Source organism: Monodelphis domestica, chromosome 2, assembly GCF_027887165.1.
Source record: "Monodelphis domestica isolate mMonDom1 chromosome 2, mMonDom1.pri, whole genome shotgun sequence".
Taxonomy (NCBI): domain Eukaryota; kingdom Metazoa; phylum Chordata; class Mammalia; order Didelphimorphia; family Didelphidae; genus Monodelphis; species Monodelphis domestica.
Genome location: NC_077228.1, coordinates 261,557,654 through 261,789,821, shown reverse-complemented (window position 1 = coordinate 261,789,821; position 232,168 = coordinate 261,557,654). Strand labels below are relative to the sequence as shown.

At 38.2% G+C, this 232,168-nt stretch overlaps 4 protein-coding genes and 2 long non-coding RNA genes across 12 annotated transcripts; 4 read left to right on the top strand and 2 right to left on the bottom strand.

Moving 5' to 3' along the window:
- Positions 1 to 21,970: 21,970 nt before the first annotated feature.
- On the bottom strand, positions 21,971 to 86,980 carry LOC107651403 (uncharacterized). The gene is made up of 6 exons (XR_008916496.1): positions 86,832 to 86,980; positions 44,372 to 44,406; positions 32,590 to 32,793; positions 27,730 to 27,808; positions 27,309 to 27,385; positions 21,971 to 22,230 (listed from the first exon to the last, which is right to left on the bottom strand). It is a non-coding gene; the product is annotated as an uncharacterized LOC107651403 (long non-coding RNA).
- LOC100019436 (putative olfactory receptor 1F12P) lies at positions 54,371 to 56,516 on the top strand. Its single transcript, XM_001372251.4, has one exon. The coding sequence runs from the start codon at positions 54,632 to 54,634 to the stop codon at positions 55,574 to 55,576; it is 945 nt and encodes a 314-aa protein (XP_001372288.2). The 5' UTR covers positions 54,371 to 54,631; the 3' UTR covers positions 55,577 to 56,516.
- ZKSCAN1 (zinc finger with KRAB and SCAN domains 1) lies at positions 86,964 to 110,258 on the top strand. Its single transcript, XM_016430870.2, has 6 exons — positions 86,964 to 87,130; positions 96,280 to 96,796; positions 97,071 to 97,218; positions 98,312 to 98,400; positions 98,673 to 98,799; positions 101,188 to 110,258. Exons 2-6 carry the CDS (start codon positions 96,368 to 96,370, stop codon positions 102,075 to 102,077), a joined length of 1,683 nt encoding a protein of 560 aa, XP_016286356.1. The 5' UTR covers positions 86,964 to 87,130; positions 96,280 to 96,367; the 3' UTR covers positions 102,078 to 110,258.
- LOC107651401 (zinc finger and SCAN domain-containing protein 23) lies at positions 101,191 to 171,477 on the top strand. Of its 6 annotated transcripts, none has more exons than XM_056817787.1 (4): positions 101,191 to 101,317; positions 121,084 to 121,614; positions 122,127 to 122,286; positions 129,076 to 130,930. In XM_056817787.1, exons 2-4 carry the CDS (start codon positions 121,195 to 121,197, stop codon positions 129,849 to 129,851), a joined length of 1,356 nt encoding a protein of 451 aa, XP_056673765.1. In that variant the 5' UTR covers positions 101,191 to 101,317; positions 121,084 to 121,194; the 3' UTR covers positions 129,852 to 130,930. The 6 variants fall into 6 exon arrangements, with proteins under 6 accessions (XP_056673765.1, XP_056673767.1, XP_056673766.1 ...); XM_056817789.1 differs by lacking the exons at positions 101,191 to 101,317; positions 129,076 to 130,930 and adding exons at positions 116,301 to 116,394; positions 171,121 to 171,477; XM_056817788.1 differs by lacking the exons at positions 101,191 to 101,317; positions 129,076 to 130,930 and adding exons at positions 116,301 to 116,394; positions 165,827 to 169,480.
- Positions 171,478 to 183,211: 11,734 nt separating this feature from the next.
- ZNF3 (zinc finger protein 3) lies at positions 183,212 to 194,442 on the bottom strand. Of its 2 annotated transcripts, XM_016430871.2 has the most exons (6): positions 194,304 to 194,442; positions 189,842 to 189,961; positions 188,160 to 188,251; positions 187,730 to 187,856; positions 187,145 to 187,258; positions 183,212 to 185,160 (listed from the first exon to the last, which is right to left on the bottom strand). In XM_016430871.2, the coding sequence occupies exons 2-6, from the start codon at positions 189,894 to 189,896 to the stop codon at positions 184,082 to 184,084; spliced, it is 1,467 nt and encodes a 488-aa protein (XP_016286357.1). In that variant the 5' UTR covers positions 189,897 to 189,961; positions 194,304 to 194,442; the 3' UTR covers positions 183,212 to 184,081. The 2 variants fall into 2 exon arrangements, with proteins under 2 accessions (XP_016286357.1, XP_056673764.1); XM_056817786.1 differs by lacking the exon at positions 189,842 to 189,961 and having other exon boundaries at positions 194,304 to 194,426.
- An 8,456-nt stretch (positions 194,443 to 202,898) lies between these two features.
- On the top strand, positions 202,899 to 213,023 carry LOC103099101 (uncharacterized). Its single transcript, XR_462368.3, has 2 exons — positions 202,899 to 203,658; positions 211,934 to 213,023. It is a non-coding gene; the product is annotated as an uncharacterized LOC103099101 (long non-coding RNA).
- The last annotated feature ends 19,145 nt before the right edge of the window (positions 213,024 to 232,168 follow it).

Below are 232,168 nucleotides of genomic sequence, written 5' to 3'. Positions count from 1 at the left end.
GTTCCTTTTGCATTGTTTCCCATTTTTTTTCTGCCAGAAGGCTTCCATCTTTTTGATAATTTCCAATTTAAATCCTTCAAGAGCTTGTGGAGAATTTCCATTTCTTTTGGAAGGTATTGGAGCATTTGTTTGTGTTTCCTCTTCTATCTCCTCTGTATTTTGTATTTTTGCTCCATAAAATGTGTCCAAAGTCACCCCCTTCTTCTTGCTTTTCTTGGTGTTTGGAGGCTATTGCATCTCTGCACTGTTTGCCATCTCTATGGTTTTTTTCTCCCCTTTCCAGTCAGAAATCTGAGTGAGGAGGGCTGGTCCTCAGTGTATCTGTCTGATGATCCGAGGCTTTAGCCCCAGGCAAATTGTCAGTTCTCCACAGCTGTGCTGTCTTCCCGGGGAAGTCCAGGGTCTTCCCTCCCCTGCCTGCCAGCTTTTCGGGTGTTACTGCTCTCAGTTCTCTCCAGTTGCTTCTCCACTGCCTTACTTCCATGCTCTGAGCCTGGCACAGCATTGTCTACAAGATACCCCAGTGCCTTTGCCCACCCCAAGGTTCCTGTCCTTTCAGAGACCCTGAACTCTGGGGGGGGGGGGGGTTCTGACCTCCCTGAGCTCTGAGGGCTCCTGATGGGATTAGGTTCAACTGGGTTGGTCTGGATGTGCCCCGAGGCAAAAACCTTTGGTGAGACTCGATGGAAGGACCCAGCCATAGGGCTACAGGCTCCCCCCATCTCTCTCAGGCTGCTTCCCTGCCATCTGTGTTGGACGCCCTGGGACTGGCCCAGGTTGCTTTCAAGGTGCACCCTTCAGAACAGCACCTTTGCCTGCCCTGAGGTTCCTATCCTTTCAGAAGGCCCTGCACTGTAAGTGGGGAGGGGTCCTGGCCTCCTTGAGCTCTAAGGACTCCTGATGGGATTAGGTTCAACTGGGTTGGTCTGGATGTGCCCCGAGGCAAAAACCTTTGGTGAGACTGGATGGAAGGACCCAGCCACAGGGCTACAGGCTCCCCCATCTCTCTCAGGCTGCTTCCCTGCTGTCTGTATTGGACACCCCGAGACTGGCCCAGGTTGCTTTCAAGGTGTGCCCTTCAGAACAGTACCTTTGCTGGCCCTGAGGTTCCCGTTGCTGCTGGAGGCTCAGCGCTCTGGGTTGGGGCGAAGGGGTCCTGGGACCTTCCTTCTGCCTTCCCCTTAGACCCAAAGTTTCTAGGATTCTGGCTTTTGGGGGGCTTACCTTTTGATTTGAGTCCAGAAGGAGGGTTCCCTGGCTCTGTCCTGTTGTTAAGTTTGAATTTCAGTCTCCTAGGAGCATTCAGTTTGTGATTGGTAAGGAAGGGTTTTCAGAGGTCTGAACTTTTGCTGCTTCTAAGCTGCCATCTTGACCGGAAGTCCTCAGTAATGGTTTTTAAAAATAAAAACAGATTTGGGGGAAAAACACACCTCTCCTAAGAAAAGAGAGGCATTGAAAATGGAGGAGTAGCATGAGAAAAGATCAGCAATTCAAATAGTTTCATTAAGATTCATTTTCTGTGTCCCTGGTGCAGGAACTGATCACATAGTCCTTGTCTTGTTACCCTTTGCTATGGGAGGCTACTCATCTCCAATGCCTGTCATGCCAAATCCTCAGTTAGTTCCAGGCACCACTGCCAATGGGGGCAACAGTGACTCTGTTATCTCCTCCTCTGGGACCTGAAACCTCACCTCTTATCTGGTATGCTTGTCCCCAAGGGAACTATATCTCACATGACTTCCAACCTGTGCCTCTCTTAGGAAGGTGTAAAGTTGGTTTCTCAGTCACATTCTAATCCTAGTCTATCATAGGGTCACAGTTACTCACCAGGGATTTGAGTAGGAGGATGCTCAAGGTTTCTGTCTTTCATTGGATATGGTTTCTAGCATCCTATTATACTTGTATCAGTGAACAGTATTCTATACTCCTTGAGAACAGAGATTGTGTCTAGTTAGAATAGTGCCTAGAACACAGCAGATACTTAATAAATACTCATTGATTGATTGGAAAGTACTTTCCTTATAATCATTGTAAGATAGTAGATCTACTCGTCAGGGTGCTGAAATGCCCCCTAAACTAAGGAGTTTATGAAATATTTTCATCTCCATTTTACATATACAGACAAGAAACAAGTGAAGAAACTGGCCTAGAAACCAGTACAAGAACTGAGACTAGAAATCTGATCTCCTGATATCTAGTTTAATGTGTTGTCTCCTAGAATATGCTGCCTTTGAAAGACTGAAGGAAAAATAACTTAAGTCTCACCATTCTATTTGGCATCTTAACATTCATGCTGATAAAAGGGGGTATCCACATTCCTATCTTGAGAAGTACAGAGATTGAGCTTCTACACTGTGAATCTTAAAAATTCTCAGACCCTACTTCATAAGATTTGGTTAAGACCATTCCCCATTTTAAACAATGAAGATACTTGATCAGGAATGTGAGAACTCTACTCCATCCATACTTAAGTATACTTTAGGGGAAGATAAAGTTGTAAACTCTTTACTGAACAATGAAAAGTACTTAGCTCATACTTATAGTGAGGCAAAAACCTTAAGCTAAGTCTATTTTTAGATCTAATACAAAAAGGTGCTAAGTACCTATGAAGGTCAAATTAATCACTAAAAGGTCAGGCAACTTGCAAACTTGCAAGGGGCAAAGAGGTATGAACTTACTCAGAAGTTTTAGTCTATCCAGAGAAGTTGAGAACTAAAGAAGGTGTGAATTAAGAATGGTCAGTCCTGTGAAAATGTCTACTGTGATTGGTAGATGTGAGAACTTAGGGGAGGTGACATAGGGGAAAATTCTCTTTAAAAGGAGAATCAGAAGGCCTCTGAGGAGAAATTCAGCCTTGGAAGCTGAAGTGGAGCTCAGGAACTAAATTGGAGGGTCTCTCTCTGAACACTAGAATCTTGCTTGGGACAAATCTTGTGGTGAGTGGATTAAAGACTGACAACTGATCTCTCTCTTAAGGATTAAAGCCTAGGCTGGCCTAGCCCCTTTCTCATTATTTCCTCTTACTCTCTCTCTCTCTCTCTCATTAATTCCTTAAATTTGTATTAATTAAAATCTCCATAAAACCCAGCTGACTTGGGTATATTTAATATTTGGGAATTTTCCCATGGCGACCACTTTATTTTTTATTTGAAACCATATTTCCGTGGTCAAAGTTTAAGACAACCTCTCTTTTATCTGTAACAGTTTATGCAAACACTCTTTTAAATATAACAACACCAAGTCAGTCAACCAGAAATGTGAACTAGTAAAGAATAAGGCCTGACCATCTCCTTAAGTCAATCAAGTGCATCACCTTACTCTACTTTATAAGTGCCAATATTCCTTAGCCAAGATGGAACACTTATCCATCATATCATATTATTAACATCATATCAATTAACTAATCATCAACTTTAGACCAAAAAAAAAAGCTTTGATCAATTTAGATGGAAGGAAGGAATAATTTACTAGGCACCTACTACGTGCCAGATATTGTACTAAGTCTTTAGAAATATTGTCTCATGGCTTCAAAGCCATTTGGATGAAATAAGCATTTTTCCATGGTCACAGAAGAGGTGAGGTTATAAAGGAAGTGTGTTTAGATTGGTTAAAGAAACTTGGTCTCTGGTGAGGGTCAATAAAACAGTAAACTATTTCAAAGTCTAGGAGATCTGAATGAATGGTAAGGCAGGAGAGAACAATTCTAGCTAAGCTCCTTAGAAGGAACTAATCAGGGGAAAGAGCCAAACTTGAGCTTCAGACTCAGTCTCACTTTCTTCCCCTAAATTAGCTCGGGAAAATGTTTTGAATTTTGGAGGATGAGAGGATTTGGACTTTTCCATTGCTACCCTAGTAGTGCCACCAGCATAACAATAGCTGATAGTAGAATTTGCTTTAGAAAGTAATAGCAAACTGGATGCAACGAGATAAGATAAATTCAGGGATCTACAAGGAGCCCAACAGAAAAACTATATCATATCTAAGGGGACCATCTTGAAGGCTAAAAAACAAACAAACAAACAAACTGGATTTCCAGGAGCAGTGAGTTACCCCTTTTACCATATAAACTTTTTAAGTGTGAGCCCACTCTCTTCTGGACTCCAGATATGGAAAAGTATGAAACAAATTTTTGGGAAGGCTGTTTTGTATCAACTCAACCACCACAGTAAATAACTATTTCCAAAAGCTAAGTAAATCTGATTAAGTGAAATCATTCGATGATCATGAGATTCAGGAGCATTAGAAAACTACTCCATTACCTCCAGAGTTTTCAAGAGACTAATTCTTGAGTCTATATGTGATACTCTCAAAACTCGTCTAACATCTAGACTTCCATCAACTTCTTCGATTTAAAGATCCTCTGTAATGTAAAGTACACTGTATTTGAAGTCATAAAACTTAGCTCCAATCAAATTCTGACTTTAATACTTATTAGTTTGGTGAGGCTCTGAATCTCAATTTCCTCATTTGTAAAATCATTTAAATCATTGTGTCACCTACCTCATAAGGTAGGTGTTTTTATATCATGAGGGTGTTTTTATAAATTTTAAGCTATACAAATGTGAATTATTCTTGAGTGGGGACAAAGTCAAGCTTTCTTTTGGAATTCTGGGGCAAGGTGTTCCTTTCATTATAATATCCTTTTTTTAAAATTATAGTTGATCTTCATTTTTATATCACAGGCATTGCCCAATATATGGCCCCAACTTAAGACCAGATCTCTCTTGCCACAAATTAAAGTAGTAACATTGACAGATAGTGTCTTACAGGGTGTGCAACATCAGGTACTCATACTCCCTTATTTTTCTACCAAGAGTTAGGAGATAACATTTTATCATGTTCTCTGGACCTAGTGTCATTCATTGTTTTAATTCTGATTTCAGTAGCCTTTTAGTAGTCTACTGTAGTCAACTTGGTTCTACTGTAGTCGATATATATATATATATAATCTCCTAGTTTTGGTTTCTCTGCTTTGTAACAGCTTATATACAATAAGGCCCCATTTTATTCATATACCACAATTTGTTAAGCCATTCTCTGACCTTGAGCATCTATTTTTCTTTCCAGCTTTTAGCTATTCTATAAAAAGTCTCATTATGAATATTTCAGGATATGTATGACCTTTCTGCCTTTGGGGTACATTCTCAGTAGTGGATTGATAATTGAATGGACTTGACCTATTTGGTCATTTTTCTTGCCTAGTTCCAAGTTGTTTCTCAGAATCATTGGACTAATTCAAGTAATTCTACTTTATTTTAATTGTTCGTAGTTACTTAGTCCTTGTGTGTGTGTGGCTCTTCTTATTGGGCACATAAACTCAGAACAACCTAGTCTGTATCATACCTGTCAAAGGATGCACCAAATGCATTAAACATATTGTTTGGATTTAATTTGGTTTGCACAAATTGTGTTCCTTGCACATTTGATTCTTAGACCAAAAATATCTTTGAGAGGAAAGACAATAATAATTCCAGTTTCTACACAGGGGTTTCTATATTCATGGCATTTAGTGTTCTTATAATGCTGGTAAGTTCCTTGAATTGCTGTGAGGTCAAGAGTCACAGGACATAATGGGCTTGTTCTTTGCCTTTTTATTGAGGATTTTTTACTTCAAAATAACTACTGCCATATGAGGTTATTCCCACAAAGATGGGTTGATTTGTGAGATCCAGACATTTTAGAGGGAAATGTACAAGATCAGAACTAAAGAAGAGGGTATACAAGGACACTCAAAACTATCCCCTGTGCTTTAGGCTACTGTGGTTTGGCTGGACCTTCGGACCTGCCTCTGTAAGGACCTTGTCTCATCAGTTACTCTACAGGCTTGTTGACAAGCTATTGATAAAGTATTCAACAATGAGTTTTACACTCTAGAGCTGGGGATTGCTAGTGTGATGTTGAGTATGATTCTATGCTGTGCTATCTAGAGGAATTAAGAGCTAGTCTAGTCTTTACTTTTATCTTCCAAGCAGGAAAGTCTAACCTCCAGAATTATTTTGCTTATATCTTTTATTTTACCTTGCTTGCCACTAACTTTGGTGTTCATTCCATATTTTTAAAGAAACTTGCTTTATATTTATTACATTTTTAATGCTTTATTTGATATTAATGTTTGTAGCTGCAAATTTGGGTTTTTTTGCTTTTTTTGTAAAAAAATACTGCAGGGAAAGGAAGTATATTTGTTCGATTTAGTCAAAGATACTGTACATGATAAAGGATGACTAAATAGGTAAAATATCTCAAAATTAGTATTGGCATAACTTATGCTAAAGAAAATATGATATATAATAAAGATTATGATGATTTTAAAAATATATTATAATGTGGCTATCCTCTCAAAGCCCTTACAAATCTTTTTGTCAACTTCATAATTGTGAGGTGAAAAATTTTGAGTTTCTTTATTTGCATTTCTCTTACTAGTGACTCAGAGCATTTAAAAATATATATTACTACTGATGATTCTCAACTCTTTTGAAAACTGTTTATTCATATTCTTTAAACAATTATCTTTTGGGGAACAGCTCCAAATTTATGTTAATTCCCTACATAATCTTGGACATCTGACTTATCTGAGATATTTGATGCAATAATTTATTCTCCAATTTGGCAGTTTATCTTCTTATTTTAGTTTGTCATCTGGAATACAGCAGGTACATAACAAGTGCTCATTGGTTTATTTCACTTACTTTATTAATAAAAATCTTTTAAATATTATATAACCAAAACTTTGTGTTGTCTTTTCTGTTCTCCCTTATTTATAGTTTACAGATTCTCCCCCATTAGTAGATCTTCAAGGTGCAGTGCTTGTGAAGTTGCATTTGGAAAGCATGACCACAAGGTGGTGCAGGTTCAATATCTGTATTCTAGAAGAAGGAAGGAAGGAAGGAAGGAAGGAAGGAAGGAAGGAAGAAGAAAGAAGAAAGAAAGAAAGAAAGAAGAAAGAAAGAAAGAAAGAAAGAAAGAAAGAAGAAAGAAAGAAAGAAAGAAAGAAAGAAAGAAAGAAAGAAAGAAAGAAAGAAAGAAAGAAAGAAAGAAAGAAGAAAGAGAAGGAAAGGAAGGAAGGAAGGAAGGAAGGAAGGAAGGAAGGAAGGAAGGAAGGAAGGAAGGAAGGAAGAAAGGAAGAAGAAAGAAGAAGAGAAGAAAGGAAGAAAGGAAGGAAGGAAGGAAGGAAGGAAGAAAGAAAGAAAGGAAGGAAGGAAGAAAGAAGAAAGAAAGAAAGGAAGGAAGAAAGAAAGAAAGAAAGAAAGAAAGAAAGAAAGAAAGAAAGAAAGAAAGAAAGAAAGAAAGAAAGAAAGAAGAAAAGAAAGAAAGAAAGAAAGAAAGAAAGAAAGAAAGAAAGAAAGAAGGAAAGAAAGAAAGAAAGAAAGAAAGAAAGAAAGAAAAAGAGAAGGAAAGGAAGAAGGAAGGAAGGAAGGAAGGAAGAAAGGAAGAAAGAAAGACAGAAAGAAAGGAAAGGAAAGACAGAAAGAAAGAAGAAGAAAGAAAGAAAGAAAGAAAGAAAGAAGAAAGAAAGAAAGAAAGAAAGAAAGAAAGAAAGAAAGAAAGAAAGAAAGAAAGAAAGAAAGAAAGAAAGAAAGAAAGAAAGAAAGAAAGAAAGAAAAGAAAGAAAGAAAGAAAGAAAGAAAGAAAGAAAGAAAGAAAGAAAGAAAGAAAGAAAGAAAGAAAGAAAGAAAGAAAGAAAAGAAAGAAGCTTTTCCCTGAAGCTGGAAGATTTTCAGAGATTGTATGAGTAACACAGAGAGAATAGATTTCCCAGAAAATCTGGAAGAGTTGTCTTTAGATCTTAGAAGAAAATTCACCCTGTCGTCTGTGTGATTTGCCTCCTGTCATAGCTGGTTCAAAATTCGGTTAAATTAAATTCAGTTCAATTTTTAATAAATGTTTATTGAGTATCCTATGTACCACACACTATGCTAAAAAGTGGGAATACAATGGCAAAAATGAAATACTCAGAGTGATTTCTAGGCACTATGAGTCAGGGGTTAGGGGAAAGAACCCAAGGGTATTAATTAGTCAAAGAGAAAAATTAGCTAGGGCTCCACTTGCCTGCAGTCACAGAATCCCTTTTTGGTCCTACTTCTACATTTGTCCAAGCTTCCCTTTCTGCCACTCCTAGCCAGTATGTACTCTTTTCCCCACTTTAAAACTTTAAATTCTATCTTAGTATCAGTTCTAAGAAGGAAGAATAGCAAGGGCTAGACAATCAAGGTTAAGTGATTTGGCCAGAATCACATAGCTAGGAAGTACCTGAGGTGAGATTTGAACGCAAGTCCTCCTGACTCCAGGGCTGACCCTCGAATTCACTGTGCTACTTACCTGCCCTGGTATGTCTTTTTTCAGGCTTTTTCAGTTTCTGCTATGTTGCCCAGGGGCATTCATTTCTTATTCTCACTTAAGAGGTTCTTTCTTTTCTAGATTAAATTTTTCCCTATCTCTATGGAAAAACTGCAAACTAATTTTATCAGAATGAGAAAAGAGAACATTTTGAGCTACTCCAACAGGAAAACAGCCAAACTAAAACTAGTTAGCTTCATTATCACTATATTTATTTGGAGCTTATTCTAAGACCATTCACTTAGTACTGAAGTAATCAACTCTGACTTCAGAGTCTAATGAGAAAGACAACATGCAAATAACCTATGTACAAACAAAATATAAGATTCGTTGGAGATGATCAACAGAGGGAAGACACCAGCATTAAGAAGAATCAGGGCAGGCTTCCAAGAAGATGGAATTTGAAGGATATCAAGGAAACCAGGTGGTGGAGAGGAAAGTATTTCTAGTATGGAGGAAAGACAGTGACATTTTACAGAATCAAGAGATGAAGCATTTTGTGCCACTTGATTGCAGAGTACATAGGGTTAAGAAATAAGAAGACTGGAAAAGTATGATAAAAAGCAGGTTGTGAAAAGCTCTTGATGCTAAACAGAGAATTTTATATTTGGTCTTGAAGATAATAGGGAGAAATTTACTGAATAAGGTCACATGGTCACAAAGTCAGCAAAGTGGAGAATGGACTAGAGAAGGAAAAGATTTGAGCCAGGGAGACCAACCAGAAGGCTATTGTGGAAACTCTGTCTCAAAGCCTATTGGTATGGGAATCTCTATTCTACTGACAGATATGAATACTATGCCATACATGAGAAGTGAGGTGGAATTGGTGGGAGTTGGAGAACCCCAATCTTCTTTATACCTCTTTGGGACTCCTCAAGTTTCTGATTTTCTTTAAGTCTCTTTGGGTACTCCAGCTTTGAGAAGAAACAACAAGAGGCCAACCCTCATTGATTGCTAACAGGAACACAAAACTGGAAAGAAATGGGAGGAACTGGCAGTCTCCATCACATCCTTATCCCTAGCTTTCTACTCAAGAGATCTGGGGAATTTCCCCTTGGGTGAAATTTAGGACTGTCTTTCGGATGAGCTGAGTTATCTCATTCCCATTAGGAGAATTCCTTCACTCTACATTATCTGGTGTATATCCTCATATGTGTACCTTCTTGGATCCCTGGTCTGCTACTGAGTTGATTAAATAGGTTTCTTTGCAATTGTTAGAAATAAAGAAATCTCTGGGCCATCATTCTGAACTGAAGATCCATCTTTAATTGTGAAAAGTTAGAGCTAGAGGTCTCACCACACCCAAACTGTTGTGAATCTTGAAATTTCTCAGACTTGTGAATGTTAAAAATTTCCACATTGGGGAAATCTCAATTGGAACAATTCCCTACTGGGAACATTCCACATTTGGATGTGAGAACTCTACTTGGATCAGAAATGGGAGGACCTCTGCTCCACCCTTACTTAAGACTGCTTTAGGGGAGAAAACTCCTTGCTAAACAATGAAAGTACTTAAACCCATACTTATAATGAGGCAAAAAGTTCTTTAAGCCATGCCTATTTTTAGAATTAATACAATGGGGTGCTAAGTACCTATTAAAGGTCAGGCAACTTGTAAACTTGCCAGGAACAAAGAGGTAAAAACTTATTCAGAAGTTTTTCTGGTTCAAACCTACTAAAGGGATTAGTCCAGTAGTAATGGGCTGTCCTTTAGAAAACGTCTACTGTGATTGGTAGATGGAAGAACTTAGGGGAGGTGACATAGGAGAAAACCCCCTATATAAGAAAAAGCAGAATCTCTTATGAGGATCGCTTGAGAAAATCCTTTTGGAGGATCCTTTTGGAACAATCCTTTTGGAGAATCTCTTGAGAGAGGCTCTGGAGAAGGGAAGCTCTTGGAGAACAATCTCTAAGGAGGTCTCGCTGGAGCTCCTCTGAGGGGACTCTGTCCCTCTGGAGGTTCTTGAGAGAGGCCCTTTGAAACAGTCTCTGGCTGGAAGGTTCTTTGAGGAGGACTCTGGCTGGAACTCTCTCTGAGGAGACTCTGTCACTAGAATCCTTGCTTAGACAGACCTTGTGGTGAGTGATAAAAGACTGACTGACTGATCTCTCTCTCTTAAGACTCAGGTCTAGGCCATGTTGGCTTAAGGCCCTTCATACTTATTTCCTTTTTCTCTCTTTCTCTCTTTTCTTTAATTCCTCATTGTATTATTAATTAAATTCTCTATAAAACACAGTTGACTTGGGTATATTCATAATTGGGAATATTTCCCTGGCGACCACCTTATATTTGATTTAAAAACAAGACAATGTAGTGAAACATATTTTCTGCGGTCACAAATTTACTCACCCACTCTTATATCTACTATAATTTATATCTTCCACTATTTTACTCACTACAGTTTACAGCCTTCAACCATTTTAATTATTACACTGTGGCAAAGACCCCATTTAGATATACAGCAGTTTGTTTTACAGGCTTTTGACAGCTAATTAAGTGATTAATAAAACAAAATGTTCACCATATGTTAAAAAATCATGTAACATTTTGGTAACATATAGTAAGAAATAATAAATTTATTTTTTACTTTATTTTTAACTAGTCCATAGTTATATATTTTTTAAACTTTTAATTTATCTTATAAGTACTAGTTCAGAATCATCATATGTCTTTGAACATAAGACTCTGAGGAGCCTGTAGTAGATATAAATCTTCACAAGATCAAATACCACCTGGACATACCAAGGTTGTTTCTCTATTATCTCTTCAGGCTAGCTGTGCATTCACCTTTACAAATGAACACAGCTTTTTTCTGCTACATGGGTTTCAGCTTCCCTAGATAACTACACAGATCAGAAGTTTTTATTACTTCAACAGAAACTCTTAATCTAGTTAGTTGCTATGATTCATCAAACTATATCCTTTCTTCTACTATGGTTAATATTTTATTATTATAATTGATTTCTTATACAGTTTACCAGCTGGGTCTAATTGTTTCTAAAAAATCATAGTTGCAGTTACTTACCTAAAGAATTACATTTGATCACTTGTTTTAGGATCAATAACATAAAAGCCTTTATTTTTTTTTAATTTTATAGTATTTTATTTGATCATTTCCATGCATTATTCATTAAAGACAAAGATCATTTTCTTTTCCTTCCCCCCACCCCCCGTAGCCGACGCGTGATTCTACTGGGTATCACATGTGTTCTTGATTCGAACCCATTGCCATGTTGTTAATATTTGCATTAGAGTGTTCGTTTAGAGTCTCTCCTTTGTCATGTCCCCTCAACCGCTGTAGTCAGTTGCTTTTCCTCAGTGTTTCTACTCCCACAGTTTGTCCTCTGCTTATGGATAGTGTTTTTTCTCCTAGATCCCTGCAGATTGTTCAGGGACATTACACTGCCACTAATGGAGAAGTCCATTACGTTTGATTCTAGCACAGTGTGTTTGTCTCTGTGTACAACGTTCTCCTGGTTCGGCTCCTCTCGCTCTGCATCACTTCCTGGAGGTCGTTCCAGTCTCCATGGAATTCCTCCACTTTATTATTCCTTTTTGCACAATAATATTCCATCACCAACATATACCACAATTTGTTCAGCCATTCCCCAATTGATGGGCATACCCTCGTTTTCCAGTTTTTTGCCACCACAAAGAGCAGCTATGAATATTCTTGTACAAGTCTTTTTCCTTATTACCTCTTTGGGGTACAAACCCAGCAGTGCTATGGCTGGATCAAAGGGTAGACATTCTTTTATCGCCCTTTGTGCATAGTTCCAAATTGCCCTCCAGAATGGTTGGATTAGTTCACAACTCCACCAGCAATGAATTAATGTCCCAACTTTGCCACATCCCCTCCAGCATTCATTATTTTCCATAGCTGTCATGTTAGCCAATCTGCTAGGTGTGAGGTGATACCTCAGAGTTGTTTTGATTTGCATCTCTCTGATTATAAGAGATTTAGAACACTTCTTCATGTGCTTATTAATAGTTTTGATTTCTTTATCTGAAAACTGCCTATCCATGTCCCTTGCCCATTTATCAATTGGGGAATGGCTTGATTTTTTGTACAATTGATTTAGCTCTTTATAAATTTGAGTAATTAAACCTTTGTCAGAGGTTTTTATGAAGATTTTTTCCCAATTTGTCGTTTTCCTTCTGATTTTAGTTACATTGGTTTTGTTTGTACAAAAGTTTTTTAATTTGATGTAGTCAAAATTATTTATTTTACATTTTGTGATTCTTTCTATGTCTTGCTTGGTTTTAAAGTCTTTCCCCTCCCAAAGGTCTGACATGTATACTATTCTGTGTTTACCCAATTTACTTATGGTTTCCTTCTTTATGTTTAAGTCTTTCACCCATTTTGAATTTATCCTGGTGTAGTGTGTGAGGTATTGATCAATTCCTAATCTCTCCTACACTGTCTTCCAATTTTCCCAGCAGTTTTTATCAAATAGTGGATTTTTGTCCCCAAAACTGGGATCATTGGGTTTATCGTATACTGTCTTGCTGAGGTCTCTTGCCCCCAGTCTATTCCACTGATCCTCCTTTCTGTCTCTTAGCCAGTACCAAATTGTTTTGATGACTGCTGCTTTGTAATATATTTTAAGGTCTGGGACTGCAAGGCCCCCCTCATTTGTGTTTTTTTTTCCATTATTTCCCTGGATTTCCTTGATCTTTTGTTATTCCAAATGAACTTTGTTATGGTTTTTCTAAATCAGTAAAGAAATTTTTTGGGAGTTCCATGGGTATGGCACTAAATAGATAAATAAGTTTGGGTAGGATGGTCATTTTTATTATATTGGCTTGTCCTATCCATGAGCAGTTAATGTTTTTCCAATTGCTCAAGTCTAGTTTTAGTTGTGTGGCGAGTGTTTTGTAGTTATGTTCATATAGTTCCTGTGTTTGTCTCAGGAGATAGATTCCTAGGTATTTTATTTTGTCTAAGGTGATTTTGAATGGGATTTCTCTTTCTAGTTTTTGCTGCTGAGATGTGTTGGAGATATATAGAAAAGCTGATGACTTATGTGGGTTTATTTTGTATCCTGCAACTTTGCTAAAGTTGTTGGTTATTTCAATTAGCTTTTTGGTTGAATCTCTAGGATTCTTTAAGTAGACCATCATGTCATCCTCAAAGAGCAATAACTTGGTCTCCTCCTTGCCTATTTTGATGCCTTCAATTTCTTTTTCTTCTCTAATTGCTACTGCTAGTGTTTCTAGTACAATGTCAAATAATAGAGGTGATAATGGGCATCCTTGTTTCACTCCTGATCTTATTGGGAATGCATCTAGTTTATCCCCATTGCAGATGATATTAGCTGATGGTTTTAGATATATACTGTTTATTATTTTTAGGAACGACCCTTCTATTCCTATGCTTTCTAGTGTTTTTAATAGGAATGGGTGTTGTATTTTATCAAAGGCTTTTTCTGCGTCTATTGAGATAATCATGTGGTTCTTGTTGGTTTGCTTGTTGATGTGGTCAATTATGTGGATGGTTTTCCTAATATTGAACCAGCCCTGCATCCCTGGTATAAATCCTACTTGATCATGGTGGATGACCCTTCTGATCACTTGCTGGAGTCTTTTTGCTAGTATCCTATTTAAGATTTTTGCATCTATATTCATTAGGGAGATTGGTCTATAGTTTTCTTTCTGTTTTTGACCTGCCTGGTTTTGGAATCAGTACCATGTTTGTGTCATAAAAGGAGTTTGGTAGAACTCCCTCTTTGCTTATTATGTCAAATAGTTTGTATAGTATTGGGATTAACTGTTCTCTGAATGTTTGATAGAATTCACTGGTGAATCCATCAGGCCCTGGGGATTTTTTCTTAGGAAGTTCTTTGATGGCCTGTTGGATTTCATTTTCTGATATGGGATTATTTAAGAATTCTATTTCCTCTTCTGTTAGTCTAGGCAGTTTGTATTTTTGTATATATTCATCCATATCATTTAAATTGGTATATTTATTGCTATATAATTGGGCAAAGTAATTTTTAATGATTGCCTTAATTTCCTCTTCATCAGAGGTGATGTCCCCCTTTTCATCTTTGATGCTGTTAATTTGCTTTTCTTCCTTCCCTTTTTTAATTAGATTGACCAGTACTTTGTCTATTTTTTTGTTTTTTCAAAGTACCAGCTTCTTGTCTTATTTATTAAATCAATAGTTCTATCACTTTCGATTTTATTAATTTCTCCCTTAATTTTTAGGATTTCTAGTTTGGTTTTCTGCTGGGGGGTTTTAATTTGGTCACTTTCGAGTTTTTTTATTTGCATTTCCAATTGATTGATCTCTGCTCTCCCTAGTTTGTTAAAATATGCACTCAGGGATATGAATTTACCTCTGATTACCGCTTTGGCTGCATCCCAAAAGGTTTGAAAGGATGTCTCGCCATTGTCATTTTCCTTGATGAAATTATTAATTGTTTCTATGATTTCTTCTCTAACTAAAAGATTTTGGAGTATCATATTGTTTAGTTTCCAATTAGTTTTTTATTTGGTTTTCCATGTACCATTACTGATGGTTATTTTTATTGCCTTGTGGTCTGAAAAGGCTGCATTTATTATTTCTGCTTTTCTGTTTCTGTGACCTAATGTATGGTCAATCTTTGTGAATGTGCCATGTGGTGCTGAGAAGAAGGTGTATTCCTTTTTATCCCTATTTATTTTTCTCCATATGTCTATTAATTCTAATTTTTCTAGGATTTCATTCACTTCTTTTACCTCTTTCTTATTTATTTTTTGATTTGATTTATCTAAATTTGATAATGGTTGGTTCAAGTCTCCCACTAATATGCTTTTACTGTCTATTTCTTCCTTCAATTCTCCTAGTTTCTCCATTAGAAATTTGGGTGCTATATTATTTGGTGCATACATGTTGATTAGTGATATTTCCTCATTATCTAAAGTCCCTTTTGACAAAATATAATTACCTTCCCTATCCCTTTTGATCAGGTCTATTTTTGCTTTGGCTTTATTAGATATCATGATTGCCACTCCTGCCTTCTTTCTGTCAGTTGAGGCCCAGAAGGTCTTACTCCATCCTTTAATTCTGACCTTGTGTGTTTGGTTTTCCGCCTCATGTGTGTTTCTTGAAGACAACATATGGTAGGGTTTTGGATCTTAATCCATTCTTCTATTCGTCTACATTTTATGGGTGAGTTCATCCCATTCACGTTCAACGTTATGACTGTCACTTGTGGACTCCCTGGCATTTTGATATCCTTCCCTAATTCTAACCTTTCTTCTTCAGCTCTACCTTTTAGTCCAGTGATTTACTTTAAATCAGTCCCCCTTGTATTTCCCTTTCTACCCCCCTCCCTTCTTATTCCCTCCCTTATTTTCCCCTGTAGTCTTTTTAAAATTTCCCCCCCCCACCCTCTCCCTCCCTTGTACTGCTTCCCTCCCCACCAGTCTGTTTTTTACCCTTCTACTCCCCTATAGGGCGCAAATCTATTCTCTTCCCCAATGGATTGGATTGTTCTTCCCTCTTTGGGTCAGTTTCAAAGTACATAAGAGTTGAGTATTTCCTATCTCCAACCTCTTTACCCTTCCAGTGTATCAATGTTCTCCCCCCTCCCGCCATGAGCTTCTTTGTGACATATAAATTTACCCACATTTGTTTCTTTTCCCATTTCTTTTAGTCATAACCTCTTTTCTTTTTTAGCTTTAGTTATGTATATATATATATATATATACATACACATGTATATGTATTTATGCATGCATATATCTATATACCTATTTATGTCTTGTCCTTTCATCCTATACAGTTTGTCACTGTTCCCTCTGAGTGTAGTTCTTCTAGCTGCTTAGGTGATAGCAACAGTTTTTAAGAGTTGCCAATGACCTCTTTTCTTATAGGGATACATATCATTTTAACTTATTGAGTCTCTTAAAAAAACTTTTTTGTTGTTGTTGTTGTTGTTTTTCCCGTCTTTTTAAATTACCTTTTGATGATTCTCTTGAGTTCTGTGGTTGGACTTCAAATTTTCTGTTCAGGTCTGGTCTTTTATTTATGAATGCTTGGAACTCTTCAGTTGTGTTAAATGACCATACTTTCCCCTGTAAGAATATAGTCAGTTTTGATGGGTATTTTATTCTTGGCTGTAGGCCTAGTTCCTTTGCTTTCCGGAATATCATATTCCATGCCTTTCAATCCTTCAGTGTGGATGCAGACAGATCCTGTGTTATCCTCACCATGTTTCCATGGTATCTGAATGTCTTCTTCTTGGCAGCTTATAATACCTGTTCTTTCATCTGATTGTTTTTGAATTTGGCTATAACATTTCTTGGTGTTGTCCATTGGGGATTAAATACAGGGGGTGATCTGTGGATTCTTTCAATCTCCACTTTCCCCTCTTGTTCTAAGATCTCGGGACAGTTTTCCTGGATAATTTCCTCTAGTATTATGTCCAGGCTTTTTCTTTTGTCGTGGTCTTCTGGTAGTCCAATTATTCTTAAATTGTCTCTTCTTGAATGATTTTCTAAATCATCTGTTTTGTGAATGAGATGCTTCACATTTTCCTCAATTTTTTCATTCTTTTTGTTTTGTTTTATAGTGTCCTGCTGCCTTGTGAGGTTACTTGATTCTAGTTGTTTTACTCTGGTTCTTAAAGATTGGATTTTGTCTCTGGCTTTTTGGTCGTCTTTTTCCTTCTGGTCTGATTTTCTTTGAAGATTGTCTTTCATCCTCTTTATCTCGTCTTTCATCTCCTTTGCCTCATCTTTCATCTCCTTTGCCTCATTTTCCAGCTGGATGATTTTGGCTTTCAGGACACTATTTTCTTGTTTTAGTTCAAGTGCCTCTGTTTCCAGATGACTTATCTTAATTTTTAAGTTCTTTTCCCAATTGTCTTCAGCCTCTCTTAGTTGTGTTTTGAGTTCTTCCACAGCCTGTATCCAATTCACTGGGGTTTCTGGTTTATCGTTTCATTTGGTGAGTAGTAGCTGTCTATTGTAGTTTCTTTCTTCTGTTTCTGTTGTTTGTTCAAATTCACCCCTTCTTTCCTCCCCGTATTTGTCTGTGCTCTTGTTCCTCTCATTTTTTTTTGTTTTTTGGGGACTTCTATCAGTCTCCCCTCTTGGAGCTTTAACAGAGGATCTCTTGGTGTAATCTCTGGGGGAGGGTTGTTGGGGGTTTGAGCTTTCCTGTCCTCTGGAGGCTTTTTATTGGCTTAAAGTCCAGCAGTCAATGAGGATGGATGGGGAGCCTGGGCTTCCCTGTGTTCTGGAGACTTTTGATGGGATTGAGTTCAGCTTAGTTGGGCTGGGTTTACTCTGAGTTTTAAACTTCCTGGACGGCTGAGCAGATATGGAGGATCTCCAAAGCTCTGGCCAGGCTGCCAGGTCTATGCTCCTTCTAGGCTGCCATCTTGACTTCACCTCTAGGTTTCTGTTTTTTCAGAAGACCCTGCTCTCTAAGGGGGGAGATGTGTGGCCTCTCTGGGCTCTGAGGGCTCCTGATGGGATTAGGTTCAGGTGGTGTGGGCCGAATGATCCCCGAGCCAAAAAAAGGAAGAAAAAAAAAGCAGCAACCTCCTCTTCCACAGTCTGTGTTGAATGCCCGGAAACTGGCCCAGGTTACTTTCAAGGTAAGCTCTTCGGGGCAACCCCTTTGCCAGCCCTGAGTTTTCTGTCCTTTCCGTAGCTCTGAGGGCTCCTGATGGGATTGGGTTCAGCTGGTGCCCTAAAGCTGGGACCTCCCTTGAGACTCAGATGGAAGGACCCAGCCAGGGGGTTACAGGCTTCCCCCTTCTCTCTATGTTTCCCTGTCATCTGTGTTGGGCACCCCAGAGACTGGCTCAGGTTGCTTTCAAGGTGAGTCCTCAGAGCCCTGAGGTTCCTGCTGCTGCCGTGGGCTCAGCACTCTGGGTTGGGGGGATGGGTCCTGGGACCTTCTTTCTGTCTACCCCTTAGATCCAAGTGATCTAGGGTTCTGGCTTTTGGGGTGTGGTACCTTTTGATCCAGGTCCAGGAGGAGGTTTCCCCAGGTCTATCCTGTTGTTCAGCTTGAATTTCAGTGGCCTAGGAGCACTCTGTTTGCGATCGGTAGGGAAGGGTTTCCGAGGTCTGAACTTTCGCTGCTTCTACGCCGCCATCTTGACCGGAAGTCCATAAAAGCCTTTATTAAGACAACTTTCTTTTCACTATTTACTATGTGTATTCATTATGGTACTGGCATTTGGTGAGAAAGGAGTCAAGTCTCAGATACAGAGCCTGGAGTCTTCTTTCTCTTCAATAATGACACAATGATCAACAGTTAGACTAAATCTAATCATATTCCCCCTAGACTAACAATATTTAAGGAAGCAGATAGATATAATTCTAACATGGGGTCTCTTCTCTCTTAGGAGAGAAGAAATACATTTTCATGTGACCCGCTTCTCTTCCTGGCAAGAATTAAAGTCTCCTTTTGAGAAGGGTGGGGAGAAAAGAGGCTAGAAGAGAAGAGTCTGTTCTGCCTCCTTTCAAGCTACACACAAAAGACACCTCCATTCTACAAATGGTGGAAGGAGCTCCTTGCTACACATGGCCATTCTTGTTTTCTATAGGGTCCTCTGTCATTAAAATTATAATAGTCTAGGAGTGAAATGATAAGGAGTTGCACCAGGGTAATAGCAGAATGGAGAAAGAGACAAGTATGAGGCATCTTCCCAATGTAGATTCTACAGGATTTGGCAACAAATTGTGTAGAATTATACATGGAGGTAGCTAGGTAGCACATTGGTAAAAGCTCTAAGCCTGGAATCAGGAAGACCTGAATTCAAATCTAACTTTAGATTGTAAACCTCAAATTTCTCAGACTTATGAATGTTAGGGGTTTCCCCCATTGGGGAATCTTCTACTTAAAAAATCTCCCTAGCAGATGGTGAGAACTCTACTTGAGTGTGGGGGCTCCTAGCTATGGGTGTCCCTGCTCCACCCTACTTAAGACTGCTTTAGGACAGAAAACTGCTTGCTAAACAATGAAAGTACTTTGATCCATGCTTATGGAAGGGACAGGAAGTTCTTTGAGTCATGACTGTTTTAGAATTGATACAATGGGATACTAAGTACCTATAAAGGTGGGGCAACTTGTAAACTACTTAAACCTCCTAAAAGGGTGATAACTTATTCAGAGGTTTTTTCTTAATGAAATTTGTCGACACAGCAGCATTTTTTCCTGACTTACTAAAGAGATTAAAACTATTCATCTGTGAATTCAAAATGGGCGGTCCTTTAGAAACATCTACAGTGATTGGTAGATGTAAGGACTTAGGGGAGGTGCCAGAGGAGATTTTGCCCTTAAAATTAAGAGCTCAGAGAAGAGCAAAAGATCTCGATTTCTGACTCTCATTCTGGAGGATCTCATTCTGAGAGACTCATTTTCCTTGAGGACTGATGCTTGAGGGCTCTTTCCTTGGAGATAGATCTCTTTGAGGAGAAGGGCTCTTGGAGGAAATCTCATTCTGAAGGAGAGCTCCTTGAGGAGCTCCTCTGAGGGGCTCTGTCCCTCTTGGGTAGGAGCTCTGGAGGCTCTTGAGAGAGGCTCTTTGAAACAATCTCTGGCTGGAAGACTCTTTGAGGAAGGACGCTGGCCTGGTGTCACTAGTATCCTTGTTTAGTCAGACCTTGTGGTGAGTGTTAAAAAACTGACTGATTTCTCTTTTAAGACTCAGGTCTAGGCCATATTGACTTGAGGCCCTTCATACTTATTCCTTTCTTACTCTCTCTCTCTCTTTCTTTGATTACTCATTGTATTGTTAATTCAAATCTCTATAAAACCCAATTGAGTTGGCATATTCATAATTGTTTTCCTTTTCCTGGCTTCACCAATTTTAACTGTTACAAGATACTTACTAGCTGTGTGATCTTAGGCAAATCACAACCTCTTCCTCAGTTTCTTCATCTGTAAAATGGGGACAATAATAGAGCCTGCCTCCAGAGTTATTGTAAAGTACAAATGAGATAATAATTGTAAAGCATTTTAGCATAGTGCCTGATACATAATAAGTGCTACATTATATTGTCATTAATGTTATACATATAATATATAACTATATATGTATGCATATACTATAACTATATATAACTATATTAATGTTAGTTATTATTTGCACAAAGTGAAAGGGAATAAAGAGTCAAGGATGACACATATTTCTCACATAGAAATTCTAGAAAGCCTACTTTTTTTTTTAACCTTAAGCTTCTGTCTTAGAATCAATACTATATTATTGGTTCCAAGGCAGAGAAGTGTGGTAAGGGCTAGGCAATGGGTGTTAAGTGACTTGCCCAGGGTCACACAGGTAGAAGTGTCTGAGGCCAGATTTGAACCTAGGACCTCCCATCTCTAGACCTGGCTCTCAATCCACTGAGCCACCCAACTGCCCCCAAACTTGCTTCTTATAGGTATAATTATAGATCTTATGATGCTATAGAATAGACATGCTTAAAAGAAACTGCCTATGACTAGTTCCAGTTTATTTACCATGTGGTTTGGAGATGTCTTTTTATTTGGCTATATAGCCAGAAATGAGGATGTCTTTAAAAATGCCTAGGTCATGCATGGACTGAGGTGGAGTGAAATAAGTAGAACCAGGAGAACATTATACATAGTAACTGAAACACTGTGGGATGCTCAAATATAATAGACTTTGCTACTAACAATAATACAATAATTCAGGACAATTCTGAGGGACTTATGAAAAGAATTTATCTGCCACCAGAGAAAGAACTGTGGAATAGACACGCAGAAGAAAACATATGATTTATCACTTGTTTATATGGGTATATGATTTGGGGTTTTGGTATTAAAAGATTATTCACTTACAAAAAATGAACAATACGGAAATGTTTTGAGTGATAATACACGTAAAACCTAGAGGAATTGCTTGTCAATTATGGGAAAGGAGAGGAAAGAGGGGAAGGAGACAACAAGAATCATGTTGCCTTGGAAAACTTAGACATAAATTTGTTTTTGGAATAAAGGAAAGAGAGAGAGAGAGAGAGAGAGAGAGAGAGAGAGAGAGAGAGAGAGAGAGAGAGAGAGAGAGAGAGAGAGAGAGAGAGAGAGAGAGAGAGAGAGAAAGAAAGAAAGAAAGAAAGAAAGAAAGAAAGAAAGAAAGAAAGAAAGAAAGAAAGAAAGAAAGAAAGAAAGAAAGAAAGAAAGAGAGAGAAAGAGAGAAAGAAAGAGAGAAAGAGAGAAAGAGAAAGAAAGAAAGAAAGAAAGAAAGAAAGAAAGAGAGAGAGAGAGAGAGAGAGAGAGAGAGAGAGAGAGAGAGAGAGAGAGAGAGAGAGAGGAGAGAGAGAGAGAGAGAGGGAGGGAGGGAGGGAGGAAGGAAAAGAAACAAAAAGAAGGGGGAAATGCCTGGGTCAATCTTAGTCTAGTGTGTTTGTTCTACTTTGGTTGGATTCCTATCACTGATAGCATTCATTAAGAGATTATACTGTTAAGGGGAAAGGCCTTGGACTTTCTTCTGAGGCCATGTGACCCCATGAAAAATGGGCCTTGCTTCACAACCTCTATGCTTGTACTTTCTTGTTTTAGGTGAAGGACAGTAGGAAAGCCCAGCATTGAGGACTCCCCAGCCTACTGGTCTGTATTGACCAATCAATTGAGAATTGACATCTGTAGAAGAAAAAATATACTGGGAATGATCTTCTAAGCAAGACCAACTTTATTATGAATGTGAACATCACAGAGGCAGGTCTGCAGACACTGAACTTTTCAGCAGACATGTATTTATACTTCCTGCAAAAAAAGCCAGATTGCCCAAAATTCCCCCAGAGGTGGGGTAGGTCAACTCATCTTCCTGGAAGTCAGACAACTGTAATTTCGAAGGTCTTCTCCTTTGAAAAGATGAGGTTTTCCTTTATCTTCTTTCTATTGGGCAAGTCATGTGGCCACCTGCTCCCTATATATGGTGATATAAAGGCAGCCAAGATTATTCTGTAGATTCAAAGCCAAATGAGATAATATGATACATCCTTAGAAACATCTAGATATATTGCAGGACACTGAAGATATATGCAAACTCCCTTTGGCAAAGTACTACAGAGAATTTTTTTATTATTTTAGTTATACTATGATTATTTGATTATTGATTTATGATTTTCATATGCAGTTATTCAATTAGTTAATAACAGATAATTCCTTTTTATTAAATCTATAGTTACAATTTATAACAAAAATGCTGACTATTTAATGGGATCACACATAGGGTATATAAAAACTAAAAAGAGACAAAAAACAATGAATACAAACATTGAAACTGCTTAAGTTATCCTTTACAGCCCAGGTTCAGTCCACAGGAGCAAAGAGTGACCTTCAGGACTAAGCCTAATGAAACTTGGTTAATTCAGTAGATCTGAAGTGCATGGAGTGTACAGGAAGCACTAACACTTCAGGACTACTCATCCATCTTTGATGTTTACTTGTCACTGAGCTCTCACCTCTGGCTTCAAGAAGCTATAGAATGCAAAGTGACCACACTCTAGTAAAACTATCTTGGTGGATGGACTAAACCAGGCTGAGGGAGACAGGCTTCATACCTGTCAGTGACTTAGGGGGTGTCTACATGTGAAGCATGTGAAGACTTCCTCAGTGAAATAGGAAAGTGAAAGTTATTTGTTCCAACAGTCCTTAAGGTGGCTAAAATACCTTGGTGAGACATGGAAGAAGCTACCAAGGTCATCCACTACATCCCAGGCCATTCTTGACCAGTCATCCTGACTTTTGTCTTGCCACTGAACTTCAGTGTCTCTGGAAAAGAGGGTGAGGCTGATAGCTTTGTGCAACACTGCCTCACTTAAATCCAATTCACAAGCAAGACAAGACATCACCCTGGGATGTTACTGGTCTTGAGCAATATTAGTAGTCATGCTGCATCTGCACATATACTTGTGGAAAGTCTTTGGCATTCTTCCTAGTAGCTCTGGGAATGAAGGAATTTCCTTTGTTAAACAGAGTTCTTGGTGCTTTTTCTGGCTCAAAATAAACATGTAGTCTTTTAATGTCAAATAAAATTACATTAAATACTTACCTACTACTCTAAGAATCCTTGGATAAAGTGTCTTTGGACACTTCTCAATTCTCTTCCTTCTCTGTAGCTTTGACAGTGTTGATTATCATCTTCTCCTTGATTTTCTATTCTCTCCTGGTTTTTTGTAACACTGCTTTCTCCTGGTTTTTCTCCTACCTGTCTCAGTTCTCTTAAGTCTCCTTTGCCAAATCTTTAGGCAGTTCATTCTTGTGACCCTGTTATAGTGAAATCACCCTTTAAGGCTGGTGTATATTAATTTAAGGTCGCCAAGGAATTTACTTATGAAATTCCTAAATGAAACACTCAAGTCAGTATGGAGTTTTATGGTGGTTTAATTACAACGGGAGTAAGAAAGAAGGAGAGGGAGAGAAGGAAAGAAGGGGAAAACTCAACCTTCTGGCAGAGCCAGAGGAGTTTAGGCCTGGAAGGCCAAGATAGAGAAGGGAATCAGTCCTTCACTCACATGACCGACCTGAAGGAAAGCTGCCTGAGGGCCTCCTCCCTGCTAGAGCTCCTAGGACCTAGAAGGAACTGGCACCTAGCCCTGTCCACAGGAAGTGAGCGAACTTCAGAGGCTGTTCTCTACATTACTTCCTGCTCCTCACACATGCCAATGGTGGCTCAAGCTTGGTTTCAGGACAGCCCAGGTGGGCAGTTAGTTATTTCTGATTTGCCATTGACTAGCACATGCCCGTGTAGTGTGAGTGTGCACAATTTTGGGTGCTAGACCAAGCAAGATGGAGATTTAAAATCACAACCCCAGTACTTTGGTACTATGCCCTCTTCTCTTCTCCCTTTATAATATTTTGCTTGGTGATCTTATCAGCTCCCATGAATTCAAATATCTCCTTGCAGATGATTCTCAGATCTATTTATCCAATCCTAACTTCTCTCCTGACTTCCAGTCTTCCATTTCCCAATTGCCTACTGGACCTCTCAAATTAGATTTATCTAATGTTGCTATCAATAGACCTATTGATACCTTAAATTCAACATGTCTAAACTGACAAAAATATCTTTCACCAACACAGTCTTTCCCTCCTCTTTTCCTAATTTCCTTATTACTCTCTTTCAACTTACCCAGGTAACATCCTCAACTCTTGATTCTCTCTCATCCTCATATCCATCTGTCAAGTCTTGCCCATTTTCTTTGAGATTTACATCTCTCATATATGTCTCCTTTCTTCTGACACTGCCACCACTCTGACGCAGGCTCCCATCACCTCCCATCACCTCCCATATGAACTATTGCAATAGCCTTCTGATTGGCCTCCATATTTAAGTTCTCTCCTAAAATTAACCTATCCTCTACACAACTGTCAAACTGGTCTTTCTGACACAGTTCTGACAGATCCAGTAACTCCCTATATCAAATATACACAGTGAATCTGTCCCCTACATGTTGCATGGAAATGTTGTTGAATAGTCAAAGTAGATTTTAATTCCTGCCAGGAAGGGAAATAAGAAGTTGGGGCCAGAAGCCTGGCCACTCAGCTTCCCTCAGAATGAGGATGTGCCAAGCAGATAGAATTATATCTGAGTGCTCCATTAAATGTTCTTAGCCTAAGAGATGTCATTTTCAAACTCAAGCTAAATTTGTGATTGCTGTTTGTGAATGGGAAAAGGAGGACCCAAACTTTATATTCAAGGCTTGACTCCTTTTCTTGTGAACAGACATAGGAAGTAGCAAAGGAATTCATTTATCTAAATGGATAAATTCAAGTCAATAGCAAAGCAGAAATCAGAGGAAGGGGACATAGAAAAATATATACCAGACCACAAAGAGTGAAGGAGTTCTCCCATTGGGAACAAGATAATTCTGATCAACAAAGAGAGTCCCAGACTCACCCAAAGGGGAAATTCCCCAAAGTCTCTGGTGTAGCATACAGGGGATAAGACATGATGGAGACTGCCAGCTTCTCTCAGGTTATGTTCTTCCCAGAGTGTTTTTATTCCCTTCAGCAACCTGAAGTGGGGTTGTCCATCATCTCTCTCAAAGCTGGAAGCCTAAAACACTTGAAGCAACTGTAGAGTCTGAAGAGATTCAAGAGACTAGAAGAACTCTCTCCCTGTCCTGCTCTCTTCAGTTCCTCCCCTGCCCCTTGAATAGTTGCAGGGCACTGATCTACACCAAAGAGGAGAGATCATACTAGTGGGTTTTGAAACTCAGGCTATACATAAAATCTCTGGCTTTTAGAGTCCTTCATAATCTCTTTCTTTTTCGATTTTCTAATCTTCTTTTACTCTTTAGAGCCCTTCAAATGCTATATGATTCAGTTACACTGAGCTCCCCATGGTTCCTGGAAAAAAGATGTTTCATCTTCTGACTATACTTTTTTATTAACTATCCCCCATGCTCAGAATGCTTTGCCTCCTTATCTCTGCTGCCTGCCTTCCTTGACTTTCTTCAGATCTTAACTAAAATCCCACCATCTGCCAGAAGCCCATTTACCAAGTGTATGCCTTTATACATAGTGCTTAGCATGCTGTCTCCACTATTAGAATCTGAGTTCCCTGAGAACAAAGACTGTTTTCCTCCAGTTCAGTGCTTAGCACATTGTAAGAATTTAATAAATAAGTTATTATTTTTAAACTCTTACCTTCTGTCTTAGAATCAATACTGCATATTGGTTCCAAGGCAGAAGATTCAGTGAGGTTAAGTGACTTGCCCTGGTCTGTCTGAGGTCAGATTTGAACAGAGGACCTTCTCTCTTTAGGGCTGGTCTCAATCCACTGAGCCACCTAGCTGCCCTCCAAATAAGATGCTAACTTCATAAATAATTTATTGACTGACACAAATCAATACTTTGTTGTTCAAACAAAGTTAAAAAAAATTACCTTGGATAAATAATAAATGGATGAAGAGGAGCGGAGAGTCAGAATTTGTACTAAAGGCATAGATGACATTGATGACATTTGGATATGACCAAAAGTTGGGAGATATAACAAACAGATCAAATGATAAAGTCAGAATTTGAAAAAAATCTTGAAAGGCTAGAATGTTGGACTAAATCTAATGAGATGAAATTGAATAGGGATAGACAAATGTAAAGTCTTACAATTTGCTTCAAAAAAATTCAACTTCACAAGAATAAGATGGGGAGGTATAAATAGAAAGGAGTTACAACTGAGGAGGAACCAATTAGAGTTTTACCTCAGAGCACCCAAATTTTGAAAGTGCTAGTAATATATACTCTTTCTGGCTGGTAATAATAGCAAACTTTAGCACCTAGTTAGTAAGAATATTTAACTAAAATGAGAAGCTAGTATATAGTGGTACTTCCTACTCCCAAATTAAATGATATCTTTCCCTACTCCGTCTCCTCTTTACTGCATCTTCCAGCAAAGATAAACCCCTAAAAGCTTTGATCTCAGGGAGTCCTTGGATCTCTGTCTCATTTCAGTAAGACCTTTTGTCCTGAGATCCAGTCTAAGACACTAAGATTAAGGTGTATTATATTCATATGTATGTATGTATCTATGTAATCCAGGGCAAATCACTCAAAAAACTCAATCTTGGCAAACTAAGTCTATAAACTGAAGAGAAGGTGCCTATTTGCATTGGTATTCCATTGGCAGAAGGAGTTTTCTTCCCCAGGAATTCTTTATACCAGTGAAATCACAGGCTCATTCTTTTTCCCTTTCCTTATCTGGGTACCATTTGGCATGAAGGTCATTGAAAAGCAAGAAAACTCCAGAAACTTACAAGATTTAGCAACAGTAGGGGCAACGAGGTGTCACAGTAGATAGAGAGCTGAGTCTAGTCCCCCTGGAGGACCTGGGATCAAATCTGGCCTCAAACACCTCCTAGCTATGTGACCCTGGGCAAGTCACTATAACCCAACTTCCCTAGCCCTGCTCTTCTGTCCTAGAATTGATACTAAGACAGCAGGTAAAGATAAAATGATTAAAATAAAATAAAGTTCAATGACCATCCAAATTTTACTCACCCATCTGCCAGTGGTCAAGAAGAAGTAGCAATCAATGATTCTTATCTAGGTATACCAGGCAGGATAAATACAGGCATCTGAAATTAAAATTGGAAGCTCAAACCGAAGTGGCAGCCCAAATGAGAGAGCAGAGTACACATAGAAACTGTGATTAAGAGCAAACCCCAGGTGAACAAAGCAGGTAAATGGGAAATAATAGATTTTTAAAGAAAATTTTAAAGAAGTTTAAAGAAAAAATTTAAAGAAAAATGTTAAAAGACCACATTGGAATGATTTAAATCAAATGTAAAAGAAGAAATAGCATATTTCAGAAAAGAACGAGCTAGTTTGTATCAGAAATTCATTAAGACAGGGCTAACTTCTGATCTAAAGTGTTAAATCAAAATGCTTTTTCTAAATATTTAGAGACCCCCCCACTTACCTAATGCAGTTTCAGTGGCTCTGTAGGTCAGGTATCATGGGAAGTACTGACATGGGAAACATGGAAAGGACACCATTCTCTAGGAAACAAGGGGAATACAAAACAAAACAAAACAAAAAACAGATTTTTCCACCTCAGAGAAAACTCTTAGTGTTTCCTTCTCTTGGCTTTAGTTTTCTAATTTCCCAGCTCTCTGATATATCATGAGTTACTCTTTTTTCACTGCCATTTTGTTTTCTCATTACACCTATAGTGTTGCTAAGACAGATAAGATGTTGGAATTCAACTTGATTCAATTCAATTCAACCAATATTCTGGTCCCTTGCAATGAGGTCCATCCTAGCAAGTTTACTAAGCACCTATCCTTTGTAAATTTCCCTCCAAAAAGTACTTTACTGGTGTTGTGCTTCATCTTAATGTGGAAGTGACTCTGAGTTCTCAAATTTGATGTCCTCAAAGTGCAAAAGTAAAAGCCAATTCTTCATATAGCCTTCAGGTGTTGTCCAGCGATCTACAGTGTCTACTTTCTAAGGAAGAGCCCTAGCCATATAAAAAGAGGTTTGCAAATAGGTGATGATTTTTTGGCCATTCCAATCCATGAAACAAAGGACAGGACAAAATAATCCTTACTCTCATGGGGCCTTCTGCCACTTCTGGAGTTAAGGTAACAGAGCCATAATAAGAAACAGAGAGCTAAGAATCCAAAATTTTAAAACAATAAATTAATACATGCTTAAGCAGTGTTCCATTGCTTTAGATTAAAGCAAACCCAAAAAGAATGAAATAGGGAGTCTTCTATCCATTTATCTTGCTCAAGGAAGTTATCGCTTTTCTAGATATTTACATCCCTAATGGTGGCGGCATGTTTTATTTGCTATTTCCAGAAATCTTCCTTATAAGCAGCAAACAGCAGACAAGATTGTATTAATCTTGGTTGAAATAGTGCTATCCTATAAATTGAAAGCAATTCCAGCAAAACTAAAACTAAAAACAAAATTATGTAGAATGTAAGCCATTATTTTATTCATGAAATGTCCTAGATTACTGATCACATGCCTAGGTTCCTATAAATATTTTGCTTATTTGTTTTTCCTCCAGGGGTTTCAAGATTCCTCCTGTAGGCAATAATCTGGCATGAATTGGAGATCTCCACTGGCTATGTTTTTTTCTGTCTTACAATTGATACTAAGTATGAGTTCTAAGGTAGAAGAATGGTAAGGGTTAGGCAATTGGGGTTAAGTGATTTGACCAGGGACATACAGCTAGGAAGCATTAGAGGCCATTCCATTGGTTATTTGATGAAAGTTTTTGAAGAATAGAATCGAACATTAATTTTGTACTACTAGCAGTAATGTTTCATTATTTTAGAATGAAATAGAGCTCTCCTATAAAGTAAGAATGATGCAAATCCATTTGGAAGGAAGTAGGTAGGCTCTAGACCATTTATTTGACTTAAAGTATAAGATTTCTAGTTTTTAATTTATATCCCCAAAGATGGCAATGTATTTTATTTGTTGAGTTTGGGAATCATCCTATTTGCAGAAGTCTAATATCCTTCATTTGTATCTATTTTAAAAAGAACTATTAAAGCAAGTGTCCCTGGCAAAGGCTTCATTTCTCAAATATATAGAGAACTGAGTCAAATGTATAAGAATACAAAGTGTTTCCCAACTGATGAATGGTCAAAGGATATCATCAGACAGTTCTAAGAGGAAGAAATTAAAACTATGTGTAACCATATGAAAAAAAAAATGCTCCAAATCTCTAATGATTAGAGAAATGCAAATTAAAACAACTCTGAGATACCACTACATACCTACCAGATTAGCTAACATGACCAAAAAAGAAAATAAGTGTTGGAGGAGATGTGAGAAAACTGGGACACTAATACATTGTTCATGGAACTGATATGATATGTTTATGAACTGATATAACCATTCGGGAGAGCAATATGGAACCACACTCAAACATCCATAAAAGAAAACTTTGACCCAGAAATGCCACTCCTAGGTCTGCATCCCAAAGAGATTAGAGATAAAAGAAAAGGACCTACCTATACCAAAATGTTTTTAGCAGTTCTTTTTGTGGTGGTAAAGAACTGAAAACTGAGGACTGAGGGATTGTCCATCACTTGAGGAACGCATGAACAAGTTGTAGTATATGGTTGTAATGGAATAATATTGTGCCAAAAGAAATGATGAACTGGATGAGTTCAGAAAAACCTGGGAAGACTTTTATGAACTGATGCAAAATGAAGTGAGCAGGAGAACGAGAACAATGTATATAGTAACATAAATGAAGGTATCCGACATAACAAATCCTAAGAATTATGAATGTATGTTCAAAACTGATTCTAAGAACAAGGGTTCAGGGTCAGTGATAGCAAGATATGGTTACAAAGACAATTTTCTTGTGTCTATATATAATAATTCACAAGACTGATTTATACTAAATCCTTCTATCATAAAATTGGCTTAGGGAACTGAACTTCTCTTAACCTGTGGTGTATGTCATGTTCTCTTTGGCTTCCTACTGAGAAAATGGAGACAGGCAGTCTGAAAAATACTAAAGCCTACAAACATTTCCTTCCCTTATCTGATATGGCAGAATAGAAATCCTGTCATTGAGATAAAGCTCAGGAAGATATTGGGAATGTAGCATCCCAAGCATATTCACATCTATGAAATATAAATGACTGTGTGGCTACTGTGTCTCCAAGCATAAGGTTATACCAATGAGGCTTGTGAATGTAACTTTGAACTGGCCATGCGGCCCTTGGCTAAGACAAACTCATTAACATGCTTGGACTCAATTCCCCGGGAAAGCGCGGTTTGCAATCTACACGCCCAAAGGTGTTCCCTCTACCTTGCCACCCAATCTTAATTGTCTATACTTTGTGATGTGGGTGCTATGTCCTTGGGAGTACCGCCCAAGCAGGACAGGAATAAATTCAGAGGCAAACCCATGAACTTCCTCTTGGCCTTTCTCCCTTCCATGGAGCTCCACTGGGCTCCTCAATGACTATGTCTCTCTCTCCTCTTGACCTTCTCCTTCCCCGAGGCTGTAACCATCTCGGCCTGCATTCCCTATCTTAATCTCCTCCTCCACCTCGTGTTCCTTTGTACTCATACTCTCCTATCAAAGGGAGTATCATAGGGATTGCCTGCTCTATCCAACCACTGACTTGTCCATGTCTTTCATTTCCACCCTGGTTCTCGGTTCCTACCTCTCCTCGGGTCCCATCACGAAGGTGAGCCCCTTCCCTTGTGGGACCCTGCTGGTCAGGGAAGTCCATTAAGGAAAACCCCACAGGGAAGATGAACTTATTTTACTCAAGAAATTTACTATATCACATGATACATGCTTAGGATGTTAAAGATTATATTACAGTTTTCCTGCAGGATTTTGAGGAACTCTCCAAAGGTTATTAAATTAAGGTTCTTGAAGAATAGATCTGGATATGAACTCAGATCTTTTTGACTCCAAGCCCAGTGCTCTATCCACTGTACCACCTCATTGCTTTCATTTTTAGATATGAAAAGAGTTATTTCCCCTTAATTGACAGTAGAAACAACTAGATTAAAATTTAAGATGGAAAATATGGAAAAACTATTTTAGATCACTGTTCACATTAATTCCAGCAGATAATATTGTGTGTGTGTGTGTTTGGGGCGGGGGGGGGGGGGGGGGGGGGTTCTGGCAAGATGTCCAGGATACTTAACAGGCAGCCATCTGAACATGAATTAGAAGTCTCTACTGGATATTGGATGTAGGGCCTCAAAGAATTGAATGGAATTTAAAAGTGTTTTGCTTCCCATTTACAATATTCCTTTGCTTTAGAGCAGAGTTGGATCAGCAAACTAATGCTTACTTTTTCCTTTCCTTCAACCCCACAAAAACAGGTTGTACTATTTGGTCCATGGGCCACAGTTTACTAATTCCTCTTTTAGAGTGTAGTAGAGCTATTCCATTGATTGAGAACAATACAGATCCAATGAAAGAAGAGCAGGTGAGTTTATTTTACTTCAGGAATAGATTTACTAGATTTTTCCATTGTTAATCTGTGTTTCTAAAGATAGCACTGTGGTTTATCTGATGAAAGAACATGAATCCTAAAAGAAGCAGCCATCTAACAGCAGGCAAGATTTCATTCTTCTAGATTAAAATGGATCTGTCCTAGAAATCGACTGCAATAACAATACAATTGGAATACACAATGTGAATGAAATATAGATTATTAGTCACACACATCAATTTCCATTTAATTCCTAAAAGCTTTTCCTTCAGAGTTTTCAATATTCCTCCTAAAGAAAGCAATCTGTGGGGCAGCTAGGTGGCTCTGTGGATTGAGAACCAGGCCTAAAGACAGGAGGTCCTGGGTTCAAATTTGACCTCAGACATTTCCAAGCTGTGGGACCCTGGGCAAGTTACTTAATCCCAGTTGCCTAGCCTTTACTGCTCTACTGCCTTGGAACCAATATACAGTACTGATTCTAAGACTTAAGGTAAGGGTTTTTGTTTTTTGTTTTAAAAGCAATCTGACACGAACTGGCTCCTGAATGAAAGCCCTCAAGGAACTGAATTGGACTTAATTGTCTCATTTCTCAGTTATGAGTTCCTTTGCTTTAGATTGAAATAGAGCTGTCCCATCAACTGAGAAAAATTTCAATCCAATGGGAGTAAACCAAGTGATTTCTAAACCATTTATTTTACTCTAGGAAGCCAAAAGATTTTTACTACTTTATTTCTGTCCTCATAATAAAAGAGACCAATTCTATCAACTGACCAGTAATAATCAAACTGGGGTATAGTAGGTAGAATGCAGATAATATGATTCAAGAAATATGCCAGATTACATACGTTAATTCATTATGCTCCAGGTCTTTGCGTTTTCTTCTTCCTGAGAACTTTGGCAGTTTCAGTTTTTTTCTTTCTTATTTTTTCCTGTTGTTCACATTCTGACTCCTTTCCCTCTGATGGTGGTTTCCTTGGGACTAGGTCTCAAAGTATCTCAGCCTTCTCCCACACTGGACAATTCATGATTCACCAACCTAGATTTCTATCCTAAGTGAATTTAGGGGGAACACAATTGACTCCAAAAGAATATTGGGTCCTTTACCTTAAGCTTAGAGAAATGCTCCACAATATCTTCTCATACACACAAACATATCCCCCCCCCCCCATATTAGTAGCCATTCCCTAGTTGATATATATCTACATTATTTCTATATCTTTACCATCACAAAAAGTGCTGTTAAAAATATTTTGGTGTATATAGGCATTTTCCCTTCTTATCTTAAGTGCACTGATTTTGTTTGTGCAAAAGCTTTCTAGTTTCATGTAATATAATTGCCTCTATCTCTTGTTTGGCAGGTAGGCTGGAACCTAGAGTCAGAAAGACCTGAATTCAACTCTAGTCTCTGACACTTCCTAGCTGTGTGACTGTGGGCAAGCCACTTAACTGTTTACCTCAGTTTCCTCATCTGTAAAATGAATTGGAGAAGAAAATATCAAACCACTCCAGAATACTTATCAAGAAAACCCAAATGGAGCCACAAAGAATCATGATTCAACAACAACAACAATAAATCTCATTTGGTTAAAAATACATCTCTTTGGGGGCAGCTAGGTGGCTCAGTGGATTGAGAGCCAGGTATAGACCGGAAGTCCTCAATTCAAATCTGGCCTGAAACACTTCCTTGCTGTGTGACCCTGGGTAATCACTTAGCCCCCCATTGCCTAGCCCTTATGGTTCTTCTGCCTTAGAACCAATACACAGTATTGATTTTAAGATAGAAGTTAAGGGTTTTTTTAAAAAATCACCCACTCCTAGCTATATATGATCTGCTCTTTTTAAAAAATATTATGATCTTTAATAATTACATTGTGTATCTATTTAAAATGTGTTGTTGAATATAGAATAAGTTGTTGGTACAAGCCTAATTTCTGCTTTCCAGTTTTCCTAGAAGTATTTTATCAAATATTCCTAGAGTTTTTCCTTAGCAATTTATATTCTCAACTTTATCAAACACTGGGCTACTGAGTTCCATTGTTTCTAATTCTCTCTTGCTTAGTATGTTCCATCAATTTCTTGGTGTATTTTTTAACAACTGCCAGAAGGTTTTGATGACTCCTACTTTATAATGAAGTTTGAAGTCTGGAAATAGGAATCTCCCTACTTCTTTTAAAAAATTTCCTTATATTCTAGATCTTTTGTTTTTCCAAATGAATCTTGGTATCTTATTGAGATTACTTAAAAGTATAAATTAACTTGGTAAGTGTCGTTTTCAGTATTTTAGCATGACTTTTGCTTTAGCACTGAATATTTCTCTAGTTTTTTAAGATGTTCTTTATTTCTTTTAGGAGCACTTTTTAATTGTCTCTATACAATTTGCTTTGGTAAGTCAACCCCAGATATTTTATGAATTTTTGTAGTTACTGGGAATGCTATTTCCTTTTAAAATTTTTGCTTCTTATCTATATTTTTTAATTATATAGAAATGCTGCTGGTTTCTTAGAGTTAATTTTGTAGACAACAAATTTGCTGAAGTAATTAATTGTCTCAGAACCTTTGCTGATTCTCAAGGATTCTCTAAATATATCATCATATTATTAGCAAATAGAGATGATTTTATCTCCTCTTTACCTATCTTTACTTTTGTAATTCCTTTCTCTTGTCCTACTGCTATTGCTATCATTTCCAGAACTATATCAAATAATACTAGGAAGAACAAACCTACTTGAATCACTCATATTTATTGTTAAAAGTTCCAAGATGTCCCCATTACATATAATCCTTGCTTTTTATTTTAGACAGATGCTTTTTTATGATATTAAAAAAACTCCCTCTCTACTTATACTTTATAGGGTTTTTAGCATAAAAGAATGCTGTACTTTATCAAAGGCTTTTTCTGTATTTGTTGAAATGATTATATGATTTTGAATATTTTAGTTTTTAATATAGTTAATTACATTGTTTTCCTAATGGTGAATGACCCTTGCATCTCTGTTATAAATTCCATTTGATCATAACAAATGTTTTTTATAAGTTGCTATAGCCTATTTGCCAAAATTTGTTTACAATTTTTAAAACATTCTTTAATTATATTGATCTATAGTTTTCCTTTGGTGTTTTATCTTTTACTGATTTAGGTAGTAGGACTATTTGCTTCATAAAAGGATTCTGGTAGGGTGCTTTCTCAACCTTTTAGAATAATTTGTTAAATATGGGTACTAACTGTTCTTCAAAAGTTTGAATCTATCCGTAACAGATTTCCCTCCTTGCCTTTGGTAGTTCCTTTACAGTTAGATCTATTTCATTTTTGGAAACTGAAATACTTTACAGAAACTATGTGTTTGGAAGCTAGAATACCAGTAAAAGATTACTCTACATCTAGACCTCTACTAGCATTAATGGGAATTTGAACAGGCTTCATTATTTTGGTGTGCCCCCAACCCAATCCTTTTCCTGTCTTATGAGTTTCTCCTTCATGTATTTTACTGGATTCTAATCATCTGAATTTATTAATGTCAAAGGACACCTTGCTTATTTCCTTGTCCCCATCCTCTTTTATGAATTTAGTTATGATAATTCCCCAGTCAGATCTGTGTGCTGTGATTAAAGTATAGCAATAAATACCTGTCTTGGATTACCTTCTCTCACAATTGACAGGATTACCAGTTTCATATGTATACCTTCTAATCTCCATTCATGTTCAGAGTAGGGCAAATTGAAAAGAGAGAAACTGTCCCTTCCCAATAATTCCCCACCAATAGATCTCAAGAATGAATATTTTACTTTGTGAGCACTGAACTTACCTGCTATTTGGGGGTTTTATAACATTTGGACTTTTTCTTCTCCAGGGCTAGAGAGAATTAGGCACCCAAGACCAGCTGTTCTAGAACAATATTTCTTCAATGAGCACAGAAATTACAGCTATTTAATATGCTCATTGGTAAGGACAAGCTCTTCAGCTTCCTAGGCCTGCCCTTAGTCTCCTTCTAAGAGAGGTATTCTAGATATAGGAATTCTTCATCTGGAATCTGTGAACTTTTAAAAGATCTTTTGATAACAGTATTTCAGCATAACTAGTTTCCTTTGTAATCTTATGTATTTTATTTTATGCATTAGAGTCCTTGCCAAGATCCCAGGAGTTATATTTCTTTCCAGCTTGGAAAAAGAAGATGCTAACAAGAGATAAGACCCAGCAGGCAGTATTTCTCCAATAGAGCTAGTATTTTTAGGATCTCTTAAGACAAACTGAGGAGAAAGGGTAGTGAGAAGATAATGAGGAGGCGGTATATGTGGAGAATCAACTCAATCATAGTGAAAGGTGACAGCAATATTTGTAATCTTCAATTTCATGTAATCAGTTATCCATTTTGTCTTCTGTAATTACCTCTATTCTTTGGTTAAGAATCTTTTCCCTATCTAATAACTGTAGAATCTGCTTCTATTCCATTTTTTAATAGTATGATCCTTAAAAATAATTTTATATAGCCATTTAGGATGTGTTGTTGAATACAATGTAATGTATTAACCTTAAGCCTAATTTCTGTCAGACTCTTTTCCAGTTTTTCCAGAAGTTCTTGTCAAATAAAGAATCCTTCCCTAAGTAATATATAATTTGGGGTTTATTAAATTCCAAGTTATTGCATTTTTTTCTTATTCTCTCTAATCTAATATGTTCTGTTGACATGCCTCTAGTTTTTAACCAATACCATATACTTTTAATGACCTCTGCTTATATAAAGTTTGAGATCAGAAATTGTATTCATCTATTGTCCTTTCTATCACTTCCACTGGAGGACAATCTAAGAGAGAGATAATTATGGTTTTTGTCAAGTTCATTCAGGTGGGTGGAGCATTGAGAAGAAAACAGTTCTATACCCACTTGTATGCACATTTAGAAGTCAGCACTTTGAAGAAGAGTGCTACCATCTCCCTATATTTTTCTTTTATTTTTAATACTCCTTTTTAAAAATTTTCAATTCCAAATTCTCTCCCTCCCCCCTTCCCCATCCTTGAGAAGGCAAGTAATTGATATAATTATACAGGTGTAGTCATTGTGCTTTTTAAAAAATTCTTCTCTTCGGTAGATTTTTGTCCTTCTTTTACCATTTGGCTGATTCTGTTTTTAAAAGGTGTTATTTTCTTTAGTATTTAGGTACAAAGGAGGTATACTCCTTTGCCAAGCTGTTGACTTTTTTTTTTCTTGCATCACTCATTTCTTTTACCATTTTTTTCTATCTCTCTTTATTGATTAAAAAAAAAAACAACCCTTACCTTCTGCTTCAGAATCAAGAGGAGTGGTAAGGGCAAGCCAATGGGGTTAAGTCACTTGCTCAGAGTCACATAGCTAGGCAGTGTCTGAGGTCATATTTGAATCCAGGACTTCCCACCTCTAGGTCCAGCTCTCAATCCACTGAGCCTGGCTTTCTCCTTATTTGATTTTTAAAATCCTTTCTAAGCTCTTCCAGGAATTCTTTTTGGGTCTGAAATCAATTCATATTTATCTTGCAGTTTTGACTTTGATGTTTGCATCTGAGTTTGTGTTTTGATCCTCCCTGTCACCATAGTAATTTATTTTAGTCAGGATCTTCTTTCTTTTGTTTTTGTTTCCTCATTTTTCTAGCCTCTTTCCTGACTTTTAGCTTATGTTAAAGTTGGTCTCTGTTCCTGGAATGGAGGGGACACCATCCCAAAGTTTGGGGGTTTTGTACAGCTATTTTTAGAGCTAGATCTGGGAATCTATAAGTTTTCAGTTCCTCTAAGGTGATATGATCTAAGGCGGGCTATGTCTACTACTCTCCTCACATGTGTTCTGGTCTGTGTTTCTTCCCTGTAGCTGTAACCAGGGCCCCCCAATCCCCTATGGCCACAAGCTTTGGTGTGATAGTACTCCTCACCCTGGGACTCCAACCCAGGAGTGAAACTTGGATATAGGCAATGCAACAGAATCCTGTACCCAGTGCCAGCCAAGGGAGCCTTTTATTCTCCTTGTCTTCCTTAGACGGAGAGTTCTGGAAGCTGCTACTATGGATTCAGTTGCCTCTAAGGCCTTGCTACAGTCTTGCCTGGGCACTGTCTGCTTTGGGCTTCACTTCTCACTCTGGTGCCACAGATCTTTCCTGCTGACTTTCTAGGTTGTTTGGGGCAGAAAAATTGTTTCATCCTGTATTTTAATGGTTTCTGTTGCTCCAGAACTCATTTTGAGGCATTATTTTAAAGATGTTTAGAAGAAAATTTGTGAGACCTCAGGAGAGCTATTGGCTTTCTTCTACCATCTTGGCTCTACCCCTCCTCCCTATATTTTTCTCCCTGTTCTTCCAAATCTCTTTCTCTTTAGAAATAAAATAAAAATAAAATTATTGTTTGGTCTTTTAAAAAAAAGAGAGATTCAACTATGGTGCTGAAAGGAATAATGAACTAGAGAAATTCCATGTGAACTGAACAACCTCCAGAAATTGATGAAGAGTAAAAGGAGCAGAACCAGGAGAACCTTATACACAGAGATAGACACACGATGGCACAATCGAATGTAACGGACTTCTCTACTAGCAGCAATGCAATGATCCAGGACAATTCTGAGGGATTTATGAGAAAGAAAGCTGTCCAGATGCAGAGAAGGAACTGTGGGAGTGGAAACACAGAAGAAAAATATTTGCTCAATCACATGGCTCAATGGGGATATGATTGGGGATGTTGAATTTAAATGATCACTCTATTGCAAATATGAATAATAGGGAAATTGGTTTTAAACAACAAATGTTGTTTAAATGTAGAACCCAGTGGAATTGCTCCATGGCTATGGAAGGAGGGAAGGAGGAAGGGGGGGATGAAGAACATGAATCATGTAACCATAGAAAAATATTCTAAATTAATTAATTATATAAATAAATTAAAAATTAAAAAGAGAGAGAAAGAGATTAGAAATTGTTTTTCTTGGCCCTAGTGCACAAAACTGTGAATAGCACCTAGAAGTTGCATAGAGGTAAATTAAGGTTTTACTTAAAGAAAAGCTTCCTAAACATTTTGACCTATGTTTCAAAAGTGAAATGGTCTGCCTTGAGAGCTACTGGTTTCCTTCTCACTCTAGGTCTTTGAGAAAAGTATGAATGAATACTTCTCAGGTGTGTGATAGGAAGGATTCTTATTCAAGTATTTTTATTCTAGTTCAAGACTAAATGATCTTTATCATCCAGCACAACTGAGATTCTGTGAAGAGTTCATAGGATCATGGAATGTCAGAGCTGGAAGGGATCATGACAATGCTTTTGTCTTTGTAGCCTCAATATCTTGCATATAATAGATAATTTAAAATGCTTGTTTATTTGTATTAGATTGGCTGAATTGGCTCTAATGCTAACCCTTCCAGTTTAAAGATGCTGAAATTTAGTCTGAGGAAGAGAAATATTTTATTCAACATCATACAACTAGCAATATGAATATAGGTCCCTTTGACAGTGTACCTGGGTAAAAAGGAAACCATTTAGAGGACCAAATAGTGGCAAGGAACCAAAAAAAAGCAGGTAGTCTAAGGTCAAGGGTTCTCAGGAGAGAAGAACATGAGAGTACAAGGAGCCAATCGAAGATTGAGAAATGTCTCAGAAGGCTAACTTAAACAGGACTCCTCTTTTGGAACTGCAATCTATCCCCTGAGACCTGAAATAACAAGATCCCAAGTTGGAAGAGTGATGGAAATAACTTACAAATAGAGAAACCCCAGGGAGAATTGGAACAATTACTTCACTTTTGATTCTAATAAGGCCCACTGCTTATTAGGCACATAAAGTCAAGAGGAACGCTACATTATACTCCAGGTATAAGGTCCACTCCTTCACCTAGAGATCTAGGGTAGGGATCCCCTGATTTCCTACCCCCACATGCCCTGATTTAGCCCCTCTTCACCCCAGCTCTTCATCATATCTCCTTTTGGTTTCTAAGAGAGACTATTTGGTCCTTGCCAGCTTATGAGCTTACTGCCCCACAGAAGGGGAGAAGGAAAATAAGAAGAGAAAGCTTCTCTTTTTCCCTTGCCCCTCACTTCATAAAAGTACTATTGGAGAACAACCCAGACCATGAAGGTCAGTTTCATTGTGGAGGTGAGGGAGAGGTTTCCGTCTGGGTCCCAAATCTAGTCTGGGAAGTGGGAATATTATAGAACAATTGAATCACAGAATTTTAGAACATTAGATCAGGAAGGGGAAATGTAATCCAATACCCTCATTTTATAGATGGGGAAAGGACCCTCCATGTCCCCAAATTTGGGGATTTTCTTCCTATGCCTACCGTTTTGCTCCTTAACCTTGAACTTAACCCTCATGCCAAGGTGAAGGGTTTGAAAATCAAAGAATCACATAATTTTTATATCTGAAAGGGATTTTAGAGATCATGTAGTCCAACACCCTCATTTTACAAAGATGACTGGGAACCAAAGAAGGAAAGTGAATTACTGTAAGTCAGACAGCTATTAGTGGCACAGCTGAAACTAGAATTCTGACTTAATGCTTTTGAATTAGTCAGAGAAGATTCAAGTACGGGCCAGTCTAATTTATAATCAAAATAGGTGGCTAGTCATACTATGTGAATTAAGTGGCATAGTACTCAAGATCCTCCCCCATACTCCAGTTAATGTTTAAAACATCATTATCACAATGTGTTCTCTTTAGCTTTAATTCCCCCACCAGAGTATTAAGAGAGGATCTGTCAATTCAACTTTGACTTTTGCAAAGATTCTAGAATGTATTATAAAAGGGAAGATTTGTCAACTGGCATTATCAACAAGAAGCTCATAGATGAGTCAATATAGTCCCATTTTTAAAAATCATACCAGAATACCTTCCTTTCATTTTTTGAGGTTGCTAAATTAGTAGACAATGGGAATGCTGAAGATGTAGTACGCTTATATTTCAACAAATAATTTGACCAAATTTCTTCTGTTATCCCTGTGGACAAGTTGGAGATATATTGGCTAGATGATAGATATACTTGGAATAGGTCAAATGTTTGTCCCCCTAAAAAAAATTAATGGGCTAATGTCAGCTTGGAGGAAGGTCCTTAATGGATTCCTGGGACCATTTATACCTATGATATTTAAATTTTTTCTCAATAATTTGGGTGAAAGTAAAGACAACATGATTATTAGATTTGCATATGACAAGACAGCAGAGAAAACTAACATATTAGGTCAGAATCAGAATCCCAAAAGATTTTCCTAGGTTGGAATAATAGACTCAATCTTATTAGTTGCATTTTAATGGAAATTCATGTAAACTTTTGCACTTATGTTTAGAAAGTCAATTTCATGTATACAGTATATTAAAAAAAATCTGAGGCTTTTAGCGGATTGTTAAACAGGAATCTACAGAGCAATATGGCAGCCAAAGTGAAAATGTGATATTTGGCTTTATTAAGAATACCCTGATGAAAAGAATGAGTTGATACTCTTACTCAGTCAAACCATACTTGGGTATTTTACTCAGATCTGGGTGCTATATTTTAGAAGGGACACAGATAAGCTGAAATATATCTAGAAAAAGATAGTCAGGGTGATAAGAGGAACTTATGACCTTGGAGAATAGAAAATCTAATGGAAGGTCATGATAGCAGTCTTTATATATTTAATGTACTATCCTTTGGGAGAGAGATGTGTCCTTTTCTGTATGATCCCAAAGAAATACTGGACAGAAGTGGCAGATTTATGTTTTTTTTTTTAATAAAAATAATTCCTACCTGGAAAATACCTAACTGGAAAGTAGAATAAACTACCCTGAGAATTATTGGATTCTCTTTTTAGTAGAAAACTTCAAGTGAAGGTTAGGTATTTATTTGTCAGAGACTTAAAAATTAATGTTCAGAGGGTAGATTGGAGTAGACAGTCTTTGAAGTCCCTTCCAATTCTGGAATTCTGTTATTTGGGCATGAAAGGAAATACTTCTCTGACTTGCTAGCATTAACTCAAACTATCCTCTCTTTGAGGCATTAACTATAGCAAGATTCATCAGATTCCATGTTATACATAGGACCTGGAGTCCTCTGCTGAGCCTGGGGCAATGAGAATGTTCTCATCTTGAGTCTATCTCACAGGTTAATCTCTTTTCCCTGGATAGCTTAGATGTCATGAGGCAAATGGTTTGAAGAAGGAAGAAAATGTCTTGCATTCAGGTTGGGATAAAACCAGCTAAATTTTTATTCAATATAATAACATTTTGTAATAGCTTTAAGTGGTCTAATAGGTCTGTGATTTCACTAATGAGAGCATTTTCCCTCCTAGTGATGCAGATCATAACTCATCCATACCTGCCCATTTTACATAACTCTTAAGTATGTCCCTCTTGCAAATTCACTCTAGCAGGTCCACCCAAAATGCTAGAAGGTCCTTCAATCCAATGCTTAAAAAACAAAAACAAAAACAAAAAAAAACTTACTCTATCTAAAAATGTTTGTGAAGAAAAACAAAATATGTAGAAATGTATCCAGAAAGTCAATGTAAAACAAAATAAACCAAACTTTAGGGAGAATGGATCCCAATAACTTTTCAGAAAAAGAAAAAAATGAGGCAGACATAAAAGAGCAAATCCTCCCAAGATCTAAGAGGTTGGACCTAGGCTCTTATTTTCCCAGAAGCAACAACCGTCTCTTTCTTCTGACTTTTTCAGTATAGACTGAACTGAATAAAACACTGAAGGGAAGAGACTGACCTCCATTGTAGAAGAAATGTGTCTGTAGAGCAAGAAAAAGGAAGACAATTCCATGACTTTAAGGATCAGGAACAAAATCGAGACCTAAGGAGAGAGGCTTTGAGACTAAGTACACATAGGTAAGTGCAAAATCGAAAAGACCATTGTCTAGAAACCCATTCTTCAAAGGAAGGAAAGGAAAGGTAGGAAACCTGTGCATTAATTAGTATATGAAAAACTCTCATATTATGTATTGTTGAAATTTCATTTACTGGGCTTTTTTAAAGGTGTGTAGCCCTGCTGGAGAGTGCTTCACAGCAAGTGAGAAGAGGTAGAGGAAGGATTGTGCCCTCCTGAAGGTCTGGGGTATATCTTGTCATACTCTGGGACCTGGGAGAAGAGAATGAATGGGTCCAGCTGAGCTGCACTGTTTGAAGGGAATATCAGGTCGGCTTTGTAGGATTATAAAATTATAAGAGTCAAAGTTGTCAGAACATACATATACTATGTACCTGTATCTATACAAATCAAGTCAACATGCACATAAGTCCTTAATATGTGCCAGGCAACATGTTGAGTACTGAAGGATACAAATACAATTAAAAAGAGAGACATTCTCTGTCTTTAAGGAGCTTACATTCTAATGGGAAAGACAACAAATAAAAAGAAGCTGAAAAGTGGGAAAGGGGAGGAGTGGAAGGTTCCTGCTACATAGGTCTTGTTGACAGAGTCCAAAAAGTCAGAAACAGAGCTGGGAAAGGAATGAAGGATGGCTATTCTAGGACATTCCCTCCAGGAGGAACTCATCAATGAGAAAAGGGGGCCACAGGAACAGAGAGAACTTCCAGGGTGAAAAGGTATAGGGCCTGAGGGAATGGACTCCCAGAGCCAGAAGGCACCTGAGACATGGTACAAAGTCCAGAGAGCCAGAAGCAGAGCCAGGAGAGGAATGAAGAATATCTGGTATGGGCTATTTGGTGATCTTTTACCATATTCAAACAGCACCAACTAGTGCATCATCTTCCTGGGGTTTCTTCCTCTCCCACCTCCTTCTTCTCTGGCCTGAGAAATACTTTTTCTATCCCTAAATCATATATTTTTCCTCCTTCTAAACCTATTTTATATGCCCTTCCTTGATTAACCCTTGTAATCCAATCATTCCATAACTCTGTCCAAAAAGTCCTGACACCCACAAATAAAAAGAAGCTGAAAAGTGAAAAACATTTGCACATTTTCTTTAATCTCTATAATTGTGCCTTATGAATATTTTCTATTTATAGATCTTGTGACCCCCATTATTAGACTGATAGTTTCCTGAAGGTAAAGACTATCTCATCATATCTTTTTACTTCCTTGTTACTTTTTCTTTAAGTCCTTACCTTCTGTCTTAGAATTGATACTAAGTATTATTCCAAGGAAGAAGAGTGGTAAAAGCTAGGCAATTGCAATTAAGTGACTTGCTCAGGTAGTAAGTGTCTAAGGCTACATTTGAACCCAGAACCTTCTGTCTCCAGATCTGTCAGTCTATCCACTGACCCACTGATCGACTTTAACTTATTCTTTATATCAATCAGTACTAGATCCACTGTATTAACTGATTATCTGATAACACCCCCACATTTGTGGAAATCCATTTTTCCAGCATGAATTGTTCAGGCAGAGGGAAGGAAAGAGTGGCAAATTTTTATTCTTTTATTCTGGACTTCACAAATAGTAAATAAAATGAGCATTTCCACATGCACAGTAGAACAGAAAATAAAAAATGAAAATGTACATTTCTATTATGTAGAGCTTGCTTTTTTGGTAAAGTTTATAACAAAATCAACATTAATTTTCAAAGCTTAGACATTCTACTTGTCTGATTTCAGTTCTCTTCTAAACTATTTTTTAAAAAAATGCTTTAGTGATTCTCTTTTAGTCCTTTCCTTTCTCTTTTTTTGGGGGGAGTGGTGAACCTTACCTTTACTTCCTTTTGCCATTCCTGTCTCACCCCTCCTAAATGAAAATTAAAAGAAAGAAAAGAAAAATGAAATTCTTATAATGGATTTCATAGAAAATCAAAACAAATTTCCACTTTGGCCTTGTCCAAAAATGTATGCCTCATTCTGCATCTTGAATCCATCACCAATCTATCAGGAGGTGGATAGCCTGCTTCATCTTCAGTACTCTGAAGTCCTGGTTGGTTATTTTACTGATCGATGTTCTTAAATCTTTCAAAATTGTTTTTATTTACTATGTTTAATTCTATTAAGCATTCTTCTGGTTCTGCTTATTTCACTCTGCATCAATTCATAAAAGACTTTTCAAATTTATCTGAAACTCATCATTTCTTATGGAGTTATAGAAGGGTAAGGATGAGGGAATGGGGAAAGGAAATAAAGATTTTATTAAATACCTACTCTGGGTTAAGCACTTTACAAATATCTCATTTTGATATAAGAATATTTCATTACATTTTTCACTATGAAAAAAACTAATAACTATTTTGTACCTCTGTGTCCTTTTCCTATTATTTCGATCTCTTTAGGATATAAACCTATTAGTGTTATATTATTGGGTCCTAGAATGCTTTTGTGACTTTTAACACACTCTTCAAATTGCTTTCCAGAATGGCTGAACTAATGCACAAATTTACCAGGAGTGCATTGATGTGCCTTGTTTTGCCCTTAGCCTTTCCTAAAATGGTAATTTTCCATTTTTGTTATCTTTACTAATCTGGTGGATGTGACATGGAACTTAAGAGCTGCTTAAATTTGCATTTTCTAATTATTAGGAATTTGGAGCATTTTTTTCATATTGTTGTTTATAGCTTCCTTTGAAAACTCTCTATTCATATCTTTTGACCATTTATGAATTGAGGAATGGCTCTTATTTCAAATTTAAATTAGTTTTTCATATATCTTGAATGTGAAACATTTGTCAGAGAAACTTGGTGCAAAGAGTTTTCCCCCAGTTAGCTATTTCCCTTCTAAGCTTAACTGCACTGCTGTGTTTGTGCAAGAATTTTTTCATTTTATGTAATCAAAATTATCTATTTTATCTCATGTGTTTCTCTCTATACCTTGTTTATTCATGAACACTTCCCTGGTTCTGAAAAATAATTTCTTTGATTCTCTAATCTGCTAATGATTTGACCTTTTATATCAAATCCTAAATGTAGTTGTAGCTTTTCTTGATATATGATACGAGATTTGGGGCTATATCTAATTTCTACCAGAAATTTCCAATTTTCTTAGTCATTTTTGTTGAAGTATGAGTCTATCTTAGCAACTAGAATCCTCAAATTGTCAAACACTAGGACTCTAGGTTCATTTGCTTCAGTTATTGTTGTTAATTAATCTATTCTACTTGTTTTTCATGGTCACTGCTTTGTAGCATAATTTGAGATCTGGACCTGGCAAACCCCTTCCTTCCTTCTTTTTTCATTATTTCCTTTGAAAATGATAATGCTTTGATCCTCCAGGTACATTTTTTCTCCCTCTATAAAGCAATCAATCATTTGATATTTCAATTAGTATGATGCTTTATAAGTAAATTAATTGTCATTGCATCTGTCTTCCCATGAGCAATGAATATTTCTTGAATTATTTTGTTGTGTGTATTTCTATAAAATGTGTTCTATAATTGTATTCATATTTGTGTTGGTAGGTAGATGCCCAAATATTTTATACATTCTGTGGCTGTTTTGAATAGAATTTTTCTTTTTATTACTTCCTTCTGGCTGATATTCATAACATATAGAAAGGCTGATGGTTTGCATGGATTGATTTTATATCCCACAACATTGGTGAAGTTGGTAATTTTTCAATTAATTTTTAGTTGATTCTCAGAGGTTCTTTAAGTAAATTGTCATATCTGCCAAAAAGGGATACTTTTGAGTCCTCTTTGCCTTTCTTATTCCCTCAATTTATTTTTCTTATCTTACTGCTTCAAATAGCATTTCTAGCATTATATCAAATAATACTGATATTAATTGACATCCCTATCTTACCCGGATCTCCTGGAAAGTTTTTGTATTTATTCCTATCACATAATGTTGGCTCTTGTTTTGACTTCATTGTACTAAGGAAAGGTCCATTTATTTCCATGTTTTCTAGTAGGTTTTTTCCTCTTAACAGAAATAGATGTATTTTGTCAAAAATGTTTTCCTATACCTATGGATATAATCATGTGATTTCTGTCATTATTAATAATATGGTGAATTATGTTGATAGTTTTCCTAAGATTAAATTAACCTCAAATTCTTGGCATAAATCCAACTTGGCCCTAGTTTGTAATGCTTATGATATGTTGTTGTCTCTTGGCTAATATTTTCTTTTAATATTTTTCTTTGTGTCAATCTTCATTGATGTCACAAGTGAAAAAGATAAAATCTGAGGATAAAATTTCAAGCATGATCAATTTATTAGCAAAGTTAGCAATTGCCAATAAAGGTGATCTAAGAAACTAGGGCTGTCATCTAGAAGTTTACACAATCTTGAGCAACATGTTTACAAACTTTTCTGACTGGTTGATATCATTTCTTTGTGTTAGAGATGAGAAATTAAATGGAGAAAAATAAAATAGAGAAAAACAGAGAATTTAAAGGTAAAAGTTGAGATTGGAACATTTAGGAACAGGGAACTTGAGGTTAGAATGTTCTGTGGTTAACCCCCACTCCCCAATTTCTCAGAATTGTCTCAACATAAGATTTATTCATAATCACATGCTTTTACAATAGCATATGAATTTTCCCCAAATCATATGATTTTATATTAAAGCAAAGTCTAGCTCACAATCATATAATAGAGAGACCTAAGCAGAATACAATTAATTGATTTTTAATTTCACAATTCATGACCCTTCATGGTTGCCAAATTAGATAGACTGTATATTCAAATTAGTCTTCAATGTAAAGGAGCTCTGTCTCCCAAATTGTGGACTAAAACCCACTTTAAATGGCCAAATGCCCTCTCCAATGCCTTCACACCCTTAAATTGTACACTATTCCATTTTTCATCTGTGCACACATAATTATGGGAAGACAATACGTCTAAGGCCTGGGCCTTTAGACTTTTCATACAAAAATTTCTAGCAAACCAGCAGAAACTCAACCTGCTTGAAAAGGTCCACTCTAAGTATCACTGACCACCCTAACTCCAATCAAGACTGGGATAAAGAATTCCTGGATTTTGTTTTATTGCACTTATGTTTGATTTTATATCAGAAACTTCAAGGAGGAGCTTATGCCCCCATACTGCCTCATAATGTTCTTACTTAAAATGTTCTATTCCATTCACAACCATTTCCTCTCCTTACCCACTCCTGTCTAGGGGATTAGAAAGGACCTATTGCAGGCAGTAATCTTTAGTGTGGGATAAGCTATTGAACACCATGGATGGTGGACCTGTCATAATATTTACCAAGATGACCCTGATTGATAGATAATATACCTCACTAACACTTGCTCCCCCTACCAATAACCAAAGGGAATCTATTTATAATGGCTCTAGCTGGACCAAATATTTAGTTCATATTTATACCACAAGAATAATTGGACTTTGGGGAAGTTTCGTTCTTATATAGATCAGGAAAATTGTAACAAACATCCATGACCCCTTAACCTGGCTTTTCTACTTCTGAATTTATGCTTTCACTGCTAGCAATCTGCTTTGAAAACATATAGTGATTTATTGCATTGGTTGTCAACAAATGAAACATTCTATCAATCTGGACTTTATAAATAACAGATTCATAAGAGCATCCCAAGAATCAAAGGAGGTAATTGTAAAATTAAAAATCAGACAATTGTATTCTGTTTAGTTCTCTCTGTTATGTGATTATGAGGTAGGCTTTGCTTTAATATAAAATCATATGATTTGGGGAAAACTAATATGCTATTGTAAAAGCGTGTGATAATTAAGAAATGTTTTGCTGAGAAAATTCTGGGAAATTGGGGAGTGGGTGCTAACCACAGAATGTTCTAGCCTCAAGTTTCCTGTCCCCAAATATTCCAGTTTCAACTTTTCCATTTATATTTGCTATTCAGTTTCTCAGCTCTGACCCAAAGAAATTGAATCGGTCACTAGCCAGTCAGAAAAATTTGTAAATATATTATTCAAGATTGTGTAAGTTGGTTGGTTCCTCATTATTGACTATTAGAATGCTCTGTTAACTCCCAGATGACAGCCTTAGTTTCTAATGAGCCTTGGATCTCTTTAATTGGCAACTGCTAACTATGCTAATAAATTCATCCTGCTTGAAATTTTATTTCCTCAGATTTTATCTATTTCACTTGCAATACTAAGGATATTGGGCTATTGTTTTAATCCTCTGTTTTGACTCCCTGATTTAGGTATCAAGCTCATATTTGTATCATAGAAGGATTTGGTAGGTCCCCCTTCTTTTACTACATTTTCAAATAATTTCTATAATATTAGAAAGCATTGTTTTTTTAATGCCCCCATTGGGGAGTATATGTCTGGCTTTTTAAATTGTTTTTCCTTAGATTGGATTATTTTAGTCTATACTTCTTGTTCTGTTAATTTGGGTGTTTTATATGTTCATCTACTATTTGAAGTTGCCAATTTTATTGACATCAAAATTGTTTCTATGGATTTCTCTTATTTCTTATTCATTGTTTTATTATCTATTTTTCCCCCAACTTTATTTTATTTTCTGTTTCAAATTCTGCTTCCCTTCTTCCATCCACTGAGAAGGTAAGAAAACCAAAACCCACTACAAATAGGTATAGCCATGCAAAACAAATTATTCTTATGCACTTTTTGTAAATTCTCCTTCATTTTTTATTGGTAATGTGATTTTCCTTTTTTGTTTTTTTTTAATCAAATTAACTAATAGTTTACCTATTATATTTTTGTTGCTTTTAAAAATTACATAAGTAGTTTTATTTATTAATTTACTAATTAATTTGATAATCTCTTCTTTGACTTTTGGGAATTCTTTGGTGTTTGATTGAAGTTTTATTATTTTATTATTGGGTTTCTAAGTTCTTAAAAATTGTATACACATTTCATTGATCTAGTCGTCCTCTCTATTATTTATGAAAGTGTTTAAAGATTTCCATTTTCCCCTGACTACTTCTTTAACTATTCTTAAAAAGTTTTGTATGTTGTCTCATTGTTACATTCTTAGATGAAATTATTGAATTCAATTTTTTTATACAATTTGTTTTTTGATCTGCTAATTATTTAGGAGTAAGTTATTTGATCTCCAATTACTTTAAAAAAACCCATATCTTCTGTTGTAGAATCAATACATGTATTGGTTCCAAAACAGATAAGCAGTAAGAGCTAGGCAATTGGGGTTACATAACCTAACACCCCACTTTACCCCGACCCCACCCCTAGTCTTCAGGCCTGTTTTTTTATTCCCTGAGCCACATATCTGACTCTCTGGTCTCCAGGCCTGGTTTTTTTATTCCCTGAGCCATATATGTGACTCTCCAATTAATTTTTTAATCCTTTCTCCAACTAACCTTTGTAATATATATATGTATATATGTATATATATATACACACACACACACGTGTATGTAATATATATACAGACACATTTTTTTTTGCATTGTCATCAGTAAAAGATATACTTAAATATTCCTGCTTTTCAACATTTCTTTGTAAAACATTTATAGTGAAGTACCCGGTGAATCGATCCCAAGGATGAAATGATGACCAACAATGTAACGCACAAGTGGGAGTTTATTAAACAAACTGCAGCTTGGGCTCATCACTCTAAGATGGCATGAGCCCTGAGTCTGAGGCTTGAAGGACCTTTTATACACTGGAGTGACCAGGAACTTTTGTGGTAGGAGGAGTACACAGGAATTCCTGGGGTAGGGAGAGTGAACAGGAACTTGACAGGAACTTCTGGGGCTGGGGTCATTATCAGTTCCTGGTATATGTCAGGAGGGAGAGTGACAGGAACTTCTGGGGTTGGGGTCGTTATTGGCTCCTGGCATGTCAGGAGGGGGAGTGACAGGTCTATGGGGACAGGAATGGGAAAGAATAGGTTTGGGAGCTCGTTCTTCAATAGTAAATTCTTATGAAGGTGACATGCACAGCTAAGAAATACATATGCTCCTTTCAATTCTCATTCAGTAAAATCCAGAGTTCTATACTATATTCTATATTTTATCCTCTTTCAAATGAAAGTGTCAGGTGATTCCCATTCCCTATTCACCTTTTCCTATTTTTGTACAATCTTCTTGTACATCTTGATTGCATGAGATTATAAATTCTCTTCCTCCTCCTTTCTTCTTTAATATGATCCTTTTCCCATCCCTTTTCTTTATGCTTTTATGATCAAAGTATAACACAATTACTCCTAGCCTCTCTGTCTTATTTAACTTTCTCTGTGACTCCACTCCATGCCATTAAAGTTCTAAGGAGGGCAATTATTTATTTCCCCCCCATTCTAAAATAAACATTTCATCTTTATAAATCCTCTTCCAATTAGCCTTTTGTTTCTCTTGGTTCTTGTGTTTGAATTTCAAAGCTTTTATCCAACTCTGGTCTTTTCATCAGGAATGCTTGGAAGGCTTCAATTTCACTCAGATTTTCTAGGTAAGTTAATTTGGTTGTAAACCTATAACTTTTGCCTTTTAGAATATTCTATTCCAAGTTCTCTTCTCTGTCATAGTGGTAACTGTCAAATCTTGTATGACCCTAACTATGGCTCCTCAGTGCTTGAACTCTTTCTTTCAGGCTACTTGATGTAATTTTTTCATTGTTATGAATGCTCTGGATTTTGACTGTAATGTTCCCTGAGAATTTTTCTTTTGAAGCCTCTTTCAGGAGGTGACCAGTGGTTTCTTATTATTTTCATTTTGTTCTCTGGTTCTATTAGGACTTAGCATTTTCATTTATGATTTCTTGGCACATTTACAGGCTCTTTTTTCCCCATGAACTTTGAGATAATTCAGTTATTCTTAGATTTCCCCCCTCTTCCTTGCTCCTGACCTATTTTCTAATAGGTTCATATATATATCCATATGTGTACATGTGTGTACATATATGTATATATATACATACACACATATAAATTCTATCTTAAATCTTTGGATGTAGTTTTAGTATTTTGTTGTTGTTGTTGTTGTCCAATCAAGTCATTAACTTCCCATTTTTCCTTTCTAATTTTCAGGGAGTCTGCTTCCTGGGTAGCTACATGGGTTGAACCTCTTGTACTAAGCTGTCAATTCTCCTTTCTTTCCCCTTGGTCTCACATTTCTTTTCTAATCCTTTCCTCCAAAACCATCATTTCATTTGTCATAGCATTTTTAAAAATCCTTCATTTCTTCCAGGAATTCTAGTTGACCTTATGGCTAAATTGTGTTTTCCTTTCAAGCTTTGCATATGGGTGTTCTGCAATTCTTCTTTGCTTCTTTGGTAGTTGTAACTCCATACCATTTCTGTATGTGGTGTTCTTTCTTTCTTTCTTTCTTTCTTTCTTTCTTTCTTTCTTTCTTTCTTTCTTTCTTTCTTTCTTTCTTTCTTTCTTTCTTTCTTTCTTTCTTTCTTTCTTTCTTTCTTTCTTTCTTTCTTTCTTTCTTTCTTTCTTTCTTTCTTTCTTTCTTTCTTTCTTTTCTTGCATTGTGAATTTATTCCTCCAAACTTACTTCCTGAAATGCAAGACTCTGTGTACTTCTGGAGGTAATGCTGGGGCCATGTGAGGATTCAATCTGTATTACTTGGAGTTCTGCCTCTGCTTTCTATGAATATTGAGTTCTATATTCTTCCAAGGATCTCAAGTGCAGCTCAGGTCAGTTAGCTGAAAACTTTTAGCACATCTTAAGCTAAATTGTCTGATTTATTAATTAAATTCAATCAATGTCCTCCTAGTTTAAGCTTTTCAGTTCCTAATCCTGGTTTGGATCTGGTGACACAACTAGAAGTTTTTCCCTGATTGAAAAATTGATAGAGAACTACTGACACTAGCAACTGTCAGCTAACTGGAAGGCACGGAAGGTTAAGAGTGAAAGAACTGCCATTTCACCCATTGTTTGGGCTCCCTGCCGGGGTAACTTGGCTGCAGGTCTCAAGCCCTGTCTGCACTGGATTCTCAATACTGCTTGGAGTCATAGCAACTCAGTGGCAGGCTTCTTCCTACTGTGGATTCCATGCTCTAGTATACAGCTGCAGGCCCAATTTATGCTAGAAGGCTCTGAGATCTGAATCTGTGGCCAGAGTAATCCAGCTGCTAGCTCACCTTTGTTCAGTATACCCTAATCTCATTATCTGCTGGATCTAGCCCCTACTCAAGTGTCAATTGAACCGAATAATTTACTTGCCTATATTCTTGCTCCCTGCCTTGGTACACAGATTCTAACCATAGATTATTTCTGATGCTGGAAGGCTTTATGATTGGTCTCCCTGATTGGACCATTTCCCAAGTGCCTTCAGCCTTTTGGTGGCCTCCTTATGCTAATGTGGGCTAGAAAAAAGTATCCACTGTGGTTAAATCTTAGAATTCCTGATTAAGACTCAGTCTAGAGTTCTTACTAAAGCTTTGTTGAAATATTTTTAAGAAAGTAATGGATTAGAACTGTTTCTTCTTAAGTCTTCTGTCTTTGAGTGAATTATCTTTGCCACAGGCTTCTTTCTTCTTCTGCTTTGGAACATACATCTCCATTTTGTAAACCTTTATTCCATTTGTATTTTGTTTGTTGTTTTGTTATTTCAGTTGTGCCTGACTCTTTCTGACCCTCTTTTAGTTTTCTTAGCAAAGATACTGGAATGGTGTGACATTTCCTTCACCAGCTCATTTTATAGATGAGGAAACTCAGGCAAACAGGATTAAGTGACTTGCCCAGAGTCACACATCTAGTAAATGTCTGAAGTCAGATTTTTGAACTTCCTGAGTCCAGAACAAATGCTCTATACATTGGGTATCTAGAAGCCATTTGTCTTTAAATTCCCAAATACCTGCTCCATGTTTGTAATGTCCCAAGATAGAAGAGAATCCACTCAGACTGAATGCTATATCTTTCATTCTAAGACACTATTTTTGACTTATTCAAAAAATTCATTTGAATTGCTGTGGGATTGAAATCTCCATCCCTAAAATAACTCATCTAATTCTTTACCTCATAGACCACCATTTCTAAACCAAATGAGGGAATATTTAATGTTTCCCAGCTGCTACCTCCCTGATGTTTTCCTCTTCCCACCCAGAAGCACTACTATGATCATGATGCCCTACCCTGGTGAACCCTTATTAATGGGCAGAATGGTTTCATTTTTCTCTTGGCATTACTAGTATCTAGGACAGTGACTTGCATATAAGGACTTAATAAATAGCCCTGAGAGTGAATTGAACCTCTTTGAATTAGTTTCTTCATTTGTAAAATGAAAGAATTGTTCTGGATAAGTTTTAAGATTACTTCCAACTCAAAAGTCCATTGATTTATGACTTCAGGTTTGTTGAAATTGGCAGTAAGTGAGATTTTCATTAAATTTACTGTCCAAGTTTCAATGCTACTGAATGATGTCAATGTGTTTATTTTCCTTCTGTTGCCTGCAGGGGCAGCTCCTTCCCTGCCCCACCCACCTGGAGATGAGAAGCTTCTTCCTAGGTGAGCCTGGACAGAAAGACTGGCTGTGCCATCCCTGGTCAGCAGGTCTTTCTTTCAGAGCTCGCCCTGACCTAAACCAGCTCAGAATATTGTCACCAAGTGCCAGGTGCATAGGAAACCAACCAGAAGAGGCATGAGATCCGCGGAGAGAGCAGAGCCTTGAGCCTCGGGCTACAAGTAGATGGGGAGACAAGGGAATATATGAAAGGGATGGGGAGAAGTATGGAAGAGGACAGATGAATGGCATAGGGATCCTGCAGTAAGTAGCTATGGATTCCTCACAAGAACCTATCCTGTGACATGGGTGGCAGTGGGACTTTTTCTAGAAGCTTGAAAATCTAGAAGCTTTGGGAGGGAGGGATCTTAGGAACTCTTTGGGATCAACACAGCCTTTTCCCTTAGATTTAGTGGCTTCTTTGTCAGGTATAGGAGCTTGACTATAAAGTCTTCTATAAGCTGTGAATTCTCTGGAGTCTAGGGAAGGGATAGGAACTTAATGAGCTATGAGGGTCTTGCAAAGCCAGATATGAATTAAGAGAGGTATGTATGTGGTAGGACAGATTGGAGAGATGTGGAGGTTTGGGAGCACTCTGTTCACTCCTTGGTTCATGAGTTGCCCCTTTTCTACAAACAGGTCTTTAAAAAATCATGGAGAAAAGAAACTACACTACTGTCACTGAATTCATACTATTGGGCCTCTCTAGCCAGCCAGAGAAGCAAGAACTCATCTTTGCGTTGTTCCTGGTCATGTACCTGATTGGAGCAGCAGGAAATCTACTCATCGTCCTGGCAATCAGCTTAGACTCCCACCTCCATACTCCCATGTACTTCTTCCTCAGCAACCTGTCCCTAGTAGATTTTTGTTTTACCTCTGCTACAGTCCCCAAGATGTTGCTAAACATCCACACACAGACTAAATCTATTTCCCGTGAAGGTTGTCTGACCCAAATCTATTTCTGCATCTTGCTTGCAAATATGGATAATTTTCTCTTGACTACAATGGCATATGACCGCTATGTGGCCATCTGCTACCCACTCCAGTACACCACTATGATGAGCTTACAGCTCTGTTTTCTAATGCTGGCTGGCTCCTGGCTCATTGCTAATTTCCACTCCCTTCTGCACACTCTCCTTATGGCTCGTTTGGACTTTTGTGCCAAGAATGTCATTCCATACTTCTTCTGTGATCTTGTTCCTCTCCTTCAGCTTTCTTGCTCTGACACACAAATCAACCAACTCATGATCTTGCTGGTGGGTGGATTGATTGTTCTCATTCCCTTCCTTTGCATTCTTGTCTCCTATATTCACATAGTGTCTGCTGTGCTAAAAGTTCCATCTGCCAGGGGCAAACAGAAGGCCTTCTCCACCTGTGGCTCCCACCTCACTGTGGTTATTCTGTTCTATGGAACCATCACTGGGGTCTACTTGAATCCATCATCATCTCACTCTACTGAAAAGGAATCAGTGGCTTCAGTAATGTATATGGTGGTGACTCCCATGCTAAATCCCTTCATTTACTGCCTAAGGAACAATGAGATAAAGAGGGCCCTGAAGAAAATGTTCAGCAGACAGAACTCCTCACACAGTCCATGATGCTAACTAAAGCACATCTTTCCTTAGGATTTTTATGCTGGTAGGGACCTAAACCTATCAACAAACTCCATTGTTTAAAAAACTTTTATGGATTATGAAAATTCAGAACTTAGCATGGAAGCAGGTAAGGAGAATACAAAGAAATGCTGCAGAAAGGCACAGACTTAGGAAAGAGAAAGAAGAAACACCTCCAGAAGAGACAAAACATAAAGAGAAGTAGATATATGTTAACTATATAATTAGCTTGAAGGAGGTTGATACAGCAGCAGGCATACCCAAAGTTTCCTCAGTTTTCACACATCAAGGTTGTCAAGATGCCCCTAACACAGTGCTCCACACATAGTAAGTACTCAAGAAGAATTTGTTGAGTGAATAAAAAAAAAGATTTTTTTCCCTGTACTCTTAGTTGGCTTGGTTGTGGGGGTAGATGCATCTTTGATTTCCAATCTTGCTCTTAAAAACTAGCATTGGGAGAGTCCCTAGAGAATATTATTCCAGATCCCACATCATACAGGTGAGGAAACGGAGGCCTTGAAATTTTATATGAATTAAAGTCAAAGCATTTTTAAAACTACAAAGCTAGGACATGACCCCAGGTTTCCTAATTCAATTCCCCCTCTGCCTTTGACTCCACTTCACTGTCTTGTCAAGGCAAACTTTTATGGCTCTTCAGGTTCAAATGGGAAGGTAGGGACTATCTCATCACCAACTATCTATTTAGGTCTTACAATCTCATTTTTATGTTTTCTTTCTTGTAAGGAAAGGTCATTTGCCCAATGCTGAGGGAGGGAAAGCATACTATAAGATCTAGGGTAGAGATAAGAAAAATGGCCTATAATAAAACCACAGGAGGCATTCCAATGTAATCTTGCCTAGACAGAGGAGGGAGAATGCCTATCAATCAATGAATCATTTATTCAACATGTACTATGTGATGGGCACTTGTACTATGCTCCAGGGATAAAAAATACAAAAAAATTAAATAATCCCTACTTGCAAGAAGCTGACATTCTAATTGAGGAGAACGTGTGTATACATATATATGTATTTATCTGTGTGTGTATAAACATACATATTCACTTTATACTTATTCTACATATGTGGATATAGCATAATTTTATTTTTTATTTCAGTTCCCTCAAAGCAGGGACTATTTGAGTTTCTCTGCTTTCTCTTTGTGATCATACATACATAGTATACATATATGTATATATGCCTACAGCATAAATACAAACATATAGATAAGAGGGATTCGTTGAAGTAAAAATAAAAAGGGAGTGTGTTCCTGGCATTAATGATGGCTGATGCAAAAGTGTAGAGACCAGAGATGGAATGCCACATATGTGGAACAGAGAAAAAACTAGTTTGACTAGATCTCAGTGTATGGAGATGAGGGTAGGAAGCTGAATATCCAATGAGACTACAAAAGGAAGTTGGAGACTGGGTGATAAAGGCCTTTAAAAGCTAAACAGAAAATTTTATATTTTATCCTACAGGTAATAGGAAGTAACTGGAATTGATTTAGTAGAGCAATTACATGGTCAGATCCAACTTTAAGGAAAAAAAATTGACAGCACTGTGAAAGATGGAAAAGGGAAGACTTTAAGCAGGGAGAGCAATTAGAAAGGTTTAACAATAATCTAGGTGACAGGTATGAGGACCTAAGCTAAGGTGGTAGTTATATGAGTAGACAAGAGTTGGATTATGAAGAATTGTGAAGGTAGAAATAGAAAGATTTGATCAATGATTGGATACGTGAACTATGAGAGAATAAGGGGTCCAGAAAAATGTTAAGACTGCAAAGCAGGAAGACTGGAAGGATAGAGGTAGTACAATGAACAGAAATAAGGAAATTTGGAAGATGTGAGGGTTTGGGGGAAAAGATAATAAATTAAGTTTTAGACATGTTCATGTTGAGTTTAAGATGTCTCAAGGGCATCCAATTTGAAATATCCAATTGACAATTAGGGATTCAGAACTGAAGCCTATTCCTTGTGTATTTACCAGACCCATATCCAAGCCTTCCACAGCCTACTGGAGCAAGAGCTGAACATGGTTACACTCTTTAAATTTCCCTGCTATCAGTGATTATTCTCTCTTTTCTCCTACTAGTGGGTCTAGCAATATTCAAAAATGCTTTCTTTTGAGCAAAGAGGGCTCTATAGGGGTCCTTGTATATAGGTCAAAGCTTCCCTTTCTGGGACTCATGTAGGGGTTTTATTCATGAGAACACTGGACACAAGCAACAGAGTCATAATTAAGAATTTTTGGATCAGTGGCAAATTCCACAAACTACACCCATGTAAGGCAAGGAACATAAAAGTTAGAGCACTGGTGCAAAGGATCAGAAAGAGGGGGAAAGAGAGAGACAGAGACTCCAGGACAATTTTATTTGCTGGGAGGTCTTAGGGGAAGTAGAGGAATGGAGAGGAGCAAAGAAGGTTTATTCTTGCTATTCCGTTGCTAAACTGTGTTGTTTCTAGCTACTAAAGGACTGGGAGTGCTGTTGAATGTTCTAAATTTATTATCCTTGGGCAAAGCCCCAGTTGCATTGCCTTAGTTATATCTCTGACTGCCTAAACATATGCCATATGAACAATTCTCTGCTCACACAAACCTGGCTATGACTCTCTAAGCAATACCCCAAAGATATTTTCTTGTGAATCAGAGAAGTCTTTCCATGGCCACTTTTAAATGAGATAGCAAGACAGAAAGAAGGGCAAAAGGTAAAATCTGGGATTCAATTGAGAAGCAGAGACAGAGGAAGCTAAAACCACTGAAAAAGGCTGGCTCAGATCTCTTCCTTGAAGACTCAGTATTACATATATATCAGTGTCCCACTCTCCTGGGGTCATAGAAGTGCATCATTTTTTCACCTTCAGATGAAGTGAAGGAGATAATAGAGGAGAGTCATGATAGATTTATAACAGGTATAATCAGGAGAACTGGTACAACCATTTGTTGTGTACATTGTAGAGAGAATTCTCATGCAGTGATGTATAGGACTAGATGAACTCAGATCCTTTCCCAATCTGACATTCTGTGGCCCTGTAATTCACCCCATAAATTTTCTGTTGAGGATTGATCCAATGCACTGGAGTCATTTCATAGGTACCAGGGCAGCACTAGGACTAGATAGTCCATTTTTTTACTTCTGCTCTATATAAGACCAGTTTACTTCCTCTTCTGCTCACACATTTTCTGAATGATTTATTTAAGCCAATTTTGTGTGATAATCATTGCTGGTAATATGCTACATGGTATTTATGCTAAATATGAATCTCATGTATAGACAGAGGTGTACTGGTAAATGTTTAACAACTGTGGATGGGGCAGGGGGTATAAGGGAAAAGGATCAGGACACACTTGAAAGCATGATCTACATTATTAATGTTTTCTTCACTTCCTCAAGTCCAAATAATCGGTAGATCAATAAATGAAGCTCTGATTTGTAATGTTTGCCAATTTCTGAAGTGTAAATGCTCACAATGAATTTTTTTTAATCTACTTGAGCTGGTTTAGCTGGATCTAGTGACTCCTATGTGTAGATCATGCTCAAACTAATTTTAAGAGATATGAAAAAGGAAATATTTGGGTTAATGACATTTTAGGGAGGAAAATAATGATCAGTATTAATGCTAATGATTGTTTCTTTCCTTTTTTATATATCTTAAAATTGATCTTCAATTTCTTTTTAAAGATGAAAAACATAAACCATTGCATCTTTTCAGAACCCTGTTAGAAAAAAGAAATCATTTCCTGGACTTAAAACCTTATGAATTCCTTTCTTTTCCTACCTTTTTACAGCTTTACATGCATTTCTTTTTGGTCAAAGGTATCATATGGATCACAGATCATTTTTACATAGGATACCAACAAATTCTTCCTGTAAATTATTTTTTAAAATAGTGTTCACATATAAATAAACATAGTGTTATAATAAAATAAATTTAAAATCTGGCAGTGAAATTTCTCCCCAATTCATTTAAATCATTTTTATCATCTTATTGCTTAGAGTTTCTAAAAATATATAGATTAATAATACTAAGAGTGGACATTTTTGTTTTGTCCTTATACTTAGTGGGAAAGTTTCTAAGATTAGAAAGAATTCTTTTTCTTAGTTTCAGATAAATGTGTTTTACATTTCATTTCTGTAATTTTGGAATGTTTATGATATGTTTTATTTTGTTAACACTTTTTGAACATCTCTTGATATCATTATATGAATTTTGTTTTCTTACAAATATAGTTCAATATGCTAAGTGTGTAAAGATTAAAATTAATATCCATTACTCCAAGCATTATATTTAATAATATTTATTAAATATTTATCTTGAAGTATAAGGAAGTAAGGCTAGCAAAAACCAAGAGCCGCTCCTCCCTCCTCTATCATGAAACCAGAGAGCCCATGTGGGCAGAAAACAGAAACTCAAAACTCCCCCCACATAAGGAGATGCACAAACAGGAAGAGGAAAAGGGGATTGTGGGAAATGTAGTCTCCAGGGTTCAAGATTCTAAATCAATACATTCCCCTGTGATCCTTTGGGAGACCAATCTCCCCAATGGATCATGAAAACATAACTAACTTATAACTTGAACTAGAGGTACATACAAATATTATCGTTTTTAAAGGGAAATTACAATAATTTGGGGATAAGAGGAAAATAAAAGGAAAAAGGAACAAAACCAATAATAGGTGCATTGGCAAAAAGCCAATTAGGGGGCAGTCCCCTTTGGCATAAGAGTAAACATTCAAAACAAAAGCATTTCAACTCCCCCCCCCCCCAAAGTTCAAATTCACCATATCTCAAAGTTGATTCTGGATCTTCTGATACAGCGTGTATAGTCTCTAGGGTTCAAGATTCTAAATCAATACAAGTGTCTTCCTAATGTTGAACCATCCTTGTGCAGCAGTGATGTGGGTAAAATGGTAAACAGAATTATTCAACCACTCCTATCTTCCCCTTCCTTACAGTCAGATTTACTCATTGACAAGATGGATTTCATGGGATAGGCAAATATGGAGTGAGACAATGGAAAAAGAAATTCAGAAAAGGAGGAGTAAGGAAGCAGGAAGCTGGGGATAGGAAATATGGTTTGTATGTCAGTCATGTAGGGTTCTGAATCACTGAGATAGAAAGCACATGTGGAGGATAAGAGTATGCAGCCTAATGAGGAAGAAACCCATAGCAGATCAATGGTTGGAAGAATGTACAAGTGTGTATCTGTGTGTGTTGGGGGTGGGAGATGGAAAGGAGTATACATGGTCCAGAGAATGCCCTCTGGAGCACCAGAGAAGTACTTGCAGGCACAAATGGGCACATGCCCACACACACATATATATTTCTCATTAGTTTACCTACTCCTGTCCCCACACACACCCTTTTAGTGTTAATTGTGGCCACCTCCTGACTCCTGATTCCCCCCCCCCCTCCCCATCATACCTCTTCTTGTGAGGCAGGTCTCCTACAGCCAAACAGAACACAGCAGATTCCTGCCATAAGGCTGGACCTGAGGTAAGACCTAATTATCTGCCTTCCTCAACAGACCTTTCTCCCACCTAATCCTCTACCTGGACCCATTCCTCAATACTTAACAGTCAGTCAAGCAATGATTAAGAACTTGCTATGTGTTGGGTACTATAGTCTTGTAGATACAAAGAAAGGCAAAAACAGTCTGTTTTTTCTAATGAGAGATAGCATGAAAAGAAATATTCTATTTACATACAATATATATAATAAGGTAAACTGGAAGTAATCTTTGAGGGAAGACACTGAGGGCAGGGAGATTGTAGAGAAAGACTCAGAAGAACCTTTTCAGAAAGTGGGCTTGAGTTTAGTGTTGAAGAAAGCCAAGAAAGTTAGTTAGCTTTGGGCACTGATGTTAGTGGGAGGTGATTCCTGCAGCTGCAGTGTTTCTCAGAGGAAAGAGCACCACTACCAGGAGGATTCTGCAGCCAAAGGGCTAAAACCCAAGTCATGTCTCAGTTTTCCAGAATATCCAGATTTTCTGAGTTGTTCTGACAATAGAGCTCCACAATGAATGTGAGGTTTGTGGCACCACAGTCTCTTTTGGCAAAATGTTGGTCAATGTGAACAAGATTGCCACATAGGCAAGAGAATATTTAAATGGGACAAAATATTGGTTGGTGGCCCCCAAAAAAAGTGGGCACTCACCAACCAATTTCAGGTTCAAAACCAAAGCATTTCCATGAGGTCAGAGGAGAATACCACTCTTTACCTTAGAATAACTCTGGGGTCCTATACCACAAATTTGGTCAGTGATGTAATAATCAATACATCTAATTTGGATCTTATAGATAGATTGAAACTAACACCCTAGAAGGAAACTAGGGCTGGTAAATACTTTTATTTCAACACATCTCTTCATCTTAAGAATGATATTGTTAAGATTAAAATTTTAGTTTCTAGTAATAAAAGTATTATATTTTTAGAGGTTTATTTTATTTTTTTATATTTTTTATATATTTTATATTTATTAAGAAATAAAGAAAATATAAAATAAGAAAGCACGTGCCTAGGAGGGCTGAAAGGCCCATTCAATTTCACTTACACTACATCTTGAGAGACACATGTGCTTGGAAGCAGAAGCAGGGAGAGAGAGTGAGTAGAAGGGGGAGTCAGTTTAAATAACCCTCTCTGCTCATGGCCCAGGTGAGTTCCTCACCTGGGATTATGGGGAACTCTGGGAGCTACCAAGGACTCCTGGGAATTGAAGTCTGGGGTTCAAATCTCCATTTTTACAATATAGCCTAGGGTGCAGCTGGGTAGCTCAGAGGATTGAGAGTCAGGCCTAGAGATAGGAGGTCCTAGGTTCAAATCTGACCTCAGATACTTCCCAGCTGTGTGACCCTGGGCAAGTCACTTAACCCCCATTGCCTAGCCCTTACCACTCTTCTGCTTTGGAATCAATACACAGTATTGGTGTCCTTAGTCTCCTATCCAGAACAATAAAAAACAATGATTAAAAAAAAGCTGCCCCTCCCTTCAAGGCATCTTCCCTATTAAATGTGGGAAATGAACTTACTGATCCTAGTTGTGGAGGTAGATATTGGTCAGGTGGTTCATGGGGTGAGGCTACTAGCCTTAATAGATCTGAGTTGACTTTCTCACCATCTCCTTAGTAAGAATGGCAAAGAATAGAATGAAGTTGGACCCCCAATCAGATTGGAGAAGAATTTGGTAATGAGTGTGTGCAATCACATCAAATATTTGTTGATCTATCTAGGTAGAGGACAACCAATGACATCCTAATTATGGCTCAATGATAGCTCCTCTGTCCCAGAAAGCATGGAGAGGACAGTAAAGCAGTTGCTAGGATAATTTTACAAACAATTGCTAGGCTACAAATGGGATCAGGGTAAGGTGATTCCATCACCTCTGGAGGTTCCAGCCTCCAACCTTTTTTTATGAGGCAGGGATCCTTTACCTGGTTTGCAAAATGCCATTTTATTCACAAAGTCAGATTACACTGTGTCTAGTCGAATGGGGCTAAGAGATTTGGCTCTGGATAAAAGCACTATCATCAATAGGTGGCACCAAATGAAATACTCTCACACTGCCAATGTAGTCCTTAATTGAATGGGGCTATTACCCAATGATGATGGCATCTTAAATAGACTAGTAAGGGCAACCAGAGTGCCAGAATCCACCCATATTCAAGTAAATTAGTTTGTTCCAAGGTTGGCAGAGAGACAGACTAGATTTAGTAATCTTTGATCACAAAATCTGTATTGTCACTTCCATTGACGTTACTATATCTTTTGAAAATAGTCTACCTTTCAATGAACCAGAGCAGGCAAAATTGAGAATATCAAATAGTTCATTATTATTTAGCTCAGGAAGACCACAGAGTATATGGTTATATAGTGAGAGTTGGGGCTTTGGGATCTGGCTGAACACTCAGTATTAGCCAAACTAAAAATCAGTCTGAAGTATCCAAATCTCATGAATCAATTGATGATACAGGACTCAATAGAGCAAGGAATCTCTCTCTCTCTCCTCTCTCTCTCAATATATATATATATGTAAACTATAACAGGGTAAGTATTTACAGAATGAATATAGACTAGAAATAACTGTTTCTCTTATTATTTTAGCAGAGAATAAATCATTGCATCTATGAAATGAAAAAAGTGATAGTGTATAAATTATTTTTATTTTACTTGATAAAGATATTATTGATATGTGTACATATATGGATTTTAAACTTATACTGCTATGTCTTTATTACCAGGTATATACATATTCAGAAAGGGAACTCTGAAATGAACAATTATGTAATTGTAATACCAATATGTTTTTATATTTTAAAATATTATTTTAATAAAAAGAAAACCTATCTTTAGCAGTAACACAAGGAGAGGTGTGCTAAAATCAGCTTCACAGGCTCTCCTAGATTGTTAAAATTCACTCATGAACTTTTATTCTTCTGAAATCAGCAAATATTACAAATCAGAGCTTGGTTTATTGTTTCATTGATTGTCTAGACTTAGGAGAGTAATAAAGAAAATGTTGATAATGCAGATTAAACTCAAACTCTGTTGTACCTACATTTCTTTTTTTCTAGAGAGCTGGTTACCCTAACATTTACCAACATCTCTCTGCCCAGAAGCCTCCTGGGAGTCACCTGACAAGAGAGTGTAATAGGAGTGATAAGAGTACTGTTTCATTTGTCAATGTGTGCCTGTGAGTCTTTTGTGTATAAGCACTTATTTGATGATCAGTCAGTCACAAAGCATTGTATTAAGGGCTAGAATACAAAAAAAGACAAAAGACAGTTCCTACTGCCAGTCTGCTGACAGTCTATTGGGGGAGACAACATGAAAACCATTAAGTACAAGCAAACTACATATAGGATAAATAGGAAATAACCAATTGAGGGATTAAATTAGAATTAAAAGGAGTTGGGAAAGACTTCCTGGAGGAGGTGGCATTTTAGCTGGGTTATAAAGGAAGTGGAAATGAGAAAAGGGATCATTTCAGGTAAGAGGGATAGCCAGAGAAAACGTCTGGAGCTAAGAGATAAAGAATAGTGTTCAGGGAATAACAAGAAGGTCAGAGTTAACTAGATGAAAGAATGGATAAAGAAAGAAAGTGGGGTTTGAGCTGAGTGTTGAAGAGAAGGTATATTGGAGAGACAGGGGAAAGGCACTAAATCAAACCAAGTCAAGTTAATTAGTATTTATTAAATTCATATTATGTGTCAAACATTGTGCTAAATTCTGGGGATATGAATATAAGGTTTTAGAAAAAAGTCTCTGCTTTTAAAAAACGCTCTCTCTAATGGGAGAAGCAAAATATAAACAATTATAAATAAACAATATAAAGACATGAGAGGAAAGTCTCAGAGACTAACACTAAGGAAGACTGAATAGTATTCTTGCAGAAGGTAATACTTTTGATTAAATTTAACGGAAGCAAAGGAAGCCAGAAGGCAGAGATGAGGAAGGAGAGATTCTAGGCATGGGGGGAATAGTCAGTGAAAATGCCCATAGTTGGGAAATGGATTGTCTGATGGAAGGAACAGTAAGAAAGCCACTGTCACCAGAGAACAGAATGAGGGGCAGGAGAAAGGGTAAGAAAGTATAAAGTATAAGAAGACTGTGAAAGGTAGGAAAGAGGGAAGGGAACAACCCCTGTTTTATATTTGAGGAAATGACTTGCCCAGGTTCACAAAGCTAGTAAGCATCTGAAGCAACATTTGAACCTAGATCTTCCTGAATGTAGGCCCAGCATTGTATTGACTCCACCAATTCTAGGAAGGAGCCAGGTTATGAAGGGTTTTGAAAACAAAAAGGATTTCATATTTGATCCAGAAAGTGAGAGAGAGATTGGAGTTCATTGAATAGGACAATGATGTGGTCAGACCTGTACTTTACAAAGATAAATATAATAGCTGATGGGTGGACTGAAGTTGGGAGAATATTAAGAAAAGAAAACCAATCAAAAAGCTATTGAAATAGTCCAGATGTGGAGTTAAGGGTCTGCACCAAGGTAGCTGGCAGCATCAAAGGAGAGAAGACTGTTTACAAGTTAAAATCAATAGAACTTGCAACAGATAAGATATGGAGAGGGGTAAAAGAGAATGAAGAGTTCAGGATAATACCTAGATTTTGAGCAGTTGAAAGTTAATATTAATGTTACCCCTTTTTGACCCCAAGACTTCATTTTGTAAAAATATTTGATCTTAAGACTAGACTGAGGCAGAGTGAAGACAAGTTCTTTGTTTTATCTGTAAACAAATGAATGCCATGCTGGGAAACACCATATGCTTCATGTGTCCATTCTAAATGCCTTCTGGTTATTCATGGCTCCAGAAGACATGCCTCTGTCCTGATTAAAATCTTAAATCCTCCAATCACAAAGAACATAAATTGACAGAGAGGAAAGGAAGTTGTCCCTTTTTTCTGTAACTAGGGCTCAGAAGGGCAGGTAGTCTGGCTGTAGTCTGGCTTATCCTGCTTTCCAGAGGAGGCAGCTGGCCACATAGCTTATGCATTTCTGCCTCTCTTTCTCTGGCCCATTTTTTTTTTCTATTTAACAAATAATTATAAAATTAAGATACAGTCTCTAGAGAATTTTAATTGTAACCCAGCCTGAGTGACTGGGAATATAGTGGTGTCCTCAATAATAATGGAGAGGTTTGGAAAGGGACAAAATTTGAGGAGAAAGATAGTGAGTTCAGTTTTGGACATGTTGAATTTAAGATGTCCATAGGCATCCAATTTGAGGTGGCCAATAGGCTGTTAGATATGAGTATCTGGAAGATAAGGCTGGGTAAGTAAAGCTAAAAATCAACAGCATAGAGATGGTAATTGAATCCATCAGAGCTGATGAAATCACCAAGTGAAATAGAATAGAGAGAGAAAAGGGCCTAGGACTGAGCTCTAGTGGATACCTACAATTAGTGGGTCTGTCTAGGACTAAGATCCAACAAAGGAGATAGAGGAGTGGTCAGACTGGTTGGAGGAGAACCAGGAGAGAGCAGTATCATGAACACTTAGAAGAGTGCCAAAGATATGAGTCTTCTTTCACGACATGAGGAATATGAAAATATGTATTGCATGACAGCACTTGTATAACCTACATAAGATTATCTGTTTTCTCAAGGAAGGCAGATGGGGAGAAAGCAGAGGGTGAGAGAGAACTTGGATGGCAAATTGTCAGAAAACAAATATTTAAAATTTTTTCTACAGGAAATTGAAAAAAAATTAATTTAAGAAATCTAGGAACAAGGGGGGATTGACAATATCAAAGACTGCAGAAATGTCAAGAAGGATGAGACTTGAGAAAAAGCCATTAGAATGGACAGTTAAAAGATAACTTTGGAGAAAGCAATTTCAATTGAATGGAGAGAATGAAAGCTAAAAAGAGAGTAAGAGGAAAGGAAGTATTGTAAAGATATTGATTGTAGATGGCCTATACCAGATATCTACTTTGTATATTGAGTACCTGTTTTAGAAGGAATCCTATTAATCCATAGGAATAACCTAGAGGTAAGCCATACCGCTGCCATATTGAGAGATTTTCTTGGAGCAACTCCAAATGGAAGCAATAAGTTAAGATTACAAAAAAAGCTTTATCTTCTTTTTTTTTTTTGAGGGGGGTCAGGCTCTCCCTTGTCCAAGAATGAATCTGGGTCTACTTGAGGCCAGGGACGAGGAAGAGGAGAAAATGGTAGGGTTAGGAATAAGCAATTATATAGTACCTACTTGGACAAAAGCTGAGTGACTATTTGTGAAGAATGTTGTAGGTAAGGTTCATGCATTAGGTAGAGAGGTCTCATTAGATGACATCTGAGGGTTTTCTCAGCTCTACAATTATACATTCACACATACCCTCATGCACACACACACATACACATGCACACAGGACCATTCCAGCAGCAATGGAACCCTATATTTCAAATCTAGGTTCCATTTTCTAAAATGAGACTACAGATTTAAATCAGCTAATAGGCACCCTGCCACAAATAGCTTTCCCAGTTCTACCTGGTAGAGTTAATTGCCAGCAACTGCTTTATCCTGGTACAAAATAATAATAATCACTAACATTTATATAATGCTTACTATATGCCAAGTACTGTGTAATAAGCACTTTACAATTATTATCTCACTGGATCCCCATAACCACTCTGTAAGGTAGGTCCTATTTATTATCTCCATTTTTCAGATGAGGAAATTGAGGCAAACAGGTTAAGTGACTTGCCCAGGATTTCATATCTAGTAAACAGAGCAGTAAACAGTAAACAGAAGGCTGTATTTGAACTCAAGTCTTCTCCAGGACCAGTGCTTTATCCACTATGCTACCTAGCTGCTCCAGGACTAAATGGGACTAAAGCCCCAAAACTGTCACCAGAGTTCCAAAGTGCACAGCATACAGTACTCACCTCTTCCCCCACCCCCCAATTGTGAATATGTTGCTAACCAGATCCTGCCACTGAGGAAACAGACAGAGCAACATTTGGCTGCCAAGAAATATTCTTGCTCTAGTGAAGTCTCCAATCTCCCCATTGCTCTGCTACCCAGCTGGGCAGCCTCATCCACCACAGTGGATTACACTGGAAGGAAAATCAGCCTTGGCTCCTAAACAAGCTTATTAATAGAAAGGGGAGCATTGTGGACTTGCAAATGCAGAGTACACACATACAATGTAGTCATTCATGAAACGAACTGACCATCCATTCACCAAACAAACATTATAACTGTTCTGGTCCCACTAATCAGGGTGCAGAAATGGGACCACAAACCAAAATGAGCAGTGGAGGGGCAGGAGATTCTGACAAGAGGGACAATCTTTCTTCTTAGCAGGGTTCCTAATAATACCAACTGCTTCATCAAAAGCATTTACTCATCACCAAAGATTTTCCTCATCCTCACCTTCAGTAACCCCCCATTGGTTAGAGGACCACATCTAGTTTTTGTGGCAGTCAGGTTTACCCTACTCGGAACACAAATTAGGAGATCTCAGATTTTTATCATACTCTCTCTCTCTCTCTCTCTCTCTCTCACACACACACACACACACACACACACACACACACACATTTAGGCTCTCTAAGGAGTTTACAAATTTTAAAGGAAGCATTATGCATATATACCAACCAAACTCACACATACAATATAGTCATTCTTGGAATGAGATCATTTAATGAATCTTTTATTTGTGTCAGAACCATAAAATAATCTATAATATGACCACATGCCTCTGACAAAGAATATAGATTGAGTGAAGGAAAAAGAGGGAGAGAAGAATGATTAAGGCAAAAGTCAGACATGGAGAGAAGGACCAGATGCCAAGTGAATTGAATTTTCTAAGGAAAGGGGTTTGGAAATTTAAATTATGGATAGTGGAGTTGAAGTGGTAGAACTGAAAGGTCCTGAGGACTGAAAGGCCTGAAAGGAATTATAATTTATAAATTATTTCAGGGAATATGACTATAGGTAAAAGTTCAAATGTGGAAGAAGTTATAATAGTCTAGCAGATTTTCTGTGAAAAAACAGACAGATCTAGACTATAACCTTCATAAGGACAGGACTCCTTTCTCATCTGAATTTTTATTTATCTAGCTCAGTAATGTACATATAACAGGCATTTAATAACTACCTATTGAATTGAAATAGTCTATAATAAGAAAATTTAAAAATCAGAAGAAGATATTAGAGAAGAAAAGAACCAAGATTTAAAGATATCAAACAGACAAAAATCACGTTGAATGCTATAGGAAAGATCAAAGAAGAAAATGGCATAGAAGATTTTAGATTTAACAATGAAATTTTTATTAGTTACACTAATATAGATGACTTAAAAACAAAGTAAGAAAGGGGAAAAGGATCACATGAGGAATGTAATAGGGCCTCAGCAGATGCCCAGGCACCTACAATACAAAATATCCATTTGAGAGATACCAAGGAACTAGTTCTGAAAGAAGACATTCTATATTCCCCTGTTACAAGTTGGAAACAGCCTTTCTCCACTGGCTACTTAACCAGAATCGGCTATATCTTTTAAACTATCAGATAGAGACAATCTCTCTGTCTCTGTCTCTCTGATGAAGGTCTCTTTTACCCACAGCACAGGCACCATATACTGTGAAGCTCAGCAGAGAAAGCTACCTTCCCTTTTCTTAGGTCCTTTGGCACTGAGAAACAAAATTTTGATTTCATTTAAGTTCTAGGTATAAAGAGTAAAGAAGTCCCAGACCCAGGAGGTCCAGCCATGAGGACCTTGGAGCCCTGGATTCAAGGCCATATGTTACAACCAGCACAGCATGGAAATCCTGAGAAGCCAGGGTCCAAGGACAAAAGCCCAGAAGAATTTTGGACTTAGAACTTACTGGGTTTAATGCTGTAGAAACTAAATTAAACTGTGAAGTTAATCCTCACCTCCCTAGAGACTGAGATAGTATAGGAAAGATTATGTTCCACGCCAAGTATTGAAAGTAAATACTTATATGTTTGCTCTTGCTAAACATTGAAGCAAATATTCCTTCACAAAAGCTAATCTGACATTTAAGTGTTTAAATGGAACTGGGGTGCCTGGACCCTTTGGAGAACAAAAGTGGGGCTAGAGCCAATGCTAGAAACAAGAGACCTCTCCAACTTCCCAAGAATCCAGAGAATCCTGCGGGACTTTCAGACATGGGAACTGTATTAATTAGAATCTTGTACCTAGGACTACGTTTCCCAAAATTCCCTTTTGCCTTTCCAGTACATGTGTCCTTACATTGTTTGTATTTAAATTTGCTGTGACTCTTCCCTTGCTCTCTTCTCTTGCAACTCCTGCTGAGTTAGGTGTAAGTTTTATTTTAATTATTATTAATAAATCTTATAAATATAATAATTGAGTTATTATATATTAATTAAAAACCCACAGAATGAAAGCAGTAATTATTACAGTAAGATGTTAATGTGTAAAAAATGGCTATAAAATAAGATTTGCTATAAGTTGCTGACTTCTGGAAAATAGGGAGACCTGTACAGGTTACACAGAGGTTTACTAGAGAAGAAGAGAAGAATCTAGTAAGAATATAAACAGCTTGAACATCCTAGTGCAAACATCAACAACATGGAAATGGGTTCTGATCAAGGACACATGTAATGCCCAGTGGAATTGTGCGACGGTTATGGGAGGGATGGCAGGAGGGGAGGGAGGAATAGAAAACGATTTTTGCAACCAAGGAATAATGTTTGAAATTGATCAAATAAAAAAAAAAATGTTTAAAAAAAGAATATAAACAGCTTCGTGTTTCAGAGGAAGAAAGAACGAATCTAAATACAGTATAAAAATAGGAAAGGATAGGGAAGAGAAGGAATCTTAGCTCTCAAAACAAAATAATTATTAAGCACCCAAGGGCACTGTAATCAAATTTATAGACGTCTCTCAGCATAGTTCTGGACATGGAGTGAATGAGGATACCAGGTTTAAAGTCTGAGCTCTGATATTTCCTAGCTATATGATCCTGACAAAGTCAACTTCACAATTTGAGCCTCAGCTTTAAATGCTATAAAGAAAAAAATGTTAAAACACTCCAGTATCTTTGCCAAGAAAATCCCAAGGACATAGGTCCATGGGGTCACTAAGAGTTGGACATTACAAAACAAGTAAAACAACTATGTAAGTGCTATGTAAATATAAGTCACTATCATGTAATTCTCTTATATGTTTATCTTTTCCTTTTCTATAGGTTTTATCTTGAGAAGATTGGTACCATAGGAAAAGACACATTATCCATGTTTTTTGGTATGGAGTTCAGAGTGAGATCCATTAAAATCACATGTAACCTCGCTTATAGGGCAAGTTTATGTGTCAAAAACTTTCTGAAAAATTAATTTCCTGCAAGTTGAATTTTATTTTGCCATAATTTTCTATAAACTAAAAAACATTCCTAAAGCATTTTTTTGTCCCAATTGTTTTTCAAAAATCCTTTAAAATGCTCCTGAAAGTAATAATGTGATTAGAGGCAAAATAACTCATGTAAAATATCAATAACTTTAAAAAGTTTGGTGTAGTGGAGAGCACTAGACTTGGAAATGAGAAAACGGTTTAAGTTCCAGTCCTAACTCTCTTAAGTCATTTGACATCAAACCCTCACTTTTTCTCACACCAACCCCTGCCCTATACCCAATCTGTTGCCAAGACTTATGGATTTTACCTTTATAACAACTCTCACACACATACTTATCTCTCCTCTGTCTGATATTGCCACCACCTTAGTACAGGCCCTCATGACTTCATGCCTGGACTATTACAATAACCTGCTGGTTATCTCTCCACTCCAGTCCATCCTATATCAAAGAGATTTCCCTAAAACCTACACCTGACTATACCACCTATCTATCAATTGGCACCCAGTCACCTCCAGGATCATAATTCTTATTAGGCATTCAAAGCCCCATATAATTTAATCACACACACTCACATATATACACACCCTTTTCCAATCTTCTTACACCTTATACCTCATGCCTCCACTGTCAAACTCTTCCATCCAATGACACTGGCCATTTTGTCATTCTTCACACAAGACACTCTCTCTCAACTCTGAGATATTTTCACTGACTGTCCCCTATGCATAAAATGTTCTCCCTCTACATCTCTACCTCCTGGTTTCCCTGGCTTCTTTCAAGTCCAAGCTAAAATCTTACCTTCTAGAGGAAGCCTTTCCCAGATCCTCTTAATGCTAATGCCTTGCCTCTGTTGATTATTTCCCATTTATACTATATATAACTTCTTTGTATGTAGTTGCTTTCATGTTGTCTCCCCTATTAGATTATGAACACCTTGAGGGCATATGCCTTTTGCCTTTCTTTGTATCCCTAGTCCTTAGAACAGTGCCTGCAGACATAGTAGGCACTTAATAAATGTTTACTGACTGAGGTACTGACTGATTTACTTTCTCTTAGTCTCAGTTCCCTATGCTATAAAATGGGGATGCAAGTGTCTAAAGTAAGTGGAACTCTTCCATTCAAATAAGACATGGTCCCTCTCCTTAAAGTTCATTCAGTTCTTTTTAAAACAAAATGCTTCATCCTAGTAACTGTGAATAAGGGGGATCAAGAGCAAAGAGGAAAAAAAAAAGTTTGAAGGGATGCTTCAAAAGAGGGGCAAATGGAACTTTCACAGGACCTGCAGGGGGTGGGAGAGTTCCCACAAGATTCAAAAGCAGTTGGAGCCAGAGAGAAAAATCTTCTTGGTTCCTTCCTTTTTCTAAGTCCCCCCTCACTGTTACATGACCAATGAGATAGGTAGCATAAATCTTCCCAAGAAATACCTATATCACATTTACGAGATTACAAAGTTGTTGTGAAGAAAGCTATGTAACCTATGAAGCACTATATAAATGTGTGAGATTGCTAATATTGATTAATGTTAATAATGAATAGTCATAATAATTACGATAGAGAAATTGAGCCAAAAATCCAAGTACCTGTCCCAAAGCAATGGAGTTAGCTTCCTAAACAGGCAGACTATAAATTCTTTAATCCTTTATATAGTCTAGAGCTGGAAAGGAGGCAGAAAGCTACTTATTACCTGCCTGGGTAAATAGTACACTGGCTTCCTCCCTTCCTGTGCAAACAGTTTTCAACATCCAAGCAACTCTTTAATACAGAATAACTACTGTATTAGAACAACTTAAAACCCTTGCTTTATGTATGAAGCTCTGTGGTCTCCTTCTTCTTAGATTCTGCCTTTTCTTGAATAAACAGGGCTGGAGGTCCCTGGGGCTGCCAAAGAGCCAGCTCCTCTGTTTTCATTCCTTCCAGTGAAAGCATATTACAAAGAGTCCTTTAATTCCTCCAAGAAGACCAGAATCCCAAAAGCAATCAGTTTTTCTTGCCTCAGGAATGAAGGAGGGAGACTAGAAGACTTAGAGAAAGTGAAGTATGAGTAGTCATAGGTTTAATCTAAGTGATCTGAAAATCTAAGTCGGACACTCAAAATTTAAGAAAACCCAGTGGTTAAATTGAATCAGTTAAAAAATTTGAAGATATATTCTCAAGACATATTCCTGGGGGCAGCTGGGTAGCTCAGTGGATTGAGAACCAGGCCTAGAGATGGGAAGTCCTAGTTTTAAATCTGGCCTCAGCCACTTCCTAGATGTGTGACCCTGGGCAAGTCACTTGACCTCCATTGCCTAGCCCTTACCACTCTTCTGCCTTGGAGCCAATACACAGTATTGACTCCAAGACAGAAGGTAAGGGTTTTAAAAAAAAAAAAGACATATTCCTGTATTGAGTGAATACTTGAAAGGCTGTGTCCCCTTAGACTTAGAGAGAGAGAGACAGAGAGAGACAGAGAGAGAGAGAGATTAAAGGGTAAAGAGAAACAACTGTACTATAGATGGCCTAAGCAGCTCAGCTGCAAATGAAAGGTGAGCAGAACCAATGAACCCCACAAAGACTCAGATTATCTCAATACCTTGGTTGCTAGAGGCTTACCTGCATATGACCCAATAGGAATCTAAGAAGTATAATTTGGGTATGTGAAGTATTATTTTGGGGGTAGGAGTTTGAACAAAATCCAGTGTGCAGTTTATTAAACACAAAACAATTAGTTTATTATTAGGAAATATAGATAGGAAATAAAGAGGAAAGTGAAAGTAATCTTACACTAACTTATAACTATACCCCAGATCCCAGTCAGTCCTAACTAAATTTTTCTAGAAAACCCTAGATTTATCTGCCTCAGAGGGCAGTATCTTCTGCTAGGCTGAAACCCTCATCTACTCTCCTACTCTCTCTATCTAATCATATAACCACTATCTATCTATCTTATCTACCCAAGTTATTAATAAGTTCTTAATTCTGTTTCTTTGTCTCCAACCAGAGAGATTACTAGCTGCACACCCTCTCCCAAGGAGACCCAGAGACCAAAAACCTTTGCAACTCTCTGCAACTGACTAACTCCCCTGGGCCACACCCTTCTAACTGTCACTAATTGACAAGTGGTACAGCAGTGGGTCTCTTACTGAAAAATATTATTGCTCCTTTTCCTCTTAAATATAAAAAAGGAGAAATTAATAAAAACTCTCTTAACAGGTAGGTCATCATAAGAATAGATAGAAGTTCTCACTGAGGTAAATTACTTTGAACCAGGAAGAATTATCAAATAGGAAAGCCTACAGGTGGCAAAGTCCAGAGAATCAATGAGAGTCAGTGAATTGGCTTCTGCTGGTTCTATACTAACTGACTTTGCTGAGAGAAGAGGGACAAAACAAAATAAAACAACAAAAACAAAAATCACTGTAGTATTCCAGGTGAAAAGAATATTGTAACACTTTAACTGAATAGAGTTCAGGCACACCTAACCAACCCAGAGGCTAAAGATGTTCAAACTTCATCCGCTCATTGAAGATAGACCCTACAGAGTCCAACAGATTGATTCAGTCAAGAGAAATACTGTGCATCGTGAAGAATCCAGAAACTTATCTTTCTACCCAGTCCAACCCAAGCAGATGGGATCAGTGGCAGAGCAACTTGACTGCCCCAGCATGGCAATATCTCACCTAGACCAACAATTGTCAAATAGTTACTAGTAGTAATATCCTCCCTTTATAGAAACCTGATAACTATAAATCTGTATGTGATATTGTATTATTATCCTATAATGCAAAGTTTAAATTCTTTTGAGAGTAATTTTAGGATAAGAAACTTGCTACCTCCCCAAATCCAGAAAATGAACTCTTTGGAGATGCAGATGCCTGCAGAGACCATACGCTGCACTCAAAGATCCAGAATGAACTTTGGGATGTAGTGAAATTGGACTGTGGGGTGTTGAACACATTTGCTTTGAATGTATACTCTTATGCCAAAGGGGGCTGGCCCCAAATTGGTTTTTTGTCAATGCACCTAGCAATCATTGGTTTTATTCTTTTTCTCTTTTATTTCTCTCATCCCCAAATTATTGTAATTTCCCCTTAGAGAGTACAATATTGTATGTACTCTAGTGAAAAATCTTTAGAGTTATAAGTTGGTTATGTGTACTAATTCCATGCGGAAGCTAGGCATGTAAATCTGGGAGATTTCTACACGCTCATTTTCCACTGGAATCACAGAGGGGGAATTGTATAATTAGAATTTTGTACCCCAGGACTCCATTTCCCAGAATCCCACTTTCATCCTCATGTTTTGTCCTTTCATTTTGGAGATAAAGTTTCTGTAACCCCTCCCCCTCACTCTTTTCTCCTGCTATTGCAGTGGGGAAAACTTCTCTTTACTCAGGTTCTTTCTATTTCCTCTAATTCAAGTGATTATTACAACATTTGGAGTATTGGATATTAATTTAAACCCTACAATATAAATGGGGGAAAAAGTCAACAGCAACAAGGATTTGATTTCTCCTACAGTAGAGGCCAAGTTAGATCAGGTGCTGAGCACCACTCTACCTCCTTCTACACTTTTTAGGCCTGCTTTTTGCCCTGGGTTCCTGCACTGCTTTCTACTTCTCAGGGTTAGACTTCTTTGGATTTTGGAGGTTCATAGTATTGAATCTTTAGTGCCCTCACTATTGCATTATATCAGAGAATGCTGGAAGTCTTAGAGCACCTGGTGCCTGAGCTATCCTCTTCTGAGTACTATTGAACCAGTCTGTTGGCTATTGTGCCTAAACTGGTCTCTGCTGCTCCCCAAAGCAACCTCCCACCAGAGTGTTTTACAAGCACTCTGGCAATTGGGGTGAGAAGAACAGAGAACCGTATAGGCTACAGATATCTTGGGGGCTGCAGGTTTATTTGCCTGAGCTTGTACTAGCTTTGTTGGTGCCCATCTTTTCTATTTCCTTTGGGTTGTTGGCTAACTTTTACAGTTTCCATGGATTTTTTTTTTTAAGAATCAATACTATGTATTAATTCCAAGGCAGAAGAGTGGTAAAGGCTAAGCAATGGGAGTTAGGTGACTTGCTGATGATCACACAGCTAGGAATTACCTGAGGACATATTTGAACCCAGGCCTCCCTTCTCCAGATCTAGATCTCTATCCATTGAGCCACCTAGCTGCCTCTTCCTATGGATTTCTTGATCATCATTTGGTCTGGCATGAATTTCATGTTTTTGCTGGAGTAGGTTTAGGGGAATGACTCCATCTTGGCTTCAACCCAACTACACCTATACTTTTGTCCCCAACACTTCCTCACTCCATCCCCTTCTGCTGTGCATGGTCCCAATACTCCTTCCTGCTTTATGAGCAAGAATCTGGTTTAGGACAGTTATAACTTAAATGATACAAAGTCACCCAGAACAGCAATTAGAAGATATCACTGGGAAAATTCTGCCCCCTACCCAAGAAAAAAGTACCCTAGATCACCTGATAACTTGGGAAAATGCCCCAGGGAGTTCCCTTCTGAATAGAGTCTCATTTAAAGAAACATAGAGTTCACTGGACAGTAAAGTGAGCTTTATTGAGGGGAGATACTAACACAAAAAATCCAGGATGAATGAACAAAGGGCAGTCCATTAGAGTTCTGAATGAAGTTAGGTGCTCCTCTTTGGTCTCAGAGGGTATGCTCTCCCCAACCAGTTAAGTGTGGTTGGTTCTTAGAACCAGGCATGGCGGGAAGGGATCAAGGAATATGCATCTAGGGTTTGATGCTGATTCATGCCAGTGGAGGTAGGGTGAGGGAAGACTCCTAGGGAATTAGAGACTAGTTGGTATTCATACTCCCTGTCAGTGGCAAAAGGGGCTTTGAGTTGTTACTGCTGCTATTTCTCTTTATAGGGTGACTCAGGGGTTTTCATAGCAGGCTCAAACAAGGAAGCTACTATATTCCTTTGAACTAGGGGGTATAGGGAGTGACCACGTATCCAACCTCCACTTTTCATTTGGGGCAGAATTCGTGATACAAAATGAACAGGAATAAATGGATTATGACATAAAATTTTTCTCCTCTCATTCAGTAATTGCTAGTGAACTATGATCTCTAACTAAAATTCTATTCATATCTTTAACTTATTTCATGTATATCTTTTTGTTGGAATGTTTAGGTCTGAAAAGGATATACTGAAGTCCTAGAGTATTTTCATTTTACTATTGATTTCTCCCTATAAAAGAATTATCTTTTCCTTTGAAATATTTAAATGCTATGCTAGTCAGCACCTATATATTAAGTACTGATCTTGATTTGCTATTTATGGTGCCTTTAAATTTAATGTAGTTTTCCCTGATTATCTCTTTTTGTCATGTCTGTTATAGCTTTAGTAGAATCATGATCATTGCCCCTGCTTCTGGAGTTCAGCTTAATCATAATAGATTTTGCTTCATCCACACCTTTTAGCTTTATGTGACTATGTTTCAAGTTTGTTCTTATAAATAATCTAATTGTTAAACTCTTTCTTATTTATTCTGTTATTCTCTTCCATTTCGTAATGATTTTGTTCCATTCAGACTCAGTAATAATTGTTACTTAAGTATTTTCCTCTATCCTTTTCTTTTATATTTCCCCCTCCTTGTTGTTGTGTTTTTTTTAAGAGGGAGCTCATTTAAAATTTGCCATCTACAAATGAAGCAATCCGTTTTTGCTCTATTGACCACTCCTCTTCCCCTTCCTTGACTCTGATTCCAAGGGTTTTTCCCTTTTTTCCTAATATTTTATTTTCCTAATTACATATAATAATTTTCCACATACATTTTCAAAAATTATAAGGTCCAAATTGTCTCCCTTTTTCCCTTCCCTTCTCCTTCCCAGAGATGGTAAGGAATTTGATCTGGGTTATACATGTATTATCGTACAAAACATACATCCATATTGGTCATTGTTGTAAGACAATACTCATACAAAACCAAAACCTCAAAATAAAGACATAAATAAACTAAAGTGAAAAATAATATGCTTTTATCTGTACTCTGACTCCAACAATTCTTTCTCTTTTGAAACTGGATAACATTTTTTGTCACAAGTCCTTCAGAATTGTCATGGCTAATTGTATTGCTGAAAGTAGCTGTCTTTCACAATTGACTGTTGTACAATATTGCTGTTATTGTGTACAATGTTCTTCTGGTTCTGCTTATTTCACTCTGCATCAGTTTATAGGTCTTTCCAGCTTTTTCTGAAATTATCCTGCTCATCATTTCTTATAGCACAATAGTATTCCATCACCATCATATGCCACAATTTGTTTAGCCATTCTCTAATTGATGGACATCCCCTCAATTTTAAATTCTTTACCACCACAAAAAGAGCTGCTATAAATATTTTTTAACAAGTGCTGGGGGCCATCAGACCATGATGCCTTGACAGAGTCACACGTAGTAGCTGGGGAGATCATAGAGTGGTCCTTGGCTAAATGTGACTGCCCACTCTATCCCCTTTACATGACCTCTTTCATCAATGCCCCTTACCTATGAATGGGCATGATTATTATTTCCCCTAGTCTCAAAAGAAATAATGCAAGAGCAAAACACATGTACCCTTATTCCCCAAAACATCACCAAAAGATCAGACCTCTAAACCCAATCCCAAAAAGACTATCATAGGTTAACTTTTACTTAGGTACATAATTCCCAGCAAAACCACAGCTACAGGCCAAGCCCAAAACTTTCCCACTCACACACAAAAGCCTATTCTCATGAATCCAGCAGACAAATCAATCATAGAGGCCCATACAATATGTACAGGTACAGTACAAGCACACTAAGCTTCAATATGCCTCAGTGACTCAATTACACAAATCAGTAACTTAGAAACTCCCTAGTAAGCCACCTGTGACAAAATCATTTATCTTGTATTCTGTCTGTAATCACAATACAAAAATATAGAATGTTAATCAAGTGTTTTGTTAAAAGTTAATGTATCACTTTTCCAATTATCTCTCTTTGAACATGTGTGTTAGGTAATGCAATCTGCATGTCAAGAAAATGGGTATAAAAATAAAAATCAAGCCTGGGAATGACTGAGCAGCTGTAGGATGCAAAGCAGTAATGATTAAGCTGTGTTCCATTTGTTATTTATTTTGACTGATTTTTCGACACCTATAGGGAACCCTGGAGTCATGAGTGAGGCTGGACCCCACCCACGACAAACAAATAGGTCTTCACTCCCCCTATCCTTTTGTCTCTTTTAGATATAGATCTAGTAGTAGTACTACTTACTTGTAGTTTCTCTGTGACTGAGAATGACAATTGTCTTTGTGCGTTTTCATCTATAGTGTACCCTCATATGGCTTTGAAGTCCAAAGGCTGAGGCGCAAAGTTTGTGGCACATGGGGCATGGGATACCAGTTGTTACGGGAGGTGAGGTTGTGGCCTGGTGTCAGCATTCACGCACAGCGGCAAGATGTCGATGTTGTTCATCTTCAAAGGTGGTGGGGGCATGGTTAATGTGGGTACACCAGCTGCTTCTGTCAGAGGCAGCAAGTTCTAGTTGCTTTGGTGTAATGCCAGCCCACTTCAAGTTGGACTTTAGTTGATCCTTGAATCTTTTCTTTGTTCGACCTTGTTTCCTGAGTCCAACTGACAGTTCACCATAGAATACCTGTCTTGGTATTCGCTGTGGGTCCATGCGGATGACGTTTCCAGACCATCGTAGCTGGGTTTTGAGGACCATGACTTAGATGATGGTGGAGTTGGCTCTGTTGAGGACTTCCTGGTTGGTGATTCGGTCCTGCCATTGGATCCTCATGATTGACTGGAGAGAGCGTTGGTGGAATTGCTCCAGCTGTTTCATGTGCTTCCGGTACAGTGTCCATGTCTCACAACTGTACAGGAGCGAGCTGAGGACCACTGCGTTGTACACTTTGAGCTTCATCACAGTGCTTACACCTCTGTGTTGGAGGACTTTAGAGCTCAGCCGCCTGAGTGCCTGGCTGGCCTTTTGGATCCTGGCATTGATCTCATGGTCTAGGGACCCGTCGTTGGTGATGGTGCTGCCCAGGTACTTGAAAGTGTTGATGTTAGAAAGCTGCGTGCCGTTGATAGTTATGCACAGTTGATTAGTTGGTCTCCCTGGTGCAGGTTGGAACAGCACCTCTGTTTTGTTGAGGCTGATAGTCAGGCCAAACAGTTTTGTTGCGGTAGAGAACCTGTCCACAAAGATTTGAAGGTGATTTTCTTGGTGGGCCAAGAAAGCACAGTTATCTGCAAAGAGAGCTTCCAGGATGAGTCTCTCTGTTGTCTGTTTTTGCAGTCAGGCGGTGAAGGTCGAATAGTGAGCCATCCAGTTGGTATTTGATGTAGACACCCAGGTCTAGATCCATCACAGCATGTCGTAATACTTGGGTGAAGTATAGGTTGAATAGTACTGGAGCGAGGACACAGCCTTGTTTCATGCCATTGGAGATGTGGAAGCGGTCGGAAGTCTCTCCACCAGATAGGACTTCCCCTGTCATGTCAACATGAAAGAGCTGGATCAGTTTGATGAATTTTGCTGGGCAACTGAGCTTGCTAAGGATCACTCACAATGTGTCCCTGTTCACTGTGTCGAATGCCTTCATCAGGTCTATGAAGACAATGTAGAGACTCAGGTTCTGCTCAAGGCATTTTTCCTGCATTTGCCTCACCGTGAAGACTATGTCGATGGTGCTACAATCTGGTCGGAAACCACATTGTGATTCAGGCAGGTTCTGCTCTGAAACAGATGACAGGAGTCAGTTGAGTAAAACACGGGCGAGGATCTTTCCAGCAGTGGAGAGTAGTGAGATACCTCTGTAGTTGTCACAGGCTGCTCATGCGCCTTTGTTCTGTATAGGACTATGATGGAGGCATCTCTGAGTTCTGGGGGCATGTCTTCCTCTTCCCATATGCTGGTCAGCACTATGTGGAATGCCTGGAGCGCCTTTCCATTTAAGGCCTTATACACCTTGGTTGGGATCCCTTCTTTACTGGGTGCCTTGCCTGTACTCATTTGTTTAATGGCTTTTTGGACTTCCTTTATTGAAGGAGGGACATCAAGTTGTTCAATGGTGTGGTTTTGGGGGATCTGGTCAAGGGAGCTTTGGTCGACTTAAGAGGGTCAGTTGAGAAGCTGACTGAAGTGTTCTTTCCACCTGTTGCTGATGCCTTTTTTATCTTTTATGAGAGTGTCACCATCAGAGGATAGCAAGGGAGTGGTGGTAGGTTTTAATGTCCCATAGACAGTCTTGAGGGCACTGAAAAATTGTTTATAGTTTTTCATATCAGCAAAGCGCTAAATTTCTTCTGCCTTTTTTTCCCATCATCAGTCTTACATCTTCCTGATCTCACACTGAGCCAATGGCTTGGAAAGACTTGCATCTGTCCTTTTTAGGAGCAGAGTTTGGGTCATTTTGCCACTCCATAAAGGCTTTGATCTTTTTGCTCAATAGGTCTTCAATAGCAGTGTTGTTGTCATCGAACCAGTCCTTGTGGTTGCGTTATTTGGGGCCTAGGACTGCCTTTGATGTTTCCTTCACTGCATCTCTGAACTGGTTCCATTTCTTGGTTAGACTTCCAGTGAGTGGTCTCTTGACAGACAGCTTGTCATCCAGGCAGGACTGGAATGTTTGCAAATAAGATGGATCTCTAAGACTCACATTGTAAAATGTGCGAACTGTCTGGGCGCGTTTTGGATGGCGAGGCACAATGCGCATTTGAAGAGTCGCTCTAACCAATTGGTGGTCTGTCCAGCATTCAGCTCCTCTCATGGCTCTGGTGATCTGTACATCCTGGATGTCTTGCCGGCGTACAATGATGTAGTCAATGAGATGCCACTGTTTTGATCGTGGGTGCATCCATGTTGTTTTATATTTGTTCGCCATTCTGAACACAGTGTTCGTGATGGTGAGTTCGAACTCTGAGCATTTGCTGAGTAGCAGTAGGCCGTTGTTGTTCATTTTGCCCACGCCGTGTTTGCCGAGCACTCCTTTCCATCTTTCATGGTCCTGGCCAATGTGGGCGTTGAAGTCTCCCAGTAGTATCAGCTTGTCATTTTGGCACTGAGTGCAGGACGGCACTCAGGTCAGAGTAGAATTGCTCGATGGTCTCCTCTGTGCTGGTCAGTGTTGGGGCGTATGCGCTGATGATTGTGGCATACTGGTCTTTGCTGAGAGGAAAACGGATCTTCGTGAGCCTCTCACTGATGCCCACAGGCAAGTCTGGCAGCTGTTTGAGCAAACTGGTCTTGATAGCCAGGCCAACACCATGTATTCTGTCTTCATTTGAGGCTCTACCTTTCCAGAAGAAGGTATATCCAGTGGTGGGTTCGCTGAGTGATCCCTCTTCTGGTAAGCATGTTTTGCTTAATGCTGCCATGTCGATGTTATATCGTGTCAATTCTTTACTGATTAGAGCTGTTCTTCTCTCAGGTCTTGGGGTGTTCTCTCTGTCAAGTAATGTCCAGATGTTCCATGCTCCTAGTAGGAGTTTCTTTGTATTTTATTTTCTTTGATTTCGACCACTTAAAGGGATGACCTACCAGCCGCAGTGTGCTGACCAGGTGTTTGTAGGGCAGGTAATGTTTGGGAGACCTTTTTTAGTCCCCTTCCTTGATTAGGGTGAGCAGTGCTGTCCTGGAGAGGGCTGCTCAGTCACCCAGGATGCTGCCGAACGTTTCTGCTGCCCTACAGGGCCGAGCGACCACTAGTCCGTGGGCTGCCTATATGCAGGATCGTGACTACAACTGCCAGTGGTCACCTCCACCTGTTGTGTCACCACTCCCTCATCACCGCAGATCTTGAAAAGGGTAGGCAGGGTTGGAATAGATCTGTGTGCACAAATATACTTGTGTGTGAAGGAGATTTAAGTGGAAAAGTCAATGCACAGAGACAGTCCCACTCTCTCAGCGTTGGAAGCCTGGGCCCAGTGGCACGAAAAGTCGTGACACCTGGAGACTTCCTCAGCTGCATTGGATGGCCATGTTGTCTTTTGTGCTCCAACACGCCCTAAGCACTCCACAGTGCTTTGCTGCATCGCCATCTCAGCCGTTGAACCTTCTTGTTGGTTTCTTCCGCCTGTTCCGCCAAAATAGTCTTCACATGCTGGGTGAGCAAAGCCCTGGTTCACCAGGGGTCGACAACCCGATGGCTACCCTCACAAGGTTTAGCCGGCCTGTTGAAGCCGTTGCTTGGGATGTGGTGGCTGCCGCATGCTAGCAGCTACTAGGAGCCACAAGTGAGAGTTGGGTGTCAGGTGGGGGTCAGAGGCTGGAGAGCTGCCCTAGGAGGGCACGACAAGCCCTCCATACCAGAGATACTACCCCTCCCTGAACACCCCATACACCCCATCTAATAGTAGTATTAGAGGATCAAAGATTCTGGATAGTTTTATAGACCTTTGGGCATAGTTCTAAATTGTCCTCCAGAATAATTGGATCAGTATGGTAAGATCAGTTTACAACTCTACCAACAATTCATTAGTGTCCCAATTTTGCCACATCTCTTCCAACATTTATCCTTTTCCTTTATTGTCATATTGGCCAACCTGATAGGTGTGAGGTGGTACCTCAGTGTTGTTTTAATTTGCATTTCCCTAATCAAGAGTAATTTAGAACATTTTTATATGGTTATTGATAGCTTTAATTTCTTTCTCTAAAAATTGCTTATTCGTATCTTCTTTGGTTTATTAAATACTACATTGCTATAGTCGTTTACCCCTATAAGTTTTATAAATTTTCCTTTCCAAGCAAAAGCACCCTCTACTCCTTTCATTTGAGGCATGGCTTTCCTTAAAAACCCAAGGTGCTAAATGACCAGTTCAAAAGGAAAGAGAAAAGGAAAGGAAGTGCTTGTCTTTGTCCCCTCTCATCCTGTTCTTACCAGTTTGTAATTTTTTTTTCTAGGATTAGCTCAATCCTAAATTTATTGTAAGGCTTTTACAGAACAATAGTAGTCTATCCACTTTATCCAATAAAGTAATCTCTTACCCCACCCCACCCCTGCCCCAAATCTATGATTTTGCTTTCTATGGTTTCAGTTACCCAGAGTCAACCTCAAATTCAAGGGGGAAAAGGGAAGCATCTGGCTGTTACCAGATGAAGGAGGGGGCCAGTATACAGATAAAGGACACAAGGACAGACACCTGTGCCAGCAAAATGGGCAGAGGTGACTTTTAAGTGCTCAAGGTCATCCATGGCAGTATACCTACTGTGACTATCTCTCCTTACATGATTTTTCTGCTTTTACTTGGAAGGTCCTTGGTATGGTTATCTTTGCTGATCTGATGGATGTGAAATGGAACTTGGAGAGTTGCTTAAATTTGCATTTTTCTAATTATTCGGGATTTGGAGCATTTTCATATTGTTGTTTATAGTTTATAGTTTCTTCCTTTGAAAACTCTCTGTTCATATCTTTTGATGAGGAATGGCTCTTGTTTCAAATATAAATGGGTTTTTCATGTTTCTTGAATGTGAAACATTTTTCAGAGAAACTTCCTGCAAAGATTTTCCCCAGTTAGCTGTTATTCTTCTAAGTTTAACTGCACTGATTTTGTTTGTGCAAGAACTTTTTCATTTTATGTAATTGAAATTATCAATTTTATCTTATGTGTTTCTCTCTATTTTTTGTTCATGAACATTTTCCCAGGTCTGAAAGATAATTTCTTCCTTGATCCTCTAATTTGTTTCTTATTGGAACTTTTTACATTTAAATCCTGAATGTAGATGTAGATTTTCTTGACATGATATGAGATGTTGGTCTAATATAATTTCTCTCAGAAATTTCTAATTTTCTTAGTCATTTTTGTTGAAGTATGAGTCTTTATCTTAGCAACTAGGATCCTCAAGTTGTCAAACACTGAGGTTACTTCCCTTACTGTATTCTAAATTACCTTTGAGTCATCACAGTCAGTCTGATCCAGATACTATAAGCATCAAATAAAATGTTCCCATAATTTAGCACTTTTCCTAATTGACAAGGTTTTGTGGTTGGCAAGTAAAATCTAAAATGAATATATAAAGTAGACATGCAGAGTTGGGCTATAGAATATAATATGGTTGATGTTTCTCAAGGAGACAATAGCATTTAAACTATTCTTGCCAGTTTAGCTCCCTTTCACCAAACACTAGTTACATAAAAGGCTGCTGTGAATAGTTTAGTGAATATCTTTTTTCAAAGTAAGCAGCAAATGGAAATCAGAGAAATCAACCAGATTAGGTTGAACAATAAAATATAGGGGAATTAATAAGCTCTTAAACTTCAAATCAAAACAACAATTATTAAGTATTACTGTGTCAGACATTGGGCTAAATGGCAAGTCACTTAACCCCCATTGCCTAGCCCTTACCACTCTTCTGCCTTGGAACCAAAAAGGGTTTTAAAAAAAATAGTGAATTGGTGCTAATTGCTGAGTGACACTAGGGGCTAATCACTGGCAACTGACATTTTATGAGTGCTCACTAAGACAGCATTAGCAAAGAATCACCTCAAGGTAGTTTTGGTGGAGGACTAGATTTGTTTATGAGAGTAAGTGTTAGAGTTGTGATGAGGATGCTCAGGGCTTAAAAGGTCTACACATTTCTTCAGAAATTTTAATTGCCTACAGGGCAGGCATAGTATTAGGTATTTGAGAATACAAAGGGAAAATGGAAATAATTTTTTCCCTCAGTTCAAGGAGTTTAAATTAGGCATTAGGGTTACAACATTTACACTGTGTTTTATATGCCACATCATTGTTAATTATTGTAAACTATAACAAACATAGCTACCATTATTATTGCCGTGGATGGTATACTTTTTGTAGACAATGCAGTGCCTAGTCAGGAAGTTTTGATATACTATCACTTAAACACTAAAAAGCCCAGATGTCTGAGACCCCATATTTTATTACGGTATCATCCACAGGCCTTTCATTTTTTGGTAGTATTATCATTTCTTATTTTATTAGCAGCTATGTGTCAGGAAGAAAAATTCAAATCTAGCCTCAGATAATTACTAGGTGTGTGAATATTAGCAAATCACTTAATTTTTGTCTGCTTCAATTTCCTTAACTGCAAAATGGAAATAACAACAGCACCTGCCTCCCAGTGTTGTGAGGATCAAATGAGATAATATTTCTAAAGCACCAGGAACATAACAGGTGCTTAATAAATGCTTCCTTCCCATACAGCCCAGCCATGAATACTGAATAGTCTTTAAAGCTATTTAAGTTGTTCTTTATTTCTTTAAGAAGCCCTTTGTAATTGTATCTATACAAGTTTTGCTTGGGTAGACTGATCCTCAAGTATTTTATGCATGTTGTTGTCTAGGATAATATTTCCCTTTTTACTGTTGCCTCTTGGGTTTCGTTATTATTACTACAGAAATACAGTTGATTTCTAAGAGTTAATTTTGTAGCCCTTTACTTTATTCTCACCAGACACCTTGCTCCCTTAACCATGATGAGATGCCCCGGGAGCCAGAGATGGATACCAGGTAGGCAAACCAAAGAACCAACGAGACCTTGACACCTCCAGACTTCCTAGAGAGTCCCCAGAGCTTCTGTTCCACCCCGGAAGCTAAGTCCTTGACTTACTTCCGCCCTTTGTGACTCATTGTGTCGGTCTAGCCGTCCGGAGGGCCTAGGTTTTCGTCCTTCCTCCTCTGTCTCTCGCGTCTCCAGGGGTCAGCGCTCTCTCCCTTGTCACCTCTCCCAGAGCTGCCCTGGGGTCCGCGGTGAGTAAGCCCGAACCCGGGGTGATGGGAGTGAGGGCGCTGCGGCCGAGTGGGCCCCAGAGCAGAACGGAGAGTCTGCAAGCCCCATGGGGTCCACCCCAAGCCGGGGCCCGGGCCCTGTGCGTGGAGGGGCTACGACCCCGGCTCTAGCCGAGAGGACTGGCCCTCCCCCTGGATAGAGAGTGCTAAAAGAGAGCTCATGCACAGAGACGGGGTGGGGGGGGGAGGAGGAAGAATGTCTCTGTGGGGAGAAATGGGGGTGTCTAGTCCGATTCGGGCCGGAGCCCGAACTGGGGGTGGGGGATGGGAAGGAGGGGCGATGTCAGCCTGAGGACTACAAGTCTTGGCCCGCCTGAGGTTCCAGCGATGGACGGTCCGGCCTGAGGGACTGTCGAACAGCGAATGCTGTCATTCTTGCTCTGGCCTCCTGACTCCGCAACAGCCACGGGGGAGGGTTTCATCGGGGGAGGGGGTGCGCACCGAGCTGTAAAGAGCAGGTGACAGACACTTCATCCTTAGGAGCTAGTCGGGATTGTCTCGTATCTGAGGCCCTTTCTGTGATTTCGAATACGTACATTGTTTGAGCTGCCATGCCTGCTGCGCCAAAGCTGGTAATTAACCACTTTTGTCTATTCATGCTGTGATTTGGGCCTAAGAGGTGAAATGGGGAGGTCGCGAGTACAACCCCATCTTTTTTGTTCCATATTCCGGAACTCAATGCTGTATTTTAATGAGTGGTTTGGCGTTTAGGTGGATTTTTCTTTTTTTGGTCAGGGCAACAAGAGAATGGTTGAACTGACTGACGTCTCTGTTGGATATTTTGTTTGTATTCTGAAGGGCGTTGCTGCACACTTTAGTGGAAAGAGCTCTAGACTCCAAAATGTGGAGATCTGGATTCTAGCTCTGGTACACTAACTAGCCGTGTGACCTTGGACGAGTAACTCTGGACTCTTTGGATCGCAGTTTCCCCATCTGTAAAATTAAGAATTTGAATTGCACGTTCTCTCAAAGACGGTTCCAGATCTATTATTTTGTGAATAGAGCTGTGAAGAGTTCAGCTGAGCCGGATCTCCTCCTCCTTCCCTACACTCCTACAAATACACAATAAGACACTTTCATCATAGAAAGTGGCAATTACATGGACAGGGACCAAAGAAAGCATTTATTGAGCAGCCCTTTTCTTGGCAGATAGTAGGTGATTTATGAACACTCCTCCAATTGAATTGTGGAGAATTTAGCACAGCCAAAACAGAGCATGGTTGCTATTTATTTGCCAGCTATTTATGAAAAAACAACTTTGTCATACAAAAATCATAACAGAAATTTCACTGTCCTGTAAAGTTTTCTACAGGTCCTACCTCCACTTTAATTATTGTGACTGTCTAGTTGGCAGATAACTTTCTGGATCATTGGGCATCTTTCAAAATTTAATGAAACAAGAGTTTAGCTTATTCTTGATTTATATATCCTTTTTATTCTCTAACATGTTTTGAGTTGGGCCTAAATGTTGAATAACTTTCACATTTTCTGACCAATAGCTTTGAGTAGAATCTCTTGTTAAATTAACATTGTATTCATATGGTGAAATGGCTTTATGGTTTGTTTTTTTTAATCCTTTGAGTTTTCCATTAGTTGTTTGTAAAAGTTTTGTTCTGGAAGAGATATTAGCCCTTTTACAAACAGTTTCTGGAACAAAAGGAGATTTTTTGGGAGGGGGAGGGAATGCCAAACTCTCAAGTCAATAAATGGTTTGTATACTATGCTCCTTAACTTTCTAAACTTACCTGGAAAGGCACAGATCATAGAATTTAAGAGTAAGCTGGGACCTCAGAGCAATTCAAACTAACCTAACTCTATGCTTAGGACTTTGTAGATATTCAGTAAATACTTATTGATTTGAATTGCACAAGGTCATACCAACTCGAAGCACTTAGAACTACTTTGGTTTCCTGACTCTTAGAGCACTGCCCTTTCTACTATGCCTTATCTTCCATTTTTTTCTCAAAGTCTCTAGATTTGCAGGTGTGTGACATGCCAAATCATTATAGTTCATAAACTTCTTTATAGTTTTTGAGAATAGGCAAAAAAGCTAACCATTGTATACATATATACATTTACACTGCATATATATTTATTTTTCAGTTTACATTTGTTTAAAATATTCCCCAAAGGGGGCAGCTGGGTGTCTTAGTGGATTGAGAGCCAGGCCTAGAGACAGGAGGTCCTAGGTTCAAATCTGGCCTCATTCACTTCCCAGCTGTGTGATCCTGGGCAAGTCATTTAACCCCCATTGCCTAGCTCTTACCACTCTTCTTCCTTGGAGCCAATACACAGTATTGACTCCAAGATGGAAGGTAAGGGTTAAAAAAATAAAATATTCCCCAAAAGGAATAGGGATAGACATCTTACTCTACAAATAAATCAGATCAAACTAGAACTAACTCAGCTACCTGAGAAAGTTTAAAGCAAAGCTTCCCTTCCCCTACCCACTTTATTCCTCTGATGTAACCTTTACCTTGTATTTATTTTGCATATACTTATATGTGTGCATGTTGTCTCCCATGTGAAAATAATCATGAAGCAATTGGCAAATATGTGTTTACTTGTAGCAACTATGCATGAAGGGGGAATAAAAATACCCCTTCTAGCTTTCTTGAGCTTTCAAAAGCACCTTACTTTCACTGCCAAATTTCTAGAAATAATAGCCTATATTCATGGCCTCTCCTTCCCTACTACTAGATCATTTCTCAATACCTTTTAATATCATTTCTATTCCTACTACTCTACCCTAATTATTCTCTCCAAGTTCACTAATGAGAACCATGTATGCAAATAAACTGGCATTTTAAAGTCCTCTTCCAGTTTGATTTCTCAATCATTTAATATTGCATACCCTCACATCTTTAAAGTCAATTTAACTGACGCTCAAGGAACTTTGAGGGGCGAGGGACAAGGAGGATGGAGAAAGAAGAAACTAGGGAAGGGAGGGATGCCTATAACCCATAAACTGATAAATAAATACAAAGTAATTTGAGGAGAGAGGGAGGAGCTGTAGCAACTAAGAGGATCAGGAAAGGCTTCTTATTGGAATTCCAGAAGCATGAGGAATAGCAAATATTAAATTAGGAAAAGTAGGCTGGAGTCAGATTATGAAGAACTTTAAATGCCAAGATAAGGAATACATATATTGAGAGGCAGCCTTGAATAAGTGACATTTATGGAACTTAGAAGCATTTGTTATACATTATCTAATTTCAGCCTCATTACTACCTCAAGAGGTAAGTACTGTAGGCACTAATTACCCTATTTTACAAATGAGAAAAATGAAGACCAAAGTGACTTGCCCAGATTTCACATAAGTAATGTCTGAGGAAAGTTTTGAATCCCAAATCTTCCTGACTGAGTCTAGTACTATATTCAGTCAGAAGTCTAGTCATTAGTACTACCTCCTTAGTAACTCTTCTGTCTCTTCCTCACTATTCTAACTGTAACTTCTCTGGTTTACACCCATTTCACCTCTTAGTTGGACCATTATGGCTTCATAAGTAGTAACCTAAACAATTTATCCTTTAGGCTATTTCTCAATCTTATGAAAGAATTGTTTGAGAACTAATCCCTTCTCTCCTCCCCCTCCCCATTACCCACACTCTTTTGTGGATTTCCATTGTCTTTTTTTTTTTAATTTTTAAAGACCCTTATTTTCCATCTTGGAGTCAATACTGTGTATTGCTTCCAGGCAGAAGAGTGGTAAGGACTAGGCAATGGGGATTAAGTGACTTGCCCAGGGTCACACAGCTGGGAAGTATCTGAGGTCACATTTGAACCTAGGACCTCCCATCTCTAGGCCTGGCTCTCAATCCACTGAGCTACCCAGTTGCCCCCCCCCCCCCCATTGTCTTTTTAAAAAAAATAAAAATATAAACTTATTCTGGCATTCCAGGCCTCCCAGAGTCTGACTCCAGTTTATCTTTACAGCCGATGTCATATTGCCTTCCTCCTTTGCATACTCTATATTCTAGCAAACTGCTTCCCTGCCCCATTTATTGTTCCTACCCTTTTCTAGCTGAAAGATTTCTACTTATGCAGTTCCTCACACCTAGAATGGCTGCTTCCTCCACTACCACCACCACCCCCTGATTTCTTTGCCTGTTAAAATCATTCCTTTCATGACCCAGTTTTTAAGCTTTCCTGCCATCCTTCACTTCTCGGACTCAAGCTCAGTGTCCCTCTAAATACCTTGTGCTACCTCTATTTTACATTTTATTTGGGGTTTTGTGTCCTTTTTCCCTTTGGGATTTTTATAAACTCATTGAAGGCAGAATCTTTAATCTTTGTGTCCCCATCTCTGGTGTAGTACTTTTGCAAAACAGATCCTTAGTACATTTTTTTGTTGGGAATTTAAAATTTTTTTCTGCTCCCCAGACCTGAGTTTAGACTCTAGTTGAAGAAACAAGATATAGCAAGTAAATAGCCCTGTAAGGTATGATATGATTCATTCAAGAGGCAGCTGGAAGAGGAGTAGAGAGCTACCTGCTACTGATCTAAGATAAATCCTGGCTGCATTAACTCTGGACAAGTTTCTAAACCTCTTCTCTCAGAGCACCAAGCAGGTTTCTAAGGGAAGGTACAGGGCAGGTGGTTATCTAAATTAGTGGGAGGAGTTTTCTTCACCAGAAGCTCTCTGTATAAATGAAGTCCCAAATAGGACTCAAAGAGAGAAAAATATTTGAGAACTAAATGTTTTCAATAATAACTCTGATTTATGTGGCATCTTAAGGTTTATAAAGTACTTTTTTATAAAGTCCAGTGAAGTAAGGAATACAGATACAAGTAGCCTCATTTTATAGATGAGGAAACTGCAGCTCTCAGAACTTAATTGACTTGCCCTAAGGTGTCACAGCCACCAAGTATCTTGAGGTAGAATTGGAACCCAGTTCTCCTGACTCCAAATGTAACTATACTTCAACTGCACAACACTGGCTCCCAGCCATAAATAAATAGTGTTGTGATTCCAAAAAGAAGTGACTTTACCTCAACTTTGAAGAATGAGCAAAGGTTTACTGAAGACAAGAAAACACAAGGCATATTTCAGAAAAAGAGTGAGCAGACATTATTTTGATAGGATTCTGGAAGGTTGGTATAAATTTGTGAGAGAGAATACTATATTTGTTGGGAATCTTGAATAATGCTTAGGTATTTGAGCTTTAGACTATCGAAGGATTGTTAAGCAGAGGAATAGCATAATGAAATTTAAGGTCCAAAGGGATGGAAAAGAAAAGATTTTTAGACACATTGTAAAGACAGAAAAGTGATCTATTATTGCACAACTTTTCTTAACCTTTTCAACTAACTGATGCCAAAAAACTAGCAAGAATCAGAGAAACATTTTACTGACAAATGTGATACATCCCACCAGAACCTGGTGGAAATGTGTCTTGATAATTCAACAGAGCTACTCAGCCTGAGAGAGTAACAAAGAGAAGATATGATTCTTACTGAACAGGTAGATCACTTAGACTGTGAGAAGGTACTTATTACTACAAAATAGGATGCTTATCATTTTTTACAAAGGAAAAATGTGTCCTTATTAACACAGTCATTTACACTAGGGCAAAGGAAATCATGTAGTTAAACCCCTACTTTGTGTTTTATCTGGGAAGAGAAAGGAGAAGAGGACAACTTCCTTAAATTCTCAAAGTCCTCTGAAGTTTATTTTGCTCTTATAAAACAGAAGGAAAAGCAGTATTATATAAGATAGCTGTTGTGGTTGTACAGTGCTGAGGCAAATATGGGACAAAATGGAGTTAGTTATGTCACCCAACAGACTATTGTCATCTCCCAAAATTCCTCTTTCAACTATATTCACTTAATTTTACCCCCTTAAACCTTTAGAACAAAAGATATTAGATGCATAGAGGGATGAATCAAAAATGATCCCTAGGGTTTGATCCTAGATGACTGAAAGAATAGTTTCATTAACAAATAAGAGGTGGCATAAATTAGGATGAGGAATTGGCATATTTCAAACCATTTGAATTTTGGAAAGAGATCTTCCTTTTTGAGTAGAGAATAAACAGCTTGGTGATTGAGAAAAGACTACTGGGGTATGTGTTGTCCATATAAAGACAGTATCTGTCTCTCATTTCACTCTCTTCTATCTTTGGAAAGAAATGGAAGTGGGAATCTGAGTGCCTCAGTAGATTTGGATCCAGACATAGAGATGAAAGGTTCTGGTTTCAAATATGGCCTCAAACATTTACTAGCTGTGTGACCCTGGGCAAGTCACTTAACCCCCATTGCATAGCTCTTGGAGGGAAGGAAGGAAAAGAAAAGGAGAGAAAAGAAAAAAAAAGGAACTCTTAAGTGAGAAAGAGGAAGCTAAAGCTTGTAGAGAATTATGGTTGTCGCAGGGAGGACCCATAGCTACCGACTGCAGCAAGGTTTTTGTTGCTTGAACTAAAACCTCGAATCATGTATATACCCTTGAAAGAGATTTAGATAGAAATTAAAAGAAATAGGATGAATTACAGAAGAACTTTCTTATTAATTCTACATGTTTGAGATTGGAATAGGAATCATAACAGTTAATTTTAGTGAGAATGGGTCCATATGTATTCACATTTCTTTAAGTGTAGAAATACGTGTATTTTCCATTATATTGTTAATGTTTTATGTTTTAACAAATGCTTCTATTTTCAGTTGGTTTTTTTTTTTTAATTTGGTCATTTCCAAACATTATTCATTGGAAACAAAGATCATTTTCTTTTCTTCCCTCCCCTTCCTCCCACCACCTCTCCCATAGCCCACACGCAATTCCACTGGGTATCACATGTGTTCTTGATTCAAACCCATTTCCATGTTGTTGGTATTTGCATTAGAGTGTTCATTTAGAGTCTCTCCTCAGTCATATCCCCTTTCCCCCGTAGTCAAGCAGTTGCTTTTCATCGGTATTTTTACTCCCACAGTTTATCTTCTGCTTGTGGATAGTGTTTTTTAGATCCCTGCAGATTGTTCAGGGACACTGCATTGCCACTAATGGAGAAGTCCATTACCTTCGATTGTACCACAATGTATCAGTCTCTGTGTACAATGTTTTCCTGGTTCTGCTCCTTTCGCTCTGCATCACTTCCTGGAGGTTGTTCCAGTCTCCATGGAATTCCTCCACTTTATTATTCCTTTTTGCACAATAGTATTCCATCACCAACATATACCACAATTTGTTCAGCCATTCCCCAATTGAAGGGCATCCCCTCATTTTCCAATTTTTGGCCACCACAAAGAGTGTAGCTATGAATATTCTTGTACAAGTCTTTTTCCTTATTATCTCTTTGGGGTACAAACCCAGCAGTGCTATGGCTGGATCAAAGGGAAGACATTCTTTTATCGCCCTTTGTGCATAGTTCCAAATTGCCCTCCAGAATGGTTGGATTAATTCACAACTCCACCAGCAATGAATTAGTGTCCCTACTTTGCCACATCCCCTCCAGCATTCATTACTTTCCATAGCTGTTATGTTAGCCAATCTGCTAGGTGTGAGGTGATACCTCAGAGTTGTTTTGATTTGCATCTCTCTGATTATAAGAGATGTAGAACACTTTTTCATGTGCTTATTAATAGTTTTTATTTCTTTGGCTGAGAACTGCCTGTTCATGTCCCTTGCCCATTTGTCAATTGGAGAATGGCTTGATTTTTTTGCACAATTGATTTAGCTCTTTGTAAATTTGAGTAATTAAACCTTTGTCAGAGGTTTTTATGAAGATTGTTTCCCAATTTGTTGCTACCCTTCTGATTTTAGTTACATTGGTTTTGTTTGTACAAAACCTTTTGAATTTGATGTAGTCAAAATTATTTATTTTACATTTTGTGACTCTTTCTAAGTCTTGCTTGGTTTTAAAACCTTTCCCTTCCCAAAGGTCTAACAGGTATACTATTCTGTGTTCACCTAATTTACTTATAGTTTCCTTCTTTATGTTCAAGTCATTCACCTATTCTGAATTTATCTTGGTGTAGGGTGTGAGGTGTTGATCCAAACCTAATCTCTCCCACACTGTCTTCCAATTTTCCCAGCAGTTTTTATCAAATAATGGATTTTTGTCCCAAAAGCTGGGGTCTTTGGGTTTGTCATAAACTGTCTTGCTGAGATCATTTACACCAAGTCTATTCCACTGATCCTCCTTTCTGTCTCTTAGCCAGTACCAAATTGTTTTGATAACCACTGCTTTATAGTATAGTTTGAGATCTGGGACTGCAAGTCCTCCTTCCTTTGCATTTTTTTTTCATGATTTCCCTGGATATCCTTGATCTTTTGTTCTTCCAAATGAACTCTGTTATGGTTTTTTCTAATTCAGTAAAGAAGTTTTTTGGTAGTTCAACGGGTATGGCACTAAATAAGTAAATTAATTTGGGTAGGATTGTCATTTTTATTATGTTAGCTCGTCCCACCCATTAGCAATCAATGTTTTTCCAATTGTTTAGATCTAGTTTTAGCTGTGTGGAAAGTGTTTTGTAGTTGTGTTCATATAGTTCCTGTATTTGTCTCGGCAGATAGATTCCTAAGTATTTCTATTTTCAGTTTTTGAAAGTTATAAACTGGAAAATTCATAGTTCTGCTATGGATCTCAGATTAAAGCATGTGCCTTGTCTGTCAGACCAGAGCTCGCATAATGAATGCACTGTTCCTCACTTATTGGCAGCTAAAACTGCAGGAAAAAATTGTAGGGTGAGGAGAGAAGGTGAAGAGGCAGTGATTTAATTCATGTAGGACTCTCCTTGAGGAAGCTCCCTCTACCAATGCAGATCAGCAGCTATTCTGCCACTTAGAGACTTGGAGAGGGGCACTCAGGTTGTTTTGTGGCTTGCCCAAGGTCTCACAGCCTGATTATGTAACAGGCTGGGCTTTTGCCCAATTTTTCTTGACTTTGAAGTAGGCCTTGTAGCGTGATGCAGGTAAACTACCTAAGAAGTAATCAGCCTCTTGAATATCATTGTGACAAACCTAAAGAAATAAAGGCACAATTACTTGTCAGTTTCATTACTAATCAGAGTCATAGCACTCAGTGAATTCCCTTGGTGAAGGTGGGCAAGTGTTGGATGCCCTAGAAACACAAATCATTTGAATTTTTTTTTAATAAGAATTTTTTGTAATTCAGGAGCAGTGCAGGAAAAAACCCTCAAATATCTCCAAGTGTCAATCTACCTCACGGATTCCATCAGAGTGAGGAGGAACTCTGAATCTGAATGATGACTGCAGAATCCAGGGACGCTGCAGTCATGACCCCTCAGGCTATACAGGATAAAGAAGGACTTGTGATAGTGAAAGTGGAAGAGGAAGATGAAGATGAGCACCTTTGGGGCCAGGACACTAGCATTCAAAGAAATAATAGCCCTTCTGATCCAGAGATTTTCCGACAACGCTTCCGGCAGTTCTGCTATCAGGATACTTCTGGGCCCCGAGAGGCGCTTGGTCGTCTCAGGGAACTTTGCCATCAGTGGCTCAGGCCAGAGATGAATACGAAAGAACAGATCCTAGAGCTGCTGGTGCTGGAGCAATTCTTGGCTGTCCTGCCCAGAGAGATCCAGACCTGGTTGCAAGAGTACCGTCCTGATTGTGGAGAGGAAGCAGTGACACTGTTGGAGGATCTTGAACTTGATTTATCAGGACAGCAGGTAGGAAACAAGAAATGAAATATACAGTGGGTGAGCAGGATATGGGCTTTGAGACTGAAGCAAGGGAATTCAGCATGAAATTGGGGTGATTCCTGTATTGAGACATAAAATATACAAAAGGCTGACTCCTTTTGTCCTGTTCTCTTGACTTTTAAATCTAGTGCTGTTTCTTCCTGTGTTTTGAGGGGATGATCCTGGTCCTTGACTTTCTCTGAAGTTTTAATTCTCATTACCTCAGTAATTCCCTAATAAAGTCCCACCTTCGTGTCTCCAGGTGCCAGTCCGTGTACATGGACATGAAATGCTGGCCCGGGAGATGGTGCCACTGGGAGCAGTGCATGAATCCTCAAGCTTTGAATTCCAGCATCGTACACCCCAGATCAAGCATGTGACAAGAAAGCCGAGTCTTTTACAACAGAGTGGTAAGGAACAAGATGTCTTTTCTGTGGAAAGAGAGCAGTTGTAGTGGAGAACATTATCAAAGGACCTGAACAGTGATGCCCTTCTTAGTGCTGGATTCAAAAGCTGAGGTGCTGAACCTTTGCATGATTCAGTTTTATTAATGGTTCACATTCCATTTCTTATCTCCATTGTCTTTGCACTTAAAACATTTTCAGTTTTATAGTAACTTTTAAGATCTACTTAATATTTTCCAACCTTAAAAGGTATTCTTCTGTTTTGAATTTTCCCCTTTTTATGCATAGTGCAATTAGTGTAGCCATGACCAAATCATCATTACTAATTGCCTACTAATTTATTGTGTTCTTATCTCATTTGGCAATAAATTATCCCAATTCTGTCCAGATTTGTCAGGGTCTAAACATTCAACCCATGTGCTTTCTCAGGATACATATTTATTGTAGTCAGACAGTGGAGAGAAGCAAAGGGAAGAAGAGAGGGAAAAAATTGAAGAGTGGAAGAAAGTAAGACATAAATTAGAGAGACAGCTACATATACTTTCACAAAGTACCATCACTATCTTGTGGATTTTTAGGGTATTACTACTTAGGACACTTTTAAACCACTTTTTATTTTCCCAGTTATAACTAAGTGTTCTGGTCCTTGCCTCTTGACCTGGATGGAATTGAATCAAAGGCCAAATGCAATTACATGGATTAGAAGTTATATAGGCCTGCTATAGAATGTTACAATTCTTAGAAATCAAGAGGAGCCTGTGACAGTGAAAGAACAACTTAAAGTCACAAGACTTGGGGCAAATCATTTTAACTTCTCTGAGCCTCAGTCCCTCATCTTTAAAATGAATTTGTTAGACTAGTTTGTTTTTTCAGATCTATTTTAGTTCTAAAATGCCAGTAAGCCTCTTTGGAATTTTACTGGCTGAGACTGGAGGATTGAGTAGACAGGAATCATATCTTTTCTGTATTCTTTTGACTTATTGTACTTAGCCATGGGTGAGAGGTAGAAATTAAAAGTAAGGAAATAGGGTCATCTTCTATTTTATATTCAAGGGAGGCCTTGAGACAGAACTGATCTCACAGTTCCTTTCTCCTTCAGCTTACTCTGCTTCCCATGTTCCTGTTTCCCATGAGAGGAGCCCTAGAGACCAGGCAGTGGCCTCTGCACTATTCACAGCAGATTCCCAGGTAAATTGTGGGCCCTTCTGTCTTCACTAAGGCCTTTGTTTTCATATTCTTCTTCTATAGATTTCACTTTGAATATACCCAGTGCTTTCCTGCTCAGATTAGGCTAACTCCCTATGTCTTGCCTTCTCCCCTTTCTTCCCGTCCAAAAGTCATATCCATTCAGATCCTTTATGGTAATCATTCCTTTCTCTTACTCTTAATTCATCTGACTCTACCCCATAGGTGTGTTCTAGTATGTTGAAAACTGAGTTGGGAATCTTATATTGTTTCAGGCATTGGTAAAAATCGAGGATATGGCTGTGTCTCTCATCCTGGAGGAATGGGGATGTCAGAACCTAGCTCGGAGGAACCTTTGTAGAGACAACAGACAGGAGAATTATGGGACTATGTTTTCCCAAGGTAAGAACTAATGGAGGTCATTGTCTAATAAGATTTCTTTGCCTCCTTTTTGTTAGTTGTGGAGTTCAACAGAGAAATGGCACAGAGTTCCTTTCTGTTCGGAAACAGATTGTTTCACCTCCCTGTTCCCAGGTCACAAAGATGTTTGTTCACCCTGTTTAGTATCACTGTGTAAAGATGGGAAAAGACAACTTGCTTGTTTTTTATGTCTTTATCTTCTTCATCCCCTTCAGTTACTTTGAAATGACCCTTCCTCAGCTTTAGAATATGGATGTCATTACTGAGGACTTTTCTTTATCTCTTAGCAGGTATAAGTGAACAGATAAATTAATTATCCTTTTGAACCAAAATATATCAGTTAGCCTCCTGGGAGCATATCACTGAAATCTACTGAAGATCCCTTTACTTTAACATATATTCTCTGTTTAACTCCTTTCTGTTGCCATTCACTCCCACTAAACAGTTTTCTAGAACAATGCTGTGTAATTCCACTAACCTCCCCCATTTCCTTCTCTGTGACCAGGATTTCTAGACCTTATGCTATTTTCAGAAGAACTGAGTCCAGAAAGAAACCTGTTAGAGAGATTTGTTTCCTCTCCAGTTGTACCTACTCTACAATGGTTACAGTTAAAATGTTTTACCAGCCCAATAGAAAATGTTAATTTGCATATAAAGTGTTTACAATTGATTTTTTTTTTTGCATTGTTGTATGTTCCTAGTAGGCAATACCTCAAAGAAATAACCTGAAATGGAAGCCAAATACTAAGATTTTCACTCCTGTAGAAAGTGGGGAAAATGGGAAAGGAGGAAGTAAAAATAAGCTTAGCTTTCTATTTATTTGGTTTAGCCTTTATGATATTTCAGACACTGAAGTAAGTTTCCAAGATAATTCATTTCTCCTAAGCACTATGCCTGTACCACAGTGAGTTGTTACTAGGTGACCACAGGGTTGCCTAGTTCTATTTCTTAAGCTTCTAGAAAGAAACGAACATTTTTTCAGGAAAAAAAAAAGTGCTGATAATCCTGAATTTACAGTTGAGAAAGCTAAATCAGGCAGTTTAAGTGATTTGCTCAGGATCAGCTAGTAAATGGTTGACCCTGCATTTGAACTATAATCTTCTCAGTTCCAGTACCAGCACTCTATCCAGTGTGCCACCTAGAGGCCTGCTGTATAACTGAAGAACAATGATAAAATAAATTATTGATTTTCCCTTTTCCTAGAAAAACAGACATTTTTATTAAGATAGCAAACAAATGATTTTGGTTGAAAGCAATATAGAAATGTTAGAAAAAAGTATAAATAAAAAAAAACCTAGAAATAAATATATTTATTGCTAAACTGAATTATAATTAAACCATGCTCATGAGTATCTGTTTGCTTTTGTTATCTTACCATGAAAGGTAAGACTTAAAGGTTTATGTACTACTCACTCTTTGATCCACTTTATTCTCAGTAGCGCATCACTGAAGGTATTAATTGTGCTCACTATACCTTTCTGGAATAGCCTTTCTCCTCTGTCCCTTTATTCTAGCATTCACTGCTTTTTTGGTTAGAGATTATAGGTAGAGAAAATGCTTTGGGTTTCTTTAAGCTATCTGGCTTCTACAAAGCTTCTTGCCATTGTACAAAAAAAAATACCCTCATAGAAAGGGAGATATGTTCTTTTTGGAAACTTCTAGCCCCTATTAAATAATAATTTATATTTTATAGTACTTTATGCATACAAAGTGCTATTTATATGTACTTCATTTCATTAAATTAGAATGTGGTTAAAGCAAATGATTTATATGAGTATATATGTGTAAATATATATTTATGTATATACATATGTATGCATATATACACACAGATACAAACAAACATATGTATACATATATTCATAGTATTTGTGGGTTAACCAAGGAATTAGTATTGTAGGAAATGGCAATAGGAGTTTCAAGTTACTGTTATCCTATTTCTTATCCCAGCTTCTTATTCCCTTTCTCCAAGTCATTTCTTTTGTTCCTACTTTTTCCATACTAACATCCTTTCTTTTAACTATCTCCCATCCCCTCCTCCTCTTGCTCACTATCATGAGTTACCTATTTTATGACCCAATCTTTGTCTTTCTCCTTGTTCCCTCTTATCTTTCTGCTCACCCCTCTTACCTTGTTTTATTATCCATGTAACTCATCTCTACTGACCTAACTTTACCATTAGTACCTCCAAAAATTACTTTTCCTCAATATCCCTTGGTACTTTGCTTTCTTATGTCTTGTCATTTGCTTCTCTTGTGGAGTCACTTTGTAGGCATAGGCATATTCTCCTAGTAAATAGTGTCACTTGACTATTGAACTTTTTTTTTTCAACAAAAGAAATGGATGACATTTGCATTTTCTGTTTGTCAGGTTGTGGAAGCAGGACAACCAATGAAGAGTCAACATCAAAGGAAGATGTTGCAGAAGCAACAGGATCTCATGGGGAAATACCTGGAAGGTTCCAAAGGGAATTTGGAGAAACTTGTGAACAGGAGAGCAGGTTAGAAAGACAACAGAGAAACTTAGAGGAGAAACTGAGACTAGAAAAGACAGAGTTTAGACAGGTGACAGTCAAGGACAAGAAAGCACCCACAGCAGAGAGAGGCCAGCGAGAGAAAGGCAAAGGATTAGGGAGAAGCTTCAGTCTGAGTTCAAACCTTGTTACACAGGAAGAAGTTCCTACAGGAACAAAGTCCCATAAATGTGACGAATGTGGCAAATGCTTCACAAGGAGTTCCAGTCTTATTCGACACCGGATAATTCACACTGGAGAGAAGCCCTATGAATGTAATGAGTGTGGGAAAGCTTTCAGTCTTAATTCAAACCTCATTCTGCATCAGAGAATCCACACTGGAGAGAAACCTCATGAATGTAATGAGTGTGGGAAAGCTTTTAGTCATAGCTCAAATCTTATTTTACATCAGAGAATTCACTCTGGAGAAAAACCTTATGAATGTAATGAGTGTGGCAAAGCCTTTAGTCAGAGCTCAGACCTCACCAAACATCAGAGAATCCACACTGGAGAGAAGCCCTATGAATGTAATGAATGTGGGAAAGCCTTCAACCGGAATTCATACCTTATTCTTCATCGGAGAATTCATACCAGAGAAAAACCATATAAATGTAATAAGTGTGGGAAGGCCTTTACCCGGAGCTCAACTCTGACCCTACATCACAGAATTCATAACAGAGAAAGAGCCTCGGATTACAGCTCCCCCTCACTAGATGCCTTTGGTGCATTTCTGAAAAGCTGTGTATAAACTAAATTTCCCATTATCTTCCATAACTTCAAATATATGTGCCCATGGGAAAAATATTTGGCCTCCAATGCATAATCAAAACACACTTTAAAAATACATTGAAGAGCAGTCCTGCCTTTGTCAGTTTAATCTGTGGGCATTTATTTCCCCAACATAACCCTCTGCAAGAAAAGTTAGTCAAATAGGTAATCTTACTTGATAATATGCGCACACATTAAAATAAATATCAGACTTTTTGGGAATGAGGACACTCACAAGTAGTGAGTCAAAACTCGATACAAGGGATCCCTGTCTGCAGCCACCAGTGTGTAATCATTGAAAGCAACCAAGCTTGAGATTTGTATCCCCAGTGCCTAGCACAGTGCCTGGCACATAGTAAGTGCTTAATGGATACTTGTTGGTTAATTGGCTGAGACTGCGATTGAGGCATTTTTATTTTTTTCAGCAAAGCAAGTAATGCTTGCCCAACATCTTTTTGTACATCATGACCTATAGAAGGATACTTATAGAATCCTGGGCTAGGACAAGCTGCTAAAACTTAAAACATAGGTAATCCAAGGTGGGATGCCAAAGCTGAAGAGATCTAAGGCTATGCAGATCAAAACCAAACCAAAGACTTCTATCCCTTCCTGAAGAGTACATATGGATGACTCAACTCATAGCTCCCCATAGTATAGTTGACTCCATCCTCATCACAGAGAAATTCTATAGAAATGACAATGCTTCTTTCCCTTTTCGTAATTCCTATAGTGCTATAGTGTTCTTCTAGTCTAATATAGTTAGCTTTTGATTGTATTATATCTTTTAATTGTCTCATGAATGTAGTAAATCCTATCTCCCCAATAAGATTCTAAGGAACCGATCTCCCACCCGCCTTAGTAAGAACTGATGGGGGATTATTTGATGACATTATTTTGTTCCTTGTTAAAATAAGTACTCCTTGAGTTCTTAATAGGGCTCCCACATAGAAGCATGAGCCCTGCTACAGTAGAACAACTTCACCTAAAAATCACCACTTGTTACAATGGAGAATCCTAAAATTCTATAGAATGCTATTCTCCCTGAGCTCTTTATGAATAGAAGAAGGGCACAAAAATGTCTATTTTAAATCTTGTTAGATATATAAATTGTTGGCTAAATGCCACAAGATTTCAGAGGCATCATTGTCACATTAAAAAAAATTAATTGAAGCAACAACTTGGACTCTCTTTAGTTTGCTATCACTGCACAGATCTTGGCTAGAATTCTTCCCTATTAGCTCCTGAACAGCTTGACCAATTGGAGACCCTCTAGATGTAGTCAGACAAGTGGAACCATCTCCTGTGTACTGGATGCTGTTCTGTGCCTGTCCCTGAAGCCTGAGATTGGATTCTTTGTTCCTGTTACAATGCCTGTCATAGTTAGCTTTCAGCTACCATCTAAGTCACATTTTTCTCATCTTGTGCTTCTCAAGTTAATTATTTGAATCCAATTGTAAGGCTTTACATTAATCTCTATTAAATTTCTTCTTCATAGATTGATGAGGTATATATAAATAGAGTTGGCCCCATCCAGAAATATCTATGTTCAAGTTCTGCCTCTGACACCTACTGTTTGTGTGGGCAAATCACTTACCTTCTCAGTGGTCTAGGTAGTTCTCTAAGACTAATTTGCAGAGCCAAAACCAACTGGCATTGCTACAGGAAGTTACTAGCAGCTCCATTTCCTGTCCTTAATAAATATAGCTTGACATTATAGCTTGTAGAAATATTTTATTGCAGCCTGATTATAACTACTAGATTAGCTAACTCCCAATGTTGTATCATTTACAAATTTGGCAAGTATGCCCTTTATTCATCACTAAAAATAAAAGTTAAGTAAATGCCAACGGTGGATCTCTGAGGTAGGTCTAGAGACTTCTTTTCCTGCACAGTGGGCCATTAATAACTATTCTTTAGGTCTGATCAACCAGTTCCATATTCACCTAACTACCATCAACTAGTCCCTATCTTTCCATTTTAACCAAAAGGTTAACATTAAAGAAATAACTGTTCTGCTGGCTTAGATAAACTATATAGCATTTCACTTATCTAACAGTTTAGTACATTCCTTAAAACAGGTAAGCAAAACCACCTTAAAAGCATGTTTGGCATTACCTATTCTTGGTTGAGCCATGGTAACTTAGTGATCATTGCCTCTTTTCTAGATTATGTGATAGAATTTTGCCAAGAATTAGTTTAGTTTGCCAGTCTGTATCTTGAAGAATTCTTTTCTATCTCCCTCTTTCCTTCCTTCCTCCCCTCCTTTCTGAAAAATTGGGACAAATCTACTCTTTGTGATATTCAGAAATAACTAAAAATGCCTCAGTAATCCTTTAGCTCTTTCAATAACTGGATCCTAGATTATCTAGACTTGGTGACCTGAACTCAACAAGAGTAACTAGTTGCTTTCACTGTCTCCTTATTTTGGACTTCCAACTATTTATTTACCATTTTTTGAGATACCCTTTCTGGGCCAAAGATTATTCTTGTACAAAAAAATCAGAATAAGAAATAAATCTGTCTTCTCTTTATCATCTCAATGATTTCTTTTTTTTAACACTTACCTTCTATCTTAGAATCAATATACTATATTGGTTCTAAGGCAGAAGAGTAGTAAGGGCTAGGCAATGGGGGTTAAGTGACTTGCCCAGGGTCACATAACTAGGAAGTGTCAGGTCAGATTTGAACTTGGGACCCAGGCAAAGTTTTCAGTCCACAGAGCTGCCAAGCTGCCCCCTCAATAGGTTTCTTATCCTATCCACCTCAAGTGGTCCTTTCTCTTTGATCCTCCCACTGTTCTCATCAGAGTAAATGAAAGCCCAAAACTACATTTTGTTCCTTTACATTCAACTTCGACTCATTCTGTCTCTGTATCCATTGTACTACCTAGCTGCCCCAACAATATTCTTACTAAGCTGTCTGTTTTCTGCTCCTTGCTTCCACATGTTCTTTCCAAAAATCTTAATTTGTTCTTGTGTATCCACATCATTCTCTTTAAGCCAGCCCTGCCCCCTTTCTTCCTCACTGGAATAATTTGTCTTTTAAGATTTAATACCTAATACCCGACTTCCTCTCTAGAATGTTAGGCAACTAGATCCCACCTAACCTTTCTGTTCTTTGTAGATTTTATGCTTTAATTTCCCCTCCTATTATCACAAATTCTAAAATACAGTGGTCACTTCTCCATGAGATTCTTACTTCAGCAACCTTTTCACTTTATTGTCTAGGATCAAATCCATCCTAAGAGTTCTCTTTACTGTAGTGTCTTCTAACTTTTGGAAGGATGAAATTATCAAGTTCATTGTTATTAGACTTTTTGAGCTAGCCATGTTTCAGAATACATTTAGGGAGCAAAAAAAAGCTAGCAGGTAGACACTTCCATGTCAAATCATGAGTTTCATCATAAGTTATGGAAAGAATCATCAAGAGCATATAGAGTTGTCAATGGCTGCCTTTTGAATGGAAATGGAAGATATGTAAATGACTGCTTTATACAATCTGCATAGCATTCACTTGCCAAGATGTACTAGTCTACATTCAGCATGGAAACCCTATACACAGCATGAAATTCTTACTGGAGAAACAACTGAAAGCTATCACTGAATTCTGCAAGACTTCACATTTTTCAAGAACTCCCTGAACATAATCAAGAAGCTAGAATTAAGTGGAAAAAGACAGCAAGATTTTATAAGAGGCTTAAAGTTAGGCACTAATATACTGCTAAATTCCATACCAAACTAATTTCTGTAGAGCTTTCTGTTTTAACATCTGTTTTGGCTCTGTGACCTAGACCAGTTTCTTGAGCTGTCTGTGGGCAACCTTGTCCTGCCTCATGAACCTAAAATTAGGACCAGATCACCAAGTCTGTAACTGTCTTCATTATACTAGTAAAAAGTGATGCTTAAAGCAACTGAACTGGACACCTAAGAACAGGATTGGGTGGCTATGTTATAGCGTACCTGAAGTCAAGGATTTAGAAAAAAGGGAAAGAAGAGATACTTTAAGAATCTACTGCGGCAGAGTCTCCTAAACTGTCATAATAGTGGATGAATGGGAGATCACTACAGTTCACAAACCAAACTAATAATCCAGAATGTTTGGAGTTGCTTTTTTTTTTAAGCAAAGACTTTGGATCAACCTGTATCCTAGGAGGCTATAGGAAGAACAGTGATGAATTAATCAGTTATTTCAGCTACATACAGAATAGATTTCTAGTATGGACAATGTAGAAAGGACTAGAATTCTCACACTGGTCTTTTCAGCTACATATCTGTCCCTCATCTTCAAAAATTAAGTACTATTATAATTGACTCCACAGTTAATTCCCATTTTGTTGAGACTTCTCACTAACTTGGATTTGTCCTGCTGGCTCAACAGTTGCCCCAGATGTAACAAAACTCATTAAGTGGTAGAAGAGCCACGTGGAAAGATACTTTTTTCTAAAGGTATTGCTGATGTAGCCACTTGACTAAAACAATGCTTTGGGGCATTCATCAAATATTGCATAATGTAATGGTGTTAATTGAAAGACTGGAGGACTCCCTTTCAGCACCACAAGTGTTATTCTTGAGTAATTGTCTAAATAGTCAATTTATCCCTTTAAAGCACTATATAGTTGAAATTAAATATTCAATAGGGTTGTATATGTAGTTGACCCCATGAAATTCTTTGAAGGGTTTTGTTTTGTGTCATACAAATCCTGCCAGGAAGAAGGGGGAAAAATTCATTTTGCTAGTAGTTTGAAATTGTGTTTTGCATCCAATTTTCTGGCAGGTTAAAATCCAAGAAATAAATATGCAAGACATCTAGATATGTAGTACACTTACATATTTTATTAAATGAATTAAGGGAATCTGCTAAATGAATTTATACAGAAATAGAGAAATTTGAGGTGGGGAGGTTAAAGGTGATGATCTTCTACCTTATATAAGATAATTCTTTCTGGTGAGAGAAACCCTTTGAATGTGAAAAATGTGGCAAGCATCTGAGCCCTTAGACTGCTGCTAATAACCCTATACATTCTATATTAGTCTTTTAAGTCTGCATCTCTCTTTACTAGAAAACAATGATTTCATTCAAAGTTAATAGTTAACAATAGGCCACCTTTGGAAAACTCATATCAGATGCCAGAGAGAAGGCTGCTTCTAAACCCTCGATATATATTGTGCAGTCTTTTTCCCACTTTGGGATGATAGGTTTAACTGACTTATCCATTTTTGGGGAAAAAAGATTAATAAAATTTAAAGATTAATTAACACTATAAAGGTGGTGAAGCAAATACAGCTGAAATTTGAGACAACTAATCTAAAAGCATTTACTTGATTTGACACCAGAGAATGCAGGTTGCTTTCAAAAAGTAGCATAATGAATTTTGAAACCATGCAAGGGAGCTCAAAATTAACTCCAAAGGATCAATAAGAGAAAAAATGAGACCATAAGGGAATAACAAATTATATAATTTTTTTAGACTGCAAATGTTGAGTGTTGTCTGTATGCTACTTGTAGCCAAAATGTTTTGTTTTGTTCCTCCATTCCTTATCTATTCTGTAAGCCCTATAGGATAGGGGATGTGTGGTGTAACAGGATGACATTCCCTTTTCACCTACCTTGTTCTTCCAGATTTTAAGAACAGAGTTTTGAAGCAGAGGAGAAGAAATCAACATAGGTGTAGACAATCAGACATGGAGGTAAAGAAACTAAAATAGAAAGAGCTTTGTAGTATTTGGTATCAGTCAAGTTAGGGAGACCAATAAGCTCTTTAGAATAGTGAGATCTGACTGGTTTCTCTTTGGCTCAGTGGAGGCTGAGTTTATAATTACCAGAGAAGGAAATGTTTCCCCTGATTGCTTGATATGGGGGTAGGTGAAGAAATAAAGATCAGGAAATACTATAAAACTGAAAGTAGGGCACACACAGAAAGTCATTGGGTCCACCTAACCCGCCTTCCTTCCATTACATGCTGGTTCAATAATTTAATATTTCTGCTTAGAGAATTTCAGACAGATGAAAACCATGGGCATCATGCAGCTTCCATCAGATTTTCAGAGGCAGCTTCAGGAATTACTTTGTAAGGTTTCCTTATGGACAATCCCCCCTGCATATTGAGAATGAACAGGAAAAGTATTGGGGGGGGGTTAGGTATATAGGATTTATCTTTATCCTTTCTGGTTATAGATACATATATTTTAACAACTTAGGGTTAGTCAGAACATCTTAGGATCTTTATTACAGCGGGAGTTAGCTACTTAAACTCCATTGAATTTTTTGTTTATAGACAAAAGAGACTGTTTATCAACCAAAGTAAACATTTTAATTTTCATTATCTTCTGTCATTGCTAGAGGAACCATATTTTGATATTTTCCAGTTTGTCTCAAGCAGAGTGGGTTTGTTGAAAGGGTGAGAAGGTATTTACTACTTCAGAAAACAAACTAAGATCAACATTGCAAAATGACTATAATGAGAAGAAAAAATGGAATACTCTTAATGTAGCATCTGATTTGTCACTCAGTTTAATCATTTGCATCCTTCTGTGTTTGGGTTTGACATAGCCTTAATTCTTCCCTAGCAATAAATATAGAAAATCTCTGCTGAACATTTAAAAGCAATGATTGATAATTCTCTGCCATGTCTGAAAACTAAATTTGTTTCATTTATCAGAACTAAGTTAAAGTAGATATTAATTTTTGAAAAATTAAATATACAAATTTATCAGCTCAAAGCAGGTTTTAAAATAATTTAAAGCAAGTTTGTATAATCTGGGTTTTTTTCTCTAGCAACAGACACCCACATGGTCCATTCAACTCATTCTATGGTCTATGGCCTTGAGCAAATTGTTTAATTTGGGTTTCTTCACCTGTGAAATGAAGAAACTGAAATAGATAATCTTATGTTCCTCTGTTCTCAAGTACAGAGAAGGAAATTGGAGAGAGGCATCTGAGCCCCTGCCCTGCTTCAACTCACTAAAAAAAATCTTCATGAATTTTTGAGACTTTTGCCCCTTTTGTGGTTACAGCCAATCACTGATAACCTTCATTAGTCTCTGGACAAAACAGGTTTCCTTTCTGAAGTTATCACTGCTTAGACTGCTTTAGGGGAATTAAACAGATGACACATTCAGAGGGAGAGGATTTTATGAATGATTGAAAAGGTGGTGTTTTCCCTCTTGTATGAACTCTCACGTCTGAGTCTCAATCACCTTTGGATCCAGAAGAGTGCAGCCAGGCAGCTGGTGCAGTTCCAGTTCACTATTGACATCTTTCACAAGGGTGGACATGGATCTAGGAAGCTAAGAGCCCTTCACCCTGAACCTAGGGAGAAAATAGCAGTGGAACTCAAGGGCAATTGGGAGGATGTAGAGGAAAGAATGTAAGCATATGAAACTTTTAAAATATTTAACTATCTTCTGCCCTAGTTAGTTAGTTGTAGGCAACCAGATGTCAACCTTTATCCTGGCAGAGGCCAAAATGTTTGGCTTATAGAATCTTCAGTGTTCTTCTTTCAAAACAAACAAACAAAAAAAATGAAAAAAATGGGATGAGGGAGAGGGGAAAGGGGATGGGTGAATTAAAATTCTTGCTTTTCTTAGAATATATGTGTGAGGGTTGGGGTGGGGGTATGCAGTTAAGATTCAGTAATTATTTTAAAATAAGGTGTTGTGTTGTTTTTTTTTTTATTTTAGGCATATACACACTTTAAACTTAGTCAACAATGGGAAACCTAATATATTGATTTATGTGGTTAATTCCAGCTTTTTCTTAATTTGTATACTTAGATAAAAGTTTTCCTGCTTTTTCAATCCCCAATTTTGCAGTTTAGACTAAATCCAAAGTTTTAAAAAAGCCTTTTATCTACAAAAGAAGCTACAGTAGTGTCTAAAGAATGCAGGTACTTATTAATATGTGCTTAATAAATATTAATTAGTTCACTGATGTGAGTTTAAATTGCATGATTGAGTGCTAATATGTTAGCACTTCTCCATGAAGTAAATGGTAATAAGTTTATGATTTGTAACTAATAATCTATGTTGGGGAGGAAAGGTCCTGATTTTTAAAACAGTGGGTAAGGTTGTGGATGGAGGATTGTATTTTTTTTCCTTTTTATGTTACTTGGGTCATGGTCAATCAAATGTAATAAATATTCCGCCTGTAGGTGGCAACCCTTTGGACAGTTTGCTTTCTGACTCCAAGCTCATTTGGAAAAATGCTCATGGGATGAAGATGAGAATGAAGTCTGTAAAGGATAAACTGGTTAGAGACACTATATATTCTCACACAAATATAGAATTATTTTCATTATTAGGTAATTAGATAAATTCTTATTAGAAGTCATTTTACATACACACACACACCCTCTCCCCCAATCTTTTTTTAATCAGTGGCTGAATTGACTGCCCTCAGTAGAATGGTTTTCTTTAATCTTCCCATCCTGGCAATCCTCTTAAGTTTGGGCCAGTAATTACATTTACTATGTTGTACCCTATTTATGAAACTTTGCTATTTTTTTCTATATCATTCAAGTATGATTGACCTAGCTCTTGTATAACTTGAACTACTACTGTAAGAATTATTTTGTTTTTAAAACATCTCATTCAATGAAAGTACATTGATGGCATGAATTTTATAACACCTGCTCAAATTCCTTCTCAAAACTCCAATTTAACCATCTTTAAGTAAGGTTCCTCTTTAGCTCCCAGGAATGTAGGGAATAAAATCGAAGCATTTATTTCCTAATTTAAAGGTGTCTTACAAACCTTAAAAACACTATATAAATGGCTTGCCATTATAGTGTGTATTATTTAGGTGAGTAGCACTGACTTATTTGGTAACAGTAAATATATATATATATTTGGGATGTTAAGTAGTTGTATATAGAGGTTATATAAAAACATAGAAAGATATAAGTTGCCTAACAGGTGCTGATCTGCATGGAATACACATTTAACTTTCTCATAAAATTATAACCATAAACGGAACAAAATATTTGTATACATGTATATGCAGAATAGCTCTTTGTAAGGGTCTGACTTCCATTTCTTCTCCCACCCTCTAAACCTCAGCATCAGCCTAACCAGAGATCTTGCACTCTACGCAAGACAATTTTCTATAACCGGGATGAGGGTGATGCTTTCATTTCAAAGCTGGTTTGAGCAGGTTTTGTGGAAATCACATTTATAACACACACCCCTTCTTAAGTACTGTTTATGTAGCAATTTATACGTATCTCATCTGATCATTACAACTATCTTGTTAAGAACTATTATTAGCTCTATAGGTAAAGTGGGCTGAAGTTGGCCAGGGTTACACCTCTGGTGTCTGAGGCAGCATTTGATTTCAGATCTTTTTTGACTCAAGTCCTGGCTGCCTCCATCCTAGCAATATCTACAAATCAAAGGATTTGCTTCTTGGTTCTCTATTGTCCTCTTCCCGCTTGACTTTTTGCTTTACCTGCTACACTGGTCTCTATCGTGTTCCTATCTGGTTTCTCTATGCTACCAAGCTCATGCAGTTCATTATCATTCATGTCTTTTTTACAATAATAGGCTAAATGAAATGTTTACCGATTCCCTAAAAGTGGCTATTCCACATTAACTCAAGAACCTAACCCCAGCTCTCCTAGTAAAGGTCCTCACCTAATTCCTGAAATTAATACCCTAAGTTTTCTTGCCATTATCTTGGCCTCAATACATCTTTGTCTTTACATCTATCCTCATACACCAAATAGTATCTCCCCAAATGCCTGAGGAAATCACTTCCAGGTTTATTATCTCCCTCACCAGTATTTTCAATCTCTCCCCATCTTTTGCCTTTAAGTATGCATCTTTTAAAAGTGCTTTAATTTCCTCATTACTCTCTTTAAATCCATGCAAATCTAGGTTTTGCCCCACTGCTCTCTGTCTCTAAAAGGTCCATAAGTGGCCCTGACATACAGAGGCCTTCTTGGTCTTCATCTTCCATGATGTTTCCATATTCTGGTTGCACCTTTGGTGGCTCTTGTTCCAGCCAGGACCAGATATACAAGTGAATCCTACAGAACATTTAAAGAACAATTCTAATGCCACATAAACTGTTTTTAAAAATAGGCAAGGAGGGGATAGCTGGGTACCTCAGTGGATTGAGAGCCAGGCCTAGAGATGGGAGGTCCTAGGTTCAAATCTGGCCTCAGACACTTCCCAGCTGTGTGACCCTGGGCAAGTCACTTAACCCCCATTCCCCCATTGCCTAGCCCTTACCACTCTTCTGCCTTGGAACCAATATACAGTATTGATTCCAAGACAGAAGGTAAGGGTTTTTAAAAAAAAATAGGTAAAGAAAGGGTCTTGCCAAATTTCTTCTATGATATAAAATATTGTCTTGATCTCTAAAACAAAGAGAATCAAAACAGAGGAAGAAAACTAGACCAATTCCCCAAATGCTAATGCAAAAAAAAAATATGTTAGCAAAGAAACTTAGAGAAATGTAAAATAAAGATTATACACTTTATGACCAGGCTAGATTAATACCAGAAGTTCAGGGCCAGTCCAATATTAGGAAAATCATGTAATTTCATATTTTTTAAAGCTTTTGACAAAATATAGCATCTCATTTTTTACCACTTTCTTAAAATATTAGAAAAGCTAGGAATAAATGGAGCTTTCTTTAAAATAAGTAGCATCTAAAACTTAGATGCAGCATTATTCATAATGGGGATAAGCTAGGAGCCTTTCCAATAATGTCAGAGGTAAAGCAAGGATATCCATTACCACTATTACTAATCAATATCGTACTAGTAATGGTAGCTATACCAATAATGCAAGTAAAAGAAAATAGAGGAATAAGTATATGTATTGAGGAAAATTATACAATAAGCCATAGAATCACCCAAGATTAACCAAAACAAATTCAGCAACGTTGCATAATGTAAAATAAAACCATATAAATCACCAATTTTTCTGCATATTATCAACAAAATTCAGTAGGAAAAAAAGAGATTCCACTTAAAATAACTACAGATATTGTGGGAGTGGTTCCCACCTACTTCTACTAATGTATTGGTGAAAAGATGGCATATGGCTTCTGTAATGGGCTATTCACTGGCAGCCCTGGAAAAGTGCACAAGCTGTTTGACTTGAAAAATGCCTTCAACAGCTGCCACTAGCTGGGCATTAATAAGGTGCAGCACATCAAGTTCTGCCCTCCCCTCAAAAAAAAAAAATAGAAGAGATATCTTACACAGGATGAGATTAAGGCTACCTCCCCAGAGTTCTAGGATCAATGTATGTTTGCATGTTTGAAAACTGGAGAAATGGAAACGTTGCAGGCCTTGACCAAAAGATTATTAAAAATGTGTATATGACCATTATACAATATAACCTTATTGATGGGAACTTCTATTTCCATAACAAGAGCCCTGATTCTGTGCACACTGTACAAAGGGGAAAGCTTGGAGTATATGACTATTATTGTGCAGATACTTCAAAGCCAGATAGATTGGACTTATCTAGCAAGGAGCTGAAAAAGGCACACGAACTAAATAAGATTCAATTCTGACATAGATGGTCACTGCCTATGTCAGTCTAGCCATGGGTACAAGTACATTTTATAAGTACATTACCTTGTTTGATACCTGTGCTCTAGAGTATACTCCAAGTGTCTGAAAACTGTCTCAGGAAATTTGCAATGGACCTCCAAGCTCTCCTGCCCCAAAACAGAAACAGATTTAGTTGGCCACTTTTCCAAAAGCTGAGCATATTACCAAATTGCTAGTATCAAAAATGAAAAGAATTTACAATAATTGAATAGAAAAGGAAATTATCAGAAACTTTGCCTAATTTTTTGCTCAATTACATGCCAGCAAAACTGATCACTTAGAGGAAACATGAATGCTTACAAAAATATAAAATAAAATTTTAAAAGTAGACCAAACCCAATATCAGGAAAATAAATTGAACAAGCCATAAATTAATACCTAAAGAGGAAAAAAACTACAGAATTAGATGGGTTTACAAGATAATTCTATCAAATATTCAAAGAATAATTCCAATATCAAAATTTTCACTTCTTACAGATATATGTGATATTTCTAAAAAACCCTAGTCAGCCAAAAAAAAATCAAGTGAAACAATAAATTCGTTAAAGTTGCAGGACATAATATATATCCCCATAAATCATTAGCAGTCTTGTATACTAAATGCTGTAAAATTAAAATAGAAATGGGAGGACTAAATTGTACATGACAATTCCTGTCAACTGCATATTGACTTAGAAAACTATGTATTATTATCTATTTCCAATTGTGTTTTCATTTTGATAAATATTTCCAAATTAAATTTAATACAATTCAAGCTACCCTATTTGATACATTGCTGTATACTACCAACAAAACCCATCAGGAAGGATTAAAAAGAGAAATTCTATTTAAATAACTACAAAATCTATAAAATCTTTGAGAGCATATCTACCAAGATGCATCAATGAATACAATTATAAAACACTCTTTGCAGAAATAGACATAAACAGTTGGAGAAATATTAATTGCTCATGGTTATTCAAACCAATAAAATAATGATTCTATAACAAATTAATTTACAGTAATACATCAATCAAATTACCAAACCAAAAAATAAAGATCAGTACCAGACCTCAAACTGTACTATAAAACAACAATTATTAAAGCAACTTAACTCTGTTTTGTTTTGTTTTAATAGAAGTATCTATTTCTGAAACAGATTCGCTATACAATATAAAAGCAACCAATTACAGTAATATAGTATTCAATAAACCCAGAGACTTCAATTACTGGAATAGGGAAATCACTAATTTTTTTTTTTAAACCACTAGGAAAAAGTAGAAAGCAGTTTAGCAGGAATTGAGTATGGGGGAAGTGGATTGAGAGCCAGGCCTAGAAATGGGAGGTCCTAGATTCAAATCTAGCCTCAGACACTTCCCAGCTGTGTGACCCTGAGCAAGTTACTTAACCCCCATTGCCTAGCCCTTACCACTCTTCTGCCTTGGAACCAATACACAGTATTAATTCCAAGATGAAAAGTAAGGATACTGCATGAAGTTGAAAAGTTTTTGCACAAATTTAATGTGGGTAAAATGAGGAAAGCAAAGAACTGGGAAAATCTTTGCAATAAGTTTCTTTGGTAAAGATTTTATATCCAAGATGTAAAGGGAATTAATTCAAATATATATAAGACCTTAGTGTTATATATTTACCATTACATAGTCAATGAATAAGGACAAGCAGTTTTCAAAGACATTCCAACTATCAATAACCATTAAAAAAAAAAAGGTCCAAATCACTAATAATTGGAAAAATTAATTTAAAGTAAATCTCAGGTTCCACTTTGCACTCATTAGATTTGCAATAACAAAAGAGGAAAATGACATGTTGGATGAATTGGGGGAATATGGGCCTATTAGTGGAACTAAGAAATTAATTTATCCTTGGAAATATGCTCAAAAAGTTATATTGTCCATACCCTTTGATTCAGTGATATCACAACCAGGTCTATATGGAAGAGTTTAAAGGGAAAAGTCCCAATGTACAAAATATACCAGGTTTTTTTTTCAGAGTAGCCAAAATCTGGAAACGAGGCTGGTGCCCAGATATTGTGGAAATAGTCGAACAAATCCTAATGTATAGCTGTAATGGAAAATTATTACGCCATAATAAATGACAAAATGGACATTTTCAGGGGAAACCAGGAAGATCTCTACGATCTGATGCATAATAAAAGAGACAGAACTAGGAGGGCAATTTACACAACATAACATTACAAGGAAAAACAATTTTGAAAAACTTTGGAAAATACTTGATTAATGGAATAATAAACGGTGATTCAGGCCCCCAACCTCTTGCCACAAATATAATAGATCTAACAACCAGAAGAAAACATGCATGGAGGGGGGAGGGAATTTACTCTGTTGGACTATGCTTGAGGATTTAAAAAAATTGTTCAAAGGAAAGGAGAGGGAGTGATCATAAATGTTAGTTCAAACAGTGTTTGTTAAATTAAATAAAACCCACAAACTCCAAGTTAAGAATCCCTAGAATAAAGTGGTCATGCCTGGGCCACAAAAAATTTTTTTTCATAATTTTTTCGACAAGCCAATGAGAAGTCCTCCAGGATTCCCTCGGCTTCCAGGGGGACAGGGTGAAGGTACCATAGAGGTGTACAGTCCTCCAGTCGTCCTAGAGAGTCTGCCTGCCTGCCTCGCTCCCGGGGGAGGGAATCTCTTGTCCCAAACTTCCGGCTTTGTGAACTCGGCTTTGTTCCGTTCTTTAGGATCCTGGAGCGGTCGGTTCGGGGTTGGTGAGTGGTTAGGCTTCCGGGAAAGAGGGTGGGTGGGGAGTCTGAACTCTTGTGGCCCCCCCAAAATGGCCCGGGGCGGGTGTGAGGAAGAGGCCTTCCTCCTCTTCCTTTCCCGCGAGAGCAGAGAACTAGGCTGGAGTGAGGAAAGGTGGGCAGAGAAGTGACACCCCCACACACACACGCCCACACACCGGCATTGGCTGTGGGCCCAGGCTCGGGGCTCCTGGAGATTTCGGAGACTTATTGGGCCTGGTTCTGGGAAGGGTTGGTTTACAGATGAGGAAACTGAGGCCCAGAGAGAGGAAATGACGTAACCCAGGTCCTACATTACTAAGTGGCCGACCAAGACCACTTGTTCCTTATTGTTACCAGGTCCCTTGTCTCTCTACCACGCTATATAGTATACTGTTTACATGTTTGATCCTAGAGGTAGGTAATAGGGAGCCACTGGAGCTCGTGGGAGTTTGAGAAAGGATGATGGTGGTAAGACCTTCCTTCCCTTTAGAAAACTCATTTGTGGTTGAGTGGGGAAAGACTTGGTCTGAGAGACTACTGAAAAGTGAGGTCAATTCGTAGTTATTTATTAGACATTTATTATTACCAGGCAGAGCTCCAGCTTTGCTGATACAAAGAAAGGCCCCTCTCAGGGCAGTTCAGTGGTTAGAGAGCCAAGCTTGGAGATGGGAGGACCTGGATTCATATGTGGCCTCTGGCACTTCTTACCTGTGACCACTTAACTGACTTAAGTAAGTCACTTAAGGCCCATTGCTTAGCCCTTACTGCCCTTCTGCCTTGTAACTGATTGATTTTAAGACAGAAGGTAAGGGTTAAAAAAAAAAAAAGGGCCAGTCCTTAAGGAGCTTACTTTCTAAAAGGAACATAACATGTAAGTAGATGGGTACATACTTTGTGAGTAGAAGGCAAAATCAAAGAAGAAGGTACCAGCAGCTGGAGGGGCTAGAAAGGCATAGTTTTGAAAGTGAGATTTACTTACGTCTTTAGCCAAGGAAAGGCAGAAAAGTAGAAATGAGGAAGGAGAAAACTCCAAGCTTGGGACTGCCAGTACAAAAACCTGGAGAAGAGAATTGGAATGTCATAATAGTGGAAGATCAATAAGTAGGCCAGTGTAGCTGAATCCACAGGTGCATAGAGAGTATTAAAGTGTAAGAAGACTAGAAAGATAGGAAGAGGTAAGATTCTGAAAGATTCAAATGCCAAAGAGGAATTTATATTTGATCCTAGAGGTAGGTAGCCAATGGAGTGAATAGGGAATTTGGGAGGTCCTAATGATAGGACCTTTCCTTTCCAAGATTGACCTTGATAGCTGAGCAGAGAGATAGCTTAAAAGGCTATTGGAGAGAGTGGTGAGTAGAGGAAGTAAAGGAAAAATATTTTGAAGGCAGAAAGATTTGAAAATGGAATGGAGATGTGGGGTTAGGGTTAGGTGAATAAGAACAAGAAATTGAGGATGATGCTGAGATTATAGGCCTCAAGTGACTGGAAGGATGGTAGTGGCCTCAAAAGTAACAGGGGATGTTAAGAAAGAGAAGGATTTTGCATTTAAAATGATGGGTTCTGTTTTGAATAATACTGACTTTGAAATGCCCACAAGACTTTTAGTATAAAATGTCTGTAGGCAGTTGGTAATGTGGAACTGTAGCTTTAAGTAGAGACTAGGACTAGCTATATAGATCCCTAGATCATCTCCATAGAGATGTTAATCACACAAATGAGAGCTGAATGAGATCAAGGGAACAAAAATCAAAGAGAAAAAGTTATATTTAATGAGGATTGTATGACCATTTATGGGTGATTCTTGGTTATGTGGAAATTAGACTATGTATCCTGAAAAGGGTGAGATAGGTGATGTATTTGTTTTTGGCATGCAAAGCAGAGAGGCTTTGAAGAAAAATGCGTAAAATATGCATCTGTGGTACTTGTGCTTTATGGATGACAAAAAACTAGGTGGAATAGCTGACACTTCATGAGGATGGGATCCAGAAAGATCTTGACAGGTTAGAAAATTAATAAGATAAGATTCATATCAACTCAAATTTAAATTCAAGAACTTAATTTTTGACTAGAGAACAGTTCATCAGGAAAACACCTAGATGTTTTGAACATCAAGCTCCACATGAGTCAGCAGTGTGATGTAGCTGCCAAAGAAGCTAGTTCAGTTTGGGAATAACTTTTAAGAGAGGCATAGCTTCCAGGTGTAAGGAAGAAATAGGCTCAGTTGGAATCTTTCCTAGACATTTTTTGTATAATTGTAATTGTATAATTATAATTGTAATTCTGAGTGTATTGTGTTCAGTTCTGGGTATCTATTTAGAAAAGAAATAGATGTCATTTGGAGAAGGACTTCCAGAATGGTGAAGGGCCTTGAGTTCATGTCATATGAGTATTGTTTTAAGGAACTGCAGATTTTTAACATTAGGAGACATGTGGTATGTCTTCAGGTGTTTAAAAGCATTGTCATGTGGAAAGGGTAGAACCAGAAGCAATGAGTAGAAGTTGCAAAAAGGCAAATCTGAACTTGAAGTCAGGAAAACCTTTCCTACCAGTTAGAGCTATCTGTAAGTGAAATAGACTGCTTCAGGAAGAATTGAGTTGCCCCACATTGCAGAGGCTAAGTGGCCACTTGATAGTTGAATAATATGAAAGATTCTGAATAATATGAAAGATTCTTTTGTAAGTATAGGTAGAACTAGATGGCCAGTGAGGTCTTTTCCAACCCAAAAACATGGAGATACTATCCTAAGCAAGTCATGCATTAGGTTGTGCAATTTTATATTCTATCTTGGGCATAAAATAAATTAATTATAGGGTTGCTCTGAGATGTGTGCCAATGCTTATATTCCTAAGTTCTGTATGTGTTTGAATCCTGACTCCTTTCTATTTTCCTAAGATTTGCCAACTTTGAACAAGCCATTTACCTGCTGTCTTCTTATTTTCCTCATCTGTAAATTAAAGGGGTTGGACTAGTTGATCTTCAATGTTCCTTTTAGCTATGTAGCCCTGCCTTTCTGCATAACTTAAACATTCTTGACATTCCCTGAAGATACTTGTTAGATTCTAATTTCAATAGTGTGGGCATGCCCTCTGCCAGGAATATGGTAGTCCTGCTACAATCTTGAATGATTCTTGCCTCTCTTTTCCATTCAATCCTTCATTAAGGATCTTCCAAATGCTGGAAGTCCTTGTTCCCTTGCACCCTAATAATAGAAGCATTGTTAGAATTGGACTCCCTTTTGCTTGGCAAACATAATCCAAAATGCCATTTATGCTTCTCATGAAAATTGTCAAAGTCCAATTACTTGTCAATTCATATTATTCATCCTTCTGCTCTACCTTAGATAAAGTCTTTACTAGCTCCCACTTGGACTATTTCAGTAGCTTCCTAATTGGAAGGTCCTTCCATTTGTTCCTTCTGGTCTTAACTCTCTCTAATACAGTCTACTTAAAACTGCCAAAGTAATCTCTCTCTCTTTTATTTTTACCCTTGTCTTCCACCTACTAAGTATCTGTTTAGAGACAGAAGATATTTGGGATTAAATGATTTGACCACTGTCACACAACTGCAAAGTGTCTGTCTGCAATCAGATTCAAACCCAGGACCTCCTGTCTACAGACCTGGTTCTCTATCCCCTGAGCCACTTAGCTGCCCCTAAAGTAATCTTGAAATAAAGTCCAATGCTGACCATGCAACTCTTATTACTCAAAAATTTCCAGCAGATCCCTGTTGCTTCTAGGATCAAATATCCCTCACAGCCAACCTTTCAAACTTATTTCACTTCATGCCTCCCACACAGTCTGACTTCTAGCCAAATTGGTCTCCTTGTTCTTCATTCATTGAGTGTGGCATTCCATCTCTTATTTCTGTACCTCTGTATAGATGCCCCCATGTCTGAGGTGTGCATTTTCTTCATCTTTTTATCTCAGAATCTTTAGCTTCTCTTAAGGCCTCCTTCCTTCCATAAAACCTTCCCTGGCCCTCCTCTGTAGTGATTTCTTTTTTCTTTATCTCATATCCACCTCGCTATATCACAGTTCACTTATTGGGGCTTCACTGTATCACAGGTTTTTATATATACAGAATATATACATATATTCTGTATCAAGGAGTTACACTTATCAGAGCACACTATTGGCTATTGGCTGATGGAATGAAAGGCAACCAACCACAGTGCTGTTTCTGTAGCCTTGATGCTGATTTACTCAGTGTCTGTAGGTTAATAAGAGTGTGGAAAAAGTTTATAGGAGAGTGGAAAGGGTTTATAAAGCCTTAAAATATATATATAAATAATAAAATAAATATAACCCTGCTACTTTGTAGATTTTCACCTATCATGGGGGTCTCTGGAACCGAACTGTTGCAATAGGTGAGAGATGACTATATTTACTATATCTTCTAGTAAAATGTTAGTTCCCTAATGGTAGAAATTTCTTTCATTTGTTTTTATATCCCAACACCAAGCAGAATGCTTTATACATAAGAGACATTTAGTACATTTTGAATTAATGGAACTTATAGCAACTTCAAAGAGAATAGAAGTCCATGTAGCCTTCCAGAATTATTTTTGAGGCTCGAGTAAGATCTTAGGGGTATGGAGAGTGGAGGGGAGGGGGTGCTCATACACTGTATAAATGTCAAATACTTTTTAGTAATAACATTTTATTTTTCTTAAGGCATATCCTAAAGAGAAGCTCATCAGGAATCATTAGGTGCCTAAAGGACATTTGGGGTTTAATAGTGGCAGCACAGATCCTGTCTGAAGAAAGACCACCCTGTGAGCCTGTATGATGACTGCAGAATCCAAAGAAACTGCCGACTTGTCCCCCCAGGCTCTACAAGATCAGGATGGACCTATAATAATCAAGGTGGAAGATGATTCCACTTGGGAGCAGGAATCTAGTCAGCAAAGTAACAGTCACCCAAGTCAAGAGATCTGGCGGCAACGCTTCAGACAGCTGTCCTACCAGGAGACACCTGGGCCCCGGGAGGCTCTGAGCCGACTTCGGACACTCTGTTGTGAGTGGCTGAGGCCAGAGATGCACACTAAAGAAGAGATCTTGGAGCTGCTGGTGCTAGAGCAATTCCTGAGTATCCTGCCAGAGGAGCTCCAGATCTGGTTGCAGGAAAGACATCCAGAAAGTGGCGAGGAGGTAGTCATATTGCTGGAAGATTTGGAGAGAGAACTGGATGAACCAGGACAACAGGTAGTGAGAATTATTATGTGTCATAGGAGATTAGGGGGTACAGACCATTAGACAGCAACAAAGGGACATGGGCATAGAATTTAGAATAGAGTTGCTGAGTTTAAAATGAAGGAAAAAAATGCTCGTCTTTTCTTTCTTCTTTTCCCTGATATCTTGGTAACTGAAAGCAATTGGTTTCTTTTCCTAGTGTCATTTGTCCCTAGGAAAATATTCGCTGAGATCTCTTCTTAGATCTTAACTAATTTCCCAAATGATTTTACTACCTTCAAAAAGTCTCTCTTTGTCACCTTAGCAACTAAGGTAATCCTTCCCAAAACCCCCTTGCATTTATTTATTTATTTTGTATGGATTCTGTATGTGCTCAGAGATACATATATGTGATCTCTCCCATTACTTTTATCATCATATATTTGTTGCTCATTGAGATACACATATAGTAAGCACTTAGTTGGTGATTTTTAATGTTTGGAAATTGATTGATTAAAAGCTCAACCTTACCTGATTTTTTCCAGGTCTCAGATCATTCACAAGAACAAGCATTACTCTGGGAAGGGGTGACACCCCCATTCCCAGCTCCAGTGACATTGAGGAAGTCACCAAACATTCAGGTTCATGACATGGAAACCCAACTGAAATGTGAACCTGTGGAGCCCCACCCTCTTCAAAAGTTTGGTAAGAAGGAATTCATCTGAGGAGAGGGAAGGGTGGATTGTGTTGCCAAGGTGGTTAGTGTGAAAAGGGTGCCCTCAGGAGAATAAATCATTGATCATTGAACTTGAGGCCCAATATGTACCCAGCACTGAGGGGAATTTTTTTAAAAAGTACATAACATGTTTTGTGCTTTTGAGGAATTTATAATCTAGCTGAAAAAACAAGATGTTCGCATGCCAATCAGTTACAGAAGAATGGAATATTATTAAATTTCAGGACCAAATGCAATGAGTTATTTTCCATACGTTGGGAAAAACCCTGAGGTGAAAACTCTGGAAGTGACCAAGGACACTGCTTGTGGAATTCTAGCTCCTGGAAAGAAGTGGGCTGGGTAGGGTCTAGAGGTAGTTGTAGTAATTATTTTTTCTAGAGAACAAACAGGCTGGAGATACTAGAAGGTTACATAGAGATTTAAAAAAAGACATGCTTTCTAGGCAGCAGTGGTGACAGTAATAGAAAAAGAATATAGGGATTCTCAGCAGGAAGAGGGACTTTTAAGATTCTGAAAGTACTGTAGGGTGGAGATATGAGTAACTGGTTTTTGAAGGAGTCAAATGATTACTTCAGGTAGGAGGGATAGAAGGAATTATTGTTTAAAGGAGATGCACTGTATGCTTACGTAACAATCCCATGAACTTTAAAGTGTGAAGAGTTACATGTTTAAAGTTTTGTACTTGCACACCAGGTTATACATTCATTTAGTGACTTGTGTCATGTAAGAAGCACTGATCAGATCTTGTAGCTATCATAATTTCTTTACATTTGAAATCTAAGGACTACAACACAAATATTGAAGATTTGTAATTACTTTATAAATTCTAGTGTGTTAAAAAAAAAAAACCATATATTTAGTTTCCTTTGGTAGCATTACAAACCTAGGAATACATTGCTTTGCAAGCCCTATGCTCTAGGTCCTGTTGTAGGCTATCCAGCTTCACAAGGGCTTCTCTGTCTTCTCTTGCACAGACTATAAGGAGCTTAGAAATCCTGTTGTCTTTTATTTAAGCTTGCAGGATAGTATAAATCTATTTCTTGTAACAACCTCAGAGGTACAACGGTTTCATCTTTTAACTGACCGTCCCTTTGATCTCAACACTTTTCAACTTCTTGCAGCTGGGATTCCAGTTTTGTTACTTTGCTGAATTTGATCTCTCCAGTGATTCTTAATTACTAAATCCAGTAGCCTTTTCTTTAAATCTAATTTCTTCCAAGCTGCTTTTTTTATTTTCCCAGCAGTTGTTATCAAATAGAGAGTTCTTTCCTAAATCGTTTATCAAAAAATAGATTTATTTAACACTAAGGTATTGAGTACATTTGGTTCTGATTCTATTCCCATTGATTTTTTCTATTTTTAAGCCAAAACCAAAATAATTTTGATGATTATTGCTTTGTAGTGTAACTTGAGGTCTGAAAGTACTATTCTCCTTTATTACTACCCTTTTTCACCGTTTCTCTTATGATTCTAAGCCTTTTGTTCCTCTGAATAAATTTTGGTTATAATTATGTCTAGCTTTATAAAATAGCCCCTTGTAGCTTGAGTGGTATAGCATTAAATCCATAAATTAATTTAAATAGATTCACCATTCTTTGTATTACATTGACAAGACTCAGTCATGAGCACTGAATATCCCTCCAGTTATTAAATTATTCTTTATTTCTTTCAGAAGTATTTTATAATTGTATCTGTATCAATATTAAAGTGTATGTTCTAGATCATCTCCAATGTATTAAAAAGAAGAAAAGTCAAATTGCTAAAATAATAAAAGACCAAGAAGAAATCATAACAAACCAAATTAAGAGAACAAGAAATAGGAATTCACTTTCAGAAAAAAAAGAAATTAAACTAGCTATAAAGGAAGTAAATATCAAAGAAAGTTTTCTTATCCAGACTGATTCATAAGTGAATTCTTCAAATATTAAAGAATAATTAATAACTTTATTCATTTAAATTGAGCAATAAAGCACATTATTTCAGTTTAACTGTAAAATTAGAGGGTTGGCCAAGATGACCTCAAAGTTACCTTTCATCTCTTAAACTTAGATTCTTTTATGAGACAGATATACTCCTGATACCTAACAAGGATAGGATAAAGCAAAGAGAGATAAACAGACTAATATCACTAACAAATATCAGTCTAAAATTTGAAATAAAATCCTAGCTAATAGACTATAATAATATATTTTAAAATTATTTCCTATGATTAACTTGTATTGTACTTTAGGATAGGCAACTAGGCTGAACAGTGGATAGAGTGCTGAGCCTAGAGTCAGTCTCATCTCCCTGTGTTCAAATCTAGTCTCAGACACACACTAGCTATGTGACCCTGGATGAGTCACTTAACTCTGTTTGCCTTGGTTTTCTCATCTGTAAAATGAGCTGGAGAAGGAAATAGCAAACCATTCCAGTATCTTTTCCAAGGAAACCCTAAATGGGGGCACAAAGAGTCAGAAATGACTGAGACAGCTGAACAAAAACAAAAATAGGTTTTTCTCTGTCTCCTGTTGTGAGGAAGACACTTGTGTTTCGGAGCCACATGCTTGCTAAAAGAGATTCCAGTTTTGCTATATATCTTTTTACTGGATAAATTAGCCCCCATGCCTAGATTTTCCCCCAGAAAAGGGTTTCTTAACCAGCCAACTGTTTTGCCTATTTTTTTAAAGCCAGATTGATGACTTTTCTAATGTACACTGATTTGGTCTTTTGATAAACATTGTAGATGTATGTCTGACCTACTCGGCCAGCTTTATTATTTTTCTTCCCCCCAAAATTCCCTTGATTTATGGTCTCAATTTTTATACCACCTTTTTTCCCAGATACATCCATCCTCCCTCCCTTATCCAGAGTTATTTTTTGTAATACAGAATCAAAAAGAAAGAGAGGAAAGCAAGCAACTCAGAAAAACATTGCAGCCAAATCTGACAGTATATATGAGGTTTCATACTCATAATTTCAAATACTCGTAATAACTTAATGCTGTAAAGAAGGAGGGGAAATATATTTACTCTCCTTATTCAGGGCAAATTTAATCATTATAATTATGCAGTATTGTTGCACTTTGTAATTTTTGTTCTTTGCATTTACATTATTGTGATCTGAGTGTGTATATTTTTCCTGGTGTTGCTTACTTTACTTTGTATTAGATCCTATCAGATCTTAAGTCTTCTCTATAATCTTTCTAGTCATCATTTTTATCTACTTTGTTTCCAATTCTTTATTACCATAAAAGTGTGGTGTATAGGGTGTTCAGGAAAGACTAGCACCTTGGCAAACCCTTTTCAGGGTTACTCACCCACCTCTGTTTTTTTTTTAAACCCTTATCTTCTGTCTTAGAATTAATGCTGTCACCATTATAACAGAGAAGAGCAATAAGGGCTAGGCAGTAGGGGCTTAGTAATTTGCCCAGGATCACACAGGCAGGAAGTGTCTAAGGCCACATTTGAACACAGGACCTCCCATCTCCAGGCCTGGTTCTCTTATCCACTGAGGCACCTAGCTGCCCCTCATCTACCTTTCACCTAACTCTTACTTATGGCTCTAAGAAGCTATAGCTTATATAGCAGTAGGCAGGCTAAATCAGGTGGAGGGTAAGGAAAAGGCCTCAAACCTGTCGGTGAATTAGGAGGATGTCTACCATTGGAACAGTTTGTTCCAATGAACTGAAGTAACTGAAGTAAGCACTATGCAGTATTTAGTCAGACATCAAAGATGCCAGAGTCAATCATTGTGCATTGTGCAAATGTGCCTCATTTAAATCCAATTCACATACATAACACACAGGAGTCAAGACATCACTCTATATATTATTGGACCTCTTTGAAACAGAACAGCAACAATCAGAAAAGTGCTGCTACAGATATTTTGTTGCATAATTTCCAAATTGCTTTCTAAAATAGTTGGACCAATAGTGTATTAATTGTGCCTCTCTGCCAATATGGACCATTCTCTTTTGTCATCTTTGCCAATTTCCTTATCCTGAAGAGCTATTTCGATTTGAATTCTTATTATTTATTTGTAAACATTTTTCTTGTAGTTGTTAATAGTTTACAAATCTTTTGAAAACTTTATTCATATCCTCTGACTAATTTGCATTAGTCTCATATTTCCTTCGATATCAAAATCTAGTCAACAATATTTAATTCAGATTTTTTTTTCTCATTTGGCAATTTCCCTTTTTATCCTAAACCAGCAATTTCTTAGATACTGCACTAGGCCTGGAGTCAGGAAGGCCTGAGTTCAAATATGGCCTCATATACTTATTCGATTTGTGACTTTTCACCAGTCACACAGTTTGCCTCTGTTTCTTCAACTATAAAATGAGAATAGTAACAGTATCTACCTCCTAGGGGTTATTATGAGGATAAAATGAAATGATATTTATAAAGCACTTAGCACAGTGCATGGCATGTAGTAGTAGGCTCTATATAAATCCTTCCCTGCCCTGCCTCCTTCCCTTGTCCTGATTGATAAGATTTTGCACTGATTTTATTCATGCAGAAGTTTTCAGTTTCATATAATTAATGTAATTTTTTTTTAATGATCCCTTTGTATATCCCTTCTTTAGTTAAGAATTCTCCTAACCACAACTGTGAAATGGTCCTGGTCTGGTTCTATTACTTTTGAGCCTATTGTAGTATATATTTTTAGATGTTCATCTAAATCTAATTTCTGCCATACTGCTTTCTAGTTTTCCTAGTTTTCTTATCGTATAGGTAATTTTTCCCAAGTGATTTGTTTTCAAGTTACTCAGATATACAGCTTTACCAAAACATTCCTTTGTCCTCCCCTAACAACAAGATATTTAAACAGAACATAACTGGGATTTGAAACAAAATTTAAAGTGTTATTTTTCACAGGCTTCTTATTTTCAAGGAATAATTGATATAATCAGATTATCCCACCCTGGCCCTCATTTTTTAAAAATTACTTGATTTCTCAGTACAAGAGAAATATAGACCTGATGCTTAAAACCTCATTGAAATTAGTACCTTCATCCATACAAATAGTCCTTAAACTGAAGATTCAAAAAATAGAATAAATCTGTCTGCCTCTTTTTGACTTTATCCATCTTAGATTCACCCATTTTACCCTTTTTACTCTCTTGTCCTTGCTTTCCTTCCCTTTCTGATCTCTGAAATAAGGAAGGTTCTTGTTATCCAAGCATTTGTAATCCAAGTCTCCACAGTTATGAAGGTGTACTTTGTTTGGGTATGAACCTATGATTTCATAGATTTAGGGAATTGCTGATAAGGAAATACCCTCTTCCATTGCATGTTGGCAACTACTCAGCAACTCACAGTCTTAGACATTTGGGTGGAGGTCCTAAAAGGTTAAGAGATTTGCCTTTATGTGTCAGATATAGGACTTTGATCCTGGCCTTCCTCACTTTCAAATCCTTTCTCTATTATTCCCTAAGAAGTTCCAAAGAGCATTGAAAATGATCTTGATTTTTTCAAAAAATCAATATTGATTTACAATCTATTTTTATATTTTAATTTTATTTAAATTTAAATTTAATAATTTTAATTAAAAAGTAAAAGGTGAAAAAAAGGTCAATATTGAATTGACTAACAATTATAAAAATAATTCCTACTCGGACATCCTTCCCAACTTACCACTGACTTTTAAAACCAACTTTCATGTCAGCACCTTGTATGGGTAAATCTCTTTATTGATTGTCCATAGGCATTTCAAAAGAAAATTACTTGAACAACAAGTCATTAAGAAAGGCCTTTGGAAAAATTGATGAAGCTCTTGAATATTTTTATAACCATGGCTCTCTTTTTGATTCTCCTACAAAAGTCAAGTTTGAAGGATGCCCTATTATGCTATCATAAGCTTTTTCTTTTAAAAATTGCTCTCCCCCCACCCCCAGAGCAGTGAGGTAGCTCAGTGGATAGAGAGCCAGACCTAGAGATGAAAAGTCCTGATTTCAAATATGACCTCAGGCACTTCTTAGCTGAGTGAACCTGAGCAAGTCTCTTAAATCCAACTGCCTAGCTCTTTACCACTCTTATGCCTTGAAACCCATACTTAATATGCATTCTTTTCTTTCTTTTTTTTTAAAACCCTTACCTTCTGTCTTGGAATTAATACTGTGTATTGATTCCAAGGTAGAAGAGTGATAAGGGCTAGGCAATGGGGGTTAAGTTACTTGCCCAGGGTCACACAGCTGGGAAGTGTCTGAGACTACATTTGAACTTAGGACCTCCCATCTCTAGGCCTGGCTCTCAATCCATTGAGCTACCCAGCTGCCCCACTTAGTGTCCATTCTAAGACAGAATTTAAGGTTTTTTTAAAAAAGAAAAGCTTGCCTCCCAAAGGTAATACCTCATTTATTCTCAATTCATTTTGAGAATTAGTACATAGTTATAGTTATAACTTAAATTTTATTAAACCTACAACATAATAAACTTATTTTCTTAATTTTTAGTTTCATTTTTCATAACAAAATCCCCTGCTTTTCACTACTTACCTATTAAAAAATGGCCTTCATTTTAAAGACATGTACCTTTTGGCCTTTTCCCTTATATAGTGAAAACCTCGTATACACATAAATTCAGAAACTAACATGAGTTTGTAGTTGCACCAAGATCATTAGACGTTAGTGGTGATTTGTGTTCTTTATATTATGGATGACATACCAGAGAGCTCAACTTACTACTACTTTTCAAATTAGAGGAGGGCAAAGTCCATTAGTTATCTTCTTCAAGCACAGGGAACTGACATGCCTATTCTATTTATTGTTTCAGATTGTCAGTCCAAGCATCAGAATGAAGAGTCAACACCTAAACATGAAATATCCAAAGTAGAACCTCCAGCAGTGGTATCAGGAAGATTCATAGGTGATGTTGCTGAGAAAACCAAATACAGAGAGGCACATGACCATGAGAGTACATTGCAAAGGCAGTGGGAAAAGCCTATAGGAGAGATAACAAGGAAATACTCTTTCCCAGAAACTGAGTCACGAGAAGTCTCTAATTTAATCCATAGTAAACCCTTCCCAGAAGAGAAATGCTATCAGTGTGTTGTATGTGGGAAAACCTGTAGTAACAGCTCAAACTTTAGGAAACATCAGAGAACTCACACTGGGGAGACACCCTATAAATGTAAAGAATGTGAAAAGACCTTCAGAAGCAAAGCGAGCCTCATTCAGCATCAAAGAATCCACACTGGAGAGAAACCATACCAGTGTAATCAATGTGGGAAAAGCTTTAGTCAGCAAGCAGGTCTTATTTCACACCAGAGACTTCACACTGGAGAGAGACCATATAAATGTAACGAGTGTGGGAAAACCTTCAGTCATAGTTCAAATCTTATTAAACATCAGAGAATTCACTCTAAGGAGAAGCCGTATCATTGTAGTAAATGTGAGAAAGCCTTCTGTACTAAGTCAAACCTTTCTCAGCACCAGAGAGTACACATGCCAAAGGGAGAAAAACATGGCAGATGTGGGGAAAACTCAGAATTTGCTTATTCCTTATTGAATGTCAAAGAGGGGCCCCTGGGGAAAAACTCTACAGTGTAATACATCGAAGAAAAATTTAAATAGCTTCAACTTCAGTCACAATAAGTACTACATGAGAGCTAGCTAAATGGAACATTCCCAGCAGAGAATACTTATTTTTCTGGTTGATGGCACTGAGAAGGCCCACAGACCTGATCCATAGTGGACAGAATCAGGGAGGTCTCAGATACCCCTCTATCTCCATTTCCCTACCAACACATAAACACACTCCCCTTTTATAGTTTCTGTAGAGATTAGGATGGGGAATCAATAAAGAATCATTAAAAGCTTAAGGCAAACCTCAAACAGAATGCTATCTAGTAACTTACTGGTGACTTCTGGCTACCACCTCAGGAAATCAAGGCTTATTTCTCTTTAGACCACACCTTTGAGGTCTTTTCCCTTCCCCTTTCACTTCTTTGGTACTTTATCTTCCCTAAGTTTTAGTGTAGCAATTGGTAAGGGCATCATTGCCTGGAAATTACAAAAAGACCTTAGCCAGCAGCTGAAAATACCTGTTGAGAAGGAGTAGGGCTAATCCTTCAAGATTAAGATGTAAAATCTCTTTTGACCCAAAAGGATTTGTTTCTTAAATATTGACATGTTTTGCATACTTCATCGTTCTAACCGAGAAAAATAAAACAGATGCAAACATAAAGGCTGCAATTTCTTCACCATTCCACCAAGAGCAAGAAAAACTAGAAACATAAAACAGCAAGAAAATGGAGAAGCCAGTGGTTGATTAGTAATGCAATCACAACTAAATGATATAGCCCTATCCTATGACTGTGGCAGTCATAAGATCTTTAATGTAGTTAACAACTAAAAAAAACCTAAAGTGTTTTAGTGGCCTGAAACCTGGGAACCATGTACTCATTTCACAATAGCTCTGATACTAAAATTCAGGGTTGAGTTAGAAAAAAATTAGAAACCTAATTAGAAATTAGGTCTGGGGATAAAACTAGGGTTAGCTTAAGAGGTGATTTGTAATAGATAAAGATTAATAATAATAAAAATGAATTGTACCTAAGTTGTTTTTCTTTACCCCTTTTAAGCTTGTTCTACATATTTCATCTCTAAATATAATAGTCTTTAAAGTTTTTGTGTTTAACTGTTTTGATTGTCATATACTTCAGGTATTTGCAGTTTCCTTAGGGTAGGTACTCCCTTCACTTAAGGGTACACCCTCAACCTCTTCACTGATTATTTTACTAGCTCTCAGTTTTGTAGATGGTCTTCAAGAGTTTCTCTGACCAAATAATATATAACCCCATAGGCATGTTGATAAATATGTAATCTTGCTGATAAGCATTTCTGAACTTACCTATCCTGCCCCTGGTTGACAGGTAGACATTCACTTAACAGCTTTTCCAACTTGATATAGGATCTAGGAGAGATCATACTATACTAGCATAGGTTTTGAGATGCCAGAGTCCGTCCCCTCCCTCCCCCCCATGCCATAATAAGGCATCAGAGGAGTTCACATATATAAACAGGTATGTGTATATGTATATATATATATACACATACATACATATATATGTTCTCTATATGTGTATATCTACATATATGTACATACACACATTTTTTAAAAGACTGGAAGGTTAATAGTTGTAATTGCAATTTCAGTTAACCACAATATCATGGGCACAGCAAATAGGCCAAAGAAACCAGATAGGATACAGATGAGAATGACACAAAACACAAGAGTTTAGGTAGCATAAATACCAGAGGGATGGGCCAAACAATATATCCAATGTCTTTCCAAATATACAGCAATCAGAAAATCTGCAGGAGGTATTATAGGGATGATTTTAGAGTTGTGACTTAAATTTGGTCTCCAGGGGAAATCCCAAATAAAATACCCAAGTCAGTCTGGAATTTTATGGTAATTTAATTTATATAGAGGGAAGAAATTTAAGAAGGAGGGAAGAGGATATAAGATTTCTCCTGCCTGGCCTATCCCAGGGGGAGTTTAAAATCCCCACCTCTAGGTCTCTGAAGAAGATTGGAGGCTTTCTAAGAGGATAAAGTTGGAAAGTAAAGGAGGAAACTCAGCCAGAAACTTGCCACCAAAATGGACAATAGCTTGTAGCCACACTAAGATGCTGAAAGCTCAGCACGTTGCTCTCAGTTAACTCTCCACTGCCAATCAAGGAAAGGGCCCCGGAAAGACAAAAAATCCCAAATATATAGACCTTTCACCCTTGTGTCTCCTCTAAATTTTCACATCTACCAATCACATCAAAGGCTTTCTCCAGGACTGTCCATACTTTTTAGTTCTCATCTTCTTTGATTAGATTATATCTTTTGAGTTACTTAACACTTTCTTTGTTAAATTCACCTTTTGTTAGTTATTTGATCTTTTTGTTATTAATTTAACCTCTATAGTTACTTAACGTCTTTTTGTATTAAGATACTTGACCTTTTTGTGATTAATTTAACCTTTATAGTTACTTAACACCTTTTTGTATTAAGATCTAAAAACAGACTTAGCTTAAAGTTCTAGCTTCACTCTAAGGTGTGAACTAAGTACCTTTGTTGTTCAATCAGGAAATTACAACTTTATCTTCTCCTAAAGTATGGTCTAAGTAGGGTAGAGTAATTTAAAGTTCACAGTATTCAGATAAAAAAAGGAGGGTGGACAGAAATTAGGAGGTTCAGAGGAACTAAGAGATAGAGGGACTAATAAAGCAACAAAAACAAGACTTTGATACTTAGGAAAGAAGCTTTCTCTCACTCCTTAGTGAGCCTGACCTCTGGAACTGTGATAATGATCACAAGCAAATGTATAACCAAGATAGGAGGAGGAAGCAAAGGAACTCCCTTAATCAGTATTGAAATTTGGACTCTGACAGAGGTACCACCACTTGGTGTCACAGCTTCTTCATTACAGATCCAAAGTCTCAGTTGCATGAATAAACTTGAAATTTGAATATGCAAATTTAAATGTGGCAGGCAAACATTTCAGTATTCACATAGGCAAGCATTGATCCAATGAAGTCAGAAGATTTAAGATTGTATCCTTGGGCTAGCTTGCTTGCCTTGGGTTGTGACTGTGAAAAATATGGTTTTCAAGACTGTGAATTGCCAAAACTGTAAAAGATAATTTTAGTGTCTTGATTTTTTTATCAAAAATAAGTGGTTGCCATGGGAAAAATTCCCAAATATGAAATACCCAAGTCAGCTGGGTTTTATGGAGATTTTAATTAATACGAATGAAGGAATTAAGGGAAGAGAGAGAGACAGAGTAAGAGGAAATAGTAGGAAAATGGCCAAATGGCCTAGGCCTTAGCCTTAAGAGAGACTAGTCAGTCTTTAATCGCTTACCACAAGGTCGTTCCAAGCAAAACTCTAGTGTTCAGAGAGACCCTCCAATTCAGCTTCCAAACTCAACTCCCTAAGCTCAGAGGGCCAACTCCTCCACACTAACTCCAAAAACTCCAACCCCTGAACTGGGTTCAGACGGCTCCTTTTAAAGAGAAATTTCTCTTATGTCACCTCCCCTAAACTGTCACATCCACCATTCACAGTAGACATTTTTCACAGGACTGTCTATTCTTAATTCACAACTTCTTTTGTTAAGCCTTCCCTGAGTAAACTAAAATTTCACACCTCTTACTAAGCTTGCCCTTTGTAAGTTGCTTGACATTTTAGTGATTAATTTGACCTTCATAGGTACTTAGCACCCTTTTGTATTAGATCTAAAAATAGACCTAGCTTAAAGTTCTAGCTTTACTATAAGTATGAGTTGGGGACTTTTCCTCATTGTTCCATCAGGAGTTTACAACTTTATCTTCCCCTAAAGTATGCCTAAGTATGGGTGGAGTAATGTTAGAGTTCCCAATACATTCCTGACCAAGTACCTTCATTGTTTAAAATGGAAAATAGCCTTAACCAAATGTTCCAAGGTAGAGTCTGAGAAATTTTAATATTCACAGGGTAAATAATTTAACCTTTCAGAACCCACCTCTATGAAGAAGCACTTTCTAAGTCATAGAGTGAGCCATTATTAACCACTGAATATGGGAAGCTAGATGGTTTGATGAATAGAGTGCCAGGCCTGGAGGCGGGAGGTCCTGGGTTTAAATTTAACCTCAGACCCTTCCTAGCTATACAACCCTGGGCAATTCACAGTCCCAAATGCCTAGCCCTTATTGCTCTTCTGTCTTGGAACTAGTACTTAGTTCTAGGACAAATGGTAAGAATTATTTAAAAATATGTATGACTGGGCAGGGAATCAAATATGGGTAGGGATGAGTGTGGAGGGTCTAAAGTGTTGAGTGAAATGGATTGGATACTCCAAGAATGATAGACAGGTTAAGTAATTATAAGAAAATGGGAAATGCAGCACAAGGAATTTGTACTCAAAAAAAAAAATTCTGAGTACTCCTTATCTCAGTAAAATTAGAGGCAAGGTCACCTGTCCAGAGTGGTGAATGGAGCTGGATCAGTGCCCTAAGAAGAGTGGAACACTTGAGAGAGGGAACAGGAAGAGGTATGTTAAAAAGTCAGTGAGATTAATAATAATGTTTACTTCTATCACAAATAGTTGAAATAAGACAGCATGCCAGGCTATCAGAATTTTGTACCTTCTGGCAATATGTTATAGTCCCTGAGTGCAGGAGCAAAGAAAGTGGACGATGAAGATGGTCTAGGGTTGGAGACTGGTGTGAAAAGGCATGGTAGAAAGGGAACAAAATTTAATCATAAGAACAGTCATTGAAGGAACTGACCAAAGAAAACAGGCTGTGGATGAAATAGGTATAGGTAGAAGTGTGTTGATAGTTTGTACAAACTCATGAGAGTTGTGTATGAGAGGAGAGGAGACAGAAACATGTAAACTGAAGATTATGGAGTAGGCTGAGTGATTATAACTGATGAGGTACATTTGGAATGAAGAGATGCTTAGGAAAAGGAGCTCAAGACAAAAATAAGAAGGATAGAAAAGGGGAAAAGGAAAATATTCACAGTGCTATGAACTTTGTACAAAGTACAATGGGAGGAGAAATGGAGGTAGAATAGATATTAGGCTTAAGAATGGGTCATAAACTAAAGGAGAAGGGAGAGATGAGATGAGTAGATAGGAGGAAAAGAAAGCACCAGAGGTATGAAAGAAAGGGAGGGACCAGAACCACTTCCAGACTATAACTCTTCATCCTCCTGGGCTAGAAGCAATAGCTCTTTTGCCCTATTGTTGCCACACTCACTATGTCTCCTTTGAATACCATGCTGGAGATGTATGCAACCAATCTGTTATGTACCTACACTATTCCAACAGCTAGTCATCTCCTGAACCCTTGCTTTCCTCAAACTAGCCCAACAACTCACATCCCAGACAGCAACTTTTATAGTGTATATGCTAGGTTGATTCTTTAAGAGAGGCTATTTGGCTTTCTTACTACCCAGTGCAAGCAAATTGGAGTCTGGAGAATGCCTTCCTAACCTGGTGGCAGAGATGAAGGGGAGAGTAGAATTTTACTAGAGTTAATGTTCTTTTTTTTAACTTTGGAAGACATACTTGGAAAGTTGTTTTTATTCATTTACCTCAATATATTTCACCCTGAAACCTGAATTACTCATGTTAGGCTTGGGCCAAAATATTTTGGGTTGTTATTAGGGGTTATTTCATAATGATCTATTGATTAAATTCATATTTAAGTGGAAAGCAGGGGGTTTTGGGTGAGGGGATGGCCAGGTAGAGGTTTTTTACTTTTTTAAAAAGCAAAAGCATTATCTGAGTGAGCCCTTTCAGGGGGATTAAGGAGAATGCTTCCATTCATCCTGTGGGGTTGGCTTGAGAATCTTGATAGGCATAGAAAAAAAGGAAGAGTTAAATAAGCTTTTCATCTTTAAAAAATCGAGTCTTGAAGACTGAAGAGTGCTCAATGGGTCAACAAAAATAGGCTGTAGGTGGGAAGCATGATCACTGCTTTGGAAGTTTCTCTGGCACATGTGTTAAACTCTGCTAAGATTAGGCTTGTAGACTTCCGGGTAAGCATGGCTGCAGAGTAGACACGGCTGGCTTCCTCTCCTCAGACCCAACGACACAGACGACCCCCCCAAAAACAAAAACAACGATCCTCATAAGAACGGAGAGACCCCACACTAAGGTGAGGCACTGAAGGTAGGTAGGACTCCAGCATTTCCACTATATGAGGGAACGAAAAGCTGACCCACCCTCCCCCCACCCACCACGCCAACGGAGCCAGAGTTTAAGTTGGCACTGGCCAGAATCAACAAGTGAGGGAGGGGCACCCCAGGACTGAACAACGGGCAGCCCCAGGTCTGGGGACCTGAGTAAGACTACCAAGGACCCACCCCTTTGAATAGTAAAACCTGAAAACCCTGGCAGGCGGGCAAGGGGAACTCAGATCACGGGTGCCCAGAACTAGTGCGCTATAATCAACCAGTGCGTGAAGGGATCCCCTGAAGTGAGCAAGGGGCATCCACAGGTCTTTGGACTTAACTAAAAACACCAAAGACCCACACCTGAGAGCAGTAACACCCAAAACACCGGCAGGCAGGGCAGGGGAGGGCAGACCCTGGGCTTCTCTGGGAAGACAGCATAGCTACAGAGAATGGAGAATCTTCCTGAGGCTAAAGCCTTGAGTATTAAACCCTTACACTTAGAGCCAGCCCTCCTCACTCAGATTTCTGACTGGAAAGGGGAAGGGAAAAAAAAACATAGAGATGGCAAACAGTGCTCAGAGTCAGCCTCCTAACACCAGGAAAAGCAAGAAGAAGGGGGTGACTTTGGACACATTTTATGGAGAGAAAATAGAAAATACAGAGGAAATAGAGGAAACACAAACAAATGCTCCAAAACCTTCCAAAAGAAATGGAAATTCTCCACAAGCTTTTGAAGAATTTAAATTGGAAAGTATCAAAAGGATGGAAGCTTTCTGGCAGGAAAAATGGGAAATAATGTAAAAGGAACTCAGCAATCTGAGGGACCAAAATCTGCAAATGCAGAAACAGCTCAAAGCCTCAAAAAACAGGTCAGAACAAACTGAAAAGGAAAACCAGGCTTTAAAGATCAGAATCAGACAACTGAAAGACAATGATCTTGCAAAAGAGCAAGAATTAATAAAGCAAAGTCAAAAGACTAAGGAATTAGAAGATAACATAAAATATCTCACTGACAAGGTGACAGACCTGGAAAACAGAGGAAGGAGAGACAATCTGAGAATCATTGGCCTACCAGAAAAGCCAGAAATAAACAGTAATCTTGACATTATAATACAAGATATCATCAAAGAAAACTGCCCAGAGATTCTAGAACAAGGGGACAAAATATGCATTGAAAGAGTTCAAAGAACACACTCTACACTAAATCCCCAAAAGACAACTCCCAGGAATGTAATTGCCAAATTCCAAAATCTTATAAGAAGCCAGAAAAGGACAATTTAGATATAAAGGAATACCAATCAGGGTCACGCAGGACCTAGCAATTTCCACTCTGAATGACCATAAGGCCTGGAACATGATATTCAGAAAGGCAAGAGAGCTGGGTCTTCAACCAAGAATCAGCTATCCATCAAAACTGACTCTATACGTCCAGGGGAAAGTATGGGCATTCAACAAAAAACAAGATTTCCAAGTATTTGTAAAGAAAAGACCGGAGCTCTATGGAAAGTTTGACATCCAAAAACAAAGAGCAAGAAAAACATGAAAAGGTAAATATGAAGGAAAAGGAAAAGGAAAAAAAAGTTATCTTTTTCTTTTATTCAAACTCTCTTCTATAAGGACTACATTTATATCAAATTATATATATTAATATGTGGGGAAAATGTAATGTGTAACTCAAAAATTGTATGCATCATTAGAGTAGTAAGAAGAATCACGCATAGGGAAAGTTTGGGGCATCAAGACAATATGGAGAAAGGGGGATAGAAAGAAAAAGGAAGGGGGGAATCGTTGATGGTACTAAGATATACTCCAAGAAATAGAAAAAAAAAACTTAATAGAATAATCATTCTCACACAAAGATACACATGGAAAGGGGAGGGGAAGAAATCTCCTATAAGAAGGAGAGGAGGAGAGTTTTTACTTAAACCTTACTCTCAGTGAAATCAACTCTGAGAGGGAAGAGCATCTAGATCCATTGGGATCTTGAATTCTATCTTATCCAACAGGGTAAGGGAGAAGGGAAAACCAAGGGGGTAGGGGGTGAGGGAACACAAAAAGGGAGGGAAGGAGAGGGGGGAGGGGAAGGGAACAAAAAGGAAGGGGCTAGAAAGGGAAACATATCAAGGGAGGGGACTAGGGGGACTGATTTAAAGTAAATCGCTGGCTTAAAAGGTTATAGCTAAAGAAGAAAGGTCAGAATTAGGGGAGGATATCAAAATGCCAGGGAATCCAGAAGTGACAATCATAACTTTAAATGTAAATGGGATGAACTCACCGATAAAACGTAGATGAATAGCATAATGGATTAGAATCTAAAACCCTACTATATGTTGTCTTTACTCACAAGGTCAGAATTAAAGGATGGAGTAAGACCTTTTGGGCCTCAACTGATAGAAAGAAGGCAGAAGTTCCAATCATGATATCTGACAAAGCCAAAGCAAAAATAGACCTGATCAAAAGGGATAGGGAAGGTAAATATATTTTGTTAAAAGGGACTATAGACAATGAGGAAATATCACTAATCAACATGTATGCACCAAATGGTATAGCACCCAAATTTCTAATGGAGAAACTAGGAGAATTGAAGGAGGAAATAGACAGTAAAACCATATTAGTGGGAGATTTGAACCAACCACTATCAAATTTAGATAAATCAAATCAAAAAATAAATAAGAAAGAGGTAAAAGAAGTGAATGAAATCTTAGAAAAATTAGAGTTAATAGACATATGGAGTAAAATAAATAGGGACAAAAAGGAATACACCTTCTTCTCAGCACCACATGGCATATTCACAAAGATTGACCATACACTAGGTCACAGAAACATGGCATACAAATGCAGAAAAGCAGAAATAATAAATGCAGCCTTTTCAGATCATAAGGCAATAAAAATAATGATCAGTAAGGGTACATGGAGAACCAAATCAAAAATTAAGTGGAAATTAAATAATATGATACTCCAAAATCGGTTAGTTAGAGAAGAAATCATAGAAACAATAATTTCATTGAGGAAAATGACAATGGTGAGACATCCTTTCAAACCTTATGGGATGCAGCCAAAGCAGTACTCAGAGGAAAATTCATATCCTTTAGTGCATATATTAACAAACTAGAGAGGGCAGAGATTAATGAATTGGAAATACAAATAAAAAAACTTGAAAGCAAACAAATTAAAAACCCCCAGTAGAAAACCAAACTAGAGATCCTAAAAATTAAGATAGAAATTAATAAAATCGAAAGTGATAGAGCTATTGAACTAATAAATAAGTCTAGAAGCTGGTACTTTGAAAAAACAAACAAAATAGACAAAGTACTGGTCAATCTAATTAAAAAAAGGAATAAAGAAAAGCAAATTAATAGCATCAAAGATGAAAAGGGGGACATCACCTCTAATGAAGAGGAAATTAAGGCAAACATTAAAAATGACTTTGCCCAATTATATGGCAATAAATATACCAATCTAGGTGATATGGATGAATATTTACAAAAATATAAACTGCCTAGACTAACAGAAGAAGAAATAGAATTCTTAAATAATCTCATATCAGAAAAAGAAATCCAGCAGGCCATCAAAGAACTCCCTAAGAAAAAATCCCCAGGGCCTGATGGATTCACAAGTGAATTCTATCAAACATTCAAACAACAGCTAATCCCAATACTATACAAACTATTTGACATAATAAGCAAAGAGGAAGTTCTACCAAATTCCTTTTATGACACAAACATTGTACTGATTCCAAAACCAGGCAGGTCAAAAACAGAGAAAGAAAATTATAGACCAATCTCCCTAATGAATATAGATGCAAAAATCTTAAATAGGGTACTAGCAAAAATACTCCAGCAAGTGATCAGAAGGGTCATTCACCATGATCAAGTAGGATTTATACCAGGGATGCAGGGCTGGTTCAATATTAGGAAAACCATCCACATAATTGACCATATCAACAAGCAAACCAACAAGAACCACATGATTATCTCAATAGACGCAGAAAAAGCCTTTGATAAAATACAACACCCATTCCTATTAAAAACACTAGAAAGCATAGGAATAGAAGGGTCGTTCCTAAAAATAATAAACAGTATATATCTAAAACCATCAGCTCACATCATCTGCAATGGGGATAAACTAGATGCATTCCCAATAAGATCAGGAGTGAAACAAGGATGCCCATTATCACCTCTATTATTTGACATTGTACTAGAAACACTAGCAGTAGCAATTAGAGAAGAAAAAGAAATTGAAGGCATTAAAATAGGCAAGGAGGAGACCAAGTTATCGCTCTTTGCGGATGATATGATGGTCTACTTAAAGAATCCTAGAGATTCAACCAAAAAGCTAATTGAAATAACCAACAACTTTAGCAAAGTTGCAGGATACAAAATAAACCCGCATAAGTCATCAGCATTTCTATATATTTCCAACACAGATCAGCAGCAAGAATTAGAACGAGAAATCCCATTCAAAATCACCTTAGACAAAATAAAATACTTAGGAATCTCCTGAGACAAACACAGGAACTATATGAACACAACTACAAAACACTCCCCACACAACTAAAACTAGACCTGAACAATTGGAAAAACATTAACTGCTCATGGGTAGGACGAGCCAATATAATAAAAATGACCATCCTACCCAAACATATTTATCTATTTAGTGCCATACCCATTGAACTTCCAAAAATGTATTTTACTGATTTAGAAAAAACCATAACAAAGTTCATTTGGAAGAATAAAAGATCAAGGATATCCATGGAAATAATGAAAAAAAAAATACAAAGAAAGGGGGCCTTGCAGTCCCAGATATCAAACTATATTATAAAGCAGCGGTCATCAAAACAATTTGGTACTGGCTAAGAGACAGAAATGAGGATCAGTGGAATAGACTTGGGGTAAGTGACCTCAGCAAGACAGTATATGACAAACCCAAAGACCCCAGTTTCTGGGACAAAAACCCACTATTTGACAAAAACTGCTGGGAAAACTGGAAGACAATGTGGGAGAGATTAGGTTTGGATCAACACCTCACACCCTACACCAAGATAAACTCAGAAGGGGTTAATGACTTGAACATAAAGAAGGAAACTATAAGCAAATTAGGTGAAAACAGAATAGTATACATGTCAGACCTTTGGGAAGGGAAACACTTTAAAACCAAGCAAGACATAGAAAAAGTCACAAAATGTAAAATAAACAATTTTGATTACATCAAATTAAAAAGGTTTTGTACAGACAAAACCAGTGTAACCAATTGGGAAATAATCTTCATAACAAAAACCTCAGACAAAGGTCTAATTATTCAAATTTATAAAGAGCTAAATCAATTGTACAAAAAATCAAGCCATTTTCCAATTGATAAATGGGCAAGGGACATGAACAGGCAGTTCTCAGCCAAAGAAATAAAAACTATTAATAAGCACATGAAAAAGTGCTCTAAATCTCTTATAATCAGAGAGGTGCAAATCAAAACAACTCTGAGGTATCACCTCACACCTAGCAGATTGGCTAACATGACAGCTATGGAAAGTAATGAATGCTGGAGGGGATGTGACAAAATTGGGACATTAATTCATGCTGGTGGAGTTGTGAACTGATCCAACCATTCTGGAGGGCAATTTAGAACTATGCCCAAAAGGCGATAAAAGACCGTCTGCCCTTTGATCCAGCCATAGCACTGCTGGGCTTGTACCCCAAAGAGATAATAAGGAAAAAGACTTGTACAAGAATATTCATAGCTGCGTTCTTTGTAGTGGTCAAAAATTTTAAAATGTGGGGATGCCCTTCAATTGGGGAATGGCTGAACAAATTATGGTATATGTTGGTAATGGAATAATACTGTGCAAAAAGGAATGATAAAGTAGAGGAATTCCATGGAGACTGGAACAACCTCCAGGAAGTGATGCAGAGCGAAAGGAGCAGAACCAGGAAAACATTGTACACAGAGACTGAAACACTGTGATACAATTGAATGTCAATACAAAGTCCCTGAACATTCTGCAGGGATCTAGAAGAAAAAACACTAGCCACAAGCAGAGGACAAACTGTGGGAGTAAAAACACCAATGAAAAGCAACTGCTTGACTGCAGGGGTGGAGGGGATATGATGGAGGAGAGACTCTAAATGAACATCCTAATGCCAATACTAACAACATGAAAATGGGTTCAAATTGAGGACACATGTCATACCCAGTGGAATCATGCGTCAGCTATGGGAGGGGTGTTGGGAGGAGGGAAGGAAAAGCAAATTATCTTTGTTTCCAATGAATAATGTGTGAAAATGACCAAATAATATAATGTTTAAAAAAAAAAAAGATTAGGCTTGTAAAGGAGGAGAATAGGAATAGAAGTAATGATAAGGGGGCAGTAGAACTAATGTTGAGAAATCTTATCTTATTACTACTCACTTCCCTCCTTCTTAAGTTACTTCCAAAAAATATCTTCCTCTATCAGAGGGGCAGAGGATTGGAGTAAACAATGGCTAATGGGGGGCACTTTGGTTTTTTTTTTTTAATCAATTCATATTTATTTGGAGGAGCAAAATAATTTATTAATACTCATAGTAAAACACAGAAATTAAGGAGTTTTCATAAGTGAACAGCAGTTCAGCTAGGGATGGAGTCAATTCACCCTTCCTTGCCCCTACTATCCCAAGGAATAACATATAGGGTGGTGGCCCGGACAAGCAGCAGAATACACATCCTGTTTAAAGACAGAGTCTCTGGGAACTCCGGGTGGTGTAGTTTTCAGACAAAGGGCCTGCCATGGTAATTGCTATATTGCTGGTGGGGCCATGGAGTCAGGGAACCTAGGAACATGAATCAATAGAAAAGTGAAGTTTTTAAAGATTAAAGATTTTAAAGATTAATAGAAAAGCCTGAGGAAAGTGAAATTATAACAATGCTATACATCAAAAGAGTTTCAGCAGCTAGTTCTAACTAGAAATGTGTGAGGTTAAGCCTTAAGTATCAGTGCTATAGAACAAGAGCCAAACCTAGAACAATGGGACTCCTCTGGCTATTCAACAACAAAATTTTCTACCATGGACCTTTATTTCTCTTGTTCTGGAGAGTTTACGGTTCCCTACAAACATCAGTGATTTCCTTGAAAATCCCCAACCACCCTGGTGTGTTCAGGATTGTTCAAGGTTGAGAAGAGCCTCCTAAAATACAAATCTTGGGTCTTTACATCATGCCCTGCTTTTAGACTTCTAACTGTAGCTCCTTACCCTCTCTTCATCACCTGAATCACAATGACCTTTCCTGAAAGCTGGTTCTATTTTTAACTTTTAAGCCACTGGAAAATCCTAGTTATACTGAGGACAATTAAATAAATGACCCCTTTATACTGCAATATGCTTTTGGGGAACAGGAAGTGAGGGTATAAGGTGAGATGCAGTCTTAACAAACATGAGCATATTTGTAGGCAGTAGAGAAGCAAGCAAAGGCTAGTAGATAAGGAGAGATTCTAGAAAAGTAAGCATAGAGATAATAGAAGGAGAAGTCAACTGGAGAAAATGGGGTGAAATGGGATGTACCATTCATGTAGAGGTTTCCTTCAGCAAGGAAAAAGGTCACCTTTTCATATGAGGCTGAAATGAAGGAAGAGAGTGGCATAAAGGTGATTTGAGAAAGAAAAGAGGAAAGGGATCTCAGAGAATGACCTCAATTTTTCCAGTAAAATATAAAGCAAGCTAAGAAGATAGGTAGAGATGGAGCTGTGAGAATTTTGAGAATAAAAAAGCTTAGAAAAACGAATAGGCTAGTGAGTTAGGAAGGGTCTAAAAGACTGCTTTGCTCCACTGAAGGGAAATAATTTTAGCATAAGTAACTTAAATTTAAACAGTTAAATAACATAAATTTGTAGAAGATTCATTCATCAGTTTCTCAATTGTCTCCAGCTTCATCAAACACACTTGAGTTGGAACAAAGGCAGCAGATGACGAGAGTAGGCAAAGACAGATTTGGCAAGATATGGTCAGCAGCAGCATAAGTAGGCAAGGAAAGGGGCAATGAAAAGTTGAACTGGTTCAAAACAGGCTTCAAATAGGGGAAAGGTAATTGACCTGGTGGTAGAGCAATCTGGAGGGGAAGTGTAAAAATTAAAATTAGATCTCAATAATAAAAATATTATATTTTAAGGGATTTATTAATGATTATTAGAAATCAAGGAATAAAGAGGATACAAATAAAACCACATGCCCATGGCTGATTAGCCATTTGAAAATCCCCACTCACCACCACCATGCTCCCCAACAGAACCAAAAAGAGGGAGGGACCCTCACGACCCCACCTAACATCCCCTGTCTACAAGAAGTAAGGACAGGAAGTCAGTGGACTCCTGGGAAATGTAGTTCTTTTTTAGGGTAACAGATTTTTCCATTATATTTTTCAATTATTTCAATTTTTCAATTATTTCAATTATTTCCCCCTGAGATCTGGTGGAAGACTGGTCTCTCCAATGGATCTTGTAAACAGAACCAACTTTTAAATTACAATAATTTGGGGATAAAAGGGAAAAGAGCAAACTCATGATTGCTAGGTGCATTGGCAAAAAGCCAGTTGGGGGCAGTCCCCTTCGGCATAAGAGTATACATACAAAAACAAATGCATTCAACCCCACACAGTGCCACAGGCAAGGTCCTACCTCACTCTCAACTCCAGGGATTCCCAACAGGTGGCCAACAGTCAGTCAAGAAAAGAAAAAAAATGGAAGATAGATGTATATTTTACAGCCATGGGCATGCTTTGCACTGATAGCTGCTCTGCCATCCCCAGGTCTGTTGTTTATTTTTATACCCATTTTTTTGGCACATAGATACATTACCTAACACACATGTCTAAATAGAGATAATTGGAAAAGTGATACATTAACTTTTAACAAATTGCTTGATAAACATTCTATATTCTTGTATTGTGATTACAGATTCTTGACAGAATAAAGGTTTCACACAAGATAGATGATTTCATCACAGTTGGCTTTTTTACCCTGTAAGGAGCTTGAGCTTACAAACAATAAAGCAAATTTACTTATTACTTTTAATAAAAAGAAATATTCAATCAGAAATTCTTAAAGACAATTCAACAATCATAGCATTGAGGTTGAGAGGTACTAAGAACACAATTCAGATTTAATATTAGACTGATCATTTTTCAGGGTTTACTAGGGAGTTTCTCAAGAGGAAGAATCAAATCACTGAGTCATGATGAAGCTTGGTGTACCTGCACATTTTGTATGGACCTTTATGATTGATTTGTATGCTGGCTTCATGAGAATGTTTCTGTGAGTGGGAAAGTTCTGGGCTTAGCTTGTAGCTACAGTTTTACTGGGAATTATGTACCTAAGTAAAAGTTAATCCGTCGTAGTGTTTTGGGATTGGGTTTGAGGTTCTGGTCTGATCTTTTGTTTTGATGTTTTGGAGAAATAGAGTACAGGTATTTTGCTCTTGTATCATTCCTTCTGAGGTTAGGTAGGAATATCAATCATGTCGATTCCATAGGTAAGGGATGTTAATGAGAGAGGTCATGCAAAGGGGACTGAGTGGGCAATCACATCTTGCCATGGAGCCACTCTGTGACTTCTTTAGCTACCACAAGTGACCTTGTCAAGACATCATGGCTTGATGGCTCCCAGCAACGCAGTTCAAATCACCACATTGTGACCACGAAAAATGTGGGTTTCAGGACTGTGAATTGCCAAAACTGTAAAGATAATTTTAATGACTTGATTTTATATTAAAAATAAGTGGTCGCCATGGGAAAAATTCCCAAATATGAAAATACCCAAGTCATCTGGGTTTTATGGAGATTTTAATTAATACAGATAAAGGAATTAAGGAAAGGGAGAGCGAGAGAATAAGAGAAAATAGTATGAAGAGCCTAGGCCAAGGCCTGAGCCTTAAGAGAGATTAGTCAGTCTTTTATCACTCACCACAAGATCGTCCTAAAACAAAACTCCAGTCCTTTACTGAAATCCACAACTCCTGATCTGAGTTCAGAGATCCAGCTCCTCCAAACTAACTCCAAACTCCAACTTCCATGGCGAACTCCCAAACTGAACTACGAACTCCAACTAGTCCGAACTCCAACTCCTCAATTTCAAACTCTCCTTCCTTTTAAAGAAATTTTTCTCTTGTGTCACCTCCCCTAAATTTTCACATCTACCAATCACAGTAGATGTTTTCCCCAGGACTGACCATTCTTAGTTCACTTCTTCTTTTGTTATCATCTTCTCTGATTAGATTATATCTTCTGAGTATTTCACATCTCTTTGCTAAGCTTGCCCTTTGTAAGTTGCTTGACCTTTTAGTGATTAATTTAACCTTTATAGGTACTTAGCACCCTTTTGTATTAGATCTAAAAACAGACCTAGCTTAAGGTTCTAGCTTTACTACAAGTATGAGTTAGGGACTTTTCATTGTTCCATCGGGAATTTACAACTTTATCTTCCCCTAAGGTATTGTCTGAGCAGGTGGAGTAATTTTAAAGTTCCCAAAACATTCCTGATCAAGTACCTCCATTGTTTAAATGGGGAATAGCTTAACAAAATCTTCTAAGGTATAGTCTGAGCAGTTTTAAGATTCACAGCATCCCAAAGTTCACTTTGGATCTTCTGGTACAGTGTGTGGTCAGTGGAGGTATCTTCATGGTGCCTTCTCCAAACAGTTTACTTTCTGGATTCAGAGAGGTAGCATGTTTCTTATCCTAAAATTACTCTCAAAGAGAATTTAAACTTTGCATTTTAGAATAATTATACATTCTCCCCTGAAGAGGGTGTTGAAAAACACAGGGATCACTTAAGGATGCATGGCTAAGTTATGAGGTATATTAATCCTTTTGCAAGAGAAATAAAAAACTTTTAAAAAATCCAAATAAAAGGGAAAAGATAACTTCTGGATGAAATATAGACTATCAAAGTCTCATGTGGAAAAATTCTAAATAAAGGAAAATAAACCTATAACAGGTCCTTGAATCAGGGCCCAATTAAAGTAATTTATGTAATTATGTACTTACCCAATCAGTAGCCAGGACTACAGAAAGTTGCCACATTATGAAAGACAGAAAAGGGACTAGATTTTTGCAGCAAATGGGAAACAGCATTACTGGTCTAATTTACGTATTTTTCTCAGGGATACTGGAGCCAGAACAATTGATGTTAGATACTTGATATAGAATATGTGTTACAAGGAAGTCCTGCATTTAACACATGTTAAATAGCCGCAACCTCAAATCTCACACATGATTAAGTCCTTGAGCTCTTTGCACAGAATGTCATAAATCCATGGAGGATTGGTTTGGTCTCTTTGACCTTGTGCTCAATTGGCACTATGCAAGTAGCTTTGTGCTTCTTTGGCACTGTGCAATGGCTCTTTTTGTATTCCTTCTCCTGGAATCAGACAGAATCATTAAGCAAAGTCCCATAATTTTTTTAAACAATCAATGACATCATTTTTTATAGTCTAAAGCTTTTAGGGTATGCATTGACATTAGGGCAAATATATTTTAAACTTATATTACAGCAAAATAAAAACAATTAAAGAAAATCTCAATACTGGTGACATGTGCTTCAAATATAAAAAGGAGAGAAAAAATAAAACTGAAATAGTATATTGCACATGCAAGCAAAAACAATAATAAACAAGTTTTAAAAATAAAAAATATATAGCTTACAATCATTGACACACTGTGTCAGCTAAGGAAGGTAAAATACAAAAGTTTCTCACCCAAAAAATGAGATCCATTTTCTCTTCAAACTTAGCCGTGATCCACTCTGAGTGCAAATGATTTTCACAAAGTAACAGTTTTTTATAAAAAAACAGTAATACAACAGGTAATGCATATTCAAAAAGTATCAAAATTCCCAAACTTATAATAACCCATTTAATGGCATAGCAAACAGACCACTATCATTAGGATTCACATGAATCTGCTGTATGGCACTTAAAACTAATGGATACTTGTCACAATTTTTTTCAGGTATAGCACTGTTTCCACCTTGGCTGAGATATTTTTTTTTAATCTGTTTCTGCCATCATTATAAAAATGTGACAGAAGAGTCTGAAAAAAACAAACCTCTGTACTGTTGATGTTGGGTCTAAAAATATCATCAAGAATCTAGATCATTCTGGTGGAAGGGTGGAAGGAATAAGCAGAGGGTACCATGCCTTGGGATCAACTTCCCAGCTCCTTTGGTATGAGACTGTTATGTCCCATCCATTCACATTTTTACAAATTGGAGGAGTGCTTCACTTCAGCTACTAAATTGAACTCTTTACCTCTTGTTACAAATAATTCATAGGCAAGCAAAATGATCAGTCAGAGTTGTTGAAAAAAAAATCTAAAAATCTTGTCTGAAGACCCCTTACAATCAATTTTAGACATTTAGCTCATTAAATTCTTCAAAGGTTGTTAGCTAGGTTGGGTCAATCCATCATCTATGTGACAATTAACAAATGCTAAATGGAAAAAAGAACTGTTTATGGGCTTTTACAATATTTTGTTCGGTAGTTTTAAGGAAAAAGTAACAGAATATATTTAATAGTTAAAACACTGTAGATTAAACTGATTCAGTATGACAGCATAGTATTGAATACATTAAAATATGAACTTAAAACAAAATTAAATCTTAAAGCAGACAATCAGAAGACTTTCATAAAATAATGGAGTCTGAAAAGGCTTAAAATTTTCTCCTCCAGTTTCTTTAGAGTTCCTTTTTCTATCCATTCAGATTCCTTTAGTCAGAACTGTGTTATTTCCCATAGTGAGGGAGAACATGTGTTTGAGAAATCTCAAACTGGATGAATCTTAGAGACTGGGCAAGCCCAAATGGCAAAGGGTTGTAGGGAGATGAATTTTTCCCCTGAATCTCAGGCAAAATAAGTGAAAGGATCAGTGTACTCATGAACAGTAGAAGCTGTTTGAAATAGGTAATGCACTGCTCTTTCAAAGAGTATGCCATGCTTGTCATTTACTTCCTGTTTGGAAGAGTAACTTCCTTCTTCCCTTCCCCTTCTGAGGTAAAATGCTAGGGAATAGTTTGTTTCCCCAGCCATGTGGAGAGGGAGTTAGGAAGCTAATCATTGCCTAAGGAAAATACACCCCAGTTTTTACCAGTTGCCTGGAAAGTGGCTCCAAGAACTCCTAGCTTCTCAGAGGCAGCAATCAGCAGCCCAGCAGGATCAGTGACAGTGGTCGGGGTCAGGGCAGAGGCTGATTCAGGAGCAAGAGTAAGAACAGGGCTGGGGAACAGGAGGAGGATTGCCAGAGGCAGCAGCAAGGAACTGAGGAACATGGGCTCAAGCAGAGTCCCTCATCTAAAAAATAGCCCAGAGAGCGACTGGTCAAAAAGTAGGGAAAGAAAAAGGCAGCAGCTCCAAAGAGAATTTGGAATTCTCTCAGAGTTTGCGAGGATGGGTGGGTGGGTGGGATAAGTGAAAAGCCTTGGCAAGAGAAACATGGCCTAAAAAATTTATCTAGGCTATCTTTAAAAGTTGAGAGTTTTTTCTCCAGCTTCTGGTCGCCATCAATGTAAAAATTAAAATTAGATCTCAATAATAAAAAATAGTGTATTTTAAGGGATTTGTTAATGATCATTAGAAATCAAGGAATAAAGAGGATACAAGTAAAAACCATATGCCAATGGCTGATTAGCCATTTCAAAATCCCCACTCACCACCACCATGCTCCCCAACAGGACCAAAAAGAGAGCTGGACCCTCCATGTCCCCATCTAATATCCCCTGCCTACAGGAAGCATGTAATGACAGGAAGTCAGTGGGCTCCCAGGAAATGTAGTTCTTTTTTAGGGTAACAGATTTTCAATTATACAGAAGGTAGAAAGTATATGAGCACCATGGCTGGAGTTTAGGATGGTATTAAAGTTCCAAGTAGAATGAAAGTTCCCTGTCATTAAATTGACCTTAGGATGGTTATAAATTAGTCCAACTTGGTAATTTCTACAATCTGGTTGCTGTTGCTAGTTGCCTGGGAGAGTTATAGATTTCTATTCAGCTGAATTCATGAAAGTTCTCGGTGGAGATTGAACTTTATCCTTTTCTAAGTGGATAAAATTAAAGAATTCTCTACACTTTGGCCCCCTAAATATGAATTTTCAAAAGATAGGTTTTTGGATTTGGAATATATACTTTCTTACTAGGAATATATAAGGAGTTCTAGCACTCCTTATTCTTCATTGCCAGCCTAGTTTGAATGTAATTAGATTCTGCTTTGGGGAGGCAGCCTCACCTGAATGGAGTCACTTGAGCTATGGATCTTTCCCACCTTAGACCACTTACTATACATACCTGAGTAAATTGATTGGTGAAGTTTGAGTGAGAGATTAGGGCTGCCTCAGAAGCTGTCCACACAAATAGGTTGGTTGTCTCTCGAACCGAGGATGACAATTGTCTTTGTGCATTTTTGTGCACAAAGACACCTGTGCATGAAGATTTAAGTGGAAAAGTCGATGCACAGAGACAGTCCCACTCTCTCAGCGTTGGAAGCCTGGGTCCATTGGCACGAAAAGTCGTTACACCTGGAGACTTCCTCAGCTGCATTGGATGGCCGTGTTGTCCTTTGTGCTCCATTACGCCCTAAGCACTCCACAGTGCTTTGCTGCATCGCCATCTCAGCCGTTGAACCTTCTTGTTGGTTTCTTCCACCTGTTCCGCCGAAGCAGTCTTCACATGCTGGGTGAGCAAAGCCCTAGTTCACCAGAGGTCAACATCGACCCGATGGCTACCCTCACAAGGTTTGGCGGGCCTGTTGAAGCCGTTGCCCGGGGTGTGGCCGCTGCCGCATGCTAGCAGCTACTAGGAGCCACAAGTGAGAGCTGGGTGTCAGGTGAGGGTCAGTGGCTGGAGAGCTTCCCTAGAAGGGCACGACAAGCCCTCCATACCAGAGATATTACCCCTCCCTGAGCACCCCATACACCCCACAAATACACAAATAGGTATTCTTGGAATAAAGGCATGATGTCACCACTGCCATGTTAGATGGGCAGTTGGTGATGACACCCTTTCCCATAAGGAAATTTAGGGCTGGCTTTTGAAACAGGGAGTCAACAAGATGATTCATGATTAGCCCACAGTGATCTTAGTACAATTCCATCAGAAGATTTAGAACCAGGGCAGTAAGGTATTTCTACCTTGCCAATACTTTGGAAATCCTCACCTACTTAGAACAACCCTCCCTGATTATTCACAGCCACTCATTTTTGTATTGAATTTGGAAGACCATTGAAATTAGCTCCCCCTAGAAGAATGATTCCCAACATTTCTATACCTTTCAACTGTCAACATGGAATTTAGGAATCCCAAACTTGTGGCCTAGTGGGATCTGATGAACCCCAATTTTCAGGACTAGCTTGTAGATTGGAGCCCCCAAAGCTTATACTTGTTCCCTGTTCCCATGGGAATCTACCCTGAAGGGAATCCCAGGTTAACAGTTTCAGACTGAGTGGGAGACATAAGCATATGCTAAGGACCCTCTTTATTTTAGGTAGTATCCCCTATTGTATTAAAACCTTTCCCAAGAATATCTACACCTGTGCAGGAACCATCCTTTAGAGTCTATTGTAAGCAGCCTCTTCTCTTACACCCTAGCCTCTAGCTAGGAGTCCTTTTCCAAGCTTGATTGTATCCTGTCAGTGTAGTTAGTTAGAACACTCCCATTTTCTTTATAGCTATAGTGATGTCAATCATCTTTCCCTGCCCCTGGATTTCCAAAATGGTATATAGGTTCCCCAACTTCTTTTGTTTCCTGGAGTCCATCCTGATTCTGTGGCACTCCCAGGGGTCAGTGACCAGGGCGTCCAGACTCTGTGCAGTCTCGGGGAGCCGCTCTGTTGTCGTGGCCTATTAGCGCTGAGGCCTTTAGCACTGAACCCCTTTAGCCCTTGATTAAAGAGTGATTTTGACTATTTAATAGTTCTGTGTTTTGTTTTTTTTTGGTTGACACAGCAATAATAAAAAATTTGAACCTCCCAAGGATTTAATACACTACTTAAAATATTCTCAGATTTAATTAAGTGCTTAAAATAATTAGATAACTTTTGTCCTAAATTAAAATTTATACTATATGATTATAACTATAAAATATAACATTTTTACCCACAAGAATGAGAGCTCTAAAAAATAAAATAAAAAGCTCTAAATATAAAACAGTTAAAATTATTTGATGTGTAACATTCTATAAAAATTAAAAGAAGAAATCCAGCAAGACCTCATGTTTATTATTGCAAGATTTCATATTAAATTATTTCACAACTATTGTTGCATATATATTTTAATAAAATAAGTTATAACTTGAAAGATATTTATCATACATGATAATCACATAACTTAATTTTGATAATGGACTTTTTTATTTGAATGAAGGTTTACAATTCTAGGCTCTAATACTGGTTAGACATGATGTTATTAAATTTGAATCTACATCTACTTTATTAACTTTATTTCTATTTAAAATAAGAATAAAGTGAAAATGCTTGCTCACACAATATTCTAGTGGTGGAATATTATAGGAGAATTTTATAGGTTCTCTTGATGAACAGATGGAAATTCATTATTTTTAGCCATTTAATTAAAATGAACAATTATGATATAAAATATTTACTCTTCTACTGACTAATGACAATATATGTACTTAAAGTGGCTTTGTTTTTAAAAATATTTACATATAAACTAACCTTTGTAAGGAAAGGATCTCTTCAGAAATCACTTTTCTTCACCTCTTCTAGAAACTACTAAAAATTTGGCTAATGTTACCAACTAGTTCAAAATACACCATATGGAAGATAGGGAAAGTAGAATGTAACAGCATTTATTTAGCCCCTTGTGTATACCAGGCGTTAAATAAATATATCATTTTGATTCTCACAACAACTCTATTAGATAGGTGCCATTATTATCCCTACTTTACAGATGAAGAAACTGAGGCAGATGTAGGTTAAGTGACTTGCTTAAGCTCATACAGCTAATAAATGTCTGTTGCCATATTTGAACTCAGGTCTTTCTGACTTTAGCCTCAGGGCTCTGTCCACAGAGCCATCTAGCCGCCTCTAACATAGTAACACAGAGGATAAATTTAAACCCTAAAACAGCCTTAATATTAAAATGAGAGGCAATATAAAGTTTGTTTCTATAGAACATTTGTGACAGTTTCAGTTTGGTTTGTAATGTGCATTCCCAGAAATCATAGTTTTCAAACAGCCTGACATATCTGCTACAAGAAAGCAAACAGTCACAATATCTTGATCATACAGTTACACAGCTGATGAAGTAAAATTACAAGATCACAGGTGAACATGGAAGCTATTCATGTGCAATGTACAAAATGCAAATAAGGTTATGTCCAGGCATCTGGCCATCCTGTGAAAATCAGCTTGTTTTAGAATGTTAAACCGTTAAGCTGTTTTGGAAACAATTTGATGAGAGGTTGAAAAACTGCAAGAATATATTGCTTAGAAAAGCATTTAGCTATTGATGTAATTACTACTCAAACACCAAAATCATCATATGCTAGATCAGGACAGTTTCAAACTGCTTCAGAAACAAACCTATATGAGCAATTCAGAATCCCATTGTAGGATTATTAGTTGGCCTAATTTTAATATTGTTGTCTCAGGGAATAAGGAGGCCCAAGGAAAAGGACAGAGATGAAGAGTGGAGCAGTCAGAACATACACAACATTTATCAATTAAGTTTGCCATTTTATATGGGTGCTCTTCATGGTACCCCAAAACAATTACAACATCAAAGATCACTGATTACAGATCACTGTAAGAAATATAATAATAATGAAAATGTTTGAGAGAATTACCAAAATGTGGCAGAGATATGACAATCATGGGTCTTTGGGAAAATGATACTGATAGACTTGCTCAATACAGGATTGCCAGAAACCTTTAATTTATATATATATATTTTTTTCAAACCCTTACCTTCCGTCTTGGAGTCAATACTGTGTATTGGTTCCCAAGGCAGAAGAGTGGTAAGGGCTAGGCAATGGAGGTTAAGTGACCCTCAGGGTCAGACAGCTGGGAAGTATCTGAGGCCAGATTTGAACCTCCCATCTCTAGGCCTGGCTCTCAATTCACTAAGGTACCCAGCTGCCCTCTAAATTTATCTTAAAAAAAAAAGCAAAAAAATTAAATTAAATTAAATTAAAAATTAAAAAAATATTTCTAAACAGCACAATAAAATAAGTTGTGCCTGTTCTGACTTCTCTGGCTTCTTTTAAGTCCCAATTAAATTCCCATCTTTTACAGGAAGTCATCCCAAACCCCTCTTAATTCTAGTGCCTTCCCTCTGTTAATTATTTCCTATTTATCCTATTTTTAAATTTTATTTACTTATGTAATGATGACACTCCTAAGAGGCAATATTTCTTAATTTTAAAATTATTCATTAATTGACCAGACAAGACATCCCGACTTGGTCAGCCGACCTATCCACAGTCTTGCAGGGGGAAATAAGGACAAAAAAGAGAGAACTCCTATATATCCCTTGTGAGCTCACCACGGCAGTCCCTCCCCTTAACATTCCAAAACATATCTGATTGGCAAATAGCCACTGAGGAGATGGATTTGGGAACCTCGGCTCTTCCCTCATTACATCATCATAGGAAGAGGTGGGTCTTTCTCAATACAAGGAAAATGGCCATATATTTAACCATGTGGAGTCCAATATGTCTGCTAGAATTTGCTGTCTTCCTTAATCACTCCAGTGGGTCAGAGTCCACCATGGTTGCTCAGCAATGCCCTTAATCTTTTTATCCTTTTATGATCTTAACAAAAGAAAGGAGATCCCAGCCTCATTTCATATTCTGGAAGAGAAACTGTTTACCATCACCTTAGAATCAGACTATTCTTGGAGGAGGGTGGGGGGTTAGAGGAGGTACAGGGGAAATTATTTCACAAAGATATCCCAATTCAACATTAATTTTCCATACATAGCTTACTTGTATATATTTGTTTGCATATTGCGCCCCCCCCCCCCTTGTTAGATTATAAGCATCTTGGGTTTAGGAACAGTTTTGCCTTTTTTTTAATTCCCAGTGCTTAGCACATTGCCTGACAAACAATAAATGTTTATTAATTCATCCATCGTTGCCCATTAGATAATATAATATGGTTCTTCTAACAAGATTGATAGGACACAGGAAGTTTCCATTGTTAAATGGAAATGATACATCTAAGCTTGTGCTCACCCAGGCCTCTTAGATGTTATTGCCTTTTATAAACAAGTTGTAACCCTCAGGCCCCAGGTCTTGGGGAACATTGTTTTGCTTACTTCAACAATGACTCTGCCTTTCATGAGAGGGGATATGAAGTTGGACCTTGGCCATTAATGAAATAACCAGGGACACTTGAGGGGTAGGGTTCTTGGATAGTCTTCTCAAGGGACTAAAGTTTGACCCACAAAAGTGGTATGTAAGAAAACCTAGAGGTATGGGGAAGTCAAGATTTTTATTAGTACTGATTCTTGGTAGGTGATTACAAATTTGACTGAGATAATAGAACTGAATAATTGGGAGTCAGAACCAATAATGGAATGTTTCAAATATCTCCTAGTACATAGTTTTGGTAGGGCATAATCCACTCCCCTTCTGCTGAATTGAATAATCCAGTTGATGATGATGTCACCAGAACTGCAAATTGAAAATTGGATTCATCAATACTGTGGTGGATCTTTCTTAATTAAGGATTATTGAATTCAGTGACATTCCTTGTGCTAATCAGAACACAGTTCTTAACCTGTATATGAGTGGCAAAGTGATCATAATGGCCCTTTTCCTCTATCTCAGGGCAAGAGATTTGCCCTCCCTGCAATTGATACGTATTCAGGATAGAGGATGGCATTCCCAAATGAAGTGTATTACTGTAGCAACCACAATCAAAACCATTATGGATCATATCCTTCCTTATGCCCTTCCCTCAACCCTTGTACCATTACTTTTGATCAAAATACTCATTTTACTGGGAAGAAGGTCTTGGGCCCATTGCCACTTCTTTTCCATCTCTCATACTACTGTCAGCCAGCTGGTGTTTACTACTAGATGCTAGAGTGGACTTTTAAAACACAGCTTCTTCTAGCATCACTGATTATCAGGAATGAGTCTCCTGTCTTCTATAGATGTGTCTTTGTCAAATCAAAGCTACCCTAAAAAGTAGAAGGACTCTCATTTCTGGAAGTTTCTTGGATCCAACCTTGGACACAGTCCCAAGTGACTATCTCTAGAGCTTCTTTATTCCATCCTTGTGCAAGCCACCCAGAGCTTGGGGCTATTGTACCATTAGGTAGTTCTTTATAGCCCAGGGAAATGATTCAGTTCCCTCTTAATTGTCAGGTGTCCTTTCCAGTGTTGATTCAGACATTCCTTCTAGAAAGAACTTGGAAGACCAAGGGAGGAATTATTGGAAGGTACTTTGTTTTTTAATTATGAGGGAAGGTAAACTTGTCTTTTTATAATCATAACATTGGAAAGTGATATATAATGAGTCCCGCTACCAATTCAGGCTCCATAATTGCATGTAAGAGGTTTGTGACCTCTTAGCTTCCTAAACACTGATGACCTAGACCTGCAATAGGGACTATTGATCACCCTGGAGGAATTGTCATCCATGCTGTGGACCTTATATTTTTGGCAGCTCTCTTGACACTGGGATTTTTTTTTTCCTTTTGGAAGACCTATTATGAATTGAAATTATCCTCACTCTTTAAAGATTATTTATTTTGTTCTATGCTTTTGTTGTGTACAATTATATACTAGTGTTTGTATTAAACTTCTTCCCAGTGCTGCTAAAGTTGTTTTAAGCTTATTTTAATGATGGAAGGTCCCCTTGAAAAATTGTGGGACCCTGTCACCAAGATGTGGAATTTGTTGGGAATAATACCTTTTTTTGTACTTCTATAACTGATCTCACCTGTAATAGTGAAAATTTCACCTTTTTAAGATTGTTGTAATATTGAACAATGGCCGCCAAGGAATTTACTTATGAAATTCCTAAAATGAAACACTCAAGTCAGAATGGAGTTTATGGAGGTTTAATCACAATGGGAGTAGGGAAAGGAGAGAGGAGAAAAGGGAAAGGGGCTACTCAACCTCTGACCAAGGCAGAGGGAGTTTTAGGCCCAAGGCCGAGGGAGTGTTAGGCCCAGGGCCAAGGTGGAAAGAATCAGTCCTTAACTCAGGTGAACGATCTGAAGGAAAGCTGTTTGCGGGTGTCCTCCCTGTCCAAGCTTCTAACATCAACTGGCATCTCGCTCTCTCCACAGGAAGTGAGCGAATTCCAGAGGCTGTTCCTTACCTCACTTCCTGTGCCTCACAAGTGCCAATGGTTGGCTCTAGCTTGGCTTAGGACAGCCCAGGTGGGCAGTTAGTTATTTCTGATTTGTCATTGACTAGCACATGCCCATGTAGTGTGGGTGTGCACAATTTTTGGGTACTATACCAAGATGGAGACTTTTGAAATTCACACACCTTGCTTCTGCTCCTGTTGATGTTTGTATTGGGGGTGTGAGGAGCTAGGGCCATCACTAAGGATGAATGGGCAGTTTGCCATCAGAGCACAGCTTAGAGTAGTAACATTGTGGCTGGATCCTTCTCATTCTCATTTTGCTTTTACTACTCCCCTTCTTTCCTTCCCCCTTACTGCTGAGACCCAACAAGAACCCTACCCAACATGGATTCAGTCCCATGTTCTGGGTGTTACTTTAAAGAATTGGAGAAGCTTCCTTTGGTGCCTGGAGTATAAAAGGACAAACTTAGGGGAAATGGAGGTCAGAAGTTTTACTTATGCTTCTGCTGCCCTTTGGAAAATGCTTTCTTGACCTAGAATGACCCATTGTGGTGGAGGCAGGAGGCAACATTTTATTGAAATTAGTACTTCAGAAGTTTTATTTTTAGTCTTTTGTTAGTAAAGTTTTCTCCAGGACATTCCTGACTCTCCAGATGTCTTAGAAACCTCTTTTCTCTGGAATCTCAGGCCACTTCACATATTGAAATTAGTTTCCTCCCCCAAGACCTCTTCATCTGTTTGGCTAATTCCTCCCAGAACCCACACTTTAAGAATTATGTCCAGGACATCCCACTTCAGGTTTAAAAAATTCAGAGAGTTTGGAATGCAGCCTGAAGAGGTATGAAATGGGTACCTTCCCCCTCTTCCCTCTACCCCAAACCCTGCTTTTCAGCTTCCTTTTATATATTGTCCAATTTAAGACTTGTATAGTAGGGGCAGCTAGATGGTTCAGTAGATTTAGAGCCAAGCCTAGACAGGAGGTCCTGGGTTCAAACCTGGCCTCAAACACTACCTACCTGTGTGACCCTGGGCAAGTCACTTAACCTCTGTTGCCTAGCCCTTCCTGTTCTTCTGCCTTCGAAGCAATACACAGTATTGATTCTAAGACAAAAAAAAAAGATTTGGGGGTTGGGGAGGGGAAGGGGAGATGAATTGAGTAGCAGACAGAAGGATTGGGAATTGGAATATTTATCCCTAAAAGCACCTGAAATACATTTCTACTCTCCCTGTGTAATATACTTCAACATCCTTGTCCAAAGGATTGCTGTCGTTGGATAGAAGAAAAGCAAAAAACCAGGTATCACCACATGGGTAATAGGATCCCCCATTCCTGCAGAGACAATCAATATATACATGGGTACTGGGTAGGGGACATCATTTTACCCCCAGAGATGTGAAGTTCCAGGCTCTGTGCTGAGTGTTGAGGATACAAAAAGAGGCAAAAGACAGTCCATATCCTCAAGGAGGTCACTGTCTCTGGGGAGACAACATGCAAACGCAGATATACAAAGCCAGCTCTATACAGGACAAACTGGAGATCATTAACGGAGAGGTCTCTGCAAGGAAGAGTCAGAGAAGGATCCCTGGAGAAGGCGAAATTGTAGTTGGGACTTAAAGGAGCCCAGAGAGACTGGAGCTGGAGCAGAAGAGGAAGAACATTCCTGGCAGGAGGACAACTAGACAAAATGTCCGGCGCCGACAAATGGAGCATTTTATTCCTGGAATAGCCAGAAAGCCAGTGAGACCAGTTAGAGACTTCAGAAAATCAGAAAGGTCGAGGGGGCAGCTTATGAAGGGTTTTGCATGCCAAAGAGAGTACCATTGTCCCATAGAGCCTTCATTGGGGTTTTTTAAAAAATCTAATTCTTTATTGGCTATTGCAATGAAAGGCATCCAAACACAACACTTTGTTCTATATCCTGGGAGCTGATTGGCTCAGTGACTGTAGGTTAATAATGTGGAAAAGGTTTCTAGGAGAGTAGGAAGGGTTTATAAAGCCTTAAAATATAGATAAATAATAAAATAACTATAACGCCCTTTATTTGGTGGATTTTCACCTATCTTAGGGGTAACTCCCGCCATAGGTGAGGGATCACTGTATTTTGTATTTGATCCTAGACACAACAAAGAGCTACTAGACTTTATTGAGTGGGGGCGGGAGGTGGGAAAGGGGATGTGTGACCCATTGGGCCTGTGCTTTAGAACAATTGCTTTTGTTGCTGAATAGAGGGTGAAGTGGGGAGAGACTAGAAGTTGGTGATGTACCAGCAAGCTATTGCAATAGGCCAGGTGCGAGAGGTGACAAGGGTCCATACTAGAGTGGTGGCTATATTTTTATAATTATTCTATTTTTTATAAATATGGATTTTTTTCACTTTCTCTTTGATCTCTTTGCGGTATAGGCAAGTAATGGTTTTGCGAAGTCAAAGGACATCCCAAATTGATCAGTCCTTTCCTTCTCCAAGAACTTCCACTTAGCTTGAAAAAGCTGTTACTTTTCCTGCATGAAGTCTAACATCCCACACCCACTTGTGATTTAAGTGGGGAAAATAGTTCCCCTGACACTGGTTGAAAGCAGAGAAGCACATGGTTGGCCAGGTTTTTCCCCCTGAAGGCATGAATTCAGGGAAGGAACACAGGAATGGGAAAGTGTCCCCAGTAAGAGGTTCCTGGATTCTGCCTGCCTCTTCTCTTAATACTATTTGTCTGAAATAGCCTGTGAAGAGCTTAGGAGTGTGTGTGGTTATCAAGAGTCCTAAATTGGAGGAGGAAGAACCATTAAGGTAGATTTTAACCACTTGCACTACCAAGATTCCAGACCAGGTACTTGAAGAGGAAATCATTTACAACTTGGGAGTGAGTGAATAGAGGCGGGCCTCAGGGTATCCCAGGGCCAGTCTGCTTTTTGTGGCCCTTCACATTCCAAAGGCCAAACTCAGGATGCCCTTGGTGGGATGTCACTTCCTACCAACAGGGCCAGGGGAGGCAGGGTTCGACTGGCAACCAGACCTTCCCAGGAGCACCAAAGGCTCAGGTGATGTCTTTGGATTGAAGATTAGAAGATATGGGTTCTGTTCCAATCTCTGTAACAGGACTAAATTGTGTGACTAGCTGTGGGAACAGCTGAGTTACACAGTGGTTTGAGAGCCAGGCCTAGAGATGGGAGGCCCTGGGTTCAAATGTGACCTCAGACACCTTCTAGCTGTGTGACCCTGAGCAAGTCACTTAATCCCCATTGCTTAGCCCTCACCACTCTTCTGCCTTGGAACCAATACACAGATAGAAGGTAAGGGGTTTTGTTTTTTTTAAAGAAAGGAAGCAAGGGAGCCTCTCTGTTTTAAGTTATGTAAAAAATTAGTGGTTTGGAATGGAGCATCTTTGAAAGGCTTTTGGGTCATTTGGTCACCTTCCTGAAGGAACAGATATAAGGCCACTGGTGATCCATGTGTCCAAGGGACTGAAAGTTTTCCACGATCTTAAATTTGTGAATTAAAGAACAGAAATAAGTTTTACTATCTCTAGCTTCATTGAGTTTTGGATCTATTTTAACATTATTTCTGGTGATTTTTTTTATGATATAAATATAAGATATCACATGGGGGGTTGGGAGGGGAGGAGGAAAAGAAAATTATCTTTGTTTCCAAGGAATAATGTTTGAAAATGACCAAATAAAATAATATTCAAATTGAAAAAAAAGAAAAAAATGGGCTAGAAGGGGCAGATTCAGGGAGGGGTCTGGGATGATATGAGCAGAGAGTTCCTAGAAACAGGAGTGACAGATTCTCAGGTGCAAAGGGGAACAAAGACTCTTTGGTATATACGTTCAGCACAAAATAGCAAGAGGAGTAAGTATAAAGTGACTCAGTCCCAAGGTTTCAGCAATGCAGTGACCCATGGCATCTCAAGGCCAAGTGTCCTTAAGGCCCAAGGTTTACAGAAAGAGATAGATAGCTCAGCAGAAAGTGAGATCCAAAGGTAGCTAAGTATCCCACCCCAGGTTTCCATGGTTACTTCATCTAGGTTTAGTCATAGTCATTCTCTCAAGGATTATCAGCTTCTCTGAGTCACTCTGGGTCCTACATAATTGGAGCCAGTATCACACAGCTTTATTGTCTACACAGTTAAGCAAATTAAGTTAATTAGCATGTCCATTTTCTCATATTTCATCTCACCTTCTTCCCCTCCAATTTATTGCCTTGTACATAGTAGGAGCTTAACAAATGTTTATTGATTAACTATTGATTAAATTGTTGTTATTGATTGTTATTGTTATTGATTAAAATGTTGATTAACTCTTATTGAGATCAGGAAAAAAAAAAGATGTCACATAGGATCATAAACATTTAGCTGGAAGGGAACTTGGAGATCATCTATTCCAGCTCCCTTATTATGTAGAGGTATAGAGTGTTTAAGTGACATCCAAGATCATAGAATCATACAGTCCCAGAATTTGAACTTGAAATCCTTTGACTCTAAAGCCAGCAATTCCATTTTCTACTATATCAAACTTGTTTCTTCTAACATATCCTGCCTCATTAATGAATTACATTTTTGCCTAATTCAACATATCAAGAATATTCAAACTACCAAAAGGTAGCAAGAATATGTTGGTGACATAATAAAAGATCATAGTTATTTCTAAAATTTTACTCAATATGTTTTAACATTCTATAAAGATTTGACAAATGTTCACTTTATTTGTATAAAATTTATTTAATCTCAGACAATATAAAATATAGTCATTTCTACCTTTGGCAGTGTCTTGTATATATAGTAGGCATCCAGCAAATGTTTACAGAATAAATAATACCTGATGCACTATAGGAAGATCTTGGATGTAGAAATGTAAAAGATCTCAAAGATCATCTATTTGAACTTCCTTTTCTCCATTTTTAAATAATTTAATTTTTCAATGAACAAGAATGTATTTTCTCTCCCTCCAAACGTCTGCTCCTCCTATGGAAAAAAAATGTAACAAATATGCATAGTGTAAGGATAATTTAGGGTTGTGACCTAATCTAAATTAATTTTGGTTGCCAGGGAATATCCCAAATAAAATACCCAAGTCAGCTTGGAAATTTATGGTGGTTTAATTAATATAGAGGGAAAAAATTAAGGAGAAGAGAAGGAAAGGAATAGGATTTCTCCCGCCTGGCCTATGCCAGGGGGAGTTCAAAGTCCTCCGCCACGAGGTCTTTGAAGATTAGAGGCTTTTTCTGAGAGGATAGTGTTTGGAAAGTAAAGGAAGAAAGAATCATCCTAAAACTCCAAGAGAGCTCAGAGAAGACACCTCACTTGAACTAGGTTACTAGGCTTCTTCCAGTATGGTATCAAAGAAAACTCACTGCTAAACTGGACAATACTGCCACCACACCAAGATGCTGAAACGCTCAGCTTGCTGCCTGCCACCAGCCACCTCTCTGCCACCAAAGAGGCCGGAGAGAGGAAGTGATACGAAATATATAGACGGTTTTACATCACTTTCATGCGTCTTACATGTACCAATGGTAGCTTAAGGTTGATTTAGGACAGCTCAGGGGTCTGTCAGTTGTTTCTGATTTGTCATTTTGCTAGCACATGTCTGTCATAGGCCATCCTCTTAAATACTTAATCATTAAGTATGGGTGTAGATATTCCAATTTTTGTTAGACTAAGTAGGGTGGAGTAATCTAAAGTTCACAATAGTCAAGAAAAAATAATTCCTGCATTGATCATGTCCAGAAAAATTTGTTATTCTGCACCTCTAGTCCATCTGTCCTCTCTCTGTTAGGAGGTGGGTAGCATACCATCATTAGTCCTCTGGGAAACTTGATTGGTCATTGCATTGATAAGAGTTCTTAAATCTTTTAAAGTTGTTTTTCTTTACAATATTATTATTGTTCTGGTTGTCACTTTACTCTATAAATTCATAAAAATCTTCTAATGCTTTTCTGAAAATGTCTCTTTCATTATTTCTTTTTTTTTCTTAAACTATTTTCTTTCTGTCTTAGAATCGATAGTAAGTATTGATTCCAAGGCAGAAGAGTAGGAAAGGCTAGGCAGTTGGGGCTAAGTGATTTGCCCAGAGTCACACAAGATAGGGAGCAGACTAGATATGAACCCAGGACCTCCTGTCCCCAGGCCTGATGCTCTATCCACAGAGCCACCTAGCTGTCCCCCTTTCATCATTTCTTAAAGTACAATAAAGAAGGAAGAAAATAAACATTTATTAAGGTACCAGGCATAATATTGAGTACTTTTACAAATATTTTCATTTAGTCCTCAGAACAACCTGGAGGGGTGGGTGCTATTATTATCCCAATTGTACAGTAGAGGAAACTGAGGCAAACAAGGTTAAGTGCTTTGTTTGGGTCACGTACCTAGTAAGTATCTGAGGCTAGATTTAAACTCAGGTCTTCCTGATTCCAAGCCTAGTGCTCTAGCCACTAGCTGCCCTTAATAATATTCCATTATGATAAGATGCCAGTGTTTGTTCAGCCATTCTTTAGCTTTGAGTTCTTTGTCACCACTAAAAAGAGCTGTTATGGATATTTTTGTAATTTTTTTTCACTTTCTCTTTGATCTCTTTGAGGTATAGGCAAGTAATAGTTTTACTAACCAAAGGACATGCATTGTTTAGCAAATTTTGAAGCATAGTTCCAAATTGCTTTCCAGAATGGCTTGACCACATCACAGCTCTACCATTAATATTGTATAATTATCCTAAAATCCAGGCTTTAAAATTTTTTGGAGAAATTTCAGGAAAAGAAACTCGTCAACACCCCAAATCAAGAAAGCAGATCTCTTTTAGGGAAGGTGCCATAAAGAAGTCTGCAGAAACTATACACTGCATCAAAAGATCCAGAATGAACTTTGGAATATAATGAACTGAACTGAAGGGGGTTGAACATATCATTTATTCTGAATGTAAACTCTTATGCCAAAGAGGAATGCCCACTAATTGGCTTTTTGTCAGTGAGCCTATCAATCATTATTTTTGCTTTCTTTCTCTTTTATTTCCCTCTTCCCTTTTCAACCTTCCATAGAACCCTCTCTCCTCCCCAAATGGGTCTGGGTCTGGATTCTATGTGCTCTCTTGAGTTTTCCTTCTTTGCATTTCATTTCTTCAGTCTTGACCCATTTCTCTCAATCACATAGTATAGTATATCTCATACTGCTACACTTCTCTTTCCTTCCCAAATTTTTATTTCTCTTGAAATTCTTGACCTTTTTTCCCCTCCTGATGATTATTGTTAATATACATAAATGCTGATAACGTGTATGGATTTATTTTATGTACAGCAATTTTCTCAACTGAAATTGTCTCAGTTAATATTAGTCGGTTCCTAATGGTATTAAATAAGTAAACAATCATATAATCTACAAAAAACAATAATCTGTCTCCTCTTTATCAAATGATTATTCTCTCAATTTCTTTTTCCTGTTTTAATGTTATAGCTAACATTTCTAACATTGTATCAAAGAGTAATGATGATAATTGACTTCCTTGTTTTGCCCCTAACACTTCCACTCAACTCATAATTTTATAGAGGAGGAAACTGAGTTCAAGATAGGATAAGTAATTTGCCTCAAATCAGAGCAAGTGATAGAGCCAAAATTCAAACCCAGATCCTGTGATGTCAGTTCAGTGGCAGTTTTTATTTTAGTGTGCTACTTCCCAATATAATTCATAATATATTTTTTCTTCCTTCATATCTGTGTTAAAGACTGAATTAGAAATGCTAAAAAAATCTCCTAGAGTGATACTTAAGGTCTCTAGGATCACAATTAAGTCATTGATACTTTTGATGATTTGTGCACTGGGTCTAGAGTCAAGAAGACCTGAGGTAAAGAAGTGTAACGTAACCACAACAGGACTGTGAAGCCACTGAGTGCAATCCCATATATCATCTTTCATCAGGCACTGAAGAACTGTCAGTTTCTTGCTTGGCTGGTTAGAGTCCTTAAAAGGGACTTCTGGCTAACCACATTGAGAAAAAGAATTATGGGAGTAGAAATGCAAAAGGAGAATCCATGACATCACTTATCACATGTATTTATGGGTATATGATTTGGGGTTTTAGCTTTTAAAAATTGCTCTATAGCAAAAATGAATCATATGGAAATAGGTATCAAGTGACAACATTTGTGGAATTGCTTGTTGATTTGGGGAGAGGGAGGGAGGGAAAGAAAATGAGTCATGTAAACATGGAAAAATATTTTAAAATTAAAATTTTAAACAATAAAAAATTTTTTTTTTAATTTAAGGGACTTCTGGCCTTAGAGAGTCGCTCTGAGCAAGTCACCTACCTTCTCTTTGCCTGTTTCCTCATCTGTAAAATGGAAATAATAAGAACCTGTCTCCCAGAGTAGTTATATGATGATCAAATGAGATTGCATTTGTAAAGCGCTTAACACTATGCTGTATAGCAGGCACTCTATAAATGTTAGCTATTATCATTATTAAACCATTTTGTTTATTATTTTCCTTACTGTTCAGAGGCTGCTCTCGTTGAATTAAACAGAAGATTGGTCTTCTTAAGCATGTATATGGAATTTTCAGTGCTTTGTATCATTTTTCTCATTAACAGGGATTATATTTAAGGAGTATCTCTTAAGAAGCTCAAGAAGAAGCCTCGTAACCTAAAAAAACAAACGAACAAAAAAATCCAGTGGGTTGTTGTTCCAGGTGTCAAAGAATCAGAAACAACTTGTGATGGTAAAAGTGGATTAAGATAATCCACAGGATCACCAGTCAAATTTACCATCAGTTGCTTGAGACAGCTCTGCTAACTGGGGAGAGAAACTCTTTGTTTGAGGAACCATCAGTTAGTAAGTTCACTAGCCTGATGATGAAAGGAGCAGACAAAATCCTAGCCAGATCTTCCATGATTGTGATTCTGGAAACCCCGAAGAGAAAGCAGTTTTAAAAGTACCATGTAGCCACAGCAGGACGGTGAAGCCATTGAGTGGAACCCCTATCCCATCTTCTAGCATGCACTGAAGCACTCAGTCTCTCACCTGATCAGTCTGAATGCTTAATGGGGGCTGTTTCTTCTAGGCCCCAGCCCCTCTTGATGATAGATGCCAACACTTCCTGAACATGAAATGGATGATTCAGTGTGTTAGGGGGGCAAAAGTGGATAATGATGCCAGAAAATCTGTCAAATGAGTAACTTTTAAAGGCCTTCTACAACCTATGCCCTATAGTCGAAAAAGCACGCCATGCACAAAAATGACTGTTTCAACTAAGCCTTTTCCCTCCACCTCTGGTGGTAGGGGTGAGGAAGGGTGGATCCACTAGCAAGGTTGTCCTCTGCCAGGAGCCAGAAACTCGGCAAGCTCTAGTAGCAATAGCTGAGCCAGGAAGCACCACCTAGTTCATCCATCTGCTGCCCATTCATTTTCTCCAGCTGCTTTCCAATTTGGTGCAATTGCAACACCAAAAAATCCACTGGAAGGAGTTGGGGAAGGGATTCCACCATCACTCTTCTCCCTGCTCTGCCAGGTACCAGCTCAGTCTCTGAGATCCTGTGATCTCAGTCTGATCCAGGCTCACTGGCCAGGGCTTTCATCCTTCATGTGAGCTTGGCTTTCCTAAATTGGGAAGAATCCCCTCCAGACTGCCCCAATCCTGTTTCCCTTGATTCCTTCCTGCTGAGTAATTTTGACCCTGGCAACACCATCCTGTTGTAGGATTTTTAGATTCCTACACCAGAGAACAATACTTTTCAAAGCTGTCTTCATCCTGAGATGAGCCAAATGTTCTCCCTCCTCTCCTAACAACTCTAATGTCTGCTTCCTTCTCCCCCTTCACCCCACCTCTTCCTCCTCCTCCTTCTCATGCAAGCTACCAGGCTGTGCCAGTCAAAAAGAGGCAGTCGGGCTTTTCTAGTGCCATCAGAGGCATGTGGCTCACCCAATGGGGGAAAGACTCGAAACACTAGAGTTAGTTAGAACTAACAGGGAGATCATCTAGCCTAGGGTAGGCTTAACAGCTTTGATTGAGGGCCACAAGATCATCAAGATCTGAAGTTTTATAGAAAGAACTTTTTGTTCCATTGACCTGGGGCTGGATATTTCCAGAAAATAATTGGGGCAGAGAAGGCGGAGGAAGACAGGAGTGGATGTTTGTTGGGATGCCAACAGTGCTGCTGCCATGATGTCTGTAGCTGAAATCTTCCCTGACCTGTTCCTCTCTGCTTGAGAAGAATCCATCTGCCCCTACCCTGATGGCTGGACTGGAAACTATGTGGTTTCAAGAAAGAAAGGTTTCACCAAGGGAATTTTTAAGGCTTCTTTCAGGCCTTTGTGGGACATTTATCCAGCCACAAATAAGCCTCTCCCTTACTCCAAGAGTTGAATAATGATGTAGCATATAGGTCTAGCTTCCCTGCTGAAGAACCTTTCAGCAGTTGGTATACAATCACACTGGTCACTTTCTCCAAATTAAACAGCACCAGATTCTAAGGATAAGGGTAAGGGAGATATATGTACTCTTCCTAAAATACATACTTTGTCCATTCCTTTTGTGCTTCTGCCTGAGGACCTTGATGATACAAGACAGCTATTAAATGGGGGAGTGCATCAAATATTGGACTTGGAATCAGAAATTCCTGAATTTGAATCCTATCTCAAATAATTAGTTGTGTGACTCAGCAAATCACAAACTCTGCCTCAGTTTTTTCATCTGTAAAATGAGGATAATAATAGCACTTACGTCCCAGAATTGTTATAAGCATCAAATGAGTTCTGTTCTTTAAAATGTAGTTTTGCAACCTTAAAGCACTATATAAATGCTATTATATAGATACTAGCTATATCCCATTTCCTTAGCATATTAAGAACTGAACATTTCCTCATTCAAGATCTGTTTTAGGAAGTAGTTATGGAGATGGGGCCTAGGGAAAACTGGGCACTGTAGAGCAGAAGCTGCAGGGATTCTTCTTAGTTTTACACACTTAGGGTTTGTTCTGCATCTCTGATGACCCAATAACCTTTAACAAAAAAAGTATTTGTTGTATAGGATGGCTCTGAGGGAGAGCTATGGTGATGTTTAAAAAACAAATTACATCAATAAAAACTTTTTAATAAGGAAATCTTTGTGTCAACTTTTTCTGGTAAGGCTTTGATATCTAAAATATATATTGAATATTAGACAATATGTAACATACATATTATATATTCAAAATTCATTCCCTAATAGCTACGTAACCAAATTCCCAAAAGTTCTTATATTAACAACCATATGGAAGGATGCTCCAAATATTACAGGAGAAACAAATCAAAACAACCTTATTGCCCTCATGCTCTGCAAATTGGCAAAGATGTTAAAGAATGGGAATGATAAATGTTGGAGGGGTTATACCATGTTATTAGAGTTATAAATCAGTGACCATTTTGAAAGGCAATTTGGAATTATGCCAGTAAAGGGACTAAAAGTATACAGAGATTCCACTACTAGGCTTAAATTCCACAAAGGCCACGGATAAGAAAATTCCCATCCACACCAAAATATAGCAACACTTTTTTTGGTAGTAAAAAATTGGAAACAATTGGATGCCCATCAATTAAGCAATTGCCAATCAATGGTAGTATATACATCTAATAAACTATTATTGTGCTGTAATAAATTATAAATATCAAGGAGCATGAAAAAATCTATAGGAACCGATGCTGGTAAAGTGTGTGTGTGGGGGGGGCAATAAAATGTAAAGGAGAAAATGACCACCAAAAAAAACTGAGTGAATGTTGCAAAACTAAAAACAAAAACAAGAATGTCTCAAAAGATATAGGAAAATATCCCTATGCCAATGGATGGAACTGGTGGAGGAGGGGAAGTTGAAGGGATATTGGGAAATTTGTTGATATTAAAACATGAATAAAAATGATTTATTTAAACTCACCTTCTAAGTATAAATTCTAAGACAAGAGCAGCAAAGGTGAGACAATTAGGAGTAAGTGACTTGTCCAGGATGACACAGTTAGAAAGTACAAAGTTGGGGGCAGCTGGGTAGCTCAGTGGATTGAGAGCCAGCTCTAGAGATGGGAGGTCCTAGGTTCAAATCTGGCCTCAAACACTTCCCAGTTGTGTGACCCTGGGCAAGTCACTTGACCCCCATTGCCACTCTTCTGCCTTGGAGCCAATACACAGTATTGACTCCAAGATGGAAGGTAAGGGTTTAAAAAAAAAAAGTACAAAGTTTTATTTTTAAAATCAAAATATTAAAGCCATCTTTAAGATTTCGTTGGCTCAGGAGTCTAAAGGCTTAAGCTCTCTCGTTCAAAAGCCAGAGCACCAGTAATTTTGATTCCTTCCTCAGACAATATTGATAAAACTCAGCTGAATCAATGCTGTTTGCTCACCAAACATCCTTTCCCTCGTCATGACTAAATAAGCCTTTTGCTAACTATCTGATGTTCTATGTATATCTTTTCTTCCAATCTCAAATATTAGGTCTAGGCTCAGCCCTGGCTTACTACAAATGGCTAGACCCATACTGTAGTTATGTAGGACTTAATATAAATTCTTTATCAGCAGGAAATTTTCATTTTTATCTTTATAGCTCCAGGGCCTAGTATAGAGGCTTTCACACAGTAGAAGCATAATAAAACTTGTTAAATTAACTTGAAATGAATATGTGTTTTCTAAAGATGTTTGCTCTGGTATTATTTAAAATGTTGTTAGATGTGGACAAAGGAAAAGATAGTATATTTCTCCAAAATAGAAATCACAAAAAGCTAAAGATAGCCAATACATTATCTGCCAAGAAGCAAGGTCCCAAAATATGAATGGCTTGAATGTTGCATTGAATCTAATAGGATGAAATCACTATAGAAATACTTGGACTCAAAAATCAACTTCATAAGTACAGGAGATTCAGGTTTAAGTGTATTGAAAATTCCATATAGCAGTCTAAATGGTCAGGCCTGAGGAGATAATTAATTAGCCCTGCAATCATTAGCCCTGTTTAGGTCATATTTGTTCAGTCCTAGGTGCCACATTTCAGGAAGGATTTGGAGGGTGATCAGAAGCTGGAAGACCTCATATTTATACCCATGAAACTGTAGAATTTTAACTTGGGAAATTCTTGTCTGATGGGGGTGGGGGTGGGGAAGATAGCCATCTGTAAGTATTTGAAGGGCTATTACAGAGAAGAGGGATAGGGCTTGGCAGGCTTTACTCCAGAGGGTAGAGCTATAATCAATCATTAGAAGTGGAATTTAGGCTTTATGTCAGAAAATAAAAGACTTGGTGAGGTCAAGGGCTTCTTTTGAGGTATTCTCAATATAACCCCTGAAGAAAGCAAAGACTCAATGGAAGATTTTTTTTTAAACCCTTACCTTCCATCTTGGAATCAATACTGTGTATTGGTTCCAAGGCAGAAGAGTGGTAAGGGCTAGGCAATGGGAGTTAAGTGACCAATGGAAGATTTTTTAAAATACTGATTGTCCTTTTACATTTTACAATAATAACTTCAGATTAAAGAGGCTATACTATATCTGACAGATATTGCTTAGACATATCCAATAGCCAGAACTTACTCAGGGACTTTTTACCCACAATTACAGAACACACAAACTGGTATATAGAGGTTCCCTTGGGAAATCCTAGGTGGGGACATAAATTAGAGTGATTTATAAGAAACCCCTAAGTCTAAGTAAGATCCGAGGTTGAGGTTAGAGATGATGTTACATTAGAGAGAGCTTATGCTGGATACTTATGAAACAAAAATGGAAAATATTTGACTCCTTATTAAGCCTAAATATATTTCTTTTGGGAATGATGTTTTTCCCCTTAAATTTAAAAAAAAAAACAACTCCTTTTCTACTTCAGCTATTTGTAGTTACTTTTAAAAGAATTTTTTTTAATCTTTGGAATTAGATGAAAAGTGCTTACTGCTGTGGGCTCCTTATGAAGATGTGTGAACTTGGAAATTACTCACTCCCTACACAGAGACTGATACATTGTGATACAATCGAAGGTAATGGACTTCTCCATTAGTGGCAATGCAATGTCCCTGAACAATCTGCAAGGATCTAAAAAACACTATCCACAAGCAGAAGATAAACTGTGGGAGTAAAAACACCGATGAAAAGCAACTGCTTGACTACAGCGTTGGAGGGGATATGACTGAGGAGAGACTCTAAATGAACACTCTAATGCAAATACCAACAACATGGAAATGGGTTTGAATTAAGAACACATGTGATACCCAGTGGAATTGCGCGTGGGCTATGGGAGAGATGGTGGGGTGGGGGGAGGGAAGAAAAGAAAATGATCTTTGTTTCCAATGAATAATGTTTGGAAATGGCCAAATAAAAATTAAAATAATTAATTAAATGAATAAATAAATAAATGAAAATAAACAAATTTTTAAAAAGAAATAAAAAAAGAAATTACTCCCTCCCCCTCAGTGTGCCCAACCCTTTCATTTCTCATACCTACCCCACTGAGAATGGAGCAAGAAGCCTAGAAACAGAAACAGGAGTACCAAATAATTCAGATAGGTTATTTCCTTTAAGGGAAGTACCCACTTTTAATAAAAATGGAAACTTGGTATCTGTAAGACACCATACAACTTTTAAACCTGAAGATTTAAATAAATTCAAGGAAAAATCTTCCATCATTTGAGGAAGAACCAATATTAATTATAAAATGATTGGAGAACATATTCAGAACTTTTGACCCCACTTGGAAGGATGTTGAAAATTTATTAGAAAAATTTCTGACAAAAAGAGAGAAAAATAATGTCATCTCTCTGGCTAATCAGAAGCAAGGTAGGAGAGGACATTATTGACCAACTGAAGATCCACATTGGAACCCCATTGTTGAACCAGATTATACAAAACTAAACCAGGCCAGAGAAGCGTTATTGACAGCCATGAGAACATGCTCTGATAGACCTGAAAAATGGTCAAAATTTGAAAGAACCCGACAAGAAATTGATGAGATCCCCTCCCAGTTTATGGACAGACTTATTTATGTAGGAAATACATATATGGACCTTGATTTATCCAGAGAAAGGGACAGTAGGCAAATACGTAGGCAATTCGTTGAGAATTGTTGTTCAGTGGTAAAAGACTACTTTAAAATTAGCTGTCCTGTTTGGGACTCTATGGACCTTGAAGAATTGAGGAGAGTAGCAACCTATGTTTATAAGGGTCATGTAAAAAGACCCAGGAAACACAATATGTTAGTGGAAGACTTAAAGAAAGAAAATGAAATGTTAAAGAAACAATTGAAAAATAAGGGAGAGACTATAGCCACTTTGCAGGAATCCACAGATAAATCAATAACCTGCCACTTCTGTGAGAAGAAGGGCCACAAAATGATAGAGTGTAGAACTTTTCTCAAGATTATCGGAAGGAATATGCAGTTTAATAACAACTACAGAAGTGATAATTATAGAAATAACTATAATGACTATACAAATAAAAACTTTAGAAATCAAAATCATAGAAATAGAAATTGGGAAAATGATAGTGCTCCAAATGAAGAAGATGATAATACCCAACACAATGCCCAACAACAATATATTAAAAATGGTGCTTGTCCAAAAAATACTGGAGGTTCTAATGCCCCTCAGAGGGGTGCCCTTCAGGGGGGGTTCCCAAGGAATGTCCCAAATACAATGAAGGTGGTTCTTCTTAGACTCTATTGATTTTGTTGATATTAATTAACATTTTTCAGTTTTGTCTCCCCTCCAAATAGTAGAAAAGGATGAACAAAGAACTTAAAACTATGATTGGAAAATTATGCACTGAGACACATTTAAAATGGCCTGAAATTCTCCCTCTGGCCCTATTTTATCTTAGAAGCAGGCCTAGAGGAGACCTCCACATCTCATCATTTGAGATGCTTTTTGGACATCCATCTATACAGGCTAAACCTTTCTCCCCTGCATATACATCATTATTAGGGGGAGATACTACTATTGCTTCCTACATACAGGAATTACAGCACAAACTGCGTGAACATCAGGAATCCGGAGCTGCAGTACAAGCCAGACCACTAGATTTTTCTCTTCATGACCTGAACCCAGGAGACAAAGTGTATATTAAGATTTTCAAACGTACTGGAGAAACTCAGCCTTCCTGGGAAGGACCATTCCAAATATTGTTAACTATTCCAACATCTATAAAGGTTGGAGAGAAGGACTCTTGGATTCATTGCTCACATGTGAAGAGAGCATCTTCTGTTGAAACTGATTGACTGTATCCTATCACATGCATTGGAGATAATAATCCATAGACAAGTGGATGCCATCTTTTGAGGACACATTGAATTACTGATTTTCCCTTATTTTTATTATTGCTTTTCTTTTGATTAGAATATTTGATTTTTTTCTCATTTCTTGTACTAAAGGTACATACAATTAATATTTTTATGCAATAATATAAGTTTAATATATATATACACACACACTTACTATAATATCAATGCATACCCAAAAGCTTGAAACTATGGGAACCTGCCATTTATTGATAAATGTTATGGGATTGTGATTATTTGTGTCTGATTCTAGGAAATGGGATAAAAATAAGGAGCACAGACTTAACCTGAATAGTGCCAAAAAGAGTACATGGGGAAAACTAGTGTGAGACTCAAGGTTGCAATGCTTGACATATGTTAAGTCGTAGGAATTCCTGGTGTCTAAACTCTTTGTGAAGTACTCAGACAAATACCAAAGTTTGACTATCATCCTGGCTCCCCATATCCCTGAGAAAGAAAAAAATCAGACCAGGGGATTACGCTTCCCTATCAAAATAGAATTCTAGTTCTTTTCCTTCTTATAGTATGGCAACTTCCTGTAGTCTTGACTGCAAATCGGTGACATATTATTACATTCTGTCCTACAGACTTGTGGGATAGAAACTACTTTAAATTGGACCTATAAAAGGGCCTGTTAGAAATTTATTAATCCCAAATAAGGGTGTGTTTTGAATTTTTTTCTTTCCATTTTTTTCCTTTCCTTGTTTTTTGTTGTTTTTCTCTTCTTTTGATTATTAACTCATACACCCCCATAACTCAACATTGCATTCTGAGGTGAACTGGATGTTTTTTAACACCCACTTCGGGGGGGGGGGGTGTTGTATTTAATAAAAATCCAAGATTTTGATTTTTTTGTTCAAGAAAAGATCTTCAAGGAAGAAGCTTGATAGCTCCTAAAATCCAGAGAATAAACTGTTGCAGAAAGATGCCGAAGAACCTACACTACATCAAGAAGATCCAGAATGAACTTTGGGTGTGGTTGATAGAACTGAAGTTTGATTGAACATTTATTTGTAAATGTATACTTTTATGCCAAGGGGACTGCCCCTAATTTGGCTTTCTGTCAATGTGCCTAGCAAAACATTGGTTTTGCTTTCTTTCTTTTCTATTCCTCCCTAACTACTGTAATTTCTTCTTAGAAATTTGATTATTGTATACATCTATAATTAGAAGTGTTTAGGACTACAAGATGATTATGTTAAATGATCAATGGGGAAACTAGTTTCCCAATGATCATCAGGGAGGATTGTGAACTTGAAAATTACTCCACCCTACTCAGACAGTGCCTTAGGGGAAGATAAAGTTGTAAACTCCTGATTGAACAATAAAAGTCCCCAACTCATACCTTATAGTAAAGCTAGAACCTTAAAGGTAGGTCTATTTTTAGATCTAATACAAAAAGGTATTAAGTACCTGTAAAGGTTAAATTAGTACCTAAAAAGGTCAAGTAACTTACAAAAGGCAAGCTTAACAAAGAGGTGTGAAGTACTAAGAAGATTTAATCTAACCAGAAAAGGTGAAAACTAAGAATGGGCAGTCCTAGAAAAAAGCGTCTACTGTGATTGGTAGACGTGAAAATTTAGGGGAGGTAACATAAGAGAAAAATCTCTTTAAAAGGAGGTGTAGGAACAATTCAGGGACAATTGAATTCAGTTTGGAGAGTAATTTCAGTTCAGAGTGGAAGAAACCAGCTTGGAGGCGATCTTGTGGTGAGTGATAAAGACTGACTTGCTCTCCCTTAGGCTCAGGCCTAGGCCATTTGGCCTAGGCCCTTTCTTCTATTTTCTCCTTCTCTCTCTCTCAATCTCTCTCTCTCTCTCTCTCTCTCTCTCTCTCTCTCTCTCTCTCTCTCTCTCTCTCTCTCTGTCTCTCTCTGTCTCTCTCTCCTTCCCTTAATTCCTTCATTTATATTCATTAAAATCTCCATAAATCCCAGCTGACTTGGGTATTTTCATATTTGGGAATTTTCCATGGTGACCACTTATTTTAGAATTTAAGTCAAAACACTAAAATTATTGCTTACAGTTTTGGCATTTACAGACGTTAGGCAGGTATTTAGGAAATTCCACCAGGTAAACTGTTCATCAATATGGAGCTTAGTACCAGGAAAAGCTGAAGTACTCTGAGAATCCTCTCACACCAACCTTAAAATAGTACCTCAAAATGACAGGATTCACAAGAAGAGGGAGTTAAGGGGTTCTCCTGAGAAAAACAACTTGAAAGGTAGGCCGAGAAAGTCAATTTTCACTGGATAAGAAGGAACCAGAAGTAAAACTGCACACAGAGGAGTGCTGGCCAACCACTCCCCCACCTGCTGTGCCAAGTTCCAAGCCTAGGCACAAGCCAACTTTGGGATCCCAGGACCCTACCTGAGCCAACAGCAGAACAACCCACACTCTCATCTTGAAGTCCCAAACCCTGGCACCAACCCACGATGAGGCCCAGAAGTTCAGAGGCTCTTGGCCTTTTAAGCCAGTAGTGAAACCCCAGGGCAAAATAGCCCAGAGTTCTAAGTCTGCAACCCATCAGCAGAGAAAACAGAATCAGTAGTTTTCAGAATTCCCAATCCATAGGCAAAAAAAAAAAAAGACTGGGAAAATGACAATTAAATTTAACTCTCCCCTGATTGTGAAAATGAAATGAACTCCCCTGCCCATTTTTAGATTTAATCACCAAAAGTGTAAAAACCCTACTTAAAGTTGAGTGGGGAGATCTGCCCATTTTTAGATCTAAACAAAAAGTATAAACATTCCACTTAATTATTTAGTGGGAAGGTCTATGGCCCATGTGTACAATAGTGGGTGACGAATCAGAGTCAACTGCCTCCTGGGAAGTCCTAAGCAAGGCTTTAGACTACAATTTGTCCATGTAAAAAGTAGAGGAAGGCACAGGAAGTGACGCAAAGGAAAGTGTCTTTAAAAGGAATGACAACTTCCAGTGAGACAATTCTTCATTCTTTGGAATTGAGACTGGAGAAGAATCTGATGACTGAACCTGAGACCCTGTTCCTGGCAAGGCTGTTCTTAAATCTCTCCCTTTGAACTGACACGTGGTGAGTGAAAAATCTGACTCTTTTCCTGGATTTTCTGAAAAAAAAAAAATAGCCTCAGGAGAGACCTACTTCTTGAGAGAGACTTCCCCCAATCCTGGCTTTGCTGACTAAGGACTTCTCTGACTAAGGACTAAATCCCTGCCTGGTTTGAGCCAGGGGCCAGGAGTATTAGTGCTTAGGCTAGATATCTTACCCTATCCTCTCTCTGATTTCCTACTTCATTCTTTCTATATTTTGTAAATAAATTGTAAATAAATCTCTTTGGAATAAATTAAATTCCTGGCAACCCTATTTTAAATATGATCCAGTCCAACCTTTTAATATAATTAACCCCCTTTTTCCCCTTACACAGCAAAAGAAACACCCAACTATAGAAAATTTCTATGTAGACAAAGGACAGCAAGGACAGTGAGATCAAAGCAGCCACATGCAAAACTTCAAAGAAAAAATGGGAATTGGTCTCAGGTCCTGGAAGAACTCAAAAAGGAATTCAAAAATCAAATAAGAGAAGTGGAAGAAAAATGGTAAAAGAAATTAAAGTAATACAAAAAGGAAATGCAGCTTAAAAAGCAAAATTGATCAAGTGAAGAAAGTGTCTTAGAAAAAATGTGGAGCCTTCCTAGATTTTCTGAGAAATATAGAGAATTTAGAATGCTAAAGTAAAATTGTCTAGGGTATGAATTTAACTCAGATCTTCCAGACCTAACCCTAAGTCTTAAGACCCCATTTACTACAACACTGGTATCAAACTCATAGAAATAAGAGCTACTTAAACACATACATCCAAAAGGATCCCTACAAGTTGCCTGTTGGCTTAAAAACCATATACTATCTATGTTTTATTTTATTTAGTTAAATATTTCCCAGTTACAATTTTAATCTAGTTCAGGTGGCCATCAGGAGTGTTAGATATGAAATGCCCATTTGACACCTCTATACTACATCAAGTATACATCAGCCCCTGGTGTGATCTACAGGATGTAAGGGGGGAAATGGGGTTAATTTTAAAAGGGTTGGACTTGATTATTTAAGAGTATGGTTGCCAGGAACTTAATTAATTCCAAAGAGATTTTATTTACAATTTATTTACAAAATGTAGAAAGAGTGAAGTAAGAAATCAGAAAGAGGATAAGGTAAGATATATAGCCTAAAAAATAAGTAATTTACTCCCAGACCCTGAGAAGGGAGAGTTAGTTCTTAACCAGAGGGACCTTGGCCCTTGTAGTGAAGGCCCTGGGGATGCAGGGAATCTCTCTCAAGAGGATAGATCTCTCCTGAGGTTAGTCTCTTCTGAATATCCAGCAGTCAAGTTTTCACTCACCACGTGTCAGTCTAAAGGAACAGGGTCTCAAATCCAGTCAGCAGATCCTTCTGCCCCTCTTCACCAACCTCAACTCGAAAGCATGAAGAATTAAACTACTTCAGGAAGTTGTCACTCCCTTTTAAAGACATTTTCTCTTGCATCACTTCCTGTGTCTTCCTCTTATTTTATGTCTACCAATCACAGTTGATGCTCTGCTCTACGACTCCCCAGAAGGCAGTCGATTCTGATTCATTGCCCACTATCACACATGTGGGTCACAGATCTCCCCCACTCAAGTATGAATGGAATGTTTGTACCTTTGGTGATTAAATCTAAAATGGGAAGATCTTCATAATCAACTTTTAAGTAGGGTGTTTACACTTTTAGGGATTAAAATCTAAAAATAGGCAGGGGTTACAATTTTAATCTTCACAATCAGGGGAGAGTTAATTAATTTCATTGTTATAATCAGGGGAGAGTTAAATTTAATCTTCACAAAGATCTATAAATTTTAAACTAGAAAGAAAGAGTATAGGGAAGGAGGAATAAACCTGGAGAAATTAAAAATGTTTTAAAACCATTGTGTCTCTTTGAGAGGCATGGGCATAACCAACAACCAATTTGGGATTTTGATATCATCTTGGTGGAGTTGAGGAATACTTTTGGCCCAAGGACCTACTGACCCATCCATATTTCATCATGAATGAGTCATAGCATTAATGGGTGGTTATTGAGTCTGGCTATTCCAGATCTGAGGTATGCCTTCAGCAACTAGCAGCTGGGAGTTAACTAAAATCATCCTCCTCCTCCTTCTGAATTATTCTGACTCTTCAGTAATCTAAGTCTATGGTCTTCATAGGTTAGAGATTAAACAGGGATTGCCTCTTTAACAAGCCCAAGGACTATCTTTTGGTTGAGGATCCTATGACCAAATACCTAAGGATAGCAGTCCCCAGCACTGGCCATGTGGAGGATGTGATTGGGCAACTGTCTATGCAGATGCAAAGCCTCCACTTCCCATGTAGCACAGCCACTAAATAATTAGAAAAGTCCCCCCCCCCAAAAGACCCATTGTCATGATGTTTAAGAACAGAAACAGATAGGATTTCATTGATGGAAATGACATGTATAAAAGTGGTAGTTGAAGCAATGGATATGGATAAAATATGAGGGAGATGGTAGAAAAGCAGAAGAAAAAAATAACACTGAATACTGGGAATATCCAGTTGGTTGGGCAAGAGACATATAATGGAGATACAGATATAGAATAAAGATAGTGCAATGTCATCAAGTTTCAAGAAGGTATAATGAGCTATCATATCAAACTGGAGTCATTTACGTCATGGGGCATTTCAATTTAGATATTTGTCTACATAGTCTGCAGGAATTGTCATTATTTATTACTATTGGTGGATCACTGGAACTGGCACTGGCCTCAATTCCTAGGCTAAGAACAGGGTAGGGAAGGATGCAGGAAGGCAGAGGAGAACAATCATGGGTTTGGGAGTGTTTGATACATTTACTTCTTTAAAATAAGGGGTTTGGACTAAATTTCTTCTAAGGTTCTTTCTATCTAAGATACTCCAAGGTGACCCAAAGGAAAAGATTTTTTAAAAGTGAAAGATAAACATAAGGCTTGTTGTTTTGTTCCTAGGTGGCCTGGTCCAACTTTCCACTGCAATAGTGTAGTCCCCAAGTCTTCTACTAGGTTGTAATAGTCCCTGCTCATGCCATTACTCATCTGAAGACCTCCTCACTCTACAAAATTCCTATCCTAACTTTGAGACTTGCCTCAAATCCCAGTTACAACATGAAACGTTTCCCCAAATGTTTCAAACCATATCAATTGCTCCATTTCCTGAGCTCTAGCATTTTTATTAAGGACCATTTGCTAAATATTTTCCAGTTACATTTTAATTTGATTTAGTAGGGCATACAAACTGTAAAGTTAGGCAATGCCCATCTCTCTTTACTACACCAAAGATGGTTCATTCTGCCAGTACACATCAGCCCCTAGTATGATCTACAGATCCTAGTTTAAACTAGAAGAGGAAAGGACATAGGAGGGAATAAACCTGGAGAAATTAACAAGTTTAGCACTTTTAATTATATATAATTATTCTTTTCTCTCCTTGAAGATAAATATTTCTACTACATCTCTGTATTGTCCATAGAACCTAACAAAGTGCTGTACAATCATTGAGCATTTGAATGACTTGAAGTGCTCAAAAATCCAATTGTAATTACTTATCAAGTATGTTGTTTAAGAAGTCAGCATTTAGGAGAATACCTAGCCAGAAATTCTTCAAAGAAATAAATTTGAATTACATTTTCTCACCAATCTATTTTCTTGGGCTTTAGTCTCCACCATTGCATGAAATGTTCCCATCAACCAAAATTTTTTAACTGAGCAAGGAAACCAAAATCCAAGAAGTGTCCATTACTACCTATAAGCTCCTCTTAAACCTCTTGGCAACAACCCAGCCCCAAGCTATTTTTGACTAAGGACTGTCTCACCATAGTTCTGCCCAAAGTTCTGATAAAGAAGGACTGAGTCAAGAATAGAGAGAAGTCAAATATGTACAAAAATGTGTGCAAATACACATTGATACTGTCAAAAAATTACTGTGAAAGATAGTGCACAATGTAGCCATGGTTTAGAGGAAAGAACACCTGGATTTGTAGTCATAGAAACCTGAATTCCATCTTCAAATAATGGAGTGGGAATGGATAACTACTAAAGCCCCTTCCCAGTTTTAGCTATTACAATTTTTAAAACACACAAACACAAACTTGAGGGCTTGAGAGCTAATGCTTGATTCCTTAACAATCCAATTCTATCCCAAATTTTCTCATTCCACAAAGCAGCTGTGCCCAATCCTTTCTTCACTCTTGTCACTCCTAATTCACACTTAAACCAAGTGACCTTCCCCCATATTTCAGGCTATATGCCAAATTGTCATGATCTCTCGTTTTCAGGTTCCCAACATAACCCGTTTTATTTCCATTTCTTCTATAATTTGTAAAAATCTGTATTATCCTCAACCTGATGGGATAGAAATGTTTTTTCAAACCTTTAATAGAAATATTGCCCACTTCTGCCTCTTCCAAGACCTACCCTATTAGTCATCCCTTTCCAATCTTCATTTGGCTTCTCTTCCACCAACTTCTGCCTATTGCCATTTTTATTCTTAGCAGCCTAGTATCAACAACATAATTAATCTTCCACTTTTAGTCTTGTCCTTTCTTCTTTCACTATTTCCTTATACACCAGTGTTTTGCCTAGGAATCAGTACCCCTTTTCCCCACCTTTTACTTTTCTTCCCACCCCCTTCTTTATTTCACTTTAAGGTCCATTAATCGCCCCACCCCACCCCTCCCTCCCTTTTAATACCCCCTGCCCCACTCCCCCCTTCCTTTATTCCTTTTCAAATTCCCAGTAAAGATAGAATACCCCAATTGATCTGGCTGTTGTTCCCTTTTAGAAAGGTTCCACTGAAAGGTTCAAGTATTACCTATTACCATTTTCTTCCTCCCCTTCTTATAATATCCCACCCACACACCCTCTTATGTGGTATAATTCATCCTATTTTTCTTCTTCCTTTTTTTTGTCCCCCCCCCTTTTTTTCCATATCATCTTAAAACTTAATACCACAACCTTTGCCTATGAATATTTCTTCTACTTACTATGAAAACAATTTTTAAGTTAGATATCATTTTTCCATATAGGAATATAATCAATTTGACCTACTAAAGCCCTTTAAAAAATTTCCCCTTTCTTCCTTACCTTTTTATGGTTCTCTTGAAGTTTGTATTTGGACATCAAAATTTCCATTTAATCTTCCCTAATCTTAAAAAAAAAAGCCTTCCCTAGATCTTCTTTTATACATTTATCATTCCATCTTATTCAAAATATATCTACTTCCTCAAATACCGCCCCCCTCCCAATTTGGTTTCCAAAGGCCAATACTCCTGACATGGATTCCAATGATTACTAATGACCTAATAATCTCAAAACCAATGCCCTTTGTTCAATCCTTTCCTGATTCTGTACCTCAAAAGCTGAGATTCTTTACCATCTTTACCATTTTCTCATGTACCCTTTTGACAATCCAAAGGTAAAGCTTATGGACCCTCTCTCTGAAGTTTTCAATTGAATAAGATAATTACAAAAGAAACAGATCATAGTTATAAAAATATTTTTTTAAATTAAAATTCATGGACTCCAGGGCAGCTAGGTACCTCAGGAGATTAGAAAGCCAGGCCTCAGAATTGGGAGATCCAAAGTTCAAATATGACATCAGCCACTTCCTAGCTATGACCTGAGCAAATCACAGCTCCAGTAGTCTAGCCCTTACCATTCTTCCACCTTGGAACCAATACTTAAATGTTGATTTTAAGGTTCAAAAAAAAAAATTCAGACTCCACTTGGTTCTTTAATCACTTCTCTCCTGTCCTTTCTGACCTTATTTGGGTGTTCTCCTTGCCTAGCCATGGCCACCTCTATCCCCTCTACATAGGTTTTGATCGGAGTTTTAGAAGTATATCTTAAAAAGACATCGTACTCAAACTCCCCATTAAAAACAGCTTATTCTTGTCCCATAAATCTGTTCCTCTTCTAACTCCATTATTTCTACTTACAGTAATCCTATTCATGCATTTTCTAATGTTCAGAACTGTATTTTCTTGGATTTTCTTCTCTCCTTCACCTTTCAAATCTAATTGGTTACAAATCTTACTAATTCTATCTCTGAAACAGCTCTCAATCCATCTGTTATGTTCACTGCCTTCTTCTCAGTACAGGCTCTCACTATTCAGGCCCAACTCAAATGATACCTTTTCCATGATGTCTTTCCTGATCTCCATTTCCTTCTCTTAAGAGGTGCTTTTCCCCTTTCATTGGTATAGCACTTGGTTGCACTTAGAGCAAGGACAGAATAGCAGTTAACTTGAAATTCTCCCTTTGATTCTAGTTGTGACTACAGGAAAAATACCTAACCTCTCTCAATCTGTTTCATCCTTTTAATTAAATGATGGCAATTTACCTCAACTTTGTTCAGCTAAGAGCATATAAAACATTTTGCAAACATCCAAGTGCAATATATCATCTATTATTTGGCAAGTTCCTCAGACAGATTCTAGTTAGGTGGTTTTCTCTCAGACAAGGCTAAGTTCAGCGCTACTGCTATCTCAGCTAACCTTGATCATCTTTCCCCACTGGCTTCAGATGCTGTGTACCCACAAGAAATAGATGACAATTCCTGGGACTCTCAATAAGAACAGTGAAAGGAAGAAATATGGTTAAACTGAATAGTTTTTAAAGATGTCAAAACCACAGCCACAGATTAAGTTTCCTGGTTTATTGGGGTGGGGTGGGGGGGTGGAGGAGAAATGCTTGCATCCTCAACAAAACCGTATTCATATTCACTCAATCACACCGAAACACCTGTTTCAATAGACTGTAAAAGTGAAACAGCATTTCATTTCTATTGGAAGGGAAATAAGGATTAGGAAAACAAATCTAGGAAGCTTGGAAAGCCATGGTCCTGGTCCAAAGACCCAAACTGTTGCCATATTCTCATGGAGGACAAATGAGACCCAAAACTTTCTTGCATTGTTTTCCTCTCTGAATGGCAATGACCATTACTCAGGACTCACATTACCTTCCCCCACTTCCTTTAGAACTATGGTAGGAAATCCCTTTAGTAAATAGTAGAAAAACTAGTTTTTGAGATAGCCTACATTTTCCCTCCCTAACAATATCCTCACCCCTACAATCTGTCTAGTTGTTGAAAATGAGGCCATGAAATTTTTTTCTTCCAAAAAAGTTCCCCTGATGTGTGTGTGCATGTGTATACATATGTATAAAGGTGAATGGTAAATGCCTTTCCAAGAAATATTATCAGGACCAGAGTTCCATTCTATGGTTAGTATTCAATCAACTATTCTTTGGGGAGTTTTACTTTCATAACTGAGACCAATCCTGGGGGAAGCTACCTAGATTGCTGGCCCCTCTTCATTGGCTTTGATGGGATAGAGGTCGGGGTCTTTTGCCCAATATACTCCACTTTATGGTAGCAGAGTTCCAATTAAAAGGAAACTTTCCACATTTTTCGTGTTCATAGAATATTTCTCAGGATGGACTTTGTCAGGACTCAAAGAACAAGCTCCAACCAAAGGTTTTCTTGTATTGTTTTTACCCGGGAAGCAGGCTCTCACTCTCTCATGTGGATGGATTCTCTGATATTTAATGCAGCAACTCTGATGGAGCCTTTGCCCATAGTCATCACATTCAAAGATTTCTCTCCAGTGTGGATTCTCTGATGACGAACAAGGGCTGAGCTATACCTGAAAGCTTTCCCACACTCACTACATTCATAGGGATTCTCCCCTGTATGAATTCTCTGATGCTGAATAAGACCTGAGCTATAGGTGAATCTTCCACCACATTCCCTACATTCATAGGGTTTCTCTCCTGTGTGGATTCTCTGATGCTGATAAAGATGTGAACTCTGACTAAAGGCTTTTCCACATTCATTACATTCATAGGGCTTCTCTCCAGTATGAATTCTTTGATGATGAATAAGGGTTGAGCTCCGACTGAATGCTTTCCCACATTCATTACATTCATAAGGTTTTTCCCCAGTATGGATTCTCTGATGATGAGTAAGAGTTGAACTCCAACTAAAAGTTTTTCCACATTCATTACATTCATAGGGCTTCTCTCCAGTATGGATTCTCCTATGTAGAATAAGGGCAGAGCTACAACTGAAGGTTTTTCCACAGTCATTACATTCATAAGGTTTCTCTCCAGTGTGAATTCTCTGATGCTGAATAAGGTGTGAGCTCTGACTGAAGGCTTTCCCACATTCATTACATTCATAGGGCTTCTCCCCTGTATGGATTCTCTGATGCTGAATGAGGTCTGAAGTTCGATTAAAGCTTTTGCCACATTCATCACACTTATGGGGTTTATCTCCCACAGAGCCTCTCTGATGTATAACAAGGTTTGAATTAAGGCTAAAACTATTCCCAAATTCTTTGTATTGCTGAACTCTCTCACCTGTGGGAATTTTCTGGTCCTCAACTATCACTTGCCTAAAATCTCCCATCTTTCTCCTCAGTCTTTCCTCCATTGAGTTTCCCAGTTGCCTCTCTAAATTGCCTTCCCATTCACAGGCTTCTCCAAATTTGAGACTTGAAGGAACATCTTTTTGGAATCTTCCCAGCATCACTCCATGTGATTCTGCAGCTTCAGAAATGTCTTGATCATTCTGAGTTCTGGTCTCACCATCTGACAGAATAAACAGAAAACATACACTTTAGTGAGAAGAAACTAAAAGGGAAGGAAAGGAAAACTGGATGTCATTAACATATGCAGGACTAGAAGCATATGGCATTTACATGCCTGCCAAACAATAGAGGTAGGGAGACGGGACAAAATAGGGACATTAATATTCAGAGTTAAGAAAAATAAAGAAGGTAAAGGACACCAAATTCCAGAAGTATTCATCTCGGCACACAAAACCAAGAAAGAAGACAGATGTTGAATGGGCAGTGGCTGGTTAAGAAGGGTCTGAAACAGTGAAACTATTAGGTAGAGAAGCCAAGGGACAAATGGGCAAGCTGGAAAAAAGGACAAAAAAGGGCCTATCTAAAATGAAGGAATAAGCCAATAGAGGATTTGAATAGAAGTTATAATTGGGAAAGTAGTACATAAGTAGTAAGGAAAAGCAGTAATAACCCTAACCCTGCAGACAGAGAGGTTGAAAAGCAGAAGTGGAGAAACTTTAGCAAGACAGAAAAGGTTCTACTGCTTCCTACAGAACCTAGTCATTGGCTTTTTTCAACAAAACAAAGAGGGAGCAAAAAACAGTTATGTCCACTTCTGGTGTGTTGTCTTCTTTTTAAAAAATCCTTACTTTGTGTCTTAGCAAAAATTCTAAGAGAGAAGGGCAAGGGATAGACAAACAGGATTAAGTGACATGCCCAGGATCACACAGTTGGGCCAGATTTGACTCCAGACCTGGAGCTTTATTCAATGTGCCATCTAGCTTCCCTTCTCGTATGTTTAGGCACATTAGACCTGTCAGGGTAGAAACTTCAGTTTTTTTTCATGGTTACATGATTCTTGTCTCCCTCCCCATTCCAGAAGTTGACAGCAATTTCACTGGATTATACATACATTATCACTCAAGTTCTATTTCCACATTTTATTTATTTATTTATTTTCACAAGGGTAGAGATTTCAGTGCTCACATTCTGTCTTTATTTTTATTTTCTTATCATGAGATTTGTAACCATGAAAATGTGGGTTTCCAAGACTGTGAATTGCCAAAACTGTAAATGTTTCAGCCAAACTATAAAGATAATTTTTAGTGTCTTGATTTATATTAAAAATAAGTAGTCACCATGGGAAAAATTCCCAAATATGAAAATACTCAAGTCAGCTGGGTTTTATGGAGATTTTAATTAATACAAATGAAGAAATTAAGGGAAGAGAGAGAGAGAAAAGAGAAAATAGTAGAAAGGGCCTAGGCCATTTGGCCTTAAGGAAACAGTCAGTCTTTATCACTCACCACAAGATCATCTCAAGCAATCTCTAGTCCTTCACTGAAATCCTCAACTCCTGAACTGAGTTCAGAGACCCTCCTCTGACTCCTGAACTTGAGTTCAGAGAGCTCCTTTTAAAGAGAATTTTCTCTTATGTCACCTCCCCTAAATTTTCACATCTACCAATCATAGTAGACACTTTTCCCCAGGACTGCCCATTCTTAGTTCTCATCACTCTTTAGTTCTCACCTTCTCTGGGTATATTATATCTTCTGAGTATTTCACATCTCTTTTGCTAAGCTTGCCTTTTGTAAGTTGCTTGACCTTTTAGTGATTAATTTAACCTTTATAGGTACTTGGCACCCTTTTGTATTAGATCTAAAAATAGACCACCTAGCTTAGGGTTTTTGCTTCACTATAAGTATGAGTTGGGAACTTTTCATTGTTCAATCAGGAATTTGCAACTTTATCTTCCCCTAAGGCACTGTCTGAGCAGGGTGGAGTAATTTTAAAGTTCTCAATACATTCCTGACCAAGTACCTCCATTGTTAAAAATGGGGAACAGCTTAAATCAAATCTTCTGAAGTAGAGTCTGAGCAGTTTTAAGATTCACAGATTTCTTCTGAAATTTCAAGGGAAAGAAAACAATTATGAATGAACTAAACAATTATTTTAAGTTTGTTAGTCATTTAAAAGATGTGGGTGATCATGTGTCCCTTACTCACCTATACAAGAGCCACTCTGGAGTTCCTGGCTTTCAGCTGCCTTCAAATCCAGGACCCATGACTCTTCTTCTCCATCCATATGAGAAATAATCTCAGGATTTGGGAATGGAAAGCCTGCTCATAGGGAAAGAAATTTAATAGAAAACAGAACTGCTCCAGGATCCAGTCTTACTCTCAATATCTGCAGAGGCAGATGGAGAAAAAAGAAATATACTGGATGAACTAGATAAAAGGAATATGCTCTTGCAAGCAAGCTGAGGTAGGGTCAAGTTTATAATTTGGTCCTTCAAAGGTAAGTTTAGGTCCCTTCTCTCTATTAGGAAATCTTTAAGTAGAGACAATTATATTAGAGACAGAATGAAGTAACCTACAGCAACCAGACACATGGAAAAGGTAAAATTAGCCGAGGCATAATGTTCTCATACACAGAACAGAACAGCAGTCAGTGGACTTTCAATGTTCAACTTTCCTAGGAGGACCCAAGGATGAAAGATTAGGACTGATACTAAACCAATCCTCTGCTTAATGTTTTCACTGATTCCACTCAGCTACAATTTTCTTTTTTTTCAAGGAAACGTGTCATACCCAGTGAAAACACATTCCCGTAATTCTCCAGCATCACATCCCTGTAGAGGTCCCTCTGAGCAGGGTCCAGACGTTTCCATTCCTTCCGAATAAAGTACACAGCTACATCCTCAAATGTCACCAGTTCCTGTAAAAACACATTTCTCTATGCAATTCCAGGGCCATGGGAAAGGGCTGAAAGCATTAGGAAGTGAAATACTGGGTAAAGAGTTCTAAGCAAGGTGATGATGTAATATGAGTATTAATGAAGTAAAGCTAGGAAAAAACCAGGAGACAAACCATCACCCAACAAGAAAGGATTGTATACCTGGAAAGAGAAATGGGGATCAGGACCCAAGATAAAGTATTACTAGGAAGGCAATTTTCAATAAGAGATAAAGAAATTAAGTCACCTTTAAATAACAGTGGGATAGATGAAACTATAGCTCACCTGGGACTTGGCTTTTAGAAGTGAAATAGCCAACATCTGGTCTCCCAGATTACCTTCATTAAGAGAAGCAGGAACTTTGGGAGAAAGTGGTGCTGAGGGAGAAGGAAGTAATAGATTAAGTTTATATCTTTGTCCTGACACTCCCCAACCTACATAAAAGGAATTCACTAGAACCAGGAAAACCCTGTTCCCGTATACTTTACTTGCAGTGAATTCAAAATCCTCAACTAACTTTTATCAAATATATCTAGTACTTGATAAAAGGTTATCTTGGGGAGCTCTACAACTCTACTTAGATTTAATATTTATCCTTAAAAAAATTAACCTATTCTTAAACACATTCATAAAAAGCACAAATGAACCTATCTGCTTCAAATTACTCTACTATCCTCATAAATTCATTTACACTCATCATTACTATCAGTGTTCCTTAAATCGCATGTTCTTAAAGCCAAAAGTCCACAGGACAAAGATGTTCATCTTACTTCCACTCTGTATTGCTTCTGCAACATAAGGAGAAATGCAACCATTTTTTTTACCTCTCAAGAGTTGAGGAAATTTTGACCTGACTCGGGTCCTTAGAGTGACTGCTTCCTGCAAGGTACAAGTTGAGAGAGAGGAAAGGAGAGGGGAGGTGGAGAGGGAGAGAGAGGTGGAGAGAGGGGGAGGGGGGAAGAGAGGGAGAGGGAGAGGGAGAGAGAGAGAGAGAGAGAGAGAGAGAGAGAGAGAGACAGAGACAGAGACAGAGAGAGAGACAGAGAGAGAGACAGAGACAGAGAGACAGAGAGACAGAGGAGAGAGCCCTTGGATATTAACTTTTTACCAGGCTATCTGGACTATTCCACTTCTCATCTTCTTCTAATCTCTCCAGTCACTCCCTCCACTTAGGGAAACCATTTCAAAGTTGTCCTTTCCCATTCCTGTCCCTTCTATCTCAAGCTCTGCCAAATGCTCAATCATCCAAGTCACTCTGTCTCTCTTCCAATCCTAACCAACAGAAGGGAAAGCTAAGGGCATCACCTAGCCTACCTTTGGCTGAATATATAAAAAATATATCCTCAAAGAGTATATATAATACAATATAAATATATCCTATTTCTGTACTCAATTCACCATTTTTATCCCATAATTTCTATGTGTATATGTGCACCAATGAGTTAAGACTACAAATCTCTAGAAAACAGAGGTACGCACTATGACTTTGTACAGTGCTTCCCAATGATCAGTGAAAGAACTCAAGAAATATCACCCACTAGGGTGAAATAATACCACAGTAATTAAAAATTAAGCCTGAGTTTTCACAGTCCATATGACAGACAAAATCAATATAATACACATGTAACAGCTACGATTTCCTATTCTTGAATGTAACCTAAGGGACAATGGAAGCAATGTATTTCAGGATTCCAGTTCTTAAAAAGCACAGGCTTCTGCTGAAATGGAGTCAGCAGGACTAAGTAAGGGAAAGGCCCCAAACTTAACTCATTCAGATAAAAGCTTGGATTTCACGAGAAGAATGTCCCCAGTAGAGAATTCAAATTGACTCTAGATTAGAATAATACTTGATGAGACTATCTCAATGCCCCTTCTTGGAGGATCCCTTTATTCTATACTGCCATTGTTCTCTATCTTGCCACACTGGAGAAAGTTCCCCGGCTTTCATAGGAATCTATGTTCCTCACCACTCTCACGCAGAAGCTGAGGTTCCTGAGACACACAATCAGCTTGTGTTTCCATGAGATGCTCTGGAACTCCTGTCTTCTATTAGAGTACAGTACACAAGGAATGTGTTTTTAGTGACACTGGGAAAACACAATGGGGAAAAAAAGTTTGAAGAAAGACAACCACAGGAAATGCCTATTTATGTAATACTTTACAATTGCAATTATATTCATCTCATTTCCACAAATTTTACAAAGTAGGTGTTACTCATTTTGCAAAGAAGAAAACTGAGACTTGGAGAGATTAAGTAATTGCCTACAGTCACACAATAAGTAAATTACAGAGCAAGGAATCAAATCCAGATCAGCCAAATTCACTAATGAAATATGTTCAGTTTGGGATGTCACAATCATAAACTGGAGCATATCCATAGGAGGGCAGAAAATATGGGAGATGTGCTTGTAAATCATGCTACCTGATGATTAGCTGAAGAAATGTGAATACTGAAATGTGAAAACTTAAAAGAAAGATGGACATATAGCTGCCTTCAGGTATTTGAAAGCTGTCACAAAGAAGAATTAGATTCATTCTGTTTGAGCCCAGGTCAGAACTAGGAACAATGGGTAGACACAACAGAGAGGGAAGTTTTTAGGTTTCAAATAAGGGAAAACTTCAAAGAGCTTCCCAAAGTGGGATGGCTGCCTCAAGAGGACTAACTAAAAGTTGTTATGTGTTAGAAGGTAGTCCTGTTCAGATATAAGCTGAACTAAAAATATCTCTTGAGTTCCTTCTAATTCTGAGATTCTGTAACTCTTCTGATTCAATGATATTTTCACTATATCAACAACATCAGGAAAAGGGCAGCTATAACCTGACTAATGTTTTCCAACTACAAAAAGGACTTGTGTGTCTGAAACCACCCCCACTTAAAATATTTATGAGTGAAAAATCATAAACAACTCAACAGAAACAAATACTATACTATCTAATACTACTAGCTATTAAAAATAAGTGTTTCCACTGATATATAAAACTGTTTATATGGAATTAAGTAAAAAATGGGGAAAAATATATACACACATAATCTATGTGAGCAAAGGGTGATGTCAATTGTTTAAATTCATGAGGTTCTTTTTCTATAAGTTATTTTATGTTATAACTTCTAAAACAACACATCATTTTCTAGGTTACACAAGAATTCTAACTCTTCTGTTAAGGTTTAGAATTAAACTTGGTGAATACCTATTTTTTCAAGGCCCAAGGGCTAGTGAACCACCTTTAAGGTGGTCTTTGGGCTCACACTACCTTTTATAAGTCATCTACAATCTTTGATAATCTTTTGAGATTCTGTGGACAGCAGCATCTGCCTTTTCTTCCAAGGCAGTTTTCTAAGAGCTTTTAGTTGGTAAGGGAACCATCTCTTCCTTCTCCTCTGGGTCAGACATTTAGCTTATGCTAATAAACTGTGTCTGGGACCATTATTTAGAATTATCATATTAGAAAAGAAGTGAGTCTACATTTTTCTATATCTCCATTACTTCCGTTCCTAGTTGCTACAAAAAACTTTGTCAGAATAAAGCTTCAATCCCTAGGTGGAAGCTCCAACTTCAGGACAGAATAGTAAGTAATCAAACACTGAATAGAGGGATAATCCCTGGATGATTTATGCCACAATTGACTTGCTTGCCTTTTGCCTTTTCCTTTACCCCTAATACCTAGCTGGGAAGACTTAATTGTGAGATCAACAGACCTAAAGCAGGTTTGTCAGCCATCTCAGTGAAGAATTCCAGAAACAATGAAAAATGGTTTCTGTCCTTTAAAAATACAGAAACAACATTACAGCCTGCTGGCCAAATATAGCATCGAGGGGAGGGAAAATGCTCAGGTGATGGTTTGGTGTCCACTTTTATAGAGACCCTTTAAAGATCCTAATTCAGATAGGTAGTAGCTAGGAGTAATAGCTCATATTTGCAAAGTTCCCTAAAATTTTCAAAGTGCAAAAGATCACACAACCCCTTGAAGTATGTAGTATAAGTACTATAATAACCAATTCTCATATAAGGAAACTAGGATTCCGACAGGCCCAAGGCCACACAACTAGAAAATCTCAGGCAGAATTCAAGTCTTTATTTTCTTGCCTTGAGTCTAGGCATCATGTTATTCTGCTTCCCAAGTACCAGTGACTATACAAAATGCTAAGTAGTTCTGCCCACCATAATAAAGCTGATGAACTCTAGTCTTCAGTCAGGACCAGAAGAGAGTTAAGGTGAACCAAATAACTATATCACTCCTCTGGAGCCATACCGCTCATTCTTGATTACATAAATAGATTCCTTCTCACCACTCACTGCTACGATTTCTAAAACTACTTCAGCACATTCAAATGCCAAATTCATTCATGAGAAGGGTCTGTAATGCAAGGAAATGAGGAACTGAGACCAAAATCTAGAGTCTGAGCAGAGAAAAAACCACTTCAACTTGAGATAATGCCCGAGTAAGGCTCTGATGATCTCTCCCACAAGACTGGGAGAACAAAGGCAGATGTTGAAAGATATTCTTCAGAATGAATCCCCAGAGACTGGCACAATCAATATTTTCCAATGGAAATACAAACCATTATCCCAACAGCTGGAGACCTATGCTGTACCCAAAAAGAATCCTCAAGGGGGATCAGGGAACTTCCTCAATGCACCTACCAATCCCACACCTTAGAAACAGGGAGTTATAGCAAGGGTAACAAGAACAATACAAAATACAATGCCCTTGCTGAATTCCTTCCCTTTGTCAGATGCTAGGGGCCAAAGAGTCAGCCATCCTAAATTTAAAACCCAATCTTTTATCTGAGGGATGTTCATTCAATCTGGTACATATGCTATGTGCGAACAAACTAAATTAGAAAAGGTCATGTAAATGTCCTTTTAAATAACCAGTGAGCCATTTATAGTCATCAAATAAGCACTACCTAGTTTTGGCTACTTGGGTTTATTTTCAGTCACTGAGCATCAGTTATACTTGTGTTTCACATTGGGCTTTGTAGATGATCAATAAATGCCTCATTAATTGTACTGGGTATTAGTTTTTATGTGGTGTTGAGAAAATTATGGTACAAAGACTGCTAGTGGGTATGTGTCCATCTCTCTAACAAAGAAATTCTGTTCAACAAACATTTATTAATCACCTATTTTATGCAAGGTGTACTAGGTATAGGGGATATTTTCCAAGCAAAATAAACCAACAATCCTTGCCTTCAAGAAGCTTAAATACTTGGGGGAGGGGGGGTGTAAGAAGAATACATTACATATATAGTTAAATTAAAACAAGGATAGCAAGGGGAAGGGAAAAAGTATTTATGTAGCACCTCCTATGTGCTGTGTAAAGTACTTCATAAATATTGTCTCATTTTATTTATTTTATCCATTTAAAAGAAGAAAGAATTAACAAACTTCATGGAGGAAGTGGTGCTTGATTTAAAAGCTTTGAAGGTAAGGATTCCAGACAAGTGAGTGATCATATTGCAAATTCAGGGATCATATTACTGTGTTCCTATGTCAAGTTAGACTCAAGTTTTTCATCCAGTAGTTTAAAGAGACCTGTTCTGACTAACTGCTTTATAACCTCCCTGAGTGTTAGTTTGTTAATTTATTTAAAATAAAATATGACTAGACAATTTTCTGAGGTCCCTTTGGCTATTATTGTTATTTTCTTGCTGTGGACTGAAGTAGTTTATGGTAAAATAAATTATTTCCCTAAGTTACCATTATTGGGAAAATATGGACAGTCAGGACACTCGTTCCAGAATCCTGGCGCTGACATTTACTAGCAGGCTATGACCTTGGTCAAGTCAAGTATCCTCGGAAGCTTCAGTTTCTCCATCTAAAAGACTTGATTATATTTGCTTAACTTGGCACCCCCAGGACCTTTGGGAAGAAAATGCTCGGTAAACCTTAAAATGATTATGTTATTACTGCTACCAGTAAGAGTCTGCAACTCTCTTTGATCTGCTAAATGCCTCAGCTGCTTGTTGGGGGGGGGGGGTGTTTTGTTTCTGAGTGACAGTATCTGAAAAGAGGCCCAAAGAAGAGGTCATGGTGAAGGTTCAACCCACAATGCTCCCACCCCAACACTTCTCTTTCCATAGCCCTTTGCTGCACAGTTCGGCTGGGGCAAGGCTGTGAACACCAAGAGTGGCAGAGGAGATGGAGAAAGAGGGAAGAAAAGCAGGAGGGAAGGAGAGAAGAAAAACAGGAGAGGAGGCGAGGAGAGGATAACGGGAAGGGCAGCAGGAGACTGGGGGAGGAGAGAAAGTCGGTCGTAAATGGAAAAGGGAGGGCAAAAGTGACGCGGAAGCGGTCTGAGGCGCACCCCAAGGCCGGTTTAGGGGACTCCGGTGTGGCCGTAAATACGGAGCTACCCCGCTTCCCCCACGCCCTGCACCCCCGCGGGCCCTCGGGTCACTCCGCACGCAGTCCGTGCCTCACTCACCAGGAGCCTGGAGCCTGGAGCAGTCTAGGGGGAAGAGATGGGGACTCAGCCGTGGGCTGCGGGGACAAGAAACCAAAGGACCGGGAAACACACAGGACCTTTCGGACCCCAGCCACGCACGCCAGAAGGACAGAACAATGGCCGGAAACTCCCTCCGAATTCCCTTCCGGGTGTTGCCTCTCGACCACTCTAGGAAACCCGGAAGTCTCCTCCTCCGTGGTTCGGGGGTTTGGTGGCTCTGGCCCTGCTGGTTTGGGAAGAGGTAGCGGCCTTGGAAGCGAGCCCGCCGTCTCCTCGCCCAGTATCGTCCCCGCCCTTCCCTTGCTCCGCCTCGAGCCGCGGAGACGGATCGAGCCCCTTCCTCCAGGCCACTTCCCCGAAGGAGGAGCCCAGGACGCAGAGGAGAATCCTCTCTCCGGCCTTTCCAAGCTATGGACAGTCAGGGTGGGCTGGGTCTTTTGTGCCCTTAATCTTGAGACTGTTCAGGATCAAATGCCCTGGCTACTTTCCCCATTACTGTCGAGGGTAACCCCAATCTCCCTATTGTCAGGCTCATATAGCCTAGGAGTTATCCTGGATTCCTCACTGTCTCCCCACCCCTACCCCATCCCCAATCTAGGCTGTTGCCAAGGCTTGTCGATTTCACCTTTGCAGCATCTGTCGTACAGAACCTGCCTGCATCTCTCTGACACTGCCACCTCTGGTGCAAGCCCTTCATTGCTTCATGCCTGGGTTATTGCAGTAGCTGCCCGTGGGGCTTGCCTGCCTCCAGTTTCTCCCCACTCCAATCCATTCTCCATTCAGCTACAAAAATGATTTTTCTATAGAGTAGATCTAATCATACCCTCCCCCCACATACACACACACTATTCCCCCAATTCAGTAAACTCCAATGACTTCCTATTGCTTCCAGGAACAAATATATTCTGTTTCGCTTTAAAATCTCTTCAAATCCCTAGTCCCTTCCTAACCTTTCTAGCCCCTTATATCTTACTCTACTTACTTTGAGATCCAGTGGCATTGACATTCTTGCTGTCCTTTGCATAACTATCCTCAAACTTCTCTTCTTACAACATAGTATTTCATTTGGTAATCTTACCAGCTCTCACGGACACTATTAATATTATTTTTAATAACCCTTACCTTCAGTCTTAGAATCAATACTGTGTGTTGATTCCAAGGCAGAAGAGTGGTTAGGGCTAGGCAATGGGGGTTAAGTGACTTGCCCAGGGTCACACAGCTGGAAAGTGGCTGAGACCAGATTTGACCCTAGGACCTCCCATTTCTAGGCCTGGCTCTCAATCCACTGAGCTACCCAGCTGCCCCTGAGACATTTTGAAATGGAAAAATAGGAGTCAAGAAAAAAGAAAAATATAGATTTTTTATCCATTCAAAAGGGGCAATTTGGGATTGAATTGTTAATGCTAATGGGGGATGAGAAACATGTCTTAGAATTCTGATATTTTTAAGGGTCATAGTAAAAGTTAATTAATTTTAATAGTTTAAAACTGCACTAAGACTTTTAGGATGCCCTACATGACAGAGGGCCTGAGAATGACTTTGTTCTGTTTTGATGGTCTCAGGGGAAGACTGCAGTGAAAGAACAGGGGACTATGAAGGACTGAAAGAAAAAGAAAAGTAAAAACTTGGAAATCAGGAATGCAGCAAGGGGAAGAAAAGGTCCACAATAGAGCTGAAACAGACCATTTCATTCATAGATCACAAATGTCAATCAAAACTTCCCCTTCTTTTACCCCTTTCTTTGTTAGGATGAGATCAAAGAGAGGGAAAAAAAGTGGGCAGGATGGAAGGACATAGTTAACAATTATAACCATGAATTATCCATAAAATGGAGAATGGTCAAAGAATAGATTTAAAAAATAGAATCTGGCCATATGTTCCTTACAAGAAACACCCATAAAACACAAAGATGAAGCTGTCCAGACTCTTCATGATCTTGACTGGGTCTAAGCCCCTAGAAGGGAAGCCAAGAGCTGGGAGAATATGGGTGGAAAGTGTTATTGGCTGGAAGGATAGACTTGGGGTTCGGGAAGGATACCTTTTGCAAGCATGCAAGACTCCAAAACTTAGCTTAAAAACAAAAAAGAGATTTATTAATTTAGAAAGTAATGTTGAGAGTGGCCAGGAGGATAGCAAGGTGTAACAGCAAGATGGGGAGCAGTTCCTGGGAGGACAGCATGAAAGGGAAGGCTGTTCCCCTTGGGGACAGCATGGATGGAAAGGCTGTCCCCCAGACAACATCAGTTCTGGGGTTTATATGCTCTTTAGATGCTATGTCCTGGTATGGACTTGACCTAGAGTATTAGTCCCTCAGGCATTTGGTGGGGTGAGGTGGTCATCTGACTGGGGCCTGCCTGGAGGCATAAAGATTCATCTCTTTGTCCATCTTAAATCTAGAGGACAAAAGAGGGTAAACATCTCAGGACCCTAGGTGGGGTCATTGGGTGTTTGTAGGTTAAGAGTCACAAGGCTGCAAGGGCAAGGGAGTTTCCCTGGTAATAGTTCACCTGGGTTTCTGGGGTACAGTGCCCATGTCAGAAAGGTTAAAGATTAAGGGAGAAAGGTCATAGGTATAAGAAACACACAAAGAGGCACAGAGATCTTCAGCATCATGTCAGCCTGTCAGCTCCTCCTCAACAGGACAGAGAGAGAGTGAGTGAGCTGAACTGATTTTATTGAGGATTGTAGCCATGGGGGTTGCAGGATGTCAATCAAACATGTGGCACATCAGAATTTATAACAGTACTTACAACCAAAAGGAAGGATGGCAATACAATAGAATAGTACCACCAGTTGCCCAGGAAAGAAGCTCATGTGAAACCTTCTCCTTTTGGGCACACTGGCACCAGCTAATACAAATGCAAAGGTCAGTCTTTGACATTACAAAGGACCTTTAGGATTTGACTGCTAGCTTTCAGACAGCAGACAGTAGTAAAGGTTTGATTTTTAAATTCCACGAAATTTAAGCCCCATTCAATTTAAAGATTCAGAAATCAATCATGTGAAATATTAGAAATATATTCATAAGTCTGGTCCATGAACACTTTGTTCATTAGAGTCAGCTTTTGAATACATCTTCAATATCTTCATGATTTTTAAGGGTCACAGAAAAAGGTAATTAATTTTAATAGTTGAAAACTACACTAAGACTTTTAGGATGTCTGCCTCAGTCTCCCCATAGTCTCCCCTAAATTTTAACTGTTACAGTTGGCGACCACTAAATTGGATGAGAACTTCTCAAATTTTTTAGCCTAGATAATGATTTTTTTAAAGCCACGTTTCTCCAAGATGCTTTTTAGAAAACCATCTTGATCAGCTCCTGCCTGTGGCCCTCTCTGACTCCTGCTTCTGCTCCTGGCCTCTCACCTGGTACCCGATCTCCCGGCCCTGCCTGCCTGTTTCTGCAGCCCCAGAGCCACGAGCATGACCCCAGCCAGCTCATCACCCAGATCCTTGGAGCAGATCGCTCAGGACTCATTGCGACCAGCTGGTGACAGTATTGGCCACGTAGGTGGAAAGGAGAACTGGTAATTTTCCCTTAGGCTAAGCCTCCACGTGGATGGGGGTATTGACCACAGGGTGTTCAGAGAAAGGGAGAGGAGAAGAAACAGATTTTTCAAACAGAAACTTAAAAAGCAATGGGCTGTTTAAAAGGATACCTTTTGACTGTTCTGGTAATTTCATTGACTTCACCAGCCTGTCAGGGAGCAGACAGCCCAAAGATTCAACTTTAACTTTGGGGAGGCAAATGGGCTCAGCGAACTGATAGCCAGGCCTATATAGCCAGGCCTAAAGACATGCGGTCCTGGGTTAAAATCTGGCCTCAGATACTTCCCAGCTGTGGGGCCCTGGACAGGTCCCTTGAACCCCATTGCCTAGCCCTTACCACTCTGCCTTCGGACAATAGACATTTAAATGGATAAGAACCCAAGGAACTTAAAGACTGGACATTTTAAGGCATTTCAGACTCCAATGGTTTATAAAAAATAATCTCTGTATTGCATTTTGATATTTGCTTTGTTTAAGGTTTAACTTTGTGATGTTAAATTCATATATTACTGGATTGAATATTATTCTGTTACACTAAAGGTTGATTGAATTTATTTTGAATGTACTAAGTTTTAAAATTCTGTTGTTTTTCCCCTATAACTATTGAACAAATATTATTGTAATTAAGCCCATATTAAAAAAAAAACGCCTTTATATTTTGACTTTGTAAATTATCACATAGATGGACTTCAGAACTGGTTACAATTGCTAGAACAACCTTTGGAAATTTTAATATGCTAAATATCTCAAATGATTTTAAGGGTTTTTTAAATATGATTTTGGAATTCTTTTTTTTAACAATCTCTGGTTATTTTTGCCTGCCCCTACCACAAGGTAAGACCCATTCTAGTAGCTGAAGTGAAATACATTTTATAATCCCCAACCTTCCCGCATTTCTAAATATGTGAATGGAAGTTGGGGCAGTTAATCTCAGGGCATTTGTATCCCTATAAGCCTCCAAGAAAAAGGAGCACCCCTTTATTTATACTCTTCAGCTCACTACTTTACTTGCACCAGAATGATATATAGATTTCTTGATTATGTTCTAAACTCAAGATGAGTTTTACTTTGTTTTAAAAATATGTTTATCACCAAGGTTGAAAGATTGCTACATTTGTAAAAACTTGTGACAAATATCCATCAATTCATAGGCTTTTAAATGTCATACAACTTATGTGAAATGTGAAAGTGTGTTTGTTGCTATTGTAATTAATTGGGCTATTGAGAATTTGGAGGATATTGGTACTACATATTTGTACTACTGTTCAATTCATTTGCCTTCTACTCACAGTGATCATGGCCAGATACAAAGAGGAAATGGATCTCATTTTTGGTGAGAAAGCCTTGTAATCTTTATTTTCTTAGCTGACACAGTATGTCAATGATTATAAGCTATATTTTGGAATTTTTAAAAGACTTTTATTATATTTTTCTTGCATGTGCAATATACTATTTGTTTTTTAATTTTTTTCTCGCTTTTTTATATTTGAAGCACATGTCACCAGCATTAAGATTTTCTTTAACTTTTTGACTTTTCAGTAATATAAGTTTGAAATACATTTGCCAATGCATGCCCTAAAAACCTAGAGACTATAAAAATGATGCCACTAATTATTTAAATAAATTATGGGACTTTGCTTAACGATTCTGTCTGATTCCAGGACAAGATATACACACAAGAGCCATTGCACAGAACCAAAGAAAAACCAATCCAGGATGGATTGATGCACTTCTAGGCCAATACAAAGGTCTTGAACCTAGTGTGAGACTTGGGGTTGCGACACTTGACTTATGTTAAGGTGTAGGCCTTCCTTGTGTCCACACTCACTCTGAAGATACTCACAGAAGAGTATCCCCAAACTTGGCTCCTACTTGGCTCCTATAATCTGGTCCCCTTTTCTGCCTTTCATAGTGTGGTACCTTTCTGTAGTCCTGGCTATTGATTGGGTAAATGCATCATTGCTAGATCATTTTGATTGGGCCCTGATTGAAGGACCTGTTGTAGATTTATTTTTCTTTTCACTTGGAATTTTTACACATAAGACTTTGATAGTCTATATTTTCATCCAGAAATTTTTCTTTTTTTTGGATTTTTCTGATATATTTTTAATATCTCTTGCCAATTGATTCATATACCTCATACCTCAGCCATGTATCCATAAGTGATCCTTTTTTTTTAATCACGCTCTTAACGGGGGGAATGTAAAAATATCATTATTTAAATTGCAAAGTTTAAATTCCTTTTGAGAAGAAGTTTAGGTAAAGAAGATGCTACCTCTCTGAATCCAGAACTGAACTGTTGGAGAAGATACCATGAAGAAGCCTCCAGACCAGCCAGCTGCACAAAATTGAACTTTGGGTGTAGTTGATTGAACATTTATTTGTATGTATACTTTCATGCCCCCTAACTGGCTTTCTGTCAATGTGTCCAGTAATTATTGGTTTTATTCTTTTGTTTCTCTTATTCTCAAATTATTGTCATCTTTAAATTGATTATGTTTTCATGATCCTTTGGAAAAATATTAATTTTTTTCAAACGATAAAATGGGGGATTGTAAAAAATAGACTCAAATACATGACTACAATCCCCACAAGCCTTTGCTCCACTTCCCCAAAATGCTTTGTAATCTCATGGAAATTCTCAGGTGGGCAGAGATCGAGAAGGTATTTAACCTGCTGGCAAAGGTTTTTGGGGCTCTTTTTGGACTTCCGTTTTGGAGCAGACGTGACTCTTTCCATAATGTAGGTGAGGTCTTACTGGCCTGGGCACGTTTTCCTTATCCTGTATTTTCTTTAATCTTTAGTCCTTAATAAACCTCTAAAAAAAATATAATACTCCTTGCAGAGAGAAACAAATTTCTATCTGCCTCAGTCTCCCCATAGTCTCCCCTAAATTTTAACTGTTACAGATGCCCTGCATGACAGAGAGAGGGCCTGAGAGTGACTTTGTTCTGTTTTGATGGTCTCAGAAGAGACCCTTCAAAAGATTCACCCAGAGTTAAAATGCTAAGCTTCTACCCCAGACACCAAGGCACCTCAGATGGAAGTGTCACCTAATCCTCCTTGACTCCCTCCCTACCTTCTTGAAGGTCTTGTAGGCTCTGTTCCTTTAAAGTATCAAAATCCAAGACCCCTTCTCCCCAACCGAGGCAGATTTTGCCTGCACCTGCTTCCCAGCCATTCACTCAATAAATTCCTCTATTTTTAAAGATTTGTGGTAGCCTGGTAATTTTTTAAGTGGGCACCCTCCCAAACCAGATAATATCAAGCTTTCCCTCAACATCTATTATGCTTTTTAAAGCACCATATACTTGAAGAACACCTTGATACTTGGCATCCAAGGATGTCAGGTATATCATAGGTCAGCAACTTAATAGAGCAGAAGACAAAGCATCACCTACCTCCTCCACAACTGCATGTTGTCATAATTTTACCTTAATGGCTTCTCTATTACTTTACCAAGAGGATCACAGGAATTGCTTTTCTAAGGACACTATTTTCCTGGGGATGAGAATGTTCCTTCAAGTTACAAGCTTTAGGCAATTGTAATCTTGCTGCATATGATGGAGTACAGTTGGAGTACAGATTGTCAACTAGAAAAAAACGCAGAACTATTAGTCAAAATCACTCTTTAATCAAGGGAAAAGGGGTTAGCGCTACTAATACGACAACAGAGCTTCTTCCCATGACTGCACAGAGTCAAGACACCCTGGTCACTAGCCCCTGGGAGTGCCACAGAATCAGGATGGACTCCAGGGAACAAAAGAATTTGGGGAACCTATATACCCTTTGGGAATCCAGGGGCAGGGAAAGATGATTGACATCACTATGACTACAAGGAAAATGGGAGTGTTCAATCTACACTGACAAGATACAATCAAGCTAAGGTGCAAGAGAAGGGGGCTGCTTACTAAAGGATGGTTCATGCCCAGGCCTGACCTTCCTGAGAAAGGTTCTAATATAAAAGGGGACACTACCTAAAACAAAGAATGTCCTTAGCATATGCTTATCTCACCCAACCAGGATTATCATTTCCCTTCAGGGTAGATTCTCATGGGAACAGGGAACAAGTATAAGCTTTGGGGTCTCCAATCTACAAGCTAAATCTAAAATTGGGGTTCATCAGATCCCACTAGGCCACAAGTTTGGGATTCCTAAATTCCATGTTGACAAGATCTATACCTCTAATCAGAGGCAGCAAGCACCAAAGGAAAGGAAATTATACAAATTCTCCTACCTGAAGAATTAAACAAATTCTCCTACCATGTGGAAGAGAAATCTCTGAGTTCAGGATATACTCTGCTTAGAAGAGCTCAGGCTTGCTGTTACACACCTCTTCTGAAAGTATGTATCACTCAGCAGCATAATACTGAGACATGACTTAAACTGATTTTCTTATGGCATTATTGTTTGTTGTAGGAATCAAAGGATGCAAAATAGAGTCCAGTAAATGAGCCAAGATCCCAGAGGTAATGTCCAAAATAGGTCCAGCAGAGGAGTTCTTTGGTCTTCCTTCTAGCTGCCAACAGCCAGTTCAAACAGGTTTTCTCCTCTTAAGCTGGTATCTCCAAAAAGGACCAGAAAATTTATAGAAAGATGGAAACTACAGCTACTTCCAAAGCTTCACCCAGAAATCTGTTTTTGTTTTTTGTTTTTTTTGTTTTTCAGTTGGGACCTTAGAATCTTGATCCAGGCTCCCATGTGATTCTTTGTCACATGTCCCTGTCAATCAAATGCAGTTCATTTTGCAGAATCATTTTGCAATCTTCTTTTGCTTACTATACCTGGGACACTGTATTTAGTTTCTTGTTCAAAATCAGGTCCTTTATGATGATGTCATTAAGGCAAGTCACACATTTGTCAGTTCTTCTTTTCAAATAGATCTTCACAGCAGAGCTTGAATACAAGTTGACATTCAGTTTCCTGACTATAATACTTCTATGTCAGGTTTGTGATCTATTGGCTAAATTTCTCATGAATTTTCTTCTCACTAGATAATCTGTAGTATCCTTCAACAATATCATTTATACTTCCTTTCCATTTATCTTGATGCATGCTTCCTGCCCTAGATTTCCTACACAAGAAGAAATAATATATAATAAATGTATAATGCAATAGTTTTCTTTTTGTCTATTATGTTCCTTTTAAATAAGGTACAACCTCATAGATCTACATTCCATTCCAAAGTCTCACCCAGAATTGTGCTAGTAAATGTTTAACAACTGGTTTGAGGAATGAGGAGGAAGGGGAATATGTGCCAGACATATTTTTAAATTTATTATGCATTGACATTTTCCCCATCACTCTTTATTTTGTATGTGTGAAGATAGAATTAACTCTCCCTTTGTCTATTTTAAGTTAATCAAATCAAGAACTTGAAGCACCACTACTTAGCATTTAGCTAGCCATTAAGTAAGAGAGTTTACAAGTCACTTACTAGGGAAAGCTCCTCCCTGGGCAGTGCTAGACAAATTAAAGGCTGCAATTGGTTCCTGTGAAGAAAGGGAGAGACAGGAAGTGATTAAAAGGCCAAGCCCATGGACTAATTGGGGGGAAGGGCTGAAGAGAGACTCTTAGAGGCAGTCCTTTTTTCCTGAACTGGTCCTTGACTGGAGCATCCAGCATGTGCTGGAGAGGCTTTCTGGGTGAGTGACTCGTGCTGAAGTAAGAGGCTTGTGTTGGTGGTTTTCTGGCTGGCTGACTAGTTCTATGACTAGGACTTCCACTTGGAGATCAGGACATGAAGGAACCTGAGCTGAACTTCTTCAGATCAGCACTTAGGCTGGTAAGCTAGACAATTCTCTACCTCCTTCCTATATTTTCCACTTTAATATCTCTACCTTGGTATAAATAAACGCTTCTAACAGTTTTTCTGACTTATGGGTTAATATTTTATAAACAACAACAACCACAATCTTTTATAACTCTCATATTTAGTCAAACCTAATTTTAAATCTTACATATGGTTTGCCAATTTCTGAGGTATAAATTCTCACACTGAAAATTTAACAATAGGCCAGTATGAGCTGCCTCCAGCACACCCTTGTCCTCAACTCACTAAGAAACAATAATTTCTTTGTGGAAGAAAATAGTCTTCACTCTGAATTTAGCAATGGTCTGTCAGAGACACCTTTATTATTTCACAAGCAATTGCATGGAGATTAGCCAACAAAAATTCCCCTGCTAGCCAAAGATACTCTCTCTAAAGCAATTTCTAACTCACATTTGAAGTAACTGAGAAATAAAAGGTGAAGAAATTCCTCAGACAAATATTGTAAAAGTACACAATTTTCAAATGTGATTTTCTAATAATTAACAAAAAAGGAACAATAATGATTTGGACACAATCTAAAGAATGACTTGATGATATTTAGTACTAAATGAACAATTATGGATAATACCCTTGGAAAAGACCTGATTAGAGTGTTCCCTCCTTAAGAATCCTTAACTCTTGGCACACAAAGGAAGGCTTAGTGTTGGTAACAACCACTTTATTAAGGTCACCTTTGCATTCTTCAGATAGGCTCTCTGCTCATCCTTTATTACTGATAAAGATATAAACTGTTCCAATTATTAATTGTTCAGAAAAATTTACCTTGAGGCAATAACTGACTTCTTTGTTTTAACTACAACTGCATTTTCTTTGTTAATACATTTCTTTTGCTCTGCACCTGTTTTTCTTTTGTAAGCTGTTAACCGGGTTAATTGATAGGCTTCTATTTGGAATACATAAAAACCTCTCTGCAAACTGTTCTTTAATTAGACTATCCAGTCTAAATTCTAGCTTCAGATCTCTCCTGCAAAATCTTGCTTGTTCCTTTTAAAGATAATTTTTTTTCTTTAACAATTTTGGTATCAGAGTACCCCAAGATATATTAGTATAATATATATGGAATAGTAGTATAGTGGGGCAGAGCTTTCCCATGAAGAGATTGTCAACATGGAATTTGGGAATCCCAAACTTGTGGCCTAGTGGGATCTGATGAACCCCAATTTTAGATTTAGCTTGTAGATTGGAGACCCCCAATACTTGTCCTTATTCCCTGTTCCCATGGGAATCTACCCTGAAGGGAAATGATAATCCTGGTTGGGTGAGATAAGCATATGCTAAGGACATTCTTTGTTTTAGGTAGTGTCCCCTTTTATATTAGAACCTTTCTCAGGAAGGTCAGACCTGGGCATGAACCATCCTTTAGTATCTATTGTAAGCAGCCCCTTCTCTTGCACCCTAACCTCTAGCTATGAGTCTTTTCCCAAGCTTGATTGTATCTTGTCAGTGTAGTTTGAACGCTCCCATTTTCCTTGTAGTCATAGTGATGTCAATCATCTTTCCCTGCCCCTGGATTCCCAAAGGGTATATAGGTTCCCCAAATTCTTTTGTTCCCTGGAGTCCATTCTGATTCTGTGGCACTCCCAGGGGCTAGTGACCAGGGCGTCTTGACTCTGTGCAGTCTTGGGAAGCAACTCTGTTGTCGTATTAGTAGCGCTAACTCCTTTTCCCTTGATTAAAGAATGATTTTGACTATTTAATAGTTCTGTGTTTTTTCTAGTTGACAAGATATTGAAGATTCTGTTTCCAGGAGTCTTGACCTGGAATGAAAATGTCTTTTGAGAGACTTGAACATGTGTAGACATTCTGTAACCAGTTAAAAAACAATGTTGAGTTAGCCTCAGCCTACACCTTTCTGGAATGGGAGACAACAAGCTCCTCAGATCCTCAGTAAATATCTAAACCCTGATCCACACAGGGGCATCTGCTACACACCTGGAGAGCTGCTATTCTATCAGCACAGGAACTGCTCCATTACCTTAGATTACTCCAGCAGTCCCAAGGCTAATCCATCAGCCCTGTAACAAATAATTGGTCTAGAGGTACATCATAGATTTATTAAAAAAAAAAAAGGAGAGAAAGGGGAGGAGGGAGATTTCAGCCTTAAATGATTCTCCATTTAGCTGGTTAAGGCTTTTCCTAGATCAAGAGCCAAGATAAGGGAGCTGCAAGGAGAGAAAAACACCAGCCCTGTGGCAGGTATAGAAGTCAAGCTTGGAATTAAAAGAAAAAAAAATTTAAAAAACCCTTTCCTTCCAGAGCTCTCCTTTTAAACCCCATTAGCTCCTCCCTCCATGGCAACAGTGGCTCTGCCACATTGTCAGTTGGGCTGCCCACCCTAAAGGGGAACCCAGGAGCCTGGCCTTTGACCTTGTGAATCCTCAGTTCCTACTGCCAAGGTAAGAAGGATCCAAGCTCTCTAAATAATTACTTCACAAGAAAAACAACTGCTTAATCACATGAGTTGATGAGGATATGATTGGGGATATAGACTAAATGATCACCCTAGTGCAAATATCAATGGTATGGAAATAGGTCTTGATCAAGGACACATGTAAAACCCGGAGGAATTGCCCATTGGCTATGGGAGGGGGGTGGGATGAGGGAAGGAAAAGAACATGAATCTTGTAACCAAGGAAAAATATTCTAAAATAATTAAATAAAAAATTTCAAAACTCAAAATAAATAAATAAGTGAATAAATAAGTCACAGAGTGACTCCTCCCACCCCCTTGATTCTTTGGGAGACCAGCATGTTATATCTTCCTACTTTTGGTTCTCCAGGAGATTAACATGATGGTTTCCCTAATGAATCATTCCATATATGGAGTCTATACATTTAGGATTTTCTCACCAGGGGGTATAAAAAAGATATTGTTCATTTCATGGAGGGAGTTACAACAATTTTGGAAATAAATTGATAAGGCACATTGACAAAAAGCTGCTTTGGGGGCACTCCCCTTCAGCATAAGTGTTTACAATCATGATAAATGGAGGGCTCAACTCCTTCTCAGTTCATTATATTCAGAAGTTCACTCCAAATCTCTTGATGTAAGTGTTGTCAAATAGAAAAAACACAGAACTATTAAATAGTCAAAATCACTCTTTAATCAAGGGAAAAAGGGTTTCAGTGCTACTAGGTTCTGACAACAGAGCTGCTCCCCGAGACTGCACAGAGTCTGGACACCCTGGTCACTAACCCCTAAGAGTGCCACTGACTCAGGATGGACTCTGAGGAACAAAAGAATTTGGGGAACCTATATACCATTTGGGGAGGACAAGGAAAGATGATTAACATCACTATAGCTACAAGGAAATGTGAGTGTTCAAACTACACTGACAAGATACAATCAAGCTTGGGAAAGGAATCATAGCTAGAGGCCAGGGTGTAAGGGAAGGGGCTACTTACCATGGATACTAAAGGATCCTTAGCATATGCTTAGTCTCACCCAACTAGGATTGTCATTCCCCAGAGGGTCCCCCACTCTGTCTAGTCTGTTAGCCTGGGATTCCCTTCAGGGTAGATTCCCATGGGAACAGGGAACAAGTACAAACTGTGGGGTCTTCAACCTATAAGCTAGTCCTGAAACTTGGGGTTCATCAGATCCCACTAGGCCACAAGTTTGGGATTCCTAAATTCCATGTTGACAGTGTTTCATTTCTGCAAGCATTCTTACAGCATCTTCTCCAGAAGATCTGCTTTCCTGGTCCAAGGTGTTGGGGATTTATCTTTTCTGAAAATTACTTTAAAAGATCTTAAAACTTTGGGCTTTTAGGATAATTACATAATCCCAAAGTTATTTCATTAGCCCCCAGGCTATTAGGCTGTTATACTATGTTTAAAACCTCTTCTTCAAATGACATTCTTTTCTTCAGGACTGAACTGTGCTTTAGCCTCCCATTCTTGGGGTAAGATCCTGCTACAAACTTGGAACTGTGTCGACTAATCTCCTCAGTAAATCTGAACCAGTGAAAACACAGCTGAGTCAACTAATCTCATTAAGAGAAAACTTGCCCCACCCTTTTAGGTACCTAGAATCTCATTGTATCAATTCTAAAGCAGTCTTAAGTACAGGTGGAGTAGAGGTCCTCTGAGAAATTTCAAGATTTACAATCCCCCCTGATGATCATTGGGAGACTAGTCTCCCCATTTATCATTTAACATAATCAATTTGTAATCCTAAATGCACTTCTAACTATAGATATACATGATATTCAGATTTCTAAGAGGAATTAGAATAGTGAGGGAGGAAATAGGAAAGAAAAGAAAGCAAAACCAATGTTTTGCTAGGTGCATTGACAGAAAGCCAAATTAGGGGCAATCCCTCACTATTCTAACTAGTCTCCCAATGATCATCAGGGGGGTTTGTAAATCTTGAAATTTCTCAGACTTGTGAATGTTAAAAATTTCCACATTGAGGAATCCTCCATTGGAACAAATTCCCTACTGGGAAACATTCCCCATTTTGATGTGAGAACTCGCCAGGATCAGAAATGGGAGGACCTCTACTCCACCCGTACTTAAGACTGCTTTAGGGGAGAAAAATCCTTGCTATGGGAGGACCTCTACTCCACCTGTACTTAAGACTGCTTTAGGGGAGAAAATTCCTTGCTAAACAATGAAAGTACTTGGAGCCATGCTTGTTTTTTAGAATTGATACAATGAAATGCTAGGTACCTAAAAGGGTTGGGCAAGTTTTCTCTTAATGAGATTAGTTGACTCAGCTGTGTTTTCACTGGTTCAGACTTACTGAGGAGATTAGTTGACTTAGCAGGAATTCAAATGGGCAGTCCTTTGGAAAACGTCTACAGTGATTGGTAGATGTAAGGACTTAGGGGAGGTGACATAGGAGAAAAACCCCTATATAAGAAAAAGCAGAATCTCTTGAGAAAAAAAAATCCTTTTGGAGGATCTCTGATGAGGATCACTTGGGAAGAATCTCTTGAGAGAGGCTCTGGAGAAGGGAAGCTCTTGGAGGACAATCTCTAAGGAGGTCTCACTGGAGCTCCTCTGAGGGGACTCTGTCCCTCTGGGGGCTCTGGAGAGAGGCCCTTTGGAACAGTCTCTGGCTGGAAGGCTCTTTAAGGAGGACTCTGGCTGGAACTCTCTCTGGTGAAGTCAGCTGAGATGGAACTGGCCTTGTGTCACTAGAATCCTTGCTTAGACAGACCTTGTGGTGAGTGTTAAAGGACTGACTGACTGATCTCTCTCTCTTAAGACTCAGGTCTAGGCCATGTTGGCTTTAAGGCCCTTCATACTTATTTCCTTTTTCTCCCTTTCTCTCTTTTCTTTAATTCCACATTTGTATTAATTAAAATCTCTATAAAACCCAGTTGACTTGGGTATTTGAATAATTGGGAATATTTCCCTGGCCTTATATTTGATTTAAAAACTAAGACACTGTAGTGAAACATATTTTCTGCAGTCAAATTTACTCACCCTCTCTTATATCTATCACAATTTATATCTTCCACCATTTTAACTCACACAGTTTAAGGCCTTCAACCATTTTAAATCTAACAACTTGAGTGGGTTTTTCCAAAACACATGATTTCTAAAACAGTGGAACTTTTTTTTTTAACATGTTGACTTAGAAAAAACACAGAACTATTAAATAGTCAGCAAAAATACTCTTTAATCAAGGGAAAGAGGTTCAGTGTAAATAGAAGGCCTCTATACAGAGCTGCTCACAACATGCCAACACAGTCCGAGGATTGAACTCTGGTCACTCTGGACACTGACCCCTGGGAAAACCAACCTTGCTAGATTGAACAATTACAAGGAGTCATTAAAGTTGGGGAGCTTAAATACCTTTCTAGGTGAACCATGGGTGCCCGAGGGTGAGAGGGACAGTTGATTGACTCTACAAAGGAAAAGGAGGAGTTCAGACAGGAATAACAGTGCAGAGATGATGCTTTACAGTGGACATAAAAAGGAATGACCCAGCCAAGGGCTGGGCCATCTTGGTAAACCACTGGGACAAAGAATATACTTAACATCTGATGGGATTAGCTATTCCCACTCAAACTACCTTAAAGTCTATTGTTAGTGTGAGGTTGGTGAAGTAGGACTTTCCCTCAGGGAGGAACTCTCATTAGACAAGGTGAAAGCCTCAGTTTTAAATCTTTCTAGGCTTCAAGTTTGGGAGCTTCTAGATTTCATGTTGATAAACTCAATACATGTAACCAACTGCAGTTTCCTTTAGAAAGATCCTTTGAGCAGAAAATTATCAAATATTTTGGGAATGGGAACTTAGAGGAATCCCATCCTAAACAGATGCATATGATTTCTTCAGGAAGCAGAGTCAGAAAATAGTCAATAAAGGGAAAGTTCAAGCTAGAATTAAAGCAAGAGCCTTCTTTTCCTTCTTCTTTACAGTCCCATGTTCCACCCATCTCTTCTAGCTCACTCTTCAGTTTTGACTGTCCTTAGTGCAATAGGTCTTATTCTTCTTTGTGTTTTGAACCTGTCAATGTGGAATCTATAAGTCCCCAAACTTGTATCCTAGAAAGATTTAGTGATTCCCCAGTTTTATTTAGCTTGGAGGTGAAAGCCTCAGGTGCCTGTTCCTGTGAGAATCCACAATCCACTTCAGTGACTGTTTGGCTCAGTAGGTAGAGCGTCAGTGAAGGTCCTGAGTTCAAAACTTGGAAGGAAGGTATGATGTACTGGGACAGTCTTCTGGAGACTAGAAGAGTCCCTTGACTTTGGCTTGGGCTTAGCACCCTAAGGAAGGAATTTTATACATATGAAGTCATGCAAAACATATTTCCTTATTAGCCATGTTGCAAAAGTAAACAAAACAAAACAAAAAACAAGAGCAATAAAGTTTTAAAAGTATGCTTTGATCTGTATTCAGACTTCATCGATTTTCTATAGAAGTAGCTTTTCTTTGATCTCTTTGGGATACAGACCTAGTAGTGGTATTTCTGTGTTAAATTGGAAAAACACAGAACTGTTAAAAAAAAAAACCCAAGTCTTTAATCAGGAGAGGGAAACAGTACAAATATTTAGGCCTCCATATAGTCACGTGCTCAAAACCATACAGAGCCAAAGTTTTGTCTACTCTGGAAACTGTACTAGTGGGGAATCAAAAGGAACCAAAGTTTTGACAGGTACATGAGAGAGAGGGAACAGATAAAGAGTAACACCAATGTTACAGGGTTCAGATGTGTACCCCTGGGGTTCAGGAAGGATACCTTTTGCAAGAATGCAAGACTCCAAAACTTAGCTTAAAAACAAAAAGAGAAATTTATTAATTTAGAAGGTAATGTTGAGAATGGCCAGGACAGCAAGATGGGGATCAGTTCCTGGGAGGACAGCATGGATGGAAAGGCTGTGCCCCAGACGACATCAGTTCTGGGGATTTTGTACTCTACAACAGATGCTATGTCATGGTGTAGATGTGACTCAGAGTGCTAGTCACTCTGGCATTTGGTGGGGTGAGGTGGACATCTGACTGGGGGCTGCCTGGAGGCATAAAGATTCATCTCTTTGTCCATCTTAAATCTAGAGGACGATCAAAGAGGATAAACATCTCAGGACCCTGGGGGGGGGGGTCACAAGGATGCAAGGGAGTTTCTCTGATAATAGTTCACCTGGGTTTCTTCTGGTACAGTACCCATGTCATCTCCCCCCTCTCCTAATATGTAAGGGAAAAGGGGTGATGGTCTCAGTCTTCTGTAACTTCTTCAGAGCTGAGAATGGGCATAGAGTTGTCTCTGCCTAACGTTAGGAGAGAGAGGTATTGACTGTAGGCAATGTCCAGAGCATCAGACTGGGATGATTGCCGGGGTTATAGCATCTGGGTGGCTCCCATGGGTGCTTTTACCCTAGAAGCAACTAGAATCACATCTTCCAGTATTATAAAGAGTATAAAGACCCCAGAATTGTTATTATCCGGAGAACAGCTTTCCATTTATGCTGTTCCCCTAGTAGGCAGTTTTCTCTTTGTTTTTAAGCTAAGTTTCAGTCTTGCATCCTTGCAAAAGGTACCCTTCCTGAACCCCAAGGAGGTTCACCTCAAGCCCCCCACAATTTTATCATGTAAAACAACTCAAAATAAATTGTGAATCAACTGTTATATAGCATAGCAAAGTTTCTTCCTGCCTCATATGTTTGTTACAGAAACCAGAAAAATCAGATACATAAATGAGATAGCAGACCACTTTCACACTGTTGTATATGGCAAGTTTGTTAATTCTTGTTATATTAAGGTTTTCATTTCCAGGACTGGACCCTCCAATTCAAGTCATTAAAGAGAGAGACAGACCTTATACTGGCAAAGAAAAAGACTTCACCAAATATCCCAGATCAAGAACACTACTGTTCATCCTTGAACCCACAGACTCCATTTTTAAAGGTCTTTTTTGTCTTAATGGCTTATGTGAACCATCTAGGCTACCTTTTATCAATGCCTCTCTAGTTTTGAGTGAACTATTTACTTTGATCATTGACATCCAGGCAAAGATTATGTTCCTGACAATACCAGGATGGACATTAAGGGCTGACTACCATAGCAGTAGTTAAGTGTTAATACCATTGTTAACCATTAATCCTGATACCCTGTCTTTGTGGGTAATATCTTAATAGGAAAAATGTCTTGCTCTCCTCCAACGGTCCCAGAATTCAGACGGCCGCTGGATTCGGGATCTATTGGCTTCCCTTTCATATACTGGAAGACGTTCTGGTATATGGAAGTAAGACCTCATGAAAAACTGAGGGCTCTAGGTTTGACAATTTCTGTGGACGCGCAGTCATTGTCTCTCCTAGGTGAAAAAAAATTATTATTGCACAAAAACATGGAGCAAGGGCAAAGTATAATCTAAGTTTTACTGTTTTGGAGTATGGATTGAAAACATGACACAATAGGCTCAGATAAGCTTGCAGAAGAAGCACATTGAATATTATTCACTGACAATTAGGAATGAAAAGGCTATGTCAAATTCTATAGGTACAAGAAACTGTAGAAATTGTTTCTACATGGAAAACAACTTAAGCTTCTATTTACCCAAACATTGGTTTGGTGGAATGAATGTTGCAAATATTGGTAATGGTATAGGCTTGGTTATCATATTGATGGGTTTATTTATACAAGCAGAGATTTAAAATAAGGAAGACATAAGGAATATTCAGTCAGAACTTGAAATATTACTTCATTATCACCATCATGGTTATTTAAGCTACAATTGAGAATGTAAAGTGTATGGGAATATTGGTATTTGTTAAAAATTGCACTGTGATTGATGTATTGATGTTTTTGCAAAGCCTGTAATGGTGCAAAATTATGTTCATATACAAGGCGAATTTTGATCTATTTAGATCAGGAATTAGGAATCATTGGGAATGTTCTGATATTTCACATTGGCTCAGTTTCAAAGATACCACATAGACAGTGAGCCAAGAGAATTTTGTATTAATTTTGGGATCAGGTTCCCAGGATCAATTTTCTGAGATCATTTGACATGTGATAACATGATCCTCCAGAATTGTTAAGAGAGGATGTTTTTCTTTGAAGGGATCTCTCCCACCACACAAACAAAAAGAAAAGGGAGAGGAATCTCATAGATATTAGTATGTTCATTTTAGAGAACACTTTTGACTCATTTTCAAGTATTCAACTTTGATTTTTCTGTAGTGCAATTATTGCCAGAATTTTTAAGTACAAGGAAAGTACTGTTAATACTCTGATCCAGAATTATGAAGGTGCAAAGATTTCTAGAATTACAGTCACCTAACAGTTGGTGAACATGAGAACATGACAGCAATTGTTAATTTGCAGATGACCATACTGGAGAGTAATGTCTGATTGCATGTAAGGGGAATCATAATGAATCTTTCATTATGGACCAGACAGCCTCAGCCACGGTCATACACTTTCCATGTGAAATGGATGTTTGAGGTTGGGAAATGCAGAGACATGGCGTACTGACACCCTCAGTCGCTGGGTGTCCTGGCATCGAGCTACCAACCAGTTTCCTATGTGGCAGGCATCTGGCAGTGAGCACGGAAAGATCCCCAAGATGCAGTATCAGGACGAGAGAAAGGAAGGACTTATCCTTCATCTCCAGAGATAGTATTTTGCTAACTGTTGAAAAGGCTGACAACTTCTGATAGTCCAAACTGTGAATGGTGGCATGTTTGGTTATTGCACCTGTCATGTGAGCCATAGAGTTCTACCTCATTAGACCAGGATCAGTAGCGTGGAAATTATTTTCTTAACATTTTATATCTACTAAGACTGTTGCATTGATCCTGAAATGCAGACAGGCAGATAGAAAGATCAGTTGGGAATTTTTAAGATTGATCACTGAATCAGTTTATGCTGATGTTCACTCTTGATTGTTATATCCAAGTTATACAATCAGGATGGGTTTTTCATCTCTGTATCAGAATATGATTATGCACCAGAGTGTTTGTATTTGTTAATGCTGTAATGTTGCTACATTTTGATATTACACTATTCATTTGTGTGTAAAACAAAAAGGGGGAGATGTAGCAGTCCGCCCCCTAGCTATGGGCAAGGGGAAAACAGTCAGTCTTGAGCATGCTCAGTATTGCTCCTGGCTGGGAAGGCCTCTGACCCTTGACCCCAGCTTCTCCCAGGTTAGGCGGGAAAACAGGTTTCTTTGTTCTCACCTGGTTAAGAGAAACCACACCTATGCCTTGTCATTAACCAATGAGAATCATCCCTATGTACTGTGTATATTTGCATATCAAAAACTATTTAGCCCAGCAAGCTCCGCCTTCTCTCTCTCTCTCTTCTCTTTCAGGCTACCTGATGGCTGTCCTTGCAGGAGCTTGGCCTCTGGCCAAGCTCCATCTTTAATCTTTCTCTATTCACCTCTCTGACCTGTGTGGTATGGATCTCAGGACTGGAAAAGCCTACGCAATGGTCCTTTGATCAGAGCTTAGCTGTGGCTCATTGATAATTAATAAAGACTCATTCTGACCACCTCATATCTCTAATAGGACTCCGTCACTCCCCTCGTGGTATCAAAAACTTCTATCCTGTCTCTATCTTCCTACCTTGTGGCTTCTCTCCCCTCTGAAAGAGCCACACTAAAGAAATGCTCAAGTCAGAATGGAAATTTATTTTACAATAAAAGAAAGAAATCAAGAATGAGAGAGAGAGGAAAAGGGAATTGAACTGCTCTGGCCTGGTCTAAGCCAGGCAGGAGTTCAAAGGCCTTGGCCAAGGGACCTTTCCAAAAAGCCAAGGGAAAGGGGAGTCAGCCTAATAACTCACCACGTGACCATCTAAAAGGAAAGCAGTCTGAGGTCTCACGATGAACTCCTTCAGGGTCAAGCTCCACAGCCAAGTCTGCAAAAGTTCCCCCTCACAGGAAGTGACACAAAATATAAAGGCAGTTCATTTCATCACTTCCTGTGTCTCATGTGAGCCCAGGGAGTCAGTCAGTTGTTTCTGATTTGTCACTTGCTAGCACATGACAGTCATAGGCCTTCCTTCCCCATACCCAATCCTTAAGTAGGGGTGTATATATTCCTGGTTGCTAGAATTCTAAAGACTAAGCAGGGTGGAGTAAAACAAAAATTCACACTACTGTTGTGAATTTATGGTCATTGCCTCTCTCAATTTCTTGACCTAAAAAATTAGAGCAGACAAATCCTTAGAAATGCCACCTCCTTGCTCATTGATTTAATGCTTCTATAGATGTTTATTAGATTATGTTTTTTATAGTCTTGCATTTTATCCAAAAAACTCTTACTCTTACAACCTAAAGCCAAAATTATGATGCAACATATGTCAAAAACCCATGATGGAAGAAAAAATTCGATCTTTTTGCTAACATTTACTTAAACTATAAGAATAAAAATCCTAAAAGACATAAAATGATAAAGATGTAAAAACTAAAATTCTTAAGTAAGCAGTGAGTTTTTCCTTGAGGACCCTACAAGTAACCTCAGGAGTTTAGAATGTAATTTTAAGCTTAAAATACTATTTTAACTGCATACTTAAGCCTTTGCTGATCAGCAAGGTTGTAAATAATTTAGGGCAGTGATTACATTCTGCATCTGGTTTTTCTTTTATCAGTTGTTAATAGATAGTCTTTGTGCTCTTTGGAATGCATAAAACCTCTTTGTGAACTTTGGTATTTAGGGAGAGATAATCCAATCTCATGTCTGGCCACTGCAATCCAGGACAATTCTGAAGGACTTATGAGAAAGAATGCTGTCCACATTCAGAGGAAGATCTGTGGGAGTAGAAACACAGAAGAAAAACAACTACTTGATTACATAGGTCAAGGGGGATATGATTGGGGATGAAGACTCTAAATGATCATCCTAGTGTAAATATCAACAACATGGAAATAGGTTCTGATCAAGGACACATGTAAAACCCAGTGGAATTATGCATCAGCTACGGGAAGGGGTAGGGAGGGGAGGGAAAGAATATAATTCTTGTAACCAAGGAATAATGTTCTAAATTGACTAATTAAATAAACATTTCAAAAAATAAGAAAAAATAAAGTCTGGCCACTGGTCTTTCTTCTGAAAGTCTTATTTGTTCCTGAGTTAATTTGCTTCATTAGGAGAATTATTTTTTCCTTAATATTGCCAATAATTTATGCATTTGTCTATAGATATCTTATGCTACTGCATTTATTAATGGCTTTCTTCTGGGTTTTACTGATCCTTTCTTATAGCACTACTCTTGCTATGTTTTATCAACCATCCTCTGTGTTACTACCTTGCTGATCTGTAAGGGTAATTTTTCCCATTCCTTCTTCCATTTCCCACCTAAAGCTAAGACTTTAGCTTAGATTCAAAAATTCCTGCAAATAATCCCCTCCCCCCCATCTTTCTTAGATGTACTCCATTTCTGCACAGAAGAAAAACATTTGATCACATGGTTCAATGGGGATATGATTGGGGATGTAGACTCTAAATGATCACTCTATTGCAAATATTAATAATATGGAAATAGGTTTTGATCAGTGATACATATAAAACCCAGTGGAATTAGAGTTTGCTATAGGAGGGGGGAGGGGGAAGAGAGGGAAAGAATATGATCATGTAAGCATGGAAAAATATTCTAAACTAATTAAATAAGTTAATTAAAAAAAACAAAGATGTATTCCATTTCTGGTTGTCTACCATTCCTATATTTTAAGAAATCCAAATCCTATTCTAAGCATCTTTTTATCAAGTTCTTATTGATCTGTTTTCTATGTCAGTTGGTTATTCTTACTGTGAAATACTGCATATTTTCTTTTTTTTTCAATCTTTTGACTTTGTTTTAATATTTCTTAATGTCTCATGTCTTCTTAGCTTCTATTTAGTCAATTCTAATTTTCAAGGAGTTTTCTTTGTAAGGTTGTGTACTTTTTTTTCCAAGTTCTTAAATCTCTTTTCATATCTTTCTCTCTTTGCTCTTATTTAGTTTTTTTAATCAGTTTTAGTTTTCCTTTTTTTTTTAGCTTTAGCTTTTCTATGAATTCTGGTTGGATTTGTGTCCCAGATGCATTTTTCTTTGTTTGTCTTGTTTGTAGTTATTTTTGAAACATTTTCTTCTTTTGGGTTTGTGTCTTTAGCTTCCCTGTCGCATTTTTTTTAAGCCCTTACCTTCTATCTTAGAATCAATATTCTAATCCATTCTAATACTGGTAATGTTGTGGGAGAGCTTAGAGATGAAACCCCAGGTTCTGGACAGGCTACCCTTTGTAAGAATGCAAGACTCCAGAACTTAGCTTTAAAATAAAAAGAGAAATTTATTAATTTGGAAGTCATGTTGAAAGGCCAGGAGACAATGTACAGGTGGAACACTGCCTCCTTGAGGAGATGGGGTTTGGGTTATTTATACCCTTTTGACTACAGAATTAGAGCATAAGGAAGGGGGGTGGGGTAAATGAAATGAGGTATTTCATTGAGTAGGGTGGTAGAGAATAAGGGATGATCTGTGTAATTCAAAGGATGATTAGATTTGGTACCACCCAATGCTAATCAAAGTGGAACTAGGAGGTACATATCTGTGTTATTTGAAGAACCAGGACCCCCTGGCAAAGCAGGCATTCAGGCTCTGTTCCCTCTCTTCCCAGTGTCTCTGACATTTTTTTACATGCCCCACCCTTCTGTCCAGCCCAAAGCAAGCACTTTCTCCCTCAACTCCCTCTGGTAGTAGGGGCTCATAGACAGCTTGAATTTCCCTTCTGGGAATTCATACTGGGAAAAGGTTGCCAATCCTGATGTAGGGGAAAGTTCAAAGGGTGGTGGCGGATGCTCCTAGAAAGAAATTTCTTATGTCCCCTTTGACATAGAACACTTCTGGATTTTGGGTTGTCCAGAGGGAAACCTATATCTCCATATCAGTAAGAATTGGGAATTTAGGTTAAGGGACTTGCCCAGAATCATACAACTCAAAAGTATCTAAAGCCAGATTTGAGCCTAGGATGTCCCATCTCCATGCCTGGCTCTCTATCCACTGAACCACTTCTCAATGATTCTTTATAATGGGATTTTTTTCTGTTTCCTCATTCTTCCTGCCTGCTTCATGGTTTTGGATTTCGTTAGTGCTGAGCTCTTTGTACTTCTTTCTATAGGGAATGTCTGATCTAAGCTTCTGTACTTTTAAAACCTTCTGCTGTTTTCACAGTTCAGGCTAGGTTCATACAAGACTTCAGTGCTCCCAAAGTAATGTGATTCTGGGCAAAATCTGCTCACTGTCCTTCTGATCTGGGCTCTGGAAGTTCCTAACCTAGGTTCCAGTCTGTCAGCTTGTCCCTGGTTGCCAGTTTGAACGGGCTGCTCCTGGACTCAGTCATTATTAATTAGCCTGCTGGAAAGTTCTCCAGTTTCAGAGTAACTGAATGGCACATTGTCTCTTTGGTCAGGGACTTCTACCCTCATCATTTCACTATTAACCTCCATACTGAACTAGAGGCTGTTCTTGGGATCAGAGCCACAGTGTTACTGTTTGCTTCTGTAACATGTTCCTAATTAATATACAATGAGGGCATTTCTCCCAGACTGCTCCTCTTCCAGTTAATATCTGTGACACTGAACTAGGGGGTGAGTAACAGGGTTGCTAGATGTCATCTCTTCCTGCACTAGTAGTTCAGGGATCTCTTGGCATCTTTTCTGCTGTGGTGCCCTGTCTTGGCCTTCTTTTAAGTCCTAGGTGCTAGAATGTTCTGCAATGCCTGAATTCCTAGCCAGACCCCATCCTCAGTGTCTATAAAATAAACTTCTGTCTTTCTCCCTAAACTTCCATGGACTGCAGAAATGACTCACTGTGACTTTTGGGGGAGTTTTCTGATCAGAATTTAGTTTGGTGCACTTTATAAATCTTTGTGAAGGAGGCTTAGTGGAGAGCCAGACTGTACTCCTGCCAGCACCTTGGCTCCTCTGGGATCACTCCTTTTCACTGGGATCTGGGTATTGAGAGATAAAATTGCCAAGTAGCACCTGTTCCTGTACCTTATGCTTATTCAGGAATTCCCTGGGATCTCTTCCTGCCCTGATGCTTCCTGCTCTGATGCCTAGTCTCAGCCCTCTTTCAGTCCCTTCATGCTTCAGTGTTCTGTGCTGCTGGCCAAATCCTGTCCCCAGTGTGCCTAGATTTGTCTCTTTCCCTAAGTCTCCATCAAATAGAAAAATGACTATCTAACTTTTTCTTAGATTTCCCTATAAGAATTGAATTTGGTGTGTTTTCTAGATCCATATGGAGGTTTGGAGAGTAAGCTAGGCTATAATGCTTTTTTTCTCTCTGCCATCTTGACTCTGTCTTTTCAGTTATCTCTTCATTTCCTGACTTCAAAATCCCTAGAATTTATTTTTAGGTATTTTCCATTGGTACATTTTGTGTGCATGTGAATCACTTGAAGTGGGTGGGCATCATGTTAGGTAGGTTTCAAGAAGAAGTCTGTCACATCTTGGATACATGTCTCCAGGAAAAGAGTAGATTTCTCTTTTCCTTATGTTATTAATAAACAACTGTTTTGTTATCCCTTATCAAGATGTCCTCTGCCACTTCCACTCATCTCTTCTAAATCTGGCCATTATGACTAGAGGACCTCAGGCTCAACTCAAGTGGTCTGTCACCTCCAAATAGAATTTGAGGACATTTTGCCTCAATCCACTATATATACTAGATGTTGTACTAGCAGGGGATGAGGAACTAAAGTTTGAAAGGTCTAAGAGAGAGAGGGGACAGATAAAAGGAGCACTACTTCCTCTGTTTAGGTAGAGTTACACAAGGGAAGGTGAGAGACTTGATCAAGGTCCAGAGCTGAAAGGTAAGCAGAAAATCCCCTTCAAGCTTTGGTTCCTGATCCCCTGTTAGTACGTCAGGGGATATGTCCAAGTGAAGCTTGAGTAAAAGTTGAATTTCCAGAGGCCTAAATCATAGATATTGAAATATAAAGGGGAAAACTTTTAGATGCAAAATTGATATTTCTCATCCAAGAAAAGGTAAGATATATTAATTGTCTAGAAAGAGGCAAGTCAAAGCCTAGTCTATATTTATGTATTGGTCCTGTAAAGGGTAAATCTCAAATAATAAAATACCCAAGTCAGCTGCCAAATTTTATGATGATTTAATTGATATAGTAGAGAAAATTTTAAGAAGAAGGAGGAAAGAAGGGGCTAATATCAGGCAGGAAAATAGGAGATCTAGAAAGTAAGGGTTTGAGTGTGAAGGAGGAAAGAATCAGTTTGACCTCCAAAGAGGCTTAGCTAAGATGCCTGAACCTGAAATCAGCTCCAGGGCAAACTGACCATCCAACACTCCAAGATGTCAGAACACTTAGCATGCTGCCAGACAGAGTCATCTCTCCAAGGAAAAAGAGAAAGAGGCAGAAACTGACATGCCTTATATGGACGTTTTTACATTACTTTTCTGCATCTCATCTATACCAATGAGGACTTAGCTTGACTTAGGACAGCCCAGAGGTCTGACCTTTTTGTGCACATGTCTGTTGAAGGCCATCTCCTCAGATAATTAAATCTTGAGTTTGATGCAGACCTTTCAAAATCTTGTTAAACTGAGTAGGGTGGAAAATGTGGGTTTTCCAAGACCTGATTCTGTTATTCCAAGCATCTTCATTGGTATTGATCAGGAAGTAGCTAAATCAGATCTTCTAAAGAATGGTCTGATTAGGATGGAATAGTTTTAAAATTCACAGTCCCTAGCCCCTCATCTACATTAAGATTCCTAATGAAGAATGGGAGGAAAAATTGATTGAACTGAAACTAATTTGTTGAAAGAGAGAAGCAAGTCTCCATCTCTAGCCCAGAGATGATAAACCACCTGGAATAGAGTCTCTGAAAGAATCAAAAGGAAGTAGTTTCTATCAATCCTAAACTAAGGATGATTCTCCTAGATCAGGGGCCCCCAAACTAGGGCCATATGCGGTCCCCTGAGGCCATTTATCCACCCCCCACCACACTTCTGGAATAGGCACCTCTTTCATTGGTGGCCAGTGAGAGGATCATTGTATGTGGCAGTGCTGCAAACCACAGTGTTGCTCACGTACAATACTACTTCCGGTGACATAATCCTTTGCGTGGTGCCTTGTTCTGAAAGTAACTGAACAAGAACGAGGTGCAATACAAAGGATTCTGTGGCTGCACAATGGAAGATGTTAGCATGATAAGTGACAATCTGGGGGAGGGGATTCTGCACTGTGTATACTCCTGCCTGGCATAAAGGTGGCAATGGTGGGCCTGTGCAAGGTGTGACAGGCCTGTCTGAGGAACAGTGAATTGGCCCCCTGTGTAAAAAGTTTGGGGAACCCTGCCCTAGATGAAAGAGCTCCATAGTGTTCTTGCTGAAAATTGCATGGTTCCACTCTAATTAAAGAGAATGCCATATCACGTAGGCAAGTGGTTAACAATGGAAAAAAAGATTGCTGTTCATCAAAGAGTGAGCTCAGGAGGCCAGATGATTGATGTACTCAGCAGAGATATCACATCTGGAGAAGAGCCAGTAGCTAAAACAATTTGCTTGAAATATTCTGATAACAGTTGTCCAAAGGCAGAGGTCTGTCTGGACCTGTCCAACAGCCACTGCCCAGGAGTTTCTGGGCCAAGGCCAACAGAAATAGAGCCTGATGAGGAGCCAGATACTTAATCCAAACTGGCCCATACTGTTGAGACATTAAACTCTAAGACAAGCCAGCTCAGCTAAGCTATGGGACTATGTCCATCATTGAAACCCATGTCTTACAGTAAATGTTGTGAGATCACTCTGGAAAAAGGGCATCAAAGCTCTGCACTTCTGCATTTGTGAATTGTGTTGGTCATATATGATTCCTACACATATTCTTAATACTATTGTACTTTAAGTTAATATTTCTTTTTGGACTCAAAAATGTATTTGTGGGAGAGTGTACCCCTAGTGATAGGCTAAAGCTTTGCAACTATCATTTTTGCTATTTGAATAAATGCTTTTGCTAAAGAACCAACAAAGTTTATTGACTGATTGTCAAAAGGAAATCCACTGGTGACAGCTCATGAGCTAGTGTTTAGGCAGATAGCCATCTACAGGGTTACCACTAGAACCCTGAAAATAGTAGCAACCACATTTTTGGGAAGCCAACCTGCCAGTAGCAGTTTGAGTTAAGCAAGAGAGTCCTGAGGGGAGTATTACATGTAATAAACATATGTAGTAAATGGTTATTCAGACCTCCAGTGTAGAACTCACTGCTTCCTGAGACTGTTTATTCTGTTTTTGGATAGCTCTAATTGTTAGGAAGTTTTTCCTTAAGTTGCCAGATCTATTCCCTCTTCCAAATAACAAATAACCTTTTTTTACAGCTTAATTTTATCTTTTTCCTTTTTTCCTCTTATTTTTTTTCAATTACATGTAAAAAACAATTTTTAGCATTCATTTAAAAAAATTTTTTTGAGTTCCAAATTCTCTTCCTCTCTTCTTCCTTTCCCCCCAAACATGAGAAAGGAAGCAATTTACTACAGAGTATACATTTGAAATCATGCAAAACATATATTAGCCATACTGAAAAAAAAATGCAGACCAAAAAAACCCCCAGTCAATACCAAGAATAATAAAGTAAAAAAAGTATTCTTTGCTCTGCCTTGAGACTCCATTAATTTGTTCTTTAAAAGTGGATAATCTTTTTTTACTACAAATCTCTCTTGATTATCTTGGATTATTTTATTACTGAGAATAGCTAAATCAATCACACTGATCATCATACGATATTGTTGTTACTGTTTACAATGTTCTCCTAGTTCTGCTCACCTCACTTCATATCAGTTCATATGATCCTTCCAGGGTTTTTTTTTTTTTAAAACCCTTACCTTCCATCTTGGAATCAATACTGTGTATTGGCTCCAAGGCAGAAGAGTGGTAAGGGCTAGGCAATGGGGGTCAAGTGACTTGCCCAGGGTCACATAGCTGGGAAGTGTCTGAGGCCAGATTTGAACCTAGGACCTCCTATCTCTAGGCCTGGCTCTCAATCCACTGAGCTACCCAGCTGCCCCCCTTCCAGGTTTTTTTTTAAACCACCCTGCTCATCATTTCTTATAGTTCAATAGTATTCCATTACAATCATATACCACAACTTGTTCAGCTATTCCCTAATTGATAGACATGTCTTCAATTTCCAATTCTTTGCCACCACAAAAAGAGTTGCTATAAATATTTCTGTATATACAGGTCCTTTTCCTTTTTCTTTAATTCTTTGGAATATAGCTGTAGTAATGGTATTATTGGGTCAAAGGGTATGCACAGTTTTATAATCGTTGGGGCATTTCAAATTGCTCTCCAGAATGGTTGGATCAGGGGGTGGAACCAAGATGTTAATTTAGTAGCAGTGAAAGCTGAAACTGCTCTGATAGTCCTTCCAAACCAATCTTTAAAAAATGCCTCAAAAGGACAAGAGTCAAAAACCAAAAGCAAGATGGAGAGAGACGGCTCTCCTTTGGAAAACAAATTGAAAGGTAGGCAGAGAGAGTTGATTTTCAAAGGATAAGTGGGAACTGAAAGTAAAACTGCACACAGAAGAATGCTGACTGACATACCCCACCTAATGCACCAGGTTTGGAGCCTGGACATAGATTAACTTTGGGATCCTGGAACCACACCTACACCAATAACAGAGCACGCTATACCCCACACCCACCCCTTGAAGTCCCAAGTCCTGGTACCAGCCTGCAGTGAGGCCCAAAATTTTACAGTGCTTGGTCCTTTCAAGTCTGTGCTGCAGAGAAGGCCTAACCCCAGGGAAAAATAACTCAAGAGTGCTGAGTCCTGTAAACCATCAGCAGAGGAAACACATTGGCTTTCAGAACTCCTGGTCCACAGACAAAATAAAACTGGGAAAATGAGCAAATAGCAAAAGAGATACTTAACCATAGAAAATTTCTATATAGACAAAGAGCAAGACACAGAGTAAGTAGGGGACAGTGAGATCCAGGCAACCACATGCACAACTTCAATTTGCTTATGGTATCTTCTTAGTTTAGATAGCAACATGATATTTGTGTCATAAAAGGAATTTGGAAGGATTCCTCCTTTGTATATCTTCCTAAATAGTTTATATAGTACTGGAACTAGTTGTTCTTGAAATATTTATGGAATTCACTTATGAAACCATTTAATCCTAGAGATTTTTTCTTAGGGAATTATGGTTAGTTCTAAACCTAAAATAGGATATTCCATTTCCTCTTCTGTTAATCTGAACAATTTATATTTTTGTAAATATTTATCTATTTCACTTAGATTATTAGATTTGTTGGTATGCAATTGCTTTTAATAATTGTTTTAATTTCATCTTCATAAGTAGTTAATTCACCCTTTTTATTTTTTGATACTATTAATTTGGTGTTCTCTCTATTTAAAAATCAAATTAACCATTGGTTTATTCTATTGGGCTTCCCCCCACCCCCATAAAACCAGATCCTAGTTTTATTAGTTAAATGACTTTATTGCTTTCAATTTTATTAATCTCTCCTTTGATTATCAGGATTTCACATTTTGTGCTTAATTGGAGTTTTTAATTTTTTTCCTAGATGTTTTTATTAGTTGTATGTCCAATTTACTGATCTGCTTTTTATTTTTTAATTAATGTAAGCATTTAGAGAAATAAATTTTCATCTAAGCATTGCTTTGTCTACATCCCATAAATTTTCATATAGTCTCATTTTTTTCCATTTGAATAAGTTTATTTAGTCAATTTAGAACATTATTCCTTGGTTACAATAATCACATTATTTCCCTCCTTCCCCTCCACCCACTCTTCCTACAGCCAACATGCAATTTCATTGGGTATTACATATGTCCTTGATCAGAACACATTTCCATGTTGTTGTTTACACTAGGATGTTTTTCTCCTAGGTTCCTCCCAGTCGTTCAGGGTCATCTCATTGCCACCAATGGAGAAGTCCATCACATTCGATTGTACCACAGTGTATCAGTTTCTGTGTACAATGCTCTCCCAGTTCTGCTCCTCTCACTCTGCATCAATTCCTGGAGGTTGTTCCAGTCCCCGTGAAATTCCTCCGTTTTATTATTCCTTTGAGTACAATAGTATTCCATCACCAACACACACCACAACTTATTCAGCCATTCCCCAATTGAAGGGCATCCATCCCCTCATTTTCCAATTCTTTGCCACCACAAAGAGCACAGCCATGAACACCTTTGTACATGTCTTTTTCCTTATTATCTCTTTGGGGTACAAACCCAGCAGTGCTATGGCTGGATCAAAGGGCAGACAGTCTTTTATTGCCCTTTGGGCACAGCTCCAAACTGCCCTCCAGAATGACTGGATCAATTCACAACTCCACCAGCAATGCATCAATGCCCCAACTCTGCCACATCCCCTCCAAAACTCACTACTTTCCTTCGCTGACACGTTAGCCAATCTGCTAGGTGTGAGGTGACACCTCAGAGTTGTTTCGACCTGCACCTCTCCAATTATAAGAGATTTAGAGCACTTTTTCATGTGCTCACTTATTAGTTTTGATTTCCCTAACTGAAAACTGCCCATTCATGTCCCTTGCCCATTCTTCAACTGGAGAATGGTTTGATTTTTTTTTGTACAACTGGTTTAGCTCTTTATAAATTTGAGTAATTGGACCCCTGTCAGGCATTTTTGTAATGAAGATTGTTTCCCAATTTGTTGCCTCCCTTCCAATCCCGGATGCATTGGAAGGAGCAATTCTTGCCCAAGTCCCTCTACCTTTCTAGTAATAGACTCTTCAGGGTGGAAGGGTGGCCAAGTGCCCACAAAGAGTGCTTTGTATGCCATTTTTGGTACCCGTGCCATAGGTTCACCATCAATGACCCCTAGAGTATACTATGATGAGAAAGAGAGAGATAGAGATCAAGATAATTGAGTATTCCATTTCCCCTTAAATACATCAATATTTCAAGAATACATGACTTTATTAGTGTGGGAATTACCGCCATCAATGCAGATTACAAATCATCTCTAGTTTATAGATTATAGAAACATTACAGCTAGAAAGGATTTCAGAGGCAATCTGACTTAATGCCCTAATTTTACAAATGAGGAAACTGAGGCCCAAAAAGATGAGATGAGACTTGCCTGACCTTCTATTGTAGTAAATGGCAATTGAGATTTAATTCAGGTCCTTTGGATTCAAATAAAGACCTTTTTCCTATGCACTACACCAGTGATGGCAAACCCATGACACATGTGCCCAAAAGGGCACACAGAGCTCTTTCTATGGGCCCACCAGAGTTTGTCACTAGAAAGCCAGAGGGACTTGGAGTGAAACTGTTCCCCTTCCCCTCTCTATATGCCTGAGGACATTCCTCATATCCCCTCCCCCCCACTGCCCAGCAGCCAAGGGGAGCGCTTCTTCCCTCCCTTGTCTTGGGGTAAGATGCTGGGGAGGGGGGAGGACTCACTGCATGAGGGTGAGGTACAGTCAGCATCCTGTTGAGTCTGTGCTGAAGGTGATTCCTATGGTGGGGTTGGAGAGGAACTAGGTTTAAGGGGAACATAGCTCACTGCATGGCACATAGCTAGAGGGATGCAGAGGTCTGGGGAAGCTCTTCTCCCCCTCTCCACATGTGCTTCACTTCCCCTGCTCCCCTGCCCAGCAGCCCAGTGAGAGTGCTTCCACCCCTGTCTGGGGCAAGGTGGGGGGGCAGGGGTCGAGGTGGGTAGGTGGGGTGTGGCACCCAGTCTCTGGAGGGACAGGCCTGGCACTGAGTCTCAGGATTGGAATGGGGGAAGGGCCTGGCACTTCATCTCTAAAAGTTTCACCATCATCACACTATACTATTTCCCATTAGTCTTACAGAGTTGCGAGTCTCAGATATGTTAAGTGAAATGCCCAGGATTATATAGCTCATAAGATTGAGAGGCTAGATTTGAACCCAAGTCTTTCTGAATCCAAATCTAGCACTCTTTTACCCAGAGTGGGTTGCTTTTCTGTGTGAACCCCGATTTGTATAAAATAGAAATAATCTTCCATTATAATTTTCTCGAACTTTTTTTAAGTGGAGTTTTGCCACATGGTGACCCATTTTTTAATTTCATCTGTAACACTCACTAGCTCTATGACTTCCTATTGGTAAGCCATAACTTCTTTGAGCCTATTTACTCATCTGCAAAATAGGAGTAATACATACTTGTCCTCTCTACTTCACAGGGTTATCAAGAAAGTATTTTGTAAATATTAAAGTACTATATAAGTATGAGTTAACTAGTATAGAAAGCAGCTCATGACTATGACTTAACTGTGAGTTGGTCTAGCCTCTTTCCCAGAGCTACTCCTTGCCTGAGGACTATCAAAACTGATTTTAAAAAAGGATGAAAAGAACAAAAAAATAGAAATAGAATACTTAAGTAATCCCATCTCAGAAAAAGAAATTGAACAAACCATCAAGGAATTCCCTAAGAAAAAGTTCCCAGGGCCTATAGTCTCATTTTTTGACATTCCCTTTAATGAAATTGTTTCTATGATTTTTTTCTTTGATCCATCCCATTTTTAGAATTAAATTATTTAGTTTATAATTAATTTTTTCTTGCTTCCCTAGCCCTTTGTTGAATGTAATTTTTAATGAGTTATGAGATGAAAAGGATGTATTTAATATTTCTTCTTTTTTTTGCATTTGGTTATGAGGTTTTTATGCCTTAATATATAGTTTTTGTAAAGATGACATGCACAGCTGAAAAAAAGTATGCTACTTTCTATTTCTATTTACTTTTCTCCAGAGGTCTATCATATCTAACTTTTTTAAAATTCAATTAAACTCTTTAACTTTTTTCTTATTTATTTTTTTGGTTAAATTTTTCTAGTTCTGAGAGGGGAAAGTTGAAGTCCCTAATGTAAAGATTAAAATTAATATTCAATACTCCAAGTACTATTTTAATACTATTTATTAAAATCCACTTAGAGCAGAGAGAAATTAAAAACAACCAGAGGAATTAAAAAAACAAAAACAGAAAATACCAAAAAGCTGCTCCCTCCTTCACACTAATACCAGTCCAAGAGACCACGTGGGTAGAAATGGAAACTCAAAACTCAATCCACGTAAGAAGATGCACAAACAGAAAAAGGAAAAGGGGACTGTGGGAAATGTAGTCTCTAGGGTTCAAGATTCTAAATCAATACATTTCTCCCTTGTGATCCTTTGGGAGTCCAGATCTCCCATGGATCATGAAAACATAACTAACATAACTTGAATTAGAGGTATATACAAATATTACAGTTTTTAGAGGGAAATTACAATAATTTGGGGATAAGAGGAAAATAAAAGGGAAAAGGAACAAAACCAATAATAGGTGCATTAACAGAAAGCCAATTAGGGGGTAATCCTCTTTGGCATAAGAGTGTATGTAGCATCCCAAGCATATTCACATCTATGAAATATAAATGACTGTATGATTACTGTGTCTCCAAGCATAAGGTTATACCAATGAGGCTTGTAAATGTAACCTTGAACTGGCCATGGGGCCCTTGGCTAAGACAAACTCATTAACATGCTCGGACTCAATTCCCCAGGAAAGTGTGGTTTGCAATCTACATGCCCAAAGGTGTTCCCTCTACCTTGCCACCCAATCTTAAGTGTCTATACTTTGTGATGTGGTTACTACGTGCTTGGGAGTACCGCCCAAGCAGGACAGGATTAAATTCAGAGGCAAACTCATGAACTTCCTCTTGGCTTTTTCTCCCCTTCCATGGAGCTCCACTCGGCTCCTCAATGACTATGTCTCTCTCTCTCCTCTTAACCTTCTCCTTCCCTGAGGCTGTAACCATCTCGGCCTGCATTCCCTATCTTAATCTCCTCCTCCACCTCGTGTTCCTTTGTACTCATACTTTCCTATCTAAGGGAGCATCATAGGGATTGCCTGCCCTATTCAAACACTGGCTTGTCCCTGTCTTTCATTTCCACCCTGGTTCTCGGTTCCTATCTCTCCTTGAGTCCCATCACAAAGGTGAGCCCCTTCCCTTGTGGGACCCTGCTGGTCAGGGAAGTCCATTAAGGAAAACCCACAGTGTACATTTAAAACAAAAGCATTTCAACCCCCACAAGGTTCAAATTTGCCATATCTCAAAGTTCACTCTGGATCTTTTGGTACAGAATGTGGTATCTGTAGGCATCTTCATGGCACCTTCTAGATTCTGGGAGGTAGTCTCTTGTTCTAAATTTGGCTCAAATTCAAGTTAAAGTTCACAACAATAACATAGGCCCCCCCTGAGGAAAATAATAATACATTCCCCCTGAGGAGAATAAGGGGATATATGTAGGAGTTACACAGGGATACATGATCAAGTCATAAGACATATGAATCAAGTATCAAAAAACATCAAGGAATCAAAGAAATTAAAATGTAAAAAAAACTTCTGAGTCACATTAAAAAATATAAAAAGAAAACTTGAAGAAAAAGAAAAAAATTCTGGGAAGAAGGAAAAAAAAGAAAAAATCACAACTCACAACAGATTCTTGTAGTGATCCATGTCCCATAAGTATACAACAACAATTAGTCACTAACCCAATTTAGTAGCCTGGAATACAGTAAGTTGTCACATCATGAGAGAAAATAGAAAAAGAGACTAGATCTTGAGACAAATGGGAAATAGAATTTCCTGGTTCAACCCTTTTCTTTGTTTTGTTTTTTTGAGGATAATGGAACCAGAGCAATCAAAGTTATGTGCTTGATATATAGTGTGGTACAAGGAAGTCCTGCATTTAACACATGTTAAACAGTCTCAACCTCGAGTCTCACACATGATCAAGTCCTTGTGCTTTTTGTGCAGAATGTCATCAATCACCATAGGATTGGTTTGTTTTCTTTCTTTTTTGTGCTCATTTGTCACTTTGCAAGCCAAGTTCTGTGCTCCTTTGTGGTCCATTTGTCCTTGGATTAGAAATAGTCATTGAGCAAAAGTCTCATAATAGTTAAATATCTAGTGGCAGGTTGCCAAAGTCCAAAGCGTTTTGGGTATTTTTTTAAATATGTTAGGTAGACAGAACATCTTAGGTTATGCTATTTCAAAAAATAAAAATAGTTAAAAAAAAACTTTCAATACTAGTGACATGTGTTTCAAAGGCAAAAAATGAGAAAAGAAAGGGAAAAAAACAAATATTGTATGATACTATAATGGTGAAAATTTCACCTTTTAAGATTGATGTAATATTGAACAATGGCCGCCAAGGAATTTACTTATGAAATTCCTAAAATGAAACACTCAAGCCAGAATGGAGTTTATGGAGGTTTAATCACACTGGGAGTAGGGAAAAGGAGAGGGAGAAAAGGAGAGAGGAGAAAAGGGAAAGGGGCTACTCAACCTTTGACCAAGGCAGAGGGAGTTTTAGGCCCAAAGGGCCAAGGTGGAAAGAATCAGTCCTTAACTCACGTGAGTGATCTGAAGGAAAGCTGTCTGCGGGCGTCCTCCCTGTCCAAGCTCCTAACACCAACTCCTCCGTCTCGCTCTCTCCACAGGAAGTCAGCGAATTCCAGAGGCTGTTCCCTACCTCACTTCCTGTGTCTCACAAGTGCCAATGGTTGGCTCTAGCTTGGCTTAGGACAGCCCAGGTGGGCAGTTAGTTATTTCTGATTTGTCATTGACTAGCACATGCCCGTGTAGTGTGGGTGTGCACAATTTTTGGGTGCTATACCAAGATGGAGACTTTTAAAATTCACAATACATGTAGGAAGAAACCAAAATATTAAAATTGTGTATGTTTCACAATTACAAAGGTAAAGTATAGGGGCTAGTTTCCAAAAAAATAGGATTCATTTCCTTTGACTTACCATGATCCTCAGTGTGAGCGCAAATAAGGCAGATAAAGCAATGTGAGTGCAAATGAGGTAGATAAAAAAATGTGAGTGCAGATGATGTAGATAAAGCAATAATACATTCAAGAATTAGAAAATTAGTAAATTAGTAAAAAAATTAGTAAAGGCACAAAATGTTACAAAAGGCACATCAGGTCAATATAGGTCACTAATACAGATTTTCTTCTATGATGTAGTACATGTGTTGCCCTACAAGGCAATTTGTGCAAATAGAAGGATCAACCAAAGTGCAACAAAATAATACAAACACAGCAATAAAGAAGTCCAATAGCAATCAATAATCAAATATAATCAGTGCAGGCAATTATTCACTATCAACAGAATGTACTTGTTTTACATTCCTACAATGAATCCATGAGTCCCTCTCTCCAATTTTTATGGTTGTTGGTATAGTTAGTAGGACCTGGAATGGTCTATCATAAGCAGGTTTAGTTGACCCAGTACATTTGAAATCTTTAAGTACACACTCTCACCTGGGTGTAAATCATGAAGTGAGAAATGAAGGTCTGCTTGAACAGCAGCTCCAGAGTGGTGGAGTTCTTTCAATTTTGTTTGTAATTGTCTGACATATGTAGCAATGGTTGTATCTCCTCTTAACAGCGAGATATAGGCAGGGGCAAATGGTTGTGCCTAAATAGGTAGATGCCCAAATAGAATCTCAAATGGTGAGATGTGTAATCACCTCTGGTTCTGTTTCTGAGATAAAATAGGGTCAGAGGTAGAATTTCAGGCCACTTTAAATGAGTCTCTGTGGATGCAAATCAAAACAACTCTGAGGTATCACCTCACACCTAGCAGATTGGCTAACATGACAGCAAAGGAAAGTAATGAATGCTGGAGGGGATGTGGCAAAGTTGGGACATTAATGCATTGCTGGTCAAGTTGTGAATTGATCCAACCATTCTGGAGGGCAATTTGGAACTATACCCAAAGGATGCTAAAAGACTGCCCGAGCTGCTGTGTTTAAACCCCAAAGAGATAATAAGGAAAAAGACTTGCACAAGAATATTCATATTGTGGTGGCAAAAAAATGGAAAATGAGGGGATGTCCTTCAATTAGGGAATGGCTGAACAAATTGTGGTATATGTTGGTGATGAAATAATATTGTGCTCAAAGGAATAATAAAGTGGAGGAATTCCATGGGAACTGGAATGACCTCCAGGAATTAATAGAGTGAGAGGAGTAGAACCAGGAGAAC

Bases quoted from the DNA above. Each gene is read 5' to 3' on its own strand.
- ZKSCAN1 (XM_016430870.2), top strand. From the start codon at position 96,368: ATGATGACTGCAGAATCCAGGGACGCTGCAGTCATGACCCCTCAGGCT. The intron at 96,797-97,070 runs GTAGGAAACAAG...TCGTGTCTCCAG, and splicing joins TTGATTTATCAGGACAGCAG to GTGCCAGTCCGTGTACATGG. The intron at 97,219-98,311 runs GTAAGGAACAAG...TTTCTCCTTCAG, and splicing joins GAGTCTTTTACAACAGAGTG to CTTACTCTGCTTCCCATGTT.
- LOC107651401 (XM_056817787.1), top strand. From the start codon at position 121,195: ATGATGACTGCAGAATCCAAAGAAACTGCCGACTTGTCCCCCCAGGCT. The intron at 121,615-122,126 runs GTAGTGAGAATT...GATTTTTTCCAG, and splicing joins TGGATGAACCAGGACAACAG to GTCTCAGATCATTCACAAGA. The intron at 122,287-129,075 runs GTAAGAAGGAAT...TTATTGTTTCAG, and splicing joins CCACCCTCTTCAAAAGTTTG to ATTGTCAGTCCAAGCATCAG.
- ZNF3 (XM_016430871.2), bottom strand. From the start codon at position 189,896: ATGGAAACACAAGCTGATTGTGTGTCTCAGGAACCTCAGCTTCTGCGT. The intron at 187,259-187,729 runs GTATGACACGTT...CCCTATGAGCAG, and splicing joins CGGGAATGTGTTTTCACTGG to GCTTTCCATTCCCAAATCCT. The intron at 185,161-187,144 runs GTGAGTAAGGGA...TTATTCTGTCAG, and splicing joins CCAGAGTGGCTCTTGTATAG to ATGGTGAGACCAGAACTCAG.
- LOC100019436 (XM_001372251.4), top strand. From the start codon at position 54,632: ATGGAGAAAAGAAACTACACTACTGTCACTGAATTCATACTATTGGGC.